The sequence below is a fragment of the Podarcis liolepis genome, assembly GCF_965112155.1.
Source record: "Podarcis liolepis genome assembly, chromosome: 2".
Taxonomy (NCBI): Eukaryota; Metazoa; Chordata; class Lepidosauria; order Squamata; family Lacertidae; genus Podarcis; species Podarcis liolepis.
In genome coordinates, this window is record NC_139555.1 from 31,177,652 (window position 1) to 31,407,541 (window position 229,890).

General features: G+C 44.6%; 3 protein-coding genes and 1 long non-coding RNA gene across 8 annotated transcripts; 3 read left to right on the forward strand and 1 right to left on the reverse strand.

The window, feature by feature from the left end:
• Positions 1–3,531: 3,531 nt before the first annotated feature.
• On the forward strand, positions 3,532–99,999 carry DNAH17 (dynein axonemal heavy chain 17). Of its 3 annotated transcripts, XM_083486967.1 has the most exons (81): positions 3,532–3,626; positions 5,808–6,170; positions 9,329–9,522; positions 10,187–10,379; positions 10,486–10,585; positions 10,703–10,788; positions 11,903–12,028; positions 12,799–12,954; positions 14,544–14,630; positions 14,993–15,160; positions 15,403–15,519; positions 17,417–17,685; positions 17,825–18,020; positions 18,902–19,048; positions 19,954–20,062; positions 22,087–22,190; positions 22,347–22,487; positions 23,543–23,686; positions 24,975–25,157; positions 26,174–26,428; positions 27,149–27,318; positions 29,175–29,397; positions 29,890–30,006; positions 31,302–31,388; positions 31,772–31,924; positions 32,991–33,239; positions 33,338–33,460; positions 34,950–35,297; positions 35,387–35,478; positions 36,469–36,595; positions 37,093–37,245; positions 37,545–37,670; positions 38,085–38,192; positions 38,571–38,702; positions 39,463–39,623; positions 39,723–39,879; positions 40,916–41,020; positions 42,204–42,361; positions 43,038–43,176; positions 43,833–44,060; positions 44,382–44,519; positions 44,764–44,896; positions 46,091–46,218; positions 46,310–46,458; positions 49,716–49,998; positions 50,439–50,612; positions 51,832–52,039; positions 53,808–53,973; positions 55,934–56,036; positions 56,256–56,403; positions 56,551–56,642; positions 58,857–59,018; positions 59,767–59,931; positions 60,768–60,959; positions 63,456–63,722; positions 65,754–65,915; positions 68,940–69,173; positions 71,100–71,264; positions 72,980–73,075; positions 73,629–73,846; positions 75,153–75,360; positions 77,178–77,293; positions 78,390–78,582; positions 80,435–80,670; positions 81,405–81,527; positions 83,978–84,182; positions 86,150–86,314; positions 86,693–86,833; positions 87,465–87,635; positions 89,171–89,293; positions 90,523–90,716; positions 91,152–91,300; positions 91,415–91,542; positions 92,708–92,935; positions 93,169–93,360; positions 94,155–94,334; positions 94,731–94,913; positions 96,387–96,569; positions 97,754–97,897; positions 98,402–98,627; positions 99,618–99,999. In XM_083486967.1, exons 2-81 carry the CDS (start codon positions 5,832–5,834, stop codon positions 99,863–99,865), a joined length of 13,389 nt encoding a protein of 4,462 aa, XP_083343093.1. In that variant the 5' UTR covers positions 3,532–3,626; positions 5,808–5,831; the 3' UTR covers positions 99,866–99,999. The 3 variants fall into 3 exon arrangements, with proteins under 3 accessions (XP_083343093.1, XP_083343094.1, XP_083343095.1); XM_083486968.1 differs by lacking the exons at positions 3,532–3,626; positions 5,808–6,170; positions 9,329–9,522; ... (3 more) ...; positions 11,903–12,028; positions 12,799–12,954 and adding an exon at positions 14,296–14,322; XM_083486969.1 differs by lacking the exons at positions 3,532–3,626; positions 5,808–6,170; positions 9,329–9,522; ... (31 more) ...; positions 39,463–39,623; positions 42,204–42,361 and having other exon boundaries at positions 39,793–39,879.
• Positions 99,102–227,774, reverse strand: PGS1 (phosphatidylglycerophosphate synthase 1). 3 transcript variants are annotated; one of them, XM_083486991.1, is made up of 10 exons: positions 227,671–227,774; positions 120,390–120,579; positions 119,423–119,500; positions 118,629–118,728; positions 116,247–116,436; positions 115,663–115,841; positions 110,946–111,479; positions 104,555–104,703; positions 101,008–101,155; positions 99,102–99,799 (listed from the first exon to the last, which is right to left on the reverse strand). In XM_083486991.1, the coding sequence occupies exons 1-9, from the start codon at positions 227,763–227,765 to the stop codon at positions 101,036–101,038; spliced, it is 1,635 nt and encodes a 544-aa protein (XP_083343117.1). In that variant the 5' UTR covers positions 227,766–227,774; the 3' UTR covers positions 99,102–99,799; positions 101,008–101,035. The 3 variants fall into 3 exon arrangements, with proteins under 3 accessions (XP_083343117.1, XP_083343115.1, XP_083343116.1); XM_083486989.1 differs by lacking the exon at positions 227,671–227,774 and adding an exon at positions 137,530–137,702; XM_083486990.1 differs by lacking the exon at positions 227,671–227,774 and adding an exon at positions 137,530–137,701 and having other exon boundaries at positions 100,999–101,155.
• SOCS3 (suppressor of cytokine signaling 3) lies at positions 155,787–158,483 on the forward strand. Its single transcript, XM_083489602.1, has 2 exons — positions 155,787–156,005; positions 156,464–158,483. The coding sequence occupies exon 2, from the start codon at positions 156,533–156,535 to the stop codon at positions 157,148–157,150; it is 618 nt and encodes a 205-aa protein (XP_083345728.1). The 5' UTR covers positions 155,787–156,005; positions 156,464–156,532; the 3' UTR covers positions 157,151–158,483.
• LOC310699340 lies at positions 161,617–207,555 on the forward strand. The gene is made up of 3 exons (XR_014522044.1): positions 161,617–163,613; positions 206,997–207,131; positions 207,258–207,555. It is a non-coding gene; the product is annotated as an uncharacterized lncRNA (long non-coding RNA).
• Positions 227,775–229,890: the final 2,116 nt, after the last annotated feature.

A 229,890-nucleotide genomic window follows, 5' to 3' on the forward strand; every position in this document is an offset into this window, starting at 1 on the left:
GTGTTATCTCTGTAAGTGATTAGATGGCTGAGTGAGAATTGTAACTGTTATGTACTGAAGTTCTCACCCTGGGCCAGCAGGGGGATACTGTAGAAAGTTTTCACTCAGGTCCGCATATGCAAATAAGGAATTTAAAGTGACGTTCAGTGATTGGATAGTTACAGAAAGTTGTTACTGTTGCTTTGTAGTTGAGCTCTATATAAGCAGGTTGGCTGAACCCTTCAGTTCAGTTCTGTTCTGGCCTGTGAATAAACAAGAGCTGTCTGAAGTATCGCTGTGTCATCTAATATGTTCACCCACAACTTAATAGTAACACTCTTGCAGTCCAGTAGCCTCTTTGAGTTTTTAGTTTGCAGTAGCTGTTAGACAATAAAGGAGTTATGCTTCAGAGCTTTCTTCCGTGTTATTCATACTCTGCTGAGTTTGGTGCTCACAGTGGACAGTTGTGGGTCCAGTGCACTTAGACCTGCTTTCCAGGAGTGGAAGGTCTGTGGAAGTGCTCTCCAGTTCGCTGGCCCAGTCGGGGCAGAAGAAGTTGAGCCCAGTCATTGGCATTGGCTCAAAGGCATACTGACAGTGGGGGCCCAATCCCCCCCCCATCCAAATCAGAGTGCCGGCCCCCCAACTTCTGTGACAGCTGTATGCGCATACTGCGGGGCATGCATGCATGGTATATTGACGTCACGTGGCCCCTGTACCCCTTCAGTAACGGGGGGGGGGGCAAGGTGGCACATGTGTCCCTATCTGGGAGTTGTACCACTGCTGACATCCTTCCCACTCCATCCTTCAGGTGGCAGTGCCTGAGGCTGCCCTGTGGAGCCCCAGCGAAGGGGTGGAGCAGAGGGAGCTGGTCACTGAAGCTGCTCCACACTCAGCTCCATGCTTGGCTTTCTCCCCCCTCCTCAATTTTTTGGAACACTGGCCCACAAAAATATTGAGGGAGGGGAGGCAAAAGAGCTTGGCCCGTAAGAGTTGGCAGCCCTGATCAGAGGTAGCCCTGAGACAGGCTGGTTAGCCCAGTCTTGCATCTACTAGAATAAACAAATATTCAATTATGAAGTGTGAGGTGTTCTTGACAGAACCAAACAGCTCCACCTGGCTGATGAGGCGCCATGACAAATTTAAAATACAGAATTGCATTTACACCCTGTGAGATGTTACGGCAAATGGATTGGTTGTTACTGTAAATAAACCACGACTCCTGTGGTTTTGTTTGGTTTGGTTTAATTAGCTGTAATCTGACATGATGACTGAAATAGGCTAAGTGCTGGGCATAAAATAACTTCATTAAATGTTGTTTTCTGAAACTTTCCCTAATTTCCTCTTCTTGAACAGCATTCTTGTTCAGTTGTTAGTTAGGCAATTTGGCCTTACTGTAAGGTGATTATACCATTGGCTGCCCTATGTTTTTCAGAAGTGCTTCCTAACAAACCTTCCCCCACCACACACACACACACACACACAGTGGCGTAGCGTGGGTTGTCAGCACCCGGGGCAAGGCAAGTAATTTGCGCCCCCTAACCCGTGGATTTTAGTAGGGGCAGAGAGCTGCGAGTGCCAACGCGCCCCCCCCAGATGTTGCGCCCGGTGCGGCCGGCCCCCCCTGCACCCCCACGCTACGCCACTGCACACACACACACACACACACACACACACACACACACACACACAATCTTTATTGGTGCCACCCAAGACAAGACCACAGAACAAACTGCCACAATACCCAAGGTTCTGGGACAATGCTCTTCCCACTCCCACACATTATTCCACATTTTTGGAAGCCTTGCCCTTCCCTGTCCCAACCTTATAACTGCATAACTGAGGAGGTCCACTTACTTCAGATTTTTCTCCTTTGATTGACATACAACTTCAAAACACAATGAAATGGCACCAAGTTTTTTAAAAAACAAAACCCTGTAAGAATACCTACCTGGCAAGAATCATATTATCTTTATCAAATGTGGAGATGTGAATAGTGACCAGGATAAACAAAAGGGTTGTATGGAGGGGGCCTCATTCAGGATTCACATTTAAACAGCGCAGCATTTCAGGCCAGGCAGCTAGATAGATAGATAGATAGATAGAATTTTCGTTGATCCTAAAACCTGGGGATTATATTTTCTCCATCAATACAGTTAACTTTGCTTCCCTTGCTTTGTTGCTTTTTAATATTTTATATTACCATGCCATTCTTTCTTCTGTCCTACCAACATGCTTTCTACAAACACTTGGCCTCACTGTGCTGAGACTTCCTTTGCATCCTCACCAATCCCACACACCCACATTTGCTCAACCCATCACCTAGCTTGTTTTAAGCATTTTTATGTCCACTCCTTCTACTGCCTGCTTTTCTGAGTGCCTCTCATGCCTCCTCTGGCTCAGGGGTGATTACAGCAGCAAGAGCTGGAGGGTCTCCTCTCCCTTGCAATCTGCACATAGATAAGTATCTGGGATGATGTGAACCTCTTATGTGAAAACATACTTGTTCCATCTGGCAAGCTGTGGTGCCTCTGCAGATGGAACAAGTAGAAGAGTGTGACGTTAAATCCCCTCTCCTTCTATAATTTTTAATATTATTAAGATGACTACACACCTCTTCTCAGGAAAATTAGTAAACATGGGCCATTTAAATAATATCAGCATATAGCAGAACTTTCTCTGAGCGGAAGAATAGTGTGTGAGTTTGGCTGGCTTGCTCATTGTGGCTTCGTACACACCGTTCATTCACCTGAAGGGCTGAAGATTTGCACCAGTGTGGGATGAGCAGGGCCAGCCCTAATATTAGCTAAACTGAGGCACCTGTAGATACGGAAAGGCAGGAAGTGAGCAGTGCTATACAGTGGTACCTTGGGTTACATATGCTTCAGGTTACATATGCTTCAGGTTACGGACTCTGCTAACCCAGAAATAGTACCTCGGGTTAATAACTTTGCTTCAGGATGAGAACAGAAATTGCGCCGTGGCGGCGCGGCGGCAGCAGGAGGCCCCATTAGCTAAAGTGGTGCTTCAGGTTAAGAACAGTTTCAGGTTAAGAGCGGACCTCCAGGACAAATTAAGTACTTAACCCGAGGTACCACTGTATCTGCTTACACAAGTCTCCATAGCTGGATGCTGACACTTACTTTATGAAAAATGCATCAAAACATTTCAATCCAAGTTGAACAACACTTTATTTCTTTATCCAACCTAAGTAGCACTTTATTTGTGAATTATGTTATACCAGTTTGTGGGCGAATTACCGTACTTTTAACAAACGCAAGGGATAAGGTGGCATAGCATCCTAAAACAGTGTTTGAAAACTAACACAAGCAAGAGAAGGACAGTTGGAGATTCACTTCTGCTTTGCAGCAACATTAATGTGGGGATCAGAGGGATTGTATCCATCTCATGACTGAAACCTGATGTGCCTTGGTGAGTACAAAATGCAACACAACGAGGTAGTCATACAAGCACCATAACTTTCTATTTTGACACCTTAATGGAAGCAGGTTCTACCAGTGTGTGGCAGTTGAGGGCTGATGTCACAAGAATCTTGTGGGAGTCATTGTTCCTCGACAGTTGAGTGACTTTCAGTTGGATGCCACCAAACCTGTTTGGTCAAAGCATACACTTTGGTCAGAGAAAAGGTTGTAGTATCTTTTATTTTTTACAGTAATTTATATATTCGTTTTCCATTACAGTCCAATAATAGCCTCCTTATAACAATACCAATTTATAATGCAATTATTAATACCAATAGTTCAAATACTGAACTATATGATTTCGATAAAATGCCTCCCCACCGTGTGCTAATTTGATAGTTTGATGATTTCCTTTTTTTTCTGTGTCCCAGAATCTTATTAATTTCAGTTACAGTCCGGTCATAATAATAATCCCTCATACAACAACTGCAATATTAATAAATTCTGTTCGTGTTGACACATTAAGTGATTTATAAAGCTACAAGGGAGGAACTCCAAACTATGGCCTCAAACAAACAGGAGCTTAACCGTTTCCCTGCAGGCCATTTTCCCACTAAAAAAATCCCCTCCTGCAGCTGCCTTGCCACCTGCAGGGGAAAGATATTGTGTGTACATATCTTAAACTGTAAAGGAATTTTAAAATCAGGTTGTGATACAGTGGGGGAAGAGCGGGTCTAAGGTTCAAAGGGGAGGGTTAAAAATGCCCAAGCCCTTGGCTGTGCCTAACTAGCTACTTGGGTGCTGGGCCAGGAAATAAGCCTTTTCTTTTTCTTTGTACCTTTCCTAGTGAAAACCCACTCCTTAAAACTCAATTGGAGCAAATGGCAACTCACAGAAAACCTCAGTTGACATTTACTCTGATTGGGCGATAAAGAGAGGACTTTCCTGAGGGAAGCTCCAGAGCAAAAGAAAGAAAGACAAAAAAAGGGGGTACTTGGGCACAGAGCTTTTAACTGCGAACTTGTGATTGGAAACAGTGGGGCAAAAAAGTTAAGTGCAAGCTCTCACTCTACGTTTCCCTCTGATGTGGACTTTTTAGAAAGTATCTTCAACACTATCCTGTGTACCATCTCTGCCTGTCAGCATATTGTCTTCCTTTCTTGGTGCTCCAAAATATGATCTACATCACTAACAAACTGGCAAGTGCACAGACTCTGCACCTGCCGAAAGCTAAACAATATATGACATTTACGTAGTATGTGATTTAATATTGTATGTATGTGTGAGCATTTTAATGACAAACAGTATTTGCAAAGGGATGGGTGATCAGGGTCAGGACTGCAGCGTTCAAGGAAGGGAAATTTAACCCCTTCCCTCTGCACTGTGGTCTCAGTGAGCCCTCCCTCGCCCCCCAAAAGCTACTATTTGGCACAGAAGGGAAATTCCACTGGCACCAATGCAACCTTCTCTCCCAACCAAATATCAGAGGGGCAGGGTTTAATTGGGGCAACAGCACAGGAGAAAAGTAGTCCCCTCTTCTTATCTGGATTTGGGGGGGGTCGCCTCTGGCTGCTATTTGTAATTTTAAGAACCCCAGGAACATAAGCAATGTTAAAATCATGTTTCCCATCACATGCATGGCACTGCTATGGTCATTTAGGATGAAGACTTTACCCTGCACATGCAAAATATCTCCATATAACCAACACATGGACAGGCAGTGGGTGGGACCATGCCTACTGGCTCCCCATATTCAAATATATGGAGATTTGGATCACACGGTGAGGGGTGTTAGATGATGAGGGCTACGGATGTGATCCAGCTCCTGCCTGACCTTTGCTGATTATACACAGATGCATCTGATGCAAAGAGCTTTTACATGCCCTATAATTAAGCTGTCATCTGCAATTAAACCCAAATAATCTTTCCCTGCCCCCATTCAGTTGCAATGAATTCCATAGTGCAGATATGTAATGTATGGGGAAGCTAGAAAGCTTAGTTCCCAACAGGTTGGATAGGTATTCTGAAACGTGTTGACAAGGACGTTTTCTTCTCAAGACAGGAAAGAAAGACTTTCCATTTTTTTTATATATAATTTTTTTATTGGTTTTTCACAATTTTTATAAACACAAACATTACACAATAAAAACAAACAAACACATAAACAAACATGTATAATTTCAAATCCTTTTCTCTTAAACCTTACTTCACCGACTTCCCCATACCTCCCCTTTCTGCATCCCAGTTTCCAAATTTGTTTCAGCAAATCCTACCCCTTGATTTTATCAGATTTTCCCTTATTCTTTTCCTTTACCTAATCTTTTACAGCTGTAATCCCCTTTTTTCAAAAAAGGGGAAAGAAAGACTTTCCAGTTGGTTACCTGGTCAGTTTTTTTTCCCTTTCAGGTGGTTTGCAACTGAGGAATCAAGATGGCGACTGACAAACGACTGGACTTCATAGAGAATTACTGCACTCTCTTTCTCCATGTTAAGCCTGACAAATGGGCCAAGTTTGCAACCAGTGAGGAAGTCCACTCCATGCTCAACGAGTTCTATGAGAAGCATGATGTGACAGCACTGGTGATCACGCTCAATCCCACTGGACAACTAGTTCCTTGTCTTGGCTTCCCAGCCACACTGAAGAACAAAGGAATTTATTTCGTGAAAAAGAGGCGTGAAAATGTTAACAAAGAGAACTTTCTGGATTTACTCCTTGTTGGAGATCTCAGCCCCTCCCCTGTAGAGCAGATGATGGCTGTCGTGGAAGAGGTGGGCATCCAGTTTCTCTTAGCGGTCACTGAATGATATCTCTTCATAAAGAAACATATGAGAGTGTAGTCATAAGAGAGAATGGGATGTATAGTTTATACAGCTCCTTATTTTGGTTCCAACAGGATTCTCAATCTTTCATTAAGTTGCAGACGAAACTGCTGTGATGTGATGGATCTATCCTTTTCCAATGTTGGACAAAGCCAGTCAGGCTTTGGCTCTGGAAGTGAGAAATCCTTCTCCTTAAGCCCATCATATCACCTACAACTGCAATAATGTAAATTTTAAACATTCACCTCACACAGTTGTTGTGAGGGTAGAATTCCTTCTCTGATGTGTCTGAGAAACAGCAGGCTTGAAGTGTAATAAATAAATAAAGCCTACCTGATCGTTAGGAAATGCCCCAAGTGTAAAAATTGCATTGCCACATTACCCTGGTGTGAAGGTTTCTATGGGGTTGCTCGTGCGTAAGCAGGCAACTATCTCCCTGGCTGGGTGCGAACACCTGGCCTGGCTGCCTAAGTAAACCTTATCTGTCCGGACGCCACTCACCCGTGGCTGACTCAGTCGCTGGCAGAATCCGTCAGTGGGCGTTTCTTAAACTTCTTCCAGCAAAGAAGCTCCTTGACGCCTAGTCTCCGCCTACCCTCTCTGCGCGAAAGCCTTCTGCGCAAGGAGGGCGTGGGCAACGGAGGACCCCTACTCTCCCCGCTGGTCCCAGGCAAGGAGTCATGGGACCGCCTCGCCGCTTCCCCCATCTGCCCCCCTTCTCCACTGGTGCTACGCTGATTCTCTTCCCCAGAAGATGGGCTGCTTCTCCCGATCCCTGGATGCTCTCTGGAATCCCTCTGGCTTTTGCTCTCTCCCTCCGGCACTGATGGCAGTTCCCTGACACCTGCCTATACTGGTTGATGATTAAATTCACCATTAAATTGTGCATTAAAAAACATTTAGGGTATGTCTGTGCCAGAGCCTTTCCTGGACTTGTCTGAACAACTGGTTCAGTCTGCACAAAATCCCTAATGTTCTCTCTAATTATGGTTCTGCCTCTTGTTGGTGTGGCAGAGTGTTACTCAGGATCCAGAGGCACTAATATTTTCCAGCGCTTTGGGACAGATGACATGATTAACATAGTCAAAATAAAAAAATTCCTTCCAGTAGCACCTTAAAGACCAACTAAGTTAGTTCTTGGTATGAGCTTTCGTGTGCATGCACACTTCTTCAATCTTCAGATTGAAGAAGTGTGCATGCACACGAAAGCTCATACCAAGAACTAACTTAGTTGGTCTTTAAGGTGCTACTGGAAGGAATTTTTTTATTTTGACTATGGCAGACCAACACGGCTACCTATCTATGATTAACATAGTCACTGGCAAGTTTATTATCCTCTTTGTAAATGCTCAAACCCAGCCCCTTGCTTTTCTTTGCACATGTTAAGCTATATAGGAAGCTGTCTTCCACCAGCTAAGAACTGCTTCCCACCTAGCCACAGCAATGCCTGCTCTGAGTGGCAGCAGCTGTCCAGGCAGACATCACATCACCTGCTGCCTGGGATTGCTTTTACTGGAGGTGCAGGGAACTGAATGTGAGTAACCCAAAGAGCAGCACAGGAACATATGATGATGTAAGACAAAGACACAAACACAGAAGAATTGCAGCAAACAGCACTAACGTGGTCACTAATAATAATAATAATAATAGTAATAATAATAATAAATCTTATTTATACCCTGACCTCCCCAGCCAAGACCGGGCTCCGGGCGGCTAACAACCAATAATAAAAACAAGTTGATTAAAATACAATTTAAAAAACAAGATTAAAATACAACACTAAAACATTAGGATGCAGCCTCTTCACAGGAGGACAAAGGAAAAAGAAAGAGGGGGAGGGAATCAAACTGATTCTAAGCCAAAGGCCAGGTGGAACAACTCTGTCTTACAGGCCCTGCAAAAAGAAATCAGATCCCGCAGGGCCCTGGTCTCATGAGACAGAGCGTTCCACCAGGCCGGAGCCAGTCTTGAGAAGGCCCTGGCTCTGGTTGAAGCTAATCTAACTTCCTTAGGGCCAGGGACCTCTAGGATGTTGCTATTTATGGACCTTAAGGTCCTCGGTGGGGCATACCAGGAGAGGCGGTCCCGTAGGTATGAGGGTCCTAGGCCATGAAGGGCTTTAAAGGTCAAAACCAGCACCTTAAATCTGACCCTGTACTTCACCGGGAGCCAGTGCAGCTGGAAAAGCACTGGGTGAATATGCTCCCATGGCAGAGACCCTGTGAGGAGCCTCGCTGCAGCATTCTGCACCCGCTGTCATTTCTGAGACAGCTTCAAGGGCAGCCCCACGTAGAGCGAATTACAGTAGTCAAGCCTGGAGGTGACCATCACATGGCTCACTGTGGCCAGGTCGGGGCCTCCAGGTTTGCCCTGCCACCAGCTTCTCGTGGTCCCAGACTTGCCACAACCTACTATCAAAGAGTGATTCCTGAGCATGTTTGAGCACTGCAATGTTTTGGGACTGTGGCGGTGAGGGTTTGCCCATCTTTATAAAACTTGATATTTACAAAGCAGCCAACTCAACAAAAACTTTAAAGGGGGGGGGGAGGTACACAGGTATGGAGTTTGTTGCCCTTTTCAGCACTTTCTTTAGTTCAACAATATCGCCGTTGAGATGTGGCAAACATAACTTCACCCAGTATTCCAAATGTGGTCACACCACAGATTTGTAGAAAGGCATTGCAATATTGGCAGTTTTGTTTTGGATCCCTTTCCTAAATATCCCTAGTGTAGGATTTGCCCTTTTCACAGCTTCTGTATGCTGGGCTGCCTGACAAAGCCTAACAATGCAATTCTGTCCTCAAGTTATTCCAGCTGGGCAGGGTTAGGCTCACTGCCATGTTCCTGCACTGGTGAAAGGCAATACATTGAAATGGTGCATTACCATTGCACCAGTGTAATGTAATACTGATGTTATGATGGCATTGCAGTGGTGTGGTGGCTGTCAGAATCATAGGACCATGACTTCCAAAAAAGACGTTCCAGCCACTGGGATGTTTAAAAAAAGAGGCTGGACTTTTCCAGAAAACTTTTAGATTTTATTAAAAATAATTCGATACAGTGTTGTGATCAGTAATGTTTGAAACAGAGCAATTATTTCCCTCTAGGTGGTCTATTCCTTATTTATGAAGCACGAAAACCTTGCTGAATGGCCTCAAGTGGTGGCTGATGATGTTATACGGGCAGCCCACAGACTGAAGAATGAGATGTTTGTGATGGGAGGAAAGATCAAAGGGAAAACACTGCTTCCTTTGCCAGACCACATAGATACCTTGGAGAGTTCAGTGGATATGTTTGACACGTGGGTGCCCTAAAATAATGTCTGCCAATGTCTATACTTCTTGTTGTCTTGTACATTGTGTATGTGCAGCATATGCAGAACCCATTATTTTCATTTATTTATTTTTTTAAAAGGCTACTCTCATCCCTAAGGGGCAATTACTTGCATGTATGTATTTGGCATGCCTCCATGCTGTGATCCTCAGAGATGCCCACCACCAAGGAAGAGCGATGGCCCAAACAAAGGGAAATACAAACTTTCCTGGTTGTAAAGGCACAGGGACCCAGGAGGGAATCCAAAGGGCCATTAGGCAGTGCTCCTGCAGCTGGAACAATTTACTGAGAACAATTTACTGGGTTTTATATTATAGCCGGGCTGGCTAGTAACTGAATGGAGCTCCCTTTATTAACTTTTAGTTCAGAGGTTCTTAACTTGTGGCCCATGGCACCTAGGAGGTCCACTTTTAAGGGGTCTGTGAACCAAGTGCAAAAAAACCCCAAACAATAAAATAAATAGTATGCAAAATTGTGTATGTGTTTATGTGCATTGGAAGGGATTCCATAGGTTTCCTCAGATTTTCAAAGGGGCCTGTGACCCCAAAGAGGTTAATAACCGCTATGCAAGTTGCTTTGAGATCAGAAGTTAAAACTGTTTTCACCATACTGTCCTTTGTGGGTTCTTTCAGGCTTCCTAGAGCTGTGGACAGTACACTGTTACACTCCATTGAAACCATCATCATTGACTGGTCTCATCAGATACGAGATATCCTGAGCAAAGACTCAGCACAGCCTCTTCTGGATGGCTTGAACCCATTACCCAGAGTGGAATTTGATTTCTGGTACAGCCGGCAGGTTAACCTGCAGTGCATAAATGAACAGGTAGGTGGGAGTTTATGGGTACTTCATGAGACCTGGCTGCAAACCACCATATGGTCATGAAAACAAGTTGCTAAAGTTGGGGGTTTTGTGTTTTTGTTTCTCCCAGCTGTATGCCCCTCAGGTGAAAAAGATTGCTGATATTTTGGAGAGGGCAAAGAGCTGTTACTGGCCGGCACTCAGGAATGTTTTCAAGGACGTCTCTGCAGGTACTACCTCCTTTCTTAAAATAAATGACCACCAGCAAGTTGTTTTGGGTCATATGTAACAAATGGCTTTCAAGCCCCTCCTTAATTTACCTACTCTGTCATTTTTGTTTTATACAGGACTGAAGGAGGCTGATGATATTAACTTGTACTTGCAGCCACTGAAAGTTGTGTTGGAAGAAGTGGAACAAGCTGAATATCATCAGGTATATATATTAAAGGGGGGAAATAACATTTGAGAATTAAAATGGGCCACCTTGCTTATGCATCACTGCTAAGACCCTCTTAAAAAATGAATTGCTAGCCATTTTTACTGCTACAATGGTGTATAAAAATATCTGGAAGGCAACAGTTTGGGCAGGCTTGGTGTATACATTTTGTGTGTCTTCCACAATACTTTACTGAGGGTTATATTCCATGTAGCACTATGGTGAATGTTCACCAAGAAGTCCATCGTTATCCAAAAAGTTCAAAAAAAGGCTGTTTTCAATGGCCTACAAACACCTCTGTGAAGAGTAGCTTATGTCCTAGCTTCCACCCAACTAATCAGAGCTGTACTTACCTGCAAGTAAAGAAGTTCATTTCTTAACATTTAATAATGCAATCTAAGGGTAGCCTAAGCAGTCCTTAGTAGCTAGGAAAGTGCAGAATCGAGTCCAAGTGCTCTTACAAGAAGTAGCAACAGTAAGTTTGGTTGAGGAACAAGAGCCAACGTTCAGAAGTCTGAGACTAGTAACTAGAGTTCCATGGATGTCGTGATGTTCCTACAAGCAGTGGTGGAGGAAGAGGAGTGTGGGGGGAGTGCACCGCCCCCGTCAGTGCGATCCTGGTGGGGTGCCATTGCGGTTGCCCCCCTGCCCGCGCTGGACGCCACACCCCCACAGGCGGCATGCCACGCCCCCGGGACACACGCCATCCCCGTCCTCGCCTGCTCTCCGCACCCTGGTGCCGGAGCATGAAGCTCCACCGCTGCCTACAAGTTTCCCACCTACCCACCAATATTTTAAACAGAGATGAAGAATGCCCAGCTACTCACAGGAATCCGTATCCCTGCAGGAATTCCTGGGTTTTAGGCATGCACTCTGCCTCATGCCTTTCCTTGGGGTAAATAAGTGATGCAAGTGCGGCGTCACTTATTGCTGAAGAATTTATCCTCCCTTTGGAGAAATTCAGTAAATTTGTCCGTCCAAAAATAGGGTGGAGAATTTTTAGAGGCCATTTGCATACAGCTCAAGTTAAAAATAAACCACCTTACCTTAAACATGTGAAATTTAGTTGTTTGAAACCTTTACTTTCTCTTTTTTTAATATGTCCACACAGCTTCCTCCATTCATCAGCAATGTCATGTACACCGTATGCTTGATCTGGGCCAATTCTGAATACTACAACATTCCATCCCGGATCATTGTCGTATTGCAGGAGATCTGTAACCTCTTCATTGAATTGGTACTGTTCTGTGAAAATAAAGTTCTAGATTGGGGGGATTCCCACCCCCCTTCCCCATATTCTTTTCTTCGTTTCTTCTAATTTCCATTTGGTTTTGGTGACTGCAGCCATTAAATATAGTTTCAGCCAAATTTATTTTGCAGATGCTGAAACTGGTTAACTGGTAGGTGGGGTGGGGAATAGAAAATGAAACAGGGCCTGGGGAGGTTTGGTTAAGAGCCTAAAGGGAGTGCAAAATTTCAGCAGAAATTGTTGCACTGGGAGGACTTGCCCTTCTTGCCTCTCTATCTTGTGGTTCATACCTGATCCACTGAAACAAGTAAGAAGTTGGTCAATTCCAGTTGTGAGCTCAGGATTGCCCACATTTGTGTTTCAACAGCCAAAGGAAAAATGAATGGTACACATGCTTAGGTGTGCTGCGGAAAGTCAGGAGTATAGGTGGTCAATGGTATTGTTGTCACAGAGTCCCAACCATTGCTTGTCCTCCCATTTGGATGAGATTTGCAGACATTTTGACCTATCACTTTGCATGTGCATAAGGAGGCAGTGGAGGAGCCTAAATCACAGCATCAATGAAAGCCATTATTTCCTGCTGTAACAAGCACACTTTGTGTTGATAAATGATGAGCAATATAACAACTACCTGAAGGGACTGATTCATCAATGCACTGCCTTGCACTGCCAAACTGTTGCAGGGTTCTACTTCCAGTTTGCTTTAATGTGCCCTGTTCACCTAAGCATCATCTTTGACTACACTGCTTTCTATTTAGACACGTAATTTTCTGAGTCCCGAGGAAGTGCTCAAGGGCTTACAAGGTGAAATTGAAGAGGTGCTAGGAGGGATCAAGCTGGGTATCTCCGTGATAGAGAAACTCTACAAGACTTACGACGTTTGCAGCACAGATATGATGCCCACGTTTTTTAAGGTGGGTTACTGATACCAGTGGACTTTGGTTCTCAGAGAAAGCATTACTCAGAACTTCACAGTGCAGCACATTCCGTATAAGTTATTCCATTTACCGTAATAATGTGGAAAACTATTTTATTTATTTTTTAAAAATGTTTTTATTTCACTTTACAGATATATATTTATAACAAAACTACATACATATCCATATAAAGAGATTTCTCTGAATCTGGAGACTCCCCCCCCCATCCTCTCCATGGGTCTTATTGTCAATGTTTTCAACTGCATATTATTTCATAATCTATATTTTATATCTATCCATATTGTCCATTGTATTTGTTACATTACAAGTGAGATTAAAATGCTCCTAATGTTTTCATTTGCTTACATTGGTCTCCTAAATAAATTATAAATTTTCCCCATTCTTTCTTGTGGAAAACTATTTTAAACAGTTCTACCTGGTCAGGGCTGCTTCTAGATACAGTTGTTCAATTTCAGAATTTTACTTGCAGAAAAATTCATATTAGGAAGCAATTTTCCCTCAACTTCAGGTTGGCTGGTCACTGAGGGCCCATCCACAATTTACGTTAAGTCTGGGCTTAGTTTTCCTATTATCAGTTTTGTTCGGAGCTCTGCATTCCCACCTGATTTCTTGTCTCAGATTTTGCCTGGGTTTTATTCAGGGGGAAACATCTGCAAACCTGTTTCCCCATTCATTCTTCTAGCATGCTTTTCTTATTGTCTCCTCCTCCTCCTCTGCCCACCCATGGCAGCCGAGTTGAGCATGTACATACAGATTTTTATTATTATCAAGGGGGCATCTTTGTGCTATGCTCAGATTTCCAGACCTCTGCACAAACAAAGCACCAGAAATCACGGTGACGGTCTGTGCATTGCTTGTTTTTTTCTGTTAGCTCATGTGCAAAGTTATGACTGGAAGGGATGTTTATTTGGTCACAGAGCAAAATGGCCGCAGAACTCCATTCAAGCAGCACACAACACATGTCCTTTGCATCTGGGGACTAAGTGAGCAGCAATTTGCAACAAGCTTTGAGCAAGTCCCTTAGAGGTTCCTCCCACTCCTTGCAGTCCCGGAGACAAAACGGTCTTTTGAAGGCCACGGGTACTGTTTCTTCCATTGCACAGCGCTACAGTTTTCAGACGGCTTTAACAGTCGCTCCCTTTTCCCAGGGAACTATGGGAACTGGAAAGTGAGGGGAATAGCAACCTCCTAATGACTCTCAGCATCCTTAATAAACTACAGTTCCCAGGATCCTGTGGGGGAAAGCATGGCAGTTTCAAGTGGTATGTGAATATACCTTTAAGGGCACCTCCCATATCTTGTTTAGGAGGTTAGGCCTAAGCAGGAAGCAGAGCTGAAAGCAGAGTGAGAAAGTAGCTTAAGGGGGGGGGGGAGAACTGTTGGTCATTATCCTTTAACAAAACTATTTCTTATTCAGCTTCTCTGACCTACACATCTTTAGACAGATAATACTACTGTATGATACCAGTTTAAATATATATAGTGCAAATGGGGCCTTAAAGTTGCAGCTAAATGCAGCTGCTGCCTATATAGAGTTGGTCACACACTCTTATTTCTGTTTGCAGGACAAAGAACCCCAGTACTGGGAGTTCCCTTCTACACTAGTTTTCACTAGAATGAATTCATTTTTTCACAGACTGAAGACAATAGAGGTGAGAATTAAACTATCTAGAATAAGAAACAACCATAGCTAAAAGTTGCACAGACCCCAAAAATGTGTGTGTGTGTGTGTGTGTGTGTGTGTGTGTGTGTGTGTGTAATGATATTTAAAATCACATACCATATTTTTGTTTTCAGAAAACTGTATATTTAAAAGTGATAACACTGGACAAAGTAAATTTTAGTGACCCTTGTTATTTTTTAAAATAATCAGTGTTGAAGCCACTTGTAAAAAAGCGTTTCCTGTTTAAGGAATGTAAAGAGAGCTGATTAGCAGCAAAACCAAGTCATTTAAAGTTTATTCAAAAGAAGGAGGCGGTTGGTAACTGTTGTTCATTTGTGTATTTTTTTTTAGGAACTATACATGACTTCAATTGAATTTCTCAAACTGGAGAAAATTGAATTGGGAGGTGTGAGAGGCAATATCTTAGGGAAGCTGGTGGTTCAAATTTATGAGGAGGTTCTCGAATATGTTAAGGTCTTTGTCGAGTGCAAATATGATCCTTTAGATCCGGCAGATGAGGTTAGTAATTTCAATATGGGAAATTTATTCATATGTAGATGGCATAAATTATTTGCTTACTGTAAGGGGCAAAATCCCAATGTGCTCTAATTACTATAGCAACAAATGTATTCTCTTCAAGGTAGTTGGCCTAGCTTATTTTCTACTTTGGTTTAATTAACTTTTAAAAGTCAGCAGATATGGCACATGATTGTTCTAACTCATTTTTTGTTGTTGTTGATTGTTATTATTATAATTGAAAGCAATTTGATGAAGACTTTGCAGACTTTCAGATCAAAATTCAGGATTTGGATCGACGGCTGTCCACCATTTTCTATCAAGGATTTGTTGACTGCTCCAGTTTTGAATCTGCTGTCAAGGTACATACATTCCTGTGTTTAACCTAAACCCGGATAGCTTTATCTGCAGTGGAGCAAGCAGTAATTTTAGCTGCAGGAGCAAGCAGTAATTTATGCTCTTGCAGGTAAAGAAGCCAGTTTTGTCCCTAGCTGCCATGGAAGGTCCATCCCATGCAATGAAGAAAATACTTTCTTTTTTTCAGATCTGAGCCCACTGAAGATTAGCATTAAATTTTCAAGCAAACATCTCCTAGGGTAGTAAGCAGCAGGATTGTGTGGGGTCTCTCTCAGTGTCAACCCACCTCCTTTCTACTTCTTTGAGTGCCATTTATAATGAGAGGGGGGGGGAGAGAATACAGCTTTGTGCCAATTTTGCACACATTCATGTGTATGTATAGATGCAGATTTAGAAATGATGACAATGATTTGAGTAGGAACAGACTACATCTCACCATAGCAAGGAAGATGATAAGCCGGTTACCATTTTTGCCTGTTCAGTCTTCTGTCCCACGGCTAACTGTTATTGGGATCTGCTTGATCTCAAAAGTCAGGGAGTTCCAAAGGGCAGGTGCTGCCTGTCACACGAAACAACTGAGTTCTTACAAATCCAGAACAGGTATTATATGGCACCTCTAGTAGTGCCAATTCTGCTGATCAAAGTGGTCAAGTAGGCACATGTGAGGCAAGGCAATGTTGTAGGTAAGTTGTTCCTGATATGCCAATAGTAACATCTTGAAACTGGCCCAGTAGCAAGCTGGCAAACAGTGCAGATCTCTGAGTGTAGGTGAACTAACATGAATGCATTTAAACAACAACAAAAGCTTTCACTGCCACTTTCTGAGTACTCTCCTCATTTTCTACTCTTTTTAATAATTGTGTTTAATGAGTTGTGCATAATGTCTGCTTTCATTATGATTTATTGATTTTGTTTAGACACCAGTTGATGGCCTGTTAAATTGATAAATGGACGCTAGGAATCATGTAATCATATGACTATAAAAATGATAATAATGGTTTACCAATGGTTTACCATTATCCCAATTAACAAGTACAGTCATACCTCGGGTTACAGACGCTTCAGGTTGCGTTTTTTCGGGTTACAGACTGCTGAAACCCGGAAGTACCGGAATGGGTTACTTCCGGGTTTTGGCGGTTGCGCAGAAGCGCAAAATCACAGAAACGCCGTATCGCAACCCTTGCATATGCAGATGCGCCGCTGCGGGTTGCAAACGCTGCGGGTTGCAAATGCGCATTCCGCACGGTTCACGTTCGCAACCCGAGCGTCCACTGTATATCAAGTTTAGTCTCCAGGCCGGACAGCAGTGCATACAAAGGTAGTCAGTCACCAATGCAACAGAGTGATTGTGGCCATTTGCAGATATTAAATTAATTGCTATAACATGTAAAGGCTGTGGTAGAGTTCACCAGGGATAACAGAAGCTGATGTCATCTATTTAATTTGGTTTAAAGTTGCTTTTACTAGAACCGGGATGTGAGTCAATGTGGATCACTCCTTCTAATAGCAAACCTGGGTGCTGGGAGTCAACAGGATAGAACAACTTGGAAAGCTCTTAGCATGTCTTGAGGGGAACCCCAAGGTTTACAGAATTAAACACCTGCTAAAAAAAAAGGCACAAGGCGGACTGAGTATACTCAGTGGCCCATGGCATGTTGAGTGTCAGATGGAAAAGAAAACCAGAAAACCTAGGGAGGGGAATGGGATAAAACATTTTGGAGGAGAGTATGGCTGTCTGGCTAGAACCCTAAACAGGAACACACCTCTTAGGAGGAAAGTTCTTACTGCAAAATGTTATTGCAGGTCCACTTGCTTAGCATAATTCAGAATGTATTTACAAATGAATGCTCAGAGAACATATTTTTAAAAACTGGGACCTCCTTTGTGATTTTTGTTCTCTAGCAAATCCATATGTTTGCATCCCTGTTGGATCGACCATTAATAAAGGCAGACGTAGCACCGCACTATGCTACCCTTCTGGAGATGTTCAATGTTGAGCTGGACAATGCAAAGATTTTATATGATGCGCAAATAGCTGCCACTGCAGCAGGTGATGGTGTGCCTCCCCTTAGCAAAAACATGCCCCCTGTTGCCGGGCAACTGAAGTGGGCTTTGGAACTCCAGGAAAGATTGCAGCTCCCAAGGAAAGACTTGCGGGCCATTGATCATCCGTGAGTAGCAAATCATTTATAACTCACATTACCCACACGCTATTTCCTGAAGTAATATTAAAAGCTATAAGGCAGCTTCGTTTGCAGTGTCAATTAAATTCCGCTGCCCATCTGAAACGGAACTTTCTCCTTTCTGCAGGGTTATGTTCAGTTCTGAGGCCAAGCTGATATATGCAAAGTATGATGAAATGATACGTTTGCTGCAAGGTTACCGTGAGAAAATTTATGCAGATTGGATCGGCCGGGTTGACAGAGACTGCCAGTTCAACCTAGAGCAGCCACTGATCCATAGAGATCCAGAGACTAATCTTATTAATGTGAATTTCAGCAAAGAGGTGTGTGAATAGGAAGAGAGCATGCTAGCATGTGATTTCTGGCTGCTGTGTGTTAGAAAATATATTGTGCTATAGTGATATAATGCTACATTACTGCGGTGGTGCTATATGGGTGTACATTTCTGTACTTCCTTAAAAAAAAGAAGAATCCTGTTTTAGTGATAATTTCAACATTTATTTCAAAAAACAAAGTCATAAAATAGTGCCCACCCCAAATGTTATAATGGAGGCACGCTGAACCGTGAATAGGTTCCACTTTCCCAATAAGTCTACTTTCCTTGAATGGTGCTAGCCAAAATCCCACCCTTTTAAAAAGACATGAAGAGGAACACTAAAGGTATACCCACTTGTGGAGATTGCACCACTCTTTCGTTCTTTCTGTAATCTGAGAAAAGATAGGAGAACCCCAGGTTTGGTTTGGTTTGGTTTGGTTTGGTTTGGTTTGGTTTGGTTTGGTTTTTTGAGAAAGGATGGTAGTGACTGAGTGATGGCGTCATGTGGATATTCTGTAAAAAGTAAGTGAATGAAGCGTAACAGTTCCACAGTAAATGCCTGGTGTGGAACCATACTCAGTTCCCGTGGTCCCACACACTTCCCTTTCTCTTCCTTCCAAATGCCTGGTCTTCATCCAGAGAGGGAAGGCCATGCCATTAGATCGGGGGGGGGGGTTCCATTTATAGAAGGGCATTCATTTCTTTTTTTTTCTTTTTTCTTTTTTAATAAATCTTTTTATTATTATTTTCCAACAAATATTAAAACTAATCCACAAACATAACAGAATACCAAAATACATACAGACAAAAAAAAATACATATAACATAAGTAACTACATACTATATCTTTAATCTTTAATCATTTCTCCCTGCTATATTATCGTGTAGCTGGTAGCTGTTCTCCGTGAAGTCAAGTACCTGAACTTTCAGCAGCAGAAGGAAATTCCGGACAGTGCTGGAAGTCTCTTTTCTCAGAATGAAACATTTCGGAAGTTTGTGGACAACTTGGATCTCATAGTTGGCTGGTATAACAAGGTATATCTATCTATCTATCTATCTATCTATCTATCTGTGTATTTTTTCCTTTGGTTTGTAGTCTGCATTTTTCTGCAAAGAGCTCATGGTAGGATACATTATTCTCCCTAACCCCTATTTAATCCTCGTGTCAACCTTGTGAAGTTGATTGGGCTGAAGGGTAGTAACTGGACCAAGATGACCCAGTGATCTTCATGGTCCCTGTTCTAATCCATCACTCTTAACCGCTATGCCAAGTAATGGTGTCTGAGCACAATGGGAAACCACTGTACATTCTACAAAACTTAAAGGAATAAGGCAGAACAAGACAGTACAGAAAGTCACTTTCTCTCTTTTGTTTATTGCTTTGCCTAAATCACCCACTAGTGTCCTTTGAGGTTCAGCAGTTCAGCCCTGCAGCTGCTGAATCTCCTGCTCAGTCTAATCCTAATGCCCCGCCGTTGATCCCAGCAAAAACTCCTTGTCAGGGGTCCAGACCTCTCTAAGTATCTAGGATGGAGTCAGTGCCAATTCCAGGTTTTGGAGGGCCTGTGCTTAGATACCCTGCTTGGGTTCTACTCCCCCAGTGAGTCCACTTCCTCGCCTTCCTTATCACTGACAGCTGCTGCTGCTGCTCTTCCTCATCATTGGTACCACCTGCTTACTGCCTTTCCCTCTCATCACCATATTTTGGGCCAGAGGGAGAAGCTGGTGAACAAGCAACTTGCAATGGTGAAGAGGAGATCAAGGGGTCTGTTATCAGTGGGCCCTCTGCTGAGGTGCAGGCTCTTGGCAGATGCCTGACCATGCTTGGTGCTGGCCCTGGAAGGGGTTGAGATGAGAAGTGTGTTACCTAAGACAGCACTATGCATCTCAAGCATCAGCATGATGAGCTCTGTGCATTACAATAAGCTGCTTGCTTTTAGATCAAGAAGACAATTTTGACAGTAGAACTTCCACTGGTCAAGGGGGAGCTGCAAGAAATTGACGTTGGCCTGAGAAAAGCTGAGACCAACTTGTACTGGAGCAATGAAGGTACAAAACTCTTGTCATTTATTTGTTACAAACTGTAGCCCACCGCCCTTCCTTTTTGAGTGCATTGATCAAACGATTGAAGTGCTCAACACCAGAGTTTGCAAGTTGAAGCCCATCTGCCTTCACATAAAATGGGCACCAACTAGTACCTCTTAAAGGAGGACTGGAGAACCGCTGAGCCTCCAGATATTGTTGGATGACAACTCCTGCATCTGGGAATTGGATGTAGGCTTGTTCTACCTACTCGCCTTGAAGGAAGTGGTTTGTAGCCTGGGGGCACTGCTGGATCTAGCACTGTGTCACATCAGGTACAAGGCTGCCTCGGGGGAGGAATGCCTGCCTGTTAACAGCTCTTGACTAGCGTGCCATTCCTGGATTAGGGCAGCCTTGACATTCTTATAGTCTCTCAGCTAGACTACTGTAATGTGCTCTATACTGGGCTGCCCTCAAAGATGGTCCAGAGGTTACAGCTAGTGCAGAATGCTTTCAGGATTTGCATTGACTGCCTCTAAGCTACAGGGCCCAATTTAAGGTTTTGGAATTAGTATTTAAAGTCTTTCCTGGCCTGTCACACAGCTGTTAGTCGAATCAGCTTTTCCCATACCATCCATCCTTGGCCTTGTGATTTGAGGCGGCAGGGAGCTCTCCTGACTTGCTGTATGGTAATGCGAGAGAAGAACAACACCCCCTCCCCAAATACAGTGGAATACCCTTTTTTCTTGGAAGTACAGATGGCAGAGACTTTTGTTGGAATTCTGCCAACAATAAAAAAAATCTTATTAACCACAGACATTTGGTGCACATTAGTAAGATCTCCCATTGCTTCTAGTGTTCTCATGCTGTTGTTAATAATTAGTTTAATTAATTTATCATTGTAATCGCTGGTGTGCTTTTGATGTATTTGTTGTATTTTATATAAAGTTGAAAACCACCCTGGGATTGCTTTGATGGGATGAAGGGCGGCCTACAAATTTTGGAAGGGAATAAATGTTTCCCCGGCAATGTGCAGTTCAAGAAAAAGATGTGCCATTGGGTTTACTTATCACCACCTCCTGCTCCGTTTCTTCAGTAGCTGCTACTTGCAGGGGGCAGACACACATTTCCACTTCAGCTATATATTACTGAAGAGAAACAGTGCAGAGATGTGGTCAGACAGCATCCCACTTCTCCCCATACTGTTTACTTTGAACCAGTAATCCAGATAGGTCCCATTCGGAATTTTACTGTCTTCATCAGTGGAATGGGAGGATATTGGTGTCAACCAACATTTTTGGAGATGGTAAAGATGTGTCCAGGGCAGCTGTCTACCAACTCCATCTGGTATGCTGGCTGAGACCCTACCTGCCTGCGCACTGTCTCGCCAGAGTAGTACATGCTTTGTTGTTGCCCACCTAGACTACTGCAATCTGCTCTACGCAGGGCTACCTTTGGAGGTGACTCAGAAACTACAACTAATCCAGAATGCGGCAGCAAGACTAGTGACTGAGAGTGGCCGCTGGGACTATATAACACCAGTCCTAAAGGATCTTCACAGGCTCCCAGTACGTTTCTGAGCACAATTCAAAGTGTTGGTGCTGACCTTTGAAGCCCTAAAAGACCTCAGCTCAGTATACGTAAAGGAGCATCTCCACCTCCATTGTTCAGCTCAGACACTGAGGTTCTCCTCTGAGGGGCTTCCACTGGTTCCCTCACCGTGAGAAGTGAAGTTACAGGGAATCGGGCAGAGGGCCTTCACAGCAGTGGCACCCTCCCTGTGGAACGCCCTCCCTTCAGATGTCAAGGAGATAAAGAATTAGAAAACTTTTAGAAGACATCTGAAGGCAGCCCTGTAACAGGAAGTTTTCAATGTTTGATGTTTTTCTATGTTTTATATATGCTGTAAGCCAGTCAGATGGGTGGTGTATAAATAATAAAATTATTATTATTATTATTATTAAGGAGGTTAGATACAAAAGGCAAAGGGAAGCCTTGGGAGTCAGCTGCTAATTACTGTGTCTTTTTCTCCACCATAATAACCTGACCAGATGTTATGGACTATATTCAGGAGATGCGAAATGTCTTATATGATTTAGAGACAAGAATTCAGAAAACGAAATTAAACGTGGAGAACATTGGGCAGCTTATGCAGGTGTGTAGCATGTGACAACTACTGAATTCTACTAGGCACTTAAAAAAGAGGAAAAGATTCTCCTTTATAAATTTTTAGTTTTGCCCTTTGCCGGGTGACTTATTTTTTCAAGCTGCAGTCAAAAGACAAGTTCCATATATCTGGTTCTTCTTACAGGAATGGTCAGCTAGTCCTTTGTTTGAAAGGAAAGACAATAAGGAGACAGCCCTCCTTGATCTGGATGGGAAACAAACAAACATCCACAAACGCTATGCTGCAATCAGAGATGCCGGGCAGAAGATCCAGGCTATGGTTGAGGTGAGAAAGAGTGAGTTTTCATAGGAGTTAGAACAGCAGACAGTTCTGTGTAGGGCTTATATCTGGTAATTATTTTTTTTTACAGAGATTGTTCCCAGACGTGGGCGTTATATCACAAATGGTCATTCAAATCCCGTGTGTGTGTTTGTGTGTGATTGCCATGTTAATTTTCACATATTTTCACTTTTTAAGCAATGGGCATTTGGTGCTATTCTGCCATTTGCTGTCCACACTGGTGAACTGATATTGGTGGAATAACGCATTGGGGGTGGGTTTTGTTATTGTTTCTGGTCCCTCCAACACTCAGTCGCTCCTCCCTCACCCTCTGCTGCCAGAAACAAAATGGTCAGGTGAAGCTCAGGTGAGAAGAAAACGTGTAGGGGTAAAGTAATAAGAGACCGCCCACCCACCAAAACAGCAGCACGCCCACAAAGCAAACCACTCGGGCAAAGAAATGTGCTAACACTGGTGACACTGGATGTATAGCAGGATGTTTTTACTTATCAGATGTCCTGTGGTAAGCGACAATCCAGATTAAATTGGAAAATAATAATAATACAATATTAATTTATTACTTGTACCCCGTTCATCTGACTGGGTTGACCCAGCCACTCTGGGCGGTTTCCAACAGGAAGACTGGCATTTTGATAAAGACAATTTAATTTCAATGCTGCAAAAAATGTGCATGCACAAACAGCCCCAATTCAAGAACAGACTTGCATCCGGGTGCACCCAAAACTTCTTTCAGTATACTATTCTGTATAAGCAAGTCCATACTCATGACAGGAAACAGTGAATATGATCATGTATTTGACATCATGTATCATGTATTTGACATCTTGACTACCCTAAGGATGGTTTCTCTCAAGTGAATTCCAGATCAACATTCCATCTGGTGGTAGTTCTGACATTATTGGTGTAATTCTGGGAGTTACCCAAATGTTTTATGAGACAACATTAGGCTTTTATCAGCATTAAAGCATACATCATCAGGAGAAGGAATCTCACCTGTCTGTTACAATGCGTATCCCAAGTAATGATTTTTCTGTTTGCAGGAAAATGCAGAATTGTTCAAGGCAGACAAGACAACAAGAATGTGGTCTAATTATGTGGAATTCATAGATGACATGATTTTAGATGGCTACTTTAAGTTTATCCGCAAATCGCTGCAATTTCTGCTCAGCAACATGTCTGCTGATGTACGTTGGTGAGCTTTCTGCGGGGTGGGAGAGTATTTCCTGAAGCACCAATTTATCAGTGGATATCAGTACCACATGCCAGAGCTTTGCCACCACCTTCTGGTTGCTTAATTTCAGAACTAAGTAAATTCAAGCTTTGTGAGCAAAAGAACTAAGGTTTTGCAATAGGAATCAATTAAGCAGGGTGTGTGCATGCAAGCAGTTTTTCTTACTAAGACCCGCTTATTCTGGTATATGTATATTTCTAATTTTTAACTGAGGATTTGGTGGTGGAAGGTAGGAAATTCACAAAAGGTGAAGGGAAGTTTGTATAAATTTTAGGCAAACTCCACTCCCATCCAGAGACATTATGGTTTCTGAGCATGCCTGTATATTATTTGCTAGTAGTGAATGCTGGTGTCAAATAAGTCCACAACTTTTACTAATTACAGATGTAAGCAAGCATTGGGTGTGTATTCTGAAATCAACCAGCCTGCCTGCTTGTTGATGGATATTAGGGGTTGACCACTGTCAACCCCTAGGGTTGAGCACCCTAGGGCCCCATCTGATCACCTGCAGTAAAGCCCTTCAGCCCCCAAGTTGGGCACCTAGACTAAGGTTACCAGATTTTTTTTCAATGAATCCGGGGACACTTACTGTTTGCTATGTGCATGTGAATGCTGAGAAAGCTGTTAATCTGGGGACTGTCTCCGGGGAAACGGGGACATCTGGTAACCTTAATCTAGACAGAAAACACTGCTTCCAGACTCAAGGGGATACCCATTGCCATGGGATGGAGGGCCCCCCACCCTTCTCTCCTTGACTTAAGTATCCAACCCAATGCCTTATCTACCCAAAAGTTGTGGTGATTTCTATGAGGTGGGCAGAAACTGCAGACAGGCCCAATTAGCCTGCAAGGCAAATTCCTCCCTGGCCCTGAATGCAACCACTGGGTAAATCCATAGCAAGGTCCTGCATGGCTAAGCCTGTTTATCTCCAACCAGGTGGCTTATTTAACTGTTAGAACAAAGGGACGGGGAGGGGGAACCCAAAGAAGGCTGCAGTGCCCTCTGCTCATTTTACCTCATAAATCCTGGCTTTCCCTTGCCTGAACCTCGGAGGGCAGTGGAGAACTAGCGCCATAAATTGCTACGTCAGCCGGAAATCCCGTCAGCCGGAAACCCGTGGGGAATGGTAATTGTATACAAAAAGGGCTAGTGGTTGTGGGGAACTGACAGAGCAGTAGTAAACAATACTTTGAACGCAAGAGTGAAGACTGACCAATAAAGAACGCACCGGTACATTTCAGGCTTCTGTAGCCCCTTTGTTTGAAGTGCGCATGGAGCTGTATAAAGATGAATTGAGGTATCGTCCATCTCTGGAAGTGGGAGCAGAAGAAGGTTTTTTCGAACTGGTGGAAAACCTGATGAACGATATCTATGATACAGCTAAGCTGATACCGCGACTGGCAAAAGGGAAGTCCAGCTATAAGGTTGGTCTGGGGCCTCCGCGCAGTGAGGCTTCTGTGGGTGCTAGGTTGACAACACCCAGTTTAAAGAGACATTCAAACCAGGCCAAGGTTTGTAATGGTATATAGGATGAGTGGCTAGCATATACTTCATAAGGAACTCGTAAGCATTGCTTTCAGGTCCCATGTAATGCTCAGTTTAAATATTTTTGTTCACAAGAGAATTCCTGTGAACGTGTCTTGTAATGAAAATGAAACACAGGAACATATGTGTCTGTCTACACGCCCAGAATTCTTAGCTGCCCCAAACTCTTGCCATGCTTGCATCTGACTTCCAAGCAGCTATGTTTCAATGTTCTTTCCATTCTGTAGAAGCCATTTAGGCAAATAAGAGATATATAAATAAAAGAACAAACAAATAAATAAATGCATTTTGTTCCAGAAGAAGCAGATAATTACTGTGAAATAATTACCAATTTTCAGTGGACAGAAAGCAAGCAACGGCCATATTGGTAGGCATGCTTTGGTCCCTCTCTGTTTCCACATTTGACTATAGTTAAATATTTTCTCCATATGCTTGCTAAGGAAAACAATAAAGCAATCTGATTGCATACCCTTAGGACAGGAGGGTTGCAGTTGTCACCCACATATTTCCATTTAGGTTGTAGGCACAATAACTTAAAAAGAAAAATAAAATTAAAAGAAAACTTCAGAATCCGAGGACTCTAGGCAAGCCAGAAAATTTAGTCCTAGAAGGTACAGCTGGGTTGCAGAGTGTGAATTTGACTATTCAGAGTTCCAGGTCACCTGTAAATGCTACAGGGAACATTGGTCAGTCAATGTTTGTGTGAATATGTGAATGTTGTTAAGTTATCTCTTGGCATGGATACTTTGTTCATTTGGAATCTGGTGAATGTAAGATCTAAAGATCTACCTAGTCCAGCATCTTATGTTCCAGCCAAGATGCCAGTGGGAAGCCCATATACTCGGCTTGTTCTTTTGTTTTTGTGACTCCATTAATGATTCCCTGATGCTTTCAGGTTGACCTAGAAGACATGGGAGAGTTGATGGAGATACGAGAGGAGATTGGGAACATTGTGGTCAATGCCATGAAACAAGGTGAAGAATACGAAGATTCATTTGAGAAATATTCGTACCTTTGGATGGATGATCCGCATGAATTCATGCAGCGCTTCCTCACTTTTGGCCACGCTCTAACCACTGAAGAGCTGGAGTCTCACGCAGAGGAGTACTTGCCTCATGTCGCGCCCACCCTTGACCAGTTTCAGCTACAGGTGAGGGTTGGAGTATGTCTATACGTTTCATCCAAATTTATGTGTGTGTTGTGTTGTGTTCTCAATGGCACAAACTCCATCTTTATAACCCTACATCATCCCTCATGCAAGTGAGTAACGTTGGAACATCCCTATTGCTTTCCTGTTTCCTCTTTTCTCCTCCTAGTCCCCATCTTTCCTCAGCAATGCACAAATCTTTGGGCATTTTCACACTAAAGATGAGTAAAATCGCTGTTTTATACATCACCAGTTGGCAAAACTGGCATTGTCAGGAATGCACATAAAATTTATCTTCTACGTTCTTATTACACTTTTTAACAATCGACTCACACCCAGCACAAATAACTTGGGAGAAGCTTAAAGGAGTTCTTATGTGTCCTATGTGTAAGTGGTTTTATCCCCTTCATAGCCCTGTACGCTGCCCCCCCCTTCCTAGTATCTTCACTAGGGGATTGTAAGTCCCCACTCACAGAGCAAAGCAGATTAGGATCCACCTGTCAGGGAGAGACACAAACTCTGAACTCAAAAATTCGAATAAAGTAGGTTTTCCTCTTAGGGCACTCTAGCTCACAACCAGATGGCTACGGAGGGAACCCACACACTCAAATGCCATAGCCCATAGTGGTTCCATCATGATTTCCTTCTGTTCCCGTTACTGATGTGCATGTAGAAATTCTGCATCACAAGCTATCGCATCTCATTGCCCCCTGCTGTTTCTAGATTGACACTTATGAAAAGCTCTATGAAGAAGTGTCCAAGTTTGAGAATACCAGAGTGTTCAACGGTTGGCTGCAAAGTGACTGCCGTCCCTTCAAGCAAGCGCTCCTGAATACCATCAAACGCTGGAGCCTGATGTTCAAACAGCACCTCATCAACCACGTGACCACCAGGTAGGGTGGGGAATAATTTTGTCAGTTTCCAAGCTTTCCATTCCTACAGCCCCTCTCCCTGCATGCACGGTAATCGGCCACAATCAGCCAGTGCTCGGTTTACAAATCTATGAATGCATTCTTTGAATCAGCACCTGTTATACGCAGCCTAAGTATTTTTTGTGTGAAAAAGCACTTCCTTTGTCTTGTATCACCCATCGTAACATCCAGTTTTAGTGGATATGTTAAGAGAGAGGGAGAAAAGTGACTTGAGACCTGCTTTTATAAACCTCTATCAGGTCTCCCAATTACAAAAGCCCTGCTTTGCAACATGAAAGAAAAGGTCAGATCCCAGAGCTGAAGAATCTGGTGTCAAAGGAATCCCAGCTTGGGCAATTAATCATATTGGAATTAGCTTTCTAGACGTGGGTAAAATTTCAGCTGCTGTTGCTTCCATACTGCTCTTCAACCAAGGATCACAGCGTGGTTTACTACATAAAACACTGCATTTGGCTCACAGTTGTGGGATCAATAATATCTCTCTCTCCATACTCATAAGATCTCTAGAGGTCCAGAAAAATTGCAAGAGGGCAAGATGGAAATGGTTAGAAAGTGTTGCTTAAAACTAGGGCTGCCATATTTTGAAGAGCAAAGAAGACACATTTGCAGTTTATTATTTTTATTTTAAATTGTTATTATAAAGCCACACATATACTCCAAAAAAGAATGAGGATCAGAACAAGAAAATATTTTGAATATTCAGCCAACTCAGTGTTTGTTTGTTTTTAATTTGTACCAGAGACTGAAGTAGCTCCACACTTGTAACAGTGATTGCATTCACTGTGAGTGCATTGGTGTTACATTCATGTATGGAGACTTTAACATATAATGATGCATGTTTTACATTCTTGCTTCATGTATTTGCTACTGTTACGAAAGCCACATAAAGTGCAGAGTGAGCCACTCTGATTGGGCTGGCATAGCCAAAAGCTGCCCACCAGCCGGTGAATGAGCAGAACAGTTCCCCCACTCGCCACCGCCACTCTTGAGCCCGAAAAAAGAGGGCTTGGATCAGCCTCGCTTCCCTCCACCCACTGAGCCGGTTAGCCACAGGGCAAGGGCGGCAAAGCCCCAGGCACCCTCCACTTCCAATTACCAGGGCTCCCGGGCATATCCCTCCATGGTTTCCAGCCTCAAGCTCCGTGGATCACGCAACAGGGGAGAAGAACAGCACAGGGACCGAATCGTGTGACAACCAGCTATTGGGCAGCTCTAGTCATGTGAAAGGGGCTAGGCAGCCATTTCCTCTTCAACTCTAACAACAAGAAAGGTTTATATGTGTACAGTGGTACCTTGGGTTACAAACACTTCGGGTTACAAACTCCGCTAACCCGGAAGTAGTACCTCGGGTTGAGAATTTTGCTCCAGGAAGAGAACAGAAATCATGCGCTGGTGGCGCGGTGGCAGCGGGAGGCTCCATTAGCGAAAGCGTGCCTCAGGTTAAGAATGGTTTCGGGTTAAGAACAGACCTCCAGAACAAATTAAGTTCGTAACCCGAGGTACCACTGTATATATTATGTTATGTATATGCATAACCCAGACATTTTGCTATATTTTAAAAACCCACCCAGAAAGAAATTTTAAGGCTGAAAAAGGGTGTGTGTCCGGGAAAAAGAGGGCATATGGAAACTCTAAGTTTATTTATGGTAATTTGGTACCTTCTCAAAGTAGTTAGAAGTTGTTATTCCTCTCCTCTCCCCCCCCCCCCCAGGATGCCATCCTCTTTCCATAATGAGAAAGAACTATCAGAAATAAATCCAATGCTTTGTTCCTTGTACTGTTAAAGTTAACCCCAACTGGAACCTTTTCCATTGCAGCCTTCAGGATCTTTCCACTTTCATGAAAGAAGTCAATGCAGGCTTAACCAAACCTGTGAAGGAAGGGGACTACGATGGGCTTGTGGAAGTGATGGGACACTTGATGAGGGTCAAAGAAAGGCAGGTGGCTACTGACAATATGTTTGAGCCTCTAAAGCAAACCATTGAGTTGCTCAAACTATATGGAGAAGAAATGCCTGAAGAAATCCATATGCAGTTGCACGTGAGTTGTTACAAATGGTTTTCACTCAATACATATTTGTTCATCTTTCATGTTGCCATTTTTTAGTGTGATCCAATGACCTCAGTGCTTTGTAGAAGACTAAATAAATATAGTGGGAAACCAGGCCAGAAATAACACATCAGGAAAGTTCATGGGAATGTATCTGATAAACACAATCTGAAAGTGATCACAATGTTGTCCACGATTGAAGCCATTGTGCATTACAATCTCTTTAATATGATTGATTTCGCTTTGGACGTGCGGCATCATAGCATTTATCCATTATTATTAACAGAGTTGGGGGGGGGATTAAGTTCAGAAGTCTGCACATTTCCTCAGACCCTTACCAAACCAAAGTGTGTTTCCTCCTCCTCATATTCAGATTTCCCCCCTTCTTACCCTTCCTGCATTTGTTTTACCAAGCAAGCCCTCCCCCCCCCCGGCCCCACAGTGCTCTGAGAGGTTTGAGGGTGGTTCTTTGTTTGCTTTTAGGAATTGCCAGAACAATGGAATAACACCAAAAAGCTATCATTCCAAGTCAAGCAGAATGTGGCTCCTCTGCAGGCAAATGAAGTTACCATTATCCGAAGGAAATGCCAACAGTTTGAGGTACCTTTCTCTTGCAGTGCAATGTATTCTCTGCTCAACTGGCATGCTGAGCTCCCCACAGACCAAACATTCAGGGGGACCTGTAGGCCGAAGGCACTGACAGATGGGCTGCCTACCAACCATAGTCTCAATTGGGCAGCTGTCCAGAATGGACAAATCCATTCTCTCAGTTTTCCAGTGTTCAGTTTGCCACGTTTTTGCAACGTTCCATGAAAATTCATCAGTGTTTCAGTGCACATTTCTCCTGATAGGCAAAACTGCATATGAAAATGGGTCTTAACATACACATTTTTGCAAGCAGTTTTCCTTAATACAATGCCTCTTTTTTCTATTTTCTTAATTACCTGCATTTTTATCCCTGTTGTATACATTTTGTACACATTCTTCAGCTGAATTTTGAGAAGTGTGAATTTTGAATGGTAGCTGTGTTTCAGTTTGTGCATTGTTTTGGCAAGTGTGAGTTAACATGCAGCTTAACAGACTTTCCATTTAACAGACTTGCCTCTTCCAGAATCTATTAAGCTTTCAATAAAGTGCCAATACTTCATTTTTCATAATTTCTTCTCCCATTGATCACTGTAATAACATCCATGAAGGAGGGACGGAAGGAATGTCCTCAGAATATTGCATTTTCAGAAAATTTAAGAAACGGTCCCATAGAAGTGTTTAATATTAAATATTCGTAGCATTCAAATTCATTAAGTGTTCCCATTGATATGGAGGAATGTAACACATGAAAATGCAAACCAGGCTGAATATCCTCCCCATCCCTAGCAGCAGCAATAGCTGCTGCCTCCATTTCTAATTCTCTCCAGGGCAGAAACTTAGGTAGTATGTATGGAGGTCCTGGGCTGCCCAGACGACAAGACCCCCTCTCTTGGCCTCACTGATGTGGTCCAAAGGAAAATAAAGCCACATGTTTGGCACCACCTTGGCTGCAGGAGTTGCTGGAAGGAGGCATACCAGATGCCATCCAATTCTGAATCTACTTTGTTGTAAGCTGCTGTGATGTCACAGCATGTAGTGGGCAGTGAGAACTTTTTGAAAAGAGATGAGGTTGTAGCTCATGATTTGCTAGTGTCTTGTCTTGGCCCACAGCCTGTGTCCTATTGTGAATGTTTTGGGCAGAACCCTCTGCTGCTGTTTCTGTAGATGGCGTCATCCAGATTGATCATAATTCTAATCTTAAGCCGCAGCCAACAAACTCCTGCCTTCCAGATGTGATGCTATGCGATCCTGCTTTAACTAGGATATTCTGCTCTCTCTCTTCTCCTCCAAACCCCCACCCCCTCCAGATTAAGCAGCATGAGTTCAGGGAGAAATTCCGAGAAGAGGCACCGTTCACTCATGTTGATCCAGATCCATATAAATCCCTCAATAAGGTAATTTACTGCAAGTCAGGAAAGTCAATATGGGCAATATCTATGCCTTCCTCAAATGCCACCTATTATAGTGTGCTTTTTAGTGCCATAGTAAAATAGCATTTTCAAAAACTGGCTGAGAAATTTGGACTCAGTGGTTTCTCTTTCTTGGGGGCTGCATATGCATGTGGTTGCCAGTGACGAGTAGGGCATATGCCACCAACCATGCGTGAAGGAGACTTCAGTGGAGCAAAAGGTTAATCTAACTTTCCAGGCATGTTAGAGGGCATATCCCAGAAGCACATTGCAACATTACGCTTTCCAGTGCTGTACCCTACTTGTTTGCTCTTTGCGTTCATCTGCCTGCAACTTTGACTAACCCCCTTTCCATTTAATGCTTCCAGCAACAAAGAATGATCACCAATATGGAGAAAGATATGGAAACCCTATCCAAATCTGCAGGCTTGTTTGAGGTGTCTGTCCCAGATTACAAACAGCTGAAGGCCTGCCATAAGGAAGTGCGCTTGCTCAAGGAGCTCTGGGATATGATTGTCTTGGTAAGACTTTGACCTTGTAATCTTAGGAAATGTCAGGTAGGGCAAGTGAAAGAACTCTGCATCCAGAGGTTGAATTCTACCATGAGGAAATGAGAATAATGAGGTCAATACCCCAGCTGCTCTCATTTTTTTTACAGCTGAATTGAATCTTTTGCACCCCATTCGCTGCACTGTGGTTCCGATCTAGATCAGTGCCACCATGACTGCAAATTACTTTGTGGAGGGGGGGTTTCCGTTTAGCGAATGCAATCTCCCCCCACAATGCTGATGGGGGGGGGGGACTCACAACAGGGATCCAATTTGGATTGAGCCTCCTGCACTGACAATTGATAAAAGAAAAAGCTTGCACTCAATGGCAAGCTATATAATAAATGTCACCAGTAGTTTGGCGCAAAGTCTTCATGCTTCCTCATCCAGGGCAGCTCATGTTTAGCTTCCTTTGGAACTGCTTGCCAATTGAGGGAATTGGGAGCATGTAATGAACCCTATGACTGCATTGTGATAATGGAAGAAATGGAGTTGTGGAGCAAAGGACGTTGTTGGCAGATAGGGCAGGAAGTGATTTCCAAGTAGGTTCTGCTCCCAGTACCACTCTGATAATTTCCCCAAGAACAAAGGTAGTAATTCAGTGACTCCTGGGTGTTTTCTGTATTTACTTCTATAGAGCTCGCATGCCGTTGCATTCAAATGCAAGCTTGTTCATGTAGCCCTTAAATAGCATATGGTGAACATGGCAAGGGTACTCCCTTCCTCACAACATATGATCTGACATTTTATGGAGCTTCAGCTTTTTAATTTAGTAAAGTTTACTTCTCCATCTCCAGCACAGAAACACCCACTGCCTTTTGTAGAAAGGAGATGGGATATACTTGCAGTGGATAGAAGTGAGTGGTAGTAAAGGATTTAAAAATAAAATCCATTTCCCCCAACGTCTAGAAAGGTCCTACTATAACAGTTCTGTTCCCCTTTGAGATGCAAGATCTGTTAATGTTTCCAAATAGTTGCATTGTAAATATTCTATTCAGTTAGCGAAAACAGGGAAAACTATGATTCCCCACCCATTCAGGTCAATGAAAGTATTAATGACTGGAAGACAACCAAGTGGAAGGAAATTAATGTCGAGCAAATGGATCTTGATTGCAAGAAATTTGCTAAGGATGTGAGAGCCTTAGACAAGGAAATGAGAGCATGGGATGCTTTTGTGGGACTGGATAACACAGTCAAAAATATGATGACCTCTCTCCGAGCTGTGACTGATCTCCAGAATCCAGCTATTCGAGACAGACATTGGAAAGAACTGATGGAGGCCACACAGGTAACTGATACAGGCTACAGTGAGTGTCTACAATTTTCCATTCATCTGTCTGTCGCCAGCTGATCCGGCTCCGTTTCCAACTTTTACTTCTGTAACAGGTGAGGTTCACCATGTCTGAGGAGACGACGCTTGCAGATCTACTTCAGCTGAATCTTCACAAATTTGAGGATGAAGTTCGCAGTATTGTGGACAAGGCTGTGAAAGAGTCGGGAATGGAAAAGGTACTGCTCTTGCCCTAGCCATTCCATGCCCATCAATCAAATGCAGCTTTCAGATACTTCCTGCTTCTCACTCCTATAAAAATGCTAAAAGATAACGCTTCATTTCCTACATTTGGAAGTAGATCTGAGATAGGCTTCTCTGACTTTAACATTACAGTGGTACCTTGGGTTACATAAGCTTCAGGTTACATATGCTTCAGGTTATAGACTCCGCTAACCCAGAAGTAGTGCTTCAGGTTAAGAACTTTGCTTCAGGATAAGAACAGAAATCGTGCTTCGGTGGCATGGCGGCAGCAAGAGGCCCCATTAGCTAAAGTGGTGCTTCAAGTTAAGAACAGTTTCAGGTTAAGAACAGACCTCCGGAACGAATTAAGTACTTAACCCGAGGTACCACTGTATTATTCCTGATAATATTGTGCACAGGTGAAACACATGGAAGTTTTAAGTTTCTTACTTCCTCCTTTTATATACTGCATTTCCTCTTCGAAATAGACGTGCATAAAATTTGATAAGGCTGCACATGCCTTATCATCAGTTTGTTCATCCATGTCTTGGGTGGTGAACCATTTTCAGCCAAAAAGCCACATCTCTTTGTGAGCACCATTTCAGTGTTGACATGGCAGTGGTAACTGAAGCCAGAGGCAAAAGCAGGGAGAGCAATGGGTGTGACTGTTACACTCCAGCCACATGAGTCTACTGACTGGGATCAGAGAGTGGAACCACCATATTCCAATGCTTAAAGAACCACACTGTCTTCTGGTTCTTTTAGTGCTCACCTCTAAAGCCCTATGCAGCTCAAGGCCTGGGTACCTGAAGGAGCAACACCTGCCAAGGTCATTCATGGAGGTTTTCCTTCCTTTGCCATCTGAGGAGAGGCAGATGGTGACCAGGGAGAGAGATTTCTCAGTGGTGGGCCCCCGCTTAAGGAATTCCCTCTCTAGAAAGGCTCACTTGGTGCTTACTCTGTTATCTTTTGGCATAGGGCAAATCCTTTTTCTTTTTTCTTATTTTTTTGTTCTACGTCTTAACTGGTTGCAACGGCTGCTCTGTTGCTATTTTTACTATGATATTATTATGACTGATTTTTGATTTGCTGTATTTTGTGTATTTTAGTGTTTAAGTCTTTTATGAGTTCCCCCCTCCCTCAGAGCCGTTTGACTGACAGATGTTATAGTATAGTTTGACAAAGCCCGTAATGTGCTGAATTTTGCAGTATGTGGCAGGATTATAGACTGTTGGGGTTTTTTTAATAACAAAATTATGTGTTCTGCCTCCACGGTCGGAAGCAGTACCATTAATTGGCAGTGGAACATGCTCCTTCAGAGTATATTAACCCTTAAGAAGTGCTAAAGTAGTTTCAGAAAGGGAGAGTGAACAATACCATCATAGTGCCTCTTCACTAATTCTTGGAATTTCATGGACATTTTGCAAGTTTTTAGTTTGAAATCTTATCAGGTTAAAAATCTTTCCTGGCTGCTTTTGTTTGAAGGTATTGAAGGCTCTTGATAGTACCTGGTCAACTATGCAATTTGAACATGAGCCCCACCATAGAACTGGGACCATGATGCTCAAGTCTGATGAGGCACTGGTAGAGACCCTTGAAGAAAATCAAGTGCAACTCCAGACCCTGATGACTTCAAAGTATTTAGCACATTTCCTTCAGGAGGTCTCCAGCTGGCAGCAGAAATTATCTACAGCTGACTCTGTGATAAGCATCTGGTTTGAAGTCCAGAGAACCTGGAGCCACCTAGAAAGCATTTTCATTGGCTCAGAGGACATTCGCAATCAGCTCCCAGAGGACTCCAAGCGCTTTGATACCATTGACAAGGATTTTAAGGTGGGCATGGCCCTTTACCTGCCCTAATTTTCACATGCAAAAACGACAAAAACTGGAGCAGCTGACAAGTCCATCCTCTTTTCTTGCAGGAATTAATGGCTAATGCAGTAAAAACCCCGAATGTGGTTGAAGCAACAAATAAACCAGGTCTCTATGACAAACTAGAGTCCTTGCAAAAAAGGTAAGGAAGGCATTATTTTCCTGCTTGATTTTGTCAAGTGTAAGCAGCTGGCTGGCTGGATTTACTTACTGAGAGAAGAAGCAAATCACAGGCTGCATAAGTTCAGTTATTTAGGACAGGGTTCTGGTTGCAGTTTCTTGAATTAAGAGGTCTTTTAATTTTAGGCCCAGAAAAACAGTTGCACATGCCTGTTTATCAGTGGTTTGTTTTAAATGGCAGCAGGACTGGCCCTAACATTGGACAGAGTGCGGCAGTTGCCTCAGGCAGCCAAGTAATGTGTTACTTAATTTGCATTTTGATTTTTACTTCCAGAGATGAAACTTGTGTGCTATGCACCATGAAGTGCTAGGGAATAGCATTTATTGCTGTGCTTTAGACAGTATCTCTCAGGCTTGCACTGAATGGCAGCCCTGCCATGGTGCAACCATTATTCGGAACTGAAGAGAAACAGAACAGGCACCATGACTACCATTTTCAAAGGAGGTGAAATCTGCATGTAGCAAACACCTAAGCTGGGATCTGGAATCCAATAGCAGCTCACCCTTCATACCCTGACACCTTTTCTGCCTGGGTCTCGACTGCTTTCCATGGTATCTCCTGGCATCTATAATGACCCAGGTGTAATAAGCTGCTTTAACACTTGGACTGAGCATGTATTCCTTTCAATTAGAAGTGTTCAGATGTCAGTCAAATGATGAGGATTAAAGAGGCTTTGAAAATGGCCTGTGGTAGCGAACATAGAAAGCATAATGTGAATGCCAGGTTTTATAACTTCCCTTGATATGACATCTGAAGCATCTCAGTGGAGCAGTGCAAAGCACCATTTGCTCCCAGTTTAGAGTGCTTTCGTTGTTTGTTTGTATAGACATAGAACTGTCTAGTTAGTTAGTGATATTACTGAGCATCATGTACAGCAATCACACTGTGCAGCTAATGATGATAAACACAACGCTTCTCCCACACTCTCTTGTCCACCTTGCCTTTTATTAGCTTGGCACTCTGTGAAAAGGCTTTGGCTGAATACCTGGAAACAAAGAGACTGGCTTTCCCCAGATTTTACTTTGTATCCTCTGCCGACCTGCTGGATATTTTGTCCAATGGCAACGACCCCGTTGAGGTAGGATATACATTCATGGAATGCTTGGACTTTCTTAAGAATTAAAAAAAATGGGGCCTTGAATCCCAGAGCTTTTACTAGAAATCCGACTTCATCCGAGGCTAAATCACAGATAACTTGGACCTGTATTCAGTGGGACCTGATCGGCATCTGGGGAGAGGGGCTGCAAACCCAGTGAGATTTGCACATCTTTGGCATGCAGCAGATCCCAGGTTCAGCCACAATGTCTCCAGTTTAAAAAGGTTTTTGGGTAGTGGGCTGGGAAAGGCCTTGGGGAGCTATTGGCAGTCACAATAGTGGCCTGGCTGGAGTATAGGAGATCCTATGTAGCACAGATATTTTAGATTGTTCAGTGCCCATTTCCTTTAGGCTTTCTAAAACGGCTTTCTTTTTAGAAACATTGCTCATATATCTTCATTAGTCCTCTTCTCCCACCGCTTCTATTTCTATATTTCTAAACTTTGTATCCTAACAATACCGCAATCATCTTCTTGAAGGTATCCCGTCACTTGTCCAAGCTATTTGATAGTATGGCCAAGCTGAAATTCAAATTGGATGCAAAAGAGCAGCCTCTGAAGGTTGGCTTGGGAATGTACAGCAAAGAAGACGAGTATGTTGATTTTGACAAGGAGTGTGACTGTTCTGGACAGGTTGGTGGATATTATTTTAAATTCACTATTGGTCATGTAAACAGAGAACCAGTGTGGTCTGGTGGTTAGAGTTTTTTACTGGGACCTGGGAGACACGGGTTCAAATCCCAACTCAGCCGTGAAGCTCTCTGGGTGACTTTGGGCCAGTCACTGCCTCTCAGCCTAAACCTAACCTCACAAGGTTGCCGTGAGGGGGAGAACCATGTTCATCACCTTGAACTCCTTGGAGAGGAAAAAAGGTGGGATATAAATGAAATAAGTAAAGGAAAATAAATAACCATGAGAGTTTTGCTCCCTAGGTGGAGGTTTGGCTAAACCGAGTGCTGGAGAGAATGCAGAGCACGTTGCGCAAAGAGATTTCTGAAGCTGTGGTGACTTATGAGGAAAAGCCAAGAGAGCAATGGCTATTTGATTACCCGGCACAGGTAAGCAAAAAGGCTAGAGTCAAAATGCAATGTTTTATATGTTTAACCTGTGAAGGGCAAAGAAAAGAGGAACAGAAACAGATGTTCATTTTAATAAGGAGTAAATATAACCAGAGGATCAAAGTGGAGCCGTTCAGCATGCTTGTAGGATTAGGCCTTTATAAAGTCTAGTAGACAGTGTAGTACCCCTGAGATGTTGTGGACTACAATTCCTATCAGGCTTCTGCCAGCATGACCAGTGGTCAAGGATGCCCAGGGGTCAGCTGGAAGGCACCGTATGACCAGTTCTTTTCTAGTCACTCATCCCACCAGAGCTGCACATTTGGGGGTCAAGGGGCAGAGCCTGAATTAAGGACAGTTCTGGCATTTCACCTGGCTTCACCATCTCATAGGACTCTTTGGCTGTTGTTGCAGATTGCTTTAACATGTACCCAGATCTGGTGGACAACGGAGGTTGGCATTGCCTTTTCACGACTGGAGGAAGGCTATGAAAACGCTATTAAAGATTACAATAAGAAGCAGGTACATATCAGCAGCCCCCTCTGATTTTGTCAGACTGTGTTCAGATTTGCAGTGGCAAATTCTTCAGCAGAATAGTAGGCAGTTTTTTGTGTCTACAACATATCACACAGATGTCATCTCAAGCTCTGTCACTGAATGCAACCACTGGAGGAGGAAGGGGGTGCGGTGGGTGTGGCCTGCCTTGCCCCAGGTGTCATCCCTGAGGGGGATGACATCACTGCCCCGCCCCCAGGTGTCAGAGCAGCTAGCTCCGCCTCTGAATGCAACTTCCAGTTTTGTGTGGGGGTTTTTTTAGACGAGTAGGTGCAGCAAGCCTCTAGGTCTCATGGTTGTTAAAGATTGGAAACCGCTTAAATATGTTTATTTTTCTTTCCCCAGATTAACCAGCTAAACACATTAATTACACTACTCATTGGGAACTTAACCCCAGGAGACCGAATGAAGATTATGACAATCTGTACCATTGATGTCCATGCCAGAGATGTCATTGCCAAAATGATTTTAGCAAAGGTATATGCAGTAAAGACTGTGAAATAGTACTTTGCTTTTTGGAAGCACACATTTTCTTAGAATCTTCTCAAGCCAATTTCACATAGCAACGTGGTTCTCTTCACTCATTCTTCAACCATCCTTTACTTAGTGAAAGCTAAGGACTAGCCCTGTATCACTTTCAATGAATAAGATTTTCAAAAATGCAAACTTAAGTCCTATCAAGACTCCCCCCAAAAGTATTAAATAGTCAATCCACTATGTCCACTTTGGGGGAGTTACTACATTTTAGTTATTAAAGAATATATTATTCATATATCGAAGACCCTGAAGAAGTCCTTTTTGGCTGAAATGCATTGGGCTTCTGATAAATATTTATCAGCATACAGAGGTGTGGTCTCTCTTTCTGGTGGTCTGTTGGGGGGTAAATAATCTCTATAGGCTCTGAAGTAGAAGGCCATTCAGTCTGCGCTTATGTCTAGAAAGTTGCCAAAGGAACTAAGTATGAGGTCTCTGTGGCGCAACGAGTCAGTGCGCCTGGCTGTTAAGCAGAAGGTTGGTGGTTCAAGCCCACCCAGGGACGGCTGTGGGTAGGATTCCTACACTGCAGGGGGTTGGAGCTGATGATCTTTGGGGTCCCTTCCAACTCTACAGTTCTGTGGTTCTATAAAATGTTAAGCCATTATGAGCCTCCTACACATAAAAGCTTATGTGGATAGAAAAGGAGATAAGCAGGAACCACTGGAAATTTACTTCTTATGGTTTCGCATTTGGGTTGCAGGTGGAAAGCTCCCAGGCCTTTACCTGGCAGTCTCAACTTAGGCATCGTTGGGATGATGAAAAGGGACACTGCTATGCCAATATATGTGACGCTCAGCTCCAATATTCCTATGAGTACCTTGGCAACACTCCACGGCTGGTGATCACACCACTCACTGACCGGTATGAGCTGCTTAGCTTGGAAAGCCTTCAGCCTGGCCCAACGTATGTTCTTAGGGCATGCGCTAACTAGGATGATGCCAAATGTCTATCTTTTTGCAGGTGTTACATCACCCTGACACAGTCCCTCCACTTGATCATGGGAGGAGCTCCTGCAGGCCCTGCTGGCACAGGGAAGACAGAGACCACCAAAGACTTGGGAAGGGCAGTGGGGATCATGGTGTACGTCTTCAACTGCTCTGAGCAAATGGACTATAAGGTAAAGATCTAGCCAGTAAAAGTAACAGTGGGTCATATCTGAGTCCCTAATTCAGACAAAAAGCACCCGAAGTCAGGAGTGTGAGGTAAACAGCAATCCATTCAGAGGTATAATTACAGAACGCTCTACTTTCCTAGTATTTTGTGTACCTGCAGGGACATCTGTTATTTTTAAAAAACATTGTACCTTTTTCTAACACATTACAGCTCTGTAGAATAAAATGGGCACTGTAAAACACTGAGGTGCTCTTCTGCTGGTTCCCTCACTGTGAGAGGTGAAGTTACAGGAAACCAAGCAGAGGGCCTTCTCGGTAGTGGCACCCTCCCTGTGGAACACCCTCCTATCAGGTGTCAAGGAGTTAAAGAACTACACAACTTTTAAGACATCTGAAGGCAGGCCTGTTGTGGGAGGTTTTTAATGCGTGATGTTTTTATTATGTTTTAGATATGCTGTAAGCCTCCCAGAGTGGCTGGAGAAATTTATACCCAGTAGGGCAGGGTATAAATAATAACAAATTCATGGTTATGATTATTATTTATTACAGACACAGATCTACATTTTGTTTCAAGTACAATCATACTTTGGAAGTCAAACAGAATCTGTTCTGGAAGTCCATTTGACTTCTAAAGCATTCAAAAACCAAAGTGCAGCTTCTGATTGGCTGCAGGAAGCTCCTGCAGCCAATTGGAAGCCATGGAAGCCCCGTCAGACATTCGGCTTCCAAAAGAACGTTCAAAAACCGGAACAGTTGCCTCCAGGCTTGGATTGTTTGGGAGCCAAAACTTTCAAGAACTAAGCTGTTCGAAAACTAAGATCCAACTGTATACCTTATTATATCGCTAAAAGCTTCCTAGAAAACAACAGGCTGCTTGTTCCTTCCAGCACTTCCTCTCTTCCCACCCATCTGTTCTTGTGCTACAATGTGTTTTCCTGTGTTTTAAAATATAGCAAAACAATACATAAACAGGATATATTAACTAGTTAATTGATTGAATGTGATGGTCCACAAACAAATGCCTGTGCCTTTCCTTTCTAGTCCTGCGGAAATATTTACAAAGGATTGTCCCAGACAGGTGCGTGGGGATGTTTTGATGAATTCAATCGGATTTCGGTGGAAGTCTTGTCTGTAATTGCTGTACAGGTAAAGATTCTCCTTAGGTTTCCTTTCATTGTGTGCAAATCGCCTGGATTTCATAGTCCTTCCAGCTTTATTGCTGCAGTCAAATGCTGGCCATTCATCTCTAGGATCAATACAAGTCCCTTGGGAATGATAGGCTGTAAGGAGGAGGTAGCTATTTCTATTCTGTCTTTGGTTTGCCACAATCAGCACTTTTCCATTCCTCTGCAGTTCAGTGTCCACTAAAACCTACGCCATTTGTCTCACTATCTGCTATGACTGAAACTTACATAATGCAATGTAATGGGATGTAATGAAATGTAATTAATTTAACTTATTAAATTCTGCTGCGGCCCAATGGATTGGCTGTTGTAGGTGACAGTTGAGGGAGAACCCTGATGCCATCAGTGTCACATCTGCAACCAGCCAGATTTAGCATTCTGGTAACATTATGAGGTCGGGACACAGGTGGCGCTGTGGGTTAAACCACAGAGCCTAGGGCTTGCCGATCAGAAGGTCGGCGGTTCGAATCCCCACGATGGGGTGAGCTCCCGTTGCTCGGTCCCTGCTCCTGCCCACCTAGCAGTTCAAAAGCACGTCAAAGTGCAAGTAGATAAATAGGTACCGCTCCAGCGGGAAGGTAAACGGCGTTTCGGTATGCTGCTCTGGTTCGCCAGAAGCGGCTTAGTCATGCTGGCCACATGACCCGGAAGCTGTCTGCAGACAAATGCCAGCTCCCTCGACCAATAAAGCGAGATGAGCGCTGCAACCCCAGAGTCATCCGCAACTGGACCTAATAGTCGGGGGTACCTTTACCTTTACCTTTACCTTTAACATTATGAGGTCAGTTCAGAGTGAGGAAATACTCCCCTCATTCTGTATGAGTAAATTTGCCAGTCAATGAAGCTGGGCCCCACAAAATTGCGTCAAGGAGGAGAGCAATCTGTAGCTTGCAAAAGCTTGTGCAGAAGGCCTCCCACTCTTCGCACGTCATTTTAAGTCATGCCTAGTTTGTTGAGTATCCTGGAACTTGGCTAGCTCAAGTGTGCAATTATTTCCTAGCTCTTGATGCATCCTACATGCCTTTAGGTTTCATTGGTTATGGAAAAACTTGTTAATATGTCTGCATTTATCTTCAGCACCATATTCTATTATCTTACTGAAGACCTCATAGGAACAACTCTTAACACTTTGTTTTACTTGAAAGGTTAAATGTGTTCAGGATGCCATAAGAGCCAAAAAGAAGGTTTTCAACTTCCTTGGAGAGACCATTTCTCTTATTCCAACCGTTGGAATGTTTATTACTATGAATCCTGGATATGCTGGCCGTACTGAGCTGCCTGAAAATTTGAAAGCTTTGTTCAGGTACTAACATGGAGCCACTATTCTGGGGGAAATGAACTGACAAGGGATTATCACAATAATGTATGAGCTGGCCAGATTCCTTGGGCAGCAGAGTTGGGATGCCTCTGCCCAGCCAGCCAGCCAGCCTCCCTCCTTCCCTCCCTGGGCTCCTAATACCTTTGCTGTCTCCTGCCTGAGAAAGGGGCAGGCACTTGCTTCATTCTTCCCGCACCCATCACTTCTGGCCAAGTTCCAGGCCCATGCTTCTTTCTTGCATGCCTCACTTCCCCCACCTCCATTGCCATTTTGCCACAGTCATGTAATGTGTCACTCTGCCCAGAGAAGTAATGTGGGAGTAGTAGCGCCAATGAGATTTATTGAGCTATTGAGGATAGGGGCACGTGAAGGATACCATGAATAGATTTGGAAAGCGTGTTGAGAGAAGAGAGAGTTACTCTTTTGCACAGGCTTGGATCGCCAACATGGAAGCTCTCGGGAGTCAGAGCAGATTATACAGTGTGTAAAACAGTGGAAACAAAACGAGACCGAGTGTAAGTGGGAAATGAATGTGGGTGTTTGAAATTAATCATATCTGACATTTGCACTGAATATTCACTGCAGCCTAAAGGAAAGATTGACTGTTGTCTCTGCAGCGTAATCGCACCAGATGTTAATTGTCTCATTTCTCTCTTTTCAGGCCCTGTGCGATGGTTGTTCCTGATTTCGAGCTTATCTGTGAAATCATGCTTGTTGCTGAAGGTTTCATTGAAGCCAGGCTTCTAGCTAGGAAGTTTATTACTCTCTACACACTGTGTAAGGAGCTGCTTTCAAAGCAGGTAATTGAAAATTGTTCACCAAGCCTGTTTGACACTAGTTTTTTTAGTGCAGTGAAGAGTTTGCAAGAATATGCTGACAGGGCTTTTTAAATTTTTTTACTTAAAAGTGGTTGTATTCCACCCCAAACTTCATCCTGTCATAGAAAATCAGCAGGGCTATACAGAGGTAGAATACAGTCATACCTCAGGTTGAATATGCTTCATGTTGAGCGCGTTCGAGTTGCGCTTCACAGCAACCTTGAAGTTACGGAGTGCGTTACTTCCGGGTTTTGCCGCTTGCGCATGTGCAGATGCTCAAAATGACATCATGCACAGAAGCAGTGAAAAGCGACCCACCCGCAGGCAGATGTGCCATTGCTAGTTACGTTTGCTTCTGGATACGAATGGGGCTCCGGAACGGATCCCGTTTGCATCCCGAGGTACCACTGTATTGGAATGTCAAAAAATGGCTGCCTCTCACCACTCACCTCCAGAAGTGAGCCCAAAACCTTATGGCTATGGTAACAAAGGGTGCCCGTGCTACTGTACCCACCTCAGAGGAACATAAACAACTTTCCTTGCCTTCTTTGAAAGTAGAGGGATGCCTTTCCTGACTTGTTGTAAGCGATGTCCTTCTGTTTACGTGCAATGCGAAGTTGTTGCCATATGTCTGACAGGATCACTATGACTGGGGTTTGAGAGCTATCAAGTCTGTGCTAGTGGTGGCTGGTTCACTCAAGAGAGGAGACCCAGGACGGGCAGAAGACCAGGTTCTCATGAGAGCTTTGCGAGACTTTAACATCCCCAAGATTGTGACGGATGACTTGCCTGTCTTCATGGGACTCATCGGAGACCTTTTCCCAGCGCTGGATGTGCCTAGGAAGCGTGATCTAAACTTTGAAAAGGTGAATCTGCTTTAGTTGGCTGTGAAGTAGTATAATTAAGAGATTTGAATGGCCTCTTTTGTGTGTGTGACTTCATTGGGGGAAACCCTGTTGCCATGGAGACCTCTGGAAAAGAGCCCTGCTCAGAAAGCTTTTGGTGATTTGTTCATTTTCCTGTTTGGACACCTGGGATTGTATCCGCGCAATAATCCCATCATTTATAGCAGATCACTGCTTCAGTGCTGTACCAGCCCTGGGACTGAGGAATGAGCCCCCGAACAAGAATTATACCCCCTAGTACACTGGGGCTTGGACTTGTAAACACATTTCTTGTCTTCTCAGATAATTAAACAGTCCGTTGTGGAGCTCAAGCTACAACCTGAGGAGAGTTTTGTGCTGAAGGTGGTACAGCTGGAAGAGTTACTCCAAGTTCGGCATTCTGTGTTTGTGATTGGAAATGCAGGCTGTGGCAAATCTCAGGTAGGAGCTATGAGCCTACAGTTAGGGCTCTATCATTAGGGAGTCCTTTCCAAAACATCATGATAATTAGCAAGCGACTCATTGTTCAAGTGATCCACAGCCCCGAAGAGTAGAAAAATAGCTTTGTGAGATACATTAAACTGGAACAAAAGGTACAGTTTGGGGGTGGTTGTGTTTTGATATTCTCTGACGGTTACAGAAGCAGTCGGAAGCTCCATCCCAGTCTTTGCCTTTCTCCTGACAGGTTCTGAAATCTCTGAATAAAACTTACCAACTGATGAAAAGAAAACCTGTAGCTATTGACCTTGACCCTAAAGCTGTAACCTGTGATGAACTATTTGGAATCATTAATCCTGCTACCAGAGAATGGAAAGATGGTAGGAAATAATCCCAGAAATAATGAGTAGTATAAATCTCCAGATACACAAAAAGGAGAAACATTATACCTTAGGGCTGTATCCTAGAAGCGGGAAGTTTCAATTCCAAGATTTTCTTCTCAGAAGACAAAACCCAAACCCTACCTTGACAGCATTGTCAAAATTTTGCTTCCACATGAGATTTCTGCTGAAACTAATCAGATTTTTTACATTTTCTTTCCAGCACTGATCCTTTTCCAGACCCAATAGGTTCTTTTTTCAGCATGGGGTAATGGCTGGGCACCAGGACTGACCTGGTGCATTTTTAATTAGTGATGTTGTTCAAATTTTTGACATTTAAAAGTGCTTCCGTATGAAAATATGAGTTGTAAATTGCTTTTGATCTCCCACCCCTAGCCCCATGGTTGTTTGTGCCAGTTTCAGCAGAGCAAATCCCAAGAAATATTTTTTTTCAAAATGTACTTATTCTGAAATCCCCTTAAACTGGTTTGACATACAATTACCCAAAACAAGGAAGTTGCCAGTGATTCTACATCAGAATTTCTGCTTCTAATTAGGCTCCCAGGTTTCCTCTAGTTATTCAGAGTCATGAGATTTGATATTCTCTAAGGTGAACGCCATATAAATTGGGTCCCTCTAGACCAGGGATGGGGAGCCTGTCTCTCTTCCAGATGTTGCAGAACAACCCCTATTTGCCCCTGCCAGCTTGGAAGAGTGACATGGAAGAGTCACAGGCTTCTGTGATGAACTATCATATCTGTAATAATAATATATTTATACCCCACCTGTCTGACTGGGTTTCCCCAGCCACTCTGGGTGGCTTCCAACAGAAAATTAAAAACAATAAAACATCAAACATTAAAAACTTCCCTAAACAGGGCTGCCTTCAGATGTCTTCTAAAAGTCAGGTAGTTGTTTATTTCCTTGACATCTGCTGGGAGGGCGTTCCACAGGGCAGGCGCCACTACTGAGAAGGCCCTGCTTGGTTCCCTGTATCCTCACTTCTCGCAGTGAGGGAACCACCAGAAGGCCCTCGGAGCTGGACCTCAGTGTCCAGGCTGAACGATGGGAGTGGAGACACTCCTTCAGGTATACTGGACCGATGTTATATACAAACAATATTTAGAAGCTGTACTTCTCAAATGATTTCTCTACGTCAAAAGTTCAGTGTGAATTTCTCTGTGTTCCTCGTAGGCTTGTTTTCAACAATCATGCGTGATCTCGCTAATATAACTCATCGTGGACCAAAATGGATCGTTCTGGATGGGGATATCGATCCGATGTGGATTGAGTCTTTGAATACGGTTATGGATGACAACAAGGTCAGTACAGGAAGTCAGAGATAAAATTGTTGGTTTCCACATCAGCAAGATGAAGAAGTAGTCACACCATCCTTGTTTCTCTCCCTCCTAGGTGCTCACCCTAGCAAGCAATGAGCGAATCCCACTAAATCCCACCATGAGGCTTGTGTTTGAGATCAGCCACCTAAGAACAGCAACACCTGCCACAGTGTCCAGAGCAGGAATCTTGTACATTAACCCTGCTGACCTTGGCTGGAATCCGTGAGTTTGAGTTCCCTTTTGAGTATATGAGTGTCTTCCCTTGCAGCAAAAGCAAGTTTCTTCATGGCATACAGAGGAAAAGCTTTCATCCCTTGATGCATTCATTTATTTACTTTGAAATATTTCTAAGGCACTTCATATATTATTTTTAAAAATATAAGGTGCATAAAACAGTGCACATTAACATAAAAGCACCCTAAAAACAATATTATAACCATACATAAATCCAATGGTGCAGGGTCTAGATCTCTTTTTTTATATATATAAATATTTTTTATTAGATTTTCCATAAAAAAAACATTTTTACAAAATTATACATCCATTTTTAACTTAAACCCTTTTTTTCCAGAACTTCCCTCAGCTTGTCTGATAATTTTCCATTTATTTTTTTATCCTCGTCTCACGTTTCCCAATATTATATTGCACTCAGATACTCTTAATCACATCATATTTTTTAAACAATATTTCTAACAGTAATTTCACAGAGCTTCTTGAAAGCCAACGAACGTTATTTGCTCATCACAGAAATTCTTGATATACTCTGTAAATTTCTTCCAGTCCTCAGAGAATCTCTGGTCACATTGGTTCCTAATTCTCCCTGTCAATCTGTCCATTTCTGCGTATTCCATCAGTTTCATCCTCCATTCTTCTTTCGTGGGCATCTCTTCCTGTTTCCATTTCTGTGCCAGCAAAATTCTGGCTGCTGTTACTGCATACAAAACTAATTTCACATCTTTTTTACTAATTTCATTATCCAGTATTCCCAATAAGAGAGCTTCTGGTTTTTTAACAAAAGTATATTTCAACATTTTCTTTAACTCATTATAGATCATCTCCCAGAAGCTTTTTACCTTCTTACATTCCCACCACATATGGTAAAATGTTCCTTCTGTCTCCTTACACTTCCAATATTTATTACACACTTTATACATTTTACCCAGTTTTACTGGTGTTATATACCATCTATATAACATCTTCATAACATTTTCCTTAATCGTTGTACAAGCTGTAAACTTTAACCCATCCTTCCATAATTTAGTCCATTTCTCAAATTCAATATTATATCCGAAATCTCTAGCCCAACTAATCATTACAGATTTAACCTCTTCGTCCACAGTATTCCATTCCAACAATATTTTATACATTTTAGATAAAATTTTCACTTCATTGTTTAAGATTTCTTGTTGAAATCTAGATTCTTTTTCAGAATATCCCCTCTCTAAAAACTCTTTTTTAAACATTTCATTTAGCTGAAAATAATGCAGCCAATCCTTAACATATTCTTTTACTTCTTCATATGGTTTCAATTTCCACTTATTTCCTTCCTTTTTTAATAGTTTCTCATATGTTATCCATCTCCCGCTCATATTTATCTTTTTAATACTCATAACCTCTAATGGTGATAACCAATGTGGAATCTTTGGTTCTAATACATTTTTATACCTGTTCCAAACTCCAATCAAAGATCCTCTAAAGATGTGGTTTTCAAACCCTTTATGTAGTCTTTTTTTATCATACCATAAGGCTATGATAATAGATTCGGTTGGCACGCGTATTTATGGTATTTATGGTGCAGGGTCTAGATCTCATGGATCAGGGGCAGCCTGCGCAAAGAGATGTACAAGACTTCTGTAGTAAATAATTGATGGTGCATATCTATGTTTTGACATAGATGTGACTGTGTTTAATGAAGGTGGATGAGAGAAATCAAGTTCCAGTGGTAGCTTCTTGTTAAACATCGTCGTCTTCTTTGGCGATCACTCGTAGCCAAGTAAGATTGTCTTCCAGTAAACACGGTTTTAACAATGAGTCCATAAGTGACTGTGGAGGCCAATTCTGGATCCACACGTCCTTCCACAGTGGAGACATAGGTTCCCGGGTGGGAGTTGATCACGGTGTAGATTTGCCAAGCGTGCCTTCCTCTTAGCACGTTTCTCCCTTGCGTCCTGAGTTTGAGTGTCTTCAAAGTCCATGACACCTTTGGTAAAGGCTGTTCTCCAACTGGAGCGCTCGCAGGCCAGTGTTTCCCAGTTGTCGGTGTTTATGCTACATTTTTAAAGATTTGCCTTGAGACAGTCTTTAAACCTCTTGGGAATTTGAATCTTTCTTCCCCTAGCTGGCCCCGCCTCTCTGCGGGGCTGATTGGTTAACTGAGGTTTGGTGGGAATCTCCAATGACTAGCGCAGGGAGACAGGCCAGCCAAACTAACTGGTGGGTCCCACTGTAAAGGGCACCCACAAAGGAAGGTGTGAGCACTCATTATTAACCAGACTCATCCCCCCTCCACTAGGTTCCCCAATAAATTGAAGAGTGTAATTGGTCTGATTTTGCTGTTGAATTTCATTTTAGTAATTTTTGGGTGCACTGCCTATGTTATCTGTTGCTGGTCTCCCAATATCTTACTTTTTTGTTATATTCCTTTGGGTGCCTAGAGACCATTGGTATTTGCCATTGAGATTCAAGCCCCATGCTAAAATTTTGGTTTGTGCTTTTAAAGTGGAGTAAAGGGTTCTCTTGATCTAGCACAGCAGATCCACTTCTTTTTTAAGTAAACTTTTTGTGCTTTTGGAAGTGCTTTGAAAAGTGTGACATGACTGAATCAATAAACACCTCACAAGCAAGATTTGCGCAAGCAGATCAAGATGAATGATGAAAAAAGGGCATCTGGTGGAGCTTTGGAGTTTTTTTAATTGTAAACCATCATGAAAGGGATGAAATGAATAAATAACACATTTCCCATTATAAAGAAATTTGCAGTCCTTCTTACTGCAAACCATTTTATAAGTAGGAAAATTATTGTGATGATTAAAGATTATGACTTACCTATGAACACTGGGTTCAGTCATGAAATTTATTTGAATCTAGCACTAAACACCCTCCCCTAGCCATTGGGCTCTTGTTATGTCACAGGTTCATGTTTTCTTGTTCTGCAAAGTAAAGATCTACTGAGGCCTTAATTTCATCATCAATGGGATATCAACAAGGTGAATTAAACAATGGAGGTTAGGATCTGAAATTGTAGTGAGACAAATGCAGTGCTTCGCTTCCTAGAACACATGTGGCTCATGTTACTATAATAGGGAAGCAAGTTACATGTTGCCCAGCAGCCGAATAAGAAAATGGTTCCTCTGCACTCTGAAAACGATGCAGTTTAAGTAAGAGGAAGGAGGTATAATGCTTGCCTAAAGTAGAATGTACATGTTCCATGCATGAGAGAATGCATCACATTGAATAAGTAATTTTATATCACCGTACAGAGTGGTGAGCAGCTGGATTGAGCGTCGGGAAGTACAGTCTGAAAAAGCCAATTTGATGATCCTGTTTGACAAATACTTGCCCACGTGTTTGGATAAGCTGAAGTTTGGGTTCAAGAAGATAACCCCTGTACCTGAAGTGACGGTGATACAAACGATCCTGTACCTTCTAGAATGCCTCTTAACCCCAGTCAACACGCCTCCGGATTCTTCCAAAGAGCTGTACGAGCTCTATTTTGTCTTTGCTTGTTTCTGGGCCTTTGGAGGAGCGATGTTCCAAGATCAGGTACCTTTAGAAATTTAAATTACTGTGTTCTGCTTCCATACCTTCAGGGTATTATTGCCCAGTGGTGCATTAAGCAGCATTTATGTACACAGGGGCCATTTTTCTAGGTGCCTCTTCAAACGCTACCCCAATGACAAGGCTGGCACCAAAAATTGCTTCCTTGTGGCTGTGGTAACCTTTTAAATCTGCTTTCTGTGCATCCTGCCTGGATTGCTTGGTGCTCTGTCAGTGCCACATTTCCCATGAGGGCGCAGCTGTGTGGAACCCCAGCCACATCACTCTCTCTTAGGGAAGCAGCATGTCTGTATTCACATTTTTTTAATTGTTTGGTTTTGATAGGATTCATTTTTTATGTTTCTGACATTCTCTGTGGCCACTTAATATATCTATGATCAAATAAACATAAAAAGCATGTTAAATGCCCCTCTTTTCCTCACCAGCTTGTAGACTATCGTGTGGAGTTCAGCAAATGGTGGATAAATGAGTTTAAAACCATCAAGTTTCCTTCTCAGGGGACTATTTTTGACTATTACATTGACTCAGATACGAAAAAGTTCATGCCTTGGACTGATAAAGTGCCTGTATTTGAGCTGGATCCAGACGTCCCACTGCAGGTAATGGCTAAAACCCATTTTTCTTCTCGTTCATATTTCATTTTAATTGCTTTTCCCCTATGGTGCTACAAAATAGAAACCAGTGCTGAGGAAAATTCCTGCATCAGCTCAATATCCCAGTAAAGAGTGGGAAGAGTATGCTAAGAGTGTTCTTGGTTTATATATGTAGCAATATGTCTGCCTCAAGTCACAGGGTTCCTTCTCCATCCCACAGATTCAGGTATTCAGTCTTGTTTACATGCTTATTTAGGCACGGGGCAACAACAAAAAGAGCCTTGCATGTTGTAACGCCCTTCCTCACCAGTGGCTACTAGTCATGGCATATGCAGGAATTTGCTTCTGGCATGCCATCAGTGCAGAAGCATTGCAGTTCATCAGTTGGGAGGCAAATGCTCATTCATGCAAGGATAAGAAGACATAGAAAATTACATCTGGAGAAGGACAAAACTGCATCACGTATGGTTTTTCAGAGCTCTATTATTATTACATTTATATTTTAGCTTCCCTTAAAGGAGCTGACAATGGAAGTGGTGTATACGGTCCTCTCTCCCTGTGAGGTGGGTTAGACTGAGAGGAAAGTATTCCTTGTGGCAGGTAGACACACATGAGTAATTTAGATATTTGAGCCTTGCAGCTCGGTTATTAAAACCACTGCTACTAATCTGGTCATTCCTCAGACAAATAAGTGAATTCCTACAGCGCTAGAGGAAATCCTATGAATTTCCATTGAGCCCAAATAGCAGCCCTAGACAACTCTCAGTGATGAATCAACCTCACTTGTTAAAATCACATTTATTAGGTCTGATAGAAATTTACTGATGTAGCTTCTTGTGAGGTCTTCACAAGAGTCCTGTTGCAAAGCCATAGGGGGAATGATTTTCCTATTATTATTATTAAAAATTATTTATACTTTTCAGGTTTATACATTTCACTAATTTTACAATCATTTTGACATTACAAAACTTGATTTCCTTCCCCCTCTTTTCTGCGGTTCCTTAAATTTATTTTCAATATATTCATCATATCCAAATTAACTTAATTCGCTCATTTATTCATCTTCTTTAAATATATACTCTTACGAAACTGCAGGAAAACGATTTTCCATGCACTTTTGCTTTACTGTGTCTTCAGAGGAATACTGTGCCAGAGAGTGCCTTCAGCCATGAGGTTTATGTTGTTCATACTTTCTAAGTAGTTTCTTTTCATTCTGCTTTTGCAGGCCTCAATGGTCCACACAACAGAAACCATCCGGATTCGCTATTTCATGGATCTCTTAATGGCAAAGAAATGGCCTGTGATGCTAGTTGGGAATGCAGGCACTGGGAAGTCAGTGCTAATGGTAGATAAGCTGGACACCCTCAACACAGATGATTACTTGGTGCAATCTGTCCCCTTTAATTTCTACACAACTTCAGCAATGCTGCAGTGTAAGGAGGCCGTGTGTGTGTGTGTGTGTGTGTGTGTTTGTTTTATTGCATTTATAGCCCAACTTTTTCCTGAAAGGAGCAGAAGGTGGCGGCAACAGTTCTTTCTCTCCCCATTTTATCCTCACAACAATCCTGTGTCGTAGGTTAGGATGAGAGAAACAGTAACTGGCCCAAGATCACACCCAGTGAGCCTCTTGGCCAAGTGGGGATTTGAACCCTCGTATCTTCCAGGTCCTGGTCTGACACTCTAACCACTGTACCACGCTGGCTCAAATGTTCAGTAACAAAAAAACCCAAACAGGTCTACTCTGGGCAATCTGTGTCTAGTACAACACATCCGTAGGTATCGTACATTTGTTACATGGGATTTAGTTGTCTTTCCAGGAGGAAGCTTTGGGGAGATTGCATTTTCATAGCGCTTTACATGCCATGAATATTTGCAGAGAAAATGCCATTCTTTCTCCATTAAGCTTGGGTCGTTTTGTTAATCTGAAGTACTACCTGGGATATGGTCATACCTATGGATATGGTCCACATGGTTGTGGAGGGACCTAATGCCCGTAACACAAAAAAACATAATTTGACCTGCTCATGCAATGTTGTGCAGCCCTGACGCCAGGACTCTGCACCCCATTTCCCTCCCCCTTTTTACACAACACATCCAGCTTGAGTGAATGTGCTGAGGGAGGCAATAGGATTGCAGCAGTGAACCTGATCCCTGACCTGTGTGGGATCAGTAGACTATGGAGCAAAGTCTATATGCATGCAAAAAATATACTTATGAGCTCTGTATATGCAGTCAGGAACCCCGTAAGAAAGGCAGGGGTCTCTAATTCCATGGACATCCTTTTTTGTTGTTTAGTCATTTAGTCGTGTCCAACTCTTCGTGACCCCATGGACCAGAGCACACCAGGCAATCCTGTCTTCCACTGTCTCCTGCAGTTTGGTCAAACTCATGCTGGTAGCTTCGAGAACACTGTGCAACCATCTCGTCCCCTGCTGTCCCCTTCTCCTTGTGCCCTCAATCTTTCCCAACATCAGGATCTTTCCCAGGGAGACTTCTCTGTAGGAATTCCCAGTAGCGATGTATGGAAGTGAGAGCTGGACCATAAAGAAGGCTGATCGCTGAAGAATTGATGCTTTTGAATTATGGTGCTGGAGGAGACTCTTGAGAGTCCCATGGGCTGCAAGAAGATCAAACCTCTCCATTCTATGCAAAGAATGAAGATGAAGCCTGCCGACATTTGCAGTCGTGCTGCCATCCTCCACCATCATCTGTTGCACCGTGCGTTGTGCGCATTCCCTCACCCTGGATGTGTTAACGTGAAAAGCACTTCTAATGGGTCTGGCTGGCTGTGAGCTACTCCACTCTCCCTTCAAACTAGTCAGCTTCTGTTCTCATGGGGCTCTTGTGTGGCTAAGCTGCCTGCCCCCTCAGTAAAATCATCTCTCCTTCCCCACTGATACAAGACAGCCTTTCCCACATAAATCCGATTATAATGTTTGATGCATTATTATGTTTTATATATTCTGCAAGCCAGCCAGAGTGGCTGGGGAAACCCAGCCAGTTGGGCGGCATATAAATAGCAAAATTATTATTATTATTATTATTATTATTATTATTATTATTATGATGCTATTCACTTTTGAACAGGCATGTGTAGGGCTGCCTTTACAACAGGATGGAGCTGAGGAAAGCTTTACATGATTGCCAGGATAAGACCCTGTGACATTTCGTTTCTGCGTGGTCTTTTTTTTTTTAATGCAGCTATTCTTGAGAAGCCCCTGGAGAAGAAATCCGGCAGGAACTTTGGTCCCCCTGGTACCAAGAAACTCATCTACTTCATAGATGATATGAACATGCCAGAAGTCGACAAATATGGCACTGTGGCTCCTCATACCTTAATCAGGCAACACATGGACCATGGGCACTGGTAGGAATGCATTCTGTCATGTGACTCCTGGTCAACGCGCATATTTGAATGGCACAGTTGAATGTTGTGGAACTTCATGCGCTACATATATACACCCAAAAGACACTCTCATTTTAATACATCATGATTACATCATGAAAGGGGAGGTCTGGTGGCAGTAATCTGAGCATCCTGGATGCTGCTCCATGGTTTTCCTTGCCCTCCACCAAAAACCCATCAAGTGTAACAAAATAGATACAGTATTTACATTTCCCTGTTTCCCAGCCAAGTTAATCACACCCTTTTGTCTTCATCTGGGTTTGTTATTTCTGGAATGGCTACCTGTCTGGCACTCAGGTATCAGGATGCCAGGAATTATCACTCAGGCAGAGGGGCTGCTGAGTAGCTGAGCTCACATGTCTATATGAATTTCTGAAGTTTTCCCAGTCAGCCAGTACATAGATACATTTATCAGTGAATTCTTACATTTGATATTGTGCAGCAGAGGCCCTTTGAATAGATAGGAAGAAACTGTGATGAAGTGTTTTGTGGGGACAAGTCATAAAAATCACAAAAGTGATTGTTCTGATTTTGGTAGTGGGCTGCATGTGCGTGATATCTGCTGGAGGGGCAAACCCCCCCCCCAACCTATACATAAATTCCTGCAACACTACCAGTAATCTCTGTTGAGACAGGGATTCTGGAATCGTGACGATCCAAAAGGCAATGAAATAGAAATGCAATAGAAATGGGTACACGCAAGTGTGACATCACCCTCTTACTGTAAAGTTTTGAAGTCTTGCTCTCACACTTTCTCTGTTTTGAACTGACTCCACACCTTCAACACCAATCTATATAGTATATTCCCCCCCCCAAAAAAAAAGTAGCTCCCTTGTATACCGTGTCCAACACAAGGCTAGAGTCCTGTGATGGACGCCTGGCTTTTGTGTGGGAGTTACAGCACACTATTATTTGATGTGCAGAATGTAAAATGTCCACTTCTGTAGACCTCTGAACAAGTCCAGAGGAGTCGGACCAAGATCTGTTTTTGCAACATCATATCAAATTCTACCTCCTACCCCTTTGGTGTTCCCACAACAGACTCCCAAAAAGAAAATAAGATAGGCATTCTGTGTCCAAGCAGTAATATCGTCAGCCCCGCAAAATCACAAGCAGAAATCTTCATTTGGCTTAAGTAAGGAATCGGAACTCAGATAGTATTGTGCTTAACCCAGTAATGTGGAACATATTTATACATTTGTGTGTACACACACGCAACATGTACATGCACATTTCTACTTATGAGGGAGTCATGTGTTCTCTGGAAGTGGATGAACATACGCCGTGGTAATGTTGCCACCTTGCAGCCAAAGACAGAAAATGCAGGCTGGTCTTGGACACACGCCCTTTGGTCTATTTCCTTTATTCGTCTGGGGTAGGTGTGTGTGTGTGTGTGTGTGTGTGTGTGTGCGCGCGCGCGCGCGCGCGTAACTCGAGTAATGTAACCTCCCTGACTCAACCCTCAGACTTTTGTTGCTGGATATTGCAGATGAGTTAATGATGAATGATGTGCGGATTGCAAAAGGTTTTAATACATAAAAATCCAGTGTAATCTAGAGAAAACAGTGTTTGAATGTTCGCTTCCTGCGAAATGTGTGCAAAAGACCACTGTGGAGATTCCGCTGGATTAGCTAAACTAGGGCTGACTGAGTTGGGATATGGATCTGAAGTAGATCTTCAAATCCTATCATGCTTCCCTTGGGAACAATCTCCAGCTTGCGCTTCCACAGAGCTGATGTATCTCTCAAAATCTCATTCGTGTTCTCTTAATGAGAGGAGGTCATGAAAAGAAGTCCTTTGTCCTCATTTTCCATAAATGTACGTGCAAGATAGATGAGACTTCCTAAATATAAGTGGATACAGAGCTTTGTGCAAGAGTTGCGTCTCAGAATCGTTTCTCCTTCTTGCTTATTTCTGTTAGGTATGACAGAACCAAGCTGACACTGAAGGATATTCACAACTGCCAGTATGTTGCATGTATGAATCCAACTTCTGGATCCTTCACCATTGACTCGAGACTCCAGGTACCTGTCAAAGACCCCTGTTGTAGGGGTTTTAGTCAAAGGCATCTGCTACACCCCTCCAACGTTTGCTTCTTTGGATTTGGTCTCCTCTTCTCAAGTGGAAGCAGAAAAGCAGATCGTGTCTGGGGTTTTTGGCTTTCTTTTAGAGAATTAAAATGCGCCCTTTTGTTTTAAGAGAGTGCTGCCCAGCCTGATCTTGATGAATGCCTTTTGTTGCAGCGACATTTCTGTGTGTTTGCGGTGAGTTTCCCAGGACAAGATGCTCTTATGGCTATCTACAGCACCATCCTGGGTCAGCACTTGGCCCTCCGAACTGTCCCCATGGTGGTTCAAAAGATGCATTCACAGCTTGTTTCTGCAGCTCTGGGTAAGCACTTGCAAAAGTAGAAAACCTTGCCATGGCTCATGCTTTTCATGATTACTGTCCTCTCTTTGCTCCGTTTTCTAGTTCAGGTTCAAGTCACACAAACAGCCCCTCATTTTCATGTGTATCTGCTGTATTTCTCCACAACAGCCTTGCATCAGAAAATCACATCAACCTTTCTTCCTACGGCCATCAAATTTCACTACGTTTTCAATCTCCGGGATCTTTCAAACATCTTCCAGGTACAATGTCACTTCTGTATAGCTGTTTGCACTTTGCTATGAGTGTGGATTTCTCTTTCCCTATTCCCTAGGAATAGTGTAGGCAAAACATAGTCTCACTGGCTGGGGACAGTGGGAGTGGTCTAGTCTGTTGAGGCCATTATAGAGTATACCTGTGTCCTCAGAGGACACCCAGCTTAGGAAACGGAAGGCAAGCAAAATTGGTCTCTCCAACCAAAGCCATGCTGGCTTCCTTCCTTTCTGAAGGGGAAAGGAATGGATTTTGACTCAAAGACTGACCGCCCCTATTAGCCATTCTGATTTCAGACTGAAGGTAATTGAGACCGATGTGCTGCTTCACCAGCATCCTAGGGGAGGCCCATCTTAGCATTGCCAACTTGCTCAGAGAAGTGTGAAGAGCCCCATGGATGGTAGGATGCGGAGCGTAACTGCCTCCTAACCCTTTTGCTCTCTTTCTGAATCCTTGAGTCAATTACCTTCTGCCCCTGCATCCTATTCCCCTACCTATGCTGATTTCAAAGGGATAGGGAAAGAGAGAACCACAGAGCTTCCAGCAAGTCATGTTTATAAAGAGGTGTTCCTGCCTTGCCTCTGTTTTCTCCCCGTAGCATCTCCACTTTCAGAAGCAGTTCATGCCTTTTACAGCTCGCAGTCGTCCTCCCGTGATTCAGCATGACTGTTCTTCTTACAGCCATTGTGAATTTATACAGTATGACATTTCCAGAGGCGTTCTGTTCTGGCATAAGGAAATGCAATCTGTTAACACCCATGTAACTGCCGTTAACACAAGGGCCCTGGGGAACAACAAGCTTTCTTGGAAACGCAAAGCTTGCCACCATGTTGTTGTCCCTCCTTTGTCAGTTTTTCAGCGTTCCCTTTGTTTTGTTACAACCTGGCTTTGTGGCAGGCGAGCAAAGTGCTGCTTTTGCCATGGCACTTGTCAGATTTAGAGCAGCGGGCCGGGTACTCCGTTGTGCAACTGGAGCACTGCAAAGAGTGCCCAAGATGCCAGCCAGTCAGTCTTGGGAATAACGACCCACAAATCATAGAATCATAGAATGGCAGAGTTGGAAAGGCCCTGAGTATCATCTGAGTATCATCATCCTGTGATGCAGGAATATGCAGCTATCCCTTATGGGAATCGAACCTGAAACCTTGGCAATATCAGCACCATTCTCTAACCAACTGAGCTATCCAAGAGTTATGTGCCATGTGCTATTCCTTTAAATCAAGGGTAGCTTATCTGGTGCCCTGCAGTTATTGTCGGATTGTATACTCACCCAGACACCTGCATGCTCAAGCACACAGAGACTACTCTTCCCTCTCTAGCCCCATCAACCTCAGTGTGGCCATGCTAGCAGGTTCAGAAAGCGGAGAGTGTTATAACTGTCATTGCTAAGCAAACACAATTCCCAGTACTTCATCCCCAAGGCCTGGCAATTTTTTTTTTCCAGAGAGGTAGCAGCAGTGGTGGTGGACTCCCTCCCATAGTAAACTTTTATATGCTGACATCTTAAGTAATGAAGGCAGAATGCACACTCTCGATACCTCTCATAGCGTTCCTCTGGGTTTGTGGGATCTGCATCTGTAAGCACCTTTGGGAAGCACTTGGCCTAGGACCCACGTCGGCCTAGGACCCACATACCTATGGGACCGCCTCGCCTGGTGTGCCCCGCGGAGGACCTTAAGGTCCACAAATGACAACATTTTGGAGGTCCCAGGTTGCAAGGTGGTTAGATTAATCGCAACTAGGGCCAGGGCCTTTTCAGTACTGGCTCCAACTTGGTAGAACGCTCTGTCACAAGAGACTAGGGCCCTGCGGGACTTGACATCTTTCCGCAGGGCCTGCAAGACAGAGCTGTTCCACCAGGCCTTTGGTTTGGACTCAGTCTGACCCTTATGTTTCCCTCCCCTTATGGTTTTGATGAGGCTGTATTTTAAATTGCATTTTAACCTGTATTTTAAATTGGTTCTTTCTCTCCCCCGCATTATGTTTTTACTGTAATATTACTGTTGTTAGTACTCTGGCCAGGGAGGGCGGGGTATAAATAAGAATTATTATTATTATTATTATTTAAACTGTCACATGGGGGGGATCCTTATAGCTTATCACAGTGTTTGCACTGGGCAATGCAAACATGGTGAGGTTAAGCAAGATGGAAGGGCTTATGGGACCCGGCAGCCAGTGCTGGAAGCGTTTTCTGTCTTTGGCAGGGACTTCTCTTCTCCACGGCCGAATGCCTCCGAGTGCCGGTGGACCTGGTCCGACTGTGGCTGCATGAAGCCACAAGGGTTTACTGCGACAAACTTGTGGAGGAAAAAGATCAGGAGAGCTTTGGCCGGGTCATGATGGCTACTTGCAAAAAATTCTTTGAGGTAGGGTAGTCATTCTTCTGCCGTTCTTCAGCTGATACTCTAGATTCAAGGGTGAATGTGGACTCTGCTGGGATGCCTGCAGTCCGTTCCATATTAATAAGTAGAAGCGTGGCTGGGAACAAACTTATTTGAAACTTTGTCCAAATCCGCATGGGCTTCCTTAAAATGAGAATCCAGGAACATTTGAAAATGTCCAGGGCTGGCTCCTGATTTGAGGCGGCCCTGAACAAAAGGCCCTTTCCCCCCTCTCTGTCAATGGGATCTAGGTACCTTATCTGGCTTCGATGGCAGCACCCCAAGTGGCATTGGACAGCGGGATTTAAGCCTCCTATAAAAATTTTCACCAGCACCCTGGAGCAATGCTACTAACTCGGAGCCATTGTGGAGAATTTAAAGGGTGGCTGGTCCCAGTGATTGCTGCTTCGAGTGTGAGGCTAGAGAAAGAATTCATGGGAGTCCAGGAAAAAGGCCCTGGGGACCTGGCAGCTGCCCAAGGAGTCCAGATGCTGATCAGAGTCCAGCATCATCTGCTGACATCCTACCTTCCTCGTGCCAAATCACAGCTATATCACAACTACCATTTCAAATAGGCACTAGCAGCTGTAGCAGAGATGGAGGGAAAGCACAGAGTTCAGCTACTGACCCTCCCATCCTACTCCCCCCCCAAATACACTTGCACCCAGTCCAAATGTTTGCCATTCTTACAGGTAAAAAGCAGCTTATGGGATTATGTTTGTCCTTTCTGCAGGAGCTAGGTGACAATGTTGTCTTTGCGAAGCCAAATATTTATTGCCACTTTGCTCAGGGCATTGGCGATCCCAAGTATCTCCCAGTTTCTAACATGCAGTCTCTGAATAAGCTGCTTGCAGAAGCCCTGGACAGCTACAACGAGGTCAATGCAGTGATGAATTTGGTGAGTGAAGCTGGAACTAAAACTCAGGGAGAAGATGGCAATTACCACGCTGGTCCTGAAAGGGGTGGTGGTCTTTCTCTTAGGCTTAAAGGTATAGTCTTAAGTTCTTGCCACCGTTCATTTAGCACATGGATAGGCAAACTACGGCCTGGGGGCCGGATCTGGTCCAGTCGCCTTCTAAATCCGGCCCGCAGACGGTCTGGGGAATCAGCGTGTTTTTACATGAGTAGAATGTGTCCTTTTATTTAAAATGCATCTCTGGGTTATTTGTGGGGCATAGGAATTCATTCTTTTTTTTTCTTTTCAGAATATAGTCCGGCCCCCCACAAGGTCTGAGTGACAGTGGACCGGCCCCCTGTTGAAAAAGTTTGCTGACCCCTGGTTTAGCATATTCCTGCAGTCAATAGCTTAAATCCATTGAAGTTCTGAATGCAAAATGTCCCAAGTTGTACAAAGTTGGGGTGGGAGAGGAGCAGAAATGGTGTGTTCAGTGGAGTTGAGTAAATAGGTGGATATTTTAAAATTATAAAAGAGAAATGCACCAGTAAGGGTGGAAATAGCCAGGTGGGGCATTAGCTAAGATAAATGGCGTTGTGAAACATTTATCCAAAAAAACAGGGACATCATGTTAAAGTTAGTGGGGTGGGGGTGCGCACTATTTGTTGTTCCAAAAAACCCAGGTCACAAATTAGGACAGGACGCATCAGTTGTGGGCTGAACAAAGTAGCCCATACTAATAAAATCCATGCTAAAATTGGTTGGTATATAGGCCATAATGTTAGACTTTTGTATTATTGTGGGCTGTGCTATTAATAATCCTTCCTTGGCTATTGCAGGTGCTGTTTGATGATGCTGTCTCCCACGTCTGCAGGATCAATCGCATCTTAGAGTCTCCCAGAGGGAACGCTTTGCTAGTGGGCGTCGGAGGGAGTGGCAAGCAGAGCCTGTCTCGGTTGGCAGCCTATATCAGCGCCTTGGATGTGTTTCAGATCACGCTGAAGAAAGGCTATGGGATTCCAGACCTCAAAGTGAGAAGCAAAGTGGTTTTCTCTAGGGGGTGTCCCAGTAGAAAAAGAACCGTAACTGGTGCCAAATCCCTGATACCCAGAACGCCTCTAGATTGGTCGTTCTTTTACAGGAGGGATTCAGGTGCATGCGAGAACCTTAGGTTTGTGCAGTTGAAGTGGATTAAAGCGCTCTGTTGCCCTAGCACAGTAACACTTCATACATACTCTATGCCTGCCATGAACATTTTTAAAATTGGCTGCAAGGCAAGACATGGACTGCCTGTCAATGCGGCAGCTGCTGCACATAGAGAAGGTTGTAAGAATTGGCCTTTGGTTTTGTGGCCTGAAGAGTCCTGGGAGGTTTTGCCGCTGTAGGCAAAACGTCCCTTCCCTGCCTTGCCGCCATGGCCCTATTGCCACTGGCCACGCCACCACAATTGCACCCTCGCCCACGGCTGCTCCCATGCCACAGCAAGGGCAAAGGTGTTGTGGCAACTGTGAAACTGGCAGGGCTGGCAACAGCAGGGGTTTGTGTGTGGCAGATTTGCCACCTGAGGCAAATTGCTTCACCTAATCTCACCCAAGTGCTGGCCTTGGTCTCCTTCTTAGAATCATCTGCTTTGGCTTCCCATGTCTGTGGAGCTGAGTCAGGGACTAACTTGCATACATATTTTTCAAGCAAGAAAAGCGCAAGTGAGGAACATATCCTTTTAAAAAGCTGACTGAGTATTTTTTGTACACACCTCTGGTTGCTCAGTCCCTCTGCCCCACAATGTGATCTGAGGTATGTGCACTATGGTAGTTTTCTTTTCGGGGGGGCGGGGGGAGAGGGAATAAGTGGCTACGTTTAGCTTTGGTAACACACATCAGTTCTGTACCCAAGCATAGGTTCTAGTGTTATGACAGCCGTTGCGCTTCTCCAATCTTCTTTGGTCAGAGGCATGTTTTGATCTATGGGCTACTTTTAAAATGAGGCTGCATTTTAACCTGTATTTTAAATTGTTATTTTATTTTATTTTATTTTTATTATGTTTTTACTGTAATTTTAATGGTGTTAGACGCCCTGGGCCTGGTTCTGGCCGGGGAGGGCAGGGTATAAATAAAATTTATTATTATTATTATTATTATTATTATTATTATTATTATTATTATTTATTAGTTCTGATGCTGAGCAGCAGACAGAGGAAACTCCTGCCATTGTGTCAGCCTGCTTGGGAAGTGCAAGAGTGGCACCTAGTGTTCACTAGGGAATATGCTGGTTTGTGAGCAATTGCTCTGGCAAGGGAAACACTTGGCAAGACGAGCCCCAGATCCAAGAAGTGCATCCTTGCAGCTGCTCCCTTTCTGCCGTTGAAAGATGTGTCTGTGTGACCGTAGCTCTGTTCAGGAATCTTGTTCAAAGTAAAGGGGTCACAGTAAGGATGAGGGAGGTGTTCAATTCAGCTTGCAATTAAGAAGATAAAACTATCTGATTCCCATTTACCCAAACAATGTGTGAACCGTAATTTGAACTTCTTTCGCGAAGCAGTTCTCCAGCAAAACTATCTGTACAAAAGTGCATATAGTAGGGGAAAGTGTGAATAAATGCTACCCCCCCAACATAACTTTCAAAATGTATTGTAATGGGGGGATTTGCTTGCCAAAAAATGTATACAGTGGTACCTCGGGTTAAGTACTTAATTCGTTCCAGAGGTCCGTTCTTAACCTGAAACTGTTCTTAACCTGAAGCACCACTTTAGCTAATGGGGCCTCCTGCTGCTGCCGTGCCGCCGGAGCACGATTTCTGTTCTCATCTTGAAGCAAAGTTCTTAACCTGAAGCACTATTTCTGAGTTAGCAGAGTCTGTAACCTGAAGCGTATGTAACCCGAGGTACCACTGTATTAAACAAAATTCAAAAAAAAAAAGTTTCACACTGATATTGCTGGCAAATTTTCATGAGAACTTTGGAGGTTTTTTTTTAATGCAAACTGATGTGGAAATGTGGAGAACTGAACAGGAAAAATGAGAACCTGAAAGAAACTGAAATTGCCATCCCTGCAACAAAGCCTGTTGGCCCCACCCTTCTGTCATGCCCCTGTCCCCGGCTTCATCATCTCGCACATGTTGGGAAGGTGAACTTCTGCAGTGAGGGGGGGGCTGCTAGGCTCATGGTGACTCCCCATGTGATTTAGAACCCCAGAGGATCAGGATTCCATATCGCACTGGAGCCTCCAGAAGAGCCCCTCTGTGGTGCTGAGGTTCACCTTCCCAACCCAGTAGAATGGGCAGAGGCAGCAGGCTCTGGTAATTGCGTGGGGAAGAGAAGGCCCAAATAGGGCTTTCCAAAATGGCGTACAGGTCTGAAGATTAGCTTTTCCTCTTGTGGTCCATCTTTCACAAAAGGAAAGCTGCCTCTTTCCCATATCAGTGTTGGGAACTTTTAAGAGGAATAACTCCCCGTCAAAAAAAAAAAAGGAAGCGTCTTCTCTCTCTCTTTTTAATGTAAGAAACTGACATGTGTCTGTTCTGTGGTCCAGGCTGACTTGGCTTCCCAGTACATCAAATCTGCTGTGAAGAACACCCCCACCGTGTTCCTCATGACGGACTCGCAGGTTGCTGAGGAGCAGTTCTTGGTGTTGATTAATGACCTCCTGGCATCTGGTGAGATCCCGGGTCTCTTCCAGGATGATGAAGTGGAAAACATTATTAGTTCCATGAGGCCCCAAGTGAAGTCCATGGGCATGCAGGACACTAGGGAAAACTGCTGGAAGTTCTTTATTGACAAAGTCCGTCGGCAGCTGAAGGTGAGAAGGCTGCCTTCTTCCCGAATACGGGGTGGTTGTGGTTGTTTTCATTCCAAAATCTTTGTACAACAGGGACATACTAAATTTTGACTGTGTGTGTGGCTGAGACTAAAGTACCATCTCTGCCATTCACACTGTTGGGCGTGTGGGGTAGATGAAAGCAGGAACTTTTGGCTGAACGGTGCAGCAAGACTCAATAAAGCAATGTCCCTTTTGGAAGTGTTGGGAGGAGAAAGCCCTGCCTTTGGGTCTCTGGTGCAAGTCACAAAAATGTCCTAGGCCAGCACTATTTATGTGGGGTGAAAGGCTCAAGAGGAAGTGAATCTGACGCTAAAATTGAAGCAGGTCTTGGAAAGTTGTTTTATAATACCGTGACCTAAATGGAGTACCCAGGAATATCTGAAGAGGGGCAGGGGGGAAGCTATTGCTGTCATTAACAGATGCCAGTAACAATGAAGGATACTTCAAGTCATTCCATCAGCTATCAGTGGGGGGGGGGGCAAGCATTCACTGGCATAGGCTGCACATCTAGTGCCCTTCCAGTGGTGCTTGTCTGTCTCATCAGGAGATTATGGGATTTGCAAAAGATTATACTTACAGTGGTTCGAGCACATGCCGTAGAAACATACTTCTGTTGTTAACCACAGAACTTAATAAATCACAGTTTAAAAATGAAGGGTAGAAAATGACAAGGATTTGCTTTCCACAGGATCTCAAATGTAGGTGGGGGGAAACCCTCCTAACAGAAACATTTCTGTGCCTCGTTTCTGAGAGCCTTTAGTGAACAGCATCTCATAAAGAGAATGAAAGCCTCTGAAATGTGTCGTTGTCCATGCTACTGTGGTAAATATCCACATGGCAAAGTCTTGCGCCTGTTTGAGGCTTTGGGCCTTTGCTGTTGTCGAAACAGCTGAAAGGGCCTCCTCCAAGAGGCTTACTTTGTGCCCCCCATTGATGGATGCATTGCAGATCTGCAGTCACTATTATTTAGCATCCATTTACCCTGATTTTTCTCAGTGGCTTAACCAGTGCTTTGAATTAGCAGGGTCCAGATTCTTATGTTTTGGATGTTCTCCTTTTCTTTAAATTTGTCTCTCTTCCCTGGTCACTTCCTCTGTGTGTGAAAGGAGACAAACCTCCTGCACTTGTTCTGATTTTCCTTCTCCCTGCCACGGTGCTCCTCTGCAAACAAATAATATTTAATGGGCTTCTTATGAAGTATGTCTTCCTATAATGGAGAATAAATATTATTAAAAGCACATATTGAGGTGAAGACGTGCTCCAGAGGAAGAGCAAGTAATGATAAAATTCTGAAGAATGAAACATTATGAAGTTCTCTTCTTAGGTAGGTTTTTTTCCCCCAAGCTCTCTAAATCCAATGAAAGAAGAGGTGTGTCCTAAAATCACTTTCAGCCTCCCAACAGATGCAAAGGCACAGCTCCCAGATCCCACACAGGCTATAGGTGCTTCAAGTGTTGTGCTTTGCCAGTGCCCAGGGGATCCTCAATTGCACTGCATACCCACTAAGAGTAGCAAAATGGCTTTTTAACCTGGTGGCTGACTGGACTTAGGTTGCACCCCTCTCTTCAGCTGATGAAACAGAGCTAAAAGTCTTAATGAGGCTGGGGGTTTGCCCTGGATGGTTTGTGCATGCTCAAGCCCATTTGTCCTGGGGCATTACCCCACACCTCAGAGGGAGGAAAACAAATGCTCAACTACTGTAGGGTTGCCATATTTCAGAAAATGAAAACCCAGACAGAAAAGTCATTGAGCTTTTTTTTCAGGTTTTAGAGCTACTTCTGATATGGGTTGCCTTACGGACGCGGTTCCCGATGGCTGAATCCCAGATATGTCTGGGAAATTCCAGGCGTATGCCAACCCTAAGCTACTGTGGTTTCTTCGTAGAACAAAAGGGTTATTGCAATAGACAGAAGTAGTTATTCTGTTCTGATTTAACTTGCTCCTGTGCTGTTCTATATAATATTTCTTACGTTCTTAATGAGAGTTTCCCCCACCCCATCCTGATTCCAGGTGATCCTTTGTTTCTCTCCTGTGGGGTCCACCCTCCGTGTGCGGGCAAGAAAATTCCCTGCTGTAGTGAACTGCACCGCCATTGACTGGTTTCACGAATGGCCTGAAGATGCCCTGGTATCTGTCAGTGCCAGGTTCCTAGAGGAGACCGAAGGAATAGAGGTGACTCCACCCTTAACAGCTGTATCATTTCTATCAATGCCATTACAGTGAACGTTGTGTCCCCCAGCATATCTTGGTACTAAGGAGGGCAGTTTCTGCCTGTGTTCCGTGAATGGTTCCATGTTCTTCAGGACTGACCTGGTATATTTATACACCAGAGTTCAGATCAGAGATGGGAAGCCTTTTGTTCTGTTGAGGGCTGCATTCCTTTTTGAGAGGGCACGTGCTGGCAGTGGGCAGCGCCAAAGCCCAAAGTGGGTGTGGGGAGAACCAAAATTTGGGTGGGGCACCCCTTTCTCCCCCCCCCCCCCAGTGGGCTGCCAGGGGAGAGACAGACAGACTTGGTCATGGATGTGGAAATGAAAAACCAAAACACTGAAAATGCAATTTTTAAACAAAACTTGTATAATACAGAGACATCAAATGGCTAAATCCACGAACTGTAAAAATATAATGGTATTGTATCCAGCTGTATAAAACATGTCTGCATTCCAAGTGTTCCTAGAACTCCATTGAAGGCTATTGAGAACTGGGCTGAGTTTTCCTTCATACTCATATTATTTACCTGTTTTCATTTTGAGTTGTTGTTGTTTTTCACATTCATGACCAGGTTGCACCTTTTTGTTCTGCATTGTTTGCAATAAATATGGTTGACATTGTTTGCAATAAACATTAGGAAGAACTTCCTGACAGTAAGAGCTGTTCGACAGTGGAATTTGCTGCCAAGGAGTGTGGTGGAGTCTCCTTCTTTGGAGGTCTTTAAGCAGAGGCTTGACAACCATATGTCAGGAGTGCTCTGATGGTGTTTCCTGCTTGGCAGGGGGTTGGACTCGATGGCCCTTGTGGTCTCTTCCAACTCTATGATTCTATGGCAAATCCATTCATTGGCACTATAGCCATCAGGCTTTGTTTATGCATAGGTTGAAAATATAGCATGCTTATTATTATTTACACCTTGTTTACCTTGACTTCTGTGTTTTATGTTATTACTTTCCTTGGCCATCTTTGCACATCACTGTGAGCCATAAACCAGGGCTTACTGTGTATTATCCAGTCACACCCACTTTGGTCCTCCACACTGGGGAGAAACCAGCCACAAACCCTGGCTTACTGTTATGTCCAAACCAGGGGTTGTTTGTTCCACCAGACCACAATTTGTAGGCAAGGTTTGTTCTTGGCTTACGGATTGTGGATTGTTTCCTCTGCCCAGCATCAGGAGGAGAAAAGCAGCCTGGACAGTCAGCTGTGGTTTATATTGAGGTGCAACTTGGTCTTTTCCTGTTAGAATCCCTTTTCACACCAATGTTTGCTTGCAAACACATAGAAAGGTGAGGTGACTCTGTTAAACACCCATCTTTCTAGGTCTTCACCTGGAGCTTTCACTCATTGGAAATAATCTTGCCACCACATTTATTTAATTTTTTTTGACATGTGCAGCTGATAAAACGGAGCGGTACAAGTCCAACACGGATTTTGTTTGTAGAATCTGTATTGACATCAGTGTCCCCTTGAGACTAGTTACTGCTAATATTCACCTACCTTGACTTTATCTTTTCATTTCCCAACCTAAGCACATTAAACATTAATAGGCACTGTGTTATACAGCAAAGCTCATGTTGCATATTTAAACAATGGAAAATGGGGCAGGCAAAACCTCAGATCCTTAGAGCCACATTCGTTTTGCTCCCACATAGCAACATTTACACAATTGAATCAGGTGTCAAATATGCACACTGGAAACAGAAAGTTGTGGCCCCTGATTTTGGCATAGTTTGTCCCATTAACTGCAGCTGTGAATCTCGCTCTCCAGGCTTCAGCAAAAGCAACGCAAAGCCTGCGGAGTGCGGAGGGAGCGCTCCCTCTGCGCTTTGGAGGCTTCACGTTGCTATCGCTGAAGGCAAGGAGCCTGCATTTGCTCCATAGGACACACACACATTTCCCCTTCATTTTGGGAGGGGGGAAAGTGCGTCCTATAGAGTGAAAAATACGGTATTCAGGTTTGCACAAGCGTACGCTTTGACTAAAGTGCATGTTTTGCTTGTTTTATGTAATGAAAACTAACTAAAATGAATTGACTCTTAACTTGAGTTTGATTGTTATAATTCTTGTAATTCAGCACTTGAAGTAGCAAAAAGAATCAAGCGAAGTCAATTCAAATGAACAGATGTAAAAATTCAAAATGGTTGAAAAAGCAATTAAGCAAAACCCAAGCATCTTAAACAAGACACATTTTACTGTGTGACGTCCAGTTGTAGCCATGAACCAAGTGTGTCCCTGTCAAATAATGTGTATGATCTTGGTGGCTGTTCCTGCTGGAGTTTCCCATAGTTGCTTGTTGCATGGCTCTTTCCTAGTGTGCTTAGGGGAGCCCTGTAAATAAGCCAACAAAACTTAGTAGTCAGGGGGCAGAGTACTAGCTTTCTCGGGAGCGGAGACAGAGAGTTCCAGTCCTCCTGATGCAGCTTGTTGCATTTCTATCTGGGTACAGGGAAATGGAGGTCTCTGTTCCTCCTTTGCCAATCCGCTCACTTGCCTGCATGCAATTTTTTGGGTCACCTCTGGTGACCAAATACAGATCTGGCTTAGAATCACAGTCTATTAAAGTTTTAAAAAATATCTCAATTAACGAAGCAATGATGCTTTCTGGAGGTCTGTTCTTAACCTGAATGTTCTTAACGTGAAGCACCACTTTAGCTAATGGGGCCTCCCGCTGCCGCTGTGCCACCGCCACACGATTTCTGTTCTCATCCTGAAGCAAAGTTCTTAACCTGAGGTAATATTTCTGGGTTAGCGGAGTCTATAACCTGAAGCGTATGTAACCTGAAGCATATGTAACCCGAGGTACCACTGTAAATGAACAAATTCTACCTAACAAGAAAAAGGACAAAATGTATATAAACTGAGATTGCTTGTAAAAATCATAACTAAATGAACAAATTAGCAAGGTTCCACTCTGACAATTTCTCTGTTAATTGCCCATTGTTCCATACAATGGTAACTGTTCCTCTGTGGACCCTCTTTCAGAATGATGTCAAGTCCTCCATCAGTCTTTTTATGTCATTTGTCCACACAACTGTCAATGAAATGTCCAAGGTCTACCTGGCTACTGAGAGGCGCTATAATTATACCACCCCAAAGACTTTCCTGGAACAGATCAAACTGTACCAGAACCTGCTTGCTAAAAAAAGAACAGAGCTTATTGCCAAAATTGAGAGACTGGAGAATGGTTTGATGAAACTCCAGAGTACTGCCTCACAGGTATGTATGTGAACACAGAATTGCCATCTGTACATTTGTTAACTGTTTCTTAGTGGCTGGTCATTTTCAACCAAATTTAACGAGATTAGATAGCTAGTACAGTGGTACCTCGGGTTAAGAACTTAATTCATTCCGGATATCCATTCTTAACCTGAAACTGTTCTTAACCTGAAGCGCCACTTTAGCTAATGGGGCCTCCTGCTGCCGCTGCGCCGCTGACATGTGATTTCTGTTCTCATTCTGAGGTAAAGTTCTTAACCAGAGGTACTATTTCTGGGTTTGCAGAGTCTGTAACCTGAAGCGTCTGTAACCTGAGGTACCACCGTAGCATATTGGATGCTATATTTTGGTCACTCAGGATTGTGAACAATGCAAATGTTCCATATTTCGCGTTGGGGAAAAACTCTAATTTGGGATAAAGGTTGCCCTTTGTGAGATGACTCTCCCACCCTGCCTCCAAACATATGCTAAACATATTCCCTCAGTGAAGAAGTTCATTTTTCACACACAATTAAAAGTTTTCCCAGATGAACAACCAGTTCATGTTCCAACCACGTTTCATTCATTCCCTAATACTCCCTGCATGTAGATAATAAAGCGATAGCAGGCTCAGATTAGTCACTTGGTGGAGTTTCGTGACTTTGTTTCTCTCCACACGTTTTCTACAAAAGCCAGAATTGGCGTGGGCGGCCCAAACATCACAATGGAAGGAGGAAGAGAGACTACTTAGCACTTTCTCATGCACTCACTTTTCAGCACAAAATAACCCATCATCAAACTGCGTTTTCATTCATGGGAGGAAAGGCTGGGGGAGAAGGTTGTGTTCCTCTCTGCGTCTTGCTTTCTCTTGGTGCTCAGCTTGCCTAGGTTGGAGGGGAGTGGGGGGAACTCCGTATGATATGCAGTTGGAACGCTAAACCACACACGATTGGATCTCTTGGCAGTTTTTTATTTGGTAAACCAGCCAGGCAGGTGTCTAATTTGGACTGTGGTTTTCAGGCTTGTGGAGGTGGGTGCTTCTTTCCCTGCTGCACACCTCCTCAATTTAATTGTTCCTCTGAAGCTGCTGTTTAGGGACAGAAGGATGGGAGGGATGGCGAAAGGGATGAAGGTAACGCAAGTCATTTAGAGCAAGTTGTGCACAGCAGGCAGGGCATAGATTACGCATTTCAGGGTTGTTGCTGTACTTTGCAGTAGTGAGAGGTACTTAGACAGTGACCTACTTAGCTGTAGTGAGAGGTTCTTGTAGTGACCTGCTTAGATTATTATGGTTCATTAACAATCCTGTTTTGTTTTTTCAACCCTTTTCCCCTGTGGTGTTGATTTCATTTTACCCCTTTCCCAACATCTGCCAATACTGTTTGGGGGCGGGGGAATGATTTTACTATAATTTATTGGGAGTTAGCCAGAAATAGACTGACTTTTTCACCCACAATTTTGTTTTGTTTTTGAATCTTGGGCAAATGGTTTCGTAAATCCACTCCACCTTCATTTACCTTTTTATGCACTGGTGCTAGCTAAGCTGCAGCTTTGGCACAATTTTTAAGAGGTCTAGGCAGCAGAATGACGTCATGTCATGAGGCAGCCAATCAAATTTGGCACTGTGTCTCTTATCACAACTCCATTTTAGTGAGAGCAGGAAGCATTGCCTTCACTCTTACTTAACTTCCTGATGGTACCACATAACCAATCAGATTTGGCTATATGATGATGCCATGAAGCCTATTCAGAGTAAGAGCAATGTTTCCTGCTCTCACTCTGACTGGATGATTATTTTCACTCTGTTTTGTTAGGTGCCCTGAAAAAAAGCAAAACAAAAGCAGGAGAGTGCATTTCACTGTGGGAGGGGGATCACAAAATAAGTCTTCTAACCCGCACCCCTTGTCAGTGCAGCTTTAGAGTTTCCTTTCCTGTTGGACTTTTTAGGTTGATGATCTGAAAGCCAAACTTGCTGTTCAAGAGCTGGAGCTGAAACATAAGAATGAAGATGCTGACAAACTGATCCAGGTGGTCGGGGTAGAAACAGAGAAAGTGAGCAAGGAGAAAGCAATTGCTGATGAAGAGGAGCTGAAAGTGCAAGTCATTAACACCGTATGTACAACTGTTTTCTGCTGTTATGATGGCTGCATGTATTGCAGGCGATGAGGGAAAGGGCATGAGGTTAGTTAGTTGAAGGACAAGGACCTTTGTGCGAGAACCAGGTTCATTTCCACATAGCATCTTCTGTCTATAGCACATCAAGGAACTATCTAGTAAAGGTAAAGGGACCCCTGACCATTAGGTCCAGTCGTGGCTGACTCTGGGATTGCGGCGCTCATCTCGCTTTACTGGCCAAGGAAGCCGGCATACAGCTTCCGGGTCATGTGGCCAGCATGACTAAGCCGCTTCTGGCAAACCAGAGCAGCACACGGAAACGCCGTTTACCTTCCCACCGGAGCGGTACCTATTTATCTACTTGCACTTTGACGTGCTTTCGAACTGCTAGGTAGGCAGGAGCAGGGACCGAGCAACGGGAGTTCACCCCATCGCGGGGATTCGAACCGCCGACCTTCTGATCGGCAAGTCCTAGGCTCTGTGGTTTAACCCACAGCGCCACCTGCGTCAAGGAACTATCTAGCTTGTTCTAATTCCTGGAATCCTTTTTAACCACATGATTTTATTGTCCAGATATGTGTTTTTGGTGAGGTCAGCCAAGTCAGAGACCCAGGGTTGCAGTGCAGTCCCAGTGCCATGCTGTCCAATCCTCTGAGGGAGGCAGAACTTCCTGGTAAAGAAACCGCACAAGGATAAAGCAAGGGTGCAATGCTGGCTGGTCTGTTTCAGGTTCTCCAGCCTGTTGCTCCCAGTCTCCATTTCCCCTAGCTAGAACCGGCACTGCTTGTTATGATCCACTACAGTGCAAGGAGAGGCTATACCATTATATGATATGACTTTGTCCACCTCACATTTAAAGATAAACCTACCAAATCCACACTTTCTGAAACAATATACAGACTCAAACTCAGCCGAACGCAGCCAAAATTCACATACTTCTCCCAATTTTGCAGTGCAGTTCTTCAGCCAAATAATACGTACAGAAATACACCCATTACGGTAAAGTGTGAAGAAAAATGCATATATTTGTGAAAATAGCACAAAAATGCAATATGTTAGGATAAGTTGCTTTGCAAAAATGTATATACAGTGGAACTTTGGTTTTCGAGCGTCTCAGAAGCTGAACGTTTTGGTTTTTGAACGCCGAAAACCCAGAAATAATTCTTCCGTTTTTGAGCACGCCTTGGAAGTTGAACAGCTTCCGAGGCGCGTTTCTCAATATTCTCAATTGAATTTTCCAACCGCCCATTGCGCCTTAGTTGTCAAACGTTTCAGAAGTCGAATGGTGTTCCAGAATGGATTGCGTTCGACAACCGAGGTTCCACTGCATTAGGCACAATTATATACAAAATTGTGTGTATTAAGAGACATTTGCACAAAAATTCCTATTTGTTGTTGGCTTTAAAGAAAATCACAAACTGGTGCAGAAAATGAATTTAAATATGGAAGAATGAGAAAGTGAGAATAATTTGAAATGGCCAATTTGTCCTGTCCCAGTTTATATCCATGTTCAGAAGTGATGCTTGGTTTTTGAACTTTTGTTTGTTCGTTCTTAGTATAACTTGTGAAACTGCTCCCCAACGACAAGTGAGGGGAAAACAAAGAGATATGGACTTCAGGATTTCAAAGTTTGATTTTATTTCAAAGCTGATTGGCCTGCATAAACAGTTTTGTTCAAATGTTCATATTTTGTTGGGACTTTTTGCCTGCAGAATGTAACAGAGAAGCAAAGGGCCTGTGAAACAGATTTGGCTAAAGCTGAACCAGCTCTGATGGCTGCCCAGGAAGCCTTGGACACTCTCAATAAGGTAAATCCTTGGAGCATTCAGCTGGTATATCCTGTTGCTTTTGAAGGTAGATTTGTTTAAAGTAAGACAAGAGAGACAACAGTGCTGTTCTTGGGGTGTTCGATTCTCGTCTCAGTGATCACCTTTAGGCCCTTTATATTTTCAGATTGCAGAGTTTCTCACAGTATTTTGAAACTGCAGTTGAATTCTTGCCACAAATTATTTTGATATAAAAATAAGGAGCACTAAAATGTAAGCTAACTTAAGCCTCCACAGTTTAAGGCATTTTCTACAATCTTGATTAAGGGTGGAGCTGAGAGAATGAGCCTGTGAGCTACTTCCCAAAAGCTCCGTGCTTTCCAAACCACCCATGGCACCTGTTGCCATGATCATTGCCCACCTTGCCAAAAACTCAGAGTTTCAGAGCTTGGTTTGGACTCTTAGCTCAATGATTTTTTTTCTTTCATTGCCAGATTTACAGTTTGGTGGCTAGGAGTCCTGACTTACACTCTGGAAAATCACTGTCACTGCTCCCTACCTCTCTCTCTCTCCCCTGCCCCTTGTACTTTTCCAGAACAACCTGACAGAGCTGAAGTCTTTTGGATCTCCCCCAGAAGCTGTGGTTAACGTGACAGCAGCTGTGATGATCCTAACAGCTCCAGGTGGCAAGATACCAAAGGACAGAAGCTGGAAGGCAGCAAAAGTCATGATGGGCAAAGTGGACAGTTTCCTGGATGCCCTAAAGAAATATGACAAGGAGCACATTCCAGAGAGCTGCTTGAAAGCTTTCAAGTAAGGGGAATCTAAATTTATGCTCTTACAACCAACCTCAATTCCTACTGTCTGCTCATTGGATCAGAAGTGAGAAAAAGCAGGGCTGTTCCTCTCTAAGGGCTCAGGCCCACCGCCAATCCCGTTTTGTGCCCCACACTCAGCTTCTTCCTTTTCTCGCCAGCATTGGTCCTGCCTGTTGGAGGGTAGCAGCACTTTAACATCAACCAACAAAAAGCAAACACTTGTTTCCTAGTTGCTTGCCCAGGAGTGAGGCTGTGTAACTCCACCAGTGTCCAGGGGTCAGCCCCTTCTTCCTCCTTATGCTAAAGTCCTATAACAATATTGTCTAGGATTTGCTGTTCAGATTTCCTCCTGTGAATTCAAGCCACTAGCTTCAACGGATGGACAGGGCAAAGAATACCCATGAGAAGGGGCAACCTTCCTCCCAGCATAGTATTTTGCCCAAGATCTTAGCAATGAATGGTGTGTTGTCAGAGTCATAACATAAGAAGTGCCCTGCTGGATCACACCAATGGCCCATTCTGTTCTCACAGTGGCCAGCCCCTAAGTTCTCTCTTTTTATTAAATCCCAACAGTTGTTGTTGTTGTTTAGTCGTTTAGTCGTGTCCGACTCTTCGTGACCCCATGGACCAGAGCACGCCAGGCACTCCTGTCTTCCACTGCCTCCCGCAGTTTGGTCAGACTCATGTTCGCAGCTTCGAGAACACTGTCCAACCATCTCGTCCTCTGTCGTCCCCTTCTCCTTGTGCCCTCCATCTTTCCCAGCATCAGGGTCTTTTCCAGGGAGTCTTCTCTTCTCATGAGGCGGCCAAAGTCTTGGAGCCTCAGCTTCAGGATCTGTCCTTCCAGTGAGCACTCAGGGCTGATTTCCTTCAGAATGGAGAGGTTTGATCTTCTTGCAGTCCATGGGACTCTCAAGAGTCTCCTCCAGCACCATAATTCAAAAGCATCAATTCTTCGGCGATCAGCCTTCTTTATGGTCCAGCTCTCACTTCCATACATCACTACTGGGAAAACCATAGCTTTTACGATAGGGACCTTTGTTGGCAAGGTGATGTCTCTGCTTTTTAAGGTGCTGTCTAGGTTTCTCATTGCTTTTATCCCAAGAAGCAGGCGTCTTTTAATTTCGTGGCTGCTGTCACCCAAATCCCAACAGTGCAGCAGTGATTTAGCCTCAAATCACCTCTTTTATAGGTAAATGCAGCATACAGAAGTGATCAGTTGTATGATGTACCTTTGTAGATCTTAACTGTGCTTTTCCTTCCACCCAATGCAATGCTGCTTTGTAACTTTCTCGCTGCAGGCCATTTCAAAATGACCCAACATTCGATCCAGAGTTTATACTGTCTAAGTCCACGGCTGCAGCTGGTCTGTGTTCTTGGTGCCTGAACATTGTTCGCTTCTATGAAGTCTACTGTGACGTCGCTCCCAAGCGCCAGGCCTTGGAAGAGGCTAATAATGAGCTGGCAGAAGCACAAGCAAAGCTCACGCTGATCAAGAACAAGATTGCGGTAAGTACACCGTAACCTTGGCTCGATAAAATGCCAGCGCCCCCTTGTGTCCCATCAAGTAAACATCACTGTTGAAATTGACTGGCATTGAGGAAGGAAATTATTTAACTATGAGCTTGAGAATTGTTTAGCTGTGAGCTTGAGACACACATGTGGCATTTTCCCGTGTCTGTACAAACTGAGAGCTGACATTTCAGCTATGTGTGCGAACTGTAATCTGTCTCCAGTTCATGACTCAAATGAGCATATAAAGAACCTTGCTGGATCTGATCAAAGGCCTCTCTAGTCCAGCAACCTGTTTTCCATTGTGTCCAGCCAGATGCCTATGGGAGGCTCACAAGCAGGAGGATATGCAGGCAAAAGCCCTCCCCAGCAACTGTTATTCAGAGGCAGACTGCCTCTTATCCCGGAGGTAGCATACGGCCATCGTGACTAGGAGCCATTTGCTAGCTACTGCATTTGTCTAATCCTCTTCAAAGCCATCTGAGATGGTGGTCATCACCACATCTTGTGGCAGGGAAGGCCATAGGTGTTAACCAGGGGTCAGCAGACCTTTTCAGTAGGTGGCCAGTCCACGGTCTCTCAGACCAAAAGGGGGTCCTGACTATATTTTTTGGGGGGGAAAGAACAAATTCCTGTGCCCCACAAATAACCCAGAGATGCATTTTAAATAAAAGGACACATTCTACTCATGTAAAAATACGCTGATTCCCCAGACCGTCCGCGGGCCAGATTTAGAAGGCAACTGGGCCGGATCCGGCCCCCAGGCCTTAGTTTGCCTACCCATGGTGTTAACTATGCAGCGTGGGAAGAAGTGCTTCCTTTTGTCTGTCCTGAATCTCCTGCTCAGTTTCTGCTGTTACTGGGTAGGAGTGAGGAATGCATAATTTCCACAACATGTATAATTTAGAAATATCCATCACCTCCTCTTGGTTTCTTTTTTTCTAAAGCAGAAGCCCTAAGCATAGCCTTTTCTTATTGGGGACCTAATCCACCTTGCAGCCTGTGTTGTTTTTTAAGGTGTACACAGTACTGGCACCTCCTCTTCTTGTTGTTAAAAAGTGTGGCACTTACTGTAACAACTTCATGGTGAGTGCCGGCACCTATTTTTCTAGAAAAAAAGCACTTCTTGCAGCCTCTGGTTTTAAAACTGTAAAGTACTTTATAACAGCTAAATGCAATTAAGGAGACTTCTGGACAGGAGTTGGTTGTAGAGTCAGTGGAATCACGCACACAAGCCTTTTGCAAGATCTGCACTTCCTGGGAATTTAAAAAAAGGGAGTTCATGCACATGTCCTGAAACACCTGATTGCATTGCCAGATAACAGAAAAGGGGCAGGGGAAGAGGGAAGAGACAAAGAAAACTTCTGGATAGATTCATAGTTCTGCCCTGATATGTACAGCAAGCAGAGTAGAACAGCAACCAAGATCTGTGACTTAAAAACATAGCAGTGTGCAGAAGCTAACGTGCCAAACGGACATGCACTGTGATTCCTGTTCAGCGTACCTGTGCTCCTGGGAGCGGCTTTTATCTGTGATGCATGGAAATTATTGTCACAATCCTCCTATAGCTGAATCCTTAAGATGTGGGCCCCAGCCACACGGGGAGTATGCCATGGAGAATACTTCCACATAGCTGTGGGTACATATATACTAAGTGCCAATAACCGATACTTATTGGCATTTTCAGAGTTTTAAGATACAGCTTGTTAAGTACTGTCCCACTAAAACAAATAGTGGGGTGCACCCGCTGAACACGTGCAGCAAGCAGTCTTCAAAGTTTCTATGAGAGTAACAACAATCCCATTGTTTTAAAGGATCTAAATGCCAACTTGGCCAATCTGACTGCTGAATTTGAAAAGGCCACAGCCGAGAAAATCAAATGCCAGCAAGAGGCAGATGCGACAAACAGAGTCATATCATTGGCTAACAGGTAACATGTAATCAAGCACTCTCTCAGGAGCATCCTGTACTGGTATTAGCTAGTTGCCACTATGATTCTTGAGTTCACAATAAGCGAAATATATTATGCGGAAGGTCTGTGCTTGATCTCCCGCCATTTTATTCATGAAACAGAGCTGAGTGGGTCAATGTTTCAAAGATAAAACACCATCACAATTAACAAGATGGCAGTATCTGTGCAATTGGTATGATCTTTGAATCGCTCAGCCAAATTTGAGAATCAAGCTGTAATACTCGTTCTGTGATGTTTACAAAGCTGCTTTTCCAGAAAGGTCAAAAACACGATAGTCATAGCTGTCAACTCTTCCCTTTTGTTAAGGGAAATTCCCTTATTCCAAATAGGATTCCTCGCTAGAAAAGGGAAACGTTGACAGCTATGACGATAGTAGCAGACCTTAAAATAATATAAGTCTGGAAGCAGTTAAAAGAACCTCAAACATTGCATGTTGGTATCATATAATTTTTGTGGTTCTGAGGGGATCACTCAGTATCTGGAGTCAGCAGTACTGGGCTTTTGGTCATCCCAGCTGGTAAGAAGAAACTTGTTGTTCTTCTCAGCATGCTGTGAACCATTTCCTGAAAATGGAATACTACATTACAGAGTGAGTCAAAGATGTGGAGTTTATTTAGAGAAGCTGCAGTTATATTTTTTTTTGGGGGGGAGACTGTCAGTTCAAAGGCAAACAGTTCCTTTTGTGTTATTATGGATCTTCTGGTGATCGAGATCTTAAGTGATTAGCATATACGAAAGACTTCAAAAAACGGCCACTTTCAGTCTTGTCTCGGAAATTTCAAAAAACGTGCAAGGCATTTCTCAGTAGTGGCGGCCAGGTATCCCAGGAATGTGTAGTTGGAGCTTTTGCTGCAGCCCTCCAGCCTGCCCTGCATTTGGAAACTGGCCCTCATCCTGCAAAAGCTGCCCACCCTAATCTCTCAAAAAGTCAACATTCCAGGCAGACAGTTAATCAGTTTCTGGGAATGTAGGGGCCTAGCATCAAGGCAAAGGCTGGCCAGAACCCCAGGCTGCGCTAACCAAATGTGCATCTCCTTTCGAAATGTTTATTCAGGCTTGTTGGTGGATTAGCTTCGGAAAACGTGCGTTGGGCCGAGTCTGTGGAAAATTTTCGTGAGCAAGAAAAGACTCTGTGTGGGGATGTCCTCTTGATCACTGCATTTGTTTCCTACGTTGGCTACTTTACAAAAAAATACAGGACTGAGCTTCTAGACAAGTTCTGGACTCCTTTCCTCCAGCAGCTAAAGGTGAATCTGCTCAGTGCCATGTTGCACTAGGGCAGCTCTGAATAAAGCTCTGGGACATGTAGAGTGATATATTTGGGGATGCGTATCATATCCTGGTGAGCCCTGCTTCCGTTTTCCAGGAAGTAGGATTCTGATCCCCATGGCCAGCCAGACTGCAGGTGGATTCCTCTTGGATATCTCTGGCATCAGGTGCCTGAGACTAAACCCCTTGGGCTTGAAGGTTTATTTTGATTTGTTTTAAACATCCCTCAATTTAAAAACGAAAATTTCCAGGGCTTCCAACAGCTCTAATCATTGAAATAGCTGACAACAGCAAAGGGCAGTGCTAAAAGCTATCAGCCCTGAAACTGAAAACCTGGAGAAATAAGCAGGGTTTTTATATGGTGGTGTCAAGCAAACATCCCTAAGGAGAGCCACGAGAAGGGAGGGCAAAAGCAAAAAGACCCTCTTCACTTCATCTAGAGGAGAACCTCAGGTGAATGTTTTGATCTATGGGCACGTTAGTGGCATGGAAGAAAACATCATTTCCTGTACCCTCATCTAAACTCTGTAGGGTTTTAAAGGTAAGCACCAGCAGAAGCTGCGTAGGCACAATATACTGAAAGCACAAACCCATACACACCCAAAGGAATTGTAGGAACTGCTGTTTACCCCTCACAGAGCTAAAATTCGCAGCAGCCTTAAGAAACTGCACTTCCCAGAATTCTTTGGGGAAGGAGGATGTGCTTTAAATTTATGGTGTGTATACAGCCTCAGTAGGAAATGGGCTGGAAGCCCGTGGAACTCCTTAAGCCTTGGCAAGATGTGTTCCCAACACCTGGTCCCACTTAGGAACCTGGTGGCTAAGCTTTGCGCTAACTGTAACTTCCAGGCAGTCTTCTGATTTAGCAGAAATATTTATGTTCCATTGATTCCAGGCAGAAAGAGTCAGCTAGTTCACTTCAGCTCCCCTAAAGCCACATAGCAGTTTCTAACCTAACCTAAATTAATATATATTTTTAATCCTTAATAGCATGGAGTCAGCATTTGAGCCTCTCCTGGAGTTCACATAGACCCCTGCTGCAATTTTACTTGGTGACAAAGTCTGATTCCCAATAACAATACCTTTATGGAGTTACTAAACTCCCATCTCACCTCCCTTCAGGAAATCCTACCTGGCTTATTGGTTCCTCATTAAAGTGTCTGGAGCAGTCTTCTCCAGTTCTTCCTTTCCTGAAATGCCACCCAGCAGGCCCAGGGGATGACAAGATACACCGTACAAGACATTCTCCCTTCTGGCCATCCCTGCTAAGAGCTATTGCTCGTTCTGTTTAACCATCCATTCTAAACTCAGTTACATCATTTGCCTACTGCAGGGGTATCCATTGTGGTGGCCTCCAGATGTTCTCAGACTGCATCCAGTAGCAGCCAGTGTGGTGAGGCAGCCATAGCCACCCTCCCAATGCTAGAGTCTCTACAGCTTACCTGAATGGGACTGGGGTAGGTCAGGGTGCCAGTGGGATTGGGGCCGCACAGCCACATCAGGGCAGCCAATCTAGCCCTTCTGCTCATGCACCAGCTTGTGCTTCCCAAGCTTGCCACCACCCTGCCCCATCCAGGTAAACTGTAGCAACTCTGGCATCAGGTGAGTAGCTCCACAACTTGGCCCAACCTGCTGCTATTGACTACAACTCCCATCATCCCTGACCATTGGCAGTGGTGGCTATGGCTGATGGGAACTGTAGTCCTTCAGCAACTGAAAGGTAACACGTTGGCTCCCCTTGACCCCACGAGGGGTTATTGCCACTTGCGAGATTATGTATTAAACAGGAGCAGTTGATGCATTTCAGGACCCTTTTATTTTACTTTGCAGGTGCCAATTCCCATCACGCCGGGGCTGGACCCTTTGAGCCTCCTAACTGATGATGCAGATGTAGCAACGTGGAACAACCAGGGGCTCCCCAGTGACCGGATGTCAACAGAAAATGCAACTATACTTTGCAACACAGAGCGCTGGCCACTCATTGTAGATGCCCAGCTCCAAGGGATCAAGTGGATTAAGAACAAACATGGAGAAGACCTGAAGGCCATCCGGCTTGGACAGAGAAGGTTGAGCCATAACTATTCTGTCCTGATTCTTCAAGTTTTCTGCCAAACGGAGTTCCCTACAGCTCCAAAGATGAGGGTGGCAATGCTCCAGAGGTGCTGTCCAGGGATAGGCCCGTGGGCACCACCCTTTCTGGTGACCTCTCTCCCCTCTCTAGATCATCCCCGCCACTGAGAAAGAAAGAGGGACAAGTGCACACATGCCCTTAGCTTTCTCCATTTATCCGATAGAAGTCCGATTCAGCGGAGTAAATCTGAGCCCTAAGAACACATAGTGCTGAAAGGGAAACTGGGGAAGAGCATAACTTGCAGCTTCCTCCTTCAGTTGTATGCGCTTTTCGAGGAAGAGAAAAGTAACCTGACCACCTCATGACCAAGGGGACAGTTGCGGGGTGGGGACTCAGACACATTGCAGGCCTCATGGAAAGACCTCAGAGGCACCATTGCATCCAAGAGGGCCATATTGGCAATCCCTGTTCCTTTCCATCAGATTCCATATATGTTAAGGGACGCTCCCTTGTTGCCACTTGTTTGCGGGGTAAGCCTCTTCTGCCCAGATCCCACTTCAGAGCTGTCCAGTGTCTCTGAACTCGGGGAAGCCCAGTCCCAAACTATAGTGATTTTTCATAAGGCTCCTTTTTCTGTGAGCACCAGCGTTCATATGTTCAAAATGAGAGGCGGAGATTGTACTCTAAAACACTGCGACATGCTTAACAGATTTTCTTCCAATGCTGCAGCTATCTAGATATCATTGAAAAGGCGGTTTCTGATGGAGACACCCTGCTCATTGAAAACATCGGAGAGACCGTGGAGCCTGTGCTGGATCCTCTGCTAGGCCGAAACACCATCAAGAAAGGAAAGTAAGTTTGTCGAAGCCAGACTGAAGCCAGAGTAGCCCTTGCTTTTTAAAATGGAATTACTGTAGTTAGGGTTAGGCGTATCTATCCATTCTCTCTTAAGTCTGTCCCTACATTGGCCAGAGTGCCTCCATTACTAAGATGTCACACAGCTACTGTTTGCTGGCATTCCCAAGCCCTAGCAAATCATCCTGAGTGCGTGTCATCCTGCTGGTACAAGCCTGGCCTTGCCATGGGCTACTGTTCTGCATCCTTGGATCGCAATGTACCTGCTGGTTAGTTCACAGCCAAGGTGTCCTGTAATTAATATAGTCAAACCCATGGCCCGGGGGCCGGATCCGGCCCAATCACCTTCTAAATCCAGCCCGTGGACAGTCCAGGAATCAGCGTGTTTTTACATGAGTAGAATGTGTCCTTTTATTTAAAATGCATCTCTGGGTTATTTGTGGGGCCTGCCTGGTGTTTTTACATGAGTACAATGTGTGCTTTTATTTAAAATGCATCTCTGGGTTATTTGTGGGGCATAGGAATTCGTTCATTTTTTCCCCTTCAAAATATAGTCCAGCCCCCCACAAGGTCTGAGGGACAGTGGACCGGCCCCCTGCTGGAAAAGTTTGCTGACTCCTGGTCAAACCTATTGCCCTCAGTAAGCAGATCTGTGCTCCCTCATTTCCATGGTGGACTTTCTGCCAAGGAACAGAGAGAGGAATCCTGGTTTCTAACCACTCCTTTCTATGGATCTCCTGTAACCAAGTACTATAAATTATAAATGCCTGTCTATATCAACCAGGGGAAGTATTAAATTACCGGTAGATAAATTTTACTTTTTATTTCATTTGACTGAAATGTTGTTTTTCATGTGTGGTGGATAAATTAGAAATCTAACCTCTTTGTTAAGAAAATCATGTGCGCTCCACTAACAGGAGGGGCGTGCTCCTGATAGGCTCATCTATTCTCATGTAAATGTCATTGTGCTTAAAAGAAGTTAAAAGAAACACAGTCATTATCCTTAGAGGAGCTATGTGATTAGAGATTGGAAGCTAGCACTCTTGTGATCTGGAACAAACTATATTCAATGTAAGAGTCCCTATTGCTCAGTTATCCAGTAGGTGGTGGCAGACAACTAATTCACAATATGTTTTAGGGTGGATTTAGTCCTAGTTGTAAAGCTGGTGTGACTAGACCCCATCTAATCTAGTTTACCAAGTGACTCCTGTGGAATAAAGACTCTCCTGAGGATCGCACCGTCCTTGCAGATGACATTGCACGTGCTACATTTCCCTGACAGTAGATTCAAACCAGTAACAGCTTAGTGGCTGGGTTTTTCTACCGTCACCAGGTGGCTTTGACACCACCCGTTTGTCCCGTTCCTACTTTGCTCTGTTCATTGGGGAAAGAATGTAGAATTTCCTACATATTTCCATTGATGATATCCCTTCTTGTTTTCTTGTTTTCATTGGGTGCTGTTGCATAAATGTTCCCAGAGTAGTGCTGTTTTTGCTTCAGCCCTATACCACATCTACTTGGAAAGAAGCCATGCTGATTTCAGTGGGGCTTCCTTCCAAATCCAAATGAGTGTGTTTATGACTGCAGCAATCGTTTCATAAGCTGAGAGCCGGTCTTCATGCCTCTTACTTTTTAAGCTGGTTCAAAATTGCAAGCATATGTCTCACATTTTCCATTCTGGTGTTTGCGTACTTGTGCATATGTATACACAGAACTCTTGCTTCTCCCCCCTAGCCACCCACCCTGCCAAAGGACAGAAATACCGCCCCCCTCCCCTGTGTTTTGAACCACATATAATTTACAGTGGTACCTCAGGTTAAGAACTTAATTCGTTCTGGAGGTCCGTTCTTAACCTGAAACTGTTCTTAACCTGAGGTGCCACTTTAGCTAATGGGTTCTCCCACTGCTGCCATGATTTCTGTTCTCATCCTGAAGTAAAGTTCTTAACCCAAGGTACTATTTCTGGGTTAGCGGCATCTGTAACCTGAAGCTTCTGTAACCCGAGGTACCACTGTATTCCTTAAGTTATTTTTTATTTAATTCATTACATCCAAGTTATACACCACTTGATTGTTAAACAAAAAGCCCTCAAGGCATTTTACAAAAAGATAAAACAATAAAAATCAAGAAACGCTTACAATAGTTTAAAACATACAAGAAGTTAAAATACTGAAATTGGTTAAAATTTACATTAACTTTCTAATCATCTGAGCAGGCTTGTCTATGAGGCATGAAGCAGCAACAACAATGTGCCTAAAATGCACTGCTTTTTTGTATGCATTAAATAACTTTTTAGCATATCCAAAAATAGGATTTGACCCTTCCTGTGACGTCCTCACCCAGCTCTGCCCCTCCAACTGCCAGAAGTAGCCTACCATCTCATTGAAGAACCTTTATCTGCCTGTTACCTACCTGTTCTCATGACGTGTTAACACTCTAATCCCCAGATACATTAAAATAGGAGACAAGGAGGTGGAGTACCACCCCAATTTCCGCCTCATTCTGCACACCAAGTACTTCAACCCCCACTACAAGCCAGAGATGCAGGCCCAGTGCACACTTATCAACTTTCTGGTCACCAGAGATGGGCTGGAGGACCAACTTTTAGCTGCTGTGGTGGCTAAGGAGAGACCTGACCTAGAGGAACTGAAGGTATTGTAATTGCTAGATGTGAGTTGTTTATGAACAACATGGCTTATTTTACAAGAATTTATGGTAGCCACACTTGGTCAGAAACTTCAGAGCTAGCCAAATGGTCTTAGAAGGTGCGTCTCTGAACCTGCCATTCAGGTTTTCATCTGCTCCAAAGTGGTGATTACTACATATTAATGTTGTGTTTTAATTGTTGTAACCCACCTTGGGGTAATAATAATAATAAAGTAAGGTTCCAAGTATATTAAAAAGGGAAAGGCATTAATTTGTGCATAGCACCCAACACAATTCCAATTCCCAGCTGGTGAGGATGGTTTTAAGTTTCTGTTCCTACTTTCCATTTACATGTCCACATATATATATATAAATTCTCTGCACTCCCTTCCCTGCATTAGGTTTTAAATGTGAAAGGGAACCAGGTCCATGTGTAAATTAATTAAATATTTACTAGTATATTAATGAATTGCTTAGATTTAATTTAGCGTATTTAAATCATTTCCTCTGTTTAAATAGATATTTCAAACCAGTGAATTCATTCTGTATATTTTAGAATGTGTATGTTTAACAATGCAAACTTATATCTGTTTATTTAATTATGATTTTCATTTACCCACCTTGGGGTTCACTTTACATTTACTGTTTAATGAAGTATATTAGGCTGTTATTTGGGTGAACCTCTTTAGGATAGAAGGACCCACTAGTGATAGTTGCCACAAGCAGAAGCCCCACCCCAACCTTCATATTAAATGGCATTGTGCAATGGGAGGGACTATTTAGGATGTCTGTAGCCATTTCATTGCCGCACAGGTAAGAACCTTGGAGCTGAGCTCTTTAACACACTGGTAATGGCAACCGTGTGTCCTGCTTTACAGAAAGCAGTCCTCTTCTTTGAAGGAGTCTTCTGTTTGAAGGGTTGTCTGGTCCAGATTATCTTCAAATGATAATGAGCCCTGGGAAGGAAGAGCAGAGACCTTGAAAGTAGCTCATCAGTAGCCAACTGAGCAGGCATTGCTGGTCTCAGGCTTCTCCACTATAGTTACACATACTCACATACTGTACTCAGGGGGACCCAAGGCACTTTGCTGCCTGAGGCACAGGGCAAGATCACACACACACACACACCCTCCATCCCATGTACAGAAACTGAATAGACACATATAGCTCTGATCTCCAAGAGGAACAAATGGCCCCCAGGGGGCTCTGGAGGGGTGGGCAGGGGCTGCCACAGCTGTTCCCCAGCTTCTGCTGCCTGAGAGCATTGCCTCCCTCTGCCTAATTGGTAGGGCTGACCCTCATAATAATTTAGTTAAATACAGTAGTTATTTCAAGTTTGCACTTATACATGTAAATAAGTATGGTATATGCAAATTATATGCAAATCCGTATCTTTTCCCCCTTTTTTGTTTGTATTTGGGGGAGGGGGAAGGTTGGTGCATTTTCTCTTATTGGACGTAAATGAACTTCATCTAAGAGCTGGCCCTTGTGCCCTTCCTTGCATCTGCCATGCATCTTCCGTGTCCGCCTGAGCTGTTAGTCACTGTTGCATTGTGATGACCCTTTACAAAACTCTTGTAGTCACAAAAAGACCACGATCGGAAAAGAACAAGCTGCTTTATGTGTTATGTGAATGCCGGTGGTCCCTCATTTGCATGACTGCCTTGAATGAGCTTAGAACGAAGAGCTTCCGTTCCAGGAGCTTCTTTGCATTTTCACCTCTTGAAAAATTACATTCTCTGCGATAATTTCGAGGCGCAGTACGGCTGGTGAGTCCAAAGGGCTCCCATTTCATCCAACTCTGCTATCTGTTGAATTGCAGCCTGTCTGAAGGCTGTCCACCTTCAAAGGAAGTCAGTCTCTCTCTCTCTCTCTCTCTCTCTCTCTCTCTCTCTCTCTCACACACACACACACACACACACACACCCCTACCAAATTCTAACATGTATTTCCCCCCCTCATTGCTGGTATAGGCTACTCTCACAAAACAACAGAATGAGTTTAAGATCATCCTGAAGGAGCTGGAGGATTCCTTACTGGCTCGACTCTCTGCTGCTTCAGGAAACTTCCTTGGCGACACAGCCTTGGTGGAAAATCTGGAGACCACCAAGCGCACAGCAAATGAGATAGAGGAAAAGGTGAGTCACAGGGCCATGGCTAGGGCTCTTCGAGGACAAAGAATGTAGAATGCTTCTGGGCCCATTAAGTTGGCAGGTAGTCAGGATCTCACTGGCACTGCAATTTACAGTGTACTCAGCTGTCCTATAAGTAAAGTAGAAAAAGAGGAGGGAGATGGGGCCGGTTTAGCCTTAAAAACCCTGGGGCTCACTCATTAATAAAAGCCCTGGAAAGTGGGCTGCTCTGAACAGTCACTGCGCTATTCGGGGGGGGGCATCTCCAATAACCTATGTGATCTGTCAACAAAGCAACAAGAGTAAGGGGCTATGGAGCTACACTGTGGTTTTCTAGAGAACTGATAACTGCTGTATTGAAGATTGCTTGTTGTTGTTTTTTAGGTGAAAGAGGCTAAAATTACTGAGCTGCAAATAAATGAAGCTAGAGAGAACTACAGGCCAGCTGCAGAAAGGGCTTCCTTGTTGTACTTTATACTGAATGACCTCAACAAAATCAACCCCATCTATCAGTTCTCGTTAAAGGTAATTAACTAAGGAAGGAGACTAGTTGGACAGGCCACTAATTACATTTGTGGAGAATAGCCTCTTCCCTGCTATCACTGACACCAAGTTATTCACATCCTTTTGTGCAGTTAATCTTGAGAGCCAGTGTGGTGTAGTGGTTAAGAGCGGTAGACTTGTAATCTGGTGAACCGGGTTCGTGTCTCCACTCCTCCACATGCAGCTGCTGGGTGACCTTGGGCTAGTCACACTGCTCTGAAGTCTCTCAGTCCCACTCACCTCACAGAGTGTTTGTTGTGGGGGAGGAAGGGAAAGGAGAATGTGAGCTGCTTTGAGACTCCTTCGGGTAGTGATAAAGCGGGATATCAAATCCAAACTCCTCTTCTTCTTACAGTCTACCTCTATTGCAGGGGTGGCTGTCTGTTCGTTATAACTTAGGCTCGGGCATAAATACCTTGCCCCGAGGTCATATCAAAGGATCTTGCCAAAGGGACTTGAACCATAGAGTTTATGCGAGGCTGCAGCCCAAACACTGTATGTTCTTGTGTTTTGGATGAAGGCACCTTCCCCGTGTCTGCCTTTTAATAAAAGGCCAAGAAGTCCAACCACATTAAACTGTTTTCAACTGTGCTTTGACTTCTTTTCTGATCAGGCATTCAATGTGGTCTTTGAGAAAGCCATTCAACGGACTCCTCCAGCAGAAGATGTGAAACACAGAGTGATCAACCTAACTGACGAAATCACCTACTCCGTCTACATGTACACTGCTCGGGGACTTTTTGAGAGAGACAAGCTTATTTTTCTAGCCCAAGTTGCCTTTCAGGTAAGGTGATTTCCTGCTGGCACTGACAAAAGAAGTAACTGGGGTTTTTTTTGTTTCCATGGAGTCAGTCAACATTTCCCTCTTGCCTGGTAATCAGGGTGTAGCTGTGTGGACAGTGGATTATTAGACCCAAAGAGAGATGGATCAGAAAGGGATGTTGTAAAGCAAGTTGTGGAGAAACTTCTAAGAAGGACTAGAAGGAGGTAGCTCTTTAGAAAATGAAGAAGAGGAGTTCCAGAGGAGGTCAAACTTTGTTGTTGGCATCTGTCTCGAGAGACAATGGAGTGCTTCTCTGGGGGTGAAGTCATACCACTGCATTAGCAAGCACCTCCTCAGGTCACAACCCTGGGCTGTGTGAATGGAGCTCCTGTGCTGCCCGGGCAAAAAAAAAAAAAAACATTCCCCACCCCTCATCCTCACTATTGTGGTCCAAAGGAAAGCAGAGCAATGTGCTTAGCACCAGCTTGGCTACAAGAGTTGCCAGAAGGAGGTGATACAAGCCGCCTTCCAATTGTCTTAGGGACTCCACTCCAGATTTGTTTACCATTTACTCTTTAGCCGCCTTCTCCTGTAAATATCTTGCAAGGCAGTGGAGGTCTAGGATCAGAGTTTCTCTTCTCCTAGACGAGCTACCTTCCCAGGTTGATGAGCCCCATCTGCCCCTCACTTCCCTCTACGGTATGTGCAGAAACCACCTTCTTGACCCTTGGTCTTCTCCATACAATCCACCGGAGACCATCTTCACATGAAAGGAAGTCCCTAACTCACCAAGGGTTTGAGACACATTGGCTCCCCTCACCTGGTTTAGCCAGCCAGTCAAAGCCGTTCCCAGGTTTGGCCACTGTCACAGGTTGACAGCTTTTGGGTGAGAGTTGAGTGCAGTGGGAACCACAAGTGGACAAATTACCCCAGAAGGAACACGCCGTTTCCCCCTCCAGAGGTACTGCTACTCCCCTAACTCCCTATGCAAACTACCGTATTTTTTGCACCATAACACTCACTTTTTTCCTCCTAAAAAGTAAGGGGAAATGTCTGTGCGTGTTATGGAGGGAATGCCTACGGGTGGCATGCCTACGGATTTTCCTCCTCTAAAAACTACGTGCATGTTATGGTCGGGTGCGTGTTATAGAGCGAAAAATACGGTACATTGGAAGTAACAGCAACAGCAGTCAAGGAGAAAGATTAGGCTGTAGAATCCTATCAGGTAAGTTTCAAAATAGGGATGGTTAGCATCAGCAGGGTCCCCTCCCATACTGAAGGCTGAAGTGATGCTGCTGTCTTGTTTAGGCTTGCAGCTGCCGCTGCTGCTTAGTATACAGTAGTCATCAGACCGGGTTGTCCCTAACCAGAGTGTTCATCTGACCTCACAAGACTGCAAAGCCAGATTCGCGTTGGGTGTGGTCTCTTCTATCCTTGTCTTTGGCTCCTGCTCCTGCTGTCAGTAAACTCAGAAGGATAAACAAGACCAGCAGCTGTTCCAGGAATTGTTTCTGGAGTAAATAGTCCTCATGCTTCTAATTCCATGCTTTCTCTAGGTCTTGTTGGTGAAGAAAGAAGTGAATCCAGTGGAACTTGACTTTCTTCTGCGCTTTCCCTTTAAAGCTGGGCTGGCATCTCCAGTAGAGTTCCTGTTAGGCCAAGGATGGGGTGGAATTAAGGTTTGTTTGAAAATAACTATTTCTAGAATGAAGTCCTTTTTTGGAGCTGAGAGAGACCCATTAGAAAACACTGGTATCCAGTGGCATGGTTCACGATTGATGGGGACTGAGTCGTAGACGTTTAGCTACCGTCACACCTTTTCGTGTGAGCCATCTAAAGAACTGTGCTAGCAGTTTGAAACCTCTGCTCAGCAGTGAACGCCCATAGCTTGGGAGAGCCTGGCGGTGGAGTGGGGCCTTTCCCTTCCCTCAGCCTGCCTGTAGCCACAGCCTCTTGTTGCGTGTACATGAAAAGAGCAATCACGCTCTACAAACAAGTTGCATTTCATTTCCTGCAGGAAAGCAAGATGAGAAATGAGGCCACCTTTTCATCCAGGTCTAAGATGACCTGGAAATGGCTGTTGAGCCCTTCCTGCAGTTGCTTGGCATCCAAAAAACTGTTCCTTTGGAATGGCCAATGTTGGCTGTGGTATCGCAGGGATTACAACATGGGTTGTGAAGCAGTACTCTTTAGAGCCTGTTGTGTCTTGTGACATTTTAGCTAAAGTCAAGTTAGGATACCTGGACCTCTTTCTCCTCGTTTCTCTACTGTGGGGAACCTGAGGCCCTCTGAATGTTCTTGGACTGCAGCTTCCATTGGCCATGCTGGCTGGGGTGGGAGCCCAACTACCGGAGGGCCTCTGGTTCTCCATCTCTGCTCTGCTGCAAGCATGACAGCCTGGTGCCTTGGGCGCTATATCTGTAGTATCCAATGTGGCCCTCCCCTTGCCATAGGCCTCCTGTTTTCACTTGAACTGGCAGAAGAAGGGAATCTGTTAACAGTTGAGGCGGTTGTGAGCAGAGTACAGTGGTACCTTGGTTCTCAAACTTAACCCGTTCCGGAAGTCCATTTAACTCCCGAAACCGTTTGAAAACCAAGACGCAGCTTCCGATTGGCTGCAGGAGCTTCTTGCACTCAAGCAGAAGCCACATCGGATGTTCGGCTTCCAAAAAACGTTCACAAACCGGAGCACTTCTGAGTTTTCAGCATTTGGGAGCTGAATTGTTTGACAGCTAAGCCATTCAATAACCAAGGTACTACTGTTTGACGTGTGTGGTGTCAGAAAGGGATTGTGCGACTTAACATGAGTTATTGCTCTCAGGTGCATTTATTAAAGCCACTGGTGTAACTAGGAGGAAAGAAAGCAAGGGCTTGTCAGCCCCATGTTCTCTGTTAACTGTGCTCTCAGGTGCTGTCTGATATGGACGAGTTCAAAAACTTGGACAGTGACATTGAAGGTTCTGCTAAGCGGTGGAAAAAGTTTGTGGAATCTGAGACCCCTGAGAAGGAAGTATTTCCAAAGGAGTGGAAGAACAAGACAGCCCTGCAAAAGCTGTGCATGATGCGATGTATGAGGCCAGACCGCATGACCTACGCAGTCAAGTATGTGCTGCACTCTTCCTACAGCTTGGGAACGGCCATTTGGGACATAGCACTTTCTGAAAAACTCACACAAAAACTTTGTATGGCTAGAGGGCAAAAAAACCCGCTTTTGCGGCATGGCTGTTCAGCACATGGACAAAGCCGACAGGAGAAGCTGTGCCACATTTCATGATACATGGTTCTAGTAACATTTCCCTTCATATTGTTATTCGCACCTTTCATTTTCTTGCTCCACTTCAGTCCTTGTACAAACTTCATTCTTGTTCTTTACATGTGAACTATGCTGCAGGGTTGGGAATGGGGAATGTTCAGTTTGTATCTCCCCCCCCCCCATAATTTTTTAAAAAGAAACTAATCACACAATCCATAGGTTTAAGACCCAAAATGTTCACCAGAGCCAATTCAATCCCCTGTATGTTTCTTTATTTCCCTCAGGAACTTCGTGGAGGAGAAAATGGGGAGTAAATTTGTTGAAGGCCGAAGTGTTGAATTTTCCAAATCCTATGAAGAGAGCAGCCAGTCAACACCCATATTCTTCATTCTCTCCCCTGGGGTTGATCCCCTGAAGGATGTTGAAGCCTTAGGTGAGTTGGGAGAGCCTTTCCAGTAAGTGTGCCCTATAACAGCGCACACAGCAAAAGCTTTAAAAGAACAACAGACATTTAAGAAATTCCACTCAATTTTAATAACTCTCTTAGGTCAAAAGCTTGGCTTCACCATAGACAATGGGAAAATCCACAATGTGTCTCTAGGACAAGGACAGGAAGTTGTGGCAGAACATGCTCTGGATGTGGCTGCAGTAGAAGGACACTGGGTCATTCTTCAGGTATTTCAATTCCAACAAGGTTTCCTGCCAGTTACTTCTTACACTGTACTTTTAGTGTACTTCTTACACTAGACAGCTTTGTCTAGTGTACTTCACTTCTTCCATGCCTCCCTAGCACTCATGATTTAAGTAAATTATCTGACAGCAAATGAAAATAGCTTTTAATAATCATTTCTGGAACTGCAAACTCTCTGTAATCCAGTCCATAAATAATCCAGTGTAAAAAAAAAATTCCCTGGCATATGCCGGATGTCCATTGATAGGATTAGACATATACTGGGCTGTTGGAACAATGCTGGCACTGCCCAAAGGTATCTAGGTGCCGGCATGAAGAAATTGCAGGCAGCTGTGGGCAGATGATCCTGTTGCAGCCTTTGTGCGGAAACACAGCTTCAGAGAAGTCTGTACCTTGCAAGCAGACCCTCTCTCTTTCCTCCACTGAAGTAATTGTGAAGGTAGGGGCATTCTCAGTGTGAAGGCTGCAGTGGAGCCTCCCTCTCCCATTCCATTCCACCCCCAAACTGGTGCCCAGTTGATATTATTGCCTTAGATGCTAAGGACCATATGTCTATTGCTTATGCTAAAAAAGATCCAGGCCTTGAGGGGAAATTGAGTAGAGTGAGGTCAAGAATTTTGCTGATGCCCAGACAATTTGTCCCTCCAACTTGAGAGTGCTGTTGCATGTGTAAGGAAGGAGTACTCATACTAGGGGACATGTACATGGCACAGACTCCCTCAGGAGGCCATGGACTCGCCTTCCTTGGAGGTTTTTAAGCAGAGGTTGGCACCATCTATCATGGATGCTTTAATTGAGATTCCCGATTCCAACTCTGCAATTCTGTGATTCTATAAAATGAGTGCAGGCGTCTTTATGCCTAAAAAGTCGATGAAACAGCAGAGAATGTATATCCATTCTAGAACATGACATGAATGAGGGCAGGATGCTCAGCATTTTGTCTTCCTGAAGTTCTAGGATGGAACCATTTATATTAATGTACTATGGCCAGGTGATGTCAGTTCCTTGGGATGGGGAGGGTGGAGACAGTTTAGAATAGCATTCCATTCACATTACAGGACTTCTGGTTGCCACTAAAGGCGGCCCTGGAGGGAGAATGTAGTCCATCCTCATTGGCAGCAACTAACATGTCCCTTATATACCCTACAGAACATCCATCTGGTAGCCAAGTGGCTGGGAACACTGGATAAAAAGGTTGAGCGATATAGCATAGGGGCCCATGACGATTACAGAGTGTACATGAGCGCTGAGCCTGCTCCCTCTCCAGATTCCCATATTATCCCTCAGGGACTCCTGGAAAATGCCATTAAAATCACCAATGAGCCTCCAACAGGCATGCATGCCAACTTACACAAAGCCCTGGATCTTTTTACTCAGGTAAGCAGGACCTGCTGTTCCATTTGTTTGGACTCTGTATTCAGCCACAATCCAAGATTAGCACTGAAGTTGGTTTTTCCTGTCTTTCGGGCAATGCAAACAGTGCTTTCGATAAGAAAAGGACCTCTTCCTCCCACTTTGGGATGGCTTCTCATTTCTGTTCTTTGACTTCCAACAGCCGGAAATACTTTGTGCAAAAGTACAGCCCTTTTTTTTTCCTTTTTCTCCTTTAGGATACCCTAGAAATGTGCACCAAAGAAATTGAATTCAAGTGCATTCTTTTTGCCCTCTGCTATTTCCATGCAGTGGTGGCAGAACGGCGGAAATTTGGAGCTCAAGGATGGAATAGGTCTTACCCATTTAACAATGGAGATCTCACTATTTCCATCAATGTACTGTATAACTATCTGGAAGCCAATGTGAAGGTAAAGATTTGGTAACTTGTGAGTTGCATAGAAGAGAAACTGTTTAAGTAGTAGTCAGTGGTCCCTTGTTTTCAAGGGTCTGATCAAAGCACTGCCTGCTTTGGGAAATGGAGAATTGCTATTTGAATTTACTATTATTTAACTAGGAAAAAGGTGTACTGCAGGATCTTGGTGCAGAGAAGCATTGAACCGAAAAGCTTGTGTTTTGTGGGCAGGGTATTCTCATTTTTTGGCATCTGTGCACCTGGAGACTTTGTCACCGTGAGTTCTGCTTCCAGGTCAGAATGCACTTTTCAACTTGGGACAGCAATAATTTGAGGAGCTACAGACTGTTCTGAATGGAGCTCCTACATCTGGAAACTCACAAACTCTACCTGTTACAATAACACCTAGCATGTAACACATGCTACGTGAATAGAATGAAGACCATTTTATTAGCCCACTCAAACTCTATTGCAGAATGCGAAGATCAAATAGGACCTCCTCAGTTCCAAAGTATTCTTCTGCCTTCACAGGCCATGATGGGAAAAGCAATTCAGCATTCCCCCAGGATTGTCCCCTGCTGGCTAACCAGCACTTGTCTGTGCTTTAAATCATTTTGTCTCATTCCCCAAGATTTTTCACTGTACTTATGGGACCAAATGCGCCCCTTAATAGACTAGTGATGAAAGCATGTTTTCTGAAAAGAACTTTGGTTGCGGCAAAAAGCCCAAATACCTTTATATACGTGAGTAGAATGTTGGTGGTGTTCCCCCAAATTTTGCTTTTTCCCCCTCCATGGGATCTTTTCCTAGGTTCCCTGGGACGACCTGCGGTATCTCTTTGGGGAGATCATGTATGGGGGACACATCACCGATGACTGGGACCGCAGATTATGCCGGACTTACCTGGGTGAATACATCCGTATGGAGATGCTGGAGGGAGAAATGCTGCTAGCACCAGGTTTCCTTATACCACCTAACTCCGATTATAAGGTGAGAGAGGGAGGGGTGGGGAGTTGCTCCAACAACACACAGTTCTGACAATCCTTCATCTGGGGAAGTAAATGGTAGCCATAGGTGCAAATGCTATTTGCCACAAAAGAAACAATAGCAAGGTCTAGAGAGAAAGGACAGCAACTACAGAAATAGTTTTACACCTCAGCACAGGGAACTTGGCAAAATATTTCAGAGGACCACAAGAAACAGCATTATACTTGTGGACAAGTTGGATAAAAGTCCCAGGGGAAACAGCCAGATCATCCGGCAAGACAGTGCTTGTTATGAGCATATAGTTCACTGGAAGCTTAATTTGAACATAAGGCTGGCGTAGGCGTTAAGCAGTCACTAACATCTTATAGCATCCAAGTTTCTGCATATTACATTTTGCAGGGATATCATGAATATATTGATGAAAATCTTCCACCTGAGAGCCCTTATCTGTATGGGCTTCATCCTAATGCAGAGATTGGGTTCCTCACGGTCACCTCTGAGAAACTTTTCCGCACCGTGCTGGAAATGCAACCCAAAGAGTCAGATGCCGGAGGCGGAACTGGTGTGTCCCGAGAGGAAAAGGTAGGAAAACCTTCCAGTTTGCTTTGACCATGGCTCTCAGGGTCCTGATAATGGTTTGGGGCTCCTATTTGAATGTTTCTAATAGGTTTGGGCGATTCATTGAGGGGCAGACAGTTATGGCGCTTTCACTCGGCGGTTTATTGCTAGTGAAACTGCTGCCTCTCATGAGTCCCTCTGCTACCAGTGCAGCGAGGGAGAAACAAGCTGCAGCTGGAGGCAGAGGGACTCAGAGCCGTGGCAGTTTCAGCAACCGCCATCACAGCCTACCCCTCATGCCAGCGCAGAGAGAGAATCAAGCTGCATTGGCCAGGCACCTATACAGCTTGTCCCTCCCTCCTTTAAGCTGCTTGGCTGAGGAGCGCGCAGCTGCCCTCACCTCAGCCAAGCAGTTTTACAAAGCCCCCAACCCGCCACCAGTTGGTACGAGCCAGCGGCGGGGTGGGAGCTCCATTGAACTGCTCCCGCTCTCCAGCTGAGCAGCCCTGATCCTTCTCCTGCTAGCATGCAAGCCAGAGGAGGATTTGAGCTGCCTCCATGGGGAGTGGGAGGCTTTGCACTCCCTGACTGGGGTGTGCAAATAAGATCCTGTCCCTCTGGCATGTGCATGTGCCGGATGGATGGGGGTCCTGCTCAGCCGGGGGGGGGGGGCAGAGCCTTGGCGCTCCTTGGCTGAAAGGGCCATGCCAGCAAAGGCGAAGGGAGCCCGTCAGGTTCCATTGCAGCGCTTCCTCTGTCTTCGAGCAAGCGGTCTCTTTCTCCTAGGAAAAGGAAGCTGTTTGTGCGCACACCCCAACCCTTGCCTGCAAAGATGAAGGAGCCTGGCAGGCTCTGTTGCAGGGCTCCCTCCGTCTTTGCCAGCAAGGGTGGGGTGGGGTGGAGAGCAAGCAGCCTCTTTCTCCTAGGCTGCTTGCATGCCCCCCACCCCTTGCTGGCAAAGGGAACTTTGCAAACCGAGCCTGTTGGGCTTCGTTGCAAGGCTCCCTCTGTCTTGGGGAGTGGAGGGTGGAAGCCTTTGCGCACCCCAGCCGAGCAGTGGACTGGAGCCAGCTGCATTGGCCCTGACCTGCAAGGCGCTGGGGTGAAAGCACCTCAGCTCCCAAGTTGTGAGAGCTGAGTTTCACCTGGGACCTTGCAGGCTGGGGCCAATGTAGCTCCTTTCAGCATCATGGTATATCGCCAAACCGTGATGTTTGGCTGGTGATATATCGCAATGTTGAAAACCTAATTATCGCCCAACCCTAGTTTCTAATCAGCAACAGGTTTTAGGGTTGCTGCTACCTGTTCTGCCCCTTCTACTGTCAGTCCTTTTTCAGTTGCATTGATATTTCTTCAGGCCCCAGGAAATGTGGGAAATGCTCTGGTCTGCCCACCTTGCTGGGGCAGGTATTTTAGTCTAGTACTTTGCTTACCCTTTGGAGCATTTGAAATGATGCTGCATATAACAAAACATTTATTTGGCCTTATGTGTAACAGGTAAAAACTGTGCTAGATGAGATCATGGATCGGCTTCCAGAGCCCTTCAATATGGTGGAGATCATGGCAAAGGCAGCTGAGAAGACCCCATATGTAGTAGTTGCCTTCCAGGAATGTGAACGAATGAACATCCTTACCAGTGAAATTAGACGTTCTCTGAAAGAATTAAACTTGGGGTTGAAGGTAGGTGCATGTTGTATGCTATTGCTAGAAGTACACCAGAAAAACAACAACATTTGACCTGGTTCAGTCAGCATACTTGACACATGACCTGGCATAGGAAAATTAAAGTGGAGCGTGCTTTCTCAGTAACAGGAAATGCCTGAACATTGAGACTTGATTTTCATCTTTCCTGCTACTGCATTTAAAGAGCACTTTAAACTAGAAGATAATGATACTCTTTTTCCAATCAGAACAGTACATATTCAGTAGTTTGTATACACAAGCACATGAAAATTAAGGGAGATAGAGCCAAGATGCTTGTCTTGGGAATCTTCCCTCTATGTTCACTGGCTGGTTGCTGACTTCAGCACAGATGGTGTTCCCTGCCCAGTGGACTTTTCCTTCACTGCCCTTCACTACGTTCAAGTTTTGCCAATAGCTCAACCTTCCAACAAGTCTTCCACAATACAATTCTATGGCAAGATTGGGGTGAGGTGGGGAGGATAAAGAGAAAAATATCCTCCTTGCAAGCTTCACTGTGTTGCTTCCTCCTTTGTAACAAAACAAGCCGTTTAGAATTCTGTGTTCTGGCCCAGGAGACAGGGAGGCATTAGCTCAATGCACTTGCTCCCTAAACTCCCCAGGGTGAAATAAGGCTGCTGGACATTAAGGGAGCCACATACGACAACGCACAGAAATGATGTATGTAATGATGTATGTGTTGGAACCACAAACCAATAAGGGCTTGTCCAGCAGAGAACTAAAAATAATTTACAAAGGGTCAAAAAATTGTGTGTGTGTGTGTGTTTTGCTGTTTTTAATCATTGATATCAGTTACACAACTGCTTGGCATTAGCGCTGGCACCCATAATTATAGCACTAGCTGGAGGAGTGCGTCTCATTTTCTCAGCAATGCAAGTGCTGGGAAATTTAAATTGCCACAACATCAGCAGTACCATGAGGGAAAATGCCTGGAAACACCACCACAAGTGAGGAACGACGGTACATTGTTTGCATAACATATAATCTTGAAAGTGCTGTAATTAATGCCAAAGCATTCACATAACCAGAACCTTAGATCAACAGGGATGCCGTTTTCATAAAAATACACTAAGAATTCTTCAAATGGTCTGCATAGCCACAAAAAGCTGTGCTGAGCTGATGGAGGAATCCAATTAAAAGCTTTTGTTTTGTTTTTCCCACAGGGAGAATTGACAATCACAACAGACATGGAAGATCTATCAAATGCTCTTTACTATGACAATGTTCCTGATTCGTGGACAAACCGGGCTTATCCATCTTTGCTCAGCTTGGGAGCTTGGTATGCTGACCTACTGCTCCGCATCAGGGTGAGGTTTCCTTTGTTAAAGCTCTCCAAAAACAAGTTCTTAGCTGTCCTGGCAGTGCAACAACCAGGACAGCTAAGAACTTGCACTTACGCATCATATTTTAATTAAGCAACACTCAGTTATTTGCTTTTGCATTGTTTTTTTCCAATTTTACATTCTATATATATCCTTAATAACAATCCTTAATAAAATAACAAGAATACTTTTCAGCTGTAGTTGTATGCAATTCTACTAGGTAAAAGTCTTGATCATCTGTTTAGGATGACAGACATGCGTAGGCTTTTCAGAATCTTTATGTGAAGATAATGTGTTTATAGGAGGTAGTTTCTGCTAAAGCAGCAATGGGAAAACATGTGACCCTATAAGTGTTGTGGAACTACACCTCCCATGATCCCTGTTCCTTGAGTGTGGTGCCTGGGGCTGATGGGAGATGGACTCTCAAGTGCAACAGAAAACATGGACCTCCTCAACATGCTTAGCTTTGTGTAATATTTCCATTTTCAGGAGCTGGAGGCCTGGACAACAGACTTTGCCCTGCCCACAACTGTATGGCTAGCAGGCTTCTTTAACCCTCAGTCTTTCCTCACGGCCATTATGCAGTCTATGGCTAGGAAAAATGAGTGGCCTCTTGACAGAATGTGCCTTTCAGTGGAAGTTACCAAGAAGAACCGGGAGGATATGACAGCTCCCCCTCGAGAAGGCTCCTATGTGCATGGGCTCTTCATGGAAGGTAATCTAGCTTATCATGTAAGACAGAGATGCAGTCATTCAACAGCAGACAAGGCAGTTTCTCCTTTGTCCTATTCTACTGTAGGGAAGCTCTCCATTTCATCTGTGCTATTTCTTTGAGAGAGGTGGGGAGGGTGTTTCTTGCATTTTTAGAACATTGTGTCCCTGGGTTCTCTCTTTGCCTCCAGGACGTTGAAGCAAGACCACTTTCCCCTGCCCCACCTCTTTCAGGCACAACTCTGACCTACATAATCATCACAATTTTAAAAAGAAGGGCACCCCATCAATGCTTCAGGTGTACCTTTGTGCTTGGTAACAGCAGAGGATTCTTAATCAATTCCTAAGGATAGAGTTCATTGCTGGATGCCTTCAGCTTGTGCAAATATTATTTCCACACTGTAAACTACTTCCAGGCTGAAATCTGTCTGTTTTGAAAGCACAAATATTTGTCAAGAAAGGATCAAGCAGACAACACTTTGCAGTAGCTGCCTTTATTATCACTTTAGCATGTCAGCAGAGGGCAGCACATGCCTATTTTACTGCCCTTACAGACAAAACTACTTAATTGACCATATTAAAATACTCTGTTTCTAAGTGCGGCTAAGGTTAGGAATGTAATATTGCCCCCGCATATTAAAGGGGGGCTGAAGAAGCCTAACCCTTAGTGCTCAAGTCACTGTAGGTAGGGACATTTATGTTACCTACAAGGCTGAATGAAGGTGGAAGGAAGAATATAGCTTTCTGGAGCAAAGGAACACTGCCATAGGCTCAGGGCAGAGTTGTGCATTCAGCTCTTTCTAGCTTGTTAATGCTCAGAATGCTTACGTAAATTATGGAGATGACAGCAAAGGCACATTCAAGCCAGAGCAACTACCTGTAGCCATGCTTCTAAAGACAGAAGGTTGGTAGTGTGAGGTTCCCTTCCTTAACGCTTGCTGCAAATGAAGCACCCTCTAGGCTGAAACATCACCACAGTTCTGTCCTCCTGCAGGTGCACGTTGGGATACTCAGACCGGTGTCATCAGTGATGCACGTCTGAAGGAGCTGACCCCCTCGATGCCCGTCATCTTCATCAAAGCCATTCCCGTGGATCGTATGGACACCAAGAATATGTATGAGTGTCCTGTCTATAAGACGCGCATGCGAGGCCCCACCTACGTCTGGACCTTCAACCTGAAGACAAAAGAGAAGCCAGCTAAGTGGATTCTTGCTGGAGTTGCTTTGCTCTTGCAAGTTTAACGCCTGCGTTGAAAGCAAAGCCCTACCCGCCCGCCCCCACTCCATCATGTCACCCCACCACATTTCCCGAAATAGAAACTAAAAAGACTTGTTTGCAAAGTTTTCAATAAAAAAGCAAAAGTGTGGTTATGCTACTCAGGTTGTTATTGATAAACAGTATTTTTACAATAATATATGCAAGCCTGCAGTTTATGACAAGAAACAAGTCTGTGTACATTTGTCCGCATTGGCCAGGATTCCTTTCCCAGTTCACTTTCATTGTGTAGCATTCACTGCAACTGACTAGAAGACTTTTCAGTTCTCATAAGTATGAAAATATATGCTGATTAGCTCAGGTTTTCCCCCACCTAAGATGTGTTTGCTAATCTCCACCAGCATTAATCCACAAGGAGAAGGGACTCTCTCACCAGTTAGGCATAATAATGCCAAATTTCTGAAAAATGCAAATGTCTTCCTCTGTAACTTATTGAACCCAGGAGGCACCTCTTGATTTGGCCTACTTGGATCTCTGCAGGAGCAAGCTTAATGCCTGAGGCGCTCCTGGTAGTCACATTAGCACTACTTAAGAATATAAACATTTGTTAGGTTTATATTCTTGATGAGCTCCAGTATCTCCCTTCATTACAATAGCAGTTACCAAAGCCTCAGCCCCCACCTCAATCATTGCCATTTTCTAGATAGCAAGAGGCATCTTACTGCCAAAGAGAACCTGGTCCCAAATAATACATAAGGAACTGTCCAAATAAACCTTGGTGTTATGGATGAACACCTGATTCAAAGCTGTAATATCTGCACTTCTGTTTCCCTTCTACTCTTTTTAGCCCTCATGCAGTTGACCAGCACTGTGTATTTGAAGCCTCAATTTCTCCTCCACACATGCCTGCCTGGCATTTTACTACTTTCCAGTTATTTTATATGCGAGTTTTAGCCTTTCCCCAGAATAAGACAAATTGAGACAAATTAATAAGGTCTCGCAGCGTTTTGCAATGACCATCCAATGCAGGCCCTTGGATAGCAGGCTTATGCTGTGCAGGAAAAACACTGCCTTGGTTCTTACAGAAATCAGCTTGTGCTTCTTTCCTGTTTATTAAAGTGCTTGCCAGGGTGGGGGGAGGGTATAAACAACAATTTACAAAACTTACCCCAAAAGGACCCGCCTATCTTTTTTTTTCAGAAGAAGTTCTTAATCAGAGGTGTCACCATCTTCACCCACAGTTGGACATAGCGACTAGACTGCTCAAAGGTTGATGCAGACACCATACTAGACCGCAAATAAAGCTGCTCTTGCTCCTATAGTGGGAAAAAGGAGGGGGAGGTTACTACATGAATTTGAACATCTGCTCCTGGACTGCATTACTGATTGCTTTAATTAGTTTTAATGAAAGTACAGGGCTCCATATACTTTCATTCCTCTGAAGAGAGTACCTCTTATGCAGGCTGACCTGCTTTCTCAAGTTTGGCATCTCAAATGCCAACTGAGTCAAGTAATTGCACATACACAGAGCCCAACCCACATATGTATACAAACACACAAAGGAGGAAAGCATTGTGAGATTTGGCCCTGCAGTTACTTTTTTCCCGTAACAGCCAAACCCTGAGCTATAATCGTCCAAAAGGAAGCTCGACTTTAATCTCCAGAGACCAGACAGTTCATTTCTCTTCAGAAAAAGCTCCGAAGCTGCATTTTAAAATGAATGTGCCGTCAAGGTTTCGCTGTGGTTCCCAGAAATACTAAGCACCTTCAAAGAACAAACAATACAGCTGGCAGGGACAGCAAGTGTCTGTGTGATACAGGATGCATACACCCCATGAGATTTGAAGCAGTGCTTACAGCACAAAGATACTTTCTCACCTGCGCTAGCAAGATGGGTTCTTGTACATGCAGAGAGCCCTGACACAATTATAGGACTTCTGCCTGACTCCACAGCTCAATCACCCATCCTCAGCCACATTATTAGCCACCTATAACCTTCCCAAGCCCAGCTGAGCAGATCTAGCCCATGCAGATTGCATTCTAATTCTCTCCCCTGCCCCCTCTTATTTCCGGTAAACTAGTTCCCTCTAGGATTTAACAAGGCCTTCTTTAAGTAAATAGATAAAAAGTAAACCTTATTCAATGTGCTTGTGAACAAGGGGGTCCTGTGTTCTTCTCACTCATTAATTCATGTGTTTCGGTCATCTAAAGAGGGCTAGCACAATTGACTTTCTTTACCAACTGGTAATTGCGGCGTAGGCAGAGCAAGTGTAGTTAGAAAGGTGGTTTGACGTGGGGCTAACTGAAGCTCTGCAGAAGTGCTAGCTGAGCAGCAGAAGTGGGCCCTTAAGGACTGTGCTAATGCTGCTAAGACAAGGTGCTGGGAAGTATACAGGGCACAGTCCTGACATGGCGCCTTCACAAAAGGCTTGCAGTCCACATGGGATGGGAAGCAGAGAATGTAAACAACTCTTATTAAAGGATCAAAAAATGACTATCCACAGACATCAGAATGCTCTGAATCCACCCCAAAGGCAGGATTCACACAAACTATAAGAAACTTAGTTGGGTTATTCACAACCACCCCCCTACAACAAGAGGTACCAATGCTCCATAAAGGATAACAGCAACAGTTTGTGTATGCAGCTTACTAGGTTGTCATCTGAATTCTTACTGCATTTCCAATAGCTCCCATTTATTTCAGATTATACATCAGATGTTTATAACCTCCTACAGATGATACAAAAATGGAACAATTTTTTAAAAACCCGTTCCATCTTTCAGCACATGGAGAGGAATTGTGGGAGGGTAAAAGTCAAGCTTAATATAGTGCAATACTTCAAAAGAAAGCAGGTGGTGGCATGAACTGCTCTCATCAGTTTCCCCTTCCCTGTGGAAGGGGGAAGTGGTGAGAACAGTTCATGTCACTTCTTGCCTTTCCCAAAGCCTTCCTTGCACAACGTGGGACAAGACCCTACCCCCTCCCTCAAGTCCTCTGCATGCGAGAGCTGTGAGGGTGTTTGTTTGTTTGTTTGTTTGTTTGTTTGTTTGTTTGTTTGTTTGTTTTCACAAGCCACCACTGCTTTTGCCATCTACAAAAGCAGCATGGGGAGAGAGCAATCTCTCCCCTGAAATCCTCTGGCGTAGGGGAAAACAATTGCTAGAGAGTATGCCAAGACAGTATTTATGGAGCCCCTTCATTTAAAGGCTGAAATTACACGTGGCTTCAATGGCTTGGCTGCTACAAAGTCTCAAACAATGTTCTTTCAAAAATCCAATCAACACTGAGACTTTGTGTCAGGGGTAGAAAACCTTTCCCCAGGTGGGGGGAGGGGCTTGCATTCCCTTTTGGGCAACCTTCAGGGGCCCATGTGACTGTGATGGGGGGCAGAGGCTAAAGTGAAGAGTGCAACAAATGTACAATGAGCTAGTTTCTACATACACTTCTCTATCTGCCATTCAAACAAGCAAGAGGCATTGGCAGTTTGACAAGGGCTACTGGGGAGTCTGAAGGCCACAGAGAAAACTGGAGAGCCGCATTTAACCCCAGCCCTGAGGTTCCCCAGCCCTGCTTTATGGGGATTTTATGTGGTACCAGGTATTTTCATATAAATTTAACCAACTACAAATTTCAGTTAGAAACCAGGGGGTAAGCCTTCTTATGGAAACTCCTGTTTCCAGTGAAATTCAATATTACGACAAGTAATAACTTTAGTTTGGATGAACTGGCTGAGAGTAAATCTTGGGATTAATATGTATATGCAATTCCAACTGTTGTGCTGCGACACGGCGGTTGCAAAGGGCAATTAAAAAGCGATTCTAGAATAAGTGAGTGGACAGAGACAGGAATCAAGGCCACGCAAGCAGAGATAGAATCAGGTCAATCCGAAATACATTTGCAGCCAGCAGGAGAGCACACACCAAGAAATGCTGGGAAAGCCCACAGCAACTATTTCATTAATCTTAAAAATCAAAAGCACTGTTTTCATATTCTCTCGGTCTCTGTATAACCTTTGTTTTATAAATAAAATTGGGGAGGAGAGAGAATCGGGAGCAGAAAAGTCTAAATGAAAACCTACAAAAATAATTATAAAGAGAACATCGGTACTTGTATGTTGAAAAGTTGTGAGCAAGAAAAAGCCAGAAAGCAGCTAATAGTTTTGCCCCTCTTTATAAAATTCATCAACCATGTGGATTACCGAAACACTACTAGGATTGTCTTTAGGAAAACTATGGGCCACTACACTTCTCCCCACATCTTCATATGGGGACAACCATCAAGGCAAAGGAGAAAAGCACATGTATGCATTAGGGACAGAGCTAGCAATACTTTCAGCTTTCCCCACGTTTATCTTCAGCCTCCAGGACCAGCCTGTTTACGTTAATCCAGATCCATTCAGGACTACAACGCCTATTTCAGATACATCATCACTGGAGGGTTTGCTTTTTCCCCAGTGTTAATGTATCTGTTTTCTAGTTAAAATGGGTTAGAGTTGCTTTTGTAAAAAAGCAACCAACACATTTAATAAATAAATAAAAGTAACTGCTCACACAAACTTCCTCTGGACAGTTTTGAATTAATCCAGTTTCCCTCAACCCCACTACTTGTTAATTTTATTTATTCATTAAACTAGTATACTGCCCTTCACCTATAGATCTTAGGGTGGTTCAGTGTGAAGCGGAGCACTCAAGTCATTGGCCCACGAACTACGCACCTGATGGAACTGCTGTTGCAGGGCTTTGTTTTCCGTCACTATTGCAACCTGTGCTTCGAGGTCCCGATGAACCGACCTGTACCCAAAATTAGGAGAGCCAATCAGAGTTAAGCAGGGTAGACTGCTTCCTGCCAGGTACAACCAGAGGCCTGCAGGGAGAAAGGAAATGTGGCAGACGGAGGAAGTTTTCATGGAAGCTGTTATGAGCCTCAAACAATAGTTTATTCTTGAAAGGAAAAGCAACAAAACACACTAAATATTTAATTTACTGGCAGTATAAATAGGTCAGGGTACTAAAGAAGCAACCAGGAAATAGGGATACTTCCTTGCAGAAAATGTCATAAGGGAATGGCACAAAAATCAACAGAGTACCTGGCTGCACTTTTGCATATGCTTTTCTCAGCTTGTACAACACAATCCTTGCACAATGGGATGCAGACCATGCTCTGAGGTCCATTGCAACACACACTCCCCACCCTGTACAGCTGCACTGAAGGCTTAGGCTTTTAATATTACACTGATCATGTTTAAAAATAAATTAGTGATGTCCCCAGGTTCTTGACGGAGCAAAGACCATAATCCCTCAAGATCAGTACTTATGCACAGGATGATTTACTGTAGATGCTGCTGCTGATCATATCAGAGCAACTACTGTAGAAAAAAAGGTTTATCCTTCAGAAGCGATACCTGTATGTCAATATCTATCTCCCTCCCTGTCCTTCTCTCTCACTCACACTCACACACACACACACTCACTCACTCACACACACCCCTAAACAGCCGTAACAGCACAATTACCAAAGGCAACACCACTCTACCAACCTAGTCTCACCCATTCATCTGGAACAAAGGAACAACCCTGTGGGAATCATAAGATAGCAACTTTGTTTTTCTAACACTGCATGAGTTTTGCATCTCAGTTCCTTCAGGCCAATGGGAGTGTCCACATTTGTAGAGCACTTCCCACTGAAGAAAACCACCCAAGCTTAAAGGAAACACTTCTCATCATTATCTGTTACTGAGCCAAATACATGTGAGCATACTTTTCATATTTCCTGCCACACTTGGGAAATGATGCAAAACTGAAGTCCACTTTAAAGAGTCTTCTGGTGCTTCCCTCACTGCGAGAAGTGAAGTTACGGGGAACCAGGCAAAAGGCCTTCTCAGCACTGGCGCCCTCCCTATGGAACACTATCTCCTTGACATCTGATGGGGAGGAAGTACTACACAACTTTTAGAAGACATCTGAAGGCAGCCCTGTATCAGGAAGTTTTTAACGTTCGACGTTTTATTATGTTTTTATATGTGCTGGAAGCTGCCCAGAGTGGCTGGGGAAGCCCAGCCAGATGGGTGGGGTATAAAGAATAAAATCATTAAACTGCCCTTTGCCCTTCGTGATGCATAAACCCCAGATGAACAAGACAAAGGATGATCAGATGTATACTACCTATCTTACGGAAAACAAGAGCCAAGGCAATTAAGAGTGGGTTTGCAACTGAATAAAACTATTCACTGGGGTAAATTATATTGGGGGTTATAGTAGTTGTTCTATTTCAAGGGTCAGGAGAACTAAGCAGCTCAATTATTTTAAAATACCACTATGAAGGGCTAAGAAGCATGACAGCAAAACATACCAAAACAAACAATCCTATCAACTAACCAAAACCCCACGCAGAGCTTCCCACTCAGTCCAATATCCTCCTGGTGTTCACTTACTAGCTCCACTCTCACTGGAGCCACAATGTGGGAAAACAACAGGGAAGAAGTATTATAGCCATGGAGCACACAAACCCTGCTTGCAATACTCGCTCTCATTGGAATTTATCAACATGGGAAAGAACAAGAAAGCAGTACACCTGGCCCTCAACTCCTGCTTCTTAACGTCTCTTTGCCCACCTGAAATCAAAAGGAAGAGGTCTCCCTCAAACTGCCCAAGCCCCGGGACTAGCCGCTGTTAAGGCAGGGGTTACACAGCACCATGGACAGAGTTAAGAGCTGCCCACATCCTAATGGTGAGGCCTTATTCAACAGCCTGACACGGGAGAGACATCAGAGAGCCTTTTCTGTGACTGCAGAAGTTTCTTTGGTCTACTCTCTTCTTAGCTTCAACCACCAGGTACGGACACTTTTGCTCAGGTGGCACTTTTATCAACACTGGAATCTTAAAGAGAGTTAAAACATTGGTGATCTGCCATGCTCTTTCTAGGCTTTTGGCATTTAATTGTTTGAATTATATAATGATTGGGGATTGCTTTACCATTCTTTGAATATCATTAAGTCCCTGAAACTAGTTACTCTGGTAAGCGGGAAAGTGGGATATAAAGTTTCAAGCAAGCAACCACTGAAGGGAAAGCTGCTGCCGGCATTGGTTCAACAAAAAGGCTGTGAAAAGGCTGGTGGGGCAGGGTGGGCAAGTGAGGAGGCACTGGAAGCAAGGCCCACTTGTGGGTCCCAGCCCATTCCCCGAGAAATTTAAAATCGATTAACTTCCACACTTAGGCAAGTGGCTAAAGCTTACCAGCAAAGCTGAACAGACAATTTTTCCTGTTTGTTAGCAATCTTGTCCATATGCATTAACTGCCTCTTATTTTCTGAGCTGCTGTGTCCATGTTTGAACTTACAAGAGTGCCTATTCTGCACCCCTCTGATACGGCAAAGAAGCCCTTTCACAGGCAGCATCACAAACATCACGGTTTGTAGCTTTTTTACGCAAGGAGAATAATCTACAGTTACTTTGACCTACTTGGACAGTGTCTTGTGTTCCAAGTCTGAAATAGTTCCTGTAACTCTAAACATCCCCACACTCTTCCCTCTCTATAGCCATTTAGAAAACCAAATGAGCAAGCAAGAGTGCCCTGCTGATGTCCCTGGCCAAACATCCAATCCAGCCTTGCAGAATGAGGAGAGAGGGATGCCTGCAGGCATGCTGGAATTTGATTGAGCCCACAAACTTCTTTCGCATTCCTGTTGCCACAAGAAATGCAACAGAAGGTTAGGCTGCATGTCCTACAATGGTGTTGGCTTTGTGACTATGCCAGGCTGAATCCGCTCACCTCATGATTCACCTTTTCAGGAGGGGAAACCTAAAATATTTCTCTATCCTCATTCAGTCTAATAAAGGAGCCTTATCTGGGTCTCAAGTGATACCTGACACTCTGCTGCATAACTGATTGCCAATCTCTCTCTCTCTCTCTCTCTCTCTCTCTCTGCCCCAAGAACATACTTCTCTCTCCTGAGAGTATGCTTATGACCTCACTACTACCAAGTATCTCATATTCTTCACCTGCTTGATTCCCAAACAGGAATCCTTTGATTTTAATGTGTCTTGTTTTGATTATATGTAAGCCACTCTGGGGGGACACGGGTGGCACTGTCAGTTAAACCACAGAGCCTAGGGCTTGCCGATCAGAAGGTCGGTGGTTCGAATCTCCGCGACAGGGTGAGCTCCCGTTGCTCAGTCCCTGCTCCTGCCAACCTAGCAGCTTAGTCATGCTGGCCACATGACCTGGAAGCTGTACGCCGGCTCCCTCGGCCAATAAAGCGAGATGAGCGCCGCAACCCCAGAGTCAGTCACAACTGGACCTAAGGGTCAGGGGTCCCTTTACCTTTACCTAAGCTGCTCTGGGAGCTTTGTTGGCTGAAAAGCAGGGTGGAAATGCTATAAATAAATCCTTAAATGTCCATTTAGCCAGAAAGCAGAATAGCTGCAGCAGTAGTCTAGCCCAACTTGGTTTGGAAAACCTGTGAATTTGCAACAGTGCCAGCTATTCAGAGTGCCTAAGAGCTTCTTGAGATGGCCTGTCTTGAGCAGTCACCTGCACAAGACTCCTGGACTACATTTGGGAACTATTCTTCTATCTCAATGCCTGACGACAACAAATGCATAAATTAAAGATAGCATGATTGCCCAGGGTGGTGGAAATTGGCGGTTTTGGTGGTATTATTAATTTCAACAGCACTCTCCATTTTACAGCTGTTATTAAGTTTCAGTTACAGGTAGGTAGCCGTGTTGGTCTGCCGTAGTCGAAACAAAATAATTCCTTCCAGTAGCACCTTAGAGACCAACTAAGTTTGTTATTGGTATGAGCTTTCATGTGCATGCACAATTCAAGCAGAGCCAGCCATGTTGTGGAAGGATAATGACATTGCCTTGAGCTGCTACGCCATCAGCAATGTTGGCTGCTCACTTCTCAAATGCTGTGTGTCTTTGTACGACATCTCTCTTCTTGGGTGTAAAAGTTGAACAATCAGCACTGGGAAGCCATGTATCTTTGGTGGATTGTAGCCAGGTTTTCCAATAATAGAAGCCACAGCTAGAGATAAGATATGCTTATCTGCCATCCTATGCAAATCCCACATTCAGAGGACTGCTGACAGGAGCTCTTTAGAGTGAACTCAATTGCACAGTTGGAAGCAGTGCTGTTTGCTACCCCTGTGGCCCTCTCTCTTACTGTTTCTCCTGGTTGTGGGTAAGCAGCAGTGTGCAGTGACACATTTTCTTAAGAGTTAGTTAGCAACACACACACACACACACACACACACACCCAACCCCATCCCACCGGCCTCTTCCCAGCAGCTTTGCAGGAAGGAGGCAGGAAAGATAGCAGCATTCCCATAATCATTAACATCCACAAATGTAGACAAATAAACCCAGGGATCCCTGGAGAAGGGCAGCCTAATAGGATGCGAGCTTTGGGACAGGCTCAAGGGAGGCCTGCTCAGTTTGCTCTAATCCCATTTCTAATGTAAGTGACAAATATGGTTCCCTCAGTACCATGGAAAGCTGACCATGGGAACTTCAAAATGCCTTCCAGAGCAGAATTTGCTTGCTGTCAGCTTGGAAGTCTCAGAAAGGGGTGGTGCTTCATTACACTATCTCAATAAAAACACAACCATTGGAGAAGCAAGCGGGAACCCAAGGTGACACTATAGAGGCAGTGTCTATCATTGTCAAAGCTGCAGCTGAGCGGCAGCAGTTTTCTGTGACACAAGAGAACTTCAGAACACCTCCATATAGCATAAGAATTAGTTCTCCAAGACTTATGCTTTGGTCTCCAAAATATGATGGGTATGTCTCAGTCCTTTCAAAAGAATCACAAAGCTTAGCCCAGTTATTTCACCATCAGTGGTCCCATGTCTTTTGGGAGCATCTCAGGCACTTGAAACACACTTCTCCACTCCTGACTGCATCCTGAACATCCATCGTTTTATGAAATCCCACAGTGTCTCCTTGCTTTCCCCACCAAACACTTCTCCTCACAGAAGGGGAAGCTGAAACATTTCATCAGAAAGGAGAAAGAGAAAGGAGGGACCTAAACACTGGTGAATGGACCTGATTTCAGCATCCTCCTTTCCTAGAACAGACTGAGTCAGTGCATTTAGGGGAGGATTCCTCATCTCCCTTATGCCCTCAGGTAGGCCTCTTCCCCTTGGTTGGAAGATGGGCAGCTTAAGGGAGTACAAAGGGAATTCAGACCACAAGCCATCAACTGACAAACCCTAATTTAGGACTACAATTGGCTTTCACATCTCCATTCCAGGGACACAAATTATACAATTTCCTGTTTTCCCCATTGGCTACATCACTTACATAGTAAATGAAGAAATGGCATCAGACAAAATGACAAGCAGTCAAATAATAACAACTCCACTCCCAGCTCTTCCCGTATCTGATGCTAGCTTCCCTCTTCTATGGTAAGGACAAAGTTACAACTTCAGTCTTGCTCATATTTAGGTTTGGTCATGAAGCGTACTGACAGGTTTTAGCTAGAACTAGAAGTCTGTCTGAACAGTTGAGTCAAAGCGATTAATGCAATAATACATCACAAAGGTTTTGCTGCTATCAGTCGGTTCAGGAATGAAGAGGCACCGAATGTGCTGCTTAAATCAAAGCTGCCATGGCCTCTGTGAATTAAGCATCTGATTCAAAAATCCTCAGCATACACTTCTTGGAAACATATGATTATTCCTAGCCTTTTTGATAATATGCACAATCAAATCACTAAAATTGAAAAAAGCAGTAGGCTAAGCAAGCTAGGAACTGGCATGGAAATTATCCAAGTGAAATTATCCAAGCTTTTCTCCCAAAGTGGATGCAGATACTAAAAGATAATTCAGTGCATTAGCCCCAATTTAGGTAAAATATTCAGGGAAATTGGGGGTACTGAACATGTGGCCCTCCAGTTGCTGTTGGCCTCCAATTCCCATCCTCATCCGTGATCATGGTCATGTTGAATGGGGCTGATGGGAGTTGGGAGTCCAAGGAATCTGGAGGGCCGCAGGTTAGCTGCCCCTAAGTATAAAGTATACCAAGTATCTCAACAGAAAAGCAAACTAAGCTCTTTGAATATTAAGCTCTTATATTAAATGCCTTCCCCCAACAATATCTCACCTTTAGCATGGAATGTCCATGCACGCCTAGAGTATTCCTGAAGCCGAATTCTCTCCTGCTGACCCAGAGAGCACACTTGGCTAAAGAACTGCCGCTCAATGTAAACATAGGCAGCAGGGATGGCACCCGCCACTCCCTTGGCCCCAAAGAACCCATTCACCTCTGGTGAGGCTAGGAGGATCTGGTAGTTGGCCCTGGTGCCCAGGATCAGGTCCATATAGGCTTGTGTGAGGTTGAAGTAGCCCGTGGTGAGATGTATGCTGGCACCCCGCTCTGCTTCCAACAGGAGAGTCTCCGTGACGATCTCATCTATCTGAATCCCAAAAGGTCTCATCTGTATGAGAGGATAAATCCACGTGTCCGGTTCAGGCTGCCTGTCAGCAGCTGCCTTTGGATCTTTGGACAATGGGATTCCTCCTTCTGCATGGTTGCTATGGAAAGTCTGAGTGTGGAGCAACTCCTGTCTGGTCCTTGCAGAGTTGATCACTTCCATCACTCTCCTATTTGCTGCTTCACAATAGGCCGTCTTGTCTCCTGAGGGCATGAATAAGTGATTTAATGGGGGACAACGCTGAACAGCATTACCTGTACATGTGCAAGGAAACTATAAAGAGATCAAAAGAATACCAGTATGACTAATGGAACCTAGGTCATCCCAGGACATTGAGAGAAAAACATATATCCAAAAGCCTGTATCTTAATACATTCAGAGGAAAACACCTATCCCAGAATAAGTCTGTATCAGCAGTTCCAAATGCATTTCTTCCATATAAAGCATGGGCCACAGGAAGGCTTGGAGGTAGTCTTTCCAGTTTAGAGGACTTCCCATTGACATCTGAGGAGTTTGCCAGCTGAACAGATGTTGACACTGGAGCCTCACAATCTGATTTTTTTCTACACTTTCTGCTCATGTTCAATCCTATAGAGGCAAACTGCATGGGTTTTAGTTTGAGTTCAAGAACAAAACAAAAACTCATAGATCTGCAAGTATTTATTTAGATGGTTTATATCCTGCCTTTTGTACAAGCCATAATTTACAAGACAAAAAACAGATTAAAATATAGGCAACTACCAATTTACACGAGGGTTACATACCAAGGCACCAAACGTTTAAGTGAAATTGTGTATATTTGAAAAACCATTGAAAAAGCCTGTAAACACCTCATTCTGCCGCTGCCCTTTTGGTTACATTTTCAGGTCACTTTTGAGTTCGGCACAGTCACACATATATCAGACGTGCTTAAAAAGGTCAGTGCCTGCACAAAATATTGCAGAGTGGATCCTCCCAAATCAGACTGGAGGAACTCTTTGTCTACTGAGCAAGTCTGGAGCTGTGTAAAAGGGGGGAAGGTAAAGGAAATCTCTTACTCAAGCCCAATCAGAGAAGCTGAAGGCATCTGCCTATAATGGATGGTTTCATCTATTTCCTCTCTGAATCAAGGTAAAGATGCCTTTCCCTCTTCTGCTTCTAAAGCCCATTGCTAAGACAGATGGAATATAAAGGCTCCCTTCACATATCCTCATCTGCTGCAGCATACATCAACAGACTTCTGCCTCCCACCATAGAATGGCCACATTATACACTGAAAACAAGAGGCTGGTTGTCACATTATAGCTTGCCACAGATTTCTAATTAAGTTAATGTGTGCCCAACAGAAGAAATCTCAGGTTGAACTGAGGCATACTAGCAGTCTGTTACCAATAGCCACCCTCTCTTTGAAAATGTAAGAGCCAGCAGTTTTTTCAATCTGCCTCTAATACAAAGAGAGAAAACAGGTCCCCTACAAGGCAGAGAGCGAAACAATGAAAACATGGTAGTCCTTCTGTTAAGCAAAGGTGGAAGTAATATCTCGTACAGCATTTCAAATTAACTTATTTCAAATTGATCTTCTGCACTGGCCACAAACTTGCCAAGCAATCCTATCCATGTTTACTCAGAAGCAAGTGCCAATGACTTCAGTGTCCATAGTCCTAAGTACACATGCACAGGAGTGTGATGCTATAGTCTGCAGAGAGATTCCTGTGCCACCATTTTAAGATGGTCCTATGCTGCAGGGAGGACTTCCAGTATACCATTAAGAGCAACATCAATTCCCCTCCTCATAATACACCCTTTCTTTTACTTGCTTGCTTAACATCAGCCTAAAGAAGTTGGGCAAAACTCAAAAGGTGCCTCGCTATTTTGTCATTTTAGTTAGTCTGAATAAAAAGATTACACCGTTACTGTTTGGATTTTATGACCTGCATTTTTCATCCATGGTGTTCTAATCGAGACCAACATTTATTTTAGTACTGTAGGACAGTAAAGAAATGGAAAGACAGCAGGGGGCACGGCCTCTAATATACTTCTACAGTAATTCGGCATTGCCCACTTTAGGAACAGTAATAAAATACTCAGGCTTTTAATTAAGGCTTTGGTAGCTATCTACACTATGATATTATGGCAAGGATACCCATTTCAAAAAAAGATCAACTCCTTCCAACCAGAGCCGGCTCTTCTGATGTGATTTGAGCATCTAGTCGCCAACCCAGTGGTCAGCAGAAGGTGAAAGAATCCTTCACTTTCAGGTTGAAGCAGCTACGAGTAATACTTGAGACAGTTCTAAGCAAATGTGTTCTTAGGAAGGCATGTCCCTCTTCCCTGGGTGCAAGGGTCAGGGGCAAATTCCTAGCTGAAGGCATTGTATAAAGGAAAGTGGAAGGACAAAGAACAAGGAAGAACACACACTTCCAGCTAGAAACGCTGAAACTAGAGCAAGTGTTAAAGCAATTACCGTATTTTTTGCACCATAACACTCACTTTTTTCCTCCTAGAAAGTAAGGGGAAATGTCTGTGCGTGTTATGGAGAGAATGCCTGCGGGTGGCGGGGGAGATCTGCTGCAGTCGTGAGCAGAGGATCCATGGTTCCCCTTCCTTCCCTCCTCCGTGGTTACAAAGCATGGATCCACATGGATCCTCAGGATTTTTGCACTGGGCTACTCCAAACTCACTGTCAGATCACATGTCTGTGGCCACAGCATGAACCATAAAAATCATATATCCACTATTTTGTTTAGAATATTTTTTTTCTTGTTTTCCTCCTCTAAAAACTACGTGCGTGTTATGGTCTGGTGCGTGTTATAGAGCGAAAAATACGGTACCATTCCCTCAATGCCCAAACAGATACCGTATGCATCTGTCACTTAACTAGCAGAGTTTATTGTGTGTGAATGATGAAAAAAGAGGGCCCTTATGATTTAAAGGGCGTGGGGGAGAAAGTAGAACAGGGGTCAGCAACCTTTTTCAGCCGTGAGCCGGTCCACTGTCCCTCAGACCTTGTGGACTATATTTTTTTTTGGGGGGGGCGAATTCCTATGCCCCACAAATAACCCAGAGATGCATTTTAAATAAAAGCACACATTCTACTCATGTAAAAACACCAGGCAGGCCCCACAAATAACCCAGAGATGCCTTTTAAATAAAAGGACACATTCTACTCATGTAAAAACACACTGATTCCCGGACCGTCTGCAGGCCAGATTCAGAAGGCAATTGGGCCACATCCAGCCCATGGGCCTTAGGTTGCCTACTGCTGAAGTAAAAGGAGGGCAAATATTCAAACGCCATCCAAAAGGCATGGTCTTTTGTCAGGCAACCTTTGTGGTGTGCTAATTAAGAAAACAGACACTGGAGGGCAGTCCCCCCCACATCTATTCCCATGGCATTTGTTTTTGTGAAACTCATCTGATCACAGAAATCTCAGCAACTGTGTTGCCAGGAAGATGTCTCAACAGTTGGCAGTGCTTGGAAAACCTCTCCCAAGGGAAGGTGACAACCCAGCATCTTAACACTTTATATTAAATTTGCTTTCTTCAGGTTGTAACGGAAGAAGAGTATTCCCCTGACAAATGTGCTATACAAAAAACACTTTCTCACTAAGAGTCCATAATAATATCCAGCACATAAGCATCCATGCACAAACTCTTCTGCAAATACTGTACAACAATACTGGGAATTGTTTGCTTTATTAAAAAACAAAACCCTCACACCCATTGCAAATGTCAGGTTGCAAAACTACTCACAAGCATGGAATTCATCTAGCAATCAGAATGTCTAGCTCTACTTTTGCTATCCACAGGAAACTTCTAAACATCATGGAAACAGCACCGGGGCTACAAAGATCCCCCAAATCACAATGCTATCTATTGACACACCTTTTCCATCACTGTTAATCCCATTACTAGATATCATAGATTGTGTCAGTTCCCAACTGCCAGGGCTAAATGACTTCCTGACTCACATAAGAGACATCCCTACCTGACCACACCAAAGACATGCATGTCCAGAGGTCATGCAAACAACACATCAAGTGGGGGGGCAGAGCTCCATGGTTTAGCTTAGGTTCAGTCTCCAGTGGAAAGGAAATCAGGGTTGTCTACTCGGTGTGGCAACAACTCTCCAAGGACTATTCCAGCCCTGCTCCGAGTTCCCTTTCTTTTATTGAGAGATGTGAAAGTCTGAACCTTGGCCCTACTTTATGAAAGGCATACTAGGCTACAATCTCTCCCAAACATTCCTGTCCCCTTTGGAAATGAAAGGAGTCTGTTTGTACTTTGTTGCCTAGAGGTACACAAGATGAACTTCAGCTGGGCTCATATGACTTCGGGTGCTGAGAGGGCATATAACACCAATTAAAATATGCCTCTATCAAAACTGCTTACTAAATGGTCCTCTTACCTTGGTAAGGGTGTACCATCCCATCCATCACTTGGACTGTATCATCTTGCTGTAACTGCAAGGACACATCCCCAACAGCATCTACTAGCTCAGTAAAGAAATCTGCAATCTCAGGAGAGTCTTGTAGGAGCACATAGCGGTCTTGACGATTGGTGAAATAAGAGTCACTCAAGTTAGCTCTGGAAAGGGAAAGGAGGGAGAATGCTAACAGCTAGCTGAGAATGACAACAGAAAAGTTATGTATAAACTCTATCCCATATACCTGGTACCATCAAGAAAGAAAGACTATCTATTGAACCATCACAGGAAGTTTCTATCTGTAGGCAGAGATACCCTCCCTCACCCACCTCCCGAATCCTGCTTAGTTGAAAGGGGAATAAATTCGTAAGATTCTGCAGAAGCAGAAACAGTGGCAATATTCCAGCAATGCTAAGGTGCGAGAGAGAATTATGTCACAATGTCTGCAGAACAAGCAGCAAGGTTTGCAGTATGCTCTGCCTTAGTTGCTTTTTCTGTTGTTTCTAAAGATCACAATATTCATCTACATATCCCCATTATTAGGTTTGTTGCAACAAGGGACTCACCCGCTCAAGATCACATTATCATCAAAGAGATAGACCTTGATATGCTGCAACCCAATGGTCTCATTGAAACGTTCTGGGATTAGGAGTCTGAGAAGACCACGCAGATTAGGAGTGTGGAAGAGAGAGACACGGACTTGCTCTGGAAACCTCTGCAGGAGTGGAAGGAGCATGGTCCGAGAGTTCTTTCGGCCTGGGAGGGAAATGAAAATGGATTGCCAGCTTCAATAAAAGGACAGGATTTGCCACACTATGCGTATTTGAGTTTAAGCAAGCCGTTTCTTCAAGCCATATTTTATTTATAGCAACATTCTTTGCAGCCCAAGTTCCACAATAGATACCGTATTTTCCACTCTATAACACGCACCTGACCATAACACGCACATAGTTTTTAGAGGAGGAAAACAAGAAAAAAAATTCTGAATGAAACAGTGGATGTATCATTTTTGTGCTTCATGCTGTGGCCACAGACATGTGATTTGGCGGTGAATTTGGGGTAGCCCAATGCAAAAATCCTGAGAATCCATGTGGATCCATGCTTTGTAACCACGTTTTTACACCATTGCAGCCCCAGGCAACAGTGGGTGCGTGATTTTTTTTGTGCAGGCTGTAGCCATGGACATGTAATGTGATTTGATGGTGAATTTGGGGTGACCCAATGCAAAGATCCTGAGGACACATGTGGATCCGTGCTTTGTAACCACGTTTTAAGTGGGGAGGGAAGGAAAAATACAGAAGGGACAAGGAGCACGAGAGGGGTGTGCGGAGAAGCAGCCGGCTAACAATGCAGGAGAGGGGTTTAACGGGAGGGAGGAAAGGAAGGCAAAAGTTTTCTCCCACCCACCCACCCAAGCCAGCCCTCTCTCTCTCTCTCCCACCTGCATGTTTTCCAGCTGCCTGCAAGTCCCTAGAATGCTGGACACAGCAGCAGCAGCACCAGAGCACGGAGAGGAGGTGGTGGTGGCTGTCCGCTGCGCTCCTAGCCGACGGAACCTGAGCCGGGTGGGCTGGAGCCTGCGCGCAGTGTGACTAGGAAGGAATTAGAAGGAAGGATGCGATCCTTTCTTTTCCCCTCTGCTTGCCAGGAGGGCAGGGGATTTCCCTGCTCTTTGTTGCGTTTGAGCAAACACAGCAACCAAAAACAGAAGAGGGTGGGCAGTAAGACCCTGAGGCAGAATGCAGGAAAGCAGCAGCTTCCTCTCTGCAGCTTTCCCTCCTCCTCGCGATCTGATTTTATGCCTGATTTTTGCCCCTGCACTCGGGCCAGTCGGCTCCAGGGACCACACATTTGCTCAATAACACGCACAGACATTTCCCCTTACTTTTTAGGAGAAAAAATGTGAGTGTTATAGAGAGAAAAATACGGTAATTACTGATTATCAGGATTGGTATGTACATAGGAGCCAACTCCAGGGGCACCAACAAATGAACGAGCAAAGCTGGACAGAGGGAGCCAGCCAGCCTCTCTGGCGCTGCCTCCAAGAGAGAAGCAGTTCAGCTCCACAGCCAGCGAGTCACCATTTTCCTGCACGCAGTCCGTGTGATGTCTCATACACTACGTGCAGGTGTGTGCGTGTGATGTCACACATCCACATTACGGCAGCGGACACCCACAATCCTGAGGATGAGATGGCCCCCCTGGGTATGTACATGTCCCCCTGTGGCTGCAGTGATGCTAGCTCAGAGAGTTGGAGGTTTTGTGCTTTCCATATTGCCACCAACTTTGGCAAGAAGAAACCTAATTAGGAGAAAGAATGGAATACCAAGATTCACTCTTAGCTAACACAGAAGCTAGCTGGCTGTATCAGCTCCATAATACTCAGAGCAGACCCACTAAAATCAATGAAGTTAGTAATGACTAACATCATCAAAAATATTTTGCCAAAATGTAACAGAAGAAAAAAATTGGACCGTTTTACTTGGATGTAAGTGAAATTGCTTATATTGGGAACACCATCTAAAAATCCTACAAACACTCTCCAAACTTCTGAAAACCCTTGAAAAACCCTTAAATCCACCAAACTCCACCACAATCACTCCCTCCAATTCTCCTTGCTCCAACTCCACTTCTCCACAGGCTTCAATGGTCAGTGCAAGGACTTTCAAAGGCTCATGGGATTGGTAGGTGCCGTTTTTGCCCTTTTTCTAGTTACTTTCAGGTTTGCATTGATGCACACATGCACAGTTGTGCGCATACTGAATGTGCGTAAAATGGCCATTGCCTGTAGAGTCTTGGTGTGAAAATCTGCAGATTAAGACTACTGAAATCCTCTAAATTTGAAGAGGTTATAAACATAGTTCTTTAGAGCTGAGATGTCCAGCCTGCCTAAACAGCCGAGCCCAGCTAACACGAGAAGCGATTGTGACCAAGCAACACACACTTACCCCGAGATCCCCTTGTGTAGTCTAAGAGAATGGACACTCTTAAGTTGGAAGGCCCACATCCCTGCAATGACCTTTCCAAAGCCACTTCAATGCAATCCACCTGAGGACAATATAAGACCAAAACTTATATACAGGGAAGGTCCAATTTTATGAGCACACACTATTCCTAAGCCTTCATAGTTTTCCCTAATTGCTACAGCTATCACTGCTAAGCATCTGCCTATTCACCCACGCAAAAGGAGGACGAAATTAATAGTTCCCATCACTGCAGATTGTATTTATTCTCCCATCACAGGAATGTTAACACTGTGCAAACAAAGATTAAAACAGTCACAAGACAGAGAGAACACAATTTAGGGCCCTTCATCTATTTAACAGTTTAGGGCTCTCATTGTAGACTATCATTAAGTTATTTCTTCCAAAGGCTCCTCATTAGTCCAAAGGCAGGCTGCAGAAAAGCTGTCATTGTAGGATATAATAATGTAGCAAAGATGAAAAAAGAATGTGTGAATAGACCAGTTCTTACAGCAGATATATATGGCATACTGGCATGCCTGTCATCAATGTCAAGATGTTTTGCCTTCATTTTTCTAGGCTGACAGATCTACCATGAAAAGCCCACAGGACAAAGATGGCAGAGATGAAAGAAGGGAAGGTGAAAGGTAGAGATCTGTGAATTAAGGAGTTAGAAAAAGGAGGCTATGTACAACATTGAAGAAGAGCTATAGAGGACATCTCTTAACCGATTATTTCTCAGATATCTGTGGCCTGCTCTCTCCAGCTCAAACACTTACTAATTCCTGTTCCAGAGGTCCTGTTCCAAGGTAGAGTGAAGCCAAAACCACTCGCCGCTTGGCCGTTTTTATCTGTCCCTGAGAGAGAGAAAAGTTTAGATTCACTAATTTGTCTGTCATGTGAAGCCCTCAAGTTCCTCCCAAAGTCCACTCAATCCAGTACTTAAAAGTGAAAAACTCAGCTTTATCTATCAGTATGTCTCTTCTTTTTTGTATCAAAGTCAGCACACAAAATTCTTACAGCATGCCTCATTGCATTTTAGGACAATTATCTCTTGATCAGAGTGGACAAGGCAGCATTTCTATTGCTTTCACTTGACGGGTCCAAGACATAACGTATGTAGCTGCCTCAAACTGAGCCAGACTATAAAGCTACTACTATTTACTATGAATGGCAGTGGCTCTCCAAGTTTTTAGAAAAGGGTCTTTTCCCAATCCTGCTACCTTAACTTTTTTTTTATTACAAATGACAGGAATTGAACCAAGTGCCTTAAAACAGCCAAGCCAAGCCTCTCCTGCCTCACCATAGCTAAGGGGGAAAGGACATAATACTTGGTCAAATGAATTTTTTCTCCCCACACTTAGTTTCTTAAGATCCAATACAGAGGAAAGTCATACAGGCTCAGTCACTAAGACTTACTGGATAAGGAATGATAAAGCACTGTGATCCATAAGCTTGAAAAAAACTCTTTTAGGATGCTGCAGAGTACAACTGGGTACTTCTGAAATTTTGGCTTGTCGTTTTTTAACACAATAAATGGCAACAGAAACACATGAATGTAAAAAAAAAAAAAAGCCCTGCCCGTCTACTCTTGCATTCTGTTTTCCCAGTGGCCAGCAAGAAGAATATGGCAAACCTGCATGCAGGACTTGAAAGCAATAATGGATGAAGAAAATGCATTTTGACACTGACGCTCTGTTGCCACCCCTATTCCCAAAGTTACACGCTGGAGACATGCCAAATCACCTTCATAAGTTCGTAGAATTCAGTCGGAGAGGAAAGCACCTTAACATGGGAACTGGCAATTCCAAACTCTGGGACGAGGTTTCGGATCCACTGAAATCTATGGGATCCCTCAGGGCAGAGGCAGCAAGGTGGGGCTGTTAGCTGAGGAATAGTAGGAGAGAGCAGCGGGGCCAACAGCAGCCATGATGATCTAATAAGGAGAAAGAAGTGGGTTGAGTTGCATACATTAAATTTTATTCTCCTTTATATTGCCTCCAGGTGTGTGAGCAAGGGGGTAGTCAAGCCTGAAGCATTACACATCTGCCTTTCACCTCCATTACTCACAGCTGGGCAATTTTTGCCAAGAAGGGGAACAGCAGGCTGTAGACAAAGGAAGGAAGGCAGACCTGAGCTATATGTTAATAACTTCCTTTCAAGGCTAAAGAGGAGGCTCTGCAGACAGTAGTAAAGCTGACCCACAACTGTGTAACAGCAACAGAATGCACTGTAAAAAGACAGTGGCCAGAGTAGCAATACCCAAGGTGACAGACTGCAGTGATCACTTCATGTTTCAGCTCTTGAAATAGCAATACGAAAGTCCTATTCAGCCTTTCACAGGGATATACAGTGGTACATCGGGTTAAGAACTTAATTCGTTCTGGAGGTCCATTCCTAACCTGAAACTGTTCTTAACCTGAAGCGCCACTTTAGCTAATGGGGCCTCCCGCTGCCATCGCACCGCCGCCGTGCTATTTCTGTTCTCATCCTGAAGCAAAGTTCTTAACCCGAGGTACTATATCTGGGTTAGCGGAGTCTGTAACCTGAAGCGTCTGTAACCCAAGGTACCGCTGTATGCAACTGAGCAATTGCATTCACTGAATTTTCGCAACTGCAATAGCATTCACAAGGAAACTTCCACTCCCTCTCCTCCAAGCACCCAAATCTGCTGTGGAGTTCCTCTCTATCCCCACCTCACCAGCAGATATTGGTGCAGTGCAAGGGGTACAGTGGGAGAGAGGAGGAGGAGGAGGAGGAGGAGGAGGAGTTCTGTTGCACTTGCAAAAGTTGCTCTGCTTGCACAATGACCTAGGGCCCATCTGCAGTATACATTTAAAGCAGCATCATACCAGAATCCTGGGAGCTGTAAAGGATGAATGGAGTTGTTAGGAAACCCTCTTCTGCTCATAGAGCCACAATTTCCAAAGTTCTCTGGAAAGAAGGATTGCTTGTTAAGCTGCCCTAGGAACTGTAGCTCTGTGAGGAAAAGAAGGAACACCTAACAACTCCCAGCACCCTTAACAAACCACAGTTCCCAGGACTCTTTGGGGAAAGCTGTGACTGTTTAAAGTGATATGATGCTGCTTTACATTTATCATGCAGGTGGTCCCTTAGCTGGATTCAACCTTTAAATTATAGCTATAGAGGGGGCACCAGAGTGCATGCGCTAGCGGCCCCTCTCTACCCCCCCCACACCTTCCTGTGTTGAATGGGAAATCTAAAGGGGAAATCTAAATGTGTTTAGCCGAACATGGTTACAGTTGTCCCTGCAACTGGGAACCCTGACTGTGGGGAGGACTGGAAGTGCATTCAAACAAACAACGAATGCACTTTAGAATCCCCCTTTAGACCTTCCCACTCAACAAAGAAATGTCAGAAGCAGCTGGTCAGCATGTGTGTTCCTTCTACGGATATAATTTAAGAACATCTGAATAGGGCTATTCTTTTGGTGTACTTCAATTTCAACTGATTGTTTATATTGTACCCTAGTTATCTTTACTGCATAAATATGGTTTCATTTTCATCTAGGAAGTTTGAGCTTCTCTCTGGTATTTATTCCAAAAAGACCACATGTAGGAGATCACAACATAATCCAAAACTACTACAAGCTACAACACAACAAACAGCAAAGTTGGAGCCAGGGAAGAAATGTGCCAGCATCTGGTTTCAAGGCCCTGGCATTATTACAGCCATGGCTGGTATTTTGAGAAGGATACAGAGACAAACCAAAAAAGACAGTTGAGCTCAGAGGAAATAACATGTTTAGCAATGGAATCCTCTGGGAGGAAGGGCAGGATATAAATTTAATAAATAATTTTTAAAATAAATAACGTTTACTAACTGTACATTAGCAAACCATTTCCTAACAGAGACACCATCCTCTCAGTATATAAGCTTATGAGCAGCTGAATCCCACACTGCTCCATCAATGTGATCTGCTTCAACGTGCATGACCTTTACCAGAACTTTATGAGGAACTCAGGGTTATGAGGAACTCTTGGTCCAAAGCTCAAGTGACCACAGATTCCAGGAAGATGATTTCACTTATTTACTTCATGATAAAACACTGAATCTTCACAAGGTTTGCATGCATCCTTGCACAAAAAAACCCCCAGACAGTTTGCCATTGCATTTCCCAGAAAGCCCACCGGTTTGTCACTGCCTATTCATCACAATGGAGATCTGACTCAGAGTGTGGAAGAATTCCTAGCAATTTCGTTTTTCAACCGTTTGTGAGGACTGGGCATTGCTTTGGCAATACTAAATTACAGTAATCTGGAGGGAAAGTTTCTATTCTCCTTAAACTGAAAAGGAGAACTTTAAGAAATACTTCCCTTGTCCTGTCTGTGAACAGGCAACTGAAGAGCAGCAAACTAGCAAGGTGACACTGGTTTATCTACCTGTATTTATTAAACATGAAGCACATTCAAATGCCTTTTCAAACGCCCAAAACAACTTGATAAGGAACATGGTTTTGGTGCATTGTGGGAATCTACCCTCCCTCCCTTTTATCAACATCATAGCTACACTTAAATGCATGTGCACAGAAACAATATCAACACAATTTGTGCTTGTCCACTTATATAACATGATCAACAATACATATTCTATCAGTGATCCCTAACAGTAACTTGCAATTTCCTTCTGCGAATGGGGGGGGGGGGGGAGAGAATCACACCTCTCAAACACGAACTTTATTCTAATACAAGCAGAGCAGGACAATACATGGGGCCCAGGGATCTTTAATCCGCTTTATCTTCGTGAATAGAGTTAAGACTACCCTGAGGCTTGTGTTTTGCTGATGAGCACATCTCCCATTTTAAGAAATTTATGCAGATAGCTAAGAGTTCAAAGATGTCTTCTTTCAACACATGTAAGAGACTACACACAGCAGAGCTTCTTATTTCCTTTCCACAGAACAGAATGCTATCTTGCAATCACCTTTTAAAACTTTCTCAATAGTCAAGAATCATCCAAAACTGAAATGCAGAATGGGAAGATACTGTTCCAAGTCCAAAAAGGGGAACTGTCTGGAAGCACACACTGATCTCTTCTTTATATTTCAGAGCTTTTAATAACTGCCTTTTCAACCCAACTACCCACTCCTCCCAGTAATTAAAACTTCTCTGGGGACACACAGTAAGTGTCAAAATCATAAAACTATAAAACACTGAACAAGCAACTAGCAACAGAGAATAAAATCACTACAGAAAACTTAACAGCACCAGAAATTCCACAGCTCTTAGAACTTCAATAAATATCTTTAGTCAGTAAAATATTTAAGATTGGTGTGACATCCAAGTCAGTGCAACTGAAATCATTGTGTTGTATCTAACAAGGTTGCCCCCTTAACAAAGGAACTTCTTTCTGCCTGTGCAGTAGCTCTTCCTCTCCAACTCTTCTCCATGCATGCCCACCCCCAATTTGCTCACAAGTATTGCAGGAATCTAAGAACAGATTTTGGGGATGGGGTGCAGGAAGAGGAGAGCAAGAGGAAGTCCTATTGCACAGGTGGAAGTCCATGCAAAAGGGATGACTTTGTTGGATACAACCCACTGGACTCAAGTTACTTAAGTCCATTGATTTCAGTGGGTTGACTCTATGACTAGCATTGATCATGCCCAACAGAGATTACAAAGGCTGGGAAAATACCTGGTCTGAAGGCACAAGACATCATCACATCACTGAAGCTAAGTAAATCTGGATCTGGTCAGTGCCTGGGTGGAAGCCACGCATAGAGATTTTATTTACAATTAAGCTGGCTACAAATTATGTTAAATAAATACACACTGCCTTGAATAAATTATAGATGTAAGAGAAGAAAACAAAGATCTTAGGCAGGCACAGCAAATATGTCGTTGTGAGACAAGCCTCTCAAGTGAGGGGTGTTCCATAACGAGGGTGCCACAAAACATACTGTAGTGGGATTAGGGTGATTAAACAGGGCAACTATTTCTGCTAAAATAGATAAACTTAAAGACTCTGTTTGAATCTTACACAAAACCATACCATGGCTTCATGCGAATGTGCAGGTTCCTGGAGAGGAAATTGTGGCCACTTTGTTCTTCCTCCAGCCCTGCCGCTGCTGCACTGCTGTGAGCTTAACCATGGTATGGCTCAGTATGCCATCCAAACCAGGCTCATAATTTGTCTTACTCCAGTCAAATTACAACCTGTACACTTAGAACAAACCTTTGTTACAACTCTGTCTGGAGCAAGACAAAAGATAAGCCCAGTATCACACTGAGACAAACCATGGCTTAGCTCACAGCAGCAGGACCAGATGAATAGCAAAGCAGCCAGTGTTCAAAACTCCCATTGTTTTAGGCGCATTTTGCAACAGGAATTTCATTAGCATGAGCAGTTTCTGAGCTCTGGGAGCAGTACTGCGCCTAAGATTTCAGATTAAAACTGGAGAGTGGAAGGAAAGGAGCTTTTCTGCCTCCCCATTTCCAGCTACTCTCTGAAGACTGGAGAAGAGACCCTCTTATGAATATTAGGGGGGGGAGGCAGGGTAAAATGTGAAAAATGAATGTAATATTTTAGCTGCAGTTCATTCATTTTCAGCTCTGTATTCTTGTTATAAAAAGCATGCCTAGGCATTCCATTGTTGTGCCCAGAACCTAGGTGCCATTTAGCTCATGGCTTTCCTATCTCAGTTTCTAACACTGAAAGCAGCAGCATAGTTTCTACAAGCTATGGGTTTGATTTAGTGCATCATGCAAACTGAGCCAAAGCAGCTGAAAGTGGGCTACTTAAAAAAATTAATGCCACCTGTAGACCAAATATTGAGCCTCCATGGCTTTTAGACCCAACCATGAAGTGGTAATGCAGTTCTTTAAACAAAACAGCTAGCTGATCCCATATTATCAACCTGGTGGGCTAACCCAGAAAGCAATTCTTTGGCCAGGATAAATGCAGTATCAAAATTACCTAGGGGGAAAAAAGAATTGAATAAGGGGTGTCTGTCTATCTCTCGAATATGAAGTATCTGCTATTTATAAATCTGGGGGTTTTGGAAGATCTATTTTTAGGAAGTGGGTCTTTGACTAATATCGCGACAAAGTGAGCTCAAGTACCACAATTCTTGTTAAACCTCAGCTTCTTCGGCAGACAGGAGAAGAGAGATTGCATGATATCTCAGTGTGCATCACCCACACAGAAGCCACAACATAGTGGCTTTTGCCAACAGCTCTTGATTCACTGGAATGCCTGAGTCTATATTACTGTATTTCTGCATAGGCTGTGACTGAATCTGGGAAACTAGTTTTATTGTTAACATTCTGATGCAATGAACAATAAAGGCTTGAGGGTAACTTCCTTAAAGTAAGAAGGCTGGGTGTGAACATGTGGCCTGAGACTTTTGCTTTCCCTTGTTTTAACTGAGTCATGCTTACTGGATGCTACAAATAGTTTGAGTGTTCACCTTTTCTTCTTTCCCACAATTGCGTGGAAAACAGCTCAGATCAAAGAGCAAGTTGCTTCTAAAAGAAATATACTAATTGTCATTACAAAAAAGTGCTATTGAAAGCAAACGAAACCCTAGGAGTAAGATGCTAATTTACTCAAAACCCTGGCAGTAGTACCATCTATTCAACAAAACACAAAAATGACCTCATGTGGGTACATTTCCATATCCTGTGTTCCTGAAGATGATGAATAACCAAACGGTTGCTACATGACTGAAGTGTAGCATATACTTTCAGCACAAAACACAATCATATTTTTTAGCTGATTTATATAGCACCTTTTAGAAAATAACTGCCCCCTTTAAGGTAGTGTACAAACTTGCATAAATTACAACCATTCAATTAAAACTGCATTAAACGTCCTTAACAGTGAAGAACAGCAGTAACGTGATGCTCAGAGGTAAATATATTTAACCCATGTAACAATTTTATCCCCCTGAAGACAAGGAGATGCATATAACCTAAAATTCTATATTGCCATATCCTTGTGTCTAGGGGGGCATAACATGACTATAGACAATACAACCTAGAATTCTGTACTGAAATGCAAACCTTTTCAGACTAAATTGTACACATTTTAATAAATTACTTTAATTCAAATACTTTAACTTGGTTGCAAAATAAAGCTTTCATATGGTATTAAGATAGGGACGGGGGTGGCGATGTGGGTTAAACCAAAGAGCCTAGGACTTGCCGATCAGAAGGTTGGCAATTCGAATCCCCGCAACGGGGTGAGCTCCCGTTGCTCGGTCCCTGCTCCTGCCAACCTAGCAGTTCGAAAGCACATCAAAGTGCAAGTAGATAAATTGGTACCGCTGCAGCAGGAAGGTAAATGGCATTTCCGTGCGCTGCTCTGGTTCGCCAGAAGCGGCTTAGTCATGCTGGCCACATGACCCAGAAGCTGCACACCGGCTCCCTTGGACAATAAAGTGAGATGAGTGCCACAACCCCAGAGTCAGCCACGACTGGAACTAATGGTCAGGGGTCCCATTACCTTTATGGTGTTAAGAACAGTGTTAGAAAGCAAATAAGGTACTGTATATTTAATTTGATTATTTTAAAAGAGAGAGAGAGAGAGAGAAGGCTGGGGTAAAAGAGCTACCTGGGCTTAAGAAGTCTATACCCACACCTGTGCAATACCCAACCATTTTGTATTTTCTCCACACAAGCAGGAGGACAAGACATTTACCGTACTTATTCCCATGAAAGCCACTGGAAACTGTTCTGCAGATATGCTGTACAGATTTCAAGGCCTCCTGGGCCTCCTTGCTCAACAGACCACACTTAATCCATCCAACCGCTTTTCTAGCAATTGATTATTTATGGAAATTGGCAACAAAATAATTACTTGGGAGCCATCCAAAGGTTTGGGAGAGGGGCCAAGAGAGGACGTTTTCCAACAGAGAAATCATTGTTAATCGTTTAGGGATATATATTTTTAAAAGAAAAGATTTGTTTTGAATACAATATGCTTTACTGTACACAGATGAGCTGGCGTGAAGAGAAAAACTAGTCTAAGAACATCTGCTGAGAAAACAAAGAAATTATGCTAATCCAACATACTTCCTGTAACCCAAGCAGCAAGTAGTTTTTCCCAGATAATGCAAGACTCACCATAAACAAATGCTATTCAGAAGCTTTCCTTCTCATATGCTAAAAAAAAACAGGAACTTGTTCATTGTATGCAAAGCATTTTGTACCATGCACATATTATGTTTTGTCCTCTAAGGAACCTGGCAAGTTAAGCCGCTGTTCCCACTATGCTGCTGAAATGGAGAATAACACACTGCAGCATTTTGCATTTGGCCCAGGATTTCCAAATTCCACAGTCAAGCCTCTAGACCACAATACTAATTAGAAAAGTTTGACTGAATCTTGAAGATGCTAAAGCATTACACTGATTCAAAAAACTATTTCAAATGAAAACATGATGAAACACTGGTGCATTTCATGGGCAAAGAAAATTCAATCTTCTATTTTTTCTACTTCACCATCTAAATTTTATGCTGACAAGTTTCGTTTCTTGAGAAGGGGCAATTGTACAAAAGACTGTGATTTTATTTCCGAGAATCTCTTTCATGTCTGGCATACGTGCATTATTGTTTTAATTGTTAAACACCATGGGAACCCTTGGGGCTGGAGACCAGAATATAAATGCTTGCAGCATTTAAGGCTGCATCTCCAGAGCAAACATCTACAGTCTTTGCTTGCTATATGAATTCTGGGAAAGTCCTGTAATCCAATACCCTGGACAAAAAGCACCTGCTTTATGTGAAAACACATAACCCTGCCACCTGAGCAGAGCAGCATAATCAGCAGGAAGAGGTTACTATTTTCCTTGAGATTTCAGGGTTTTTTTTGTAGCTTTAAATCAGCATACAAGATGTATGCACTCTTATTTATACATGGATGTTCCACATAGATTTGCTTTCTGACTGCTAGTAAAATCAGGGACAGGAACTTAGGGTAGGATTCACATAATGAACCCTATCAGCAGAAGCATGGTCTTCTGCTTAAACAACAGGGCTTTCTCCTCCCTCCCTCCTCCAAAATTGGCTCAGGGCAAGAGATCCCGCAGAACGGGGGAGGGGGGGGTTGAATCGTTCCATCTGACAAATTGATATGATTATGCCAACGGAACGTTCAACATAGAACAGTTTTGAATTCCATCCTTAGCTTCTTTGTTTACTGAGTCAAAAGATATTACAAATGTTAACATGAACCTTAATGAACTTCAAATGGGTACAGTTGCTGGATTACAGGAATAGCATAGCATGCAATTTTTAAAAATACCAAGCCTTGATTACTTATAATATAAAATAATAATTTATTAATTGTACCCTGCCCATCTGACTGAGTTGCCCCAGCCACTCTGGATGGCTTCCAACAGAAGGAAGAAATCTGTTGCTAACCACAGGCAAAAAAATCACATGTAGGAAAGCACATTCCAGGTAGTGTTACCATGTTTAAATGGCCATATCCATGTGATACTCATAAAGTGTGGATTGGCAACCACTGCACTTTCATCTCCATATACCTGAAGGAGCGTCTCCACATTCTTTTGCTGGTTCCCTCACTGGAGGTTACAGGGAACCAGGCAGAAGGCCTTCTCATTAGCCGCCCTGCCCTGTGGAATGCCCTGCCATCAGATATCAGAGAGATAAACAATTATCTGAAGGCAGCCCTGTATCGGGAAGTTTTTCATGTCTGATATTTTGTTGTGTTGTTATATTTCCTCCTTGTGTTCACCTTCACAACCGTGTTTCTCTAACTTGGGTCTTCAGCTGTTGTTGGACTACAACTCCCATCATCCCTGACCACTGGTCCTGCTAGCTAGGGATGTTCAGAGTTGTAGTTCAAACAACTGCCAAGTTTGTGAAACATTGCTTTACTGTTTGATGTGACATGATGGGCATCTCGTCCACGTGCATCCACTGTTATTTGTTCTCTATTTACCATCAACAGATAATGCTGGCCTTCCTAATTATGAAACAGTAAGGTGGATTCTTACTAATTCTCTCTGTTGTTACGGGACTTTGAATTACTGTGATGGGATTTTGAATGCAGCCTTAGGCTAAGTAACACAGAGTTCCAGTAATTATGCAAAAATGGCCCATGGGAGGGTATGTCACAGGGACACAACATTGCCCTCACTTGTCTCTGCGACTAGTCTCCAGTCACTTCATCATGGGAAAGGGAATTCATGATAATGAGAGAGTTTAATTTCAGGAATGCGCTCCAAAGTCTCGTCAATTTCATCACCTGCTCTTTGAAACCTTTGCAAACTATTCTGGGCTTCTTTGGGAGGCAGGGTAGGATATAAATCTAATAAAATTAATTATCAGAACCTGGGCCAGATGTTGCACAGACAACCACTGCTGTTTTATGCAGCTCATCATTACACATAAAAACAATTAAAGATTCTTTATCAAATTTTATCACTTTTTATCAAAAGCACAAGCTTTCAGGGACCCAAGCTCACTTCACCAGATGCATGAAGTCTTAGTTGGCAGTTACAGTATCTAAAGGAGAAGATTATTAAGTGAGAGTTGAATGGCAATAAGGTGCAAAAATTACAGTGACAGTTAGAGCTTAAATATATGTTACACAGGAACATGTTTTATATTCTGCAAGAGCAGATTGCTGATAATTGCTTGAACTACTGTAGTCACACCTCTAGGCAGAGAACCATGAACAAGAATCAGTCATAGATAGCACAGATATCCGACAGCTGGGTATGGATTGTGATAAAAATTCTTTGTTTCATTTTAACAAACAAACAATGGCATTGAACTTATTGATGAATTGCAATTCAACAGTTTCACTTGTTTCAAGCTGTGTTTGTCTTCCTTTGAAGTACCTATGTTCTAGAAAGGACACTTTTAAGGTCAGTTACAGAATGTCCTGGGAGGCTGAAATGTTCTCACACTGATTTATTTCAGATGGCAATTTTCCTCAGGACACTCTGTAACTGACTTTAAGGTGGTCATTCTGGAACAGCAAAACTAAAGGCAACTGTTTAAAAGATATAAATGAGTGCACCTAGTGGACATATGAAAATGGGTACAGTGGTACCCCGCAAGACGAACGCCTCACGAGACGAAAAACTCGCAAAACGAAAGGTTTTTTCGTTTTCGAGTTGCCTCACAAGACGAATTTCCCTATGGGCTTGCTTCGCAAAACGAAGCTTGCCCCGGGGACAGCGGGTCTTCTCTTTTGAAGCAAGGGGCTGCGGGGAGATCGCTTCTCCCCACCGCCCCTTGCTTCAAAAGAGGTCGGGGGCAGCAGGAAGCGCTTCCTGCTGCCCCCGACCTCTTTTGAAGCAAGCGGCTGCGCTTTTCCCCGCAGCCGCTTGCTTCAAAAGAGGTCCCGGACCTCTTTTGAAGCAAGCGGCTGCGGGGAGATCGCTTCAAAAGAGGTCCCGGACCTCTTTTGAAGCAAGCGGCTGTGAAGCCGGGCGGGGGGCGGGAACACCTGCCCCAGCCACCCCGCTTCGGAACGCTGCTCCGAAGCGGGGTGGGGGGGGCGGGAACACCTGCCCCAGCCGCCGGGCTTCGTAGCGCTGCTGCGAAGCCGGGCGGGGGGCGGGAACACCTGCCCCAGCCACCCCGCTTCGGAACGCTGCTCCGAAGCGGGGCGGGGGGGCGGGAACACCTGCCCCAGCCACCCCGCTTCGGAACGCTGCTCCGAAGCGGGGGGGGGGGGGCGAGAACACCTTCTGAAGGCGGGCGGGGGGCGATAGTCTTTGTCCCCCCTGCCTGCCTTCCCAGGGGCTTTTAAATCGCCCCGGACAGCGGAGAAGTCCTCCGCTGTCCCGGGGCGATTTTAAAATGCCGCCCGCCAGCATTTTAAGATCGCCCGGACAGCGGAGAAGTCCTCCACTGTCCCAGGGTTTTTTAAAATGCTGGGGGTGGGAAGAAAAGCCCTTGTCCCCCCCCCCAGCCTTCAGAAGAGGTCCGGGGACAGACTGTCCCCGGACCTGGTCTGAAGGCGGTTTCCCTAGGAACGCATTAATTGATTTTCAATGCATTCCTATGGGAAACCGTGCATCGCAAGACGAAAAAACCGCAAGACGAAGAGACTTGCGGAACGAATTAATTTCATCTTGCGAGGCACCACTGTATGGGTTTACCACACTGAAAAATACGGTAAATGGTGTTTAGAGATCAAAACTCAAGCTCTAAGACTTGGGGAGTGTTGGGGGGGGGGAGGGACAAACAAAATGTCTGAGGAGCAATTCTAAAAAAGCGTAGTTGAAAATATATATAACATTAGTTCTGAGAGAATTCCTGTAAATAGGAGCCAGGCACCAAAAACACACATGGCTCCATTATAGCATCCTGTTATTGCAAATCACCCTTTATTTGGGAAATGATATACAACGAATTGAAGAAAATGTTCCATTTAACATATGTTAAAAAACCTGAAGCATTTTTATTAGGGATTGTAGGGAAAGATCTGCCAAAAAAAGCTGAAAAACATCTTCATGTATGCGACAACGGCCGCGAGAGGTTTTTTTTGAAAATTGATGGACTATGCAGAACTGGCAAAACTGACATACAAGCTACGGGACAAGGATAACTGTGACTTTAAAGATGAATGGGAACCCTTTACAAAGTATTTGAAGACACAACAAAGCGAACTGGACTCCTTGGCTGGTTTTGAATAAACATTCACAAACTTTTTATTGATAATAGCTAAATAGTTTGAGGATCTATACAACTGTGTAACATGCAGAAAACAGCATTTTTAGAGAAATCAAAGACTGGAACTGAGGGAAGTCGGGGGTGGGTGGGTTCTGTGGGGGGAGGGAGGAAAAATGGGAGAAAATAAGGATGAAATGTTTCTGGATAATATGTTTTTTTTTAATTTTAAATAAAAAGTTTTTTTTAAAAAAAAAAAGATTCACAAAATGTTTAGGTGTAAGTGTACCCGTGCGTACCCCCCAGAAAAAAGCACTGATTTTACCTGAAAATGAACATGTAAGAGAAATCCAGAGTTGAATTTAGCCACAGATGAGGGGAAACAGTTTCTAGTTAGTTACAGGATGCTAGTAAATTTGACATATGAAAGAGAGCAACCGATACCAGAGATGCAAAACAGAGAAAACGTTGATTCACAAGCATTACTATTTTGGTTGCCCCAAACTGTCTGAAACAGATAAAGGTAAGTTTCTGGTATATTGTTAAGTAAATGAGTGAAGGGTTGATAGTAATGCACATGCCAAAAATGATGTCTCATTCTTCCAAAGTAAATTCTTGAAAGAAGTTATGTCATAGCACCAAATTCATTATTTCACACTGAACCCATTACATCTGCAGCTGACATTTATGTGAAGTTTGAGAGCATTACTATATTTTTATTATTTATACATGCTTTTGCACAGAAACAAAAAAAGCAGCCAAACTTCCGCAGTAACTTAACAACCAAATGAGCACTCCAGCTGTGTTTCTCCAGTCCTTCACTTCTGCGTCTTTAAGGTTTACGAAGAAAATAAAAGGCCTGCTGCCAGATGGCTACAGAAATAGCAGTAAACCCAAGGGGACCTTTCCAAATAGCTGACATAAAAAAGAATGCAGTACAAGAAGAAAATCATAAAAGTGGAGAATAAGCTGCCTTGGGACATAAATATAGCTGCAACGCTAATATGACAAAATGAGCAAAATAAGCACTGGATTCATTGATCAAGAAAAGTCAAATAAACATGGCTACTTACATGCAGGAGCAAGGTTTGATTTTGCAGCCCAACTCTGAAACTAATGCCAATCAATTTCAAAATTCACTTATTTTTTCTTAAATATTTATTAACTTTTTTAAAAAAAGTTATAAGGATTTGATGACAATATAGTTATATACAATTATAAATCAAAGCCACTAGTTCTTATGTAGCCAGTCTCACACACACTGTAGCCCCCGCCCTAAATCTCCCTCAAACCACACCTTACACAATCTTTAAGCCCAGACTGATGGACCTTTGTCACAGCCAGAAGATGGTAAATCGGCCACTCACACCTTGTATTACAGTGGTACCTTGGGTTAAGTACTTAATTTGTTCCGGAGGTCCATTCTTAACCTGAAACTGTTCTTAACCTGAAGCACTATTTCTGGGTTAGTGGAGTCTGTAACCTGAAGCGTATGTAACCCGAGGTACCACTGTACTGCTAAACCCTTTTTTGCCAATAAGCAGAGACACCTCCCTGCTCCATGCGCTATTCAAAGCATGTGTCTGTCTGTAGTCAGAGACATTACCAAGAACCTGGTAATATGAGTCACTGGGGCTCACAGTGATTACGTACCTCAAATACAAGGAGTATATTTTTACCCTTAAACCCTCCTCAAGTTCAGACTATACTTGAACCCAGAGATAACGTCCTAGTCTACTCACTTCCCATCCAGCCATTCCCCATCTAAACCCCACAGCTGATGCTCAAGTTACAAGTAGAAGTTATTCCCTTCTTCTTTCACCAGCCAAAATTACCTGTGGCAAAGGTAGTTTTCCCAAAGGCTACCACAGTATCAGTAGTTTATTGAGAAAACTACAAATCTGGAGAGCTGAAACAGCAAGGAAATGCTATTCTCGCTGTTTCTTCCCAGCTTGCCACCAGCACCACACATTAGCTAGTTGAGGAGGGAGAGAAGAGAGAGTGGCAGAAGAGTGTTCAGTGATATCAGAAATACGCCAAACCATTTCCCAATGGGGGCAGAAAAATATAGCTTCACTTATTTCCAAGTCAATTCATGTGTGATAGGCAGCTTGCCAAGCGCTACAATATCAAAATGGATGTTGGGCTAGATCAGGGGTAGGCAACCTAAGGCCTGTGGGCCGGATGCAGCCCAATCGCCTTCTAAATCTGGCCCACATACGGTCCGGGAATCAGCGTGTTTTTACATGAGTAGAATGTGTCCTTTTATTTAAAATGCATCTCTGGGTTATTTGTGGGGCATAGGAATTCATTCATTTATTTATTTTTTCAAAATATAGTCCAGCCTACCACATTGTCTGAGGGACGGTGGACCGGTCCACGGCTGAGAAAGGTTGCTGACCCCTAGGCTTGATGCATCAATAGTCTGATTCAATAAAAGGAAACACTTTGTAAATGTCAGAATCTTTCACAGGTGTAAAACAAGGTTGTTCATAATAAAAGCTTTTCAAATAGAAAGCGCATTTTACCAAATCATCACCACATTATATGCAAAAAGAGGTAACCTAGTCCTTGGATGAGGAAGATCTGGAGAAGCTTGAACAAGAACAAAAATTACCATACAGGGAAAATAATTACGCCAACATTAAACTCCTGAGCTTTTAGGAATCACGGAATGCTATTTCCAAGAAGTATCACATTCAAAGTACCGTATTTTTTGCACCATAACACTCACTTTTTTCCTCCTAAAAAGTAAGGGGAAATGTCTGTGCGTGTTATGGAGGGAATGCCTACGGGTGGCATGCCTACGGATTTTCCTCCTCTAAAAACTACGTGCGTGTTATGGTCGGGTGCGTGTTATAGAGCGAAAAATACGGTAAATAGCTTTAGTACAGGAAAAATCTTAGTTTCTGTAGCGTTTCCACACAAGAATGAAACATGTAAGGCTGTTAATACCAAATTCATGAAAAGAAAATGTCTGGTGAGGTACACGGGATCTTTTTAAAAAGCAGATTGCATGAATTTTACTCCTCTTTACTCTGCACAGTTTCAACAGTATGCCCATGATGGTTAATTTCATGAAGACAATGTATTAAGCAAAGCAGTAAAGTATGAGCAAGTGGCAGGTTCCCCAGTCATACACACAATGAAAACATGTCCAGACACATGCCAGGATTTCAAAATATTCATGCACCAATGATGTATATCATGTTTCTCACAAACATAATACAGTACATAATTCAAGGAGGCAATGCAGTCTTCTCCAGACTACCTGCTTATTAAGCATTCATTCTGACTTGCTAGCAGGGAGGTCCGACAAGTTTTATCCCACACTTTCCATTCCATTTCCTCAACACATTTCTTATCACAAGGATATTATTTTTTCTGGATGTCAATTTATTGCACAAGACCTCCCAATCAAATACAGTGGTACCCTGGTCTACGAACAGCCTAGTTAACGAACTACTTGGAATACAAACACTTCTAACCCGGAAATGAGGGTTGGGGAGAGGCAGTGACATTCCTGTTCAGCATGCCTTTCCCTCGCTCAGCACCAGGAAGCGGAGAAGGGGGCTGTTGATGCTGCAGGGGGCCATTGATGCTTCCGGGTTAGAAGACGGAGGGAGAGAAAGAGAGAGGAACAAGAGATGCCAGCTGCCATGCGCCAAAGCGCAGTTTGGAGACCCCTGTTGGGACTTGGAAGAGGGATGTGCGGCGGCGAGGATGTTTATCCGGGCAAGGGGGGGAGCCGTCACTTGTTCTTAGGATCCTGTGGTGGATAGAGATGGGAGGGTGCAGGGAGGGGAGTCCATGGCGGCGAGCCCAATCCAGGTTGAATTTCCTTTCGCTTTGCGCATGCCTCCCTCCCCAAGCAGTGGAGATTATCGGTGCGCCTTCGGCCTCCTTCTCCCCTGAGGTGCGCTGCCTTTGGGGACCTCCTCACGAGTCGGCCCGGCAGCTCCACCGAAAGCACTGTTGCCGACACGGACCAGCAGCGGCTCCCCAGGGTTTTGGGTAAGGAAGAGTCTCCCTCTCCCCCCCCCCCGCCCTTCCTGAGGTGCCGTCCTCCAGAACAAGATGCCAGTCCTCAAGGATCTGGGCTAAAGGTGGAAGCAGAGATGGGGGGCATTGATGCTGAGACACTGGTGGCAGAGGGACCTAGAGCCAGGGAGCAGCAGCAACATTCCTGCGCGGCATGGCCTTCCCTTGCTCAGCACCAAGAAGCCACCACCATCGCTGCAGCATCCACCAGCCCCTTCTCCGCTTCCTGGTCTGGAATGGTCCAGCAATGGTCTGGAAGCTTCTTGAATTTTAGCAAAAAGAAACTAATTTATACTGAAGTGCTGAAACTGTGGCCTGATGCTTCAAACACAACCACCTGAATTCCAAATTCCATGCTTGGGGTGGAGGGGCAGGAAGAGTGGATAACAGCTGCAAACCTTTACATGAAAAACTGCTGTGTGCACACCTGTGTTTCTTACAGCAAACACACACATATCAAGAAATTGCAGTCAAATTAGGGTTCCCATGCACTCTTAAAGATGCACATATGTTCTCTACATTTTATGCATTTGCTGTTGGAAACACTAGCGCAACACTCGTGTACTGCAAGTCCTATCTGCAGCACAAATGTTGCCATATGATGCGAAAAGGCTCCACTTGGCATGAACACAAGAGTTTCCATTTTGAGGACTGCAGGAGAAACATGAGTTAAAATGACCTCCAGCTCAATCCTTTTTTAAACATTAGCTGAACCAGGCTTTAAAGCGTCCTCTAGGGTTTTTGGAATGCTGTGGTTTTACCGCCTGCTCCTCTTAAGCTGCTCCGATTGCTTTGTTGCGTTTACTGCTAGCCACGCTGCAAATCTCTAAGTACAGCTGGAGTACACATTTCCACCAAATAAAAATATACGCCAACGAGCTTCTCTTTGGCCGACAGTACCTTATTCTTTTCTCCCTTCCTACAGAAATACACGCAGGTACTACAAATGACCCTCCTTCCAGTACACCCCATACCCACCTTAAAGGGTACCCCAGACTTTACTCTCAAGGACTATCCCGTCCCGCCCCTATCATTCAGTCTCTCCCCTCCCCCCTCATGCCAACATGCACTTAAACACGACGCAGACACAACCTTAGCGACAGTTACTTTCCACTAGGAAGGCGCCCAGCCCAAGATAGTCTCTGAATCTCTTAAGCGCGAGTCCTCCCTGGAATAAAATGCAGAAGCCGCCGCAGGTGAAAAACCGGCCGGCCGACCACCCTCCCTCACCTGCGTGCGCGGCGTTCCCGGCCCCGGGTCAGGCGGTCCGACAGCCGGCCGAACAGAGCGGCCAAGGCAGGTCTCCCCCGGGGCAAATAATCTAGCAGCCGCCGCCATAGCACGGGAGCCTCAGCCACCACAGCCGCCGCCATGGAAACCCGACTGCTTCCGCTTCCGGGTGAGCGCTGCTCCGCAGATCCTCCACCACTTCCGCTTCCTGCCATAGAGATGGGAGGCCGCTTCCTGTCTGCGAAAGTCCACCGCCGTTGCCAAGGGGACGGGGGGCGCCACTTTCCCCCTGGCACCTAAGGGCAGATAGGGTGGGATTTTAGGGAAAATACAGACTAGGAAGGTCTCAAGACCACCCCCCTCGGCGCTCTTCCGCTTTGTAGTGCACAACTCCCGCCGCCGTGGTTTTGTTCTCAAAGCTACGGAATAAAGCGGGGTAATAATAACAATAATTCTAGGTGGTGTTTATCCAAAGGCTGCAGTTCTGTGCTGGCTAACGTGAGAACAAGGGCTCATAAGTCCCACTGAACTTAGTAGACCTCGCCTCCGAGAAAGTGTGCTGTATGTGTATACGCTTGCAAATTTTCCCTACTCCCCGAGTACACGGGATTTCAACCGGCTAATCCCTGTAATTTAAAGTCTTCGTGCGAGCGCTGAATTGGAACCCTTGTTCAGCGACCACTGTCTTCCCTGACCGCAAAGCTCACGAGATATATCATGCCTTCCGCCATCCTGCAAGCAGCTGCTGCAGTCTTCTGTGCATCCCCACATCACATGTGAATTTATCCGCAGAAAACAAGATAAATGGACAGGAGTCTTTTGCAACATGTAACAAACTAAAATAAAAAAAAAGTTCACCAAACTCATGCTCGTCAGACATGGACGTTTGCTCAGCTGGCTTCATCCGTTTCAAAAGTGTTTCTTCCTGCTGCTTTGGTTCTAAAAAAATTGTAAAAGAATTTCCAGCTGGCTGTTGAAATGTTTATTAGTTTGTATTATATTATGCTTTGACGGTGTATTTATATACAGTAATACTGCACAGTTTGCTTTCTTTGGGGTTTTATTTATTTTCGCGGTTATCTGAAGTACTGTATATGAGCCTGGGTGGGCTTTAAAATCTTCTCAGGAGGCCTTTCTTTCAATCCTGCCACCTACGTAGGTACATTGGGTGATGACAAAAAGGCCTTCCTGGTGGCTGTTCACAGACTGTGGAACTCCCTTCCACAGGACACTGGGCTGGTCCCCTTTCTGCTTTCCTTTCACCAACAGGCAGACCTGTTCCAGCAGGCCTTTGGCCATTAACTGGCCGTAGCGACAGGGTCTTCGAAGGGTGGGTGGTGGTGTTTTGTGTGTGCACATGTGCACTTTTTAATGGTTTTTGAGTGTTTTTACTGCTGTTTTTAATAGTGATAGTTCTTTATTTTTATATTTGTGTATTTTTAGTTGTATGTTTTCATTTATGCTGTGACCTACCTCTGGTCCTGCACTGGAAGAAAGACAGGTTATCATAAAAAAAAAAAATACTGGTTCTGCTTTGTGTATTTTCCTTGTATTTTTGTTTCTTTCTGCAGATGTAAAAACTAACATACTTGTTCTAACATGTTCTGACTGCTATTCATGTGCATTAGAAAAAAGAAACCAAAGTCAAGCAGTTTTCTGATCACATGTATGACCCGATCCTGTACATTTGGTCATTCCCACCGAATTCCGTTGAGCTTACTCCCAAGTAACTGTGCATAGCATCACCACCTTAAAAGAGCAGTTTGTGTGTTGTGTCTTTAAAAGTATGTGCATGCTTCCAAATGTTAGACAGAATTAATAGAACTGAAAGTAATGGAGGGAGGATTACTCAATAGCAAACAATTAGGTTCAGGTCAGGACAGGTTGGTATTAAATGTTAGGAGTGAAATCAGGGTAGGATTATTGTATCACAGTCCAGAAAACCTACCTGTTTCTAAAGGAGATGGAGCCTGTTAGACACAGGCAGAATCTCTGGGTACAGCTGCCATTGTTTTGGACTATGCTGTAGCTGCCGTTTTCACAGTAATTTAAGCTAATCTGCTGCTGCCACAGTTCTGTTAAGGGGTAGAAGCAAACTAAGCCATTTCCCCCCTGTTGATTTGGCAAATCCAGTGAAGTGATAATAGCATAGAGAAGATGCATTTTGAAGGAAACGGTAACAAGGGCCCTTCTGCAGGTTTCTGATACTTTGTCTTGCTAGTTATTCAAATGTGTAATACCCTCACTGGAACTTATATTGCTTGCCTTCCCTTGATGAAATTCTATATGAACCACCCTGACATCTACAGATGAAGGGCAGTACACACATTTAATAAATAATAATAATAAAATATGTCAGGAGTAAGAAACCTTTACTTCCTATCAGCCTTGACTATTGGCTACGCCAGCTGGGGTTGATGAAAAACATAGTTCAGCAACATCTGGAAGGCCAAAAGGCCAGTGTAGTCTGCTATAGAGAGTACATTGTAAATCAAGCGACTTGCTTTTTCATAATTAGTTTGCTTACCAGAAAAAATCCCTGCTGTGATCAGATAGAGTCTTCAGCGTGTAAATGTAACTCAATAGGTTCTTGCCAGAAGAGCAATATCCCAAGATAAGCAGTGCATACTAGCAGTGCTAGATGCTAAGATGAACAATGGTGCACTACAAGAAACAATGTAAGGAAGTTGTGGTCAAGATACAACATTTTTCCCAGCACAATGTATTCAGTGCAAGAGAAGCCAGGGGGGAAATGGGGGTGTAAGTCTCAATGGAACTTCACCTGTTAGTGCTACCAAATAAGGAAACACTTAAGTTGCCTTGGGAATAGGCTAAAACTAATTAATATTCTTGCATAACCAAAAGTCACTCTAACCCTATGCATGCTTCCTAAAATGTTAAGTTCCATTGTGTCAAGAGTGAGCTCAGGGTCACCATATAGAATTACATGTGTGAGATGGAAAAATGATTGCTTAACTCCATATAAGGGCACAGTGAAATATTTTTGTACTTCATGGCAGCTTGAATTTCTATTTATCTTGAAAAAGGTTCAGTAGTTATTTACAGAACCCCAGCTGCCTTCCCAGCATAAAGCAACAGAAAACCTTTTACTTTCAGAAAGGGAGGGGGTTTCATCCACAGTGCCTGGCAACTATATTTGCAATGTACTTATCTCCAAATAACTTCTCAAATAAATTAGGAGAGCAGGGAATTTTCTTAGAGCACAAGTCAAGGCGCTGAAACCATATCTTGCTCCACTCGCCACACTCAGCTTCTGAACTCATTGCTATGGTGTCTGTGCCGCCTGTTTGATCCAAGAAAGACAGGAAATCCTGCCTTAGGGCTGTACTGGCCAGAATGTCTGTGATTCACCCCTAAGGCAAAACCATCAAAAATAATTGTCTGAAAGACATGCCATTCCCAGATGCTCTTGGCTTTTCAAAAGATCTGAGATCTCTGTCTAGTGTATGCCCATGGGCATTTGACCAAAACCAATGGCATTCATTTTAAAAGATCACAGCACAGTTGAACTTCTTGTATTTTTCCCCATTGTGGCTTTCACATCTGGCAGCTGCTGGGCACTAAAATACAGTGAGGGGAGCTCTTTCCACAGTGGCCTTGTGGCTGTTGCAGGCAACAAACTGAACCACTAAGGACTGTGCAAGAGAGTTCATTCTATTTCTCCAGAGTATTGTTGCAGTCCTCCCCAATTTCTGAGCAGTGCAAGATTCCAGGGGGTCCAGGCACTTACCCAGAATTCAGTTTCCTTGGAATGAGGGGCAGAGGAGACTGTGGTGCCTTTAGGATATATGATTTATTTACTTGTACAATGGTACCTTGGTAGTCGAACGGCTTGGCTCCCAAACAAATCAGCTCCCAAACGTTGCAAACCCGGAAATGAGTGTTCTGGTATGCGGATGTTTTTCGGAAGCTGAATATCCGACGTGGCTTCCCCAACTTCCAATTCAGTGCAGGAAGCTCCTGCAGCCAATCGGAAGCCGCTCCTTGGTTTTTGAACCATTTCAGGAGTCGAACGGACTCCCGGAATGGATTAAGTTCGACAACCAAGGTACCACTGTATATACAACCTGAGCTTATGATGGAGGGGCTCACAGCATTAACACCCAAAGAGGTATTAGAGGCCTTGGATTTCAGCGGAAATCAAGCATGACTCTCACTCTCTGCCTGCTTCTAGCCCAGCTCTTACACACCACTCTACTCTGGCTGTTTTCCTCCTCACCACAAGCCAGGTGACCCATTTGCTCTCTAGCATAGAGCAGTTTCCTTTGTCAGATTTAAGGACCGCTTGGGTGATACTTGGGCCTTGCCTGGCTAATTCAACTATTATTATCATTATCATTGTCATTATTATAATTTGTTTACTGCACTTCATCCGTAGATCTCAGGACAATTCACAGCATAAAAATACAATATAAAAACACAAAATACATAAGAAAAACAATATGATCCTCCATTAGATTTTAACCCTTGCAGGAGGCAGTTAGTAAAAGAAACTCAGGCATCATACAACCTAATGGGCTCCCAAAACTCACAACAGTATTTTAAAAGCTAGGGCCTTTCCTTTGTACACCGCAATCTGAAGTCAGAAGGATTTACTTGCTTAGGATTTCCCTATCAGACTTGTGATCCTCAAATGGTTTATTAAACCAATACAATTATTCTGGGTTAACTTTCTTTAAAAGAAGGAATCTCAGCCCCATATAGGACTAGAAAGAGACAAGATCATGTATTTAGCTTAATAAGTAACTTGACCAAAAGATTTCTTTAGATAAAAGATAAATAACCAGCTTAACTCTCTCTCAGATGTGGCAAGAGGTTAACTAAAGGGAAAGCAAAGGTTAATAACCTGTTTTCCCCAGGCAACATACATGTTCTTCTGGTCTATTCTGTCATAGGGCCAATCAATTATGAAACCAGGCGAGACTCCCTCTTGGCATAGCCCAGATCAAATAGTTGGGGATTTGAGATCTGGGGTGTTCTGTCGCTGTACCTTTCATGTTGTGGCGTATTTTGCATGCTGCTGGTGTGTAAGATTAAGTGCTTTGTTGTAAGGGAGGTCAAAGCAATTGATTAAAGTAGGTCATTTTAGTCTTAAAACTGTTGATTTGATTGATATTGGGGAAAATTCAATGTCACTGCAAGGTCTGATAAGTAACAGACCAGCAACCATGTCAGCATACTTACAAACCTATGACTTGTCCTCTGAAGATGTAACAAGTCCTTTGCATTCAACCAATTTGTATTGGATGGGGGTGGGTGTTGTGGGTCTTTTTGAAAGATTTGATCAGCCTTGAATATGAAGAGCATTGAAATGCAATATGCTCTTTCACACCCTTCCTGAGAAATTGTCAGGAGATAAAAAGGTTTCCAACACCAATACAAAGCAAGCAGCCAACCATGTGAGATTGAATGATAGCGCTTGTAACCCAATATTCAAAGCCAATGAGCTCCATGTAGACACAGCAAAGGTGATCAGCACTGGCAATTGGCAGGACAATGCTATACTCCAGTTATATAACCATCAGCAAACTTTTTCAGCAGGGGGCCGATCCACTGTCCCTCTGACTTTGTGGGCGGCTGGACTATATTTTGAAAGGGGGAAAAAAGAACGAATTCCTATGCCCCACAAATAACCCAGAGATGCATTTTAAATAAAAGCACACATTCCACTCATGTAAAAACATGCTGATTTCTGGACCATCCACAGGCCGGATTTAGAAGGCAATTGGGCCAGATCTGGCCCCCGGGCCTTAGTTTGCCTAGACCACCTATTTGTTAAAAATAAAGGATTAGGACACAATCCTGCACCACTGAGTCCAATTGATTTGAATGGGGAGATTTAAGCACATGCCTTAAAGCAATCATACCTTTAAAAAGTGTTTAACTTCAGCCATTGTGCATACCATTCCGATTTCACTGTGGTTTTTAAGGTGCCACTTTCTCTGAAAATATTGAAATGAAGATTATCTGTAACCCTGCATTCTTTTCATATTTCTCCAAAGAACTGCTGCAAATCGCATCTGCAAATGTGGCCGTTGCATTTTCTTTGCTCTTCATTTTCATCAAAGCTATCGCCCTCTATTTGTCCTTTGGGTATTCCTTTGGTTCCATCTGCAGAATCTACCCAAGCCCCCACCCCCGCTTCATCTGCCTGACAGCAAAAACCTGAGAACAATCTGAGTCCTTTGCAGAGCTAAATGGAGTATCAGCCTGTGTGGAATTTTATTTCTGTGCTTTTAACAGTAAATTGTCTGAAGTCTCCTTCTGCAGGACATGAGTCTTGCCCAACAGAGACTGACTCAATTCTGGTTCCCCAGGGGCTGACTGTGTAAATTTTCTAATAAACATACTGGTTTCCAAACCTCCGCAAGTCTGGCTGAGATTTTGGAAGAGGAACTTATTCCTGCCACAAAGCTAGCAGCTTTGTTTGCCTTTTCCCTGCCACTTTGGATCCTCAAGCGCGGGGAGATGTGCAACTCTTCTTAACACGGCTACAGAAGAGATCTCAGCAAACTGTGGCATGGCTGATTGCTAAAATGTGCTCCAGACTAGAGTCTTGTCTTGCTTTGTTTTCCCGCACTTACTTCTCTTTGGCTGTAGGCAGTAGTGGGACAAGAAACCTCGTTCAGGCAGCTTCGCTATTCAATGTCTGACCAAATTCACATCAGATCTATCCAGGACAAACACCATAGCAGTAGTCCATGTGCTTAACCTTTTTGAGCAATGGCTCTTTAGCTGCCTGATCCAACATAACATTGAATTAGCAATCTATACCTGCAAACCCAACTCAGACCCTCCTTCCATTGTGCCAATGATACCCAGTTCAAAAGCATGTATTTTCTGATACTGAAGACACCTCCTCTTTCCATATTTACACAAACCAATCCTCCTAGCTCTGCCAAGTAAATCTTCTTCAGCCCTGAGTTGTTCCAAGGTCTGGAATATTATACAATAACAGTGTGCCTGATGAAATAAGGTGTAGCTTCCAAACATTGTTGCCTTAATAAATGTATTAGTGTTTAAGTTGCCACAGGACTCTTGGGTTGCTAGAATCCAATTCACACATGATATGAAACCAATGTTTTATTGTAATTATGGTTTGGTATTGGCTTACTACTTATGGTTTGGTTGAGGGAAACAAACCACAAGCTCAGGGTCACATGTGACATTAAGTCAGAGGGGAGGAGTTAAGGGACAGGAGAGGAGCGAAGTAGCAGAAACAGGAACAGGGGAGGAGCAATGAACCTGAGAATCTGCCCATTCCCATGAAGCCATTGTTTTAACTATGGCTTAATGTGATGTGACAGCCAGGCCATTATGTCTTCCCAAGGACCACTGAGAATTGCAGTGTTATAGACAGTTTTTGTTGGCACTTTCAAAATACATCCATTTCCAGGGTTCCTGGTGGGATGCCACATAACATCTACGTCAGTGGCGTAGTGTGGGGGGTGCAGGGGGGGCCGGCCGCACCGGGCGCAACATCTGGGGGTTAGGGTTAGGGGGCGCAAATCCATGGGTTAGGGGGCACAAATTACTTGCCTTGCCCCGGGTGCTGACAACCCACGCTACGCCACTGATCTACGTTGAAAACCAGCTTTTATTTTTTTTAAAATCTGCAGATGCAACCTAAAATGAAAAGTAAAGAGCAGAACACTAATATATATACACCCAAATTTCCTAATTCTCGGAGTGTTTGGGTCCTGATTCTTACTCCTGTAATCCTCTTATGTACCATATACACCTCATTTCCACCTTGCTGGCCAATAAGTGCTGAAAACATGTAGCTCATTGGAAAGCACAGCAGTGGTCTGCCTCGCCCAAACTCTTACACCACCAGGAAGCCAGAATGAATGGTTCCACAATAGGAACCAGTAAATTCACATTAATGCTGAAAATGGGGATTCATAAGCAGATAATCTACCGCCACTCTTCCATGTTACTGTTCTGTTTTCTTCCTGCCCTTTCCCATTCCCCAACTTTCCTAGGTAATATGAAATGGCTGTCCAAAGGTTCATGGAGGTTAGGATGAGGAATGGGGGGAATTCCAGAGCAACTGCTTAGTCATGAGTGTCTCTTGTTTTCACAAGTTCTCTTTTAAAGCAGTTGCTCTGGAACTGAGTTTGAGTTGGCAGGGAGGCTAGATCAGCCTAAATGCATTGAGTTTGTAGGGGGGCAGGTCTCCCAAAATTCTTAGGTTTAGTAAATTTCAGGATAAAGTCAGTGCTTGGAGGTCAAGCTTTAATTTTGAAGATTTAATTGTGGTGATGCGTAATTTTCTGTTATTTGTTTCACTAAGGAAAGGCAACATAGAAATAAACAAAGATGAGGGTGATACTAGATTTGGCTGCAAACATGCATTCAGCTGCCAACATGCCCCATACACTAAAATCAATGGAACTTGCCCATAATTGAGTTTGGGACTGAAGTATAAATTAATTGCACTGAGCTGGGAAGGGAGGAGTCCTGAAGGAACTGGAGGAAATTATGATTAGTGGATGCTGGCCTAATATACAGATCTGACCATGGCAATTGCCTGCGTCAGTCACCCCAAAAAGGATGCAAAAATAGACTGAGCAATCAAAGAAGCAAACTGAGTGTGAGGCATGAAATCAAAAGTCTGAGAGTGTGAGGTTTTATACCTTTATCCCACAGCAAGATATTTGGGGCACATCACTCAGGGCCAAACGTGTACATCTCTTCCTAGAAGTTAATCCTCTTAAGACATCACTGACCCACATATACTTCACAGTAGCCTCTATTTCATAATCCTTTGTGGCCATGGGGATGGGGGGTGGAGAGTGGGAATGAATCTATAATGTACAGATCAGATATTTGATTGCTTGGTCTAATCATGGCAGCCCATTCAGTCTGGATATAATAAGGGCTAACCATTTCCCTTCTGATACGGGCTAACCCCTTACATCAGGGGTAGCCAATGTAGAGCTTTCAAGACGTCATTAACTCTCATCATCTACAGACACTTATCTTGTGGGCTGGAGCTGATGGGAGTTGTAGTCCAACAACTTCTGGAGGGCACCATGTTGACAACTCCAGCCTTACATAAATGGGAGCTGTAGAGGCAAAGTCTACTAGATGGAGCGGTTCTTAACTCGCACAAAAGTTTCCTGTCAGGCACATGCAGTGTGAACTGCAAGGGGCAAGGGCCAAAACAGATAGCACATGGGTGTTTGGATTTCCTGATCTCCCCACCCCAGAGCGAGGTTGTGATTCAGGTGGGGGAAATGTCATGGTAGAAAGGGTTAAACACCTTCTCTCTTATTGATGCAGGAACTTCTACTGACACAGGAGCTTCTCCCTTCCACTCACTTACCCACGGCTGTCTGGGCCTGCCTTAACATTGCTAGAAAGAGTTTGAAGATCTGACCGAGGTTCTCTTGTGGCACATGCCATTTGGCCCTTGGGAGCAAGTCCCACTAAAACCGTGGTGCTGATTTCTACCTAGGAACATGTGGGATTTCACTGTACACAGGCCTGCCTGGATGGGAAGGCACTTGGGAATGGTCTGCAGGCTACATATAGCATTTCAGAGAAAGACTGATGCATAAATATGACAAAGAAATACCGTATTTTTCACCCCATAAGACGCACCTGACCATAACACGCACCTAGCTTTTAGAGAGGGAATACAAGATAAAAAATATGTATGCATCCCAGGCTCTGCTCAGCGCTCCCTTTCACGAGCTGTGTGGAGCGTGTGTGTGGCGCTTGCAGGCTTTTCCCCGAGGAGGAGCTGCCCTTCTCCCTCCTCGGGGAAAAGCCCCCAAGAGCCGCACACACGCTCTGCATGGCTCATGAAAGGGAGCGCGGTTCTTGGGGGCTTTTCCGGGAGGTGGGGGAAGGGACCGAGGGGCTGCCCTCTGTCCCTTCCCCCACCTCCCGCAAAACCCACAAGAGCCGCGCTCCCTTTAAAGAGTGCGTGGAGCATGTGTGCGGCTCTTGGGGGCTTTTCCCGCCTGCATTCGCTCCATAAGACGCACACACATTTCCCCTTACTTTTTAGGAGGAAAAAAGTGCATCTTATGGAGCGAAAAATACGGTACTCCTACAAGAGAAGCCCAAAACTCAGCACCCCAAATTCCTTTTAATGCCAGAACTTCATGTATGCCACACACGGGGCTCAGTCTCCTCAGGGCTGGGTTGCCACAGTCTGTTGCCAGGATTAATTGGCAGAAATGAATCATTTTCACTTGTCGTTCAGCCAATACCTGGCTTGGCTCTCACATGTTCCTGCATTCTGCTTCAGCTCCACAAAGGGCTCTGGGCAGCATCTTATTGTTTGCATTTCAGAGCAGCTGCAGCAGCAGCAGCAGCCTCACTTCCCAGAACTGGTTGCTGGTGTTTATTCCTGGCTTGCTATGGCAGCTGCTCTGGGGCAAGGGAAACTCTCCCTTCCGCTCCTACATTCTGTCTGTGCCAAAGTCAAGCATACAGATATTGCCTATTCCCAAGGTCAAATCTCATATCCTAGGCAAGAGGACACCAGCTGTGTGAGGTGCAGGAAGGCCTTTGGCTGCAAAACTCCAGGCATAGGAGGAGGACCTAGCTAGGACTCTCTCTCTCTCTCTCTCTTGCAGGTAAATGCTGAACATTCCTTTCCTTGTGGTATTTGAATATTGATGGGGGGGGGTAGAAAGGAACAATGAGAATTTCATTACATGTGTCTTCCAACTCCTTTGCATACAAGAAAACAGTGATGGCCACCAGGAGACTTTCCCCAAATTAAACAAAACAACGCAGATTTGTATTTTTAGTACTATATTATTGATCTACAACTAGTAGCCATGGCTCACAACTAACAACCACAATAAGGAGAGGGAGGCTGGATTGTGATCTGTGGGGATACATGCACACATTATAAATGAAATCAAGGAAGCAAACCAAAGAGGCAATATTGTAGTAATGGGTGACTTCAACTACTCTCCACATAAACTGGTTACATAAGTGTTCCAGTCATGACAAATAGGTACAATTTCTAGATATCCTAAATGATTGTGCCCTAGAACAAAACAGTTGGTTATGGAACTGACCAGAAGAGTGGCAACCCTGGATTTAATCCTGAGTGGCACCCAGGACCTGATGCAATATGTAAGTGTTGTCAAACCAGTAGGGAGCAGTGACCATGGTGCTATTAAATTAAATATACACGTAAATGCCAAGAAAATCCAACACAGTCACATCTGATTTCAAAATAGGAAGCTTCCCCCACAGTGACGAGATTGGTAAAAAGGAAGTTGAAAGGGAAGGTCAAGAGGGTCAGATCACTCCAAAATGCTTGGGAAATGTTTAAAAACAAAATCTTAGGCATTCACCTCAGATCAGAAAAGGTACCATAAGGGTCAAGAGGGTGCCAGCACGGTTAACAAGCAAAATCAAAGAAGCTATTAGAGGCAAAAAATCAAAGTCTTGTCCAAATGAAGAGAATGAAAAGGAACACAAACTTTGCCCCCCCCCCAAAAAAGCAAACAAAGGATGTTAAAAGGGGGGGGGGTTGAGGAGCACATTGCAAGCTGTCTCCCTGGTTTGGGGTTTGCCCCTGGTTCTGGTGCAGATCAAATAATTGCATCCTCGCCTCCCTCATTCTCTCAGATTCAGGAAGATGGCTAGAGGAGCTGGAAGGGCCCTTGCACAAATGTGTGTGTGTGTGTGTGTGTGTGTGTGTGTGTGTGTGCACTTGCTTCAAATCAAATCAAATTTTATTAAACGTCACAGACCAGATTAACTCGTACAACTAGTCAGCGAAGCATAGCACCGGAAAAAACAAAGGACAATTTCAATACAGATTAGGCCAAAACAGCAATTTAAAATTAGACAACATACATACAATTAAGTATTTGCCTTCGCCTACATATTGACATTGGAAAGCTCTTGTTTCCTACGCCTAATAGCGGCTACTTGCTTGTGTGCACAATGGTAGAGGCCTAGCTGGAAAGCTTAAAGCTCTCCATCACTACATGGGAAACAGACTGAAGAAAAGGAAATATGAATTGGTCCTGCCCCATAGCTTGACCAATTGCGGCTAGGAGCTAGGTGGAGTCAGATCTAAAATAAAGTGTAGACTCGTCCACACTGGCCAGCTTCCATTTTGACTTGAAATGTTGGTTTTGGGCTTCTCAGAAGTACGTAAAGGCAAGAATCAGGTGGGAGGGGGAGCACCAGCCCACAATGGCGCCCACCTGAGAGGGGTCAGAACTGCGCTCTGGCATGCTCCGTCTGAAAAAAAAGCATTGCTTTCAACGATCACGCATTGAACACTGCAGAGCTCCAGGAGCACTGGAAAACGCACACCCACAAAGAAGTGAAGGCATTACAACATTGATTTATTTTTTAATTATTTCTTCACAAAATTACACAAGAGTGTGGGGGGGGGGGGACGTGAACTGTGCCATTTAACATTAGTGATGGTGACTGTAATATTCATGTAGCAGTATTCCAAACAGCGCTTGCGCAAACGTGTTAGGAAATCACACACCCCTCTGCAGTTTGACTGTTGCAAAAATGTAAAGAAATGCTACCTTGAGGGAAGACATCTGGATCTCATGCCGCAAATACGTAAGAACTGTGAATTTACTGTGCTATTAAAACTGATCTTCTGAGAAGACCCTAAGAGCTGCCCCAGGCCTCCAGCAGTAAATACCTGAATTGCAAAGGGCAGCTTTACATCTCTGTAACCCCAGTGGGCATGCCCTGGGGAACCCCAGGCAACTGGGGAGAACCCAGTACATATATCCTAGCATTCCAGGCCACACACCTACGCTTCTTGCTTTATGCGTTCACTGTGGGAATCACAGGTATTTCTGCAGCAAACACTATTATTGCACCAAGTGGCTCTTGCACAATCACTGTACCAAAAAGCCTCCAGCCCATGCACTCCTTTGCTGTCCCGGCTCACACATCACATTTCTCATGTCACCATGGGAAAATTCCAGCAGCCGGCCTAAGCACCTATTCCAGCAGCTAGCCTAAAGGAGCCCATCATTCTAGTAGGGAGGCTACCTCCATCTCTTGTTCCTCTTGCAAAACCAACTCCTTCCTTTAAGAACTGCAGCTGCAGCACGTATAGTCATTGGTTAATCCAGTAACCTGACCTGTTTCCCTGAGTCCTCAGGCACGGAATCAAGACAAGAAAGGGGGAGAGGTTCTTGCCCTTCTTGTTCCCAAACGTTTCGGCACGGGTTCGCCTCTTTTCCCTGCAGCTCTTCTGGGAAGGGCAAGTGAGGATAGGGTGGAATGCAGCCCTCGGAAAGTTTGAAAAGACAACAAACTCTGTGGACAATTAAACCCCAAACCTTTCCATGGCCCAAAGAGACTCTGCCAAACACTACAAAATGCTAAGTGGGTGGCGGTGGGGAGATGGGAGGGAGGGAGGGAGGGAGGAACACCTTCTCCAGAGCAGCAACTGCTTTAAAACATTTACACTTAAATGGTTCTGTCATCATCCAGCTCAGTTTGAGAAAATGCCTTCCGAGTGACAGCGGCACAAGGAACTATCTACTCAAAAAGGATTCCCCTGGATGCTTTGTGTATGCTTTAGCTCTCCTAAGAGATGTTTATGTTTATCCCTGAGGTTGCTTTGCAGATACGTGGGTGAGTTAGCTGGAGGGGGAAAGTTATTTTAATTGCAGCATTGAAGAAAGGAGTTGTGCAACAGAAAACCAGCAGCCGACCAGGGATACGATACCGGGTGCTTGTTATATTAACAGGATCCTATTGCTGTTTCAGCCTCCTTGAAATCTATCTCCTGCTCCCATTTTTACCCACAGAGGGGCAGTGAGGGTGGAGAGAAATGGCTAGCAAAAAGCAAATTTTCCCAACTGCTATGTCAGCCCCAAAGCAGCCTCAATGTGCTTCCGGAGGGGTGTTTATCATGGAGTTGCTGGTAAGGTAAAGCATAGGCGCCGACTCCATGGGGCCTGAGGGGGCCCGAGCCCCCTCAAAAATTCGTTTGGGGGGGCTCAGCCCCCCCAATAATCTCGGGCGGCGGTGGGCGCGTCCGCAGCTTTTATAGGGCGCCCGGCGCGCACCAGCTCAATAACGGGCACCGGTGCGGCGGGGGGCGCCGGGCCGGGGGAGGGGGGCGGCCGGCCTGTCTCCTTGGCAACCCCATTGAGCAGCGCCGGCTCCCCCGGGAGGGCCATCCCCCCGCGCCGCCGATCGCCAACACCGCCGACGCTGTGGCTGCCCGAGCCCGAGCCCGAGCCTGAGCCCGACCCGGAGCCCGAGCCCGACCCGGAGCCCGAGCCCAAGCCCGTCAGTCAGTCAGGAAGGAAGGAAGGAAGGAAGGAGAAATGGGGAGGGAGACGAGGGAGGAAAATTGCGCGCAGGGTGAAGAAAGGAGAAGGGCGAACGAGACGAGCTTCCAACCCAAAAAAGGGCTGGAAGACTGGGAGGATGAAGGATCGGGAAAGAAAGCGACGCCTTCCCCGCCCGCGACGTCGCCCGCTTGTCATTGGCAGCGCAGCGGGCGCCCAGAGGAGCTGGGCACCGGCGCAGGGCCGCTCCACAGCCGCGGAGGACAGCTGCGCGGCTAGCAAAGTGTGCCGCGTAGAGCGCGGCCCTTGTGTGGCCCGGTGGGCAGGCAAGCTCGGGCGGGGACCCCCATGCGAATCTAAGACGGGAGAAGAGGGCAGAGCAAAGGGGGTCCCTTCCCCAACCTCCGGCTCTGAGACTTCCCTGCGCCCCAGAAAAGCGAAAGGATTTTCTCTTCTTCTGTTTTTATAAATATTTTATTAAGTTTTCAAATACAAAGTTAGAAACATACACTGAAGAAAAAAGTAAAAGAACAAGAAAAAGAAAAAAAGAAAAAGAAGAAAAGAAAACCAACCATTCAACACATTTTTTATATAACTAACTGGACTTCCTCGCATCTCCCTTACCCTGCATTCTTTATAATAAAGATATCAGCAAATTATTACCTTGTTTCGTACCTTATTTTGTACTTTTCAAATACTATACCTCTAAATTTAACGTACTTTTCATCAGTTACTTATATCTTAAATTAAACATAGTATTACCTTAGATTTTGACCTTTTCTTACTTAAAATATAATTTCCTGTTTCCCAAATCTAATTGCTGAAGCTATAGTTTCCGAATCGTGTAAATTTTTAACATTCATACAACTTATATTGTTTTTGTAAATAGTCCTTAAATTTTTTCCAGTCCTCTTCCGTTGTTTCTTCTCCCAAATCTTGGATTCTGCCAGTCATTTCAGCCAGTTCCATGTAGTCCATCAATTGCGTCTGCCACTCTTCCAGTGTGGGCAAATCTTGTGTCTTCCAATATTTTGCGATAAGTATTCTTGCTGCTGTAGTTGCATACATAAAGAAAGTTCTATCCTTCTTTAACACTTTCTGGCCAACAATGCCCAAGAGGAAGGCCTCTGGTTTCTTGGGAAAGGTATACTTAAATACCTTTTTTAACTCATTATAGATCATTTCCCAGAAGGCCTTCACTTTTGGACAAGTCCACCAGAGGTGAAAGAATGTCCCTTCAGCCTCCTTACATTTCCAACATTTATTATCAGACAGGTGATATATTTTTGCAAGCTTGACTGGGGTCATGTACCACCTATAAATCATTTTCATAATATTTTCCTTCAAGGCATTACATGCCGTGAATTTCATTCCGGTGGTCCATAACCTTTCCCAGTCCTCAAACATGATGTTATACCCAATATCCTGAGCCCATTTTATCATGGCTGATTTGACTGTCTCATCCTGAGTGATTTTCTCTTCAACCTGCCCTCCATCCTCTTGCAGAAAACTCTTTGCCTGCCCTGCCCGTATCTCGTTTTTGCTTTTTAATTCCACACACGCACCCTTCGGACTTTGTGGCAATCGGGCGCACGGGTGCGTTTCCTAAGAGAGTGAGGACCCCCGCCTCCTCCCCACCTGCTCCCTCGCCAGCCAGCCAGCCAGCCGCGCACCCTAGCCGGAGAGCCCCGGCCGTCCCTGTCGCGCAATCGGCTGGATCTCCCTTCAGCAGGCCGTGCTCACAACTCGGCCCAGGGACCCCCAGCAGCGGATCTCCGGCTCAGCTGAAGAATCCGGCAACAAGCCCCCTCCTCCCCAATCGCTCTGCCGAAATACGCTCCAAAACCCCCCAGATAGGCCGCCGGCTGCCAAGTCTAGTGGCGCCCTGAGCGAGGGTCTCTCCCCAACACCGCCACCTCGAACTGCGTTCTCCCGGCTACCCGAGCGAACCAGCGGCAGGACCCCGGTATGGGCCCCCCCAATATTTTTTATAAGTCGGCGCCCCTGAGGTAAAGGGACACCATTAGGTCCAATCGTGACCGACTCTGGGGTTGTGGCGCTCATCTCGCTTTACTGGCCGAGGGAGCTGGCGTACAGCTTCCGGGTCATGTGGCCAGCATGACTAAGCCGCTTCTGGCGAACCAGAGCAGTGCACGGAAACGCTGTTTACCTTCCCCCTGGAGCGGTACCTATTTATCTACTTGCACTTTGACGTGCTTTCGAACTGCTAGGTTGGCAGGAGCAGGGACCGAGCAACGGGAGCTCACCCCATCGTGGGGATTCAAACTGCTGACCTTCTGATCGGCAAGTCCTAGGCTCTGTGGTTTAACCCACAGCGCCACCCCGTACTTTTTCATATAAGTTGTTGCTTGTTTGTTGCACTGTCTACACAATGTTATTCCACCCCCCCCCTATTTAATCTGGATTTATCATTTCTCCAGAAAATTCAGTGAGTTTTAAAAAAACAGTAACCTGTTGCCAGAGACCCATTTGTGGTATATGAGTGACCTGTTTATGATATTAAGCACCCATGTACATAATATGGTGCGTGCTACTGGACAGCTATGTTTAGTTATGTAAATAGGGGGATTTCTCAAGGTCCCCTGGGATAGGAGAGGTGCTTTGCAGCACCTGGGCAGGATTTCAATGCAGAAGCACCACCTTCAGGGCCAGGATGAAACCAATCAGCTACAGAGGGAAAGTACTTTCCATGTCCCAACCCTAGACTTCCAGGAGCAAAGGGGTTTGCAGCACACAAATGTCCAGAAGGAAACTCGGCTGGAGGACTGCGTCAGTGCCAGAAAGCTCCCAGGTTTGATCTCTGTGCTCTAAGTAGTGTCATTGCGGTGACCTGACAAGCCCTTGCCTTTTGTGTAACAGAGGCCGGCGAACGTCACTGCTACATCCCAGCCAGGGCGGAAAGAGCGCCCTCTAGTGTCCGTTGGGCCCCGCCGCGGATTCTCCCTTTTTTACCTGGGTTTAGCGGAATACGAAAGGGGAACTAGCGGGGGGAGGGGAGGGAGTTTCAATACTTGGGAAATCTGACTTCTGGGTTCAATATTCAAATGACGGCTGTCTTCTAAGAAATTCAAAACACTGACTGGAAGGTCTGCAGAACCAGCTGTGGTTTGATTTAAGTTAGAAGTGAATAATCGTCAGGATCTTTACCCTGAACAGGGGGGGGGGAGGGAAATACCAGCTGCTGAGAGGCAATGGGGGGGGGGAGCTACTGCCATTATGCTGATCTTTTGGAGCCCCCAGAAGCAGCTAGTGGGGGGGGGTGTCGGGGCTGGGCTAGATAAGATGCCCAGGAGGCTTCATCGTTTGTTCTTAAGAATGCATTTAGTCTTAAGCAAAATTCTAGGCAAATCGCCTGCTTCATCCATCTCCCTTCACAGATTAAGCCTATAAAGAAAGCTAAGGATCCGCTCCTAACCCAATTTACCCGGGAGTAAGCCCTACTGAATTCAACAGAGCTTACTTCTGAGTAGAACGGTTAGGATTGCGCTGCGAATTACTACCCTCGCCGGGACTCCCCTTCCTAATGCACGACAAACACAAACCTATAGGACTCCCTATAGCGCCCGTCCCATTCGTTATGGAAAGGACTTTCTTATCGCGGGGGACAGATGGCGGTGAGGAGGTTTTACCTCTCTGACAGACGTGTGCTGTGCGCCCCACGCCCACCCAAGGCACCATGCCCCGCGTGGAAGCCTCTTTCTTTTCACGCGTGCCCGCGGAACCCGACTATCTTCCCGGAGCAACTCCACGTGGCTGCCCCCGGCCGCGAGCCTCCTCAAGCCTTTCTGGCCGGGGGAGACGTGACTCGCACCCCTCCTCCTAGTTCTTTCAACCAAGCGGTGGGCTCCAGCCGCGGCCAGGACCGAGGCGGCGGCGGGTAGGGGGGGAAGGGTGGTGAGCGAGGCCTCACTGCCCGGAATGGGCTGGCCGCTGGCTGCCTGCCTAGGGCGCGCTCGCGAGGAAGCTGAGTTCCTGGAACCCGGAGGCGGGGCTGGCGGATGCTCTATAAAAACCTCCAGCAGGGGCTCTGGCGGCTTTGCAATTAGGACGAGCCAAGCGCGCAAAAGCCAAAGGGGCTCCCGCTTCCCTTGCAAAAGCCTCGCCAACAAGCCGTGCGCTGCCAGCGCCCCGCTTCCCGCTGCCTCGTTTCTCGTCGCTCCCCAGGTAACCAGCGCCGACCCAAAGCTGACCCCCTCCCCCCCAATCTTTCTTTCTCTCTCTCTGGCGTAGTTGGCCGGCCAAGTGCTCGGCTTTTGCAAGCGCGCAAACGGGATCGGGCGCTCGCTCGACCGTGCGCTCCGGAGAGGTCCCTGCATGGAAAGGCAAAAGCGAGCCGGGGAAGCCAAGGGCAAAGCGCGGGGGTGAGCTTTCCGACGTGCAGCGGACGGAGAGCGGAGGGAGTTCGCCCATAGGGGTCTCCCAAGCCGGGGTGCCACTTGGCTTCAGAGCCTGGCTCAAGGACACAAGCGACCTACTCGGGGGAACGCCTCGGAAGGTTTCCGGGCGGCTGGCAACCCTGCTTGCCTGGGGAGGAGGATGGCGTGGGCCGGGCCCTGCGGGGCCGGAGCTGCCGGGGAGAAGCTGCCCTTTGTCTTTTAACACCTGCTCTTTTGCTTCGCCAGGTCCGTGTTCTAGCAAGCCGCTGCATCCGGCAGCAGCCCCGATCGCTCGGAAAGCTGGCTCCCTGCGCCATGGTCACCCACAGCAAGTTCCCCAGCGCCGGGATGAGCCACCCGCTGGACACCAGCCTGCGCCTCAAGACTTTCAGCTCCAAGAGCGAATACCAGCTGGTGGTGAACGCTGTGCGCAAGCTGCAGGAGAGCGGCTTCTACTGGAGCGCGGTGACAGGTGGGCAGGCCAACCTGCTGCTAAGTGCCGAGCCCACGGGAACCTTCCTCATCCGAGACAGCTCGGACCAGCGGCACTTCTTCACCCTCAGCGTCAAGACCGAGTCGGGCACCAAAAACCTGCGGATCCAGTGCGAGGGGGGCACCTTCTCCCTCCAGAGCGACCCTCACAGCAGCCAGCCCGTGCCTCGCTTTGACTGCGTCCTGAAGCTGGTCCATCACTACATGCCCCTCCCCGAGCAACAGCCAGGGCAGGCGCCGCACCCCAAACGTGCCTACTACATCTACTCAGGTGGGGAGAAGATCCCGCTGGTGCTGAGCCGCCCTCTCTCGTCCAATGTGTCCACCCTGCAGCATTTGTGTCGCAAGACGGTCAACGGGCACTTGGATTCCTACGAGAAGATGACCCAGCTCCCAGGTCCCATCAAAGAATTCCTGGACCAATATGACGCTCCCTTCTAAGTGGCTTCTTCAGTGGGGGTGGCCCACCACACAAGCACAAGGACAGGACTTGGAAAATGATGGCTAATGAGATTACAGGGCGAGACAAGAGACTTTTTCCCCATTCTGGCTTGTGGAATAAGAGGGGCTGAGGGCATGGAGCAGGCAAGGAGCCTCTGTCCAGCACAGAGACGGTCTTGCTGTTGTTTGTTCTGGATGGTTTACCCATGGATGGGGTACTCTGTGCAAGAGACCAATGATGGTGCTTGACTATGGAACAGGCTGCTGCTCCTTCACACAGCTGTCCTTCCCAGCTACAGCCCAGTAAATACTGTGTTTATCTGGCTTGTGCTGGGCATATCAGAATGGTTTGCAAACCTCCCTAACCCATGGACAGTTTACAAAGAGCATTTGCTCTGCACTGGCCCAGACCACCTCTAGTAACCTTTGACCAAAACCATTCTGCAGAGACAATGAAACTAATGCACTGGAATCCAGCTAGTGCCTGAAGACCGACTTTTCCTCAGTTTTAAGGGGAAACCTTTTTATATTGTTATTCATCTTTACCTCTCTCTCAACCTCCTGGAGGGGCAGAATATCTTTTCATCCAAAGCCTCTTCCTCAGAGGAACTGCCGCACATCCATACAGGGGACTAAGCCTTAAAACAAACTCCACATCCTCTGATCCCATAGACCTGGGTTGTTACTGCACACTGCATGGGGGGATGCCATATACTCTCTGTGCAAGCAATGGAGGACATCATTTTACAAAATTGGCACCACTGCTTTTAGAAAACCTAAATGGATAATGAATGATCTAGCCATTTCCCCTAAAGCGTTATTCAACTTTGGCTCCTGCGCCCAGACTGATAATCTCTTGCCTTTATTCTTGGGTTTTCAGCTCATCAAAAAATGGTCTTGTATCTACACAGAGGTTGTGGATTTGCTTGGGCCCTAAATCGCACTGAATAACCGAAAAACATACAGGAATGTAGCAACAACAGAATTACCTGGAACTCTTATTATTTTTTTGTAAAAAAGGAAAAACCAAAAAAACTGTAACCAAAGTTTTGTGTGTTCATCTTATTTTTCCATATCAGGGTTTTAGAAGGGCAGATGAGGTTTTGTTTTTACAGAAAGAAATGTTTACAGACCTGCCTTAAAAAATATATCATTCTGTCTTTTATAAAGATTCCACCCTTCAGCCTTGCAGGCTGTTAGACATGCTTGAATACTCAACCAAAAAAATCAAACTTGGAAGAAAACTTTGCACATCTATTTATATTTATAGTCAATGGATTTTAAAAATGACGTTCATTAATTTATAATAAAAGGCACTATTTTTTAAATGAAATGCTTGACTATCTTCTCTTTTCTTCCACTCCACCCTACTCCCAAACATTCAAAAGATACATGCATCCTGGACATGGCTTCTGCCATCCTCATAACAGCATTAGAAAAGTTGAGGAGATACCATAATCTCTGCTATAGTCCTGCACTGCTAGAAAGGGCAGGCAGCTACATTGCAGCATCCTTGTGTAAAAAAAGGGAACTCTTCATGCTGGTGTTGGCCAGGCAGGGTCCCAGTTATTGTCAGGAAAGGTATCATCTCTTTGTAACCATTAATTACTGAATACTGGGGCAGTCATGTTGCAGGAAGCATGCAAAATGCACTTTGGGAATGACTGTCCACAATTTTCTGCTTAGGAAGGGAGGTTCTCTGGTAGATGTGGTTACGGTAATTCTAAAGTACAGTACTGGGAGCACAAGGGACAGAACTACTTATGATAGCAGCACAGCTTTGTCTTCAAGCACACACAACTTTGAAACAGCAGTACTGTAAAGCAGTGTTGCTGTGTGACTGAAGTCAAGGTTCTGCTGCTGTTGCATGTAGTGCTATTCTTTGTGCTCCTGGTGCAACACTTTGAAGCAAGGCCAGAAGATCTACCAGCTACTAGATGATAGGGTGGCACGTGAGGGATTTTAGCTCAGAGACAGAGAACACAGGTTCAATCCCTGGTGGCTCCAGTGTTAGAACGTCCCAGGTTCAATCCCTGGTGGTGGTATGAAAGATCATCTGCTTAGAGCCTTTCAGGCAAAATGGACCAGTGATCTGATGTGATTGGATCAAGGCAGCTTGCTGTTTGGAGCAAGTTACCAGCAGAGATCAGGCAGTCTGAAAGCACTGAGCTCAGTCGCCGCCGGCTATTTCCCTATTCCTGCAGCCATTCCCCCATCCCTACCCTGGCCCAGGTGGAATGGGACTAGAAAGAAGTTCATAGGAGGACATATGAGAAGGTGCTGCAGTGTGAAAGGCGTGGCCAGGATACAGCACCCCAACTTGCCTGTCTACTGTGTCATTTAAGGTAAAGCACCAAAAGCAAACACACCCATGCTTCCCAGAAGCAAGCACATAAAAAGATACATTCCCTTGGGTGTATAAACTTTCAGCGGAGCTTCATGCAATGGCTGAGGGAAATCTAGCTCTAGTTCCTGGTGTCTTATGGCTGGACCATTGGGAGGTGTGATAAGATAGCTTGTTTAGCTTGGGGAGCTTTTCAAGGGCAGTGGAAAGTTCTGCAGAAGGACGTGCAGGCTGCCTGTCAGCTCCCTCCCTGTGTTTGCAAAAGGCTGCTGCTTTATCATTCTGGTATTTGTTAAAGAAATGGGAGTGGAAGAGGTGTCCTCTGATGGGTCCAGCAGAAGTCCTGGCCTTTTCCCACTTGTGCATTCAGGTGTGTATGATGTTCTATGTTTATGCATGCAGCCACCTTAATACAAGCATAACCTCTGTGGATTACACAAAGGGATTAATCACGAGGGAGAAGCCCAATCTCCCATTTCATCAGCAAATGACAAAGAAGCAGCCTTCTGTAAGCACAGTGTAGAGGTAAAACCTATAGAAACTACTTTACATGAAACTGAATCAGGCATGGTTGATGGGTGTTTCTTGCCCACACCCCACCAAGTTGTAATCTTCCCCACTTTCTCTGCATTGCTCTCTGTAACTCTGCATATTAGACAGGTACCACTTTCAAAGTTCATTTTCTCTGGTTTCACAAGCCTGTGCTTTCATCACAATTTACTTTCTTCCTTTAAAAGCTCATGATGATACATTTAAATGCGCACACAAACCATTTATTTTCCGCTGGTGCCCCCTTTATTTATTTTTCCTAAATGGCCACATTGTGCACAGAGCACAATGAACTCCTGGAACTTATTCCCTAATCTATTTGTGCATTCCAGCCACAGGAACAGTAGGGCAGATCACAATTTGGCTAATGCAAAAAGCAATCCATTCCTACCTGCCCATAATAGTGAACGCCCCTGCTTATTATGACATTTACCTGCCCCCCTTTACTACTACCACCATCACCACTCAGGTAAACATGTGGAGGTTTGATTTCATTTTGATTTGATTATTTAATTTTTATACCACTTAATGTCTCTAAGCAGTATTCAAAAGAGTAGCAACAACAGAAAACACTCAGCTCACCCACAAAGGCCTCACATCAAGAAGTTCCTGCAAACAGCAGACTTTACTCTAGTCTCTCACTCTAGACTTGCTTTTTACGGGCAGGCCCAAGGTGGATGGTACTTCCTCAGGCTGCCCAAGGCTGTGTCCCATTCAGCTGCACTCTCCACACCCAGTTCCAGGTACAGCAGGTTTGCTGGGTTTCCCAGGTGGTCCAGAAGATGGGAAAAGGAACCCCCCTCCACTCACAACTCTTTCTTAGCCCTCTCCTCTTTTTCTCTTCCAGATGCTTGTTGATTCTATCCATCCTTAAAGGATTCTCTCTCACCTGTTCACTTTTACTTTATTATGCAAACACCCACAAATCAGGCTGATTGATTCCCTTGAAATTGAGGTTGCCAGGAAAGTGGAGGAAACCTCCATATACCTTTAAATCTCCTACCTGTTACTCCTTCCCTGCTTGCTTAGCAGCGTACCTGGCACACTGATCAATTACAACAGACTTGGGAAAGAGCTGGCTGACAAGGCCAAGGATGCCTTTTCTGACTTATCTTCTGCTGGATTGGAAAATCTGCAGCTATATAAATGTTATCAGGCTTTGAATCTGGTAGATAAGGTTATGTTCTAAATCCACTGTCAGAGGCAGTATTCCTCTAAATAGACTAGGAATCATTCTCCACATCCTTGAAAAAGGCCAGAAAAATGCAGTCACCAAACTTCAAAATGTGATTTAAAATTGTTTTGTGCGAAAGAACACATGAACACACACATCTTTAGATGACAATTCCTTTCTCCAAGTCTTCGGGCTGAGTAAGATTTATTTGTTTGGGTGTAATTAATTTTATGGGGGGAGGGGTAAGATTTTCAGTTTATTTTAGCTTCTTGTTATTAAAGAATACGAATGGAGGAAGAAACAGAGGTGTATGTGAGTAAACATAACATGGGGATGAATGTATGAATAATCTTATTTATTATTACATTTTATCCTCCCTTTTTTACAGAGGGCTCACTTCTTCCCCTCTCCATTTTATCCTCCTAGCAACCCTGTAAGATAGGTTAGGCTGAGAGACCGTGACTAGTCCAAAGTGACCCAGTGGCCTTTGTGCCTGAGTGGAGATTTGAATGCTGGTCTTCCAGGTTCTAATCCAGAACCATTACTCCACACTGGCTTGTCCCATGAGATTTCAATAAAGGAACATCCACTTGAACACCGAAATAGCAAGATGGACACTTCATAAGATGTTCAGGGAATTAATACACACTCCATCCTCTAATCAAGCAGGGGATTAATCCACACTTCGTAGACACAAAGCAGATTAATAATCAATCGGTTCCTTAATAATATATGACATCTGAGCATAGCAAACATGTTCCTTGCAGACAGGAGAAGCAGTCTGGCAGTCTAATTCTTGATTCAATGGTGTGGACAGAGGAAGCAATGGTTTTCACAATGGGAAACAGGCACGTGTATATCATAGGCTTGTGCCAGGTTCAGGGAAACCACACAGTTCTCTCAAAGAAGATCACATCTCCCCTCTAATTTAATCCCAAGTGAAACATGATTTCATTAGGCCACGGCGGAGGGAATAGGGGTTTTTTCTGGGAAGCTGCCTCTTGTGCCTTTAAATACTGAAGGGTGGTCCAAAGGTTCTGTGATAAAGCTTTCCTCAAACCTGCTGCACTTTGCCGGTTGAATGTGCGCTTGTCATGCAAGTCTTAAAAAGCACAGGAGCTTGGCCAGGGAAACAAGGAAGCAGCCAGAAAAAAAGAAGGAAGACACACATGGAGTCAGGCCTTTCCCCCAGCCTGTGGCATGGCTGCTGTGTTTCTAGCCCTGTGGCTCCCTCTCACCCAAGCAGGGCAAATGGAAAGGAAAATAATCGCTGCACGGGCTCTTTAAGCCCTGCCCCTGTCCAGCCCTTCTGGCCTATTGTCCCAGCCCTGCCAGGAAACCCTGATTCCCAGTCAGAGTTACAGCTATGTCAAGAATGTCCAGGCGCAGCAAGGCCGGTGGCGCCATGCCAGGCCCAGCCGAGGCACATCCCCAGCGTCAGTGCCATCTGATCCTGACCGGCACACCCCCCTCTCTCCTCCCTTGCTGGGATCTGGGTTTCCACGGCAACAGGATTAAGGGCTGGAATATCACTGTTTATTCTTCGGCCTGTGCCAGGAAATGAGAGGCCTTCGCGCTCCCTTTGCTCCCCGACTGCCATCTAGGGGGTAGTATTCATGGAAACGGTTGGGTAGGGGCCTGGCTGTTCCATGAAAATGAAGTGATTAATTGGCAAGGGGGAAAGGAGGAGGAGGAGGAGGAGGGAGAAAATGAAGCAGCCAATCTGAGGAGAGAGTCGGGTGGGGTGCCCTCAATTTGTAGGTCCCTCGGAGGGGACTCTGCATGGTACATGTGAGAAGCAGTCTCTTACTGCCGGCCTGCATCTTCCAGGGAGCAGGCCACAATACATACACTGTTCCATCTGCCAAACAAAAATGCCCTTTTTGAACCTACAAGATTCCCCCCAAAAGACATTCACCGTAATCATTAAGAACCACCAAAGCGGGGAGAGTCGTTCCCACTCCAGCCTGCCGGGTTCCTTGACTTGGAGAATGCAAACTTTGTGCTCTGTGCACAACATACCAGTCCTGTCTCACCATATTAGTCGCAATTGCCTGGAATTCATTTTCTCTCCCCCAGCCCAGAATCGCGTGTCCCCTCAGCTGCTACCCTTCCCTTTTGCTTCAGGACCCAACACCCTGCTGCAATCAGCTGCTGATTCAAAAAGTCCGGGAAGCTTTGTGAGTGCCTTTCGTTTCTTGGAACGTCCCCCAGTCAGCAATGACGTGCTGGAGGAGCAGCAAACCTTTAAGCAGAAGTTTCACAAGCCTCATGCTTTCCCCAGAAATGTCTCCTGCATCATATAGGGAAATGTGTCGGTGAATGTGTCAGTAAGTCGCAGTTCCTTCCTTACTTCTTTACCAGCTCTGGGAACAAAGAGAATTTGAGTCGTAATGGTGAGTGATTACTTGATAGGGGTGGCAAGTATAGCAGCTCAGCTGAACAGAGAAATTAATATTTGGGCCTGGTTTCGCTGGCAGGAAATACCCTGTCCCAACAGGAAAAGTATCTCTACCAAATGCAGGGTGCACAGCCCTTATCTAGCGCTTTACACAATTAACCAGTTCCTGTCGCTCAACGTTCTGAGAAAGTAAAACAGAAACTTTCCAGAATTATACCTGATTATTTGGCAGCTCTTTTGAACATTGAAAAAGTGGGTCTCGATTCATTCAACCCAATTGCATGCAAATTAGATTGCAAATCCAATAGAACAAGGAGAAAGTTGCTGCATGTACAGAACTTAATCATACACTCATTACTCATTCTCCACCTTACCCCATACTGAGATTTTGCAAAATTCACATTAACTGTCATGCTCTGCCTTATTTGGGTCAAGATTGTGTTGTGTGATCATCTCCTGGAAAGAACAAATGAACTCTACTTTGGTTGATAAGGCTGTCATATTGGAGGGTGGTGGTGGATGGGGGAGAGTCAGGTTTCTGATGAGAAAAAGGAGCCTTACCCATGGAATGCATAATAGCAGCAAGGTGTGGAGAAGTTCTTCAGCTTTTCCAGATGTGTGGCCAGAAAAGGGTTGGCATTTTGACAGTTTTGATTCTGCTCTTCACAGAGGTTTCTAAAAGGGCCATTGCTAAATGACTGCCAATTTGCTTTAATAGAAAAAGGGGCCTTGGTCATAATGTTTGAACTTAAAATGCTTCATGTGCTTTTATTCTGAATCAACAGAGGGGCAGTTGTTGCAAAACAAAAAACCCAATCACACATCATGGGTAATTCAGAAAAAGGCTGCTTCAGATAAATCAGAGCCATGCATCAATGACACAAACAAGGTAGTGTTCTTGCTACAGCAGGGACAGCCAACATGGTGACCTCCATATGTTGTTAGACTACACCTCCCATCAGCTTCAGTCAGCATGGCCAGTGGTCAGGGATGATAGGAGTTGCAGTCTGAAGGGCACCCCATTAGTTACCTCTGATCTAGAGCATGTGACATTAATGAAAAGATGTATATTTTGATATGATTATCATATACAAGTTATACTTTAATGGGTAAATTCCTTATAGACACCTACTGCAGCTTTGTTAGCAGGCTGGATAATCTCAGTTGGTTAGAGCATGCTGCTGATAATACCAAGGTTGCAGGTTCAATCCCCATAAAGGACAGCTGCATATTCCTGCATTGAAGGGGTGGACTAGATGATCCTCAGGGTCCCTTCCAAACCTATAATTCTATGATTAATGAGCTGCATCTTCTATGGTTCAGGTTAGGATATTAGAGGTGGATTTAAGGCAGCACTGGGCGCCAAACCTAGGGGGCGCCACAGGGCACCACAACTGTAACAGTGAATTGAACAGAATGGATAGGCGGGGGGGGGGAGGGGCAGGGAGGCAGGGAGAGCAAATTTTGGGCCTTGCACAAGGTGCTGCTGAAATTTGAAAGACCAAAGACCGCCCCTGAAAGGGTCACCACACACCCCAAAGGGCAACTACTAAAACTGACCTAACAGACGTTAACCAGATGAAAGGATTCTTAAGACTATATCCAAGGCTGCCCATGAGACACATAATTTCTCAAGAGCTTCATACATCAGTGTCACAATGCAGAGCAGTGGCTGTCAACTTTTCCAGATCTGACACACACTTGAACCTGCACCTGTAACGAGAGACTTTGCTTGCTCATTTATTTATTTTGCTCTTCCTTCCAACAGACTTTCTCCTTTCCTATTTCTTCCTCCTTTCTCTATCACTTGCTTTTTTCCTTCTCCTTCTTCCTCACAGAACTGTATGATATTCTGCTGCCCTGCTAATGCATCTGTGCTCTAGTCCGCAAATGTTTATGCCACGTAATAAACTTCTTAGCCTTTAAGGTGCCGTGAGATGCTTGCTTGTCCGCCTAATGTAACCTGACCAGGATGCAAGCTGTGCATGATATCAATGTGCATGCACATTGCTATATTCTCTGGCATTTATTAGGATACACCTGTGAGAAAGTGCAACACACCCTCTCAAGATCACTGTGTTGGTATATGGGAGTTTGGGACTCCTTAAGTGTTAAATTATACTTTTCTATAGGTGTTACTTTGGAAACAGTGCTGGCTGCTACACCCTTTTAATTCTTTCTCAACCTGCATACTCGTAAAACAAACTTCTCTTTTCAATCACCAGTGTGCTTTTCTTCAAAAGACACTGACCCTGCAAACATTGCCCTGAGTTTCCCATGAATCCGGGGACAGAGAACAAAACCATTTCCAACACAAATGAAGTTGGAGGAGTGGTGGGTGGGGTTCAGCAGCAACATCACAAGATCAGACAGTACAAGAAATTCATTACAACTACTACTTCTGGCTGACTAGAACATCATGTGGCAGCACGGTCTCTCATTCATTTAATCCAGAGGTTTTCTACCTTTTTCAGTCCACAGATCCCTTGACATTCTTTCTCGTTACCCCTGAGGGACTCAGGAGCCCAGTAATGGCACCCCTTGCCTGCAGTGCTGGCAGTCTCTCAGCCTTTTTCGAACACCCTCCCTTGTGGAGTGTTCCCTCAGCCTTTTCCAGTGGCGTAGCGTGGGTTGTCAGCACCCGGGGCAAGGCAAGTAATTTGTGCCCCCTAACCCGTGGATTTGCGCCCCCTAACCCATGGATTTGCGCCCCCTAACCCTAACCCCCAGATGTTGCGCCCGGTGCGGCCGGCCCCCCCTGTACCCCCCACGCTACACCACTGGCCTTTTCTCCTCTCCCTTCTTCTTGGGAGTCCTCCAGGCAGCTGCTGCTTGCCCCCTCCCCCAAGAGAATTGCCTTCTCACACTGCCCCACAGGGGCCTGGGGCTTGTCTGTCCATTCCCAACAGCAAGGGCTAGTGGACTGGCTGGCTGGGCTCCCTTGCCCACTTGGTTGCTTACTCCGAGGCCACCTCAGCTCCTGTCAGCTAGCACCCCCTGGCCAGCCCCAGAGGCACCATTTGCCTAGGGAGCTCATAGCCAGGGCTGCTGCAACAAACAGCTGTGCAAGCCTTTGGAGGCAGAGACAGGAGATGGCATCAGAGGAGGGAGGGAAGGAAAGAGGGACAGTGTTGCCCACGGCACCCCTGACCATCATTCAAGGCACCTAAGGGCACACTGGTTGAAAACTACTGATTTAATCCAACATGATGTAGGAAACTTTCTGCAATCTCCCTCCACCCACCTCCAAATGTAGGGAACTTTTTGACATTTTCTCCATAAACTGGGCTGCAGTGCTTTGTCAATTAATCTGTTAAATTAAGAATCTTTGTATCTATTTAAAATGTCTCCCTGAAGAATCAGGGTGCAGATACTTTTTAAGGAAACTTTTCATGCAAGTACAGTACAGTCGTACCTTGGAAGTTGAATGGAATCCGTTCCAGTAGTCCATTTGACTTCCAAAACGTTCGAAAACCAAATCGCAACTTCTGATTGGCTGCAGGAAGCTCCTGCAGCCAATCAGAAACCGTGGAAGCCCCGTGGGACGTTCGGGTTCCAAAAGTACGTTCGCAAACCGGAACAATCACTTCCGGATTTGCAGCATTCAGGAGCCAAAATGTCCGAGTTCCAGGGCGTTCGACAACCAAGGTATGAATGTACATACAAAAATGTAAGGTGAAAGAAGAATTTCCCCTTTTCTCTTGCACAGGAGGGAATGCTACTTCTGAGATGTGAGACAAATATGTGTGTTTCCGTGATCGGAAAGAATTGCTTCCCCATAGGACCAACTTAAACAAAGAATCTATCAAACATGTGGAGAAAGTTTTGTGAATTCGTTCTGCTTCTCCAGAGTGAACAAATCCTTTCTACTGCTGCTAACAGCAACACTATTCTGAGGACATTCTCATTGTGCGGGCAAGCACAAGATGAGGCTCCAGGGACAGAGGGAATGAATAGAGACCAAATAAACGTGTGAGTTGAAACAGGCTACAACTTTATTATTTACGGCAGAGCTTTTCTGGGTACTGCAGGGCCTTTTACAGTCTGGCCCGAAAGAGGTAATGGAACTGATGCTGTGACTTGTTTTGCAAAGCATTTTGAGGAAAAAATTGCTTGCATCCTGGAAACTTCAGCTGGTGCAAAATTCAGTGGTCAGGATAGCTCAATGGGGGAAGGCAGTTACAGATAGGTAGCCGTGTTGGTCTGCCATAGTCAAAATAAAAAAATTCCTTCCAGTAGCACCTTAAAGACCAACTAAGTTAGTTCTTGGTATGAGCTTTCGTGTGCATGCACACTTCTTCAGATACACAGAAGAAGGGAAGGCACAGAAAGGGGAAGGCAGTTTGAGAATATAATGCCAATCCTGGCCTTACTGCACTGGCTGCAAATTGGTTTCTGAGCCCAATTCAAAGTGCTGGTTTTTTAAAGACCACCTCTCCAACCCAGACCCTGGTGGTCATCATCTGAGGCCCTTCTTCGTGTGCCTCCTCCATGAGAGGTCTTGGAGGATGTTAACACAACAGCAAGCCGTTTCTGCTGTAGCCCCTCACTTGTGGAATACTCTCCCCAGGGAGGCTTGCCTGGCGCCTTCGTTGCATATCTTTAGGTGCCAGGCAAAAACATTCCTCTACTCCCAGGCCTTTGGCTATTTATACAATCTATGGCCTTTCAAACTGGAAGGGGGTATTGTTTTTGTTATTATGTTATGCATTTTTTTGATTCCATATTGTAAACCACCCTGTGATCCTCACTTGAAGGGTAGTATAGAAGCCTAATTTGATGATGATGATGATTGGTGATGGTGTCAGTGGGGTTGGCATGGCAGTAGGGCAAGGATTGGATATTGATTCAAGCAGCCTCTCCCTGGGCACATGACAATTGTAATGTATGCCCATCAAAAATCACAATAGACATTTAGGCATTCAACAAATGAATATCCGCCCTTCCAATAGGAAGTTATGAAAACAGATCAAAGAGGAAGGAGATGTTTCCCCTGAAGACGGGATCGGGGAATGCATACTTATTCTGGGAGGGTATAATATGGCGAGATCTTGCATTGCCGGAAGAGGCAACTGAAGCTCATGTGTGGGCAGCAGAAGACACTCGGATTGGATCCACCCAGTTTCCTGTTACTGGAAACAGAGACACACCAGCAAAATCCCATGGTGTATAAACTTCATACATCAAAGGGTCACGAGGACCTGATCTCCCTCTGAGTATAAACGCATCAACAAATGAGCTGACTGTCCCTTGCTCATCCTATCTAAATGAATTAATGTGACAGGTATGGTGGGCAGCACTTTTTTTTCTTAGAAAAGCCATATGAACCGGCCACATACATCTCAAAGGGTTACAAGCTCCTTGAAGTTTAATTTGACATTTCTTCAATTCCTCAGTATGCACACGGTTCCTTAAAGTTTGCAGCTACTTACCTATGTTCCTGTGGCCTAATACCACATTTTAGTATTACTTCTAAGAGTGGAATAAGATGAGAGGAGTTCTGAAGTCATCTCTTTCTAGCCCATGCCATGCTTCCAGTCTAATTTTTAATCATCTTGCTTTGTGACCATTCCCCTAACAGATTTCTTTTTCAACATTTCCCCCTTTCCAGCTGCATATTTACTAACACAAACCTCTTTCCTTCCGTTTTGTTTGGGGATTTTTTTGTCCTTTTCTTTGATTTTGCACATCTCAGCATATCTTGCAAATATCCGACTTTGTGCAAATCTCACATAACAAATACAAGTTACTACAAGAGGAACTTGCCCGGAAGTAAAGCTGTGCAGGGACAACAACAAGTGAAGGAAACATGAAGGATTATAAAAGTACTGCAGTGGTGTGGACCACTTTAAGTTTAGTAACAACAACCTCACAAAGTCCTAATGGCAAAAGCAGCAGAGCATTCACAGTACCACCATTTCAATGACTCTCACAAGCACTTCAGATTTTTATTTTTATTGGATTTGATATCCCACTTTATCACTACCTAAAGGAGTCTCAAAGTGGCTAACATTCTCCTTTCCCTTCCTCCCCCACAACAAACACTCTGTGAGGTGAGGGGGGCTGAGGGACTTCAAAGAAGTATGACTAGCCCAAGGTCACCCAGCAGCTGCATGTGGAAGAGCGGGGAATCAAACCCAGTTCACCAGATTATGAGTCTACTGCTCTTAACCACTACACCACAATGGCTCTCTAGATTTCTGTACTCCGCATTAATTAATCTAGGGCAGGAATGGGGAAACTCTGGCAGTCCAAGGACCACATTCCCTCTTGGGAGACTTCATGCGTGCTGCTTGCAGGTGGTGGGTAGGGCCAGAGGAAAAAAAGTGGAGGGAGAAATAGATGCAATTCTAGGCACAAAAGTCAAAGGTTTCTGTATCTTTCCACACGCCCCTCTCCATCCTTCTTCCAGGAAACAAGCAACATTATAATTGTTCAAAGACACATTCCGGTCAGGCAAAAGCACATGAATAAAGCATGAAGGGGGCAGGGACTAGTGAGGTGTGTGGCTTGGGGTGGAACATGGCAACGTGAAAGTCCCAAGGGCCAAATAGAGAGGCCCCCTGCTCTAGAATAACTGCTGCCATCACAATAACCAAGACAGATTACAATCCCCATTTGAAACTAGAGCTGTGCACACACTCCTGTTTACTCTGCATCCGGCGCACTTCCACCACTGATTTGGGAAGTGGTGTACACACGACATTAGTCACTATCCATATCCTCTATCTATCCTGTCATTTCTTACGAAATACTGTGTTTTTGATGCATTTCCCCCAAATCAGCTCTGATCCAAATTGAGAAAAAATTAATGACCTGGCTGCATTTTAAGCCTCAGGCAGAGCAGGAAGCACCAGGATATATAGCATATCCTATTGAAAGAAGCATTTGTAGTTGTGACATAATTACTGGAGTTTATTGCTTCCCAGTCAAGACACTGGATAATTCCCAGCTGCACACAATTCCTGCTCTTGGCGGCCTATTCCTGCTTAGTCTGGGCTGAGTCAAGAATAACCCACAGAATAGGTCAGGGAAGGGAGGAGCATAAGGCTTCCCATTATTCAGTGACTGCTCATCTTTGTGCCTGAATTTCTTCACTCATCGCTTCCCAGAGAAGCCCAGGAACAGACTGAACTACAGCTGGGCATTTACAGTAATCCCCCGTGTTCCTTCACTTCCCAGGTCAGCCCATTCTCCTCGAACAAGTTATGACCCTTCAGGACAATCCAGAATAATGAATTTGGAAATCTGTGCCCATATAGTTGGCACAGTTGGAAATACGCATCCAGGTTGGCAGCAGCATTGCTAAATGGCACCTTTGAGACATCATCAACCAACTACTGTATGTACTACCACTGCATAAATAGTTGTGTATAAGTGGCAGTGTTCTACAATATTGTTATCTTACAGTAACAAACAAGAACCAAGAAGAATTCAAATGTAAGGGCTCATCCAGACTTCCATTTACACCATGTTTCTAGGAGTGGGCTTTAAAGCTCTGTCTCTGAGTGGGTGTTTTTGTTTTTTTGTTTTTGTCCTGGCACTTTTCCCTGGGATAACCCACTTTTTACCGTGGAATCAGAGCAAATGGCAATCAGGTTTTCCTCGGGTTGCTGCTTGTTCCAATTCAATGTTAATCACGGGTTTTCCTGGGGAAAGTGGTGGGACAAAAAAAAATTGGTTGGACACGGAGCTTTAAAGTGCAGATCTGTGCCTGGAAAGCGCAGTGTAAAATAAAGTATGGAATAACTCTTGGTTTCTCTCTGGACTACACAATTCCAGCAGGGTCCAGGCCTCAAAATCAGGCTGCTGCAGCAGCATCTGTACTATGAAACTGAATTGCATTTGAAACCAGTTGGACAATTATTATTTTCCCCGGGAAGGTGGCAGTGAGGCAAAGAGAGTTAAGGGTAGGATGGGATACACAACAAGGTACAAAACCTTTCTCAATACATTCAAGGTAACTCCAATTGCGAAAAAGTAGCGCATTTTGAATAATGTTATTATATCTATACATCAGAATAACTACAGGGGTGTTATCAGCATAGAACAAGGATCCACACCACCTGAGGTGTATGTAAATTATTAGTGCCTAGGTGTGCACACCTACATTAGCACACACATCCATTTAATTGTCTATCACTCAATGTATAGATAAAGTGTGAGCCTAAGGAATCATTGTGTGTGGTCTGACAGACCGGAGGAAGAGAGTTCTCCCTTCCTGATATTATGGGGTGTGGGGGGGGTGTTGTTGTTGTTGAGCGTTTTCAGAAGCCTACCATTCTCAGGGTTTGTTTTCTGGGAAGCTATGACTTTAACTGTAGATTTTTAAGCTAGTTTAAATGTGTTGTGGAGACGAGAGTCTTACCAATTTGTGCCACCAGCCTTTCTTCAGGGAAGTGGAAGCTCTTAACAGAAGTGTGAGCGCATACTGCTGCAATGGGAGTAGGAGGGAGAGGAAAGGAACTCTGGCGCGTATTTGGGGAGGCAGAGTTGGCTCATTTGAAGTGCTGTGTACATATCCATAGCAACACGTTTTCTGTTGCTCCATCTCCAATGAGGCCTACGGTAAACTCGTAAAAGGAGACGGGCAGCTGTGCATTCCTCACTTGTTCCATTAGCAAAACTCCTCTCTGAGCCCAGACCTTTCCTTCTAGCCAAAGCAACCAAGAGCCATGAGATCATCAGATTCTTCTCTCCTCTCCACCCCCCCCCCCGCAGGCCCTCACTACCACCACAAGGCTTCCCAGGGCCTGTGAATAAAATCAAAGCAGAGGTGGCAAAGATCTCAAGTCAGTCTTTGCAGCCCAGGTTGAATTCTTCATACACTGAACTGGAACAAGGCAATATAAGGCATAAATGTATGACTCTAACAGTGGAAATTGCTATGGTCCCTAAGATCCTAATCCATCCAAATGACACAGATGATGAATATGTAGTGACCAGAAGCTCGAAAAAGACAAGAGGACACAATAAATTCAGATATCAACAGAGAATTGTTTCACACACACTCTTTTTTCTGGATTAAAACTGGAATAGTGACACTTTACATTCTATTCTCAAAAAGGTAAATATATTCTTGATCAGCTCCCAGAACAATAAGCACAGACCACTGGCTGCATAATGCCTACTATATGGTTTTCATTCCTCATCTTTGCCTTGTCAGGCACAGTGGTAAAAGATGATGGTTTAACGTGGATACATCTATTTTGGAGAAAAAGCAGCCATGCAACCTAACAGACAGGGGGGGGGGGGAGTGCTCCACTGTCAGGTCTGCATGGGGCTTCCCCATTCCAAGAGGCATTGCAGATGTATCCACCCAACTCAGTGGCTTTGGTTTTATTTATTTTTTACATGGACACAAATCTGACAACTAGAATGGCAATATTGAAAAACCAGTGGGGAAACATTTCAACCTCCCAGGGGTAATTGACTGTAAAGTGGCCATTCTTAAATAAAAGATCTTCAAAGGGAGACTGCAGGGTAAAACCACTGAATTACAGTTAATCTAGAGGTTCAATGATATCGCTTGTGGACTGAATAGGGACAAATCATTTTTATCAGTTGGTTAGAACATTGTGCAGATAATGCCAGGGTTCCTGCATGGGGCAGCTGCATATTCCTGCATTGCTGGGCATTGGTCTAGAATCTACATGATCCTCAAGGTCCCTTCCAACTCAACCATTCTATGATTCTACATGCATTTGGCTTACCAGTGGCAGGATATCTGCTATTGACAACTGCTTTGTGAAGGACCACGGTTACTTAATTTTCACCATCTGCTCTTTCTGCATTTCATTACCCACTGACCTCACTGTTTACAGCAAACCATGTATATATGTTCCCCTGCACCTCAGAACAGCACTCACACATCTGATGCTGTGAACTGTAGTTCACAAAAGCTTATGCCATTATAAATTTGTTTGTGTGTAAGGTGCCTGATATGTATTGAAGTGCTCACCCTGGCCACCAGGGGTATTGTGTACTGTACAGTGGTACCTCGGGTTAAGTACTTAATTCATTCCGGAGGTCCGTTCTTAACCTGAAACTGTTCTTAACCTGAAGCACCAGGTACTATTTCTGGGTTAGCGGAGTCTGCAACCTGAAGCGTATGTAACCTGAAGCGCGTGTAACCCGAGGTAGCACTGTATAGTTTTCACTCAGGTCCGCGTCAGTTAATTTAGGTGGGAAACCCTGGGGTGTTGTTGTTACAATGTTGACAGCCGGCTGCCTATAAAAGCAGGCCGGCTGAGCTGTTCAGTTCCAGCTTACTATAAAGAACCACTTTGAGAAATCTCTGTGTCATCTGCTTTGTCAACCCACTACTTAATAGTGCCGTTGTTAATTGTTTAAAGCATGTTTTGGGAATTCACAGCTGCACCAGGCTTAATCAGTCTAGAGTAGGCATAGACCTGGAATATCTATTCCCCTGCTCTGCCCTATTCAATTTGTGATCTCTTTCTCTTGCCCTCTCAGCTCAGCATCTACAAAAGCATGATTCAAAAGCTGATATATACCTGGCAGTTCAGTGAAAGAGGGCCAACATATCAGCCGAACATTTTTGGCAAGCTCCAAGTGCTGTGAAGAACCACAGTGATCATAAAGTAATTAATATATTTTTAAAAACTGGTGTAGGGACAACATAACAGTGCAACGCTCCGTTCGACAGTGATTAAGTTTGGCACTTTTTAAATGGAATGTTGTAAACCTTATACGTAATAGTAGCGAGATTATTCCCAAAAGATCAATGCTGTCAAAAAAACACAATGAAATTAATTCCAGGAGTTCAGAGCAAAGAACCAAGGGCATGACTACATTACAGTTTTAAATCAATTTAAAGCCTATTTAACTGTTATGGCTCACATCCAAGGAGCCTGGGAATTGTAGTTCTGTCAAAGGAGTCTCTAATGAAGGCTGCACTCACTGGCACCAATGCGGGATTTGTGGCAAGAACATTTTGCAGTGATTTAATAGAGTAGCAGAAGTATGGTACTTTGCTCGGGTATGTGCATGAACATCGTTTCCCTATAGTACAGAGATGAGGAACCTGTGGCCCTCAGGATGTTGCTGTAACATAACTCCCATCATCCCTGACCATTGACCTTGCTGACTGGGAATGGCAGGAGTAAGAGTCCAAAACCATCTGGAAGGCTGCAGGTTCCCTGTCTTCGCTATATAATCAATTCTGTATGGACGAGTAAGCAACAGAGGAGGCATTTGTCCATGCAGCTGCATTCCCTGCCATTGCCTGTCCTAGACAGCAGAGTCAGGATCTGGGAGAATTTGTTTCAAATCCCACCTTTGTTGCATGTCCCTCTATTTGATCATCTCTCTCTCTCTGTCTCTGATGAGAAAAATATATCTGCAGCAGACTATGGACTAGTGGGATTATGGCGATATCTACATACAGGGTAGAATTTACTAATCCCTGCTACTTTCATCACAGGTGGGAATGAGGGATAATGGGTCTTTACTGTCTGTAGGATTCATCTTACTCTTGTATGTTTAAGAGGGTGAATCAGAATCTCTTAAATTTCTCAAAATAAATTCTGTCAGTGGTGCTCCCTGAATATACTTAAGAAAAACCTTTGGTGTTTGTATTAGTATTAGACCTACGTCAATATGGCAAAAATGCATTCCATTTTCTCCCAGTTCCCACCCCGCTTATTTTACATTTTATTTTTTGCTACATGCTCTTCCAAGTCCTCTTGGAGGGACCTGGGTGGGTCCCATGCCTGCATCCTACGTTTGCTCCACAGCTCCCTCTCCCATCCCCTTGGGGGTTTGTTTTGGTCTCTGGGCTGCTGCCTTCTTTTCCAGGGCAAAGGAGCTCCCCTCTCACTTAGCTTCTTGTTCTTTCTGGCCTTGGCATTCTCTGCTCAAAGGTGTGAATGCGCTTCAACTCCTTCACTAAGATTTCATTGACCAGCCAATGCTGATGCAACAGTGCTTTTCCTTGGAATCATGGGGAAGCTACTAGGACTTTGAAGCTTGTGGCACAGAGTCCAGAGGTTGTGTATTCTTCCACCATATGCTCGGAGCAGCTGCTCCCACAAGGCCTCCACACTGAGAGTGCAGACGCCTCCATCCTGCCCAGGAAAGCACCCAAGATGAAAGACTCCCAAACAGTTTTTATTGGCTATTGCAAAGGGCTTAATCCTAAGGGAGACGGAGGATTACATTTTATTATGACTGTTAAACTAGTTGTAACTGAACGGTTTTAGTGTAATGTTCAGACATGAAGGTGTTGACATGTTTTAATCTATTTTACTGTTGGTTTTAACTAGTTTAAAATGTTTTTATTTGTTTTTAGCCGTTTTTTATTGATAATATTAATATTTTTTGTAAATCACTTAGAGGTTTTAATACAATCAAGTACAGTAGTAAGAAAATTTTGTTAAATAAGCATGTTCAGCAATCAGTGAATGAGTGAATATTTGCGGGGGGGGGGGATTAGGATATTCCAGTATCAGAATTTACTTATCATACACATTTCAGAAAGTAATATATACATTTGCTTAAACCAATAGGTTGTAACAAAAGTAGTTAAAGAGAAATTTTACCACAGTTTTAAAAGCGATACATAGAATATAAAAAACAGCAGAGAATAAAGAGTAAAATATGCAAGGACTAATGTAAAAAAAATAATAATTAGAATTTAAGAGTAGAAATGACCCACCCTCAAACTAAATCCATTAATCACAATTTGCCATATGTACAGTAAAGGTAAAGGTAAAGGGATCCCTGACCATTATGTCCAGTCGTGGCCGACTCTGGGGTTGCGGCGCTCATCTCACTTTACTGACCGAGGGAGCTGGCGTACAGCTTCCGGGTCATGTGGCCAGCATGACTAAGCTGCTTCTGCCGAACCAGAGCAACACACGGAAACGCCTTTTACCTTCCCGCTGGAGCGGTACCTATTTATCTACTTGCACTTTGACATGCTTTCGAACTGCTAGGTTGGCAGGAGCAGGGACCGAGCAACGGGAGCTCACCCCATTTGAACCACAGACCTTCTGATCGGCAAGTCCTAGGCTCTGTGGTTTAACCCACAGCACCACCCGCGTCCCGGTCATATTTACAGTACAGTACTGAACTGAAATAAATTCAGACTTGGGTCGCAGCAGCATGAGCAGCAGTGACAGACCATGGGGTCCCAAATTTCAGAAGGCCCTGTGCAACACCAAATCTGCCCCCCCCCGCTTCTCACCTTCCACTCTGCATCATAGTTGCTGCACCCAGTGGCTTGCTCCCAAGACTCCATGCCCAGCACAACCAAAAGAGTTGTGCTCCCCTAAATCCGCTTCTGTGAGCAACTCAACAGATTCACCATTCAAAGCATTGGCAAGTTTAAACTTTGATGGGCAGATCATGAGTCTGATGCAGTAGCTCCTTTCAGTAACTCCTAGAGATATAAACCTGTGAGCCATTTAACACCCACCCGCTAATAAAAACCCTCCAAAATGGATTTCTTAGGCTGCCATCCTAAACACAGTTACACAGTGATACACACAGTCTGGGCCCAGTCTGGGCCCCTTTTTTCTATGGGGCCCTGTTTGTAAGTGGCCTCCTTGGCTCTTTCTACTGGCCCATACGAGACCAGCACAGGTGGCCAGGCCTGGTGAACATTTAATATTCCTTACCCCTACGGCTGTGATTCGTGGGTTCCCACTTAATTTTATTCTGATTTTAAATGTGATTTTTAACTGTATTTTAACCAATCGTTTGATTTTGTGTTTTTAATGTATTATATAGCCACATTGAGCCTGGACTTGGTAAGGGAGGGTGGGGTATAAATTTTACTATTATTATTATTATTATTATTATTATTATTATTATTATTATTATTGAAGTCACAAGGACTGTTACAGAGCATTCCTGTACATGCCTAGCAGAAGTCAGTTCCATTTATTAAAGTGAGTATAGGACTGCCGCCAAAAGTGGACAAAATAATCAGGGCATTACAAGGACTAACAGATAATTGGGTGGCATCCCTTGACCTCACTTGGAGTCTAAACCCAGTCTGACTTGGCAGTCTGTCCTATTTGAGTAAGAGTCTATCATTAGGAGCTTTGCTACACCAAAGCACATTTAGATTAGCAGTTGGGAGTTTACTCTCGTTTCTACAGCAAGCTATTTATTTCAGTGCACTTATGCCTGTCCAGAGTTATTTTGGCTGCCCTTAAAATGTGCCTGCACTTGTGTGCTGGAAAGTTTGATCTACCAGCCTAATGTAATCAAATTACCTGCATTTAATCCAATTTATTCCTGTTGATTTATAGATATAATCACATGCACATGTGTTTTATATAGATATAAATATAATGTACATACTAAACAATGCCAAAAAACAAAAGCACAAAGAACCAGTGAGTACCGGTAACTTAATTCTATGTGCCTTCTGGTTTTTATTTCATAAAATATGCTACTTGAACATCAAGATTAGTAAAAAAATAAAATAAAAAAATAAACTAATCTATAGCATCAGCTGCAATATTTCATTCAGTTGAGGTTCCATTGAGGAGGTCTCTAACAGTGCCTCTGGCTTCATTAATCCTCTCATTCCCAGCCTCCAAATCTTACAACACTCCTACAGGAAGTGGGGAACGTCAGGTCTGGGGCCCAAATGTGGCACTGCAAGCCTCTATATTCAGACTCTCCATGAGTGTTTTTATCTAGCTGGGATGTGTTACTGAACTCTGATAATGATTCGTGCTTCCCTGTTTGGAGGATAGAGAGATAAGCGTGTAGAAACTAGCCTACTGCACAAAGGTAAAATTTGCATTCATTGTTCGAACCACTTCTATCTCTGGCCCACCACTGGTCTGTGGCCCCTGCGAGGTTGCCAAGAAGGAAATGTGGCCCTTGGGCTGAAATGTGTTTCCTACCCCTGCTCTACTGCCCTTGAATTTGGGGGGTTGATTCCATAAGGATTAACTGCTGCTGTAGATAGACATTCCCCATCCATTTGTTTCCTTTTCCTGCAATGGTAAATGGAAGGAACATTATCAGTGCAATGCACAATATCATCAGTACTCTCCCTTCAAAGCCTATCCAGGTTAAAACTGATATGAAAGTCTGGAGGGGTTATGCTTGCTGCAGCTAAAGGTAAAGGTAAAGGTAAAGGGACCCCTGACCATTAGGTCCAGTTGTGACCGACTCTAGGGTTGTGGTGCTCATCTCGCTTTATTGGCCGAGGGAGCCGGCGTACAGCTTCCGGGTCATGTGGCCAGCATGACTAAGCCACTTCTGGTGAACCAGAGCAGCAAACGGAAACGCCATTTACCTTCCTGCCGGAGCGGTACCTATTTATCTACTTGCACTTTGACGTGCTTTCGAACTGCTAGGTTGGCAGGAGCAGGGACCGAGCAACGGGAGCTCATGGTAGCTGCAGCTACACATCTGCTAAACATGGTCCTGGGACCTGGAAGGTCTGAATCTTATTTCCTGCAGGCAAATCTTGCTTCCACCCCTGCTAAAAGGGAAGCCAGGAGCCAAAGAACTGCTTAGGCTCATGCAAGAGGACTGTGTCACACAAGTAAAATTAACTACAACATGTTGTTTCTCAGCTGACCAACACGTCATGTTACAAATATTACAAAAAAATACCCTGAGTTTCAAGATCAATTTGCCTTTCAGCAAACTCTCTTGACTTTGTGGAACTACCGGTACTTTCACGGTTGTCTGGGTTTCGGCCACTGCCTAGAAAATTCATAGGACTCTTCTGCGCTTATTCTTATCTCGGCAATTAGGCGAACTCCTCTAGGAGGAAATTCCCATCCAGTGTCTTATCTGGGCACTGTGCTTCTTCTGGTGGCAAGGGAAGGAGGAAATGTCATCGTATTTGCATAATTTGCAAAGAGAAAAGGGAACTAGCGGCTGAGAAATGTGGTGTAGGGACAGCGGAGCGGAGCACCTGCTTCCCTGTTTGACCAGACTCCAAGCAGTTTCAACAGGACAATGAGATGTGGCCACAATGCTGAGGAAATTGCAGCCAGTTCTTGCTATTTCCCCCACCCTTCAATAGCCTGACAGTGCTGGCGTTTCAGGGAAACGCTCCAGTTGCGATCCTTCACACACACACACCCTGGGAGCTGGTTCGTGGAAAGGGAAGAGAAATATTGTCAGACAGTTAAAACAGAAAAAAGCACCAGCAATTCCCCAGCAAGATGCAGTTCCTGATATTGCCCCAGTTTTTGCTACTCCCAGCACAGAGCAAGTGGAGGCAAGCAGTAGCCCCGGGGGGGAAGTCATGGGACCTGCACTTTCTGAGGGCAAGGCGCCTTGGATGCTAGGCTGAATTAATGATATTAATGCATCTACATAAAGTGCTTTGTGAGAGTTTAAAGGGCTTCTTATATTCCACCTGCGTAATCCATACAACAACCCTGTAGAAAAGTCCATCCCAGCAGTAGCTTTGATGGGCCTGGCTGGTGGCACTTGCATGCTCCACAGGGGCAGGGGCAATGTTAAAAAAAAAAATCAGGTCAGCATCAGTGGCCTAGGATCCTTCAGGGCCCAAGGTGCCCAAACATTTGACCCACTATATCAGATGCTGACAGCAGGCCCCAAAGCAGCTCTGTATTATGATTTGTATACTACAGATAGGGAGAGTGATGGAACTAAGAGATAAAGCCCAACTAGACATGACTATGGTGCAATTCCAATGTCATGATTAATCATCGTTTAATGTGTTAAGAACAAGCCATAGCAAACCTTGGTATCATATGGCCCCCTCCCTTTCCTCCAGTGCAGGACCAAGGAGGAGTTCAGGAGCTCTGGCTTCCATTTTTGTTTAACTGCATCCAGATCAACAAAGAGTGGCTAATGTTAACTATGGTTTATTTGAGACAAGCCTCCTTGAAACCATGGTTTATTAAACAAATGCTCTTCCATTTACCTATAAAGCCAGGGGTGCAGGGAAGAGTGAATTTGCTTTTTCTGTAAAAAAGAATGCAATGGAACATAGATCAGACAGTCCAGGATAATCATCACATCAAATTCACTCTTAATGCGTCAATGACATGTTGCAGGATGCACCCACAGTAAAAGGCCCGTCTGGAGGTGCTTTGTCAGTTTCCTCCACACTTTTTCTACCACCAACTACATCATCACAGAAGTAGTAGCCAACTGAGGGTGGTTTAGGATGCAGCGAGTATGGAAAGGGAGAAGCCATCACTGGTATTTTCTGATTCTTCTCTGACTCATCAGGAACCACAGAGTAACTTTCCAAATCCATGTTATAGCCAGGAGCAGAGCTTACTCATTCAGACGCCTCCTGCTTTGATGCCTGACCTTGTATGCTCTTTGAGTCTGTTTACACTGCACTAGTTACTTACGGGCACAGCATGGCATAGACATTTGAGCAATTTCAAAAACGTGGATGCCATTCAAAGGCATGAAGCTCTTGTGGAAGGTTCCAGAAGCTCCTTCTTTCATAAGGAGAGCTCTGCTGGGTGAGGCCAAAGGCAATTCTAGCCAATGTAAGGAAGCTGAAGGAACATTCTTTCACCTCTGGTGGACTTGCCCAAGGGTTAAGGCTTTCTGGGAAATGATTTATAATGAATTTAAAAAGGTATTTAGGTATACCTTCCTTAAGAAACCAGAGGCCTTCCTTCTGGGCATTGTCGGCCAAGGGGTGCTAAAGAAGGACAGAACTTTCTTTATGTACGCAACAACAGCAGCAAGAATACTCATTGCAAAGCATTGGAAGACACAGGATTTGCCCACTCTGGAAGAATGGCAGACGCAACTGATAGATTACATGGAATTGGCTGAAATGACTGGCAGAATTCGTGACCTGGGAGAAGAGACGGTGGAAGAGGACTGGAAAAAATTTAAAGACTATTTACAAAAACACCACAAATTGTATGAATGTTAGGAGAATGCACGATCGAAAGAAACACGGCAGCAGTAAATTTACTGTAAGATATATGATAATATGTGATGTTTAAAGAAATGACGAAATTCGAAGTAATTTTTTGTTCAAGTTAAGTAATTTAACTTATGACCAATACATGCTAAAGTTGAAATTGAATATTTGAGACCTATAAAATAAGAATGGAAGTAAGGTAACAAATTGCTGCATATAACTATATGATTGAGAACGCAGGGAAGGGGGATGTGAGGAAGCCCAAAGCTTATGAAATTATGATTTAAGAATATCTTTATTTTATTTGTATTTTCTTTTCGTTTTCTTACTTTTTCTTACAATCTTACTTCAATCTTTTTTTGTTTGTCATGTATCTGATATCTTCTTTGCTGTTTAAAAAATTGCAATAAATATTTTCTAAAAAAACAAAAACAAAGGCAATTCTAGCCCAGCATCTTGCATTATGCTCACAGCGGCCACCCAGGTGTGGGAAGACTGTGTAAGCAGCACCTGAGCACAACTGCACCCTTCCCACTTGTGATTCCCAGCCACTGTGGGGAGGGCTGTGTGTCACTGAGATATCGTTAACGGTTCACTGGCAGCAGGGTTTTCCTTCCCTTATTGAATTGGAAGAGGGAACAAGCTTGTTTTCTCCTGCTCGGAAGGACAGGACTCGAACCGATGGCTTCAAGTTACAAGAAAGAAGATTTTGACTGAACATCAGGAAGAACTTTCTGAGAGTAAGAGCGATTTGGCAGCGGAACTGTCTCCCTCGGGAGGTTGTGGACTCTCCTTCCTTGGAGGTTTTTAAGCAGAAGTTGGGTGGCCATCTCTCCTAAGTGCTTTGGCTGAGATTCCTGCATTGCAAGGGGTTGGACTAGATGGCCCTTGGGGTCCCTTCCCACTCTAAGATTCTATGAATTTCCCCTGGAAAGGTTCAGTCCATACTGCCTCCAACACTGAACGTAGCACATTGTCATCACAATCACCAGGGAGTTTGCTACCTGGGAGAAGGACACCTGCTTTTGAGACCCCTAGGAAGCAGGCAGCTGTACAAACATATCAGAATTATCTTCCTGTTGGTCTTAATAACTTCAACCAGCAGCCTCACCCGAGACACCAAAATCAAATAGGGAGAACTCATTCAGATACATCCGGCCTTGAGTGAACCTGCTTTGACCATGCCCTTCCTTTCCTTCTTGCTCTGTTATGCCAAACCTTCTGCTTCCTCAGCTAACTGGGGCTGTGTACACATCACCATGGCTCCAGTGCACTCTCCCCTCTGGTATTTGAAGCCGTGTACTTGTGACATTAGCCATAATCCATATTAATTTTGTATTTCTTGAGAAATACTGCTGTTGGGGGTGTTCCCTCAAACCAGCTTCCAACTGATTTGAAAACATAAGCCAAGTTCGCTTTGCAGTCAAACTGAGGTGTGTTCTTCTGAGATGGCCATTGCGCATGCGCAGATCACAGCGCATGCGCAGATGACAGAGGGGAGGGTTCGGGTACAGGGAAAACAAACAAGGAATATGCGTTGAGTGAATGCATTCCTGCCCCTTCTCTGCTGTGTACAGCAATACGCATACCAACATCCTGTGTTTTAAGCTAGTAATGTGTACAAACTCTGGAGCAGATGTTTAGTGTGGGGAGCGCTAGCTATCCCTCTTGGTTTCCAAGGCAGCCAAGTAAATCTCTGTCCTGCGTAACAGGAAGCTGGTTGGGGAGAAACACGCACGCATGCACATACAAAAAGAAAAGTCTTGACATTTTGGAGGAAGAATTTAAACAAAACCTTGTTCCTATGGTAACAGTAGCTGCAGGCATGTCATCCCTCCTCCTTCTTCCCCAAATTGGGGAGGCAGCCAAGGAGAAGAGGAAGCAATAACCACTGCTTGGCTCCCTGGCAGGAAAGGCAACGACTCATGCAAGCTGAAGTGCCAAAACATCTATTCTTGGCCCAGAAATTCTTGGTCCTAGTAAATCTGAAGGGGATTCCAATGGGCATTGGATTGACAAGAATTGGGGCATGCTGGTTTCAGGACAAGTAGAAACCATGACATCACAGGGCAAACATAGCAACATAGCCAGGCCAGTTGGACAACAGGGCATAGATTGATCTTTGCATTGGGAGGACTATTGTCTACAAAGTCTTTCTTCCAAAGCAGACTGCACTGTCAGATTGTCCAGCCATCCTTATATACTAGAGGCAGACAGACCTTTTTCTTATTCCGGTCCCTAGTAAAACGTTTAACCTTTTGACACGTGCTCACTAGAGTTTTCAGATTGCACTGAGCACGCCTAGAAGTTAAATCTTTATCCCCATGTGAATGTTGGGATCAGTTGGAAACTGCTTTTGAGGGAACACCCCCCCCCCCCCAACAGCAGTATGAGTCGCTTGAGTGCTGATCCATGTAACTGCGTGGACACAAATGCCAGAATGTTACTTCCTTTCTGCCACCCACCACCTTTAATTGCCTATGCAGATATGAAAGGTAGCTGAATGTGTTTCTGGTGCAGCTATTCTGTAAATACAAAGGAGTCTATTATGAGATTAAATGTAACATTAGAAAAAAATTAAAAGGAAACTCTTATGGGACGGAGAGTCCTTGGCAAATGCCAAACTTCAAAAGTCCAGGCTGGAGGAAGGCACAGTGAAAGCTCAGTTGCAGTTATCGCCTCAGAATATGTTCCTGCTCATTAGAGGATCCCAGCCTTTGCATGAGTCTCCTTTTGCATTTTAACCCTTGCAGCCTGACTGCAGCACACATAGCTCCCCCCTCTCTCTCTCACACACACACACACACAGGTGTCTTGGTGTCCAACACAGCAGCACTGTCTGCCAAATTTTACAGAGCTTCTTGGAAAGTGCCTTTTTTGGTAGAGCTAATGTCTCTTTGGAAAGGAAAGGAACACAGCGGGAACAAGAAGATACTTCAACTTTATCTTGTTCCATCCCAGGCAGGATCTTGGCACCACTAGTTTAGCCCGGGAAAACTGCCCGGGAGGGCAGGCACCAAGAAATGTGACCTTGAGCCAAATTCACGTGCCGATTTCAAAGAGACACCACTTTAAATCTCTGATCTGCTCCTTGAACCTTGGGGAGAACTGTTCAGATGTTTGCTGTTTCTCTGGCACCAGAGCCCTGCCCAGCGCTCATGAAACATTGCCACCAACACATGCACAGAGCAGCAATTACAAAGGTAAATTCACATGACTGCTCTAGGTTTCTGCTTTTGAGTCAGCGCAATCTACCCACCCCAGTCCCTTCACGGATTGAGGATACACCTGGATTATGTATATTGGGCCTAGCTTCCTTGTCCTGCCTGGACGCAAAGAGTTGTGTGGACTTTCCTTCACATGCTGTTATGCCTTTACTAGCACTTTGTGTTCACCGTGGAGATGCCTCATGCCACCTTCAGTAGGGGGAAGGGCCATAGCTTAGTGGCAGAGCATCAGGTCTGCATGTGGGGGGAGGGTGGTCCCCATGTTTCATCCCCAGTGTCTCCACGCAGGGTGGGAAAGTCTCCTTCTCTGAAACCCTGGAGAGCCATTGCCAGTCAGGTGGTGAGTTTGATGGAGCAAGGGTCAGACTCTGTACAAGAATGCTTCCTATGCCCCCTATGTCTTTGCAAGTGGATGGGTGCAAAGCGGTTGTGGGTAACAAGACAAAAGCAACCCTAGCGTTAGATAAAGGGGTTAAGAAAGCAGTGGGCAAGGGCGACACCACAGAATGCAAAGTCTCCAGATCTCCAGGCCCCCAGTTGGAATGGCCTCCTAGCATATGGGAAGCAACAGCCCCTGGCCAAAGCAGCCACCTCTGTCACATCAGGCTTCATCACCCAGCTCTGGCTTCCTAGGCAATGCTGTAGCATCCCTTCCCCCACTTCTTCCCGGCTCTTGGTTCTCCAGCTTGGCACACGTCCAGAACAAGTTTGCTCTGATTCCATTCAGGTTGAGCAAGACGCCGTTGTGACTCCTTCCCTCCCATCTGCCTATAGGGCAGCGTGGAGCCAGTAACAGGGAGGTGGAGTGGAGGCTGCAGGAGCTTACACAACTCTTATGTGGGGCCAGCTTCCCGTCAGTCTGTACACAACCATAACACACCCATTTTATAATCTGCACGTGCATATCCATCATCCATGTACACACCCATAAATCCAGTATACTACAGTGATTCATATCATGCAGTTCTCAAATTACTACCTTGGACTGAGGGAACTACATTCCATTTTTCTTCTAGGGGCCCCCCTTTGTTTACTTTTATCCAAAGGTACCAGAGCTGACAGAAAGGCCCCTTCGGCTTTCCCCTTCGCAGTTCCAGTAAGCACTTCATTGTTTTATTGCTTCTATGCAAACTGCCTCGGGCATATTGCAGGTCACTATTATACCCAATTTTACTGGTGGGAAGACGAGATGTAAAGATTGTGGGATGTGGATTTACCTCCTGGGCTTCCAATGCCTATTTTTGGTATCACCCATATTGCTGCTGTGAAGTTTGAGTTTGCCCTCACATCACTTACTTAATTCAGGGGAAACAGTGGGGGATTTTCTGAGCCAGCAAGAAGGACACAGCCAGGGGCCAGGGTCATGGCTTCATTCAACTTCCTGTTAAATAGCATGCCAGTTTCAATGGCTTCTGTCTTATGTCGGCCTTTCTCAACCTGGTGCCCTCCAGATGTTTTGGACTACAACTCCCATCAGCCCCAGCCAGCACAGCTATAGTCCTAAACATTTGGAGGGCACCAAGTTGGCAAAGGCTGCCTTGTGGAAGATACAAGGATGATCCAAACCACACCAGATCCAGCTGCTTGGGGCAAATGAACTGGGAAGCTATTGCATACTCCCACAACCTTGACCTTTTCTTTTTATCAGGTGGTTTAGTTCAACTAGAATTTTGCTCCTTTGGTGAATATTTACTTATTTTTTTACTGTGTTTTTTACTGAATATTTACTTATTTTCTGAAATGGGGATCACTGTGGACACAGCCATCCTGCATTGGTGTCTATGTGAGCCCTGGCAGAACACACTTCACTACTTCTCCTCTGGCTCCCAACACAGCATCCTTGAAATGCTGTGGGACTTTCATCTCAGTCCTTTTTTTTCTTTTTCTTTCACCTAGAAGGGTCAACCAGAGTTTAGTAAAGAACCTAGGAAGCTGCTTTTATACCTTTGGTCCACCCGGCTTAGTATTGTCTACACTGATGGCAGCGTTCCAAGGTTTAAGACAGAAAACATCTCCTACCTGGAAGCGCTGGAGATTAAACTCTGCACCTTCTGCATGCAAACCTTGCCAACGAGCAAGGGTCCTCTCCCAAGAGCTTAATTTGGGGCTCACCCAGACTCGGCCCTGGCATCCGTTTTTAGTGTCAGTTCTGGAACGCATAAGGTAAAAATAAATGGAAGTGCCTCTGAGAAGGTGCAGAGGGCATCCCCACCCCCACCCTCAGGTTTGCAAACCAGGTGGGTTGTAAGCATCACTTTTCCTGAAAATTAAACATCCCAGCTTTTCCGAGTTCTGGCAAGAGAAACATGCATAAGTAACATTATGTCTAAATTAAGTATTTGAGTATTTGATAAAAATGTTTAAAGTCGGGGACATAATATTTGAACACTACAAAATAAGAGTTGAAATAAGGCGATAAATTGCTGTTTATAATTCTATAACTGGGAACGCAGGATTGGGAGATGTGAGAAAGTCCAAAAGCTTAAGAAAAGATGGATGTTGGATATCTGATTTTGTTGTATGTTTTTTATTATATGTTAATCTTTTTGCTTTTTTCTGTTTTTCTTTGTTTGTTGCATTTTGGTGATGGTTTTATATGTGTTTGGTGAATTCAATGTTTAAAATGCTTAATAAATATCTTTTTTTAAAAAAAGAGAGAAACATGCATAAGTGTGTGTGTGTGTGTGTGTGTGTACAGTTTAGATAGAACCAGAAGGAGAAAGCAAGCAGATATGTGGCATTCCCTCTCTCTCTCTCTCTCTCTCTCTCTCTCACACACACACACACACACACACACAAACACACACAACTCCTTTTATGCCCATGGATTTGTTGTTGAATCAATCCCGGGTAGCCCTGCTGAGAATCGTGACTAATTTGTTCTTCAAACAAGGTTTGTGTAAACCTCTCCAGAGGAGACTGGTGGGGTAAGAAGGGGGAAGGTGAGTCACAAGCACAGGCCAGCAAATTACGTTGAACAGAGGAAGAAAAAGACAGCAGGCGGCTGCCAGGGGCATGGTTGTAGCACCACTGCACTGGAGCCTGTGGCAAGTGCCAGGCGCAACGTGGCAGGGACTGCTCAGCAAACAAGGCCCAAGTCAAGCTTTTCCCTCCTGTCTCATTAGGATTAGCAAAAGCTCCCCCTTCTTATTGCTGTGGCCTCCCTCAGCAATGAGTCTGCAGCGAATTCTGGTGAAGAGGGAGCAGTCTTCCCCAATCTGGTACCCTAGAGATGTTGCTGGAAGACAACTCCCATTATGCCTGGCTGGTTGGGCTACAAATCCCAATATGGAGGCTGATGGAAGTTGAGCCAACTTTTGCCCTCCTGCACCGCAGGAGGTTTCTGACCTCCCTCTGCTCAGGTGTGTTGCAGTTTGACACCAGCATCCGCCTCCTCATCAGCCGATGACCCTGGAGTGTGTTGTGCCCATGAGCAGTGGGAATTTGGAACAGAATTAAGAGCCCCTCAGAGGGCTCACCCACACTTAACTTTTTGCCCCATGCTTTCTAGGCACAGGTCCACACTTTAAAGCTAGCCATTCGGGTTTTCCACAAACTGCAGTTTGCTCCAATTCAGCAGTAAAGTGGGGGGTTTTCAAGGGGAAAGAGCCGGGGAGGGGGAAAGCGCATTTTGACACAGAGCTTTAAAGTGTGGACCTGTGCCTAGAGATGTGGTAGAAAAGGAAGCCTGGAGGAGCTCAGGGTTTTCCCCTCACTTCACCATGTAAGGGCTTGTCCACACTTCCACTTGTGCCACTGCTTTCCCCCAGGGAAAACCCACTCTTTACCGCTGAATCGGAGCAAACCTCAATGGGCTTTTCAGCGGATTGACGTTTGCTCTGATTGGGCAGCAAAGAGTGAGTTTTCCCTGGGAAAGAGAGGCGGCAAACCACTTGGACCCATATTTTCTAGGCATGGGACAAGCAGAAGTGTGGACAAGCCCTATGTGAACAAAAAGTTAATACAGCGTGAGTCCTTTAAAAGAGGCCCCGTGGATACAGAGTACACACGTTCCACTAGGCCTCTTTTAAAAGACTCACCCTGTATTATTACTAGTAGTTTTTTTCTTAAAAAATGTTTAGGGGTACTCTCATTTTCCCACTCATATTGAAATACTGCCCCGCAATGAGGCCATTAAATTCACAAAATGTTTAGGGGTATGTGTACCGCTGCGTCCCCCCAGAAAAAAGGATTGATTATTAGTATGTTTATGGTGGCACTCAGTATCCAAACTGGGGTGTTCTCTCTTCACATAACACAAAAGGATAAAGCTATGCTCTGACAGGTAAAGAAAGTCAAGTATGTGCTCTAATGCTAAGAGGGAAATCTTTAAAAAGCTAGTTTTAAAAAGAAGGAGGAGGAGGAGGTATACGAATAGTGGGGTGCTGTTTTTAAAGCAAATCATACATAAATTTCAATAAAAGAACTGCACAACTAAATAGCAATTGCAGGCCACTTGAAATTACAAACAAGAAATAGAAGCAGAGAAAATAACTACCAGCACAATTAAAACAGCAAAAAAATTCACCCACCAGTGCCTAATGAAATAAAAATGTTTTAACTCATTTTCAGAAAGCAGAGAGAGAGCTGGTCTGGTGGAAAGCCGTTCCAAAGAGACGATGGCACCGCTGCTGTGAAAGCTCAGTTGGTAATATGCCCTCAAACAGATGGCATTTCTAGACTGTTGCTATTTTCAGGTCGGATTCAATCACACACAACAGACCTACTTTCCCCACAAAGTAGAACTTTTTGCAGTAAGGAGAGGGAAATGCAAACCTCCTCACAAATTGGTCTACAAGACCTCATCTGCGGAGCTCAGAAAATGTAGGGAGGTTGATATGAGTGACATTCCCACAGTTTATCTGCTGCTGTTAAGGCAGGGGCACAGGACTTGTACTACTCAATGTTAGTGATGGTTTCATAAGTACTATACAATAGGTACCTATAACTGCTAACAATGCCACTTCCTGGCAGTCAAAATGGCATTGCCTGGGAAGGGGACTTCATTTCCCCACAACAAAATAATGAGGCTTGAGTGCTGAGTTAGTTAAAATTGTTTCAAATATAGTAGAGAGCAATAAAAGGTACAATATTATTCATTTAATACAACAACGTTGGTAATATCATTCCTAACAAATGTCAAGAATCAATAGCTCTTTGTCGGAGAAAATAATATAATGTGTTCACTTGCAAAAAGCACAGTGCAAAGCACTTTCTGGCGGCTCAAGGGTCACTTGAGTGCTGGAAAAAAATGTGATACCCTTGCAACACAGGCATTACCCTGAAGAAAGGCATCTAGGAAACCTCCCCTCCCAGAACAAAAGAGTAACAAAACAACTTTGCATAATGCAAAAAGCAAACACGCCATTTCTGGAAAAGTCCTTTGTATATTAAGTCCTCTTTTCCAGCATAGCAAAAATATCAGGAAAGCAATGACCAGGGAACAGGGAGGTCTTGTTCTGGTTGGGATCAGGCCCCCATTGATTTGCTGTTATTGAAGCTGTTGTCGGGAACTCAGAAGCCTGGCTTCCCTCAGTCGTTTCCTGGAACAGGCCTTGCACATATGGCCTTGGGTCTTAGAGGCGATATACAAACAGTTATGCCTTAGACCTGGACTAGCTCACTTTGCTTCCCACAACTGCACACATGCATGCACGCGCGCGCACACACACACACACACACACACACACCCTTCAAGGAACTTTCATTTGGAAAGAGGAGCTCTCAGTTTCTACTTGTCACTCTCATGTTACTGTAGCCTTTGCAAAAAAAAAAAAAAGTGGCCTCCTTGTCTCAAAGTCCCAGCTTCTTCTGGATCGCTGCAGCACAAAAAGCTGATTTCTCCACTTTGCACTTGTATTCTGACTTCTCTAAAGACACACACCAGCTACCACACCTTGTGTACCACATGCTAATATTTGCCCACCTAATATTAGAGCAGAATATTCACTTTCAGAAACGGTCTGTGTCACAAGATCAGGCAGCTTGCTGCTGTCACAGTATTTATTAGCTTTGCCCACATCCCTATCTGCAGTAGTTTGAATTTACCCCGAGGGCTTCATTCTTACAGGCGTCAAGATTATTTATCGTGCATGTAAAAGGTTTACCCTCTCTTTGGCTGCGTACACACCATGCATTTAAGGCACATGGAAAGCATGTGGCTTCCTGCAAAGAATCCTGGGAACTGGTTTACCTTTCACAGAGCTACAATTTATGGCATCCTTAACAAACTGGTTCTTAGGATTCTTTGCGGGAAGCCATGTGCTTTCAACGTATGAAATGTACGCAGCCTTTGGCCCTGGCACAGGGATAAGGCTTGTCAGTGGCCCTCTTTATTAGTCAGAGTGAAACCAATCACCTCTCAGGATAATAGTCATTATATTTCAGCACTATGGGAGGTTACCTTGTGCATGTACTTTAACATTCTGCATCACTGACTTGGGTGATTTGGTGCAGCAGCAAACCCTGTCTCTCCCCCAAACAGCTGCCTTTCTCTTCCTATCCCTATGCCCCCTTCAGAAAGCATGCGAAACTAGCTTTCTTTGTTAAAGCCAATGTGTCCAGGCAGACCCAGGCTCCTTGGGAGCACAGTGTTGTTTATAAGAAGAGGTCAAGTTCCCTTCTCCCTAGGGGTGAATTTTCTTCCAGATCCAGGAACCACACCCCTGGCAGGGCTCCAAGATGTAGCCATTAGCTACCTTCTGCCATCTGGTTCCTGCATGCCTGAAAGGATAATGAATGGCCACAGCCCTATCCTCCCATCTTGTGCGCTTTTCCTGGAGGTGGTAAAGTCATCGCTTCCAGCTTCGGGTGAGGGCGTGTGTGAATCACTGCATTGCAGGAACCCTGCTCATGAGATTTTCTGTAAGAGAAGAGTTAAAAGAATTTCGAAACGGCTGGAATGTGATTGCCAACTCTTGGCAAGGGGCAGGTCCAGGGTCCAAGGAGGTGAGGAGGCAAAAGCCCACAGAACAGGCTCTGTTCTTCTCTAATACAATTAAACATGTCACTGGCCACTGAGCAAGACTGTTCGCACACAATAGCTAGCCACACCGCAGATCAACTTAACACAATCTAGATCAAATCACAAGCCCAAAGCAAGAACTAAAAGTGTGTGTAACTCAAGCAAGGAACACCAGCTTTGGAGGGACAGAGAACTTAAGGCACTTCAGAAATTGCTGGACTACCTCCCATCATCCTTGACGATTGGCCCTAGTGGCTATAATGTACACAGTGAACTTACATATACTGGCAACATAAAAAGGTAAAGGTACCCCTGCCCGTACGGGCCAGTCTTGACAGACTCTAGGGTTGTGCGCTCATCTCACTCTAGAGGCCGGGAGCCGGCGCCGTCCGCAGACACTTCCGGGTCACATGGCCAGTGTGACATCGCTGCTCTGGCGAGCCTGCACCAGCGCAGCACACGGAACGCCGTTTACCTTCCCGCTATAAAGCGGCCCCTATTTATCTACGTGCACCCAGGGGTGCTTTCGAACTGCTAGGTGGGCAGGAGCTGGGACTGAAAGACGGGAGCTCACCCCGCCGCGGGGATTCGAACCGCCGACCATACGATCGGCAAGTCCTAGGCACTGTGGTTTTACCCACAGCGCCACCCGCGCCCCTTTCTGGCAACATAGTATTATGGAATTAAGAATTTCTAAGGCATTATAGAAAACATTGGTTTACTTGTGGGGTGTTATTGCATTGTTCTTTTTATTTTTGTTATGTACATTGTGGTTTTTATGTTTATGTTTTCTGTGAACTGCCCTGAGACCTCTGGGTATAGGGCAGTATATAAATTCAATAAATTAAAAAATAATAAAATGATCATTTTCATGCAGGGAGCACTGAAGTTGAGATTAAGTCTGTGTGTATACACCATACCTTTAAAGCACATTACAGTGGTACCTTGGGTTACATACGCTTCAGGTTACAGACTCCGCTAACCCAGAAATAGTGCTTCAGGTTAAGAACTTTGCTTCAGGTTGAGAACAGAAATCATGCTCCGGCGGTGCGGTGGCAGCAGGAGGCCCCATTAGCTAAAGTGGTGCTTCAGGTTAAGAACAGTTTCGGGCTAAGTACAGACCTCCGGAATGAATTAAGTACTTAACCCGAGGTACCATTGTATTCCCCTCAAAGGATTCTGGGCTCTGTAGTTTACCCTTCTCAGAGTTGTAGTTCCCAGCAGCCCTTAACAAACCACAGTGCCCAGAATTCTTTGAGGGAATTTTTACAGATGCATAATTCCCTGAAGATGGGGAATATCCTGCCCAAACAAGCCAGCAAGTGTGTGGCTTAATACACAAGTGCACTCAACCAAAAAACCAAAACAGATCACAAAGGCAGATCAGAAAGAAAAACAAAAAGCTCACTCACACTTCCTTCTGTGCCAAGATTTTTAGGCACCGGTCTGGGATTTCTAGGTCCGTGTCTGAGTGTTCCCCCCCCCCTCTTTTGTCTCACTACTTCCCCCAGGAAAACCCACTGAATCGGGTTTTCCGCAGGTTTTCCCAGAGGAAGCAATGGGACAATAAAACCCCGCGTTTGGATGCAGAACTAGAAATCCCAGACCTGTGCCTATAAAGCGCAGCACAAAAGGAAGTATGGATGAGCCCAAAGAGAGTCGCAAGACACACATATCCCCCCGCCATTCTGAATTCTGCACAAACACATATAAAGTGTGGGGCAGTGACTTTAGGAACTCATTGCTGCTAGGCTGAAACTGCTTCCCTGGTTCCACTTGCGCCTGATGATTGTCGCAAGCCCACTGCCACTACCTTTATAGAGAATCCTGGGAAGAGTCGTGCAGGCTGCTGCTACCAGTGCTGTGCACTGCACTGCCTTCCTACCATTGGGTAGACAGGGCTAGAAGCCTCAAACACAAGTGCCACTGCCTCAAGTGACCCTCTGATGGCTACCACCACTACCCTGGTTGCAAGCTGTGCAGTTAGCTTAAGACTGCTACCAAAGCAACTGCTTGGTGTAGGACTTAACTTATAAACACACCTCCAGGGACCTCTCCCTGCCCGATATGCCCACATATAAATAAACATAATTTTAGGACTGATATGTGAAATACCTGTATTTCTGCCATCACGAACCCTCCTTCATGTGACACCTTTATCAAAAACTGGTTATCAGCATGTCTGAAGGGAGGGCATTACCAGACAATCACTACTTTCCCGTGGAATTGAATCACGTACCAGCAAATTCAGGTTGCACAATTGTAGCTGATGAGGGAGGTTGAGTGTGGAAAACCTGCTTCCCCAAAAGATCAGATATTTTGTCATAAGAAAAGGAGGCGAAAATGCACCGGGGAGTGTGGTGTGACACTTGACTTGACACATCATTGAACTGCCCGGCAAACAGGTCGGAATGCTTATAATCCAATCAGGACACATTTAAAGCACTTTTATTGCCGATCTCATGGTCGGCGGTTCGAATCCCCGCGGCGGGGTGACCTCCCGTCATTCGGTCCCAGCGCCTGCCAACCTAGCAGTTCGAAAGCACCCCCGGGTGCAAGTAGATAAATAGGGACCGCTTTATAGCGGGAAGGTAAACGGCGTTCCGTGTGCTGCTCTGGTGCCGGTTCACCAGAGCAGCTTCGTCATGCTGGCCACGTGACCCGGAAGTGTCTGCGGACAGCGCTGGCTCCCGGCCTCTAGAGTGAGATGAGCGCACAACCCTAGAGTCTGTCAAGACTGGCCCGTACGGGCAGGGGTACCTTTACCTTTACCTATTCCACTTTAAAGGGACGCGGGTGGCGCTGTGGGTTAAGCCACAGATCCTAAGACTTGCCAATCAGAAGGTCGGCAGTTCGAATCCCCGTGACGGGGTGAGCTCCCGTTGCTCGGTCCCTGCTCCTGCCAACCTAGATGTTCGAAAGCACGTCAAAGTGCAAGTAGATAAATAGGTACTGCTCCGGCGGGAAGGTAAACGGCGTTTCCGTGTGATGCTCTGGTTCGCAGAAGTGGCTTAGTCATGTTGGCCACATGACCCGGAAGCTGTACGCTAGCTCCCTCGGCCAATAAAGCGAGATGAGCGCCGCAACCCCAGAGTCGGCCACGACTGGACCTAATGGTCAGGGGTCCCTTTACCTTTACCTTTTATTCCGCTTTATGGAGAATCCTGGGAAGTGTCGCTTGTTAAGGATGCTGACCTCACAGACCTACCGTCGTTCCCAGCACCCTTAACCAATGACACTTCCCAGGATCCTCTGTGATTGTTAAAGAGCGCTTCCCAGGATCCTCTGTGATTGTTAAAGGGCACTGCAAAACAGGCAACCCAAAGTTTAACATCTGTCTTGGTAGGTGGTTGGCAAGGAAGATGTTTCACTGTGGCAAAGCAGGGATTCCATCCCTTTCACCTATGTTTTTCTCCAGTATTCATTATGCCCAGGCTAAGTTAAATCCAGGAAGCTGTCATCGGTGATATAAAAACTGCCACTGACCACCCCCATGCAATTTTCTGCCACGTGTTAATGCTTTAACGTTGGAGGATAGGTCAAATGATATTACACTGACCGTGGCAAAGTTTCTTTCGGAGGTTGCAAGAAAAAAAGACCATCATGCTCTATCTAGATGTAACAAAATGACTACCTCAGTCTCTTTTGCCTGTTGTTTGGTTGTCTTAACTGTATCTTGTTCTGAAACTGTTTTGTGGGTCTATGGACCACAACACACACACACACACACACACACACACACACACACACACACATATATATATATATATACACACACACACACAGTGGTACCTCGGGTTACATACGCTTCAGGTTACATACGCTTCAGGTTACAGACTCTGCTAACCCAGAAATAGTACCTCGGGTTAAAACTTTGCTTCAGGATGAGAACAGAAATCGTGCTCCGGCGGCGCAGTGGCAGCAGGAGGCCCCATTAGCTAAAGTGGTGCTTCAGGTTAAGAACAGTTTCAGGTTAAGAACGGACCTCTGGAACGAATTAAATACTTAACCCGAGATACCACTGTGTGTGTGTGTGTGTGTGTGTGTGTGTGTGTGTGTGTGTATTTAAAGTTGGATAGACAGTGGAAGGAAGTGATTTAAAAACTGAATGTGCCGTCTGCTCAATGTATGTTTTGCATTTACACTAGAGAGAGATCTCATTGAAATGATTTAAGTCTTATCTGTCCCTTTACCTTTACTTTTATGAAAGAAGAGCTGAACATGAGGAAACGTTCCAGTTACACAAACTTAGGGCAGATCCATACAAATGCACATCCAAGGCACGTTTAAAGCACATGGACTTCCCACAAAGAATCCTGGGAATTATAGCTTGTTAAGGGAATAGTGTAGAACTACAGTTCCCCAGAATTCTTTGTGGGAAGCCATGTGCTATAATGTGTGTTGGATATGCTGTAAATGTATGGTATGAATTTGCCCTCAGACCTCACTAGTTGGGGATAAGTAGGGTTGCCATAATTTGAAGAGCAAAAAAGAGGATGCTATAACAACTCTCATTTTAAATAGTCCTACTATATGTAGGCTATAGAAGCGGTGATATATTGCTGAGGGCTGCAGGAGAAGAGAAGAGGAAAGCAAGTCTTCAGCCACCAGTTATGTCTATGTCTCATCCAGAAAGACATTTTGGCAAATTTAAAAACAGAATTTTTACCCCTGAAAAAGAGGACATGTCCAGGAAAAAGAGGACACATGGCAACCCTAAAGAGGTTGATGACATTGAAACAAACCTATCAGCACTTTTCCTTGGAACCTGTTTTTATTGTCAACTTCGGTGGGCATGATCCTTTAGCACCTTTGCTTACCCTGGATATGTTTGAACAGAGCTATAACAGAGCACGTGAGCACGTAAAACATTATTTTCCTCTCCGATGATCATTGTTGCCAACTGATCAGAAATGAACCATTGGTCCTGCTCTTCCACTTATTGAAGCAGATGTAGCTTTTCACAGCATAGCTTTCCATTTATTATATTTGTACTTTGCTTCCCCTTAAGGAAGTCCTGATGTAATTTGCAAGCATTCAAAATAAAATGAAAAGAAATAAAAAAGTTCACCCACTAATATCAATATATCAGACCACTGTTGAAAGTGCAACTACAAGAGTCACGTTTCTCACAAACTTCAGCTGCCAGCTAAAAACTGGTTTCTTTATAATAAGCTATTGTACTGTACATAAGCACAGGCCCTTTCCTGTTTAGTGGCCTGGATAGCAAATCCTGTTTGAGGAAAGAACCTGGTTGAGAGACTCTAGGGTTGCTCAGAAACAGCCCTTAGGGAAACTCTATGTTCTAATTGTGAGGCAAGGAGCATTAATTAAACCACTCACCAAAGACCTGACAGTAAAGTACAATGTGTCCCCATTTCTCTCTGCAACTGTACATATTTCCCATGCTGTTTACTTCTGCTACTTGCTACCTGCTGCAAAAAGCCTGTACCCTTATCTGTAACCCCTGCACCTATCCCAGGTGATCGCCACCTTTTTCTTGATAGAAGCTCTGTGCTTAATAACTAGCTGGCAGGCAGAAGTTCCTTTCCATTCAGGCCAAAGCTGCGCCAGTTGAATTTGTGCATATCATACAGCTTTACTGTCAGGAAAAAAGTCCTTCCCTTTCCCCTTCTTTCCTTGATAGGTTCTTTCACCCTGATTCAGGTAAAGATACAGTACTCTGCTCATGAACTCTTTCGCTTTGCCATTTATGATGCCATGCTCTCACCATTATTTTATAGTTAATTGTTCAGCCTCTTCCCTCACTCATATATAATGAACATCTAGATTTCAAGCTGACACCCTTAGAAATCATTTATTTATTTAAGCTGCATGCACCGATGGGACCATGAATTTCATGGCAGTGGCATCCTTTTGCTCTGTGGGATCTCAGGAAAGTTACATAAATAAGGAGACTCATCCGCTTGCTTTGGCTGCCCTGACTCAGCCTCCTGGAACCATCACAGCAGGAATCGGAGTGCTGTTTCCAAAGGAAACTATGACTGGTTCACCAAACTCACAGTGGGACAATTCTGAAGGAGGGAAGCCCTTTGAAAAGCTGCATCAGTCCATGCCTAGATGGAAACCCTGGAGTGTGTGTGTGTGTGTGTGTGTGTGTGTGTGTCTTGTTTGTGACTACACTGATGCCACAGTGGTTGGGGAAAGTGAGTGGAGAATGATCTAGAGCACAGTAGGAAAAGAGCCAGAAGCAAAACACAGAGAAAATAACTGAAGACGGGAAGAAAAAAGAAGTCACCTACAGAATGTCACGGGTGTTTTTTTTTGTGGGACGGATACAAATGCATTCCAGAAATGTAGATTTGTGCAAATAAAGTGGATTAAATTGCTCTGTCGCAACAAATCCCCCCCCTTTTTAAATGGACCTTTATTAACCACAAAAGTAATGAGGAATGCATTGAAATGTGTGGGAGGAACAAATGATTAATGGGAAGACAGATATAACCACTGTGCAAACAAATCAGAATACAGTGGTATTTCGGGTTACAAACACCTCGGGTTACAAACACTTTGGGTTACAGAATCCGCTAACCCAGAAGTAGTACCTCAGGTTAAGAACTTTACCTCAGGATGAGAACAGAAATCACCCACTGGTGGCACGGCAGCAGCAGGAGGCCCCATTAGCTAAAGTGGTACCTCAGGTTAAGAACGGTTTCAGGTTCAGAACGGACCTCTGGAATGAATTAAGTTCCTAACCAGAGGTACCACTGTATATTTAGGATGAATGCTCATTTTCATATAACCTCCCTGCAAACAAATCCGATTGAATGCTCAATAAAGACCAGACATTGTCTAATTTCCACGTAAGCTTGCTATACACAAATCAGAATGAATGCTCAATAAACAGATCATTTGGAAGAGCCCATGATCTTCTAGACAATTATGGGGCTAAACCAATAAAGAAAAGATGAGCAAGAAGAGGGAGTAAACCTTTTCCTGTGTCTGAAGATCAAATGTGAATGGCAAAGTAAGTGCATGCATGTATGTCTGAGAACTGAGGTGCAAGAATAGCAGGAGGGGCATCTTAACCTACATTGTTCTGAGACCACAAACTCCTAAACCCAGATGTCCTTTCTCGTGAGATGCACACCTGTAAGGCTGCATCTATCAATACATTAAGTTTTGGTTGAGAAAAACCCATGGGTATCATTTTCAGTTCTTGTTTTGCAAACGCTTCCTCCTTTGTGATAAATTCCCCTGCTCTTATTCTCTGCTGAAGATGGAAACAAAGCCAAGCCTAAGTTCAGCGCATGGAGGTTTCTTCCAAACTATGACATCACAAGAATAATTTTGTCCAGCTTGATCAGGAATACCCACACTGAATATACTTTTCAAAACCTACTGTTCAAAAAGCAATTGCCTTACCGGTTGTTGTTTTTTAAACCAGTTTGATTAGTGTTTCTAGAATAGCCAACCCATAGTACAACCTTCTAGTTAGCTAATAGTAAAGGTACCCCTGACCGTTAGGTCCAGTCGCGGATGACTCTGGGGTTGCGCGCTCATCTCGCTTTACTGGCTGAGGGAGCCGGTGTTTGTCCGCAGACAGCTTCCGTGTCATGTGGCCAGCATGACTAATCTGCTTCTGGCGAACCAGAGCAGCACACAGAAACGCTGTATACCTTCCCGCCTGTATACCTATTTATCTACTTGCACTTGATGTGATTTTGAACTGCTAGGTGGGCAGGAGCTGGGACCGAACAACGGGCGTGAGGCATTCACAAAGTAAAGGAAGGATTGAACTCTGATTAATAAGAATACACACAGAGGCTTGAACCAGTAAGATTCTGGGAAGGGTGCGTATAATCTCTCTCTCTCTCTCTCTCTCTCTCTCTACCCCTCGGCCCAGGTCGTTTTATTCACAAAAGAACTTTTTACAGAGTGTTTGTAAGACCCAATCAGATTTCTTCTAAGCATTTCAACAAACCCCATGTGGGGAGAAAGTTAAACTACCAAAACTACCGGTAATTAAGCATGGGGTAAACAAAGAACTGAACTACAAAGAAGTACATTTGGCAACCCTGGAGGTGATAAACAAGCAATATACATGATAAGAAGGATGGCCAGGAGGACAGTGATCATTATCACCTTCATGTGAGATCTGTTTCCTGGCCCTAAGATTGACATCTTAAGATTAACATATCAGAAAAGCTACATCAAAGAAGCTGCCCACTGTCTTTGATGACCCAAGAGCCTGCCTGGCGAGCAACTGGGCTGTGTACATGACTTGTGAAGCAAGAGAGATGGGCAGTAGAGAAAATGGCCAGAGATGCAGAGGGTTGTGGGATTTGATCAGAAACTATTGTCAATGTATCAAACCCAGTCAACACAATGCATTCATCGTGGACACAATGGCTTGATGCATATTTTATAATTCCTCATAGTAATCCCACCTGACCCCACACTCTGGATATTTGCACTCCTACAGGGGCGCTCACCCCATCGCGGGGATTCAAACTACCATCCTTCTGATCGGCAAGCCCTAGGCTCTGTGGTTTAGACCATAGCGCCACCCACTATAAGTTAGCTAATAGCGCCACAGCACCACCCACTATAATTTAGCTAATAGGCAGATGCAATTGACTCTTTTCTATAAGAGATGCCAGCCTGAATCTATCCAATTATCATTTACCCTAGATGTTAACAGAGAGTTGGGGAGTTCAGGGTTAAATGGTAGAAAATGCCTAAAGTGGTCAAGTTTGACCTTTTGTTGGAGCCCAAGGCCCTCCATGTGCCTTCCTGCCATCCTTCCTCTTCCTGAATGGGCAATCTATATTGTCCTTTGTTTCACCCCAGCCAACATCCTGGTGCATTTTAGGCCAAGGGAAAATATTTACAAATGCCTAGCTATAGCCAATTCCTGTGCTCTGGGCCTTCCGCTGAAGTTATCTGGTGGAGCCCTACAAGCTTCATGCTGTTCATCTTCCAAGAAGGTAGAAAGAGTGACTACTGGTTCAAGACCCAACTATTGCTGCAGCATTAGGGATGTGGGTGGTGCTGTGGTCTAAACCACTGAGCCTCTTGGGCTTGCCGATCAGAAGGTTGGCGGTTCAAATCCACTCAACTGGGTGAGCTCCTGTTGCTCTGTCCCAGCTCCTTCCGTTTACGGGAAGGTAAACGGTGTTTCCGTGCACTCTGGTTTCTGTCACGGTGTTCAGCTGCGCCAGAAGCAGTTTAGTCATGCTAGCCACATGACGTGGAAATGCTGTCTGTGGAAAAACACCAGCTCCCTCAGCCTGAAAGCCAGATGAGAGCTGCAACCCCTTTGACTGGACTTAACCGTCCAGGGATCCTTTACCTTTACCTTTTTTATTGCTGCAGCATGTAAGAGAAGCTACCTGCCCATTTAGTAGCTGGGCAAGTTCAGGAATTAGACCAGGCTTTCTTGATAATTTAAATTGGCTACAGTGTATATTATGTTATTAAATCAAATTGTTTGGTTAAAGCGAAGTTTGATCCAAGGGGATTCTGAATAAACTATGACATCTCATTCCACATTCTTGCCTTGAGCCTTCCAGCCAAAATACTGTAAGTCCTACTGCTCTGTATTCAAAAGTAGCTAACAAGTCACTTAGCTATTCTGCTGTGGGTTCAATAATCCCAGTAATAAAGGTGAGCTATTTCGATGCCCAGCTAAACTGGCATTCCTAAGGAGCCAAACTCCTTTATTTTTGGCACAGTCCCTCCCTGTGTAGCATTTCTCAAAGCTTTCCATTGGGCAAGTTCTGGTTCCAGAGTTGGCTTGGTATTCTTCAAAAGCAGAGCATCTATGGACCAATGGTTCTAAATGGTATGGGAAACAGCCTTACTAGAAAAATTAACCAATAAACTGAAACTGACACGGGGACAAATAGAAGAAGACACCTTCACCCCGGTATGGTTCCCCTTTATCACATACACAGCCCAACAAGACAATGACAAAAATCCACCAACAGCATACAAATCAATATGGCTAACCTGATCCAAAACACCCACCCACCCCACTCAAAGCCCAAACAAAGACCACCACAGCCAACCACAAATGAACAGCCACACCCTAGGCCAACCCCAACCTCTCTCACCACCAAAGAAACACAAGTGAACAGCAGAGAACCCGCACAAGCAATGCTGACACAAAACCCCACATATATTAAGTAAAATAGAAACATCACCACCCCACCCCCACTCATATTTCCCCCCCTCCATCTTTCCCCCCCTATTCTTCCTAATGTATCAACAAATGAAACCAATTTGTAAAAAAAAATAAAAAATTGTTACGTGTGGGGGGGGAATACGAGTTAGAGACATTACACATACCTTTGTAAATCAAGAAAATCTTTAAGAAAAATACATTAAGAAAAAAGCAGAGCATTTTTTTGCATCTACCAAGTCTGTACTTTGCCGTTGTATTCTTAGTCTGATCCTCAAAGAGCTGTTTTGTTACAGCTAAGCAAGAATTTCTATAATGAAAGGCTTCTACGCTCCAGATTCCCTGATATGAGAAAGTGTATAAGAATCTGCTTGAATTGAACTGCACAGGCCGGCTGCAACATTACATTCATAGCATAGGGAGATGCTGAAGCTCAGGCTTGCCCCATGGTAAAGGATGGAGAACTGCAGTCCCACCCCCGGGCCAAATTTGATCTACCAGGGCTCCCTGCTGGGCTCATCAGGCTGTTTTCCCCAACCACACCCACCTACCCCATACCTGACATCACTTGTGACATCAGATGTAGAACAGGTAGGGGCATGGTTGGAATGGCTTGCTCATGTAAATAATCTGTGCAGAAAGAATGATTAACTTCCTACACATTGCTGCTTGGTTTGGGTATGTGTGATAATTACATTGTGAACCACCCTGAAATCTACAGGCATAGGGCAGTATACAAATTTAAATGATGGTGATGATCTGGAAAACTTTTATGCTCTCGATTCAGGTTTTCCACGGATTGACATTTTAAGTTGAAAGAGCGGGTTTTCACAGGGAAAGCTTGGGACAAAAAGGCTGTGTGTGCTTGGGCATGGAGCTTTAAAGCATGGGCCATGCCTGGGAAGAGCAGAAGTGTGGATAAGCCCTCAGGTAAGACCTAGAATTCTGCCTTTGTATCAGTTTGGGGCCATTTGCACATGTACGTCACTAGGCAATGTTTAGAAATCGGCACCTGATCCCCTTTGCCGGTAGGCCTTTGCCACTCAGCTTCCAAGAAGGTGATGGGCTTCCCCGGTAGAGAAACTGCAAAAGGAACATTTGACCAAGGTAGAAACTACACAGGACCCATCATATGACTGTGTCTTCCCTTCCAGGGATGAAAAGTATAGGGAGTGGCAGGGAGGCCTGTGAGAACCCATAGCAGAACAGGGTGGGCTAGTAGGTTCCATGCCTTTTAGATTCAACCAATGTGGCAAATATTTTTCTCCAATCTATGAAGGGGTGGGGGCCACAGCAAAGAGAAGGAAGGAACATGCAGTTTTCTTTGGTCCTTAGCAGAGAGTAGCACTGAACCATGGGCTCAGCCATCTGGGAATTATATTGGTATTATATATGGAGATTCTGTGGGCGTTAAATACCGCCAACATTATTTGCTATAATTTATGTTGGAAGGGTCTATGCCACAACTTTGTTCTTTTGAACTCATTATTTGGAGTTCAACCCTGACACAAGTGTTGGCTGTGTGCTGCTCTCGCATCTTTTATGGAAAGTCCACCACAGGCCTAGACTTGGAAAGCACTTTCAGAGAATCACTGGAAGCCAGGGTTTTCCCTAAAAGCCTTGTACATTCCCAGCATTCGTTTTACAAATCTGTTGGTCATGCTACGTCAGCCTTGTCTGCCTGGTGGGCATGTCGTGGAAGATCTCCTTGCAGAGCAAAGCCACAACATCCCCTTTTAGAGTCAGAAGAACTTCTTCAACTGTAGGAACAGCACCCACCCACACCCCTGAATAAGGGTATTTCATTTTCAACCCTGGCCTGACCTAATGGTGGAAGCTAAAAGGGTAGTGACTTTGGACATCAGGAGAAAAATTAAAATCCAGACAACTGGGAGAGGACAGGACTTTCTGGGTTCAGTGGCTGGGAAAATAGGCACTGAATTAAGAAGGGGATTTATATTTACCTTGCATGTTTTGCTCTATGGGGAAAAAGAACACCTGCAGGTTTTCCTCCCAGAGCAAATAGCCACTAGGATGGGGAAAGAAATTCAGATCATGAAACTGGCATGGTGGGGAGTTATTTTCCCCCTCCCCAATGCCACAACCCTGGTTCAATTCAGCAGCGCTATTACCCTCAGCTGCCTTTGCAAACTGTGGGAGATAAAACCACAAAATCCCAAATGATACATCTCATTTGGTCCTCAGAGCACCTGTGCCTTTGGGAGAGGAAGCTCGGGACAAATTATCAGATGGAGTCAAAGGAAAGCAAAGAGATAGTTTTAGATGAACGGTTGGTATTTTATGCAGCAGGACCAGGGGAAATTCAGAAAGGATGCTCAAGAGTGGTGCGAGCCAAATGCACATCTACCAGCCATTTGGGACAAGTACAGAGAACTGACAGCATAAAAGTCATAAAAAACTGAGGCAGACTATTGCCAAATGCTAACACGGTGTGACCACAGACTGGAAGTCGAAATTGGGAGGAACTAAGGTTTTACCAGTCCAAAACCAAAAAAAGAGTGATCATGTGACATTTGCATAATGAAGACGTTCTGCTCCAGTGCCTCCACAATAGGGAAGTGTGAGGAAGGTGCTTTTTCACATGATCTAGGAGAATGCTCCATTTCCCACCAGAAAGTGACAAGGAGGGAAATATGCTTGACCCTGGAAGAGCATACAGTAAAGAGGAGATATATTTGGCATTGTATTGTGCAGCCAGTATGCCACAAACTAAGCAGCAAACACGGGACACAAAGGGATATGTGTATCTCGGCATTTCTGTGATGTGCAGAAACCCACAGCAGGGCTGGTGTCAGCACTCGGCATTCTTGCAGGGCCGTAGTGCCCTAGCAGAGACCGCCACTGACACCTGGAGAGCCATATATGAAGCCCAGTCCAAGCCCAGTACATTCTCTACCAGATCACACTGGCTCTCTAGACCACTGAATGAAAATCATTAGTTCCATCTTCTATGTTAAAAAAAACCTCCCCAACCAATCTTGTTTCATTTGGTTCCGTACAGTACCGGCAAGGACCTCAAAGTTTTTTTTCCACTTAACAGTAACTTAAACTCTCGTCTCCACCTAGTGGCCCGTTGATGCACATACCCTCAATCTTGGCCACAATGCCACCTTCCTGGCAAATAAAAGAAGACCGTGAGCCTTCTTGAATATTATTTTGAAAATGATCAATGGAAGTGCAGGTGGCAGTACTCCTTTTCCCACTGAGCCCAGGCACAACATAGTGAAAGGGAGGATGAGAGCCACGTGGAGGATCCTAGAGCCTTGCTTTTTAAACTGTCCTGCTCCTTCTTTCCTTCAAGCAGGAGCCTTGACATGTGGAAACCTGATCTCTGCAACTTTATTATAGAGTTTAAACATTCATGAGACAGCCAGTTTGCCTGGCAAAATACACGAACAGGCGCCTGTCTGCTCTTTGGATAACAGAGTTACAGAGATTAGACATCTCTGAATTACAATCCATGTAAACCACCACAAGGCATTGCACATGTGTGTGTGTGTGTGTGTGTGTGTGTGTGTGTGTGTGTGTGGAGTGATCAGCATTCACCTGGGCAGAGAAAAAATGCAAGGACATTATTATGAACCTACAATTTGGAAAGTAGCCTGCAATCAGGTTATCCTGACACTGGAAAAATGCCCAACATTTGTCGGGGGGGGGGGGAGTTGCATTTGCCTTATGTTAAGTTAGAGAAGAGCTGATCAGAGCGGACAGGGAAGCAGGTTGTATAAGTCACATGGTGGTATTGATATGTCAGCATATCTGGCTGCCACACGATCTATTTCAGAGTTTCAAAACAGTACCAGCAAACGAAGCACATTGGAAGAACAGCACTGGGCTCATATTTGGGACAGACAAAACATGAAGCAACAAGCGTACATAGCGAGATGGAATTACTGAACTACTAAAATACAGTTGGCAGAGATGCAACAATATGCCAGCTGTTTTTCCTTATGTCAGAATTGATTAATGCGGCATGTGATTATTTCCAAATGATCAGGTCCCACCCACATATAGAGACTGTAAGTGCAGTTTAGAATATGCTACACCACTAGCTGCTTTCCCCCTCTGCTTGAGAAGTAGCTAACTTGTGGCCCTCTGGATGTTGTTGGACTCCAAATCCCATCAGCCCCGGCCAGCAGGACCAGCAGTCAGGGATGATGGGAGTTATAGTCCAACAACATCTGAAAAGTCAAGTGTTAGCTGCTCCTGCTCTACGGGGTCTCTTGGCCATTCTTCACCCCTGCTGTTGTGAAATGAAGATGGAAGCCTGCTGATCACAGCAGATGAGGGATGGCATAGGCAGCGAGAGATTTACAAGCCTGAATGGGAACAAGACAGCCTGCCACCTTCCTCTCCTGGCTGCGTTGCTGAACTACCTGCTCCGTAGCTCACTAGACCAGAAATGAAAATGTACCATATACAGGGGAAGAATGTAGGTAACATATTTGATTTAAGAGTGCCACCACCTTATACTCTGGACTTTATTTAGTGCACACTGACTGGAAAGATTGGTCACTACTGATCTAGAGTTTCTACAGGCGCTGTAATGAAAGGATCACAGTTGCTGCATGAAACAGAAAGGAAGTGAATAGTAAGAACCGCTCTCTTCCTTCAAGGGCTGTCCCATCTTGGCAGTGCTGGCAGTGAGCTTGCACATAAATTAGAAGGAAAACGTAACCTCTCATAACTATACCATGTTTGCCTCTCTTCCAGAAGCCCTGGTGTGTCTCTGTGTGTCTGCACCTCGTGCGCGCACGAGGTCAGATATGACACCAAGCTGTGGGTTAGAGGGTTCCACGGTTGCTAAATGCTGCTACTGCGGTAAGCCTGAGCCCACGCCCTGAGGGTTTCCTCTGTGAGGTGTCAGTTCTGCTTCTGCAGCAGAAGCAACTGCATCCTAAAGGTGTGAGACAACAGACCTTTCACTTCTTGAATAACACCTGGTCACCATGCTGCAGCCGAGCAAGAGTGGAAAATGTCTGAAGGTATCGTGAGTGTGCTTTGCACTTGGGTTATTCTTGTTTCTCTCACATATTTCTCAGCAGCCCCCACCCCCCAAGCCACCAACCACACAATCTGACAGTCTGCTGACAGTCATGAGCGGAGAAGACACCCAGTCCCAACCAAAACTGTTTTGCTTATGCCAGAAACCTGTGATTCTCAAGATGTTACTAGCCTGCAGCTGCCTGAATTCCTGACCATTCATCATGCTGACTGAGGCTGATGGGAGCTGGAAGCAAACTGGAGGGCTACAGGCACTCCATTCCCGGCCTATATCAGTGGTGAGTCACCAGAGATACACTAGGTATTTAACGTGGAATAGCCATACTTTGTTCATTCTGATTTTATGGAGCATCTGCATGCTGTTGTTATCCAGTGCTTTCCCCAGGGTTCTTTTGTCTTTTCAGACTACAGAAAATCCAGCTTTTTTGAACAGTGGCACTAACTCTGCAGCTGTAGATCCCCTTGGCATTGCTTTTTCCATTATTTCCTAGAGGTGTGGTTGAGACCTGTGCAGTGACATATCCAGCGAGCAAGTCTATAGCCACATCTTGCACACCTTCTATATTAACTCTCTGGCAGCTACCGTTTTATCAACTGTTTAATATCAGTCTTTTAATGAGCACTAAAATGCTTTCTGTATTTAAGCAAAATAGTGCTTAAATGAAGAGATTTACAACATTAAAAACTGGCCTTAAAAAACAACTGTCTTCCTGTCACCATTATTTCAAGAAGAGATGGGGGAACAGCTGATCTGAAGATTTGCTGGTTTCAAAGATTTCTAAACAATTCCGGAGAAGTCCTGAGAGTAACCTCACAATTGCAGTTAAATGAATATGTGCTTTAGTACAACCTAAAAGATCGACTGTTGCTGTAGATGAGCCATTGGCAGGTACTTCTTCTGTTTTTTAAAAGGTTTGGGCTATATTCAACTAAATTCTTGCACTAGTGCAAGAATTAACATTAGTGTAACAGGATTTCCCCCTTCCTCATCTCTCACATACCTTGCATCACCCAGAACAGATTGTGGGCACAGTGGGAGGAGAGTGAGGAAACATTCCATTGAAGGAGAAATCAGTGTGCTGAAGATCTTAATTTTATGTTGAATCCAACTATGTTGTGTGCTGCCTCGTCTTGAGCTGGGAGCATGGAGTCCTCAGAAGACAAACCGGACATCACTGGTAGAGGAAGAACAACAATACAGGAAGTGCCTTCTGTGCCAACTTTTAATCATCTATTAAACTATTCTGTTCCGCCAGACCTATGCAGTCAATTAAGACTGTCTATTCATGTTTGTTTTTAATTTATTTTTGCTTTTAACTTGCTTTTAACTTTTTATTATTTCATTGTTTCATGTTTTTAAATTGTTGTAAACCTCTGTGATATATTTTTTAATGATACAGAGGGATATAAATGTTTTAATAAACAAAATAAACAATCAGACAATGCCAGCAGCTCTCTGTAGGGAAGCATCTCCTGCTGTCAGAGGAATGGAGATGTCAGTTCCAAAAGAAGAGAGAGCTGAGCTAGGGCAAAGCTGTGGGGCAGCCAAGGTGGAAGGAAGAGGAATTGAAAAAACGGAGCTGTGGAACTGGGAATGCAGCCTTCAAATGGTGATCAGTACCATGGAAAAAATGACAGCAAAAGCCAGGAGGAGCCGGAAAGCTCATCCAAGGGAGCTGGGAATATACCAGGCAAGTGAACTGTGTCAGTCAACACAGCATGAAACTCTTAATATAAGGGTTGTAGGTTCGAGCCCCAAATTGGACAAAGATTCCTGCACTGCAGGGGGTCAGTGGCGTAGCGTGGGGGGTGCAGGGGGGCCGGCCCCACCGGGCGCAACATCTGAGGGTTAGGGTTAGGGGGCGCAAATTACTTGCCTTGCCCCGGGTGCTGACAACCCACGCTTGTGGTCCCTTCCAACTCTACAATTCTATGGTGCTAAGTAAATTCCTTGGGCAAGAAGCGAAGCCTGGCCTGGAAATGTTTAAGCACAGTGCAGGGATAACCACGGGAGCTATCTGGGTTGGAAAGAGGAGGATCCATCCTAGGGCATCCAAGAGCCCTAGGCTCTTTATTTTTCCCTAACTGCACAGTCTTGATTACCTCACCATCATCATGGCACTAAATCCGGAGATTGCTGGTTTGAACTCCACAAGATCCCAACGCTGCCCATTGTTACCAACACTATCTCTTGACAAAAGGTCTCCATGGTTTTAACTTACTTTTAACTTGCTTTTTCCTGTAAGACCAATTGCAAGTTAAAAGTAAGTTAAAAAGTAAAAGTAAGACCAATTGCAAATTAAAAGTAAGTTAAAACCATGGAGAGACCTGCTCTGAATAGAGACATTGGATTCTTATCTCATTATACATGATAAAGCTATTTTTAGCCATCTCACCCTTTGCTTTTTCCTGTAAGACCAATTTCTGTCCTTAACAGTCGTCAACGGGTTTACCACACCTATCAGCCAATCACCCATTCCCACCACCCTTCTGAGTTATACCCCTCCCCACCCTCTCACTATATATAAGGGCCTGGCGACTTCTGTTTCAGTGTATCTGAAGAAGTGTGCATGCACACAAAAGCTCATACCAATAACTAACTTAGGTGATCTCTAAGGTGCTACTGGAAGGGGGGGGGGAATTATTTTGTTTCGACTACGGCAGACCAACGTGGCTACCTACCTGTAACTATCTCTTGACAGAGAGACTAGGCTAAAGAGTGGGGCAAAGTAAAGGATGGTGGAAGAGGAATGTGCTCAAAATGGGGCTGATGTGAACGTGTAACTGAGATGGATTTGAAGCATGTCGCCTTTCGGAAAGGGAAAAAAAGTCACTTCACTTATTTGCCCTTACTGGAATCTAGGAGGTTTGGCATGATCCCTGTAGACCCATTTCCAGGAAAAGACAGCTCCCCCTCCTCTTTACCAGATGCTGGCTCCGAGGATTGGCCTCGCGGGATCAACTCGTGGTGACTTGCCTTGGGGATGATGTGGATTTAATGTAGCCCTGGCTGCTGCCAGCTGCTCTCCCACAGCTTTTGTTTGGCTTTCGGAGCCTAAATGCTTGGCCTAGGCCAAGCTTACTGTAGGATTACAACTTCGCGTGTGAGGTGCGAGAGCGGCTCTCTCAACTACCACATTCCAGAGAAATGCCCTCCCTTTTTTTTAAGCATCACTGCGCACCATGCGCCATGCTGGCACTCAATGAAAGCTAAAAAGCAGAAATGGCGCAAGGAGCTTTGTGGGGGTAAGAATCGCACTCGCTCCCTCACCCTTCTTTGTCTGTTGCCTCCACAGGACCCACACTCCCCCATAGCCAGGTGGCCCCCATAGAACAGAGAACCCCTTTCCATGGGTGTTTTCTCTCAGGGGCTCAGCCTCCTGACTCAGCTGCTTCATTTTCAAAGCAATTACCAGCAAGGGGCTTTGTAGGCTGTGCTCCCTACCCATTAACACCGGGCTGATTTATAGGAAACCGATGGCTGGGCCTGTCAGAGCTCATTAATGGCTGGCAAAAGAACAAGACAAACAGCCTGGCCAGCAAGAAAGGAAATCCTTGTCTGGGCTCGGTAGAGATGTGTGGCCGTTCTCCTCACATTCCAAGCCTGGGCCTCCGAACAGCACCAGGGAGCATGGGAGAAGCTTCTGAGGCTGGTGAGACATTCAAGTGGGACGAGAAGATCAGGGGACGATCTGGGTTCCTTGCGTCTTTCCTACAGGGATGGCTGCTGCGTGGAAGGGGCAGGCCCATCTCAAGCCTGGAGCTTCCTAAGAAAACAGTTATCTGTGTACACGGCAAACATAGAAAGCACAAGACTCCCCTCCCCACTCCTGCAGAGAACCTTGCGAACTGTAGTTTGCTAAGGGTTCCGGAAATTGTTGCTCCATGAGCTCTGGTTCCCAGGATTTCCTGAGGGAAGGAATGTGCTTTCAGTGCGCACACAGACCCTGTCCTGACTAGATCAGAAGATGCATAAGTTCAGTTCCTTCCATGACAACTCTGAGCGAACTGAGAACTAAACGGACCATGGCATGCAAAGCGACGATTTAAACGTTTCAAAACCGCTTTGATTTTTTAGTTTGTTGCTAAGGTGCTGAGAGTATATAGAGTGCTGAGAGTATATAGAGCAGTATACAGTGGTACCTCAGGTTACATATGCTTCAGGTTTCAGACTCTGCTAAGCCAGAAATAGTATATCGGGTTCAGAACTTTGCTTCAGGATGAGAACAGAAATCGTGCTCTGGCGACATTGCAGCAGCGGGAGGCCCCATTAGCTAAAGTGGTGCTTCAGGTTAAGAACAGTATCAGGTTAAGAACAGACCTCAGGAACGAATTAAGTACTTAACCCGAGGTACCACTGTATAGGTTTCTTCAGTGACATTATTCCCAATTAAACCAGTTGAAGACCTCTAGTATCACTGTGTAGCACAAAGCATTTAAAGGCATTTGTTATCTAGCAAAAGCCAAGAACAGGGGCGTAAGGAGTGAAGGGGAGGGGGATGTGACCATGCTGTAATAATGCCCCTTGAGAAGCTCTCATGTTTGTTTCTCAGAAAAGCCGCTTTCATCGATCAAATGGAACAGTCAGACCACTGGCAAGAAGCACCAGGCCTCAGGCTCCGTAACAAGCGCTGTCTGTTGTACTCTACTGAGAAGCACAAGCCTTTCTTGGCAAACCTATGGAACAGGAGAAAAACCCCATTTTCTGCTGGTGTGTGGGAAAGAAATGAGCATAACAGTAGCTCAAGAACTGCTGTTGGGGGGGGGGGGAGCCCAGTATTAGACTTTACCTCAGAAAATAATTCACATCAGCTTCTAACACTAGCTACTTGGCTATTTGAGCTACCTGATATCGAGGACTTCCTCAGTTAAAATGCATAATACTTTTTAAAACATTTCCATACTGCCACACTGTTACCTGCTCAGTCTGCAGTCACTGCCTTAGAATTTTTCACTGACCACACAAATTTCCAGTTCTCTTCCCTTTGAGAAAAATAATCTGCCCCCTCTATACTCTGAATAGGATTGATTGTACGAATCTTACCTGATGTAGAGATGCAGCAGAATTTCCCGCATCAAGAAGAGATTGTCTGTTGTGCCTCTCTATGAGTTATACTTATGGGCGTGCCTCCTGCCAGTCAGGAAGCATCTCCAGAACATGGACTCACACAGAAACACATGTCTACTTTTAGAGAGTATAAAAGTGAAATGCTTGCCAATAACAATTCCAAACCTCAAGTTCTTAGTGAGCTACCAAGAAACAGGGAGTTGACAGAGATGGTGCATTATACTCCAGAAGCTCCTGTTCTATAAGGAAGGGATCAGTTTGTAGTTTATTTATGCCAGGAGGTTTATAAATCATCACCAACATGTCAGCTGACCTACAACAATGCATAAAACTACAGAACTGGAAATGCTGTAAGCCAAAATGGCTTATCTCCTGAGTTTATGCCAATAAAACTCAGAAACGTGAGGAGTTAGGAGTCCAACGTTGTTTATTGCAAAGCAATAGGTTACAGTCGGATCGTTCCGCAAAACTGCAACCCCGCCGGGTGGTCCAGGTAGTGGTATTTATAAAGTTTCAAAGAAAGCATTTCAATTTTCACCAATCATATACATCATTACCTCATTTCATGTTTAATACACATGCACAATAAGCACTAGCAATTTCTGCTGATTAAGTTCTGATTCCCACTGTGTTCTGTTACATTGTGTTAGTGTGCATGTTGGGAACCTGTGTTACGTGTAGCCATTTGCACCATGTAGCAACTTATGTTCCAGCTTTGAGCTATATCTTTGTTATTCACGTATTAGCTGTATTTCTGCCCCAATGTGGGGGGCGGCAACTTGCAAAAACATCAGTTTCATAAAGTAACAGGCTACCATAACTTCTATATTAGAAGCACACTCAAGGATTTACAGGGGTACACATTATCACATTTATTGTGGCCCTTTGGGCCACTACCACAGAAAGGCCTTGAAAATCGTGTAGACCAAATGCCTCGGACACCCACAACAGATAATCCAAGCAGGGACTTGAAGAGAGCAATTCACATCATGCCCAAAGTAGCAGAATAGAAACACTGATAGACCAAAACATTAGTGAACCAAAGAGATGTTTTGCACCCAATGAGATTGGCCATAGCGCACTGTGACTTACCGTGTTTTGCAGCACCTAGTTTCAGTGAATAAATAAACACATTGCTTTCAAGGACATTGCCTCAATGTCTAAAGGTCTCTGGAGTGAACAGGACCCAAAAGCTGTGTGGTTCTTTTGTACTGCCCCATCCCTTACATTTTCTGGCTAGTTTTGTGTTATGTACTGAGTTGAATAGGATCCAAAAGGCAGAAGTCTGATTGGTCCTGGAACAATAGGATTCAGAATGCAGCAGTCTGATTGGATCTAGAATGCAGCAGTCTGATTGGTCTACAGGAGCCACCCAATCCAGCTCCAGGTGGAAGGGAATCTGCAACCTGATTGGCCTGCAGGAGAATCACGGAATTAGCCAATCACGTGGGGCCCATTGTGTAAATAATGTATATAAGGCAAACATTCTGGGGGAACTTCCGTTCCTCCTCACCACTATGAGCTGAATAGAGCATGAAATCCACTCTCGACTCCAAGTATATTTCATTTTGCAACAACTGTTCCTAGCTGAATACTCAAGTGTCCCAAGTTGTCACTGTTGTTTTCACTGTGAGGCATTTCTTTTGAATTCTGGGGCTGACCAGCACACAAGGAGCAGGAAGCAATTGTCCTTCCTTAAAGGCCCTGCGTGTGCTAGGCCATCCCACTCCCATTTCATGGGCCTGAGCAGCTTACATAATAGAGCTTCTCTTCCTCCCCCACAAGCTCTGTAATTTATTCCATCATCTTAGGAAAAGCCATTTACTGTCAATAACAGCTTTAATTAATTCTCCTCAAAGGCCTCTCAATTATTCATCCCAGGGCCGCAGAGAAAACAATTAAAGCACTTTACATCTCTGACCATCATTGGCTCTAGGTGGAAGAGGAAGGCAGGGATGTTGCACTGTAGGGACATTGCACAAGAGAAGGTGGGAGTCCAGAGCATGGGATGGGGGGTGGCCGGGGTTTTGGAAGACTGTGGCTCTTTTTTTTGCTTGCTTTGGTAAGCGGTCTCTCTGGAGAAAATGCACTGGAGTAGCTCACTGTGACAGATCCCAGGGCAACCCCGCCTACCAAATGCTCCCCTTGTATTTTCCCCTCTGTTTTCAAATCATGGAATCTTTCATACAGGTCAGTTACGATCAGTTTGAGACATTTTTGTTGTAGGCAATGTGGGGTTGCGGGGGAAAGAGAAGCAGGAAAAGAGAAGGGAAGAAAATAAAGAAAGGGTATGGAAAAAGGGGGGAAGGAGGCAGTAAACCATGGGTAGGCAAACTAAGGCCCGGGGGCCGGATCCGGCCCAATTGCCTTCTAAATCCAGCCCGTGGACAGTCTGGGAATCAGTGTATTTTTACATGAGTAGAATGTGTCCTTTGATTTAAAATGCATCTCTGGGTTATTTGGGGGGCATAGGAATTCATTCATTTCTGGCCCCCCACAAGGACTGAGGGACAGTGGACCGGCCCCGCGCTGAAAAAGTTTGCTGACCCCTGCAGTAAACTATTGTTCTTTACAGAGTATGAGTGGAGTTTTTTGTCAGTGTGGATAGGTGTCTTATTTTTGCTTGTGGAGTGAGAGATCAGAGGGCCCAGGACATGGTTGGTTGTGGTTGATTTGTTGCAGTGTGTTTTGATTGTGTGTGTGAAAGGTGTTGTTGTTGCTGGATTAAGTTAGCCATATTGATTTATATGTTGGTGGGGGGCAGGGGGCGGTTATTGTCTTGTTGGCCTGCATATGTAATAAAGGGGATCCACACTGGGGTGAAAGCATCCTCCTTTGTTTGTCCCCATGATAATTTTTCTACTAGGATGGTTTCCCACATATTTTGGTACCAGTGGTCCATGGACACTCCCAATAGTTCCCTCCAGAAATCCTCCCCCTCTTTTTCTACCAACATACCACCCTTCTTTCCGAAAACAGAGCTGGGGACTGTCAACCCCTTCTCTTAATGCTGAACCAAGCTACCTGCCTAGATTTAGATCCTTGTCACATAACGTATAGGGATTTCCCTGACAGAGGACCAGCCTTTTGACATCTGTACTGGGTAAATTCATACCAAACAAGAATATCAGTTTTTCAGAGGCTGGCAAGGTGTGTCAACTGCTGATGCCACATGGAAGTAAACACAGAAGCGTATGGGCATGATCCCACTTGGGGACTTCAGCTCCTCCTCCTGCCTCTGACTGGTCCCTTGGACCGGACAAGACACAGCAAGAGGCAGGCTTTGGAGAAAGAACTTCAACAGCAGCTGGAGATGCTTCTGTCTTTTGGCACCATTCCTCCCACCACAACGTCCCCATTCACTCGGTGTACTGGTTTCCTTCAAGGGAAATATTGCAGTGTATACAACTGGATCAAAAGCTTTCCCCTACCACAAGCAGCCTTATTTGTCACTTGCGCGTCATTCCTCTTGCTAAACATAGGTATGGTTTGGCATATCTAAGACTACTAGCTACAATACAGAACTGGGCTGCTGAAGTAAAGACAGAAATCAGCTCATCCTCCTGACCCTGAAACTTTATAATGGCGGTGTGATTGGTGAAGCCCCATTGTCCACCAGGCTTTTGAACAGGAAAGAAAATTATTGAAGGAGGTTTTGTCTCCTGAAAAACTTGCTATTCATTTCTTTTTATTGGGGAAATGTTCTCTGCAGAATGCAGTTTGTTTGTTCTGTTCCCGAGAAGTCAACAACCACACTGGTTGTTTACCAATTTACCTAAAGTTTTACATTTGCATTTACACCCATCTGCACCATTCTTAATTTTTGCAAACCAGAAAACTGCGGGTGGTGAGCCAGGAAAAGGGAACTGATTAAAAGCGGCCTGAGAGGCTTGAAGGTGGCTATCCCAAACCTGGAATCAAAGGCAGCTTGAGGAGACTGTATTTCTTTCCTTAACCAGATGAATGCTCAGTGCTGGTATTCCTGGATTATCATCTAAACACCCACAAGCTGATCAAACCACCTCATTTCTTTACCTCAGCCTGCAAAGGGTTAAGGCAGCAAACAACAAATCCTCTTCCTCTCCCCCATCACCACCATCCAGTATGCAGCCAGGGGGCGGGTCTGCCGGGAAGCCCAGATTTCTGCAGGGGTTTTACTGGAAAAGTTGTTGTGGCAGGTGGGAGGGGGTCGCCATGGCAACGGCAATGGCACATGAACAGGTTAGCTGGTGGCATACTATTGCGGATCAGATTCATCAAAAACATCAGGACGGAAAACTGCCCAGCCTTGGAAAAATGCAATGCTCGATGTCTAAGCAGAGAGGCGGGATGGGAAAGCCAAGACGGCTAGGATCTGGCTATGGTGATTAATCAGAGGGAAGGAAAGGGCACTCTTTGAGCATCACTTCACAGCTTCCAGAGACAAGCCCCTCCACCTAAAATATACTTGGAGGCAGATCACTCCTTCCCTGAAGCAACATTATGCAAGCACAGCAGGGATGGGCTTGGGTGAAATGCAAAAGCATCACATTCCAGCTTTATCTCAGGAAGATTTCACCCACTTTCCCAATTTTCCCAGTCACATACCTAACATACAAATGCCTATCCTCAGTACTGCAAAATTGCGGGCAGATAAAATATCAAAATTGGTATCAGAGAGCTGAGCCGATTGGCTGGGCAGCCTTTGGGGGCAGTTGCGGATGTGCACACCCCAGCTTATTTTGCATTTCAACCATAGCTGCCAGAACCTCCTTTAGTCAGATTTAAAGTGCTCCTATCCCCTACCCCGAACCAGGCATATGCTGCATCAGTGTGATTTCCAAGAGAGGGCAACTCTGGGAGGCAGGCAGTGGCTTCTGCTTGCTTGTGAGGTTACACGTATGTACCCCAGTCCACTGGAGCAGGAACTGGCAAGCCACACCAAGAAAACCCCATGGACAAAGACAACAGGCAGTGGAAGACAGGAGTGCCTGGCGTGCTCTGGTCCATGGGGTCACGAAGAGTCAGACACGACTAAACGACTAAAAAACAACAACAACCCCAATCCACACTGTGGACCTGGAATGGCTTCCATTCTAACAGGTTGCGTTATTAACCTGAAATTGCAGGACTAGGTTGTGCAACCTGCTATCTCATTAGCTCAATCTCTTAGGAGCAAAGGAGGAGGAGTGGGTAACAGGCGGTGTGCTGATTCTACCCCCTTTTGGGGTGAGATCCAGAATCTGGATAGAACTCAAGCCACCCATTCAAATGGGTGCAGTCAAACATCTTTGCAGGACAGGAAACCACAGAGGGTAAAAGAGATCATTTGCTACAAGAGGGAGGAATAACCAGTGTCTTAAGGTTGTGCCCAAACTAGCACATCATTTCATTTCATGTTTGTTTTATTGTTTTCATGCATTCCTCCATATTTCCCCATAGACACAGGTTTCTTAATCCCATGATCATAGGCTGGGTTTATATATATATATATATATTTCTTAATCTATGCAAACTATGTCTCTCTGTGTGTATTCTGATAAATTAGATGGATTGTAGGGGGAAGGGGAAGATGGGGAGAACTCAAGTTGGGATAGAAGAGTTGTAGCATTTACTAGGCAGTAAGTTCACTCATAGGGACGCGGGTGGCACTGTGAGTAAAACCTCAGCACCTAGGACTTGCCGATCACATGGTCGGTGGTTCGAATCCCCGTGGTGGGGTGAGCTCCCGTCGTTCGGTCCCAGCTCCTGCCCACCTAGCAGTTCGAAAGCACCCCTAAGTGCAAGTAGATAAATAGGTACCACTTTATAGCGGGAAGGTAAACGGCGTTTCCGTGTGCTGCGCTGGCTCGCCAGATGCAGCTTGTCATGCTGGCCACGTGACCCGGAAGTGTCTGCGGACAGCGCTGGCTCCCGGCCTCTAGAGTGAGATGAGCGCACAACCCTAGAGTCTGTCAAGACTGGCCCGTACAGGCAGGGGTACCTTTACCTTTAAGTTCACTCATAAAGAAACAGCCTCAGCCTCCTAGAGCATGAGTAGGATAACTAAGGCCTGGGGGCTGGATCCGGCCCAACTGCCTTCTCAATCTGGCTCGCAGACGGTCCAGGAATCAGTGTGTTTTTACATGGGTAGAATGTGTCCTTTTATTTAAAAGGCATCTCTGGGTTATTTGTGCGGCACAGGAATTCGTTCTTTTTTTCCTCTTCCCAAAATATAGCCCGCCCCCCACAAGGTCTGAGGGACAATGGACCGGCCCCCTGCTGAAAAAGTTTGCTGACCCCTCTCCTAGAGCATGGGTCCTGCTGCTCTGGTTCCTGTGCATTGACCTCCATCCCCTCACCACCCTCCATTGTCCCATGAATACTTCCTACACCAACCTCTCCTTCTCCATCCCCAGCCTGCTCTCATGCCAGTTCGTGACAATATGGAAAGAAGCAAAGCTCCCAACAATGGCAAGGAAGGAGAAGGGCCAATGGCCAGGAAGAAGTCTGTGCATAACCAATCAAGATCCATTTCACAAAGATTTGTACAGTGGTGCCTCGCAAGACAAAATTAATTCGTTCTGCGAGTTTCTTCGTCTAGCGAATTTTTCGTCTTGCGAAGCACGGTGTCGGAAAAGTTTTGGAAAAGCTTCAAAATCACCAAAAACCTCAAAAAAGGCTACCACACCGCGTTCTATGAGTTGCTCCTCGAAGTCAAGTCGCAACTTATTAACGGTGTATAGAAAAAGGAAACAAACTTGCAAGACATTTTCGTCTTGCAAAGCAAGCCCATAGGGAAATTCGTCTTGCGAAGCAGCTCAAAAACCGCAAAACCCTTTCGTCTAGCGAGTTTTTTGTCTTGCGAGGCATTCGTCTTGCAGGGCACCACTGTACCTCTTTCATGAGTTATTTGCCGGCTTGCAAAAGAAAGGATTTTAGCCTATAATAAAACTGAATCATTGTGAGTCACAAACAGAGGATAAGAAGCATCACGATACATCAGTGCCAAATGTTCCAGGACTGGAGGACAAGGAGAAGTCCACCTTGCCCCCAATTTCTCGTGAGAGTGCATCTGGTAAATCATTCAGTTCCTAATATACAACATTAAGAAAAAGCTAGGTCCGTTGCTATCCAGCAATGAGTCATGCATTCTCCTACAGCCAAATGTGAAAAGGGGGACTTGGAGTGAAACTACACTCCCCACCCCCCGTACAAATATGCATTAAACACATATGCATGTCTGAAGATTTGTATCAATGCAGGGTAAAGGAACCCCTGACCATTAGGTCAAGTCATGGCCGACTCTGGGGTTGTGGCACTCATCTAGCTTTATTGGCCGAGGGAGCCGGCGTACAGCTTCTGGGTCATGTCACCAGCATGGCTAAGCCGCTTCTGGCGAATGAGAGCAGTGCACGGAAACACTGTTTACCTTCCCGCCGGAGTAGTACCTATTTATCTACTTGCACTTTGACATGCTTTCAAACTGCTAGGTTGGCAGGAGCAGGGACAGAGCAACAGGAACTCACCCTGTCGCGGGGACTTGAAATGCCTTCTGATCAGCAAGTCCTAGGCTCTGTGGTTTAACCCACAGCGCCACCTGCAGGGTAGGGGAGAAGTGACAGGTGGGAGGAGCATGTAACCCCTTCCATGCACACATACTACCCCATCTATCAGCCGTTTTCCTCTGCAGTGGACTTCTCCCAGTCTTGAGATTTAAGAGGGGAGGGAGAGTAACAACAACAACAACCAAAAGAGCCCAGTAAATTAAAAGGGAGATATAGAGGGAGAAATGACCCAGGAGATATAGAGAGCCAGTGTGGTGTAACAGCAGAGAGGTGGACTGGAACCTGGGAGATCAGGGTTCAAATCCCTACTCAGTCATGAAGCTCAGTGGGTGACCTTGGGCCAGACAGTGTCTCTTGGCCAAACCTGCCTCACAGGGTTGTTGTCAAGATGAAGTGGGGAGAGGAGGACCATGTGCCCATTCTTGAGCTCCTTGGAGGAAAAGGTGGTATATAAATATATTTTTTAAAAATAATAAATGAGAACAGGAAGAGTTAAGTATTTCCTCCCACCAGCCAAATTTACATTTTTTTTGAGAAAAGCAGAGGGTGTTTGATTTTAATTTCCCAAGACTGCTTTGTGAAGCCACCCTGAGAGGTGTCTATCAACCTCCCACAGGACCAGAAACTCAACATTCAAGTTGACTGTCTGAAGAGAGATTCTGAGGTGTCTAGAGTCCTCCTCCTTAGCACACAGCACTTCACACCTTGCTAGAGGATAAGAGAAACAGGCCTAGTGCTGCTTGCCCTGCTGCAGGGAGAGAGAAAACAATAGGCAAAATAGAGTGGGGTTTTTTTGTAGCAACTGCCTACTGCTGTGCTAGAGGCAATTCAGGAAAGACTTAGGTATTTTGCCAGAGGGATTCCAGGCACACACTGGAACTTTGGGTTTGTGCATTTAAATTGAATGAAAGGGCCGTGCTGTCCAAGCACAACAAACCCAACTTTTTGTGGTTGGGAAGAAAGGGAAATGAACTGAAAAGTGTGAGATGAACAAATTATTAGCAGGGAGATGTGTGAACGCTCTGCAGGAAAACCAGGGTGAATGCTCATCGTCGTATGACAAACAAATCCGAACAAATACTTAAGAAAGACTGGATAAATCCAGCCTCTGGATAAGCATTGTGCAAGGCAATCAGGATGAATGCTCAATAAATAGGTGTTGTGGTGGGAGAGGGGGCAGAAGAACGTTTTCTCCTGCTCTGTAGGGTAGGGTTTGAACCAATAGCTTCAAGTTACAAGAAAGGAGATTCTGATTAAACAGGAAGAAGTTTGTGACAGTAAGAGCTGTTCGACTGTGGAACAGTCTCCCTCTGGAGGTTGTGGACTCTCCTCCGTTGGAGGTTTTTAAGCAGAGTTTGGATGGCCATCTGTCGCGGATGCTTTCGCTGAGATTCCTGCATTGCAGAGAGCTGGACTAGATGACCCTTGGGATCCCTTCCAACTCTATGATTCTATGATTCTACGACTGGTAGTAGTTCAAATGAGCCACTCATTTCAATACTAGTACAGTGCAAGTGTTTTGCTGGCAACGCTCAGCCCACAAGAAAGGATGTAAACCTAGGTGGAGTCTGAGATTTATACATACCCTCACCGCAGTTTGTGATGAAGGAAGGAGCTGTGTCTTAAGCCAGTTAATTTGTGGTGGGATCTGTATATGTGTGACAATAAATAGAGGCTAAAAAAGATTGCAGAGAGAACATGAAGGCAGAATTTGCTGGGCTCTGAGGTTGGATTTCCCCCCACATGCCAGTAAGTGAGGTAGGAGTGAGAGGGAGGAACCCCAAGGTGGCAGAATGTGCTGGACTACTCCAAGCTGGTGTTCACCATTTGCAAGAAAAGCTCTCTCTCCCCTCCCCACCCCCCATTAGTGGGAAAGCAAATTGCAAGGACGTTTTTCATTTGATTTTCTAGTTTTCTCCTTTCAGGAAATTCTAAACCGAGAGAAGAGTGGTGAATAATGGTGTCCCCAATCCACAGACTGATGTGATAGATAGTCCATTTTATTGCTTCAATCCACTGCATGTGCACATCCTATGTAAGCTGCGTCTGTTAGTGGGTTTTAAGCCATAGGCTGATTTGGCTGTGATAAAAAAAAAAAAACTTTGGCCAAAATCAGAAGAGCATTAAAAGGGGAGAAGAATCATGAGAGAATCTTTCTCGTTTCAATTCCTGGGCATTATCAGCTTCAAACAAAGCTTGGTCATTATTTTTCTCATTTCGCAGCATAGCTGGTTTGCGAGAAAACACATCAGAATGGTGTGCTTCATGAGAAACAACAAGATAAATACAGGAAAGATATGGATTGTGGCAAAGTTTGTGTGTACACCATTTCCCAAACTATCAGTGGGAGCGCAGTGGGAGTGTGTACAGAGGCTTTTCCTGCTTTGCGGTAGCTCATTCCAGTAACTTTGTGTGAGCTCATTCTGTCTTGCAACAGAATCAAGATACAATCCCATAGATATTACAATAAAAAAATTCCTTCCAGTAGCACCTTAAAGACCAACTAAGTTAGTTCTTGGTATGAGCTTTCGTGTGCATGCACACTTCTTCAGATGAATTTTTTTATTTTGACTATGGCAGACCAACACGGCTACCTATCTGTAATAGATATTACAGTGGACGCTCGGGTTGGGAACGTGATCCGTGCAGGAGGCACGTTCGCAACCCACAGCGCCGTGTCTGCGCACACGCGGGTCACGATTCGGTGCTTCTGCGCATGCGCAAAGCACGATTTAGTGTTTCTGAGCATGCGCAAGTGCCAAAACCCAGAAGTAACCCATTCCAGTACTTCCGGGTTTGACGCAGTGCGCAACCCAAAAACGTGCAACCTGAAGCGTCTGTAAGCCGAGGTATGACTGTATTCTAGCCTGGCCCAGTGACATTTCATTCACTTTCTCCCGCCTCTGATTTCTGGTAAAACAGACAAGGCTTTGTGTCCGTGGTTTTCCTAGCTTGGGGGGTGGGGTGTTCCACAGTAGGGTCTGACTCTGAAACCAGCAGGCCTGTTCTGTGTGCACGTTTGGAGCTTCAGGTCTGAGCCATGAATAATTTGAAGCTTCACCAAAGCTTCTTATGTATTCTGGGCTGCATGAGCCTCCAAGATTAATTTCTATTGCCTCTTGCCTGCTCTGGGACCCTGTGCTCTGTCCTGCTGCTTCAGAAGAGCTGAGAGGTGAGCGTGGGGTTACTCCTCAAGGGATTTCCCTGCTCCAGGATCCCAACACGTACAGAAGAGATTCAGCATCCAGCAAGGCAGTGGAGCGCCTCCGCTGTTTTTCAAAGCTCTGCTTTATTGATTTAGCATTCCCTTCTGTGATAAATACATCCCGGAGAAGCTATGTGCCTGGCGTGCCCCCGCTGCGTGTTGGGGAGAGGGCAGGCCTTCCTCCTAATCAATAATTGAAGCTATATGTAAGATTCACTTTGGTGTTGCCAAGCCTCAGTTCCAGGAACTGCCTCTGGTTCACAGGCAGAGGTGTGCGATGTTGTAACCGATTGCAGCCAAGCACAGCAGCGAAGTTTCCTGGTCATCATTCCTTCTGCAAGGCTTCTTCCACGAAGCGTAGGTTACACATACATGCACACATTGATGACACACCCCATCTGCTAGTTGTAACTCTGGGGAGACGCACCTCAGAGAACAAACCATTACATGCTCCATGGATCAGGGACTACGGATGCTTTCAGACAGGTGGCACTGGTTGCAAGTCGGTCATTCGGATCCATTTTTTCCCTGTAGGCACAACTGGGACACTATCCTCCATCCCATTATCTGGTCTTAGTCATTCCAGTGCTTCCTACTTATACAGGTGGGCAATCCTTGAGGAAATGTTTTCGCACAATGCTTCCTAGGCCCTCTGCCACCCTCTGCTACCTTTTCCTGTTCAGGATGAGCCTGCAGGTAATTCTGTATCTGTGCAAACACAGATTAAAATAAAAATCCCCACAGGAAGTGCCACAGGAATAACAGCCCCTAGCTATTTAATTTCACTATGGACAAAATGGAAACTTTGAAGGAGGAGAGAACATTCATTTCCTTTTCATTGTTTTTTTTTTTAAAGAGGTCTTCCTTAAGACTGATATATAGCTATACTACTATACAACTGTTCTAACAAAAGGGGTGTTGCACAGGTGTTGCAAAGAAAGAAAGAAAGAAAGAAAGAAAGAAAGAAAGAAAGAAAGAAAGAAAGAAAGTAAGTCCTGGCATATGTACTTTACTGCAATTACAGTTTCCAAGGCGTTGCAATCTTAAGAGAACAGCTCTTTAGAACTGGGCTGTGAAAATTCTGATATGCCTATAGATGGCTTAACGCTTTTCTGTGGTAAGGAGAAATCGGGATTAAATGTTGTTGTTTTTTTAAGTATGTGCAGGCATATGATGATGATACCACGTGAACAGTGCGCCAAAAAAAGGGGGGGATGTGTGCATGAGCAGTACAGTTTTTGCGATAGTGTTTTTGTCTGGAAGTACCCTAATGCTTCTGGCCAGAATGATGGGATGCAGAAGAGGACCTTTAAGGAGACTGATTGTTCCCCTGCTCCTCATGTGTTTCAGCAGGTTCTTCAACACAAGACTCCTTTGACAAACTATGTGGTATTGCAAGCAACCTCTACAAGTCAATAAGCCACACACACATATCAGTGTATGGAACCTGTGGCCCTCCAGATGTTGCTGGGCTCCATCTCCCACCGGACCCAGCCGATATGGTCAGTGGTCAAGGATTATGGGAGTTGTAGTCCAGCAACAGCAGGAGGACCACAGGTTCTACACCTTATTATCCAACAATGCCCTTCCCCACAGCCAAGATCCATGTTTCCCTCTGTGTACAGGGGTATTACCTAAAATATTGTGCTGGCTCCTGAAACCTTTGAGCCCGGCACCAAGGGATTTGAGAATACATTTCAGCCTCGAGCATTTACGCGAGGAAATTTGTTTGAGGACCTCTCTGTACAATCACTGGACGTGTGTTTCAACTCCAGTTTAGCCATTCCGCAATACATGTCGATTCATTTTGTGAAGCACCTACCCACAATACTGTAATGTAAGCATAACACGAGCTTTTCCTTTGGGGGATATAACTCTGTAGGTGTTCACTGTTTAGATAGATAGATAGATAGATAGATAGATAGAGGAATGTACATTTGAATAAGGGTGTAAGATACCTGCATTGCAAGGAATAGGACTAGACGATCATTGTCCCTTCCAACACTACAAGTCTATGATTCTGTAATTCTAAGTGTGCACATAATGGCCATATATAAAAAGCTCCCATAACGATGGCAACAAGGAAGCGCTTCTATGCTGCACTTCAGCACTGGAGCATTGGGACGTGCACCCACAGGAAGACAGAGCGTGCCTTTCTAGCCCAGCATCCTGTTTCAGCCCATGCTTTTGGGAAGCCCACAAGCAAGGCATGAAGTCATCAGCTGTTGTTTGTGTCACCCCAGTAGTTGCTGCCCAGAGGTACACTGCCTCTGATCAAGGAGGTTCCATTTAGCTATCGGCTTACAGCCGTCACTAGATCTGTCCTCCATGAATTTAACACCAGATGGTCTAACGGCTGAGAGTGCCTTAGGAGACCTAATTGAAAGAATGCTTCCTTCTTGCCTCCAAATGCCAAAATAAAATAACATTATTCTTAACATGGTTTGGCTGAGCAACTAATTAAATGGAAAGGAGCAGAGGTGAGAAATTGTGTTGTCACCAGTTAGTTACACATAATAGGTGCAGTGTGTGTGATACCAGTGCAATCTCAATACACGCCCTCCTATCTACAGAAGATAGGAGCCTTTGTACTGTGTGTTTCCCGGAAGAAAAATAATGTACTTTGCTCAGGAATTGCAACTTCCTTATCACAAAACATGGTTGAACAATCTACTACAATACAAGTGGGAAACACACACAAATGGCATTCACATGCACACACCCAGACAGCACAACAAGTTGTTCTTTCCAGGAAGGTAACATCTTAAACACTGGGGGGAAGCCTCAGATAAAATCATTCATTATATTTAGCACACCTTTAGCCTACGCCTTAAAGGCAAAATTAGATTTTTCTTGCATGTTTTTAATCCTCCATTAAGCTTGGGGCAGTGTACACGGTTCTCTAAATTACTCACCCTATATTTTATTCTTACAACAACCTTGTGAGGATACTTAGCCCTATGGTCACTCGGTGAACTGCATGTCTGAATGACAATTTGAACCTGTGTTTCCTTAGCCCTAATCTGACGCTCTAAACTTTACACTACATGTATTTGGGATGTATTTGGAAAGGGCTGGAATCTACAAGAGTCCAAGCGCAAGATGGAAGACCTTGTTCTGCCAGTCAGCTCACAATAACATCTGTCAAGAAAGCCAGACAAAGTGTGCAAAGTACTTCTTGTTCCTCTGGTCCTAGGTTTACTCCAGAGAAAGTGGAAAAGCCATCACCTACCCTATCCCTATACTAATTTAGGGCACATCCAGACTGTCACTATTTGGGGGTGGGATTCAATCTCACACTGGCAGATTCAGGTTGCCCAATTATAGCTGATCGAGAAATCATGCACAGAAACCTGCTTCCCCCAAAGATCAGACCTTTTGCGATAAGGAACATGAAGAATAACACGTGCTTTGATGCAACATCATCTAACTTCCTCACAAACAAATCAGATTGAATGCTCGTTAACTAGCCTGCATCATCTAATCAGCCTGCAATCAAATCAGGACGAATGCTCAATAAATAGGTTGTTGCCCGGAAAGACTTGTACTGTAATGAATGTGAGGGCAGGCCCTAGAAAGCCTCTGCACCTTCGCAAGGGTCTGTGTGTCTTTGGTCTCGTTCTGATTGGTTCAGGAGGAAGAGATGTGGGTTGAGTTCCTGATGGGCACCCTTCTCTCCTGTTGCAAAGTGGGAGCAGGACCTCAGGCACCCTTGCTTACTCCCAAAAGCTTTTAATGAGTGCATGGGAGACACTTAGGCTGTGTACACACCATACCTGTAAAGCACATAACTTTCCCCATAAGAATCCTGGGAAATGCAGCTTTACCCCTCGCAAAGCTACAATTTCCAGCACTCTTAACAAACTACAATTTCCAGAATTCAGCAGGGGAAGTCATGAACTTTAAATGTATGGTGGTTTGGAACAGCTGGAAAGTGGTGAGTGAGACTGGGCTGTCTGCTGCTGCCAGCATACCCTGTACCCTGTCCTGCCCCCCATATCAGACCCTCCAAGTGTCCCTATTTTCCAGGGACAGTCCTGGACTTACAGAAGCTGTCCTGGTTTCCAATTTGATCCCAGAATGTCCTGCTTTCCCTTAGGACTTCTCTATTTTCATTGGAGAAATGTTGGAGGGTATGGAGTTGTGCAACCCCCAAGCCAAGAAGATTTATTAGACATCTGAAGGCAGCCCTGTATAGGGAAGTTTTTAGATGTTTAATGTTATGTTAATATTATGTTTTTATTTATGTTTGAAGCAGCCCAGAGTGGCTGGGGCAACCCAGTAAGATGGGTGGGGTATAAATAATAGAAACAACAATATTGACTGGGATGTCCCTATTTTCACTGGAGAAATATTGGCGGGTATGCCATATCCCACCTTGTATTGGAGCCTGTAATCTATGCAGTTTACTGCCTTACTGGTCACCCCTGCCTTTTTAAGCCTCCCCTCCCTCTCCCTCCCCTTTCACTGCCACTCACCCAGGTGCTAGCACGCCTTTTCTCCCCAGGCCCTTCTCTTTGCCTTGCCCAACCAACATTTACAGGCTGGTGAAGTTACCAGGAAAGAAGGTACAAGTAGGGCGGGATAGGTTTGTGGTTCAGCAGTGCTGACTGTGTTCCCAAGCCTGGGCCCAGTAACGGGAAGTGGCTATTCTCAGTGACAGTAAATCAGATCGGCAAGATTAGAGGCCTCTTGCTGCCTAATCATGAGCCACTTGGGCAGGAGGACAACTTACTGGAACTGGGAGGAAATAAAAGCAATAAATAAAGCATGACTGTTAACATCTGGCCCTTGCCACGGGGTGAGATGTAGCTGTAGGATGGGTTGTTTATGGTTCATTCACTGACTTTATAGGGCTCCCATGGTACAAGGGGGGCAAAAGAGCAGGAGCAGCAAGGAGTGATTCTTTGTGCCAAAGTGCGTGCTTTTCAAGGGTGCAGGCAGACACAGAGAAGTACCCGATGTACACATATGTGGTTGTATGTTAATAACATTGACCCACCCCAGGGAGGTCTTACCGTACAGACAGGCAAGCCAAGGCACTGGGCAGAGCAGGTAAATAAGAGGGGCAGCGTGAATTCTGCGGGAAGAGCTGATCTACATCCATTTGCATTGTGTTGATCTTGTCCCGGTTCCAAACGGCCTATAGATCTCAAGAACAAGGCATCATGCGTCAACCACAAAGAGGAGGAGGTTTATGGAGCTCATAAAACACGTTTTATGCAGTTACGCTGGGAGTTGGGGTCAGCTCTGCCGTGAAGGCTTGTCACTACAAGCGAGATTGGACCAATCTTCCCAGCAACAGAGTTCATATCTCTGACTTCCTTCCTGGTAGCGGCTGGGGAAGCATTTTAAACATAGACGTACACACACATTTTTTTCGCAAAATGGGCCAAACTAGCCTCTCATCCAGCGATGAGGCAAGCCTGTGGATACTTTTCCAATAACCATTTGGCAGACTACCCGCTGGCAGTGTCTCAGCCATGGCCAGGAGAAGGCCATAGCCAGGAATATGAGGACTGACTTGAAGGAGGAGACTGGAATAATACCCCAGTATCACAGAAAGCAGAGTACAGTAATTAAACTTCAGTGACATCACCTCATCTCCAGTTGAAACAAAGCCCATGCAATTGTTCAGCCATTTACTCTGTGGAGTTGCAGGCAGCCCATTCTCTCTCTGTCTTATCCAGCCATGGCCACATACCCCATCGACAGTGCAACTTTACATCAGCTTTGGCCCTGGTACAAGAAATTTCCCTCCTACTGACTTCAATGGGTTTAAAAGTAATTATTGAAACCTGTGCAAGATTTTATCAGGTTTGAAGTCCTGCTGTGCATAATGCGAATGTGTGATGGGGCAGGTGAACAATATTATGATTCTATCTCTGGCTACAAAGATACAGATTCTATCTCTGCCCAACTGTGAGGCACCCAGGCAGAAATGAAAAGAAAGAACAATGCAAGGAGACTGCGATTCTTGTTCGTTTTAAAATGCGGGGCACGGGTCCCCTCAAGTCCGGGGTCATTGACGCAATAAGGGTTTTATGGTCGTTTGGGCAGGCTGTTTAAAAATTATGAACACTCACCATGATCCGTGCCTCAGATGAATGCTTTGTCCCATTGGTGGCATGATTTCTGACTTGATGGGATTTGGGGAAGTTAGGGGTGGGATGGGGAGTTGTCTCTGCAATGCGAATTCAAAAAAGTCAATTATTGATTTTCAGTGCCACCCTACGCATGCCTAGCTGGAAGTAAACGCTACTGGGTTCAATTAGATTATTAGACATACTCCCAGCCAGGTTGACTGCAGCCTGTCAGGAGTCTAAACAGGAGCGCAACTGCTGGCGGAGCGGTGCCTGCGTGCCTTTTTGGTAACATTTCTTCTTTTAAATCCCCAGACTTGCCACTGGGGGCGGGGGGGGCGACAAAGTTCCATTGCCTCGGCTGAACCAGACGCCCAAAGGCAGGTGGTGGAGGAAGGAAGCAGGCGTACGCTGTTACTATAGAGATAAGGGGCATAGACGGACTACAACATCCAGCGTGCCTGAGGAGGGAGATACTTCCGGAAAGCCTGCCATTGGCTCCAATCTGAAGACGTCACCAGTGTGCGGATGACGCTACTCAGCCTGGCCAGAACCGCCAATGAGCGCTCAGGGGAAGAGCGGGGGGATGTCGCTCCTCCAGCGCGAGGGAAAATTAAATGACCGGTGCCTTAAATGTAGTGGCCCTGTGATAGCTCATTTGGGAGATCATAAGACTCTTAATCTCAGGGTCATGAGTTCGAGCATCACGTCGAGCAAAAGATTCCTGCATTGCGCGGGTGTTGGACCAGAAGATCCTTGTGGTCCCTTCCAACTCTACAAATCTATGATTTTAGACACAACCAGACTTTCGTATTGGAGCCCTGCTTGTATAAATAATCATTTAAACATTTCCATTGTTTCTGAATTAAAATTCTAGACTAACCTTGTGAAGAATACAGAGAACATAAAGATTTGATTGATTATGAAAGAATCTAAGGAAGGGAAATGATTGAGCAGATGTAAATGCGAGTAACACAACTAAGAGACGTGTGGTGAATGCGGTGGAAGTCTTTTATAATATTTTAACTAAGATTTATATATTGCAGTATTTGAAGCAAGAATTTGGTAATATTCCAGGTTATGAAAAGTATTTTTTCTCTTTTTTGGGTCTTTTTTCTATATATATATTTATTTTTCCTTTCCTTTCTTTTTATT

Coding starts and splice junctions, on each gene's coding strand:
- DNAH17 (XM_083486967.1), top strand. CDS start 5,832: ATGGCGACTGACAAACGACTGGACTTCATAGAGAATTACTGCACTCTC. Junction 10,380..10,485: donor TGCAGTGCATAAATGAACAG/GTAGGTGGGAGT, acceptor TGTTTCTCCCAG/CTGTATGCCCCTCAGGTGAA. Junction 37,671..38,084: donor TATTTGATTACCCGGCACAG/GTAAGCAAAAAG, acceptor CTGTTGTTGCAG/ATTGCTTTAACATGTACCCA.
- PGS1 (XM_083486989.1), bottom strand. CDS start 137,672: ATGGCGGCGGCTGTGGTGGCTGAGGCTCCCGTGCTATGGCGGCGGCTG. Junction 119,501..120,389: donor AATTCTACGAACTTATGAAG/GTGATTTGGCAT, acceptor TCTCTCTCTCAG/GGACAGATAAAAACGGCCAA. Junction 101,156..104,554: donor TGCAACAGCAGTTCCATCAG/GTGCGTAGTTCG, acceptor TTCCCACTATAG/GAGCAAGAGCAGCTTTATTT.
- SOCS3 (XM_083489602.1), top strand. CDS start 156,533: ATGGTCACCCACAGCAAGTTCCCCAGCGCCGGGATGAGCCACCCGCTG.